The 288,358-nt window shown below is 42.1% G+C and overlaps 1 protein-coding gene and 1 long non-coding RNA gene across 7 annotated transcripts; both read left to right on the forward strand.

The window, feature by feature from the left end:
* The first annotated feature begins 6,627 nt into the window (after nt 1-6,627).
* On the forward strand, nt 6,628-160,239 carry LOC137166403 (sodium- and chloride-dependent GABA transporter 3). Its single transcript, XM_067568108.1, has 15 exons — nt 6,628-6,978; nt 7,397-7,629; nt 11,855-11,989; nt 12,129-12,269; nt 13,923-14,013; nt 44,432-44,564; nt 69,391-69,525; nt 118,020-118,123; nt 128,601-128,725; nt 131,901-132,013; nt 133,343-133,480; nt 147,934-148,036; nt 148,837-148,937; nt 151,258-151,428; nt 156,682-160,239. The coding sequence occupies exons 2-15, from the start codon at nt 7,410-7,412 to the stop codon at nt 156,832-156,834; spliced, it is 1,863 nt and encodes a 620-aa protein (XP_067424209.1). The 5' UTR covers nt 6,628-6,978; nt 7,397-7,409; the 3' UTR covers nt 156,835-160,239.
* Nucleotides 160,240-173,792: 13,553 nt separating this feature from the next.
* LOC137166382 (uncharacterized) lies at nt 173,793-259,145 on the forward strand. 6 transcript variants are annotated; one of them, XR_010923678.1, is made up of 7 exons: nt 185,116-185,214; nt 186,476-186,561; nt 201,625-201,756; nt 227,232-227,403; nt 229,221-229,285; nt 247,548-247,682; nt 259,022-259,145. It is a non-coding gene; the product is annotated as an uncharacterized lncRNA (long non-coding RNA). The 6 variants fall into 6 exon arrangements; XR_010923676.1 differs by lacking the exons at nt 185,116-185,214; nt 229,221-229,285 and adding an exon at nt 173,793-173,807; XR_010923675.1 differs by lacking the exon at nt 229,221-229,285.
* The last annotated feature ends 29,213 nt before the right edge of the window (nt 259,146-288,358 follow it).

Consider the following 288,358-nt stretch of genomic DNA (forward strand, 5'->3'; position numbering starts at 1 on the left):
TACTAACCATGTGGCAATTGAAGAAACCTTCCCCTCCTTGCATCAGTCAGGCAGTTTTGGCTGCTGGGACCCAGCTCTATTAGTGACCAGGACACCACTGAAGGGCTGGGGTGGGGAGGGGAGTGGAAAGATGCACTCATGAGTACTGGCTCCCTGCTGGATAGGGCCCACTGCTGACTCCAGCCCTTGAATGCAGCTTTGGCTGCTTTCCCTGTGCAGGCTCTGTGGGGCGGGGCAGGGCAAGTGGACGGGGCTGTGTGCCCTAGAGCTGCTCTGAAATGCCAAGGTGGGGAACGGGCTCTGTCTGATACTAGGGTCAGTACTCTCAGGTAGAGCCCTGCGCAGACACAAAAATGTGGAGCCGCATCCAGCAGAATCAGCATGTATCCAACCTGTGATCCACTAGCCCTGTTATGTGTTTTCACATCCGCACCACAGCAGCACATCTTCACGCAGCACCTCCCAGGAGGAGTGTCTGGGTGTGCGTGCTGGTGTACTGTATAAGAAAGCTATATGGTTTAATAAATGTGCACTTTGTCCACATCCTTTCTATAACGGGGAGCCCAAAACTGGACACACTGATCCAGATGTGGCCTCACCAGTGCCAAATAAAGGGGAATAATCACTTCCCTTTATCTGCTGGCAATGCTCCTACTAATGCAGCCCAATATGCTATTAGCCTTCTTGATAACCAGGGCACATTTCTGACTCATATCCAGCTTCTTGTCCCCTATAAGCCCCTGGTCCTTTTCTGCAGAACTGCTGCCTAGCCAGTTGGTCCGCAGTCTGTAGCAGTGCATGGGATTCTTCAGTCCTAACTGCAGGACCCTGCATTTGTCCTAGATGAACCTCATCAGATCTCTTTTGGCCCAATCTTCTGATTTATCCAGGTTATTCTGTATCCTATCCATACCCTCCAGCATATCTACCACTCCCCCCAGCTTAGTGTCATCCATGAATTTGCTGAGGATACAATCCACCCCATCCTCCAGATCATTAATGAAGATGTTGAACAAAATCGGCCCCAGGACCGACCCCTGGGGCAGTCCACTTAAAACCAGCTACCAACTAAACATCAAACCATTGATCACTACGCATTGAGCCTAACGATCTAGCCGGTTTTTTATCCATCTTATAGTCCATTCATCCAAACCATACTACTGTAACTTGCTGGCAAGAATACTGTGGGAGACCATATCAAAAACTTTGCTAAAGTCAAGCTAGATCACATCCATGATTTTCCTCACATTCATAGACTCCGACATCTCATCATAGAAGGCAATCAAGTTGGTCAGGCATGAATTGTCCTTGGTGAATCCATGCTGACTGTTCCTGATCACCTTCCTTTCCTCCAAGTGCTTCAAAATGGATTCCTTGAGGACCTGCTCCATGGTTTTTTCAAAGTCTGATGTGAGACTGACTGATCTGTAGTTCCCTGGATCCTCTTCCTTCCCTTTTTTAAAGATGGTTACTATATTTGCCTTTTTCCAATTGTCCAGGATCTCCCCTGATCACCATGAGTTTTCAGAGATAATGGCCAATGTTTCTGCAATCTCAGTAGCCAACTCCCTCAGCACCCATGGGTGTATTGCATCCGGCCCCATGAACTTGTGCATGTCCAGATTTTCTAAATAGTCCTGAACCTGTTTTTTCACCACTGAAGGTTGCTCATTCTGTGCTGATAGCACGAGCTCCCAGATCCCCCGAACAGCTGATGGCAGCCAACCCCAGCTACTCAATCAGCTGTTTGGTGGCATGCCCCCCGCACATCAGCTGTTTGGCGGCCAACTGATGGGTAGTGAAGGGGAGGGGCTGGGCACCAGCTCTGGGGCAGGGGGCTGGCCCTATGTCAGCTGGCTGCCGATCAGATGATTGGCCGATCAGCAGCCTGGGGGGGAGGGGTGTTGTCTGTCCATCAGCTGGTCGGCAGCTGGCGGGGGGGGGGGGGAGGTGGGAGGGGAGTAGCTGTCCATCAGGTAGTTGGGGGGCGGGGACTGGCAGCCAATCAGTTGATTGACAGTGTAGTGGGGGTCTGGCTGCTGATGGCCGCTGAACAGCTGATGATGGGCTGGGTCTCACCATGGAACAGCTGCTTGGGGGGGCTAGCCCCCAGCTGCTAATCACTCAGCTGTTCAGAGCCCCTGCTGGCCCCGATCAGATGTTCCTCCACTTAGGGCTGGCGCCGGGAAGCTAGGACTGCAGATCAGCTGTTCAGGGTTGAGCAACCCCAGAGCTGCTATCAATAGAGCCCTGGGCAGATACCAAATTTGTATCCATATCCAATCTACAGTCTGCAAAATGGGTCCACGGATATAAAGTGGATATCTGCAGATTTGCAGGGCTCTGTTCCCGGGGTGTAGCCTTTCATTCTCCACTTGCAGAGTCTCTGCCAACATGTCCAGCAGAGGAGCATAACCACTGGTGCTGCAGCAATGAGAGGGAGCGAGGTGGGCAGGGAGCCTGATCCTGATAGCTGAGAACACCTGCCCACTTCCCCTACTGGATAGAGCCGCCTCCTGACTCCAGCCTTTCAACATGGCCCCATCAGGTCTTCACAATAACCTTATCGCCTCTCCCCAGGGGCTGTGCTCCATAGTTTTGGAACCTCTGTGCTCTAGGTTCATTGGTTCAGTAAATCATGGGACCGATTCTGCATTACTACATAGTCTAATTTTACAAACTTTGTATCCTTAGAAGGTAAAGTAATAATAAAACTGGCTTTGCATAATGATAATATTTTAATATGTTGAAATACAGGATAAAAGGCATCCTGTATTGATTTAGTATGGGACAGGCAATTTTCTATTTAAATAACATGGGACTCTTGGCAACCCTACTTCGCACCCTCTCCCAATCTGCAGAGCAGGAGTCTCATGAAGAACACTGGACAGGGCTCTCGTCTATGTAAAGAAGTAGAGGGAAGTATGAAGGACCCTATGTGTGTGCGGGAATGGAGGGGCTGATAGTTTATTAATATTGCTTAAATGAATTAAAATAGAAACGCTTATTCCAATAAATGTTAGTATTTTTAAAACTGGAAAAACATGCCTGCTTTGTAGCTCAGGATGGTGCTGAGCTGCGAGACACAGGAATCAGGGCTAACTCCTGGAAGAGAGGGGTGCTAGGGAGGCAGCACAGTTAGAAAGATTGCTCAGCTGAGGCCCTGTTTGCCAACTGAGGAGTCACGTTGACATGCTAAAAATGGAGTTGCATCTAGTCTGTTCAGGTGATGTGACTGTGAAAATGAGGCAGAGCCTTGAGGGTGGAGTGTGTGAGGTAGGAGGAAAAGCAGGAACTTTTAGGCTATAGCAGGGACACAGGAACCCACAAGAAAACAGCAAAAGATTTTCCTGGCTTTTCAGAACTCTAGATTGTCTCTGACATTGTGATGAATGGGTTAGAGATGGAAAAGATACCTATCTACAACAATAGCTGTTAAGCCTCTGAAAATAGAACTTTGACAGTCAATTGGTGCTTAATTTAAAATGGCTATTATCCACTGCAATGATTAAATCCTCTTATTTTTCATTGTGCAAATCTGCTTGGACATGAGTCAGGCAGGTTATTGCTGTTTGTCTTAAATACAGTCTGTGATGGTCTTGCCAAAGAAGCTCAATCACGTTGTAATACATGCTCTTAAATTGCCTCAGACTTTTGATCCCACTTAATTTGTCAGATCGCTATCATTAATGAAATTCCTCTTCTGCTTTTCCTTACCATTGAGTAGCCATTATCCACTAAGAGCCTGATCCTGCAAGCTCTTTGCTTACTATTTTGCTTACACAAAATCTAAAATTAATCTTTTAGAATTGGCTAAGTTTTTTTTTCTGCAGTTACGTCATGATAATGGGATTCCATATTCTCTAGTCACTGAAGCCAATAGGGTTGCACTGGTGTAATAGAGGGTAGAATTTGTCCCAGATAGACTAAGTCCCTTCAATTTTAAAATTGTATGACATGACCACTAATCTGTCCCTGGAGACAGCAGCACCAACACATGAAAATCTCTCCGACTCCCCATGTTATGGACTAAATCCTGCTCACCCTGGGACTGTTCATAATGAGAATATGCCTTTGCACAGGGATAGATTGTCTCATCTCGTATATCCTGTCTAGCAGACGTAAAAAGGCTTACTTACAGGTATGAAAGAGTATAGTGCAGGGAGATGTCTCTGCTGTTTCCTAGGAGAGTAGTGCTGTGCTAGTGATGGAGGCATGGCTTAAAAACAAGGGAGTTGAGCTCAGGTTGAAAGAAGCTGCACTGCCTTCCCCCCCACAAGCAATTGCTGCAAATTGCTGTATCCACAGTGCACAAGAGAAGCAAAATGTACAGCTGCCTTGGGCAAGTTTAAAATGTAACTCTCTCACGTGTAGGGGCAGTGCACTGAGATGAGAGCGGTCGACTCAGGGTTTGTATGAAGTGTGTGCATGTCTAAGATGGGGAGCAGGTAACAGTATTGTCTGTCATGCGCAACAGGAGAAAAAGAATGTGAGTTCCAGCTGTCACTGGACAATCTGAGGGTGGTGTGCTCTGCTCCCTTCTGCAGCTGGACAGTGATTTATGCTTTAACTCCATGGCAGGACTCTGTGTTCTCTATGGCTTTTTCCCAGCATGCTTGGGGTGTGTTATATGCTTGTGTATATTGTTTTTAAAATCTACTGCGTTTAGGTCTCCACACTGCTCATCTGGGTAGGGAAGCATCTGTTTCTCACTCCCACTGTCTCTTCATATGGGTGTTGGTGTGGTTTCCTTAATAGTGGTAGGATGGAATTTGAACTCCTATTTGGATGCATCATTTTTAACGAAGGGCCATAGGTGAATCCACATTTTCCCTGGGGAGGGGAGGTTGGAAGTAACAACAGCTGCGAAGGCTCCTGCAGCGTTGATGCTCAACTAGCCCCCATGGAGCAGAGAGGGGGCAGGAGGAATCCTCTTCCTCCAGCCCTCCCCAGGCCAGGCTATTCGGGGAGTGTGTTGGGCTCAGGATCTGCCAAGGCATGAAAAAATGCAGTTTTAACTAACCTGTTGAGTTTTGATGACCATCTTGCTCAGAACAAGCAATATTCTAAGATAAATCAAACCTTGAATGTCAGTCTCTTGTTTTATGGTACGGCTTTGTTACAAGATTTGCTGTCCTCCAGTCAGTGAGTTCAGCTGTGATTGCATGCCACGTGCAAACTCCTGATGGACCTGGCCATGAATTCATGATGAGCAGAGCGAGATGTAATTCTGGATCAACAGAGGAAGTGAACTGCAATTTACATTCCAGAGAGATTTTTTTTCCCCTTCACTCACATGAAGTTTTCAAAAAAGGGCAGAGATGAAAAAATCAGTTTAAAAATGTGGGAAGCTTTCCATTGCAAATACAGTACTGTGCTTGTCGTACAGTGTTCCCTGGGGCTAGCTGTTATATGTCTTTGAACCCTGAGGATGATGGGACACCAAATGGCTCAGGAGCTCAGTCATGGGGTGTAGTGCCTACTCCTGCAAGGTCACCAGCTCACACCCTAACCACTTCAGTAGTGGACAAACACTCTCAGCTCAGTCTTCCTGTTGCCTTCCATGGGCCCTGATGCAGGCCCCTGATGCAGGCTAGCCTGAGTTCAGTTCTTAGTGGAAAGCTGTCCACGTCACAATTGAACCTAATGGCAATCCTTGTTGGCAGTGCCAACAGACAGTCCAAGACCTGACTGGATACCACATTACCTTTATATCCCTCAAGCTGGCCCCTCCCCGTTAGGCATGTTGGCCTGGCAGTGTGGAGGAACTTGCAGTGCTGCTGTCTACGCGGTGTCTGTTCTATGGATAAATTGGAGGCTTCCTTCCCTGAAGCTGCAGATCTGGTGTCTTTCCTGGACATTCAATTCTGCAAGCCATGCAGGGTGGTGGGCAGGAGCGAGAAGAACACAGGCCAAAGGGGAAGGGAATAGCGCTCCTGGGCCATCCATCTTTGTGAGATGTGGGTATTAATAAAAGGTGTGTTTGGAAAGATCAGAGGCGGGGGTGTCACACTGAGCTGGAGCGCAGGGGCGGAAGGATGGGAGCTGTGCCCAGGGGGAAGGAGGTGTGAGGCAGGATTTGGAGGAGGACCAGGGCCAACATCTGCCAGCAGGCAGGAGGCTGTCCTGGGCCTGGGGGTGGCAGGGCTGCCGGTGGCAGGTCAGAAAGAGGTGGAGGCAGCATTGGATGGCAGCTTATCAGCAACATAACGAATCTGAAGAGCCGATGATGCCCGCGACCTGGCAGCGGGGGGCCGGGACCCCATTAGTAGGACGGGGCCTACCTGGCCCTGCTGCTGCCTCCCCCCGAAGAGTAAGTGCGGGCTGAAGACTCCACGGTGGGGCTCCGAGCCCCTGGTGGGCTGCCCGCAGCACCCGGCCTCTCCCCGGGACACCCGCCCTCGGGTGGAGCCTTGCTCTGCCCCCTGGCTGCTGCCTCCGTCTCCGGGGCTGCCCCGCCTGCCCCCAGCTCCCTCCTCTGCCGGGCTGCTGGCGCTAAGGGCTGCGGTTCAGCCCCCCCCCCCCGGCACAGCTGGAGCGGGGCGGGGGGCGATGGTAGCGAGCTGGCTGGAGATGCTCCGGCAGCCGCGGCGGGCGGCGGAGGCGGGCGGGCGGGCGGGCGGGGGGGGCCGGCTGTTAGTTATACCCTCCCTCCGGCAGAGGCTGAGCAGTTGCAAATTCGCCGCCGCCGCGTGGGTAGCAGGGAGGGTCCCGTCCCCTGCCGCCGGGGAGCCGGGCAGCAGCAGCAGCTGCAGCAGCAGCACAGAGCCGGGATCAGGCGTCCCTGCCCGCCCGCCGCCTCCCACCCTCCGCTCCGTCCCCTGCCTGCGCCGCCGCCGCCGGGCGCCTGCAGCTCCTCGGCCCTCGGGCTCCAGCGCACCAGGGCGGACAGTGGCAGCCCAGGATCTGCTCCGAGCCCAGCCGAGATCCTGCGACCCCGCGGAGCGCTCCTCAGTACCGGCAGAGCCAGAGCCCTGGGTGAGTAGCGGGGGCGCCTGCTCCTGCGCGGAGCCCCGGAGCCTCCCCATCCTTCCTGCTTTCCTTGGAGCCGTGTTCGCAGTCCGAGTCAGATGTGCTCGGTCTGTGATGGCTGAGAGGTTTACGAGGCTGGGATCCTCGCTCGGGGAGGGGTTTCTGAAAGGTCTCGGTGTCGGTGTTTCTCCTTCTGCTGACTACACTCAAATAATCCCATCGCCTTTTTCTGGCGCGGGGGGTAACTTGTCTGATCTAGCAAAGTTGGCATCTCCTTCACTTTGAGCACCTTCTAGCAAATCCACGTCTGTTACAGGACGTTCAAAGCCAAAGCTCAGATGTGGGATTTTTAAACGGTAGTTTGTTGCTGTGAGAAAGTGATTTAAAAATCCATCCGTCTTTCTTCCCCCCTCTCCCCCTCCAGGGTGGACAGAGTCATGACTGCTGAAAAGACTATTCCCATCATTAATGGCAAACCAGAAGATGCTTTGGACCCTGAAGCCTCAAGTACCAACCTGGTCCACAGCAACGATAAGAAAGTGCACGAAAGAGGCCACTGGAACAATAAGGTTGAATTTGTGCTTTCTGTGGCAGGGGAGATTATTGGGTTGGGAAATGTGTGGAGATTCCCATATCTTTGCTACAAGAACGGAGGAGGTAAGATGGCATCACATGTAGATTCACAGCTCAACCATAAACACATGGTAAATAAACAGTAAACAAATGCTTTGCAGTGACTTCTTGCACTGGTAGTAAAAAATGTGTGTTTATAAGAGGACTTCAGTGCTCACAAAGCATTAAACATTTTGTCGCTGTGCAAAATTATGGAACATTTTATTTTATAATTTTTGCAAAATGTTTTGCAATTTCCTTTCACGAGTTTTTTGCATCTATGAAATGTCATGTTTTTGTGAAGACAGTAATGCATTTACAAAGCTTGCATAATTAAGTGGAAACCATATTACACAGAAAAGGCCAAGGTGACTCAAAGCTATTTTCACCCAAATTTTAGTACAAACAAGTCATGAAAAAGATACTAGTACACTATTAAATGGGACTATATATTGTATGTTTTTCAGCATGTAAACATATACACATGCATATGCTCTCAAAAACAAAATAAGAACAAAAAACCAACCCTATTAGGAACAGCTACAATATAAAGTAATTGTGTACTTTCCAAAATAATATACTTTGCAAAGTACAAATGATACATATATTTTAATAATGGTTTAAGGAATACATGGCAATCATGGACTGAAATTTTAGGATTGTTTTCTTATCATACCTGCATCATTTATTTGTTCTCTGTCAAATCATAGTTCCTTTAAACCTAACTTTGTTTACTTTCCCTAGATAGGATAGGAAAAGAGGTTGAATTGTTAGTTGAAGAAAGGATACCAGTCACTTTATTAAATATTAGAAATAACATCAGATACATGAAGTTGAGGAACACAATAAAAGAATGTTACTTAAGGGGAAAAAAGTGCAAATTCAGGTTATGCAACAACATAGCATATTTTAGGTATCATTTATAGCTGGTATGAAACGCATAGGGTATATGACAGTTATGAATAAACACTTCATCCATGGTAGAGCTACCAGTGGAAAAAATGATTAATCAAAATAAAAAGTAGTTTAGAAATATGGTCAGCTGGACACAGACATTCTTCCAATTAAGGCCTAAAACTGTAAATAAAAACAGATAGCTTAGGAAGAAAGCAATGTGCCTAGTAGCTGATATGCACACATGCATAAAAAGACCTATTCATCAGTAGGTTTTCTCTGCCAACAATGTCAAATTTATCTCCATTGTCATTCCACTGAGTAACACCAAGGCTAATTCTGACCCATTTTGTTTGCTGCATTTCTAAAGTGTGCAGTAGGTGTGTTTGCTTTTAACTTGGCTTTAGTTCCTTTTATTCCTGAACTTTGGCAAAAATGAGATAAAAAGAAATCTGTTATTCTTAAGATGTTGCTTGTTGATTTCTCATAGTGTATTTATTATATAAAGAAATAATCTGGGCATGAAATGCAGAACATATTTGATGCTAGTTTGTAAGAATTGTCCCAAGGATTTTTCTGGCAAGGTAGAAGAAAACTTTTTGAGAAATAACATTTTTAACACACAGAAAGACACAGCTTTATTCCTATGTTACCCTTCATACAGTCGTTAGTTACTTTTGTAGTATATCTATATATTCTAGCTAGTCAAAATGAAACTTCCATTTTCATCAATGTTAGCTTGAAATAGAAAGTACTTCAGTCACATTTGCTCTGTTAGATGAAAACACGTTTAATTAATAACAAACTCCAGCATCCTGAAGACAGAACATAATGAAAAAAATTGATAAAATCCTGGCACCACTGATGCCAATGGCGACATTTTGGGGCCAGGGTTTCACCCAACGTAATTTGCTCTCAGCTCTTTGTGTTCTTCTGAGCCTAGGTGTGATGCTGGGATCGAGATCAGAATTGGGCTTGTTTTATACTTAGTTTCTGCATCTATATATGAAATGCAGGTCAGGGTTCATGAAGAGCAGTTTTGATTATCTCAGTTTGTGTATGAGCGTGGGAATGTGCTTACTGGTGATAGTTGATTGTCCAGTAAGATAAATTGCCTTTTATAATTTAAGGTCAGTTATTGTTTAGATATCTGATTGATTATTTATTTGGAGAGTAAAAAGTCTGGTTCTCCTCTCAGTTACACTAGTGTAAATCTGTTGAAGTCAATGCAGTGAGATCAGCATAAAACCGATGTAAGTGAGAGGAGAATCAGCCCCAGAGGATCACATCTCACACTCCTGACTTAAACAGGTACTTACACTAAAGTCATGTTCAGGACTATGCATGTGAGTAGGCAAGCAGGATTTGACCCAGACCAGCAATTCTCAAACTGTGGTCTGTGGAGGTTTTGGAGGGGTCTGCAGAATTAAATATTTGGAGAAACCATGCATTAAAGAGATTGGGAGAGGAATCTGGTCACTGAAGAGAGTGACTTTTAATGAGTTTGTAGACTGAAATTGCAGGTTCACATGGTGCCATATTATACTTCTGTAAAGCAGGCATCCTTTGTTTTATCTCCAGTTCTAGATCCAAATGTCTGAAATGTAATCCAACCTTACAGTTTCTTCTGGTTTTTTTTTTTTTAATCATTTAAAAACAAAGCATCCCTGGTTATTAATACAACTATAAAGTTGTCCTGAAACAAAGTTCAGAAACATTTGGTTTGCTGTGAAGATTCAGAAAGTAAACACATATTATTGCAGACACAGTTATAAAAAGGCTGATCAGTAAAGATATATGTGTTTTCAGAGCATTGGTTCAGGGAGATGCCATTAACACTAAATCTCTGCAATGTATAGGAGAGGTGAAGTAGCTTGTGCTGTGGGTGGCAATATTTAAAAATACATGCTGAAGAAAAGAAAGGAATGCTACTGTGCATCTAACTTTGTTACTTTGAAATGGACTGCATATCCATTTAATTATTTAATTTAGTTGGTGATCTTGAATGAAACTTAGATTAAAGTACGCCAAGGTTGTATGTTCAGGAACAACAGGCAATACACTGAGACCTGGATTCTGCCATGCTAACTCACAGTGAGTAGTGCCCTTATTCTGCCAGTAGCCCTCCTGAAGTCAAAGGAACTTTTTGCATGGTAAAGTCTACACAATGTGAGTAAAGGTGACATAATCAGGTCCTTTATGATTACTAGTTCACCTAGTTTGAGTATGAATCATCTGATCCATCACTGTGTTTACTAGATGTCTTTGGTATCCCTTTGTCCTCCAGATTTATTTTCCTCTTCCCTTGCTTGGTCTAAACCTGTAGTCTTTGTGTGCTTAAAACTCACCCCTGGGCTCATTAGCAGTGTGGTGTGCTGGATGGAGCTTGTTTTTTCTGTGTCTTCTCTTTTCACTTATTCTCTTTGCAGTGAAAAGGCTTCATCTTGTTCTTAGCTACATGGATTCTACTGTCAATGAAATCCATGGACATTGGACCAGATGCAATTGAGACCCGAATTTGACCTAACGCATCCTTTCTCACCTCCTTGTTAATGTATAACCCATTCCCATAATATTTATCTCTCTATTTTTGTAGGTGTTGTATGTAAATATTTTACAATATGATTAAATATTAAATGAATGTTTGATTTCAGAGCTTAAATTACGTAGTACTATTAAAGTAATATTTATGCTATGCCTTAGTCAATTAAGAAAAGAATGACATTTACTACTGGGCAACTCTTTGGCACTGGACTGTACTTATATTACATATTTTGTATTTAATCTTTACTGTGGGAAGCTCAGAAAGAACATGGATGCTTTGTTATTTTCCTACTGTGTGAAGTTAAAATTTTCAGTTTCAGGTATATATCTTCTCTTGATCAAAGGCTAAATCCTGCAAATAGTCCCATTGGTTCTCTGTCTGTTTATATGATTCTCACCGCCTTAGTACCCAAGTGCCTCACAATTCTTAATGGATTTTATCTTCACAACACTCCTGTGAGGCAAGGAAGTATTATTCCCATTTTACAGATGGAGACTTGAGGGATGAGGTGGATAAGTAACTTGCCCATGATCATACAAGAAGTGTGGGGCTGAGCTGGTAATTGGATGCAGCTGTCTTGTCCACTAGACAACACTTCCCATATCTACAGGAGTAAAGAGAATAGGACTTGACCCACAGAGATTAATTTTCAGTATTTGGGGCCTGATCCTTTCTCCCATGAGTTGTGCTTCATCCATTGGCTTCAGTGGTACTACTCAAAAGAGTTAGCGTTTGTAGGATCCTTCCTTTGTGAAGGAAAGCTAATTTCTCAGTTTTCTTTCAAGGATCTTTGTTTTCTCTAACCAGCTGCATACTGATGTTTGCTTGTAGGTGCTTTCCTCATTCCATATGTGGTTTTCTTTATTTGCTGTGGAATACCAGTATTTTTCCTGGAGACTGCCCTGGGACAGTTTACTAGTGAAGGTGGTATTACATGTTGGAGAAAAGTTTGCCCGCTGTTTGAAGGTACAAACCAGTTTTTTCTTTTTTTTTTTTTTAATGCATTATATGTTTCAGAAAAAATAATGTTAAGATATGCAGAAAATAGTATGGTCTTGGTTTGAAAAGCAAGAGATTTCTGTAATTCTTTATTTTTTTTCTCCAGGTATTGGATATGCTACCCAAGTTATTGAAGCACATTTAAATGTTTATTACATCATCATTTTAGCATGGGCTATCTTCTATCTATTTAACTGCTTTACCACAGATCTCCCTTGGGCCACTTGTGGACATGAATGGAATACAGGTATGGCCCCAGTAAACGTAATAGTTATAGAAATTCTTAAAAGTAATTGATTACTGAATTAAACTGTGGGAGCCAAATTCACTGCTGGTAGAAATTGGCTTAGTTTCACTGAAGTCAATGGAGATGTGACAATCACATCAGCAGAGAATTTGGCCCACAGTATTTACCAGGGTTTATAAAAGAGCCCTGGTATAGAACCTTGTTCATGCATTTATGGTGTGGCTTTTTATTTTTTTGCTGTTGCTTGTTTTTTCTTGTCGTTGTATAGACATTTGTTTTTGTCAAATGTAATGACACTGAAAAGGAGCAGAAGCCCGAGGCTTTTGAAGCACATCTTAATTTTGAAAGATAATATGGCTAAATCCTGAGATCCCTACTTAGGACTACATCGTACTTGCACTTTTTAACACTTAGGGTGTTCTGCTTGAAAATGGTGGCACAATATGGCTTTCAGTTTTTCATTAGTCCTTATTCAGACAAAATCCCCATGAAACCAGTAGGCATCTTGCCTGCTTAAATATTGAGGGAAAAATTGAGTAAGGATTTTTGGATTTGAACTTTCTATTCAGAGATCTATAACTTTATTGTATTGTATTTTTCTGTCTGTATCTGGGCCCACTCCTGCAAACCCTTAGTTGCACAAATAGTCCTGATTTACCTGAGTAGTAGCTATTTGTGTGACTGACTGCTTGTGAGAGTGAGGGTTGCAGGATAGGGCCCTGTATATGAAAGGTTTGTCCTAATATGGATATTCCTTTATCATTCAGAATGTTTAAAGTACTTTATTTCACTTGAAAGGAAGATTATAATGGTCTGTGGAACTGAATGCCCACAAATACTTTCATCCTTTAGTACAGTGATTGGTTATAGTTTTCATGCCCTTGATCTCCCCTCCCCCGCCACACCTGTCTGCCCTCACCCCATCCTCTCACCATATTGTGAGCTTTATGGCTTTGACTCACACCCATTGGGCCCAATCCTGCATTCCGTGAACCCCCAAAATACTTTCAAGTCCATTTGGATGTGATAAGAATCCCGGGTCAGCCCACTGGTGGTAGTAAGTTTCAGTGTCCTTTTTCGCATCCATGCAACAAAGCCTAGCCACTCTGGATTATCGTTCAAATAGTATGTGTCAGCTCAACCATGCTGAGCTGTTTTGATCTCTTCTCATCTTTTTTCCCCTACACCAGAAATAACAGCACACCAAACGGTAACTTTCTCACTTGCCATATTAAGGCCAGTGGACACATGTTGCTGGCAGAAAGCAATTGCTAAGCCAACTGTTGGCATTGAGAATTGAAACTTAATCAGCTAGTTAGAGCAGTTGGAGTATGTTTTAACTCCCTAGCAATCACACCAATTCAAAGCTTCTTTCTTTTGCCTCAAACACTGCATTGACTCTTGCAATTGTAGCTCTGCGTTCGAAAAGTACTGAAGGTGAATGTAACGTGCTGTGCAGGACTATCTTCCTGGGATATGTCTGTGTGACTTGATGAATGAAGTACACTGTAATAGAACTGACGATTCCATACTATTTTCAAATGTCTGGAAAGTCTTTGTTTGCTAAGGGTCAGTTAAATTAGACTGGTGGTATTATAAGATGAGCATACTGTATTGCAAATATCATAGCAAACATTTTTTGTTCTTTTATAGAAAACTGTGTGGAATTTCAAAAACTTAATATGAGCAACTGCAGTCAACTCTCTTTACAAAATGCCACGTCCCCAGTCATGGAATTCTGGGAGTAAGTGTACATAAACTTTTCTTTCAATTAAAGTATTGATTATGTTCCAGTTTTTTTGATCATCCACTGCTAAGTCTGATTCCTGCAGTCCTTAGTGATATGAAAAGTTTAACTGGACTGGTTTTCAGATAAGGCAAGAAGATCAGAGTACGAGTTTAACCTGGTATAGGATAATGGAAAAGAGATTTTCTGTTCTGTGAATAACATTTTCTGTTTTCTGTGGAGACATTTTTTTGACATAGGGCTCAATCCTGCGCCCACTGTAGAGCATGGGAATTTTACCACTGACTTTAGAGAGAATAGTATCAAACCCATACTTACTAGAAGAAAGGAGGAAGATGGGAGAGAGAGGGTGATTTAAAATATGTATCCAGTTCTTCAGCACATCTTTTTCTTGTAAGAGCTGCCCATTTTGCATTCTTTGAGACAACTAACATAAGCTTTTCATAAAAGCAAAGTTACAATAAAACATTAACACACTGCATTGTATGTTGCTTGTTCAGGATCTGCTTAATATTCTAAGAACCTGGCTAAAGATTCTGGCTTGCCAGCTGGGGAGCCCTACTCCTCTGAGTATGCTAGGAAGGATGGTTGTATTCTAAATATGTATCCTCTTTTTGGCACTTCTCTTGTGTAGGTACTTGGCGTGAAAGCTTTTCCATTACAAGGACACCCCTGTTTTACTACACCACAATTCCATAGAAAGAGTTCTCACATTTTTTCAGTAGTATGCAATGCAGAGTCTATTTGCTGACAATACAAAATTAATTAATTTGTTACTCAATTTAAAATGCGGGTCTTTTACTGGACCATAAGTAAGCAGGTCAGGGGATCCCTACGAAGCTGGCATGACAATTGGTATTTTAGCTACTGTCTTTCATTATTTTACAATGAAGAGTCTTAAGATTATTTATTCATCCCTAATAGGAACGGTTTGACTGTCTTGTGTTTCCATGATTCTGATTTATTGGCTAACATAGTAGTAGTGAATAGCTGTTGACAAACTGAAGGCTTCTTTTAGTGAGTTGTGATTAAACTGATTATTTTTCAGGAATGGTTAATTTAACAAGGTGTACATATATCTGTACATTTGTTCTGTGGAAGATACAATGTACATTAGGACATGCAAAGCTTGGGAGCATTGTTTTTAAAACCATGTCATTATTTAACTTTCAGAGTATTTTAATGGCACATTCTAATCTCAGTATTCTGCAGATGGGGCCTTATTCTGAAGTTGTTTAATGTGTGGAGTCTTAGTCACATCATTTAGACATGGAAAATACCTACTAGGACCATCTCCCAAGGGAAAGCTCTGCATTGAAATAATTTACTTGGATGGCAGCGTGTGCCATTGTCCTTAGCTTGGGCTCAATTAGTCACACCATGGTGAATTATCTGAACTTCCAGTGGCAGGGGCTATTGCCTAAGTATATGGTATTGGTTGTATAGGTTCATTTCAGTTGCTGTACATGACTATGCACTTGAAGTTCCACAGTGACCTCAGTACAGGTACACCATCCTGCCCCCTACTTCATTCTCAAGGCAGGTGGAATGTGGAAATGAGAAGTGTTGCAGGCTGAGAGAGGAGGTATGGAGGGTACATACAGGAGGTAAGTCAGTGGGTGGTTGGGGAAATAATACTATACAGAATGTGAAAGGACAGTTCATCCGATGGACACCCTGACCGGTGATGCAGTGGTCGTCTTTCAAAACTATCATTTGATTATTAGGTCTCCTTGCCACAATGTTTGAGTAATTCTCCATGCTTACAAGGGTATATTTAAGAAAAGATTAGTAGTCTTTTACGCTAGAATCTCAGTAATCCACCCACTTTATATCTTACATCAAAATACAGCCACCTCCGCACTTCTCAGGAAAGATTTCATAGTAGAGCAATGGGGTGAAGTCTCCTATTATTATGGCTTCATTATTTTTACAAACTGTATTATGGTACCATTTACTAGTAGCATAGGGTAATTAAAAGTAAGCTGTTTTACAGTTGTCATAGTAAAGGTGGAAGTATGTTTTGTGATACATTAGCCTTTTTCCCCCCCATTTTGCTTATTTCCTCGCTCATTAATTTGCAAAATTCAGCAATGCACAACTGGTCACTCAATTGTCAATGCAAATTGTCAAGTTTCTGTTCTATAAGTCTAAAAGGCCTTAAAATAGATTTGTAGCTTATATCCCTGTGGTTACACTTTGTTAGCAAGTACCCTGCTTTGGATGTGCCCCAAAACAGTGCTCCCTTGCTAATATGATAGAAATGCAGACACTTTTATTCTGTTCTTTGCTTCCTAAACACGAAGACAAATAAGACAATACAGCTAAACATGGACCTCAGCCACAATGGATTTTGAATACTCTGAAGTTTGGGGAGAGATTTGGGTTTGTGGTTTTGGGTGAGAGTTGGAAACCAATTATGAAATTGGAAGGGATGCACTAAGTTTAAAATGCACATTCAAAAGTTTTTAAAGCAACAAAAACAAATGAGAGCATAATTAAAATATTATTTTAGAAGAAAGTTCCTAATGACTTGGTGTGCCTAAAGGGATGTCAGATAAACAGTTCCAAAGTCCATGCTTTGTGTGAGCATACCACATCTGTTAAGAATCCACAATGCAGTAACCTTTTGTTACTTCTCTAGAGCTGCTTTTCCTCTGTTGTTGTGTGCAGACAAGCTGTTGATAATGCTAACAGTTTACTAGCCAAAAGAGTCTAATAAAATTAAATGTAACTGTTTTCCCTGGCCAAGTAAAACTGATGTTCCACAGCTCTTCCCCTGGAGTCAGAATAGGCTATAATCCTGCTGAAGAAGATGTTTGTCTAGTTAAATTTTAAGTAGGTGAAATGTTGCATGGTTTCAGAATTTATCAGAGACATGATCAGTAACTTGGTAAAAAAAACAACAACAAATCAACAAATTTTGGAATATATTTGGTTAAAACACACAAGAATTTTGGTTATTTTATAATGGCTGGACTGAGTGATTAGAATAGAATGACCAGATGATTACAGTTCAATTATGTGATTTGTATCTCAGACATTTAATTACGAGTATAGAATGATCTATGGTCTATATATTCAAAATTGCAGTGCAGTTTGCAAAGAGAGTAGTAATATGTAGTAAATCCATAACCAGGCTAGTGAACTTGTACAGTTAGATGTCTAGTAACTCATACAGGAAATGTAATTGGATTTAATCAGAAGTCTTATTTACACAGTACTGATTTGCTTTGTAAATAGCAGACAGTTTAGTGCTTGTGAAAGGCGTTGTATAGTTGCTCAAGCGGCCATAGTCCCACTCTGAACAGCTACAAAATGGATAAATTCTCTACACTGGCTTTTTGTTCTGTGTTTGCTCAACACCTAGCACAACAGGGTCCTGGTCCACGTCTGGAGCTCTTCATTGCAGTCACAATACAAATAATAAATAATGATAATACTTTGGGTCATCCACATGATTCATTGTGTTCTGGAGAAATCACCTCTTGGAATGTGGGTTGTTCAGTCTATAATTATCCAGTCCTGATACAGGCTGTCAATAAGGGTGTCAGTTAATATGGATTTCTGCTTTACAGCTCATGAAGAATAGCTATCAGATGGGAACTTGGGTCCATACTAGCTCAGGTTGGATTCAAAGAAGAGCTTTGAAGACAGCAATTCCTTATCCAGATACTGTCTACAAAACAATCCAGTCCTCTTTTTTTAAATAATTAATAAGATGCAGGCCCTTTTCAGTAAAAATGTAATAAGCAGGTTTTGTGTGGGGTTTTTTCCCCCCTCCTCCTTTGGAGTTTGATCCTGTGCCAATTAAATTCAGTGGAAAAACTCCCATTAATTTTAAAGGTGCAGGATCAAGCTTTATGCCAAGCTGTGTTCAGCATATTTGATTTTCCAAGAGAAGGAATTAGGGTGTTAGGTATTCAAGGAGCAGCGTGCAGTGGATAGTAGACAAGTGTGCAGATATGGGAGGGAAAGAAAACAGAGATAAGCACAATTTTCAACTCTCACAGGCAGATGCTCCAATGTTTATCTGTAAAAACCATCCTTTGATAAGCAGATCCCCTTACCACCATTTTTGCGTTAATCTCTATACTTACAAGGGTTTATGTAAGAAAAAATGAGCAGGCTTGAAAAGGCTACAAAAGTTACAGAGATTCCTATTTGCCTAATGCTATATAGTTCTCAAGTTACTGCTCTGGGTCTAAGATACATAAGCTAAAAATATTTACGCTAATATTTATAAAGGCTGCACAATTTGTTAAACAGTATTGTAGCGCAGCATCCCCTCACCATCCCTCTGGACCACAAAGGACTCAGAGACCCTCAAACTTGCAGTCACCAGTGGTTTATTTACAACGTGCACATGAATCTCCCACCATCATACAGGGCTTTGCCTGGGCCAGCCGTCACTGGGGCTGGTCAGGGTCCAGGGAGATAGACAACACCTATACACTCCCCCAACTCCTTTCCCTTTTGGCATCTCAAACCCTCTGGGGCCTGGCTTATAAAGCCTGCTGGGCCAGAAGGGCATCTGCAGCCCATGGCCTAATCAAACCAGGGGGACACTGCTCAGCCTGTGCCTCCACACAGCTGCCTCCACTCAGGCAATGAAGCCCCAGCCCAGGTGCCCGTTCTGCTGCCCCTGAGCTAGCTAAGCTAGCATGGCAGGGGCTGACCAGGGGTTCACCCCCCAGCTCCTGTCACAAGTTTATTGAAGAGAAGAACATGGCTGCATCAAATATCAGTGGGTGTTAGCAACAGGCGCACGTGTTGGATGTGGCTTTGAATAGGTGTTACAAATATATCGTGTGCACAAGAATCCTAGAGAGCATTTGTGCTTTGGGCCCTTGGGAATGCTGGCAAAGGCTTAGCTTCTGGTTTTGCAAAGAAGACACCCTTTGTTTAAAGTCACTTAGGTTTTTCATGCCATCCATATTAGAAGCCTGGACCTTTGTTAGATAGCATAGGGCTTTGAGGCTGGAAATGGATAGGAATCTTCAGTGGGTTTGAGAATGGCAAATATGACCTCTGTCATTCCTAGATCTCCTGCTTCAGAGCCAAGGAGTGACTCCATCTAACTCTGTTGGTGATGGAGGGAACGCCCTGCAGTGATATGGGAATGAAACATTCCAGTAGGAGCTCTGACTCACACAGTTATCCTTTCACGGAGTTGAGCACAAACTCTGTGGCTGTCTACCTTTCTGTCAGATACAGAGGCCCTACCAGTGATGGTGGTGGTAGGGGTAGGGGAGAGCTGCTTTGTGTAGTTCAGTATAGCACTCTGTTCTGCTGAGGTGATGGGTGGGACATACAGAGCTTAATGAGCCTGCTGCAGGCATGAGTGGTAGAGAGATGTCTCTTCGCTGAGGCAGTAGTGGCTTTTGCTTTTAGGATCGCAGGTTCAATCCCTGCTGCTGCTGATCTATGCTTTGGTGTGGCATTAGATTTCAAGGTACTGTGAAGGTTTAAATCTTTTGGCTTCGGAGCCAGTAACTGAATGCTGCTTTTATGCCAAAAGGGCATTATCCTGTTTGAGATGCAACAGGCCATGTGGTTGAGAAATGACTCTTTGAGTCTGGGAAGTTTGACTTTTTGTCCCCTTTTCTACTAGGCCAAGGATGACCATCCCTGGTATTGATAATGAGATTTTACCTGTACTTGTAGCCTTCTCACTGTAAATTTGACCACGGAGGTCAGAGCTGCAACACTGGGGAAATCTAGGAGTTTGAGGAGAGCTTTATCTCCCTGCCATTTTGAAGTACCTTGTAAACCCTGGTCTTGGAAATGTGTCAGAGTGTTTTACACATCATCAGAATGGGTATCCCTCTAAGCTGGGTAGTCGACTCAGGGACTCCATTCTCATAAAACTCCAGCATTGTGTTGTGAAGGATGGCAGGCAGGAGTCTGAAAGGTGGTGGTTGATGCCCAGTGTTCAGAGAGTGCCCAGTTTACTTTGAAGCGTAGGTGTTTCTTTCAAAGGGTTAGATATCCCAGTCAAGGCACTCCAGCGAGAACTTGTTTTCTCACAGCTGTGAGATAGTGAGGTGTGTGGTTTCTGGTGCCTGCTCTTCATCCGGTTGGATGCTAATGTTGGTAAAGGTTCAGGTAGTGACAGAGGTGGGGATCATCTCAGTCATGCCAGGAAAGGGCCACAGGAGACACTGGATCAGCCGGGGATTGTGGAGTGGATGAGAGTCAGAAAATGAGGAGGGATTCAGTTTACTTGCTCAATCTCAGCAGGTAAGGAAATCTTCTGTCCAGTACAGGGCAGAGTCAAGGGAGCCTATAGATACCATTTCCACTACTCCAGTCTGTTACCATGGTCTAGTTGGAAAGGGAGCTGTGCAGACAGAAGTCCATGGTACTGAGCTTGATTCCATCTCAACAGTTTCCTTTATTGGCTGAGTAACACGCCAGACCTGAGCCAAAGAAGGCCTGGTTGTTAGCCTGTCATTCTCTGGAGGGGGTGGCACATCCTCAGCATCTCCAAGTAAAGCCTAGTGAGAAAAAACCTCTTTTTGTGAAGGGGAAAGAAAAGGAGCTGCTCTCAGTAAAAGAGAAAAAGCAAAAAAAAAAAAAAAAAAAAAAATCCTTCACAAAGTCAAAAAAAAGTTTTTCCTGTTTCTTTCAGGGAGCAAATAGTGGCGGGAGTTGCATTGTTACTAATCCCCACAACCCTATGAAAAGTCATTAGCAAGTTTGGGCCTTATCCTGAGATGCTGAGTACCCGTGGGCATTCAGTGCCTCTCAGGACTAGGCATTTGTGCAGGAGAGCATTATGCTGTGCCAGACTCACTGGTTGCTGTCAGGTTCACAGGAGGCCGTGTGAAAACGATCTTTTGTTTTGATTCACACGAGCTCTTCATCTGGTTATGACTTGAAATCACAAGCTCTGCCTGGTTTCGTTTGAGAGCAATAAACAGGGAGTAGGTTTCCTCAAAAGGCTAAGCCAGCTTCTCAGTGATAGTGGGCTGAGTTTTGAATTGTAATGAGGCCTTAAATCAGGCAGGTGAATTTTCCATCACTTTAGGATTTATTGTGAACATTTTGCACAGCTCTATTTATTATTACACACAAAAAACTACATTAAAAGAATAGTGTTAAGGTTACAAAATCAAGCACTAAAAAGTTAGGAAAGGGCAGGATTAAGGGTAACCAGGCAACCTTAACTGAGCACCTTGTGTGTATGCATTATGATACAGAAGCATCATATTGACTCCAACATCATTCATCAGCAGAGGTGGCACTTTTAGATCCACACACAGCTCTCTGCTTCTTGAGCTAATGGAGTAACTGACAATGCATTGGCTTCTCTATGAGGACCAGCACTAGAGGGGGATGGGACACTTTGCCAGTGGGTTTCCCAGGTATGTGCTGACAGCAGAGGAGTGGTGAGATTCAGGACTCTTGGGTTCCATTCCAGGCTCTGGTGTGGAGTGTTCTGTAGTGGGCAGAGTGTCTCCTATCCGTTACTCTCAAGCTTAATCCCTTTTGCCCTGTCCCATCCAACTTGTCACTGTCCTTTCTCTTACCTACTCCAAGTTCTGCGTGCCAGTCCCATTCTCCTTTCTTACCCAGTTCCAGTCTTCACTCCTCAGGCTTCTCATCCTACTCATTCAACTCCCTGCCCACTTAGTCCTAGTCTCCTCCTCGGGGTTCCCTATCTGAGTTCCATTCTCTCTCATCACCAGTCTGTCTCCTTGTCTAGCCAATCCCAGGGCTTTCGTCTTTGCTCCTCATCTGATCTATCTTTCCCTCAGGTCGTTCCTTCTACTCCTCTCTCTTCCCACCCCTGACTGGCTTGAAGTTCCAGGTTCTATTCCCAGGCTCCTATTCAATCTTAGTCTTCCTTCTCCCCTGCTCCTTGTCCCAGGAATGCCCTTCCCTGGTTCCTTGTTGCGGTCTCTTTGCCCAGCCAATCCCAGTTCTTCCCCTTCTCACACCTTAGCTCCTCATCAGATCTCTCTCTCTCCTTGTTTCCTACCCCTACACTGTTTCTTTTTCCCAGTCACTTTGTCCAGCCAGTCCCAGCCTCCCCTTCACTACATTCATCAGCTACCAATCTCCTTGCCCAGCCAGAGTCTCAGTCTCTGCCACCCCGTCTCCTGACTCCCAAACCCCCAACTCACGGTCACAGTCAGTCCTTCTCTCTCCCCTTCAGCCTCAGTCTCACCAGGCTTCCTGTCCCAAGCTACTCCTTGCCCTCCCCCAGTAACATGCAGGAGCTGTGATGGGATGGAGCATGTTCAGTGAAAACAGAATCTTCAGCAATTTTGAGCTGTTAAACTCTAAGAAGTCTCTATTGAGCATGAATGAGAAGCCATTTTTCAACAGCATATACTTTGTCTAAATGTGAGTGGATTTTCAGGAAGATGGCAATAGGCACATCTCTGACACAAAGGTCCCTACCTTGCCAAATTTCAACTCCTTGCTCCAAAGCATGGTGTCTTCTCAAAGAAAAGGTCACTAGAATTTTTTTTTAACATTGCAAAACAACTATATTTTCATAACCTCTCTCTCAGGAAGGTCTAAACTCTTTTGGCTGAAACATTCCAGAAAATCTTAGCCTGAGCCAGACACTGAACATGGAAAATTTCAGTCCAAATGGTTAAAATTTGGCAAAAGTATAAATAAGAGAAAATAAGGTCTTACAATGGGAAGTTTTGTGCAATCTTAATAAGTGGTGCTACCTGACCTGCCTATAATACATAGAAATGCCATTTCCAGGTATTGTTAGCACCTTGAACTCTTAGCTAGAGTTGAGCAATCTATTGATAGTTAATAAATCAGTAAATTTAGCCCCTTTTTCTGATTGTGAATGATTCACAGACTTTGAGTTGTACTCCTTTCTTAGGGCTGGTTCACACTGACCATGCGATTCGGTGGCAGTTGACGGGAGTTACGCAAACTGTCGTCGACTGCTCAGCTTCCCTTCTGTGTGCTGTTCACACTGCGCTGATCCTGTTCCCGTCGACTCAGCGCTACGCTACTTGAGGGGGTGGACTTACTCAGTTGACTTCCTGATCAATTGAGCGGGTCTCACTGACTGCTCTATCGATCCTGAAAGATCGATCTGGCGGTGGTGATTTTGCCACCGTCAATGTAAGCGTAGCCTTAGTTATTCAAAACTATGTCACAAATACTTCATGCAATAATATTTCAGCCCAGATATAGTTCATGAAATAGTCACTTTGACTATTCCTTATTTGTAAAACTAGGATTTTGTCACAGGTATTTTTAGCAAAAGTCACAGACGGGATGCAGGCAATAAACAATGAATTACAGAAGCCTGGGTCCCGCCGCCCAGAGGCTGACATTTGGAGCTCCCCCATCTGGGGCTGAAGTTGCAGAGGTCACGTAAAATCACAGAATCCGTGACCTCCATGACTGACTCGTAACCTTAATTATTTGGAATTCTTATTGGAATTCCAAGTGTTTGGGTGGTTGCCATGGCAAAATATGGGGAAAGTTGTACCTTTGATGTTGGCAAAAAATGCAAGCTTTGGACAAAATAGTAAAAAGTCATATGATTCCCTATTTTAATAGAATTGTTTTATTTTCAGTTGCAAACATGGCAAAGTGCTTGTGATCATATAATTACTCAATAATGATTCAACCCCACGTAGACAGAGCAGAACAACAAAATACTGATAAAACTGAGAATTTTAGAAACAACTGGCTAATACTTTTGTTTGGATAAAGTATGCTACACATACCTAAATTTTGTGGCTTTCCACCTCTCTCTCAATATCATTATTGAGTGCCAATTACTTTTGTGTACTGAACATAGTAAGACTGCATATATCTCCTGTCTTCTCTAAACAGATCTTTGGACATACTGATAAAAGGAACGTTCTTCAGAAGCACTGTTTGTTTGCGCATAGGGAATTTTAAAGCCATCTTTGAAAGATCTGGGAATCCCAACCCTTATCGCTTGCCACAACAAGATTTGGCTGATCAATAGCTCAGTCAGGGCTTCACCCAAATCACAGTTAAGTCAAGGGGAGTGTTTCCATTGAAGTGAGTGGGCATTGGATCAGTTCCATATAAGAGTAGTATTATTTATATTACAATAACGCCTAGAGACCTCAACTAAGATAGGTGCTTGATGTCGCAAAATGCCTATGAAGAGACAGTCCTTACTCTTGTTATGCATTCTGATCATGTTCTCTCTAACGTCTGTATCTAACCAAAGTGCTAAAGCTTCTAAAACTGCTGAGCTTTTCTGTACTTTGTTTCTGAGAACCTAAGAACTGTATGTATTCTGCAAGGTGTGTGGCCTTTGATTAAGTGCTGCCTGAAGCCACTCTTCCACTTTTAGTAGATCACACTGAGGCCTTCTTAGCTCTTTAAGAAAAGAATGGAACATGCCTTTTGCGTAGGACAAGCTGAAAGGCAACATTTAATAGTTTGCTAGGTTGTTCACCTCCTGTAAATGTTTTTCTCCATTAGTCTTCCATGTGAGTGTGTAGTTGTACAGTACAAGTGATATGAATTACCTGTAGAATGGGTTTTAAAGAACTTTAGAATGCCTTAAACATGTGAGTGGCGTTGTAAGTCATAAAATTGATACTTACAATTACACAATGTGTCAGGGGCATCTACTAAGTTTAGCTCAATTTCTTGAAATTAACGGACTCAGGAATGAGGCAGCCAAGTAAGAATGACTCTAGAAGTGTCCCAACTAGCTTTGCAGTAAACATTAGTCATAACAGTTACATTCAAAACACACCTGTGTTTAGCATAATTTACTTCATTGAATAAAATAAAAAGTCCTATGTAATTAAAGCATCTTGATATCTGCTGTATGGCTCTTGAAAAAGTGCAGGCAAAGACAAGAGTCACAATTGATGAGCGGTAGTGATGGGACTGATATTTTTAAAAAGCGTATTTCCCAAGCATAACTTCTGTGTTGGTTGAGCCAGGAAATTAATTGGAATAATTGCCAGGGTATCATCCTTGCTCAGTTTGAGCAGCTCAGCACGGGGTTCTTGCTGTGCAGAAGACATAATAAACAAATGCTGAGCAGCCCTTTCTTTTCTGGCAACTGTTTCATAACATTTGGAAAGCTTGATCCAGCTTGATTTATGTGTTGCTTTTACCAGATGTTTGTCACAACCAGCTTTCCTGCTGTAATGTACAGGACTATTGCAAGCAGAGCAGAAGAGCTTTCCACCACCTCATTTCTGGAGAGCTCTCTGCATTGCGCTGATGTCACCTCTGAAGTTCTGCTGCCTGGGGAGAACATTGCATGTACCCTTCAATGTGGAATGAAATAAAAAAGTTTTAACTTTTAAATTTTAACAAGCTCCCTTCAATATTTCATTGCATGCTGCGCCTTTTAGATTTCAGTAGGGTGAGAGCAAGTGCCATTTGATTTGGAAACAGAGTGGTAATATTAATTTACAGCACTCATGCTTAGGTTTCAGCCCTACAGCTTATCAGTTACAAAGACAGATTAGTATGTGGAGAGACAACCCCCTTTGGAGATACCTAAAGCACCAACATAAATAACAAACCATAACATGAATTCTAATTATCCTCTTGTTTACACCTCTTTTATTTGTGTACCTCCGTTGACATAACTAATTTACACAGAGTAAGTGTCAACAAAATCAGGCCCGTGCTCTCTGCTATGTCTCCTGCCAACACTCTCAGGTCCTTTAGTAGCTATTCCCCTCCTTAAGCAGCTACTCACACCTCCTTCTATCAAGCCCCTTACTGGGCTGCTTCTGGATGCTTACCCCTGGTCATACCTGAACATGTTCAGGTGAGAATGACTTCATCCAAGTTCATGGAAACAAAGGGAAAATACTTTTGGTCGGTGAGGATGTATACTGTTGCTCTCCATCCCAGTTCACAGTGGCTCTTTTGCAGCCGTGCTGCACTGGCTGAGTGGGGCGATCTGAGAGACAGACTGAGTTCTAGTGACAATCCCTCCTTGAGCTGCCAGACTACAAGGGACTGTGTGCATTGACCTTTTCTGAGGGTCAGGCTCCAAGATGGTAAAGTAAGTCTAAGGATGCCAACCCACGTACTTGTGGACATAATATGAGCTGTATATCTTTAGCTTTCACCTACATTCAATATTGTACCCAGTTTACAAATAGGAATACTGAGGCAGAAGGGTTCAGTGATATTTGTGTAATGCACAGTGGTGTAAAAGGTGAGCAAAGTGCTACAGAAGTGCAATGTTTTATTAAAGCCACTCAGCGGCAGAAGTGGGGACAGAACTCAGGATTTCTTGGCTCCCAGCTGTATGATTAATCCACTAAAATAAGGATAAAATTTCCAAGTTTTCTTTTTTCTCTTCTTGCCTGTCAGCTCTTCTTCCTCCCTGCCTCTGGCCATACTTCTCAAGTGTCCTACACGGTGTCGAACATCCAGCATTTGGCCCCAATTTTTACAATTGTCTCTTGTTGCCTTAGCAAAGTCCCACTTTGCACCTGGACACAACCATTGTCAGCAGCAGTGATGGATACCTTCTCCCCCCCTGCTGCATGCAGCAGTGCCTCCACTTGACTTTCTTCCGGGGCAGTGTGCAGCTGAAAGCTCGGGGAGGATGCTGGGCACTAGGCTGGGGTGCAGGGGTGGGTAGCTTGGCTTGGCTCCATGGGGGAGGGGAGGGAGGTCCATGGGGGTAAGGGAGACTACTGCGGTCCCTGACACAAAACACATTGTTTAGTTTCATTGTTTAGTTTCATAGTTTCATTTAGTTTCATTGTTTAGTTTCATTATGAGTAGTTCCAGACCTTTTACATGTTTTTAATAAGATAGTGTGTGCAATAAAAACATTGATGTCCCTCATTGTGCCCCTTATTTCAAGGTGTACTGTCCCTCATTGCCCCTTACTTTGAGGGTCACTTGTTCCTCCTTTCAAAGTCCAGGGGTTGAGAAGTAAGCCAGTGCCCCGGCGCTAAAGTTTGACCCATCACTTTCTGTTTGTAATCTATTTGTTTGGCTCTTTCTTTGTTATTAGAAATCCTTGTAGTGCAGGCAGGACCTGCTGGTCTGATACATGGCGGGGGTGGGGGAGCAGGGGAGCGAGAGTGATTGATTGATTGATTGATTCTTGGCCAGTCACAGAACTTTTTCACATTGATGCGCTATGCTGAAGAAAGATAAAAAGCCGTCATTAAGGTGTCGTTATTGTAGGAGGCTGCAGCACATCACTTGGGGGCTCCCTGGGAGGTATTGTTTTAAAAAGAGAGAGACTCTCATGGGCCTAGTTCAGAGGTTTTTACTCTGGTCTATGTTCCCCTCTATGTGGAATCATTCCTGAGCAGAGGGACACAAGGTGAGATTGTGTACCTCAGAGGCACAGCACAGAACTGGCAGCCTGGCAGAGAGAAGGGGTTAGGCTGCTGTAAGCCACCTTTGTGCTTTCCTAATTCTAGGCTGCTTCAGACTGGTCCCTGGGGTAACTTAGCTCACCCAGAGAAAAGGCGTAGAGGAAGAAGAGAAGGGGATTTAAGCACTGAGAGACTCCAGAGAGGGACAAGGGGAGGAAGAGAAATGGCTAACGAAAATGCTCAGCGAACCATAGGAGATGTTAGGAGAGAAGCAAGAGGCCACAGGATGTAATGAGTGGGGAGGGAGCAGCAAAGTCATATGCTGCAAAGAAATGATGGAGGGTGAGGCTCGGATACTTGGCCTGGAAGAAGTTACTGTGATCTTGGTGAGAACAATTTAAAGAGGGTGGAAGCCAGACTGGATGGATCAGGAGAAAATAGTGGCTGCTAATGCTTCAATCATATGTATATGCACCCATGTACATTTCTGCTTTCATTTCCACTCTCTTTCCCTTGGGCTCTCTGTGTTGCTCCCAGTCTTTTTTCCTGGCTGCTCCCTTTGTCTCCTTCATGCCAGCCCTGCACTTGAAGCAGCTTTCCGGATCCCACGCACAAACATCCTCCTGCTTCTTTTGCAAAGCCTTCTCCAGACAAATTTCTTTGCGTAGCTTTCAGCATTGATCTCCACATCTGTCATGTCTCCTCCCCATTTTGTCTGGACTGCAGATGTGTCTATATATCGTATCTGTCTGTATAAGAGTTCAGGCTTCCCTGGGTAGATTTGGGTTTTGTTTTTCTGATCCTTCCCCCAAGTCAAAGGAGGGTTTGAGAATAGAGACTAGTACTTAGCCTGACTCCAATACACACGGTTAAAGCAAGTCTAATGAACTCAAGTAGAATGGCATGTGCTGATTTTAATGAGAGGTAGACTTGCACAAGAACACTTCAGCAAGTGCCATGAATCTTCGATAAGATGCTCTGAAGTGAAGGTTAATCTTATCCTTCAGGTTTTAAATACTGTAAAATGGAAAATAAACACAGGAACATGTAGAGTTCCATCACAGCAGGGCTGCAGAAGGACAGAAAGATGTGCTGATTGATAGCGAAGGCAGCTTGGTTTGAAGTATTTAATTATGTGTAAATCACAAAAATATGCATTGAGAGACATTTTTTCAGAGCTGGACACAGTGCTGTAGCCATATGACTGCTTCCCATTACGATCAGCACTGGGAATTGTACGGCCCATGCTCTGTCTACCGGTCTGGAAAGAAATGTACAACTCAGTGACTTTCCAAAAGAGAATTCATACATTTTGGAATTTTATTAGCAGCTCCTTATCCATTTTGAATATATACCATACGTTGGCCCATTTAGTGGTCATGGAGTATTGACATTTGGAGAGCACAAGTGGGTGTCCGTTGATAACTGGCATAGAGTAGGTGGGAGTACTCTTGCAAACCTTTGAATGTGAGTTGGTCACTGTTTCCACGTCGGAATGGAACTCCAGAGAAGTAAAAGGGAGTGAGTGTTCTAAAGGAGGAATGTACACTCAGTAGTTTCAGATCCTTTAGCCATCCATTTTCCAAAGAACCAAAGGGCTCAACTCAGCCCTTGGCTGCTCAGCTTCCTTTGACTATCAGTGGGAATTTGGCACGTACTTCCTTAGGTGCTTTTGAAAATCCACTATTCATTCCAAGCATGCATATTAGGGACCTGATTCTGCTGCCTTTCAAGCCAGTGGAAGCTTTGCCGTAGACTTCCATCAGCAGAGGAGTAGGCTGTTGGTGGTATCCACATTTCTTCTGCATATGGGTTATTTCAGGACTTGCTGAGCCCTCATTGCAACATCATGATATTAAATAATGTTTGCATTTAATTGCCCATTTTACTTTATGCCATTTTTACATTATTATTACTACTACTACAAGGTTAGTGTGACAAGATTAGATAAAGAAAATTCTGAAAGGATTCTGTTCCTTTTTGGTCATTCTCATTGTCAAACATATTAAATAAATCCCCATTTCCTGGCTTATAATGTTATCAATATGCTTATTCATCTCTTATTTTATTTTCATGCCACTACTTGTCTTCATGGAGTCTTGCAGATTAATACACGCAGAGAAAGGTCCCTGTAGAGAGTTCACACTCTGCTTCCCCACTCCTGCAAAGGAAAGCGAGTGAATCTGAGACTGAAGCCAGTAAGATTCCACATAGACATAGCCCTGAAAAATTAGAGTATAAATGTATACAATGTACAGACAAAGAAGAGGGAATGTATGAGGCATTTGAATTGTTGAGGTTTGGCAGACCTCTAGTTTCATTAGGATATATATTTGTTTGCATTATTTTAAGTTTAGTATGCTATAAAATAGTAACCCAAAGTTTAGGGATTGGAGTTGTAAGCATTTTTCTATTTAAAAGTGCATATGTAAATTTCATGTAGGGGAGAAGAGTTCCATTCCCCTTTTACCAAAGTCCTGTGCCATGAAGCTGCCTTTTAACATGGATTTCTCTTATTCTGTCACCACACAGTCATTAAATCCAAACAGAAGAGCACTCGGAGAGAGTGACCCATCATTCACTTTATTGAATACATTAACAGCTACTTTTTTGTACATATTCCATGTAGGGCACAGAACCAAATGGAGAATATAATTTGACTTATCTACTTTCTCCTTTTAAAAAAGAAAGCCATCTCTCAGATTCCATATTAGAAAAATATCATTTGTAATAATCGCTACCTCTGGTGCCTAGCCCAATAATGTACTGTACCATCTATTTCCATTTAGCAAGTAGTTATGAGACCTAACATGGAAAAAAAATTTCCTCAAAGTAAAGAAGTTACAGAAAGTGACATGAATGGGAAATATAAACTGGGAAATATAGACAGCTGAGGTAATAATAAATTCATGTTAGTTTCACTAAGAAGGATGCATTTTTATTTACCCTGTGCTGGGCAGTAACCACTTCATTACTGCTGAATGTATAAAACATATAGTTTTAAAAGCACATCCAAAGTTGTTTCTTACACTTAGTCTATCACCTTCAAAGTCTTAGGGCCTGATTCTCAGTTATTGTAAGGCCACATTAGACGACTCTGACACTGTAAAAGGCACTTAGAGTGGGTGGAAATTTACAACTACCTTCTAGCCACTTTAAGGCCCCTTTACACCTCACAAGCAGCATAAAGGACCTTAGTAGTGTAAATCAAGCCCCTAATATTGGCATTTCAAAGGATGTTACTGCCTTTGATCAATGTAGAGACACTAACGCAGAAACCAGCGGAAAAAGTGTTTAGTTTTCATTAGCCAAGATATTCACGTTCCTATTTATTAAAAACAAACAAACAAATTAGTTTAGTGCTCACAAGTAGTAAAAAAATTAATAACATTGGCTTGAACTATGAATAACATGGGCAGACTTGGTGAAAATATCTTTTCACATCTCTGCCAAATCATCTCAGTCCTTACCTGCAGCCTCCTTTGCTTTTTCATCCTTTGAGCACAGATGGTGATAGCCATACTTAATTATTCCATGCTGCAGACCAAATCTCCAGGTCTTGCCAAGATGAACTGGCTGCAAGATCTGACCAGGGAGTGGCAGTGCTGGGAAGATGGCAGTAAGACATTTTTATGCTCCTCTCACTGTGGAGCCGTCTGGGGGCCAACTAATCCCCTGCGTCAATTAGAGCAACCTAAAGGCTGCTCAATTGCACTAGCTACAGCAGTCTTCTAGGGCCTGCTCTGTTAGCCAGGGAGTTTTGGAATGTGTTGTGGTCTGGGGCACCATCCCTTTGGTCCACATCCCGTCCGTTTCCACTGATATGACCTTGTGCCCAAGTGGAGGCTATGCTGGCTTTATACCACAGTTCCCTCTACATCAGGGTCATCCCCAGCCTTTTTAGAGCAGCTGTCCACCCTTTTTGTGGCATTCGGGCACAAAGGGGATGAAGCCTGTGTGTTATATTTGAGTTTTTTATTTGTATTATATTTATTAAGTATTTTTTTAACATTCTGATTAATAGCTAGAGCACATGTGCCATTTCCCATTTAAAGAGCCACAAATCCTGGAATATGACAAGTCAGCAATGGTGAAATTACCCTTCTCCCTGCCTGTGTTCTTTACAGGATCTTCTGAACCAGGGGTGCTGGAACTCAGGGCCCTGAGGGTGTGGCAGTGGCTTGAAGAAGTTTCCAGTGTTTACAGTTTTGTTCAATGGCTCTCAGCCCCTCCCCACGATAAAAATTGTTCCAATGCCACTGGTCTGAACTGTTTTGTTCGGTTCAGTTTCACTGACTCAAACAATGGAACTTCCTCGGCTTCCCTTGAGATCTCACTCACTAAGTTTTCTAACAGACCTCATGGTGAGGAAGGTTATTTTGGGTATACGTCCTCCATTTCCTTTTGCTCATTTTCATCCTATTATTCATAGCAATAAGTTTTTAGGTCATCCTAAACCATTCCTTTCTCTCCCTATTGTTTCCACCCTTCAGATACATAGAGAGTTACATTTTCCCTTTAGTTTCCCCTTAGCTTGGAAGAGAGGCTGCTGTTACTTTCTCCTCCAGTGCAGACAAACTTGAATGCTATATGTTGTTCTGATAGGACCAGCAGAGCAGTACCAGAGCCCGAGAGACACCTTGGTGCTACTTCCAGTCATAAAAAGAGTTGCCCCAAAAAGATAAGGGAAGAACGAGCAGAAATTGTTCACAGCAGTGGTGCCCTGGGGGTGGAGAGGAGAGGCAATGTCATGTGGGCCTCTGCTTTTGATTTTTAAGATTCTTTTTGTGAGAAAGTAGGAAAGTGAAAACGATGGGGGAATATGCTAACAATGTATGTTGTTTATAAATCTTGTCAGTGCTTGTGGAGGAAGCTGAGCCCTCTTCTGTAAACAACATGTCACAAGCACCTGTGTGAGATAAACTTCCTCCTTGGGAACTGTGTAATACAACAAATGTCACTTTACTCATCTGTGCATTACTTGGCAAATGTTTCACTTGGACTTTCAGTGTTTCTGGAGTTACTGGAATCATCCGAGTCTCTTTCTGACTGGTTTAGCATTGGGCTTTCTAGCCAAGGATGAGTTTTGCTCTCTAATTAGAAAGCTGAATGAGAGATTAAAGCCATTTGTGTGACATCTGAATTAGGGATTTGACAGATTAAAATTTTGTAGATGGTAGGGAGAAAGATATATGCACACATGTACCAGAAGTGCATTTTTATATACTGCTGTACTCAAAATAATATTAGATGTGCTGTAAATAAACAATAACAATTACATAGGCTCTGGAGAAAGAGAGAGAAAGAGATGGAATTAGGCAAAGTGTATATCTTTAGGGAGAAATTCCTGCACTGGCACTGAAGGACTGGTATTGTTCTGCTGAACTGGGAGACAGGCTACACAGGGAACTGAGCATTGTCAGTGGAGACTAACACCTAACTCCAGTGGGGCTCCCTGTGTGCTGCTGCTTCTCAGGAAGGTTAGGGACAAGGTGGTCAAAGTCTGGGACCACTCTTGCTCCATGACCTTGTTACAGAGTGACTGGCCCTTTAAGGGGAAAAGGGGCCAGTCCCACCTGTGCTTGAAGGGGTTAAATTTGTTAGTGACTTGGCAACCCACATCACCAACACCAACCCATGTGGAGAAGGTCAAGGGGATGCACCTTACGGGAGGAAACCAAAACAGGGCCACCCTGAGCCAAGAGAAATGTCCTAGAAGCTGCAACAGGCTTAGTGGGTAGATTCACTTTAACCTGGACTCCCACAGCAGTGACTTGGGCTGGGCTCTGGAGAACTTGGCTGTGAATGAATATAAAATTCTTGCTGTGTCCCTGGCTAAAGAGATACAAATAAGAAAGTGACCCCAACAGGCCTCCTGCCCCCATTAGTTGTAAAGGAAAAGCATCTTGTAAACTGCTCCAAGCAGAGTAGACACTAAGGGATTTTCCTAAATAGATTGAATCTGTTCTTCAGTTTCTCCTAACCATGAAACAATGCATTAAGTAGCCTGGGACATTGCTTTCAACAATGTATTGGCTGCAGTTACATCTCTTGCTATTAAAAAGTGTGCTGCAACCCTGACCATTGGAAAGCTTTACTAAAGAAGCCCTTTCCCAGAAAATGGAGTCTCTGGGAAATATAGTGCCCTGGAAAAGTGCACTTGTGGAAAATGAGGTAAACACATTATCCATCTTTCAAAATCACAGTCCTCAGGTTGGGATGAGAGGTTATTTTTCAGCTGTAAATAGTAAGGAGCAGAGGTTAACACATAATCACTGATGTTCTCCTTCCTGCCAGTTCCAGCACTGGAACACAGTTTTTCTCTTTGTGATTTTCTTTGCTGAATTACTAAATGTAAGGTATATTAGCATGCTCACACAAACTAAAGACATTTTCAGTAAGTGTATAACTGCTTTCCCTCCTGCAAGCATTTTATCTCTCCAAGCTTTGCTATTGCATATGTGTGAGCGCATGATAACTGAAAAGGTGGAAGGCGATAACCAGTAGTCACAGGAAGCTCACAGAATTTAGAGAGGGAAAAGATATACTGGGCTGGCTACATTCCCTTTCCAACACAAGAATGGTCCATCTTGGACATGTTCTTGTGCTTGAAACATGCTCCTGTTGCTGACAACCCCATCCTCCCTCTCCCATCGCCCCCCTCTTCCGTCTTTCTCCCACATTACATCTTGACAAGCTAAAAATGTCTTGCTTCTTTGGGGCAGCCACAGTCTTTACTGTACACCTATACAGTACTTAGCACCATGTTGCCTGGATGGACCGTTTTTGTCTTATTGCAATACAAATGGTGATGGTAATTTGCCCAGCCTAGTTTTAAATATCCCAGTGACAGAGCAGCAAACATTTTTCTTGGGATGTGAACCTGCAGCATAAGAGATTTCACCATTTATTCTAATATTCACTCAGAATTTACCTCATCTTCATTTAATCCCATTACTTTTAGTCATGCGCCTAGACAATTCCTCTCCATGCTTGGGGTTTGCACCTTGCATACACTAAAAAGAAAGCAAAGTCTTCCCTCTTTCTTGTAATTTAGCCAAGCTAGGGGTGGGCAAAAGACAAATCCCACACCCCCACATTTCTGGATTTGTGTGTTTGGGTGCAAAGCACAGGATCAGAGTCCACCCTGATTGTTTTTATTCTGGGTCAAATCTCAATCAGGAGAGGCCTACTGAATTACCAATTCCAGTTAAAATCTCCAGAGTCGCACTCTTAAGTCTTCACCAAGCCCACACCTGTCTCTGATTTGGGTTCAATCCTCAACACTAAAATCCAAATAAACCCTCCTTGATACATCTTCAGTCATTTGATATTTCCTTTAACGTGCTCAAATGTCACAAGTCCCCTGGCTTCTCTCTCAGGCCATTGATGGTTTGAGCAATTGAGATGTTCTAAATATGAAAATTATTTCCAAATCCCAATCAATTTCTATTTTAGAGGGGAAGGAACTATTAAACAAAATGTAGTTAATGATTGCACCTGTGTTTCAGTTATTGAAAGCCAAATCTATTTTACACAGTGTATCAAACTTTGGTGGCAGTATATTTCAAGGCATCTCTCCTTAGAAATGGATTGTTACAACCATAGTTCTTAATAACAAATTATTCTGTGGTAACCAGTGTTCTTGGGCTTTCCCCACTTAGATTTTTTTTATTTATGGTGGAAGATTAGTTTCTTGAATAGAACATTAATTAACCTCCCTGAACCCAACTTCCCTCATGCCTCCCACCCACAAAAAGCCTAGGAGAATAGATAGGCATTGCAACATTATCTTAAGATCAACACGTGTGGTCTGTCAGACTAATGAAGGAAGTGGATTCCAGGGGGTTAGGATTCAAGGCACTTCACTAGAAATACCTGTCACCATAGCCTTTTGTCACCCTTTTGAAAGGATAGGTTATGTGGTGCACATAAGGAGAGAAGTGGTCTTTGAAGCAACTAGGACTCAAACCATTTAGTGCTTAGAAGATCAAAGGAAACACCTTGAATTGCACCTGGACTCTCTGGAGAGTACGATGGAGCATAGATTTAAGATGTTCCCTTTGGGAAAGTTTGCATGCACAGAGGAAGGCAAATGCTGATTGTTTCAGGATAAATCGTTGTTTTGGCTAAAATAAATAAGTGAAAAGAACCTTTTCTCAGAAGCTCTCATAATGATCTATTTGGAGAAGTGAGCATGATTAAATTATCATGTAGGGAACATTACGTTTCATTCTATAATGAACAGGAAGACTAAACTTCAGCTGGTGTAAGTCCCTGCTCATCCACAGAGAGTGTGAACAGCACCGAATCCTCCTTTGCAGGCTAACCCGTCACTAATTCCTATAAACTGACTGATAGAAGCAAAGCCCAAAGAAAACACTCATTTGCCATGTCTGCCGTTGCGTGCTACATCTGGCATGGTACCTCTGCCAAGGCACATCACCACCAGTAGCCTGCACCCTCACGCAATAAGCCAGGTTGAAATGGCAAAACACCAGAGCAGAGCAAGCCAAAGTCACAATGGAAAGCTCAGGCACAATGAAGTGCAATAGAATAGTAACCTAACTCAACACTCAGCTCATCTGACTAAGGATTAGTCTAATTTGGAAATGATACCTAATTTCTCTCCTTTACCCATGGTCTAAGAAAGCTCCCAAATACAGTACGGCTTCAGTATTTCAAATGACTCAATATGCAAGCAGTAAAACAGCCAAGAATCTACCATGTCTGTCAAGGACTTGTGGCTGATGGCCGGCTTTTCTCAGTGGGTCTCGCACCTTCCTGCTTGTAGTGGGCCAGGAAGTTGCCCGTCACCCCGTCTTCCCACAAGGGGGTACCCGCTCCTCCGGGTCCCAGCCCAGGGGCCCTATAAGAAGCAGCTAACTGCTTTCCAGACGGCACACTCTTCCCCCTAATTTTCCCCCTCCTTCAGTCTTTCTGGCTTCTGGAGCTGGTACCTTCCTCCTCACTGCTCCACCACAGCGCTCTGCTCACCAGCTCGTTCCTCGGCACAGCTCCGTACTCCTATCACCACCGCTCAGCACTCCTCTCACCTCACCACAGCACAGCACTCCTCTCACCTCACCACAGCACAGCACTCCTACTTCCTCCAGCTCGTGCACTGTGTGTTTGGGGCGGAGCCCTTTTATGGAGCACCTGGCTGATCACTAATCAGCCTCAGCTGCTCCTAATTGCCCCCAGTGGTTCTGAGTGAGTCAGCAGGGAACAAAGCCCGGAGCATTCTGGGGCTCACATATCTCCCATCCAGCACTCTTCTACTGCCTTCTGCCTTCACCATATCACAGACTAATACTCTAACTCATCCCACAGCTCAGCTTTCTCACATGCCACAGAGTCACTAGTTAATTCTGAGATGCAAAAGTGAGCCTGTGTTCCTTTTCCCTCCCTGAGTGCCCCTGTAAGCTATTGCTCCAGATATTCTTTTATAGGTAGATGGCCAGCTGAGTTGCTCAGGAAAAAATTAATATCTTCCATCATGGCTTTTAATATGATCTCATAATAGCAAAAAAAAAAAAAGAAAAAAGAAATGGAGAAGTCTATCATCTATACCTTAATCAGTCACTCCATACAGTACCGTGGGTTTTATGGTACGTGGATCTCTTGGATGATATTGAGGCCCTCTGCTCAGTGGTGAATTTCATGCACTGTGATCAAGTGGTACTCCCAACTGCTCCAACCACGCAAGATCGCTCGCACCGTCTTCCTGTGACTGACTTTCATTACTAAGTAAATAATAACAACACAAACAAAGCACCATCCCAAGCATTCTCCACAAGCTCGGCTGTTCCTTTGGTTCCTACTATAGAACCTCTCTGTCTCAGACCTGAGTTCCTCCAGTCCAGAGAGCTCCACCTGTTCCCAGCATTTCCCTCTGTATTCTGGGTGGTGTTAACAAGCCGCATTGGCTGCACCGAGTCAGGAGGAAAACAGATGAGCCCTGCCATGTTATTACAGGTAGCTCACAATCTGTGATCCTTTCTGCTTGCTGTGACATACAGGATGGGATTTTCAGATGTGCACAGTGTTAGCTTAACTTTGCGCCCATTGGAGTAAATGATAAAATTCCCATTGACTTCACTGAGAGCAGAGTTAGGCCAATGTTGAGTACTCTTGACAAACCTGAGGGTCCTCGAGTACTGTGTTTTGTAAGGTCAGGCTTTTCCCCCAGTGTCTTTGGCTGAACATTTTCTCTCAAACTACTGTTGTGCTAGTGGGCTACTGCCCTCCACTGCATGGATGTCTACTTTTCAGTGGTTCTATGTGCATGTAGTTTGTGAAAAGCTTTGGGATCCTTTAGGATGAATACATGCTAAGGGAATGTTTATTATTATGAGGACTATTATTTCCTTATTGCAATCACTCCAAAGTACCTTGCAGCCAGGCAAAGCTTTCAGTAGGTAACATCATTAAAATCACAATTAAATCTTAATTTAATCCATGACCATGTGATATGAGCTCAAATTATAACTGATCAGCTTGTGGTTTGCAATGTCTTATATTGACAGACAGTTCTTCAGCTAGGGGCAAGTAGAGCAGCTTCACAGAAGTCAGTTGAGCCCTGATTATTTATACCAGCTGAGAATCTGACACTGTGTGTTGTGTACTGGTTGTTTGTACTGTGCTTGTGTAAAATGGAATAAGATTGTATAATTGCTGTCAAAGGGACTGTCACAAAACTGTTATGTGTTTCTCACCTGGCATTGGCCACTATCGGAAGACAGGATACTGGGCTAGATGGACTATTGGTCTGACCCAGCATGGCCTGTCTTATGTTCTTATGTTCACAAGGTGGGTATCTCATGGATCTCACCGATTGTTTAATTTCACATAGGATAGCAACCATCAAAGGAAAGAGAGTATACGGAGGAAAATAGCAAAGAGGGTTAGATAGGAATTTTTCAAAAAGTGCATAGCCATACTTCATCTCCACGTGCAATTTGACAACATTTCTTGTTGCTCCATTAGATTGCAGTGGAAAAGCACAATGCATTGAAACAGGCTGTATTGTTTTACTATGTGTTACTGTACAGACAACTTTCAAATGGATAACACTGTGTCAGTATATCCTCCACTGTTGTAGTTTCTATCCTTGGCTACAAAGGTTTTGCCTGCTGGGATCAAAGCCAGGCTCTCTATAATGGTGTTTGTACATTGTAATTGCAGGCAGAGTTCTAGCCTGGTTGACTTAATAGCAGTAGATGGTGGAGTTTTTTTCCCCTGAGAACTGGTCTGACCATGCCTTGCTATGGACCTGCAAGATTCTAACATGGTCCACAAGCTGAGGAGGCTGTGCTGTTTAGGGAGCCTGTACTGGATCGAACCCAAGTTGAGTTAAGATAGGGCTGTAGATGATTCTGCCCCTATTTGTTCTGGGTTCCTGTGTATAAAATCTCTGTGTCTCGGAGTCAGAGTCTTACACTGAGTAGCATTTTACTCCACGGACAGAATGGGACTATTTGAGGACTTAGATTCTTAAATATGGCTACGAGTGGCAGATTCAGGCCTTGAGTGTGTTGATATCATGAGGCAAAATGAATGTCAGCTTAAAGTACCAGAACCCATCAGAAAGTTCCTGGTGTTATTCTACAGCATTTACTGGCTGGATTCTCTGGTCCATCAACTTCACTTTGTGCATGGTATGTGAGTGGTGCCAATAGCATGTAAGTTAGTATCCAGCTCTTACTTGCATGGAGAAAAGTGAACTTTAAGTGGCTAGAGAATCACCTCTGTTTAGGGGGAATCTTTCCTGGTGCTCTGTCAACCTACTCCCTTATCTCCTGCTCCAGAATCACTCCTCCACTCAAATAAGAAGGCAGGCAGCATGTTGGGGAGGAAAGAGGAGTAGAGGGGGCATGTCAGGGGAGACAAGTGGATGTGGCAGAGTTAGGCCCTATTATGGCTGATTCTCTGTTGGCTGCATAAGGTCCCTGAGGGTTTATACAGGATCTCTGCAGCTTTAACTCACACTGGGGCTGGTAACTTAGGGTAGGGCCCTTCTTTTTGTTCCATCTGACAATATCTAGCACAATGGGGTCCTGGTCCATGACTGGGGCTCCTTGGTGCTGCGGTAATACAGATAATTAATAATAATAATCAAGGAACTGTGATCAGCTCTTCTGTGAGCCCCTCATTCATTGCACAAGCTCTGCTTAGATGCAGTTGAAAATCAAGCCAATGCGTATGTTTAGAATACTTCCTCTTTCCTATCAGTGTAAACTGCAAAATACAAGAATATGAGCAGATAAAGATGAAGGTAGCAGCTAGACTGAATAGAAGTTTTACAAGAGCAGTTTTCAGTCCTGAATGCTTCCTTCATTCGAAAGCTGGCTCTGCTGCCATTATTTAAGCCAGAATCTCAGCAGGAGATCTAAGGATCTGGAACTAGAGGAAGCTGTGTTGTGCCTGGCCAGGGAATCACTGCTAGACCTTGTGCGAGGCTTTCTCTGTCTCTTTCTCCCGTGTATTCTTTGCATACATTGTACTTCATGGCTTAATTATAAGTTCTGTGCTTGTGGCTCGTGGCTTCCTAAGGGGGAAAAAATCTTTATTTTGTTTAAACAAAGAAAAGACAAAACAGATTTTGATGTACTGGAAAAGATTTGAATACTCATTTAAATGCTAGTAACTCCCATTGATTGGCACTATGTGTCTTTTTAAAATGGAGCAGCAAGGCTAATCACACTGGTGCCACAAATCTGCTGCTTGCTCCATACTCTTCTTTACAAATGGCTGAGGCCAAGATTTTAAAAAGTGATTAAGTGATTTTTAGATGCCTCAGTTTTCGGATGCTCAATTGAGATGCCTTAAAGGGACCTGATATTCAGTAAGCGCTGAGCACCAACCCTCTGAAAACAACCCCTTTACAGTGTGTCAAGTGTAGGACCCAAACTAGCTACTTTTGAAAGTCCTTCCCTCAATGCAGCAGTCATTTCACCAGTGGTGATGCTAGCGATAAGCAGAGCAAGCAATTTCTTAGTGTCCCAAGCGGCTGAAGGGGCTCCTGGTTCAGTATTACCCCCCAATACTGTTCATCTGATTTAATGTGGACTTTTTAATGAGTGTATTAGTATGTGTTGGCAGGGCCCAAGCATAATTTTTTCGGGCCCAGTCCAAACCTGTAACACGGGCCCCCTCCCACACACATACCACAATCCCTCATCCCACACATACAATCTCATGAGCCATGAAAAAAATGTTTCTGCATGGTAATGGGGGTTGCAGCCTTGGCTGGGCCCGCCAAGGCCTCCTGGCTCGGGTAAAGTGTACATATTCCCCCCCCCCTCTCGTGGGTGCCCTGTGTGTTGAGTTGATATATCTTTTGGTTTGTGGAAATAATGCAATTAGTATTTTTAGGGGAGGGAGGGAGGGATAAAGGAAGCCCCCAAAATATTCCTGGTTAGAGCCCCCAAAGGACTAGCACAACCTCTGCATTTCATGACCGGGTATTTTGTTTGCAATAAGAAATCACCTTCCAGTGTGTGAACGTTTGGCCATGGAAATACAGAACAGGTATCATTAGTATAATTTATTTAAAAAGAAGATGCTAAAAAAAGCATGAGAGATAAAGAGCAATTTATTTTTTGAAGAATTGCTTTGATTTGTTGCTCAAATTGATGAATTTGAGATTTGGATTTTCTGTGTTTGAGAAAAACAAAAACAAAAAAAAAGCAAAAATTTCAGGATTAAGCTAACACCATGAAGCCAAATTCACACTTAGACATGTCTACACCTACAAGTTTACAGCAGCACAGCTGCACCGATACAGTTGTGCTGCTGTAAGAGAGCTTGTGTAGCCACATTACGCTGACTGGAGAGAGCTCTCCCGTCGACATAATAAAACCAGCTCAATGAGTAATGGTAGCTATGTCAGCAAGAGAGCATCTCCTGCCAACACAGCGCCATGCACATGAGCACTTATGCCAGCAAAACGCATGTCGCTCAGGGAGCCGTTTTTTTCACACGGCAGCGCATCATCCCCTCGCTATCCCTCTCTTTGGTGTCCTTCTGGACCACAAAGGACTTGGAGACCCTCACACTTGCAGTCACCAGTGGTTTATTTACAACATGCACAAGAATCTCCCACCACCATACAGGGCCTTGCCTGGGCCAACCATCTCTGGGGCTGGTCAGGGTCCAGGCAACACCTCTACACTTCCCCCGCCCACTTCTTTCCCATCTGGCCTCTCAACCTCTCTCAGGCCTGGCTTATAACCCCTGCTAGACCAGTAGGGCAGCTGCAGCTCATGGCCTAATCAGACCCCAGGGACGCTGCTCAGCCTGTGCCTATGCACAGCTGCCTCCCCTCAGGCAATGAAGCCCCAGCCCAGGTGCCCGCTCTGCTGCCCCTGAGTTAGCTAAGCTAGTGTGGCAGGGAGCTGACCAGGGGTTCACCCCCCAGCACCTGTCACACACACCCCTTAGCGACAGAAGTTTTGCTCGCATAAGTGCTAGTGTAGACAAGGCCTTACTGTAAGAGATAGCAACTCCAGGAGTTCCAGTGGCATTGTTTTCTCTCTCATCAAGTCTGAAATTGGTCAATAGGTCTCCAGTTGACTACAGGGAGCAAAGACGCATGCAACCACAGCAAGATCAAGCCCATGCTATCGAGTCCTTTCAAATTTATTTTACCTCCCTAAATTGGAGCTGGCATGACAGAGGGCTGACTTAGCAGTTCTTTCCCAGCACCCTGCCACAAACCCCTATTTTGGTAGCCTTGCAACTTCCTTGAGAAGCTCTATAACACCCCCTTTGTTTTCAGCAGGACTTTGAAAGTTAGAAGGGAGAAAGCCCCAGTAAAGTTACTTTTCTTTGCCCCCTAAAATTCCATCCAGGCTTAGCTGAGTTATAAAATGGTTAAAAATTGCCATTTCCCTTCTCTCTCTTGAGTTCCTCAGGAAAATTTTGTTAGCATGCCAAAATAACTAAACAGGAACACTTTAAGAGGTCAGGTCCACACCTCCGTCAAAGCAGCAGCAGCAGCAATGTAACACTGCACTTGGAACACCTGCGAGGTGCAGAAGCAGCTGCTGGAACACTGTGAGGGGTGGTATGGGTGAGAGCTTGGACAGATTTTTTTCTCCCCAACCAAAGCACCTGACCTAATGCATGGCTCCAACATCTTGTCTCCCACCTCTGAGGAAGGAAGCAGAGGAGAGGTGCCATATGGGACAGGAGCCTCCCATTTACTGTGGGGAAAAAGAGAGAGCTGGGTCCGGCTTCCCCCAACCATGACCAATGGTCCATCTTTCTGGGATAACAACCTTCTCCTGCTGTCAGCTAATGTAGTTAGTCCTTCAGCTAAAATTGTAGCAGTCTGTGCAGTGGTGCTGAATGTTCAAATCCTGCTGATGATGTATGATGCAGAAGTTGGTAGTTGTACAAAAAGTCTTTTTTACCCTTTTCCTTTAAAAATAGGAAATTATATTAAAAATAAAACTGTTAAATATTAGTTAGGTATCTGTGCAATCTTAATTCAGCCCCCTTGTTCATATGCAGTGTGATACAGATAATTACATGATCACAGGCTTTTTTTCCCCCCAGGACCCTGCCTCACTCAGTACTTGATTGGATGCACCACGGGGGGGGGGGGGGGGGCAGAATGAAAGTTTTTAATGTAGATTTTTTTAAAAAGTAATATACTTATATAATATAAAATATTGGCCTTATAGAAGCATATCCAAAATTATCTGAGTGTGCACAGACCAATAATAATAAAAAATTAATAATGATACATTGTATCTAGTGTCTTCAGCCACAGGAAATGAGAGTACTTATGAACTGTAATTAATTAATCTTCACAGTGCCTCTGGGAGGTAGCATGCCCTGTGTCTCAGAGATTGCAGATAACATTGAATGCAGATCCCCACAGAAGCTTTGTTCAATAAAAGGCATAAAAGGTTTTAAGGCAGGAGATGAAAGGTATATAGAAGGAAAAATAAAAAAACACAGAGAGCCAACTAGTCCATTCTTCCCCATTTGGCAGATTTAACCTGAGTAAGGATTGATATCGCTGAGGCTTATGCTGTTGTATCACCCCAGTTTGACACCAGATATGCCAAGCTGCAGAACCCCATCTTGTTTCCATGACCAGAATTTGTGGAAACTTCATAGGTGAAGTGTAATTATACTGCATGCAGTTGGGCACATGGCTAATTACTTGCCATAAGCAGCTCAGAGATCACTAAGCACTTTGGTACCTATGGATATATAATTAATTCAAAGTGCCATCTTAAATCAACCTCAACTGCTGATTTCAGACACTGACAGTCAGCCTTTCACTGCTCTGGTAAATTCAGCTTCCTTTAGAAATGTCTTTCAATTCCCCATAGACTCTCTTAATTCCGAAAGGAGATGAAATGCCTTAAAGGGATTCATGAAATGGATTAGTTGGGCAGAACAAAATTCTTGTTCCTACTTGTAACCCCTTTATTCAATGCATCATAGAGTTTTACGTTTTATTTACAGGGAACGTTGGGGCTGACAGACAGAGAATTGACATTATTTGTAACTCCATGATTGTTTACTACTAAAAAATCAAAGCACATAGAAAGGGCAGCTGCATGCCCAAGATAAGAAAATAATTCTAAAGTGAGGAAGCTTGGTCTTGTGGTTAAAGTACTGCACTGAGATTCAGGAGACTTGAATTCAGTTCATGGCTCTGCCACAGACTTCCTGTATGCAATTGGGCAAGCCACATGATTCCTCTGTTGCAGCTTCAGTTCCCTATCTACAAAATGGGGAAAATTATACTGCCTTTCTCCAACCCTTTCTCCCACTTGACTATTTAGATTGTAAGCTGTTCCGGGCAGAAACTCTCTATTATAATATTTGTACAGTGCCTAACACAATTGGGCCTCGGTCTCGATTGGTGTCTTTGGTGCTGCTGTAATACATATAATAATAACAACAATGGAAGGTAGGAATCACATTGCACTTATTGCTTCTAAGGCCTTCTTTCTCAGCACGGTGCATTCTCCATAGGCAGTTGCCAGTTCTCTACCTAATTAAAGCAGACTAATTTTTGACCAAATGGTGTACAGTTACTGTGTTCATAGTTTTGCTAAGATTCTAGCATTTCACTATCATAATTTTTGCAGACGCAGGGTGTTAGCCATATCGGATGGAATTGAACACATTGGGAATCTCCGCTGGGAACTGGCATTGTGTCTCCTCGCTGCTTGGACTATCTGCTACTTTTGCATTTGGAAAGGAACAAAGTCAACTGGGAAGGTAAGAATGAAAATGCTGTGTGTTCCCTGGTGCACTACAGGACTTGCAGCCTCAGAATACATGTGAAAACTAGGGTTACTTAACTTGGAGAGGAGGAAAGGGAGAAGACTTTCCTACTCTGAAAAAAACCTTTAAATGTGTGGGGCTTGATTCTCACTTAGCTTGTGCTGTGTGATGTCATTTACACCTGTGCAAAGTGGATGTAAACTGCTACCAAATCAGAGGCTAGTGTAACAGGGTGGCTGGCCCCTTAAGGAGAGAGTGGTTTCAGTTCATCTATGACAAGCATCACTCACCTTCCCAGGTGAGGAGAATGAAAGTCAGGTGACCCATCAGGTCCTCAGTAGATAAGGAAGAGGCGTGGAGAGAGAAGGTGCTGCAGATGATTGTTGGCAGATGCCTGTAAATATTGCAGAGAGTAAGAAGGCACCTGCAGATCCCTGAGCCACCAGTGGGAAAGGAGGCTTGTGGAGAAGGCAAAGAAGGCCAAACTCCAGGCTCTGAAGTGCTGGAGAATAGGAAGATGGACATCAGGGTGGATGGGCTGTGCCCAACAGGAGACTGGGATGGAAAATACTTTATTTTTGAGTTTATTTGATGTTGTTAAACCAAAATCCAAGAAGGATGGTGTTATTGGACACATGACTTTGGTGGAAGTTATCAAGAAGTGTGAGTGAAGGGGAAACTGAGGCAGGGCACCACAGAGCCACTCCAGGCCAGGAGGGGGAACTCAGCAGGTGGCTATCCCTGTCTCAGGTAGCATTGTACACCCATCTTGTACTGGTGTAAATGGAGAATCAGGCCCCTGGCATTTCTTACCCTGTTTTGGATAAGAAAGTGTAAGCTATGGTCTCTCCTGAACACTGTATTCCAGATCAGACTACATAGACTTTGCTGTATTAAATTCACAGATGATGCCAATGCCAAATTCTGAACCTCAGATGCAAGGCTTGTGTTGATTTTAATAGGCGGATGGGCACACAGCATCCACGATCTGAATTTGGTCTTAAACTGGAAGGTGTTTCAAGCACCAGTGACAACAGGGAAATAACACAAAGACACCTACAAAATTTAGAAACATAGGCAACATAAAACAAAATGGAATTCATCTGAAAACTAACACCTCTGGAAATAATAATCCCCATGACAGATATCAAGTGGGAGGGAGAAACGTTGAAAGCAGTAATACTGGAAAAACCCGAAGGGTGATGATGGATAACCAATTAGATGAGAACTTGTGATACTATATTGTGCCTTAAACGCCAGAACAAGTCTCTGCTAAATATGCAACTGAGGCATTGCTTCACAGACTAGGGTAGCCATCTGGAGCTAGTGAGATTGCACATGGAATAATGCATGGAGTGCTTCAGTAACAGAAAGATACTGAGGAACGGAAGAGGATTCATAGAAAGAAAATAAAACTATTAAGGGTCTGGAAAACCTGGCTTTAGAGGGAAGATTAAAATAACTGTAGCTAAAAGTTTGTTGTTGTGGGGGTGCTGTGGGACAAATGAAGCAATAAATGTTCACATGTATTTGAAGCATGTACGCCAAGAGGTACAGGAATGGTCTTGGGGGTACAACTAGCAGCAATGGCATGAAATTGAGCAAAGGTCCTGATAGTCAGATCTATTGGATTGTGGAGTAATCACCCCATAGGAAGGGGGCGAATGGAGAGTAATTTTATGTGACTATACAAAACACGTCAGATTATACTGTAGGGAACAGGCGTGTAATGGCAGGGAGAAGGTTTAGGTGACCTCAGACAGCAGGTCTTTTACATCTCTGCTTTTCATTGTTTCACCTAAACGTATCGGGACATGTTCCGTTAGCTTCCTCTACTTCTCCAAGAATGGATCTCAGACTTCAATTGTGAATATGATTAGTCTAACTGAGAGACAAGAATGCTGTTTTTATACCATGGCGCATACCAGAGTGCAGTTACAAAGGAAGAAATTACTCTAATATGTAGAAGGAAGGAATTTTTTTTATTTAGGTGACATTTTGATAACCATGTTCAGGGTGAGGGTGGCTGCTGGCAGGACATTTTGATGACAGCCTGATAGAAAGTCATTTCTTTTCTATTCAGTTGAAATGTTTTGGTAACCTGTTTTCTGAGCAAATATTGAAGTGATTACAAAGATACTGGGGGTAATGGGAGTTGAGCATCCAAATCCCTGATATGGCTTTAGAAATCTCAGCCTAAAACCAAAAGAAGTTGAAGCTGGAACTCTATAGGAATTAGGAGGAAAAGGCTCATTGTATACTCACAGCTCTTAGTCAGGTCATGTACTGCATTTTTGTGCTCAAATAGTTAACAAACAACTAGGTAGCTGCATAGGTGTGTGTATATATATATATATATATATATAAAGTTAATGAATAATATCAAAAGTCTAGCTTTTGCCTTATGGCAAAACAGTGTCCTTCCTTGCTCAGTTATGATAACAATGGGCTGTGTTTTAGGGGCTCTTTCCATTTATTCAACAGCAAGTTAGGACTATAATTTCCTCAGGAGTGCCCGATTTGGGGAGCATCTACTGCCTGGCTGATACATCACTGCCACAAGCAGGTATGGTCTGGTGGATTTAGTATGTTCAGATCCTTTGCTCCTGAGTGCATTTGCTGTGGTTTGTGGTGCTCTCTCGGTAGGGGTGCTCACCCCACATGTGAAATGCGCGCTGTATGAGACTAGTCACCTAAGAGCCTGTGCTGGCAGGATGTCTGTGGGATGCAGCTCACAGCCAGCACTGTCCCTTTCCTTCCATTACTGCTGCTCTTACTTGTAATGGAAGTATTTCATCTTATGCATTGTCATTTCTTAGTTCTGATTAATAACTAGGCCCTTTAACGGAGACTCTTTTCCAGTGTCTTCCCTAGGCCAGTGACACATTTTTGTCCTATAAGAGGAACTTCCCTCTCTGCGGTGGCTGAAGGATTTCAACCCTCTGAGAATTATTGTTTTTGCTTCTAACAGAAGGCTGTGGGAATGTGTGTCTTCTCGCTGCCTCCACTGACTGGTTGGCCAAGGTGGTACAAACAATAATGTGTTGCTGTATGTACTGCCTAATGATGCTGTAGATTAGGGATGACAGAGTAATTTCCTGCATATGTTATAGTTTTTATACTTACTATAATGTTGTTTTAACAGTTTCTTTCAAAGATCTTCCACTTTTTGTCATTGAAGTTGGCTTGTGCATCGTGTGTGCTCACTTTTATCCAAACTTGTTGGGAAAATTTAGGACACTTCCAAGTTCTGTCACTAATAACAAGTCATCTCTGAAGTAAAACAAGACTAGTCTTTTTTAAAAAAATACATTTTAGGTATAGCTTCAAAATGTACAATTCTTTCATACTACCATTCTCCTCCCTCCCAAAAAAACCCAGTTGCTTCCTTACCACCATATTTACTGATTAAATATAGATAACTACATTATGGGCCAGAGCCTCAGATGTTGTAGATCAGTGTAGCTTCACTGAAAGCAGAGCTGGTTGGGAACTGAAATTTCCTTTCTGTGGTAAAAAGCCAACATTTTGGGAAAAATAATTCATTCTGAATTAGAGAAAAAAGCTTAAATTTCAAAATTTCCCACAAGATAAATATTCCAAAACATTTCAATTTGGGACCATTGAAACATTTTGATTCATTTGGATGTTTATAGTATATTAAAATATTAAATCTAATATGTATATATTATAGCTGGTTTGGAACATTTTTGATGAAATATGCTGTTTCATCAAAGTTGAAATGTCTTGTGGAGGTGGATCAGTTTCAACAAAGTTTTCAACAGTAGGATTTTGGAGGTTCAAGATGGATTCTCTGGTTATGGAAAGAGAGAGAGAAGGGTTCGGAGGGTGAAAACCTACCTTTTTTAATCCAAAAATTCACGGTTTTACATAATTCTGTGGCATGAAAATGTTCAAAAGTTTTGGTTGTGTTCCAGTGTGGAATGAAAACAAATTCTGAAACCCTGAAAGTTGTTGCAAAAAGGAATTTCCATCCTCTAGAGAGCTGTATTACAAAGTTGATATAATATTAACATTCATATTTTCATATACAAGTCAAATCAAAGCGATGAAGTTGAAGTGAAACATTTGCAACATTGCTGAAACTGAGCGTCTTTACTCTTTCCTATTCAAAATGTCATTGAAATCGCCACAGTCCCACAAAACATTTCTATTTTGATGAAACTACAGTTTTTAGTGGGAAAACTGTTGTTGAAAACTTTTCAGCCAGCTGTGATTGACATCAGTGTAGCTAGGTCTCCTTATCAGCTCTGAGATCCATCTAGTCCATCAGTCTGTATTCAATAGTGTCCAGCACCAGATGCTTCTGATGTAGACAGTAGGCAGCTGTGGGGTAATCTGCCCTCCATATTAGCTCTTACTCTGGTCTTTAGTAGTTAGAGATTAGTTTAGTATTCTTTCCAAAATGCGGGTTGTCATTAATTGTGATAACTCTGCATATTCTTGTTATTCCTATAAATGCCCCACATGTGAAATGTGCACTGTATGAGACTAGCCTATAAATGCCCAATTCCTTTTTGAATCTTGCTAAGTTCTCGGCCTCAATGACTTCCTGTAGCAGCAAGTCCCATGGTCCAATTATGTATTATAATTCTGTGTATTCCCTTTTATCCATTTTGAGATTCCCATCTTTTCAGTTAATTGGTTGTCTCCTTGCTCTTGTATCATGAGGCAAGGAGATCCAAAGTTTCCAATCTATCTTCTCCACAGAATTCAATATTTTATATATTTTTTTCATGTTCTTGTTATTTGTCTCCTTTCTGGTCCTCACTATTCTAAATAACTTTGTCAGCTGCAAAATATGTAGTGAAATGTGGGTCTGATGTGAGACAACCATGTTTCTGATTTGAGTCCTAGCTTATTCTCTTGGGGCTGGTCTATATTAGGCACCCACATTAGTATAGCGACGTCTCACAGAGATGTGAAAAATCCACACCCCTGAGAGAGATGGCTTTACTGACCTAATCCCTGGTATAGACAGCACCCGTTAGTGGCAGAATTCTTCCATCGACCTAGCTTACGCTTCCTGAGGAGGTGGATTACCAGCTGTGCCGCTGGACTGTTTCATATCCTTTGTGAGATGCTTTAGGCAAGGAATTGATGATTAAACCGACTAGTGCTTCCTTAACCCTAACATCTATGATTCTGTGAAAGCTGCTGGAGAAACTTCAAGGAATCTTACCATTAATAAGACACATTAGTAATAACATATTACAGTGCTAAAGACTTCATTCCTCATACAGCAGTGCTGAGATACAAATAGCCAGCTGGTGTGCAGCCTGCCACAGAACCATGTGGGAAGTGAAAAGATTTGGGCGAAGACATTTGGACATACCCATCTTCTTCTAAAATATGCCACTGTTTTTAATGCCCTATGAATAGGGGCCTACCAAATTCACGGCTGTGAAATACGTGTCTCAGACCATGAAATCTGGCCTCCCCTGTAAAATCTGGTCTTTTGTGTACTTTTACCCTCTACTATACAGATTTCACGGGGGAGACCAGCGTTTCTCAACCTGGAGGTCGCTACCCAAAAGGGGGTTGCAAGGCTATCATTGGAGGGTAGGGTAGTGCTGCCCCTTACATCTGCGCTGCTGCTGGCTGCGGCGCTGCTGTCAGAGCCAGGTAGCCGGAGAGCGGTGGCTGTTGATTGGGCACCCACCTCTGAAGGCAGTGCCGCCAGTAGCAGTAGCAGCACAGAAGTCAGGGTGGCAATACCGCAATCCCTCTACAATAAACTTGTGACCCCCTCCCCCCCATAACCCTCTTTTGGTTCGGGACCCCCATGGTTACAACACCATGAAATTTCAGATTTAAATATCTGAAACCATTAAATTTAAGATTTTTTTTAAATCCTGTGGTTGTGCAATTTATCAAAATGGATCATAAATTTGGTAGGGCCCTACCTATAAAGAGCCCCTCTTCTCTGCACTATATGTTAACTTATTATGAGAAGGGGCTGAATCAGTGCTGTAAAAATGAATCTGTGGTTCCAGGGACTCATAGTGTTTCAAGCCTAAACGTTAAAGCACTGAGACACGCCTCCAGCTTTGCATTCTTATGTATAATACCTGTCCTAATATTTGAAAAGCAATAATGGACAGGGAGGAAAAGTACTATTTAAAAGTGAATCTAGTAGAACAAGGAGCAATAGGCTTGGATAAAAGGACTGAATGGAGATAGTGAAGATTACACACAATTTAGCTCTTCAAGTAATTAATGCAATAAGCATCCCTCAGTCACATGCAAGGTCAGTTTATGGAAGATATCATGTAAAGATTTTGTAGAATCTTTCCTGCTTGCTGCAAGGAGTCAATATAGATGAGCCATTTCATCTCTAACAGCTTGTCTTTGGAATACTTCTGATGAAACCTCAGGAAATATATGGCCTGATCCAAAGTACATTGAAGACTCTCATTGACATCACTGGACTTCCGATCAGGCTCACAAGGCAGTACTGTAGTTAGTTATCCCAGAAGACCAGGCTCTGACAATGGAGGATCTTTGTTACAGATATTAATACCATATCAGTTTGCTTGTTGTTGGGCTGGCCAATGGCTCACTCTTTGCTTTCAATTTACTATTGCTCATTTTAATTATTGGACTCACCAATGAAAAGGCAATAAGCCATGTGATCAGATAAATATTAAATTGCTAAAAGAAAACAACGAACACAACCCTGCCCTCTACAAAGCAGTAAATAAATGCATTCAAATTTACTATTCATTCCAATTTGCTCTCTTGATTTGCTTCATAGAGCAAATTGGGATATGACTGACATAGTCCATTATGGTATTTCTTAATGGTATTTGTCTGGTGAAATCATGATGGTGGGTGGAAAACTGCTTTTGGGCAAAGAAACCTATTTTAATGAGTTTTAAAAGAATGAAAACACATGGCATCTCTCTGCAAAACTATAGGCTGTATTTTTGCCACATATGATTGAGCAAAAAATCAAAATTTTCCAATGTTAAGTGTTAAATTAAAAATGTATTATTGTGTAACACTGAGAGTTGAGGGCGAGTTGTACTCTGAATATCACAATAGTTACATGACCAGAGGAGAGATCATGACTTATAAGTTTGAATGGGTGAACTGATTCAAATCAAATAAGATACCACCTTTCCCATTCCTTTGCCCATAATTTGGATCAAACCCAAATGGAAAGTTATCCTCCCCTGCACGTCTAGGTTCTGACCAGGACTGGACCTGGCAAAGTACAGCACTTTGTGAAAACTTCCTATGGAATTTCAGGGACCAGCTGGAAGTTACAGAAATCTCACAAAAGAGCTTGTTCCTATGAGTTCCTTAGCCCTATTTCACATACTGGAGAGGTTTGAACAAGCATCTGAATGTTTAGCTGTTTATGCAGACTGAACTTAACCTGTGAACCTTTTGAGGTTCTCCCACCCCTTGTCTTGAGTTCCTTGAAGTTAAATGCTACCTTAATCCCTGCGGTGATGTAATCATATGCCATAACTAATAGAAGAAAGAGACGGTAGATAATAAATATTGGGGCTGACTGTGATGGACTAAACTAAATAAAAATGGAAATGTGATGCTATCCCAAGAAAGGGCAGGGAAAATTGGCTCTTCAGCAGATTGCAAATGTCTACAGGAAAATTCTTCATAATCAACACTGGTAAAGCATAATGATTCCTCATTTCTGTGAGATTCACTGGTGTTACTTTAACAATTGATGCACTCAGATACTTAGTGATGGGAGCCAGATAACAGCTAGGTAGACAAGATCTTCACATTACTGTGGAATGTGTGAGCGGATTGATTAAGAAAGTCCCACAAGTCAAAACATGGAATAATAAAATAGATAATTATTACACAAATAACTTCTCATGAAACATTTATGACACTTTTTCCTAATTATCATCAGTTACCTTCATATTTTGCATTGCATTTCTAGAAAGGATCCTGCTTGGTTTGCAACTCATTTTAATAAGATCTCTTAGAGGCTTACTCTGCAATACACTTACCACACATAAACTTGAGGACAGGAGAACTGCTGAATTTTTTATTCTTGACCTTTATCAGTCATACTTATATTCTACTTCCTACCATGGCATTACTGGAAAAGGTATAGAAATCTTAACAAGGCAAAAACTTCCTTTTTCCTAAAGGAACCGATATACAATTTCACCTACAATAAAAACATTGGTTATTGGATTACATAGATGTAAATGAGGGCAGAATTGGACATTCTTTGCCCATCCCCCCTCCCCAAAGTGCAGATTGTTACTGCTTTATATACACATAAATGTCTAAACCTGTGACATTCAACTTGGATCTCCAGAAGTAGCTCCTCAGATTAATGCCTGTAACTGAAGCTTGTCGTGTTCTGCTTCACTGGGGTTGGCAAACTTGGTTGGATTCAATAAAATTCCCTAATCTCACTTGGTCTGGGGGGTTTTCACAACATGCAGTTCAACTAAGGATCTCGTAAAGGTTCATGAATCTCTTAAGGGACCTTATCTGAATTAATGGTTTCAGGTCAGACGTGAAATTCACAGTTTCTAGCAGCCACTTTTACACAGATTGAATAATACCTTACTACTCAAGAAGTCCCACTGACTGGCATGATTTGGTCTTTGGTAGATTTTCAGTCCAGGGTAACAGACCCAATAGACCTAGATAGTTAAGTTCCATATTTGAGCATCTGAGCTTTTGAGTGTTTATCCCAATAAGTTAAACTCAAAACCTTTAAAGAATCACTGATCACTAGAAAAATGAAGTTGCAACTTCACTAGATCCCTGGTTAAAGTTTTATTTTCTTGTAAAGGGAAATCCATGAATTTGAACGAGCAATTTATCAGTGCCTGTCAGCTTCCAAAGGCAAAGTTGTCAGACTCAGCACTGGCTGAGTATAAAGCCATCTCTAGCTACAGATTTCAACAAATTCTTTCCAGTCCTCTCCACAGCCTCTCCCCTTCCTCACTCACAAGCACAGCTGGGTAGTGTGAGGTGATTTATGGGTGTTCCTGTTCCTCCGGTCAAATGATTTGATTATCTGGATTGGAAGAATAGAACAGAGGGCACGGTACTATGAAATGATTTTTCTTTCTCTTTTCTGGGTCTCTTTTTGTTTTACTTTTTTCAAAGAAGTGAAATCATTTTTCAGAGGAAAATATGACATTTTAAATTTCTTGTACGAGGCATTCAGAACTGGAGGATCTGAAATCTCAGCTTTCTCATAATTTCCACCTGTGTTCCCTAATGCTTAGATCTTTAAATGGATCTCCACAGGCAGCTCTATGCTATTGTTCTTTTAAGGGACAACCCTCATGGAGCTTCCCAGCACCATGGGAGAACGCCCACTATTACATCTCTTTATATTCTCCAGCATGCTCCCTATTTGTATGCCAATCTCATTCTGTGTGCCAGCTAGGGCCCTTACTCCATCACATCAGCACCTCAGCTAGGGTGCTTGGCCCTTCAGTGGACCATGCAAGGAGGGGGAAGGTGCATTTTGTTTTCTCCCCAACTCTATACCTGCATATGGCCATAATCTGGCCCCTAATTTACTACAGGGGAATGAGTCCTATTAGACTGGGCGCAGGGCTACATTGGTCCCATTAGAAAGGTGGCTAACAAATGATGGTGACTTTACTCTGCATCATATTTTAGTATCTTTGAAATTGTTGACCATGATATCCTGATGTGCAGATAGGTTTTCATTTTGAGAATATAATGACCCAGTTCTGATCGCACATTAGCTTTACGTTGGTCTGACTCCACTGACTTCAGTGGAGTGACTGCTGATTCATAATTGCGTAAGAGAGACTATAATACAGCCAAAGTAAGAAGAAAATTGAAAAGTTGACACCAGTTTGCTAGGGACTGGAGCAAAGTATTTAACTAAATAAACTCTGTGCATTGCCTTGCACTGAGCCTAATATCCACTAGGCTCTCCCTGCAGACTCCTAGCAACATGTCTCGTGTGTGCTAAAACAGAAAATTCAAAAATAGCTCTCCATACCTTTTGCCCATCATTCAGCTGCCCTCCCATCAGAAGGAGTTAAGCTCTGCTTGCCAGCAGTTAAGACTCAGTCAGTAGCCCCACACAGAAAATGTATTTTTCAATAGCAGAGTATATAAAGACTCTAATGGATTCAATGAGGCAGAAAGAAAGAGTAAAAGGACAGAAGAAGAAAATAAAAGAGAAAGATGTGTGGAAAAAAAAAAAAAAGAACTGGGACCCATTGTAAGAGCCCAGGAAAAGGAACTAGGCAGCAATGATTATATCTCCTGAAGTGTCTTTTGTTTCAGCCTGAAGTAGTAGCAAAGAATAGCCCTTCATGGTGAGGCTTTAGCACTCAGTCCAAGATTGATCTCTGTATTCAAAGGAGGAAAGTAGAACGTTCATGAGATGCATGCAGAGTTTCTGTTTCCCAACCTCCTCTGTGTGAAGTTTTAAAACAGCTACTCAGATTTTTTTTTCCCCCTTCCTTGTGCAGCCTTGAGCATTTAAGGACATCTCTAAGCTGTTAGCTAAGGAGATCTTTATGCAGAGCTGGAGAGCATTTTTCACCACTTGTGATGGGGGTGATTTGGGACAGCATTAAATTGTAATATTAAATCAAAAATGTAATATCTACTTCATTTGTTTGCCATTGGCTTTCAGTAGCAGAAGTCTGCCTTTACTAGGAACTCTAGCTTAGAGGAGTCTATACTTCAGACACTATACCAGCCTAGCTACTTCTCTGTAGCTATTCCAGCTTGGTCCTGTAGTGCAGGTGCAGTCTACGCAGGGTTTTTTTCATTGGTGTAGGATCATGGTAGCTAGACGCATTCTTCTGTCAGCATAACTGCATCTACACTGGGGTTAGATCGGCACAGCTGTGTCAGTCGGCAGGGAAGTTTTTTCACAACCTTGACTCAAGGAAGCTATGCCAATCTAACTTTTAAGTGTGGACCAAGCCTAAAGCTTTGGCTACATTAGAGAGTTTACAGCAACATAGCTGCACCACTGTAAGCTCTCTAGTGGAGCCGCTTTTAGCCGATAGGAGAGAGCTCTTCTGTTGGCTTAATTACTCCAGTCCCTATGACTCGAGCGGCGGTAGCTGTATCAGCGGGAGAAGCTCTTTCAACGACATAACACCATCTACATTGGCACTTAAATCGGCTCAAGTTATGTCCTTCACGGGTGGTCAGTTCACACTCCTGAATGACATAATTTATCTCAACTTACGCTGTAGTGTAGCCATAGTCTTAGACTGGATAAGGGCCTCCTCTGAGTCCACTGAAGTCAACGGGAGTGTACCATGCGCTAGATGGGACTGGAGGAGAGCCTGGGTCCCAGGGCCATGTCAGAAGGCTGTGGGGAAGATGTAACTCAATGTACCAAGCCAGTGCATGGAATCAAAACAACCCAACTGTTACAACAAAATGAAAACCATTTGCTGAAAATACTAAGATGTATACAAATGCACTGAACTCAAATCAAACATCTGTCTCAAGGAAAAGCATGTTGTTTTAGTGGAGGTACAGTAAATGGGCTTGTGCCTGGACCAGACTTCCTATAAAGCTTTCAGACACATTTAGCATTTCTTTAAAAAATAAAAATCCAGCCAGTAAACAAGACTTTAGTATCTGAATCGCTTCAGTGCATTTGTGCCCCACATTATTTCTTTGTATGTATCATGTTCCTTTCCAATCAATCACTCCAATCCCCTCCCCCACAAATAAACAAATGCAAGCAAACAGAAAACCAAACAGAAAAATGTCAAATGGAAGATGGCCGCCAAGCTATAAAACAAGAAAATAGGTCTTTGAGAAGATATATGCAGGCTGTTGGTAGCATGGCATTTCAGCTGCTAAAGCTTTGGTGGTGATTGTTTTTTAGAGGGGGTGTGTGTGTGTGTGTGTGTGTGTGTGTGTGTGTGTGTGTGTAAGTACAACTTGTATTTCTACTGGGTAACTCTCTGAAACCAATATTGGTAAAAAGAAGATTGCAGTGTTCAGCCCATAGACAGCCCGCATTCTACACATGCAGCACCCAGTGACTATAGTGCCTCCTATAGCCTTTAGTTTACCTATTAGGAATATGAGACCCATTCTTTAATAGAAGCAGTAAAAGTTCCCCCTAGAAGTTCTGAATGTAAAAGGTTATATACCAAGTTTGGAATGTAAATCTCAGGAATACGCGCATCAGCATGCCATTTGCTGTTTTGGATCTCTTAAAGAGACTTCCGATTTGATTTTCCTTTGGTCAAGTGAAATAAATTACATAGAATGAACCTGTGAGCATATAAGGTGGCCCATTCCTCACCTGGTATAAATTGGCATAGCTCCATTTACTGAAGATGTGGCCTATTATTAGCCTTATTACAGGGATTTCCTTGATATCCATCTTCATAGTATCTAGGCACCCTACACATGGATAGAAATACATCAAAGTTCCCCGGAGGGAACGATGCTCAGTTCCTTTAGTCATACAGTCCAGTCCTTTAGCATTTTCTGCAGAGTACCGGATTTCTTTGTAATGGTAGTTTAGTCTACAGTGTTGCTCTTGTGAGATTTACAAACTTTAATTCTATATACCTCACAGAAGTCAGCTACAATGGGTGCAATACAAAACCAGTCTTAAGAGCTGGAAACACTTAATGACATAAATTACTACATGAGCAACAAAGACAACTTCAGTGCTGGAGCTACTAGTGCTACGACATTTTGCACTCTCAGAGTGCAAAACACCCACTACTTATTTCTACTCTGGGCACTTGGAAAACACATAAGTTGTAAAATAGACAGCAGGATCCTACGCATATGGGACTGCACAAGGGTGCACATGGCACTACTGTTACAATGCATCACACAAAATGAGCCATATCTTAACACTTCTTGAAGTCCGGGTAGAATGTCCACATTTCCTGTGGGTGGCAGGTACGTGTCTTGTTACCTAAAATAGCAGACATTCATTTCCATATAGTGTTGTTATTTCTTATGCTTCTATTTCCTAGAGCCCCAACCAAGATCAGAGACCTGTTGTGCAAGCTGTGGTATGAACACGTAGTGAGACCCAAAGATCTTACATTCTTAATAAGCCAAATAGACAAAAGGTGGGAGGATTGTCATCTCCATTGTGCTGAAGGAGAACTGAGGCACAGAGAGGTTAAGCGAGTTACCCAAGAGTGAACAGAAAATCTTTGGCAGAGCTGGGAACTGAAACCAAATTGAATTCCAGCCAATGCCTTAACCACAAGACCTTCCTTTCTCTCATATTTACTTTGCATCTTATTAGCCCTTTGCTCAGGTTTGGAAGTTCAGCTATGACATGGAGGAGAGTACCAAGACAGAGTTCTACAACTGGGGCTTGGGTGCTTTAGAGGTTGCGAACAGCTGCTGTACTAGGGGAGGTAATTTGCAGGGAGTCCGCTGCTATAATAAAGGTGTGATCCACAATAACGCTATGGTTAATGTAACAGGTGCAGGGTGTTGAACTGGAGAGGGTGGAGGAAGATGGAGGATGTTTATTTATATGTTAAGTGGTGCAGCTGTAGAAGATACACTTGTGATTGCAAACATTTTACAGTAAATACATCTCACAATGGTCAACAGGTGATAAGGGCCTAGGTTCCTAAGGGAAAGAAACAAAACCAATTTTATTTAATCATTTGGGGAGACAAGTGAATAATAAAAGGTAGATTGTATATTATGATGTAAAAACATGAATTATCTCATTTCACAACCCCATTTCATGATCACAGAAAATACAAAGAGGGAGAGGATTTATGAGAGGATACTATAGTGATGTCTACGTTATCTGCAAAGGGTGACATTAAAATATTACCCTTTACCAACACTCACTGCACAGCAGCCTCTGAGATATTGCCTATTCTAAAGTATTAAGAAATGCTGTGGTATCTCAGAGAACAGTGGTAATGGCTGGCAAGGGCTGAAACTTTAGCACTGACCACTGGATGTCAGTCTGATTGCTTAGAAGACTGGTGGCCTACATAGAGAGAGGCTGAATGTGAGATTATGCCTGATGCAAAATTACGAAGAAAATTGATTTTAGTGTTGATGTTTCAGGCTTTTAATATTTGTAGTGAGACTGAAAATATGAAAATGGTATCCTGGGACAAAAACACATTTACGTGTTCTGCTAACCAAGCGCCATTGTCATTCAGAAATAAACAGGCCACATCCTGTACTATGGCCAACGTCTGCTTGGCATAGAGGGTGGGTGAAGGGAAGACTGTCAGGAAGCTGATTGTGGTTCGCTGGCTCCGCCTTAGTGAAAGACCCTGGATAGGTTAGCATAGCTTGGGGCTTGAACTAACCTATGACAGTTGCCAATGGTCCCCAAGAGACCCTCCCCCTATAGGGGAGAGCTGGAGCACAGCAGCTCTGGCCATGATACTTTCCCAGACATCCCTATGTCGGTGATATTTAGCTAAGAAAGCAAAGTCACATGGTGCCTAATTCGTCCCTCATATCCACCTGTGTAACCCTACTGACAAGTGGAGATTTTCCCACATGATATTGAGGGATGAGTTTGGCCCATTGTAAATTCTAGCTGAAAGTCACACTAATGGAGAGAACTGGGGCGGTTCTTTACCAGACCTGTCCAGAATCACAGCTCCCATTAAAAGCTGTCTAGGCTAGATACGGGTCTCACTGCATAGATGTAACTGAGCTCAGCATCTGGCCCGCTGTGTGTAACTGTAACACTGATTGAATTCAGAGGTCTGGAAATCCTGGAAGTTTTTGCCTAGTAACAGTTTTGGTTTAGAGGAGCTTGTACTTTTGAAAGACCCTTAAAGACCATTTCAAAAACAACATTCAGCTGATGTCTTTAGTCCCAATTGATATTTAAAATTCATCCCATAGATTGCAAGTTGACTTTTATTTGAGTAAGTAGCAGCATTTGATTTTGAGGTATTTCGGGTGTGATGATTTTCTGCTTGATGTGGGTTCTCCATATTTAAACACGTTAACTTTGCTTGACGTATAGACCTTTCCCAAGGATGACATTTGCTGTTGTTGCATCTCTGTTCATCCCCATCCTCCTCTTCCTTGCCCATAACTACAATAGTTGGCATTGCCTCCTTTTTGTACAATAGATTTTAGGAAAACAATAAATGGGCATTCTTCTTTCAGAATATTTGCAGCTGTAGGACACCTATGAATAGCATTTCACTTGCCATTCTACATTAAAATTTCCACACAGTCTCATTTATGGGGGACATAATTTTTAATTTAAATGAGCATCCCTTTCAGGATAAAAGCCCTGTGGGTACTAGGCATACTAATGAGCTTACAGCGGTGTGATTTGTTTTTTATTTACACTGATAGATCTGTACCTGCCTACCAAGTTGTGATGCCACCTCTTGCCTGAAGCCACATACAACTTCCCATTTCAAAATTAGAAACTTTACACCACAGACATACTTTTGCACCACAGATTTTGCATTAAGAGCACGTGACATTTGCGAGAACACAATTGTTTAACAAATTAGTAATCCATTCTGGGGCAGATTAATGTTTGCAGTCAGCTGCACTCATGCCTTTTGTAGTCTCTGGCTCTCTTTGACTAACTACATGGGTTCCTGAGGTAGGTGTACACTAAGTGCCACTTTTTTAAAATATCATTTTAAGAATTGGGGGTGGGAGGAGCACTTGATTTATTCCTGCTGGCATGTGTGCGGGGATGGAAATTGCACCCTGTGCAGTAATGAAGGCTTGCATCACGAGGCAGCTCACAGGCAGTGTATGACCTGATGCTCTCCACAGAGATTCTGGCAGATTTATGTCACTGTTGGGGCTTCATAGAAATAGTGGTGTTGCCTGGGGCACACCCCGACTCAGTACACATCCCTTAATTCCTCAGCGATGCACCCTCTTGACAATTTTGGTGCTGTGCTGGCATGATCTGTGGCCAACCATGCGTTCTAGGCACCTTTCACCATTTTGACCTTCCACCACCGGCCCTCGGCTAGGGCCTGCACCAGCAGAAGCCAATGAAGACCTGTACGTTAATAAAGACTGGAGCCCTTGTGCTAATAATATACAAGGTATATGCAGGGACAATGCCAATTGCTGTGTAAGGGATGAAGGGCAACATATTTTGTTCTTGAGTTACCTCCCCAGATATTTATTGTCCAGGGGGTATTCTACCAATTCCCCTGTAGGCGTATGGATGGCCTGATAGGAAGCCAAAGCAGCATGGTACCATTTAACTGGTGAGATAGTACACAGGATCCAGTGTGGGGAAGTCTAAAGTTTTTCAGAGCAGACTCCATCCATACGACTAGATGAGTGTTTTGTGGGTATGGCTAGTAGGTCTTTTAGTATGTGGATCCACTGGCCAACGCCTGTGTAAAATTGGGGAACAAGGTTCCCAGGAGTTACTGCTGGCCAATGACATTGTCCTGTAGGAGAGCAGTCTTGTGTAGTTACCTATCCCTATGGAACTTACTCCGCTTATAGTCAGCAGTCTCGCGTAGGTGGCTGTTCTGATTACAATTGAGGAGCCCACTGCAGAGCCCTGGGTCTGCTTGCCCTAGCTATTCTGAGTTTGACAGAGATCTGTTTCTTTACTGAACCCAAATTGGAAATGACATATGAACACCCTAGAAATAGAGGAAAGTTGGAATCTAGATTCGGATCTGATTTCAAGTCTCCGGTTGAGCTCCATTTTTCAGCCTAGTTTTTTCTTTTTTTCCGAACTGCATGCTCAAAATTGCATATGCAAAATGCATGAATGTAATCTAGGTGTACATTTGTTGTAGTGGTCCATTTGGTTGTGGCACTTCTGCATGCAGATGGCCAGTTAGATATATATAATTGGTTATTTATCTGCACAATTATCATTGTGTGTTTAGTCACAGTTGTGTATGCGATTAATTGTTCATGTACTTTATACATATTCATTTAGTTGTTCATGTAGTTTATACATGTGCAATGACATATATTTGGGCCTTAATAAACAATTGAAAATGATTTTATCAGTATCTTTGGTAGCAACAAGCTAGAAAAGTGTCTCATTACTCCAACATTTCTGTTTTCTTATGTCATGGATTTTTTTTTTCATGGTGCCATGACATAATAGCAAAAATTTGTATAGCTTTCCCTCCTTTTAAACATGGAAAATCCATAGTAGAAAATTTAATATATTGGATATTATTGAGGTATGAATAATGCATAAACTGATCCTCATTGGAATCTTACCATCTCCTTTCAACCTTTTTCTTTATTATGTTATAATTAGTAGGTGAGGCAAACTGCAAAAAATATCAGAAATGTTTGTTCAAGTTTGTCCATGAAATCTCTTTAACCATGTTTGTGTCCTTTTTTAATGTTTGCTTTCAGTGTATATTCAACAAATGAGCAGGAATACTTGTCAAATCAGTGAATTCAATACAACTGTTGAAGCATATACATAGAAAATTAAGTATGTAAATGGAAGTTTTTGCTGTGGACAGTTGATTCTTCCAGTTAGGAATACACTATGTGATCTATACGGCCAATCAAAACTGAACAACGTAGCTTGAATATCAAATATTTACAGTTTCACATCTTTTAGAAAGACATCTGATCTTGATTTTAACAGTCTGTGGACAATCTTCAGACAAACCAGCATGCAGGAGTTATTTGGGAAATAATTTGCAGCAGCACACAGTTGGGAAAATTGTATGCTATTTACAGAAAATTGATGAATACAGAAATGTTACTTAGTCAGATGCATAATTCACCACATGCTGTTGGCTGGGTTCTAGCTCCAGTTCTTAGCTACTTTCCTCTCCAAGTACCTTTTCTTAGAAGTCCAATGTTAGCCAACTATCTGCCATGAGAATTGTGCTGGCAAACTCCCAGTGCCCACAGAATTTTTGGTGCAGGATCAATCTCGGTCAGCAGTAAGAGTGGCAGTAGCCATTTTGCCAGGATAGATCCCCATCCCCAAATAGCCAAGTAAAACAAACCAACAAAAAACCACCCACCTGAGCAGCACAGTGTCAGGACATCTGCTGGAAGTTAGTGCCCAAGGTGATCGCCCTTCTTCCCGTCTCCTAGAACCAGCCCTGGTCAGCAACACTGTACCATGATTTCCCTGTTCACCTCCTGTAACTTCTGAGAGACACTGTGGCCACACAGCCAATAACCCGTGCATAGTGCAGTCTTACAATCTATGTGTCTTTCTCTGATGATGTTATGGCACATGTAGAAAGGTTTTGCTTTATCTGAAAACTGCACAGCTAATAAGGTTCTTATGTAATTTCAGTGAATGTCTTTTGCTGACCTTTATTTTCTAGCTCATCGTATTGAACTTGGAGTCATTTTCTCCATTTTTGATACATAATCTTCCTCTTTCAGAGCCCATTACTGTCACTTTTCATGCCTGCTTGGTATTTGTACTGCTTTCTATCCCAAGAGAAACTGTCTGCAATCATTTTTGACTCATCAGAGCTTAAGAAGGAAAAAATTTACATTTGTAAGCAGCCTCGTTAAGAATGGTCCGCAACACAATTCTGGAGTAGATTGCTCTCTGTGGATAAACATATCATGATAAAAGCAGATGAATGTGAATAAAACTGCAACACACAGAATGAAAATAGTGAAGTTAGATGTTTGGTTGGTTCTCTCCTTTTTTTGTGTCATTTCCCAATAAGAAAAAGACCTTTCAAAATGTTGTCCTGTTCAAAACTGGAAGGAAGTTTTGCTGCACACGTTGATATTGGAATGGGAAAATCTGGCACAATAACATTGTATGGTATGATCTTTTGCAAAAATAAGTAGTTTGGCAGGGAGTTTGAATTTATAAAATAAGTAGGAGTGGGCAGGATGAGATGTAGGCTCCTAAATCAGTTAGATATTGCAACGCTGAGGGCAGCAACATTTAAATAGGCTTAAAAATCTGGGCTTAAATGAACTTGGCCACTTTTATTTCATAAAATAAATTACAGTGTCATTTACAGTGTAAATAAATGCAAGAACCTCAGCTCACCAAACGCAGTTTAGACAGTCTCGTTTCCCATGATCTGGCACATTGTTTTGTGTTCTATGCCATCCAGCCTGCTCTGATGGCCAGTAAGTATTTACACAGGAAGCAATTGGAACAATCTGAAATTTTAATTTCATTGACATCATAGGAAGGTACTTGTATTCTCTTGTGGTGACAGGAGGTAATGCAGCTCACCAACGTATGAAAATTCTTCCTCCCTCCCAACCCCTCAAAGGGCAGTTCAGCCCTGGTCACAGCAAGCGTGAAGCAAAGGATTAAAGTTCATTGCAGCCAGTTCCCTATTTAAGATTCATTCTGATAAAAGTTACTGTGATGTAGCATATGAACATCAAGTTGACATGTTCTGTTGGAGCTGTGGCTCAAGCAGGCTGCTTTTAACTTTTCTGGCTGTGTGGCTAAATTCACTGTGCTAAGTGCTTCTTTCTCTCTCTCAACAGGTTAATGATGTACTGTATGTTTCCTCCTGGGGTTAGTCTTGCCTTTTGCCATCTTTCACAGGTTGAGCCTGCTTCATTACAATCTGTGTGCTGCGGTTGTTGGACTGACTATCCCAAAGACTAGCTTTTCACTGAGGGTAACATTTTCACAGTAGCAAAGGACCAGATTTTGAAAGGTATTTAGGCATCTAAAGGTTCAGGTAGGTGCCTTGCAGGATTTTCAAAAGCTCATAAGTGCCTAAAAGTCATTGAGTTCAATGGGTGTCAGACGCCTGGATGCTTTTGAATATCCCACTAGGCACCTACACACTTTTAAAAATGTGGCACTGTGTGGCTAACTGCCATTGAAATCTTTAGATGCCTAAATACCTTTCAAAATCTAGCCCTAAGCGACTTAGGAACCTACGTCCCATTTCCAAATGAGATGAAGGACTTGTCTACAGGGCCCTGCAGTTTGGACTATGGGGGTGTGAATTGATGCGCATGCCCCTGTGGACGCTGCTAGTGCGAAAAGGTACCCAGTCCAGAGGACTACGTTAACGCGAAAGAGGTACTTTTTAGTACCAGCAGTGTTCACACAGGGGAGTTACAGCACGGCATGCTAGTGCACTCAGTGAGTCGCACTCCTGTAGTCCGCAATGCGAAGCTGTGTAGATGCGGCCTGAGTCCCATTAACTTTCAATGGGAGTTAGGTGCCCAACCTGCATAAGAGCTTTTAAACATCCCACAGGGATTGCATCTTTGGGTGCCTCAGACCTTTGCCAATCTGGCTCTTAGTCATGTGGAACTCAGTGCAGACATGGGTGAGCCAGAAACGTTCATTTTGCTCCCGAGTGCTCGGCAAGCAGCATGACTCTGACATAGCTGAGAGCTGGAAACAGCATTCTGAGCATTGGCATGCAAATTAACACACCAAGCAATTCAAGTTAATTAAAACAGGGGTTCAGTGTAATTAGAAACAGTTGCGTTCACATTTATATCCAGGGAGGTTTGACGTGTTGAAAGGAAAGAAAATAATTCAGGCCAACTTTTAATGCCTACAGATGGGGAGATAATAGTAATAACACTTTGATTTCTAAAGCACCCCCCACCCCACTTCGCCGGGTGCTGTACAGCATGATAAATAGGAACACGATAAGAATTCCAAAACAGGAGCCCCGAGGGGTCCGGTGCTCAGCCAGCTAACAGCAGACTCGAGCTGACAATCTGACAACAGGCTAAAATGAAACTAAGTTTGGAGGGTTCCTATCCCAGCCTAAGTTTGAGGGGTTCCTATCCCAGTCTCCATTACAGCACATCACAAATCCAGCATCTTTCGCTGGCCATTTTGGCTCAAGAAGAGCACGGGACTCCAGCAGCCCCATAGCTTTACGACGCACTGATGTCATACGTGCTTTTATTTGAATAGCCATGCCAGCTGGCACAACGGGCTGTCAGCCGCTGTCTGTAAACACTCCAGAGCCTTCCCACCTGTACACAGGCCTCTGTTTGATCTGCCACGTCGCAGGGTTATCCTGTGACCTGTTGTTTGGATTCATAGGCATGTGGTAGATGTGATGAGATCTGGTACCCCACCCCCTGCAAGGCTGCAGTAGAGGGAGGAGAGACCACTGAGCACCATCCCGCCCCTAATGCTGCTGCACAGGTGTCGGCCATATTTTGTCTCCCAGGGACTGAAAGTGCAAGAGGCTGGGGGTGGGGTTTCTAATGCCTTCAGCGAAGCCAGTAGCCCCAGTGGGCATTTCTGGGCAAAGCAAGGCAATTCTGCGGGGTTTAACTCCACATGCCAGGATGGCTGTATGGGGGGGTGTGTGATAATTGTACAGCTGTTATGCAGAGGTATCCTTAGCTGGTCTTCTCTCCTCTCCTCCCATGCTGTGAAAGTATGAATTTCTAAGACACCTCTTCCTCATCCTCAGTGCAGCTCAGTCTTATAGGAGCAGTAATTGTGCCCTTGGTGCAAAAATATGTGTATAGCAAAGTTTAACTGGTGCACCCTGGGAAGGATCTCTGCGCCTCTGAAAGGGCAATCTGTATGCTGATGTAAAATGACATGGTGCAATGGCAGGCTGAATGAGAGGACAGGTTGTGAAGTTATATGACATAACGAAGCACGATGCAAGAAAATGTTGCGCTCTAAATTCAGGTATGGTGGCCCCAGTGTCAGCCATTCAACCTGATTAAATGACTATCTGTCTTAACAACAGCCATTCATTTTAAAGGGGGTAGGGGGAATGCAGCACATAACGACTGAAAGTGCTGAAACGAATAAAAAAAAAAAGCACAGAAGCAATGTTGAGCGAGCTTGTGTAGCCTCTCCATGCACTGAGCTGTCACTAAAGCCAGGAGAGAACTGCAGGAGCAGGCTCATCCACTGCATTTCATCCTTTTTTTTTTAATTCAAGTTTTTATTTGGCAGCTGTATTATGAAAAGGCAGCTGTATGGAATTTTGTCCTTTTCAAATACTGGGTTAGTGACGGTTTAATCACTTGGTCCTAGGAGATAGCTTCTCCATCAGTAGTGAATATTAACAGTACTTAGCATGTGAACTAGGTTGTCCATTTTTATTGAAACCTTAATTGATCCACGCAGCCCTCTGAAGGGCAGGGGAGTATTTTTATTATCCCTGTTTTACAGAGCGGAAACTGAGGCAGAAAACATGGCCTACATTTTCAAAAGGGTTTAGTAATTTTGAGTAACTCCATTTTTGGGTGCCCAATCAGAGACACATGGAAGTGGACTGATTTTTAGGGGCTGGATGCTCAGCACTTTCTGAAAAATAGGCCCTTTCTGTCTCGGTTTGAAAACCCCGAAACTGAGGCAATAAAATCACTAATTGCATCTCAAAATTGATCCCTAAGTGCCTTACTGTCACAGAGGGAGTAAGTGTCAATACTGCGATTAGAACTCGGGATTCCCTGTCTCCCGGTCCTTTGATCAGACTCTGGGCCATGCCTATATGAGAGGAATGTATTGTATGAGAGGAATTTTATAGTGGGGGTGTTGAAAACTGGAAATCCTCTTTATAATGGAAACCACTTCAAGCCAGGGGGTGTGACCACCCCCCCCACCACCCCTAGTTCTAGCATCTGTGCCTGACATCCTGATTAAACAGTTAAACAGCCATTGTTGACCCAAATTGTCCCCTTCTGCAGAGGGAATCATTCCCTCTTGGAGATCCTGCCCACAAAGTCCCATTGAAAAGGCTACAAACCTGAGAGATCCTAGGCGATCTTCACGAGGCCCAGACCATTCAACCAGAGGCCCTGTGCCTCCACACAGGCTCGGGCCCTCGTTGCCTTCTCCCATCTAGCAGTGTGGCTCTGTTGGACTCTCTCTAGCCATAACCCCCAAGACCTCCAAGGGTGACTCCATGGAGAAGATAATAGAGGCCGGCAACATGTGTGCCCCATGCTCCCAGTCCTGCTCTTCCCATTCTTTCTCTTTGGCCTGCCCAGCCTCCATCCTGTCCCTCAGTGCAGACCCTGGAACCATGGAGAGGAGTCTAAAAGCTGCTGGGTGAGGGGGCAGGAAGATCACTTCAGCTGGAGTACTGTGTCCTGTTCTGGGTGCCAGACGTTTGGAAGGATATGGGTAAATTGGAGAGAGTCCAGAGGAGAGCAACAAAAATGATAAAAGGCTTAGATTCCCTGACTTATGAGGAAAGGTTTAAAAAAACAAACAACTGGGTATGTTTAGTCTTGTTTTGAGAAAAGAAGACTGATGTGGGGACCTGATAATGGTCTTCAAATATGTTAAGGGCTGTTATAAAGAGGCCAGTGATCACGTGTTCTCCACGTCCACTGAAGTTAGGATAAGAAGTAATGGGCTTAATCTGCAGTAAGGGAGATTTAGGTTAGATATTAGGAAAAACTTTCTAGCTAAGAGTGGTTAAGCTCTGGAGCAGGCTTCCAAGGGAGGTTGTGGAATCCCCAATCATTGGAGGTTTTTAAGAACAGGTTGGACAAACACCTCTCAGGGATGGACTAGATTTACTTGGTTCTGCCCCAGTGTAGGAGCTGGACTTGATGATTCTCAAAGTCCCTTCCAGCCCTACATTTCTATGATTCTGTGATGGTGCTGTGGCTGCTCCTGCTGACATGTTAGGGGGTGATGCTGAGCTCATCTCATAAGTTTTGTTTGTAACCTGGCCAGAGGGCAAACCACATCTCCCACACTGACTGGAGAGCTGAGGAGAAGGAAACTAAGGCAGGGAATGCCTGCAGAGTCACAGGTCGCCAGGAGGGGTGAGGATGGGAAATGCTGTGGTGCAGGCACATTCCCACCACAGAGGAGGAGTTTGAAGAAGTGGGTTTTGGTTGTTCACAGGAAAATTATATACCCGTTTTACCTATTAATCAGCTGCTTGTATGATGTGTAGTTTTTAATGATCTGTGTTCAAAAATGGATTGCAAAAAGCCAGACTGCATAAGACTCTTCAAGAGAGAGGTGGAGAAACAATCCATATTTTTGTCCCTTGGCTATACCTTCTATTGTTCTGACTTTTCCAAAGCACATTTAGTGCCAGTAATAAGAGTACCATTGTCTCCAATATAGGTTGCTGCATAGTTAACACATAATACAGCACATTGTTTTGTGGCATGTCATTTAATTTCTCCACTGTACCATATCTGGTTTAATTGTCATTCATTAAGCCATAGCAACTTATTTGGAGAGAACTTCCTAACCTGGTTGTGATTAGAGCTGAGTGCAATTTTTTTGACCAATATTTTTTTTGTTGTTAAAAAAAAAAAGACAGATTCAGCAAGAATGTGTAAATTCTAAAGTTGCTTTCACCAAAATATTTGAGTAAAACAAACAAAAGAGACTAAAAAAAAAAAAATCCAAAATTATTGAAATGTTTCATTTCAATAGTGTCAATGCAAAAATGACTTTTTGTTTCAAAATGTCCTTTAAGTGTATTTATAAAAGATCAATGTTTAAAAACGGTCAAAATTGAAACAAAACATATTGTGTGACCTGAAACTTTTTTTTCAACTCGTTGATTTTCCCCAAATTAAAATCTATATATATTTTCAGTTTGACCTAAAATGAATTTTTTTTTCTATTTTTTCCTCCAGAATTGGCAGTGAACCGAAAAAAATCCATTATTCACCCAGCTCTATTTGTGATGAAGTGTTTTGCCTTTTTTCCTATCAGTCCTAAATTTTTAAGAAGGAATATGCATGGGGATGAAATTCATCCCGTTGCAAAAGACCAGCACATGTATTAGGTCTCAAAGTAGGACTCAGGCGGTACATAGAGTTATGTGTATTTATATCTGGATTACTACCAGAGAAACAACTGAAACAATCACCTTTTCGTTGATGTTGTTTTTGTTGGAAAAAAAACATTTTCTGATGTTTTACTTCTTCTCAATAGGTGGTATATGTAACAGCTACGTTCCCATACATCATGCTACTGATTCTTCTGGTTCGAGGCGTAACATTACCTGGGGCTTCTGAAGGAATAAAATTCTACTTGTATCCTGACCTATCTCGACTGTCTGACCCACAGGTAGGACCAAATAACTAATGTTCAAAAGTTATTCTGCGTTCATTTTATCTCTGAGATGGAAAATCTTTGGTGCTTTCAATTTTTTTCATTGTATTCACAGTTGAAATACACAAAAATGTGGCAGATTGTGTTCAGCACTGGCCTAAATCTGCCCCATTGAAATCACTGGGAGTTTACCATTGATTTCAATTGGGGCAGAGTTTGACAAAGACTGAGCATTTTTGACATTGTGCACTGTTAGAGTGTATTTCAAGTATAAATCTCAGTTGAATGGTTCAGATAATTTGCTTCTCCTTTTTTAAAAAAAAAGAAAGAAAAATGGGTTGACATATTTGCTATCTTTGCAAACAAAACAGCATAGAAGAATGAAAAAACTCTAAACATTTTACAGCAGCAATAAAGTATTAAAAGAAGAGAATGTGTCTTTTTAGTCACTGCCATAGCAGCAATCATCATATAAATGCTGGGTTAAACTGAGATGTCGATGACAGATTAGTAGAATATAACAATTATGAATGTCATTTGCCTGGTATCTAAGAGAGAAAATGACACTAGCTCTACATAGCTGACAAGTTGCAGACAGCGCTTCACTTACCAGGGTTGACAGCATAATAAACATTAAACTGTTACTCCTGGAGATGGTTATGACATTAGATGGACCCAAAGATGTAATGGAGTTGAAAAAGAAGATTGGGAGTATTTGTCAAAATTCATTTTTTGAAGTACTCACCTCTGTCCAGTCAACTGTAAAACATTTTCAGCAAAAGTATGTTTTGACATGAGACAGTACAGAGAGCCTTCAAGTTACTTCCCTATATCTTCTGAAGCTATAGAATCATGTAAAGATCATCCTAATGAAATAGTATAGCAAGGTAAGAACGTACAGCTAGAGGGGGACAGTCACGTTTAAAGACATTTGGAAAAATAAATCAAGTTGCCGATTTTGAGGTTCTTGTCATTTCCAAGGTCCCATATTGAAATGTTAATGCTTGTTGCTGTTATAAGCACTAGTGATGGGAAGTGAAGGGATAGCAATGGAAATGAAGTCTGACAACCCTATTTGTTTGATGAAGTAGGGCAGACTATCTGAGAAAACTATTAGAATTCCATGATGTTCTGGTCATCCTGTTCTTTGGGTTGTTCTCCACCTCGTATAATAGGCCCATATACTGCAATGACTTCAGTAAACTTGCTCAATTGAAAGTCACTTCACAAGTCTGGCTGTCCAATATTTATCTGAGAACTTGGAAATTTTGCTTTGTCCGACTTTGATTAGGATTGTTCTGCCTTCCTGCATATTTTTGACAACTGATCTTATTCAAAGAGTCTTAATAATGAGCGCCCATTTTGCATTCTTCTCCTGTAACACATCACAATGACTTTTCTCCAGTGTAGAATTCCTCAGTGAGCCAAAGTTACCAACCTCCAGGGCTGCACAAATCTAATGAGGAGAGGGGGCAGGCATGCTGATTAAACATTGCGGCTTCTGTTTTCAAAGTGGTGCATGGGAGGCCTGTTAACAGGATTTGTGTCTGTACGTGGATTTCTCACATGCCATTGTGAACACATGTCCCCCACCCCTTGTTTATTCATGGAAAAAATTAATAGAAAGAGGCTGTGCAAACTCTTTTAACCCGGGACAGCAATAGCTTGTTTGTCAGTTTACAAGGAGTTTTTACATGCCTATTTGCTATACCATTTCCATTTGTAAAGAAACCCATTGTTGCCATGGCAATTGCCGGGAGCACATGGTGTTATGGTTCTTAGGCAGCCTTTGAAACACAGAGCACCTTCTTAAAAGACACATGTGCCCCTGTAGTTTGCCTCTCGCTCTGCTGTGTGTATGTCCAGACTAAGTGTAGAATGTCTTGGGAGGAGTATTCAGTGTTAGGCTTTCATAGGGGAACTTCCCCCCACTGAAAAGTGATGGCAATCAATCCATTTCTATGCTTCACCCCTCATTATTTTAAAAATTCAGCCCTCCCCACTTTATAGATTAGGAGAAAAGGGAGAAGTTGAGGCTGAGATCTAATGAGAAATATGACAGGATGGAATAGAGCTGGTCAGAAATTTTTAACAATGTATTTTTGCGATGAAACATGCTGTTTTGTCAAAGCCAGAACATTTAACGGAGAAAAATATACTGCAGCAAATTTTGGGGTCTTTGTTCAACTCTCTGGCCACTTCCCAAGAGAGAGAGAGGGACCCAAACTCAAAGTCCGACCCAAAACCAGAGGTTTTGAAATAATTCCATTTCACAAAAGCCTTTGAAAGGTTTTGTTTCCTTTCTAATGTGGAACAAAAACAAGCAAACAAACAAAAACAAATGAAAGTTATCGGGAAATGTATTTCTTTTCCTCCGGTCAGTTCTAGGATGGGAGTTTGAAGTGCTGCTTTGTTGCAGCCTTTTTAGTAGTCAAAGAATAGGAGAGAGGCTGACACTATATATATTAATGGAAATGTATAATTAATGAATGTTTGCAACATATGAAATTCTTGCATTGTGAAGCAAAATGCCATAAACTAGGTAATTATGGAGTCTTTTCCAACAGAGCAAGAGGAAATCAAACTTCACATTTGTGCATCCAATTTTTGTCTTTACTTTTGTTTATTTGGATTTACTCCACAATATCCAAGTATAATGCATGTGTGCTAGTAAAGGTTGTTTTCCCCTTCAGCTGGAGGTCTATTTAAGTAACGTTCCAGGGAGACTACTCTGTGTCTGTGTTAGGAGAGCAATACTTGGAGTTAGGAGAGCACCACAGTGCCAAGTATGTTTACTGTGGATTAAATAAATTAAGTTTCTCTTCAAGGCGCAGTTTAGTTTGAAGTTCTTGCATCTTTTGTCTTTGTGTGATTTGCATTCCATGGTTTGTTACAGCTTTCTAAGCAGCTATTCATCTGTCTTTTCAGTTCCTCTGAGTTTTCAAGTGCTGAGTTCTCTACCTCATTTTTATATTCTATCTTTTCAGTATGGCTGGGTCCTCATGATCCAAAAATGCCAGCTTTTGTTCCTTGTATCTGCAAAGCTTATACCAGTCACTTTTACATTGTCATAGCAGTGTGCCAACTCTCCTTTAGTTAAGGTTGAGAAGCACTTTCTGTTTAAAGGTTGACTCTAACTGCTCTAAAATCCACATACTTACTTGGATTGTCCTGAAATTTTCTCTGCTGGGTATTGTTTGTGGGCCCAATTTGAGGCCATTTGAGCAAGGTGTTCCTGGGATACTGTTCCCTGGAAAAAAAATCCATCATTTTATCAAATCAGTTTTTCTGTGTGTGTACCTGGGGCTCTAACTCTGGCTCTGATTGTCCCCAACTGATCTCATTCACTCCACACTGACCTCACTAATGACTTGGATCAGATTGTGGAGAGTGTGCCTGTAAAATTTGCAGAGGACATGAAGCTGGCAGGAGTTGCAAGCACTTTGGAGGGTGAGATTAGAATTCAGAATGGTTTTGACAAATTGGAGAACTGGTTTTACAGATGAAATTCAATAAAGACAAGGGGAAAACATGGATTTAATCAACTAGCATTGATTAACTAGAGGGAAGATGAAAGACAATTAGAGTAATGTAATTGTGTTTCCTGAACAATGGACCTGAGTCTGCTCAGAGTCAAAGCCTTCCTGACAGGAAGCCTCCTAACGTGAGGTGCTTATAACATTTTTAGAGTCTTCTAATTTGTTTGGGGCAGAGCTGAGGGTTTGTCGGGTTGGGGGCGGTGAAGGGCCTGGTGGGTGGATAGGTGGGAGCAGTGTTGGGAGTGTGTGGGTTAGGAGAGTGACGGGAGGGGAGGGAGAATTAGGGGCCGGAGAAGTGGGAGAAACAGAGGAAGAGGTTTGCTGCTGTGGCAAGGAGAGATTATGGGGATGGAGAAGGGGTAAAATACTGGGCGGGAGGATATGGGGTGAGTGGCTAGCTGAGTTGGGGGGATTAGGGGCAGGAGGGCCTGTCAGCCCATATTACCCTGCCCCATCTTTGTGGTGGGATATTGGAGGGTCTGATGAGCTCTTCTCCTTGGCCCCTGAGTGCATGCCAATATCTTGCAGTCCCTGCTCCTCATGGAGGGGTGGGTGTGAGCCCCTCTCTCTATCCCCCATCTGAGCTGGGATCTTGTGGGAAGAGCTGACCTTTGTAGGAGGGTGGTCTGAGCCGTCTTCCTGGCTCTTGTGTGCCATGATCTGGAAGGGTCTGCCCCTCTGGATGAGGATCTGAGATCAGGCACGCTCGTAGCATACACCAAGCACACAGTGCTGAGTCTGGGGGGAGGAGCTCAGAATGGGCATGTCTAAGGCATATCAGAGAGCATTGGGAAGGGGGAATGAGAATACCCGCTGTGGTGTTTGGAGCAGAGGCATTGTTTCAGGCAGCATTCATTTCCATGGGGCGTTCTTACTTAACTGAGAACCTCTCATTGAAACCAGTGAATGGGCCACTTCACATCTCTCTGAGGCCTGGTCTCTACGAGGAAATTAGGATGGTTCATTCCCATTGTCTAGATGGGAAGCTGAGTCCCAGGCCCCCACCAATGAACCATCCTTCCTCTCCTGCCTCCTCCCACATCTGTCCCCCTCTTCAAAAACACCGCCCTCCCTGACTCTGTGCTAGTCCCTGCACTGCTGCTGTATCCCCTTCCCCATCTCATGCTGGTGCCTGCCTCTCTGTGCAGAGGGTGGGTGGAGAGGGAGAAGCAGGCTGTGCTGGACAGGCAGTTGGGGAGATGAAGAGATGATGAAGGGACAGCAAATGATAACATGCAGCCTGTGCTTTCTGTGGCTAGGTGAATTGTTGTCAAGGAGCGAGAGGCAGAGGAGGGGGAGAACAGGACTGCTGCTTCCTCCCTCCCCGAGCTGCAGGGACATGGAGAGTGCTGCTGCCAGGGGGAGCCACTGCCTCCTTGCTGCTGGGTGTCCCAAGAAATCTGACATGAACCTTTCATTTGTGCGTGTTTAATGTGCCTCTCCAAAAGCAGCCAAATTCAAATACCTGTGCGTGCCCCTGGTGTAGGGTGCAGGCCAACGTGATACTGAACACTCTGGCCCTGATTCGCTTAGCCATGCTACGTGTATGAGTAGTCCCTTCAAAGTCTGTAGCTCAGCCTCCACCCTCTGAGAATCAGGCCCCTTTAAATACTCTCAGTTTGGTCACTAAAATCACTGGCCTCTTTTGAAAAATTAGACCTGAGTGACTCACTGCCAGCCACGGAGGGAATTATTGTCAGTGCTGGGATTAGAACTCGCGATTTCCTGGCTCTCATTTGGTCATTCACTGACGACTCACATCGTATGCCAGCAATTTACATTAACACCAAAGCTGATGATTCCTAAAATAAGGAGGCAGAGAAAAACAAATGCCACTTGTTTACAGTACGCTTGTACGTTAATTACTGGCTGTCCACCTGCTGTTTTATTCATTCTAATTGCTATTATTATTTTTAATGAAAATATTCATTATAGAAATTAGCTGAGAACACTATCTTTAGGGATGAGTATGTCAGCATATTTAGAGTCACATAACCTTCTCTGAACAATAAATGCTTCCTAGAACGCTGCACAGATTTAGTTACCCCTTGATTTGGGAGTGTATAATGCATTAAAACACCTGTCTGTGAGGAGGAAATGCAATTTATAATTTACCTCACATTTGAATACATGTAAATGTCAAGCATGTGGAAATAAATCAATGGCAGGGCAAAGTGCCTAGGTCAAGGACAGGCATCAGCTTTGATACATCTGCAGCACCTGAACTGTCACAGTGCGGCTAGAATGAGTTTTACAATTCATATGGTGTTTCTGGAGTGATGGGAAGTTCTAGATCTTGCAGTAAGATTTCTGATGACTGTGGTGTTTCTAGAATGAATGGTCCTCAGCTCAGTCTCACGTTTGATAGGTGGGGGCCATGTGGTGAAGGGAAGGGGGCCAATAGCTCCTAGCATCCCCAGTTGACTTCCACTGGTACTTCTCTCTGCCCCACTGCTGCTCTGCTCTGTGGGTCTTCTGAGGAGCCAAGTGTCAAAGCCTCAGCACCTTCACATACTTTGTAAAGACCAGCAGAATGAACAAGGAAGACATAGGAATGGAAAACAGACAGGTCAAACCCACTGATGGCACAACGCTGGCGAATAGCAATGGATTATTTGTTGCTAAGAGGGCCTTGGAGCATGGTGGTGGTGTTGACCCAGAAGGGCTGCATTTGGTGATATCAGAAGGCCAGACTGACAAAAAAAGTCCATAGTATGGAGGGAGGAGGTGATAGGAAGGAAAAAGAAGGGAAAATTAACTTAGTCCAGAAACAATAAAAATAAGCACAATAAATATTGGGGTGGGGTGGAGGGAATGTGTACAAATAAAATCACAAGTTAAAAATATTATTCACAACATGTGTATATGTTTATGTAAGTGAATATATATCTACATGTGTATATCTATAGCCATATGGTCACACACAAACATGTATATAAAATGTAATCATCAAGATACTTGTTCACAGCAATTAACATAACAGCAAAGTAACATAATGTGCGCATGCACACACAACCTTAACAAAACTTGCAACCAGATGTGTGCAGTAGTACAAAAATAACTCGTGATCTCATATTTCTCCCATTTGTCACTCGTGTCCCTACTGTTCAGAGCTGGGAACATGTCCTTATTTAACTATATGTTTTGATGCTCAGTGAACAGTCATAAATAAGAATAATACCATAAGCTTCAGAAAAAGCAAATGTTCAAGCAGAAGCAAATTTGGCATACATATATGTGAAAGATAAGCATGACGTTTTTGCTTGAAAAATCCAGTACTTCATTAGGAAATTGGTCAAATAGTTTTTGAGTTTCAGGTTACTATATTATTATCTTGATAAGAAACTTTGTCTCCCCTTCCCCTCACAAAAATAGCTTAACACTACTTCTTTAGCGTCCATAGAGTTAAAAACTTCTGTGCAAGCAATGTTTAAAGAAAAGATGACGCAGTAAGATTGTTAATGATTATTATCTAATTGTATAGTTATAGTGAAGGTGTATGACAGGTTTGAGTACCCAGTGTAGATGTACAGCGCTATTATGCCATTGGAATAAATCATGTATTGTACAAACTGGGAGAATAGTTTAGTATTTATCTACTACCTTCCTTTAGCTTTTCACTTCCAGTTTTTTAAATACTTACAAGTTTTTAACTACAATAGTTACAGCAATAATACCATTCTTGACATTTTTCTATAGCAGTGGAAAAAACACAACTCTTAACACTGGAAGCAAGCAACTGTTATAATTGCATTGCCATCTTGAGGCTGAATGCGAGATATGCTTTAAATGATAGAAGCAAATAACGGAATTTCTCTACTAGCTTTAAGGGTGGGAGTAAATGAATAATGTTACATTTGAATATGTATTTCCAAATGACTATAAAAATGGTTCTGTTTGGTTTTAGCAAGAAACAGTGTAAGAAAGGTAATGTGCCTTTTATATAATGTTCTGCCAGAAAGAAAAAGAGTCTCTCTTTGTATGGCAACTGCTTGGATTCATGGGCAGTAGACAGTAAAATTACATTGTACATATTTACCCATGCTGATGCTTTTGCCTACAAAGTTCCTGTCTCTGAGTCCTCACCATGTGCTGCTGGGGTTTAGCAATGTATATGGATGGATCCGAACTTGACAAGCGAAGGACAATTGATCTGAATGTATTCTCAACCACCTCTTTTCCTACAAAGGGAGAGTACTCATGGGAAGGACTCAAAATCCTCTGTGCTATAAACTAAAGTTTTGAAAGGGGAGATGTCCTCCAAAATATCTAGTTGCTGCAGTGCTTAAATCATCCAGGATTTAAAAAGAGAGAAACTTGCACAATAAAAAAAACATTGGTCAACCTTTTACTGAACACATCCTTTGTGGTAAAATAGGTGGTAAGAAAAGATCCTTAGTTCTGAAGAAAAGGTTGGGCATAATGCTTTGGAAATATGGATTGAAAACTGGTCATCCACCTAAAAATGTATGAGCCTTCTAACACTGCTGGGTTAGCAACACCTTTGCTGATTTATTGCATTGATACTGATTGCATAGGTTTATGTGGCCAAGTTTTCAAAGACTTAAATGGAAAAAAATAAGTAGCAAAGAGGAGGGGACAATATTCTGCTCTCAATTATACTCCTGTAGCTGTATTGGATCAGATTTTCCACTGAATGCATATGTTTTGCTTATTTGGACTGATGTCCTCCATTTTCCTGTATTCTTTTGCTCACTGGGTGGTCACAGAGTGACACTGGCTCTTTAAGAGGGAAAAGGCCAGTGTACCTGTGGCTGGTCAGTTGACTCCCAGTTAGGCTTAAGAGGGGGCACCTGGGCCACAGAGATGCTGTATTTGTCCAAACAACACTTGTTCATGAGAGACAAGGTGGGTGAGGTAATATCTTTTATTGAACCAACTTCTCTTGGTGAGAGGGAGAAGCTTTCAAGCTTCCAATAAAAGATATTACCTCACCCACCCTGTTTCTAATATCCTGGGATATCATAGCTACAACACCCCTGCAAACAATATTTCTTCTTCTAAATCTGGAAGCTAAATATCGGTTCTCTCCCCCTCCCCCAGCTCCTGCCATGTGTGTGAAAAAAATGCTGATGCAAATTTATCGGCTGCTCAATACTCCTTGACATGGAACTTCTTTTTTAAATCCAAATTACAAAAGAATTGATACTATTGAACCAAATTCTGCTGTCAGTTATACGTAAGGCACCCCACTGACTTCAGACTTTTTTCTATGAGATAAGAACTGAACAGTCTGTTATGAAGTTTATAGTGCAGTTTGTCCTATGCTACATTTGTGGATAATCTGGGTAATGCAAAACCATTCATTCTCCTGTATTTTATCCCTAGTATTAGAAATTAGTTGTGTGTTAAACTCAACAACAGAACAAACTGTGATGTGGAACTTTTGTGCCCAAAGCACAGGCCATGGCGCAGATTGTTCCCAGCTGCCCCAAAGAAGAAGCTCCGATAGCAAGCCTGTAAACAGATTGGTGGTCCCTGTGATACCCAGTTAGTGCTGAAGGTTAACTCTTTTGCAAATTAAACACCCTTGTGTTTTAACATACAGGTTTATTACATGATACAGCTTCGTATTTGTATATGGTATTAATTATTATATCTAGTTGTAAAGAATATTTAAGTATATTTGAGAGTTTACGGATAAAGGCACTACAAATCTAACTCATTATTACTGTTGTATATATTTACATGAATGACTGACATTGATTTTTCTTCCAATGTACAAATCTGATTTGTGCAAAACATAATGTAGCAAAGCATGGGAAAGTGTAGCCCCCACAGTTGAAAGCAGGGACTGAACGCTGAAGCTGTAGCAACAAAACCACAGGCATCTACTATTTGAGCTAATGAGAAGCTCCGATAGTTGGAGGTAGTAATAGGCTGTGTAGTCAATAGGATCAGCCGCTAGAGGGAGACATGATACCTGCATTAGGTCAATCTATTGCAGTAACAGCGAGAGATTTTCAAAATGGTTGTCCCTGAAGGGCGGGAGGGGGGAAAGAGAGAGATAAGCAAAAAATGTCATTTTGTGCATAGAGAAACAAATACTGTCTGGGAGATACAAGGAATTGCTGCAACTATCAGAGCTCAGCTTTTTGGTTTCTTTGAAAGTAGAAACTCTCTTGGACCTGGATTTATCAAGGTAAAACTGTAGATAAAATTAAACTTACTGCGAAAAACAGTCAGAGTGGATACAAACTAATGTCAAGTGAGACATGGAAGTGAAAAAAGTTGGAAACTCTTCAGCACATTGAGAATAAGGGTAGTAAAAACAGAGCAAAGTCTGTCAGCCATGGCTGGAGCAGGTTATACATATTAAAGAACCAAAGAGAAACACAGGAGATAAATAGGTACTCCAGAATTTGATAACAGATTTTTTGTTAATGCTTCAGGAAATGCTGCCGAAAGGAATGAAAAGATTGTTGTGCTAGGGGAATGATTCATGGAAAGCAGAAAATCTGAGCTTCATTTATAAAGGACAAAGGGACAAAGAGTTATATCATTCACCGCTACTAGAGTTGGGTGGGAAATAGTTTTGAACATTTTTTCCTGTCCCAAATTAGGATGAAAAATTAAAATATCAAAACAATTCTTTGAACCAGTACTACTAATAAAATATTTCATTTGAAGAATTTAGGAATATTTTGTTTTGATTTCAACCTTTTAAAATGTTAACCTTCTTATAGTATAAATTAACTGAAATTTCAAAACAAAAAGTCTGGAAAGCAAAAGTTTTCATTTTTGAAAATGTCGAAATGGGACAGACAGACAATTTCAAAACTATTTTTCGAATCAGAATTTTTAAAAAATCTGACCCTTTCCCACAAACCATTTTGGTTTTGACAGATCTTAATATTCTGACAAAAACACTTTTCATCAGAAAATTCCTGACCAGATCTAACCTTCATGTAGTGTGCTCAACTGCCAAATAGCAAAACGAGTATTTAAATATACATACTATTGTTACTGGGTCCCACTGTGGAACAACCGTTCTGCAGTTGCAGACTTTGCTGCTGCTCTCTTTGCTAATGGAAACATAAAAGCAGGAGTGCATGCAGAATGCTGATACTTCCCCATCCCATCCTTTTCTTACCTAGTAGTATATATAGAGAAAGAGAGGAGGAAAAGGAAATGGGGAGCAAGATGTAGGGAGCATTAGCTTGCTAGCAGTCAGCCCTTGTGTCAGTGTGAAAACAGGATGCCCCTTTCATCACAAAGAAGGGCAGTAATTGTCAGCCATCATCCAGATCTGAGCATCCCAATCTGAGCAAGCTAATAGGAAGGGGCAAGAGACATTTGTATACTTGCAGTTGTGCATTTTTTGGTGCTGGTGACCTTGAACACTTACTTTCAACTGCTGGCCATTTGTCTGGATAATGTAATTTCATTATTCTGGATTTTCTTGATTAAATAATTGAAGTTGACTGGCTTGCCAGCTGTATTCTGGCCTATAAACTATGAATCCATGTTGTTTTAACCAATGATTGCAAAAATGCACTGATGATTACCACTAAAGCTGAGTGAAATGATCATTATGGGCCAAATTCAGACACCTTTATTCTGGCTGAATAGTTCTCTATTAAGCACTGAGTCCCACTGAAGTAAATGGAACTACCTGTGGAGGAAGATTCTACTCAGTGTGAATTAGGGTATCTGAAATTAGCCATGTGAAATTTGCCAGCTTTTAAGTCTTGTTACAAATTGGAAACTTGGCAGGGGAATTATATAACAATTCAGGAACCATTCCAAGGAACCTGAGTTCGGAGGGAAACTGACCTGATTGATGATTTATTTTATTTTGAAACCACATGAAACTTGTATTACCACGCTAGTATGAAGCAAAACTAGGAACCAAGGAGTAGCAGCTTAATGTGTGAGTAAGACTTGGCAGAATCCAATCCCTGATGCTTTTGACTGGGCTTTGCCTTTATATTCCTCTGCCAGTTTAAACCTCGAATTTCAAATAAAAAATTGGAGAATGTATATGTGACAGCCATCCTCTTGGCTGACGTGCTGGGGATTGAGCTGGGGCCACCCAGAGCTAAAACCATGAGCTGCAGCTGTGGGCTGCAACAACTCATATCCTCCATGGACTGGCCTGGAGGGGGGCCTGTGACACTCTCCCATTGTGTTACACATACCTCATAAAAATCACACACAAGAAAATATTGGCCCCAATCCCTGTGAATTCACACAAGGTTCACAACACTCTGCTTGGCACCAAGAAATACAGGTGCTGCAATACAAATACCAGTCCCTTAATTTTCAGTCTAGTGCTTATTTATCAGCTCCTCAGCATGGAGCAGTTTGACTTTCCTGTCAGCTGTGTTGCATCAGTGGAGGGCTTTTTGTTTCACAGTTCACTATGAAAAGTGAGATTACGCTGGGCACAGAGCAGAATGTGAATGAGCACTGAGTGGCCTGTTTCCTAAAGTTTGCCTCTCTGGCTAACATTTACTGTCTCTCTAAAACCAGCTCATGTGTTTGACAGCAGACCTTATCCAGGTATTTTGATACATCCAGTTACGTTCAGAACCAGTTGTGAAGAGGCTTGTGAACTTTAAAAATTGTATACTTTGTACTCCACCATAATGGTTTAGTTTGTGTTTTGAGTGAAGATTTGGATCAGGTCTTACCTCATTTCAACCTATTTACCCATCACAAGTAGCGATACCCTAATGCCTTTTTTCTTTTGGCACTATGAATATCCCTTGAGTAAACTAATACAAATACTGTAAATCAACATTCTTAGACCCAGGGGATGGTTAGACAAAGTGCAATGGCCTAAAGGGGAGAAAGGAACAAATTAGGCTAGATAGAAAGAAGAAATTCTTAGTAGTCATAGCAATTGAGTAGCAGAATAGATTTACAAAATAGCAAGATAGGCGAGACACCGTTGCTGCAGCTGTTTAAGACATTCACGGAAATGATGCCATGGGTAGGGTGAAAGACTCAAGTGACCTCTATTTTTGACCATTCTGTTAGTGGTTTAGATTGTAACTTGCATTGTACTCCCATGCAGAGATACAAAGAAGAACAAGACACGTGTGTAAATACTGAGACCTTGGGTCCAGGCATGTAGGAGTAAGTAGGTAGGGCAGGAGGTGGATAGGGAGTGAGAGGGGAGGGGCATAGACTGAGCAGAGGCTTGGCTACACCAGTTTGCTATCACCCTCTCCTTCCAGGACAGCGAAGACAGCACAGGGGATGTCATAATCTGTTGATGGTATAGGACCACAACAAATTACTAGACCCTCTTCAGCGAAAGGGGAGCAAGTGAGCAGTGTCTCTGAGGCACTCTGCCTCCCTCAGCTTTTTCTGGGATGGTGCAGGTTATGCCCCATCCCATACTGCAGGCCGTGCATCGAAAAGGATGCAATCTTGCCCTTTGGTTCTTTGTATATTATAGACGAGAATTGAAAACAAACCCTAGATATCAGTGGTACAATATTAGTTTTTCAAATTAACATCTCAAAAGTTAATATAATACAGTGAAGAGACTAGCTTCCCCTGCAGCTATAAAACTCATTTGCTTTATGACTTTTTAAAATGCATTTATTTATGAGAATCATCCTGGGAACAGGTGCTGCTATCTGCTGTGTCAGATGATCCCTTCCTAAAACTAGATTTCAGTGTTAGGATTTATAGTTTCTCACCAAGTAATCTGGGAACTGTCAGGCAGATTCTCAATCACTTGCTGTGACTGACCATAATTCCAGATAACCCAGAATATGTGATTTTAAAAAAAATACATTGAAGAGCTGGGACAGATTCAACAAGCTGTTGCTCTAGACTTGCTGTGATAACGTCCCAGATTCCTGGCACATAACTTTGCTTTAGTGTACTATCATTTTCACTGTTTCCAGACAGAGTTCATTAGTGATAAGGTGTGGAACAGTGGGTCAGATCCATACTAGTATCTTTGCATCACTCCGGTAGCAAAAAAGCAACTGTAAAAATGGTGCATCCTCAGGCTGCTCTAATTTACCCCACAGATTGAACTCATCCCAGATCACAGAGCAACTCAATTCACCGAGCTGCTAATAGAATTTAGGTCCCAGATCACACTGCCTCATGGGAAGAGTTCTCTAAAAATGGGCCTTTCAGTGGAAGTTTTTCACTACAAAGCCCCACCTTGCTTCTCCAGGATCCCACGTGCCCTCCTGCCCACAACTAGAAACTGAATAACAATCCAAACACACATTTATGATTTGAGTCTTAGCAGAATGGATGAGAGGGGAGGGAGGGATAAAAGCTGCACAGATACATGGAAAGCATAATTCAATGAATACAGCAGTTATTCATTAGCTAATCCATTATGAAGAGCAAGGAGGATCAGGGAGCTGGTGGGAAGGTGAAGGATGGAAAGAAGCTGAAGAAGCCCTGATGCTTGCAGCCTTGGTGATGGGGGATAGATTCACAAAGAATCTAGGGCACGGTGATGCTCAGCATCACCACGCCTAACTTTTAGGCACCTAGAAAATCACCGGAATTCACAAAGCCCGATTTCAACACCTTGGCTTCCTATACAATGAGTGGGGAGAGTTAGGAGCCTTATAATGGGATTCACAAAAGCCAGCAAGCTAGGAGGTTCCCCGCCTAAGCTAGGCATTGGGAGATGCCAAGGAGAGGGGTGTGTCCTAAGTAGGGTGATCAGATAGCACGTGTGAAAAATTGGGACATCTGGTCACCCTAGTCCTAAACCCACCCCTATCTTGGTGAGAGGTGCCTAAATCCAGGCTGCAGGAAGGCTCCTCTCTTTGCTTGGGATTCTCAGCTGCAAACCCTCCCTTGTTGGTAAGCATCCACCATTTATGCAAGAGGCAGGGAGAGAAGGGGAAGAGCTCCATAACCTTTCGCCAAGTGGTTAGGGTACTCACTGGGATGTGGGAGATACCCAGTGGAAGCCCCCACTCCACCAGATGTAGGGAAAGCAGTGGATGTGATATACCTTGACTTTAGCAAAACTTTTGATACAGTCTCCCACAGTATTCTTGTCAGCAAGTTCAGGTATGGGTTGGATGACTGGACTATAAATTGGATAGAAAGCTGGCTTGATCACCGGGCTCAACAGGTAGCGATCAACAGCTCAATGTCTAGTTGGCAGCCGGTAGCAAGCGGAGTGCCCCAGGGGTTGGTGCTGTGACCAATGTCTTCATTAATGATCTGGAGGATGGGGTGGATTGCACCCTCAGCAAGCTTGTGGATGTCACTAAGATGGGGGGTATGGTAGATACACTGGAGGACAGGGATAGGGTACAGAGTGACCTAGACAAATTGGAGGATTGAGCCAAAAGAAATCTGATGAGGTTCAACAAGGACAAGTGCAGAGTCCTGCACTTAGGATGGAAGAATCCCATGCACAGCTACAGACTGAAGACCAACTGGCTAGGCAGCAGTTCTGCAGAAAAGAACCTGCAGGTTACAATGGACAAGAAGCTGGATATGAGTCAACAGTGTGCCCTCGTTGCCAGGAAGGCTAATGGCATAATGGGCTGCATTAGTAGGAGCATTGCCAGCAGATCAAGGGAAGTGATTATTCCCCTCTATTCGGCACTGGTGAGGCCTCATTTGGAATACTGTGTCTAGTGTTGGGCCCCCGACTACAGGAAGGACGTGGACAAATTGGAGTCCAGCGGAGGGCAACAAAAATGATTAGGGGGCTGGAGCACATGACTTTTGAGGAGAGGCTGAGGGAACTAGGCTTGTTTAACCTGCAGAAGAGAAGAATGAGGGGTGATTTGATAACAGCCTTGATAACTACCTGAAAGGGGGTTCCAAGGAGGATCGAACTAGGCTGTTTTCAGTGGTAGTAGATGGCAGAACTAAGAGCAATGATCTCAAGTTGCAGTGGGGGAGGTCTAGGTTGGATATTAGGAAAATCTTTTTCACTAGGAGGGTGGTAAAGCACTGGAATGAGTTACCTAGGGAGGTGGTGGAATCTCCATCTTTAGAGGTTTTTAAGGTGCAGCTTGACAAAGCCCTGGCTGGGATGATTTAGTTGGGGTTTGTCCTGCTTTGAGCAGCGGGTTGGACTAGATGACCTTCTGAGGTCTCTTCCAACCCTAACATTCTATGATTCTGTCACCTCTCAGGTGTATGTGCTAGATACTGACCTAAAGTATGTTCTGATGTCAGGGCTCTCTCGGTTTTTTCTGTTGAAGTTGTTCCACTCTGGATAAATAATTAAATTACTTGGAGCAGGAGGACTGGATCCTGGGTCTCCCCACCTCCCTGGTTAGTGCTCTAACCACCTGGCAACTGAGTCATGCTTGCTTGCTTGCTGACCTTTAGAGGAGACATCTCAAAATTGATGAAAAATGATATTGATACAATTATTATGACTTTTTTTTAGATCGTTACAAACTTGTTGGCACCTTTATTGAATATTAAGATATAGCTACAAGTATGTGATATCCAGGATGCTCGGAAATATAACAATACATATGTTTAGCTAGTTAGGTTACAAAATATTAACGCTAATCAAATATGTACCAGAAGGTTTCTGCTCCTTGCCAAGGACAAGCAAACATCAAGAAGACAAACTATGTAAAACATTCATGTTTTTGGTAGAGGTCTAAATTGTAAAAGGGAATGTAGGGTGTGTTATCAGAGCCATAAATGTAGGTTATCAAGTGGTCATAGCAAACCCTTTTTTTTAAAAGGAAAATCTCTGCTTGTGTTTTTGAAACTCCAGGGAAAATATGTCATAAATGTTTTAAAATTTTGTTTATTTCTTCAGTGTAAAAACTACAAGCATCTTTGTGAAATGCATACTTGCAGATACGTTAGCTAAATGCAAAGCTCCTAATATAACTCCTAATATCAATGCTGTGTAAATGGTAAAATGTTTTATGTACCAACATGGAATCTAATGACCTTGCCAATCTAATTATTAATGTCTGAAGCCATTTCAGTGTAGAATATTTATATCAATGGAGAATTTATTACTGGCAGTGCACAAGCAAATCCTGGCCCAATTCAGGAAGATAAGAAAAATCATTGTTCCAAAAATTGTCATGTAGAGTCAACAACTTAAACTAAAAAAATTTCTAAAAGTTATTTAATTTTAAAGAACTGTGTGGAGAACTGAAATATCTTTATATAAAGAACAGGAGTGTTTGGTCTTTTTGAAAACAGAATTTCATTTCCTGTCACACTCCAATAAAATTGAAAGAATATATCAGAGAATTGAATGAAGAAAAGAAAGATAGAACTTTCAAAGCTAGTTTTAACTCTATCAAATTCCGTTTTCCTGCCACAAGAAAAAGAAAGTTGACAAAAGAAATGTTGCATATTCATTAATAAACTGCATATTCAGAAGATGAAGAGGCTCCTAAGGACTACCCATGAAAGCATGGAGTCAGTGAGAGTGACTGCAACCAACTTGAATCTAAACAAGCTTGAGAGAGGTGTGTTTTCCTATAATTTCATGAAAATCAGAATGAGAAGGGTATAAAAGATTTTGAAGCGAGTACCCCTATCCACACACACACGTGCTACCTGCTATTCTGCTTCAACAGCAAGCACTCCGCAATGCATTCTGTCCACATCTACAGGCAACCTGCCATAGACAGATAAGAAAACAGGGATGACTGAAAAAGAAACTAACCCAAGCAAAACTTTTCCAAAACTTCAACATGGACTGATGAGAGAAAGTTAACTACAACACTACCAAGGGATTAGATTTACACATTGATAATGGTTTTATTGGGATATGAAAATGCTGTTGTAACCCACATTCCTAACCATTTCTCCTGTTAATCATCAAATGATTAGACCATGCCTTCCTGGAGAGGAGACTGGGACTAAACATTGGTTAAATAGAAAAATAGCATGATGTAATTAGATTTAAGATTTTAAATACTCATAATTGGCCTGTTTTAAGACAGCTCCTCAAATAGCTTCTTCTCAGTAACTAATTTAAATATTTTATTCAGTTTCATAGGGTTTAGTTAAGATTGTTTATTTTGTCCAATTATAAACAGTTTAGGTTATAAAGTAACTAGACAGGCTTCATTTGATGGAGGATAGACTTAACTTTGTTGTCACAGTTTTCAAAGATCCCAATGTCATACATTTCCATGACTTAAAAGCTCCAGGTTATTAAAATCTCAGATGTGGAATTTTATTTAATGTTAGCTGAAAATCCACTGTATCTTCTAACTCTTTTTGCAATAGCCCTGTCAGTTGCTAAGGTGTTCTGTGCAGTGGCGTACTGTGGGTCTCCCACGCCTGGGGGCCAACACTTACGTTTGTGGTCCACCCCGTCAGCAGCAGGGAGAAGAAAATTTTTAGGAATTATGGCCCCCAGTTCAGCAAAGGGCTTAAATCCATTCCTATTCAGCAAAGCACATGTGCTTAAATTGCATTCAATTTGATGGAATTTAAGGGACGAAATTGCTTATATGCTTAACTTTAAGGACATGCTTAAGTGCTTTGCTGGTCTAAGGCCTAGATGATAAGAGAAAAGTCTTCTAACAACAGCAACCCCTGATTCTATGATGGGGGCCAGATATACAATTAAATATCCTGTAACAATATGTTGTTTGCAGTGTTATTGTATCCATGTTGGTCCCAGGATATGTGAGAAACAGGTGGATAAGGTAGTATCTTTTACTGGATCAACTTCTGTTGGTGGGAAAGACAAGCTTTTGAGCTTCACAGATCTCTTCTTCAGGTCTGGAAAAGGTAACCAGAGCTTCACAGCTAAATTCAAGGTGATACAGATTGCTAAATGTAAGGGATTAACACATGCTGCAAGTAAACACTTAAAATGAAGTGGGCAATTTCACCCATCCTGTCAATGACAATATCATTATTTTGTCTGCTGAATTTGAGTCACCCATCTTCAGTCCCTGGTGACATCTCATAAACTTAACTCCGATTGTTTCCTGCTACTCTATGCACTGTGGATAGTACAAAATGTCAATAAAAGCTGCAATGGGGAAAGGCACCTGGAAGGCATGTTCCCTTTCTTCTGCACAGTCATCTCACTCCACTGTGCAAATGTCCACACAGCTGATAGGCTCCAGATGGTGAGAAGTCAGGGAACAGCTGCTCGAAGTGCATATTCCCTGAAGGAACTTTCTGGGCTATGTAGAAAAACTGGTTCAAAATTGACGGGGGGGAGGAGGCAAGATGGTAATCAGGAGGTGGTGATTGGAAAGACTGGTGTTTTGCAATGTGTGAGGATTGGAAATGAATCTGATATGCCATGGAATAGCCAGGAATCCTAGTTTATTATTTAACTTATTTCATTAGTTAATGATATATTTCATCTATCCAAAATAAAGTTGTAATGTATATTGCAATTTTGGTTAAGAATTTAAAACTTTTGTATATATGTAGGTAGAGTGCTAAATTAATTCCATTACAATGTCCTGATGTAAATTTGCCTCCATGATTTTTGTTGTGTTAACTCAGTTATGTTAAATAGAAAATCTCAGTGAATATATTTATCAACTGAAAATAATATTTTTAGTAAAATAATTAAATGCGGTTTCTTGAGAATAATGTTATGTGGATTGTTAGTTCTCTAGGAGAAGGACTGTATCTTTATGTGTTTGTACAGCACCTAGCCCATTCCTAATGGAGCCTCTGGAGAGTAGTGTAAATATTAAATGATGAGAATAATAATATGCAGTGTAATAGGAAAAGTATATCTCCACAATTCTGCAAGGACTTCACACACATTTAACTTTAGGCACGCAAGTTGTCCAGTTGACTAAAGGACTTATTGGTACTCCTCAGGTGCTTAAAGTTAAACGTGTTTAAGTGCTTTCTGGTTTGGAGTGAGAGTGCTCAGTACTTTGCAGGATCCATCTTTCAAAATTAAGCAAATAGGGGTAGTCCCTGTTGAAATCAGTAGGGTTACTTTGCTGAATAAGGATGTGAATATATATGTGGTTAAAAACTTTGCTGAATGAGGAGTCTTAAACATTATTACATTATAGAAAATTACATATTTATGTGGACTTCCATTTTGGTCTGTTAACATATGATAGCAGTGCCTATATAGCAATGTAACTTTTAGGATTTATTTTTCACAAGGGTTCTTTGTTGTGTTTCTATTTTGGGATTACTCTTGAAAGAAGAGTATTTATTTTGGGTCCGATTTAAGATTGTAGTGTGGTGTTATAACTGATAAGATTTATGTTTGGGTTTATTATGTGGTCAGTGTAAAGATTTATAATTTCCTTAACTATCCTCTTCCTTGCTTTTGTAATTGTGATATGTAAATATGTCGTTACTTTGCAGGCTTAACTGGTTTATGAAATAAGTTTTTGTTTTTGGAATTTTCCAGGGAATTTCTTGTTTTGTTTCCTTGCTTCCTTGTTTTACGTCTTTCATATTTTCTTTAGATACAGGGCCTGATCCTCAGCTGGTGTAAATCCAATAACGTTAGTGGAACTATGTCAGTTTACACCAGCTAAGGATATGACTCACAGTTTGTAACTTTAAATAAAAACATTTTATTAAACAGAAGGAGGGAGAGGCATTGGCCAAGCTCATAATGGCTCCTCAGGATCATGCCCCATTCTGTGCACACCTGGTAAGATGAATACGTTCATTACATAGCTAAATTAGCTGTGTATATGCACAGCCTGCCTTCACTCTGATTGTTGTTAAAAGGCACCAAAAAGTCATAGCAAAATAAGTATCAGACTCAAAACTGGAACACAGCTTTCTGGGTTCTACAGCAAAGAACAAACAAGTAAACCCAGGCCAGACATTCAACTTAAGTAACTGAGGCATATTTTATCTTAAAATCATGGCTAATAATAATGTTTTGCAGTTAGAGTGCTTTTTACATCTGTGGATCTCAAAGCACTTTACAAAGGTAGGTGTAAGCAGTGTTAGCCTGATTTTACAGCTGTCCTAACTAAGTGCCAAGACTTGAGGCAGTTTCATTGGAGGCACTGTGGATAAAACATGGATTTAGCATCTCAGGGTTCGGCTAACAGCTTTGATCTAAGTCAAAGGGGCATTTTGGGGTGAATTCAGGAGGAGTCAGACTCCGGAATTTCCTTTGAGCCTGCTAATTCAGAGTTCCCAGCTAACAGTAAGTTCCTTAGCCATATTTTTGTCTCCAGTGGCTTAATTGATAGCAAGTTATAGCTAGTTTTCAAATAATGGCAACTTCTTAAACATTTAAAAGCTACCTCTTTCTTCCATGAGCCAGTATCAAAATTTCCTGATTTTTTAAATGCAGTGTTTTCATTGTGCAAGCAGAGCAACACGAAGCAGCACTGGATGCTTTGCAATACTTATTTTAGGAAAGGCACTTTAACATCTTTTAATTTCAAATACTATTCACTGAATTTAATCAAAATATACAGAAAATCTAGTTGCCAATGAGACTTAGCCCTAGACATGTGGAAGTCTGAGAACTGGGAAGTACAGAAGGGATAAGAACCTTGTTCCCACAGTCACAGAAGCAGAGGCCTCTTGCACTACATATAAAAGAAGAAATATAGACAGACCCTGTTGTTCTCTTTAAACTGAAATAGTCACTCATAATGGGAAATACACCCTGGGGTCAGCTAAGGGCCTGTGCACCGCTTACACCCTCCTGATAGAGCTTATGTAGAACTGAAGTGGTACTATGGTGTGAATTTCACTTGTAGTGCCCTCTTCAGCTCCCACTGAAATGAAGATTGGATCCAAAACTATCCACATAATTACTACATATTTTCTTCAAATATAGCTGGTGCAGGAGTTTCCAAGGAGATTTAACTATGCAGAAAGCCTGCAGAAGTTGTAACAAACTGTTTTTGAGCTAAAGAGAGACAAAAATAAAAAATTCACATCAGTGTAATTTTTTTAGTGACCTGTAACTCAAGGTGCAATGGACTATCTTCACACATTGCAGAAGCATTTGATGTTTCCTTAGGAGTGAATCTGGGAATTTTCAGGCCAAACACATTTTCCAAGCCAAATATATAGAGGAGGGCTTAAACATACCCTTAAAACCTAAGCTGGTTGAAACTTTAACTCTGTAAAGTATTCTGCATCTTTGTATAAACCAAGGTTACAAGGTTACCAAAAATATACAAGTTTGCTAGAACTAGGTGGTTTGAGTAAAAAAATATTTAAATGCTTTTTTGGATGTCCAATGTGGATGCTATTTTTTCATTGATTTCAACAACTCTGTGGTTAGTATTTGGATTACCAGAACACTTACGAGCTACAGTCGTGAACTGTTATGCTAGGCACGGTACAAACACAGAACAAAAGGAATGGTCCCTGCCTTGTGCATAATTTGTAATGAAAGAGATGCCAGGGCTCAAGCAAGTTTTTTACATCCATAGCTGATGCAGCAAGCCCAGAGGTGCCGGGGCTCAGCTCTGGCAAGCCCTGGCACAAATTAAGCACTGTTCCTGCCCCAAAGACCTTACAATCTAAATACAAAACAAAGGATAACAGACAGATACAGACTGGCAGATGGGGATACAAGGAAACAATGACACAATGTTAGTCAGCGGCTAGGCAGTGCTCTCAATACAGTAGTGGCCTAACTGTTGTCAAATTCTTTGAAGGCATCATGGCAAAGGAGGGTTTTAAGAAGGGATTGAAAGGAGGACAATGAGGTAGCTTTGCAGCTGTTTATGGGGAACTCCTCCAAAACATGAGGGGCAGCAGGGGAAAAATACGAAGGTGGTTATTTGAAAATGTAACAAGTGGAGAGTAATTTAGGGAAAATGACCTTTCTTGGTTTTGGTGTGTCTGCTCTACAGTTTGCAAACTTTAACAGCACTTTCTATCTATTTTTAATGCAAAACATAGAAGAAAAGCAGGGCTCTGAAATAAGAGCTGAACTGCACCCTGTTAATTCAACAGTAAACTCAAATGGTTTCTGAATTTTTGAAATGCAGCTGCTGATGGCCTAAATCCAGTAGCTGGGCCCTATGCCAGTTGCTAGGTGCCCACCCTTGGCAGTAAGCCTGTGTGGTCTAAAAGGGGAAATCTGTTCATTATTTCTGGTGGAGTCAGCACCCTAGGCTTGTGCTTAATTTGCCTTTGGGCTTTTATGCCTTTGGCAATTACTGGAGAATGGCAGAGCTGTGAGTTAGAAAACTGTGCTCCAGATGACTGCTATTCTTTCCACTTTCCATGCATAGCCAATAGAGACTGACACTCGCTTACTTGTAATCATTTGCGAAGAAGACTGTAGCCATTGAAAAGGGAGTCTGTGTGACTAGAAACTGCAGAAACTGCAGGGGGAGTGGTTTTGTCTTCCGCTATACTGTACTCTCCAAAAGAGCTGCAGGCGAGTAATCTCCTTTGCTCTAATCTGAGAAAATGTGACTGAGGCGTTTCATACTCAAGTCATTACCCCAAAACAATCATCTGAGGCTGGTCTCATTATTCCCTCATCAGTATTCCAAACAGTTTTCTTACCGTAGCAAAAACAACAACAAACAAAAAGAACAAATGAAATGATTGAGGAGACCCTAGTTAACAGAGCTGTTTCATCCCCTGTACATCGTTTCTCTCTTTGTCAGTGTCTTCTTTTACTCCTCCCCCAAATAAGACATGGTTTGAAGCCGGATGAATTTAGACACAGAAATGGCGCATACATCAGCTAAGCAGTAGTGAACACTCTTTCTTAGGAACATCAAACTGTTTCCACATATATATATAGAGAGAGAGCTTCCATGTGTCCACTGACACAGATATTCCACCAATGGGCAATATTCTTCCCTCAGAAATCCAAAGGCAGATTTCTGATCCTAGGTATGCTTGCATTAGATTCATCATACCTATTCTCGCAGACCCGAAGATCTGAATTATAAACAGGCTGTCCAAGCCAGATTCTGTTGTTAGTTACAGTGATGTAAATACAGAGTTAACACTGACTTCAGTAGAATTTCTCCAGATTTACACCAATGTAGATGAGATCAGAATCTGGCCTTCAATCTCTTTCCATTACAGGATGCTAATTTTACATTTGTTAGGATTAGCCCAGTACATGTGTTACTGTTAGATGTGTGAACACCTCCTGCCAGTTCATTACATTTTGGTAGATTTTAGATTACGAAAAAGATTTTGTACTGGATTCTGAAATGAACTAGGTTCTGGTGAAGGTGTGTGAGCATGTGCATGATGTGCTCTGATTTTCACTCACTGCATGGAACTGGAATACTTCTAACAAAGACAGAATGATATTGCTTCTTAGATGAGATATCATGATTCATCAGACCCACTCTGATTCCAAATTATCGATTCTCTGGGAAATTACTGATGTGTTTTACTTTGTATATTGATGTAGTCCAGCACATAATTTACCAAGTGCCACATTAATTTGTATATTTCCCCTTTCAAATATTTTGCACCCCAATCTAAGCCCTGGATCGCCTAAAATCCAGCCATCTTCAGTGGTGAGTCATGTTGCAACTAAAATACTAACCCAGAAAGAATTCCAGCGCTGCCTTTGCTACAACTCGCCAGAAGCATGTAAAGAGCTGAGTTCTTCATTAAATACCTCTCAGTTTCAGAAAGCAGACATTCTTTGGTGGGAAAAGGGGGAAATGTGAGCAAGCTTCTTCATGTATTCTCCTTTCAAAAACTCTAAGCCTATAAAAACCATTCAGGTGAGACCCTAGTCCCATTAAAGACAATGGCAAAACTTCCATTGACTCCAATGGGCCAGAATTTCATCCTGACTGTAGTTCATCAGATGATGGCTCCCAACTTGGCAGTAAAACTATATAGTGTTTTTGACCATTCCTGTAAAATACTGCATTACTTAAAATACAATTTAAAATGGTATTTAAATAGTTCACTGATCGGGATAACACACCCACCTTTAAAAAGGCCTGATCCAAAGCCTGTTGAAATCAATGGGAGCCTTTCCATTGACTTAAATGGGCTTGGATCCAGCTCTGATTTACATTGTCCTCATTAATCTTTTGGATAGGATTTCTTTAAAATAGGTATTAGATCTTTGAGTCTTACCCTGCAACACTTACTTTCAGTAATCCTTCCTCACACAAGGAGTCCCATTGACTAATGCAATGTTGACGTCACTGGAACTAGTCACATAATTTAGGTTTATTTATGTAAGGGCTTCAGGACCATGCCCTTGCTGGGAGCGGGAGGCACAACATTGCAATAGGTATATTACATTAAGGATTTTGGAGGTGATGGACAGAATTTTCAAAGGGGTCTAAGTGACTTAGGAACCATAGTCCCCCTTTCAAGCAATTTAGGCACTTAGGCTCAGATTTTTTAAAGATATGTAGGTATTCCTGCATTCAGTATTGCAACACCTAATTGATTTATGAGGCAACACCTAACTCTCATTTTCAAAATTGACTTAGACACATGGGAATCTTAGTCCATTGACTTTCAGTGAGTCTTAAGCTTCTAAGAGACTAAATCACTTGAAAATGAGAGTCACATACTGCCTCCTAAATCAGTTAGGTGCAATAAGTGGAGCAATACCTAAAGACCTCTGCAAATCTTGGCTTTAGGACATAGGTCCTAATGAAAGTCAAAGGGACTTAAGAGCCTACATGCCTAACTCTCTTTTGAAAATGGTACTTGGCTCCTAAGGCACTTAGGACAGTTTGAAAATTTTACCCTAAATTGTAGGTGATTATGTGGCTACAAACAACTAACCAGAAAATGTAATATAGTGTGCAGCATTTCTAATGAACCTGTGGTAGCCGAGCTTATCATCCAAACATTACAAATGGAACAGGTCTTCTTTGGATCTACCATGTTTCTGCACTGATAATTCACATCTGACTAAATACAAATAGTTGAGTTTGGATATTGTCTTTGGGCACATCTACACTGTGATAAAAGACCCACAGCACAGCTACAGTTGGCCTGAGTTTGCTGGCTTGAGCTCAGCAGGCTTGGGCTACAGGGTTATAAAATTGTAGTGTGTGTAGATTTGGATTCAGGATGGAGTGCAGGCTCTCAGATCCTCCCTTTCATGCGTGTTTTATTCCAGTGTAGACATGTTCTTCCGGGTCAAGTGTACACAGGTTCGGTTTTGAATTGTTGTCTGAAACAAGGAGCAAAGTCTTATTTTCTATTAATACAATTTTCAAAAAGTAACACACCACTGTGCTTGTTTTCACTGGAAGCATACTGCTTATAGTATTGTTTGTTACCTGATTCAGAAAGTATAATTCTTAGAAATAGGATTCTTAAGTAATACTCTTGTAACATCAGTAAGTATCATATATTTTCCTACATCTGTCTACTCCTATTTCACATTTTGTTTTAGTCAAAGTTCCTATGTTATGTTGTCATTCATCATTGTTACTTGGGTAATGCCTAAGTGAAGAAATTTATAAAAATCCTTTTGTGGAAAACTGTATTCAGTCTGTGGTTGTTTATAGGACTGTATAAAAATTAGTGAAATATAAATCAGACCTTTGTGCTACTGTATCTCTGCTTTATTTCTGTTTTGAATTCTGGAGATTTTAGACATCTGAAAGATGTAAATTTCCTAAACTAAGCAGGGGTGTTTAAATTTTTGGGTTAATTAGTAGGTTTTTTATGTAAAATGTCCACTTAATTTCTGGGATGAATGATTTTTTTTTTATTTGAATTATAATGCATGAGTTAAATATTTGCAATTTTTAAATTATTTTCAGCCATGGCTGGATGTGCTACTGTATATATTTCCACTGTCTCCTCTAATAGCAATGATGTTGATGAAGAATCTTCTAGAAAAGACACCAGTCATGATGGTCCAGGAGGCTATGCTTCTTTAACATAATCAGAATGCCACTGCAACATCCTCTAAAACTATCAACAAAGAAGGATCTGCTTCATCAGTATTATATCACAACTGGCATCTTTGTATTTGATCACATGGCCCTTGAAAGGGACAAAGTGAGGAAGGCAAGATACTCTGACTATGAGATCTCCACCACATGGGCCTGAATGAAACCTTCTAGCATATAAAATAAAACAGGCTGGGTTTGCATGTTGTTGTGTAGAAAAGACTGTACAACTGACTTTGGTTAGGAGTCACAGTACCCTAAAGTTCAGTCAGGGTGGTACATCAGAGACATTGAGCATAAGTGTACTGAAACTCCAGTAGTTGGTCACAAGCATGATAGCATGCATAGGACCTGAGGAATATCTCATCTCTAAAAAGTGCATTTCTAGAGCTATAAATGCAAACCTTGAAGTTGTCCAGCATATCCAAGATAAGAAATTACTTATCTTGGAAACTAAATCTTATTTCACAGCTGTTTGAAGTTCTCAACTCTGTACCATTTTAATTTAAATGGTCTTTGTAGGACTGCTGGCATATTTCCGCAGCTCTAAAAGCACTAATGCCACTCTCAGCGTCTTTTCAAGCCCTTCCTTCAGAGCATCATGGGATGGTCTGCCGGGGCCCAGGGGCCTTTCCCCCTGCATTTCTCCCCCTACTCCAGGGCCTGCCAGTGGAGCCAACCTCCTTCCTGCAATTCTCCTTTCCACTTGCTTTTTTTTGTAATAATTTAATCAGTCTCAGCTTGGAGGTGGCTAATCAGTGAGGCTGGACCTGACCCCTACTAAAGGGCCAGCCATCCTCTGATATACTCCACAAGAAGAACATGGGAGCTAGGGGACTTGTCTATAGAGGAGGAATCTTACACAATAAATCTGCTTTAAAAATGGCTCCTGCATTTCTTTCTAAAATGAATGCCTCCGTCTCTTGTTCACGGGAAATTGCATTACCCTCGCTCTGCCTAAACATCAAGAATCCAAAAGTTAAAGATGGCATAAAGGCAACACCTGAAGGGCACTGAAGACATATCTCAAATGGAGAGGAGGAAGAGGAATGTCAGCTGCAATCTTTGGTGTTTTTTCACATCATGTACAGAGCCAAGAGGATTCAATATCTGCCAACACCATATGGCTGATGTGTTACATCATACGATCATACAAGGCAAAAATTCCAGTGCTTGATGCCACGGGGGCACACTTCAACAGAGGTGCATCAACATCACAGGCAGGCGGGGTAGGTGCTCTAGAAGAGAAATCCAGCAGCTTGGCTCGTCTCAAAATGCTGTTGGATGGACAGTTGTTAATCAGCTCGTGCTGTCAGCAGCAGGGCCCATACAGTGCACCTTCTCAAAGTGCTCAGGCCGAGGAAGTGAAAGAAGGGCTGACCTCAGGCACCATTGCTATCTGTTGGAAAGCTCTGCTTTAGAGATGATTGGTGGAAAAGCCTCCAATGCAGCTGATTTTCAGTTGCATGAGTCCTTCAGTCCCCTTAATCTTTGCCAGCCCAAATCAACAAAATAAGCAAAAAATGAAAAGCCATTGGAAAGCCATTACTGAATGAATAAAGACTTTGTCTTGCCTACAGTATTTCTTTTAAGGTTTCTTCAGGCAGCTAGAAAAAGTCTCACTGAGGTCAGTTGCCTGTCAAAGTAGATCAGTTGAATACTTGCCATAAATGAATGTAGAGCGAAAGTAGTCTCATCCTTATCCCAGAGGAATGAATCAGATTGTTTCTAGTGATCTGAACTGAACTCTGTATAGCTTAGGATGGTGCAGTGAAAGGAACGGATTCTCAGTAAAGGTCAGATGCTGCAGAAGGGTTTGGGATCAATGACATATCCCCTTTTCATCAAGATGCTCATTTCTAACAGCGTTCCTAATTTACTAGAAGTCTAGAATGTTTCTTTCAAATGACAAGAAACTGATTTTTTTTCACTTCACTATGATACCTTTCTGAGTTCTGTTACAGCCGCTCAGTGAATCTCTCATTTTCAGTTCATTCAGCCATAAGGGCATAAATGTTTTTGTAAGAGTAAATCATGTGTCTTATAGATTCCCCCAGAGACCATAGGAACAGCCATGGCTCCCATCTATTGAGCTCATGCTCCAGAAAAAAAGCAAAATCAAACAATGCAGGGTCAGAGCCCACCCTGATTTTAAAAATATATATTTCCTGGGAAAATCTGCATCCACACTGCATATGAGTCAGCTTACCTCCACAGGCATTCCAGCCATTTATATGACCATAGGCTATAAATACTATGTATGACGAAGAAGCCTTGTATTGAGATTAGTTTACCATTGCTGAGAAGGGTGTTTTCCCTGGGAGCTGTTTGGAAATGTAAAATGGCAAGGAAGTTGAAATGCTAGTGTGCTGACTTGTGGTAAGTCCACACTTGAAGCTGGGAGTTTGATTCCTATTTTGTGTGGACATACTTGTGCTAATTCTGCAAGAGAGCAGGCTAAAACAGTAATGGAGCTGGGGTAGCATGGGCCAGCCTTTCATAGAGTGTACCCATGGGATTCAGATGGGTTTGTACTTGGCTTGGCTAGCCCGTGCTGCCACTGACTGCTGGCTCATACTATCCTGGATACACTACTGTTTTAGGAAACTAGCTGGTTGAGAGCTAGCGTAAGTGTTCCTCCACAAGCTGGAATCATATCCCTAGCTCCAAGTGTTGACATAGTCATGGAGTCAGTTCGTAGATATTTTAAGTTTTGGTGGATGGGTCAGCTAAAGGTCTAGAATTTGGTTCTGTTAGGATAAGCATCTGGTAGTTTGTGACACCCTTCCACTATAGCGTGGCTCCCTCCCTGGGGATTCCACAAGAATACACTAGAACACCAGGTCATTTTAGGAATAAAGGGGCTGCCATTCTGCATCAGGCCAATGACCCATCTACTTCAGTGTTCTGTGTCCAACACTGGTCAGAACCAGCTGTTTTGGGGAGGGTGCAAGAAATGCCTGAGAGGACAACTATGGAATAACCCAGATAGTGTTTGGCACCTGAGAGTAGAGATTGGTGGTGGAGGGAGAAAGCTCAGTGTGCGTTTCCCCTGTCAGAAACAGAAGGGTCCAGCACATATGGTTGTTCTGTATTAATCCTGCTGGTACTGAATTGGTATTGACTACGCAGATGGTGCTCTAATTATACAGTGCTCCATGTGCTGTGATGTTTGCATTGGCCCAGCAAAGAGGCTTCAGAAGTGCTGGGTTCCACGTGAGAAGTTGGTGAATAGAACTTGGGATGGATGCCTAGCCTGTGGCCTTTTCAACTTCTCTGTAGTGGAAGGGAGACTTGGGGCAGATAAATGAACTTCCCTGCATCACTAAAAATGTTTGTTTGAATTTTGTATGCTTAGAAGTATGGGTGAAAGTTCATCCAGGATAACGTTACTTAACTAGCCAGTCCACCCATCACTAATTTTAAGACATTACGCAAATGAAGGGAGATTTTTTAGTCATGATGAATTCTGCAGGAGAAGTTGTGTTGTTGTATAACTGGAGAGTTGTGTAGGGGGTGTCGTGTGTGGGACTAGCAGCACAAGATGATTACATAGGTTAGGGAGAGAATAAGAAACTAGCAGCAGCATGACCTGTTGCAAAACACTTGCACCTGGTTTAACAGATGAGTTATCTGCAGGCCTGGGGGACATAGATGCTGAACTAGGGATGCGGGGGTTGCTGCACCCATGACTTGAAGAGGTTTCCATTATACACAGGAATTACAGTATGGTTCAATGGCTCTCAGCACCCCCACCATATAAATTGTTCTAGCACCCCTGCTGGGGGATGTCCTAAACCTTCAGATTATTGGAGGATCATTTAAGTGGAGATACCAGTTCTGCAGATTTTGAATCTTGTGCTCAGGGTCTGCTTGATCTGACCACAGAATTCAAAGTCTAGAGCCTTTCTGCCGGCTCCTGTTGTGTCCTGCTGGGGTAACTAGAACTGGGGAATTGCCATAATCAAGTCTATAATCAAATCAAATGAACTTCAAGCACTGAAGCCTGCAATCAGGGCTTGGAGACCACAGCCCTGCCTTTCAAAGTCTGCAGAGTCTGCACTCTTGGTTTACAACCCCTTCTACAGCCACACTAACTGTCCAAAAATGAAATCTCAGCAGCCCTATTGATCCCAAAGAGTATCACAACAAGAAGGGTGATTTATATTATATATATTTTTAATGAAGCTGCCCCATAAACCCTTGTGAACCCTATTTTTACAGGCTGATGAGTATGACAACATTTTGATGGGAGCAGCTTTGGAATTATGCCAAGGTCCACTGAGACTTGACCTGGATAGGGTGACCAGGTAGCAAGTATAAAAGAATTGGAACGGGGTGGGAGCGGCAGTAGGGGCCTGAATAAGCTGAAGCCCCAAATATCAAGACTGTTCCTATAAAATCGGGACATCTGGTCACCCTAGACCTGGGTAATTCAATTAGAAATCTTGATACATTTCATGATGGGTGGTAATTTCTCAGGTGCCCCAGGGCCTTGGTCGTGAGAGGCAGTCGTAGTAAATGAAAGCGTCCTTCCTGTTAGTTCCAGAAGGAACTTTGGTGTTCTGAGCTCCAACAGCTGACTTTCAACATTGGTTGGCACCACAAAAACATACAACCACTATGACTTCTGTACCAAAAAAAATTCTGCTCCATTTAAGGGGAGGTACTTTGCCACCAATCATGCCTGGGCAAATTAGCATTTAAATATGTGTAAAGTAATCTGAACTATAGTGTTGGCCTCTGAAGGCAGCAATGAATAAACAAAACCTTGAGTATTTAGGTCTTTCTACCCCTCAGTTCCCCTTTCTCATAATGAATATATTGTATTCATCAGCGTCTGCAAGTAACATTAGCAGAAGGTAGGAGAGTGACTGCCTAGCAACCCACAGAAATCCCAAAGAGAGGTGGAAAGGAAGTGATTTTCATGTAATTATTCACTTCTACAAAAGCTGTTGTCAGGTAGACACTGGAAACATAGCTGTTTTATTATTCTCCTAACCTACTTTTAATCTTTTGAGAATCACTCCCATTAAAGTGGGGAAAAAGAAAGCTTAATTCAGCCATTTTATGCCTGGCCATTTAAGTTCTGTTTTGCTTTCTAATGAAGGCTCTGCTTACAGAAGCTGTGTTGTTAAAAATCTCTGGGTAGTAAACTTAGGAAGTAAACTAAGTCCTGTATCCAAAACTCAGCACTTTTCCTGCCGTGAATCCACAATACACAGTTCATATTTTGTCTTGTTCTGTTTCCAATGTCATGATTTCTCCTGGCAAGTTAAGAGTCACATGACAATATATTTTTTAAAAAGCCTTGGATTGTTTTGGTGGGGGGATAAAATGAGTTTATTTATGTTTGGAAACCTGGTTGGTGCAAGAGCATTTGGATCTGATCATTTCATTAGTCTGTTTTAATCTGATGAGCCAAACTTTGCCCTGAGCTACACCTTCACAATGCCATTGATTCAACACGGTCGTTCCTGAGGGCCCAATTTTAATTCCATCACCAGCTTCTGGGTGAAGGAAGCCTAAAGAGTTACTTTTCACCTTTGACGTCATTTGGGTCCTGGCTAATCTCTCTTGCATGGTGCTGAAGTGTTTGAGCTGATAGCCCTCCAAAGGAGAGGGGGAAGTGGCTGGTGGCAGGGCAGTTTCAGTGAATGGCCCTTGATTTACATTCTTCCTACTTCCATGCACCCAAAAGAACCTTGATTTGATTACCTCAGAGCACATTGCAAGGCTGGTTCCCAGGCTTTCTTTAAACTGGTCTGTTCAATAGGGATTGAAGCAGAAGAATTTTTTTGGTTTAGTTTAGTTTTTTGGGCTGGGCAGTTATTTGTGCATGTCGATGCACTGGTGTTTTATTATAAAGTATGTGTAAGTTCCTAAAGTTTTGACAGGAGCCTTTAATTAAAGTGTCATCGTGTTCTGAAAAGTGATATGAAAAATTGCATCATTGGGTCATTTTTGTCTTCCAATGACTTCCAAATAAAACCTAGTTAGTTTACTAGTAGAAAGATTTTTTTCCCTAGCTGCCACCTTGAAATCTCATCCTGGAATCTGAAAGTCAGTCTTTGCTCTTTCTAGCTCATATCTGATCAACATACTGCAATTGCAACAACTGTGTTAATGAGGCACGAACCTGAAAAGGATAAAGCTTGCTCTCCTGTAGCTGTGTTTGCTCAGTAGGAATACTCAACAAACATACGTTCTCAGGAAAGGAAGCAGAAATTACTCAGAATATGCATAGGAAGTGCTTCTGTTGAGAAATAAGGCCTTACTTTTAAACAGTAATTTTTGAGAGAACAGTGCTTTCAGTAAATGAATTTTAATTCGGTGCTGTTGCATAGGTGCAGCTGAGGACAGAATTTCAAATTATTTCAGTGGGTTGCTTGGGCGTAACTGAAGGTAGAATTTCAATTGATTTCAGTGGAGATGTCCAGTACAAATAAGAAGAATGAAGAAGAAAGAAAAACTGGTTTAGTTTTCATTTTCAGACCTGCAAATAGGATTTTGATGTCAGTGGGGGGTGTGCAAGGTTCCTGCCTCCTAGGGCTGCATTTTTATGAGACCTGTGCAAATTGAATCGCAAAATACCTGAAACTCAGCTTGAAAATGTGGCCAGTTTTACTTTCTTCTTACCTCCACTTTTTCTCTGATCATGAGCACCAGGACTCTGCTCTTGAAAGAGTGAGACTGTTGGTTGAAATGTGAGCTAGTGCAGGAAGTGTTTTTACAAACATCCAACACACACTGTGGTGGTATTGGTGGAGTCCAGAGATTCCAATACGCTTCAGTCTGGCCCTGGAACACCCCTCCACTTCTGATCCTGGATGTCCCTTTAGAAGATGCTTGTTAGTTCCTTGAGATTAGTTCCTTGTTAATTATGCATTTTTCACCAACCTGTGTGGGTAGCTTTGCGATTTGGACAAATATTCTCCATGAAATACCCACCAAAATTGCTTGAATTGGAATCAGATCTGCTTGACTACGGACTAATGATTATTTTATATTTTATCCATCTCCCTTCCATTGTGATGATGAAAATGTAGACAAAACCTCAGGCTATAAAGGTGATGATAAAAGATATAAAGGTAATAAGAGGAAATTTTTAAAAAGACAGAAAAATCCACATTTCTGCTTGTTACCTTAAATTGAGCATTACAGGCTTTTGTTGCTGGTGCACTTGTTAATTTTCTTGGGCCTGTTGGGCTGAGTGAGAGTATGAACGTTTTTCTTCAGTGCCCCAGGATTTCTTGTGTTCTAACTGTGAGACTTGGAAAAGCCAAACAAACTCACCAGGATGGGCTTTTGTCTAGTGGAGGTCAACCCTTGGAAAGACAAGGCTGTCGGAAACTAATTACATAATTTGGCAAAGAAAAGCATGAAAGAAGAGCAGTGAGTAACAATGGTGTGTCTGAGTTACTTTAGCGATCCAGCAACCACTGGGTTGGCGTGCAGCTCATGTAGACATACCTGAGCTAGCTTTAACCTATCTTTGGCACCAGAGCCATGAAGCTGCGGCAGAACGGGCTTCAACACAGGCTCGCTGCCTGAGTGAATAGTCAGGGTTCTGGGTGGGCTTGTACAGTACCCGGGACTGCAGCTAGACTAAAGTTAGCTCAGGTAGGTGCACATGAGCTGGAATCCCTACCCACAGTATGTGTGTACTTGGGCATGTCTGAATGTGTGTGAAAATAAACCTTGAAACATAGCCCAAAAATATCACAGTAACTTCGCCTCCTCTGTCAGACTTTCCTCTGAACTGCAGGTGTTCAGACAGTCTGAGCACCAGGTGTTTTTCTGCAGGGTTACAGCAGCAAGGTCACTTGGGTTTTCAGCTTCAGTTCCCAGTTTGTCAAACATGTTACCTGTTAAGTGGCAGTGATAGCAGCAGCAGGTGTTGGCTGCATCCCCAATGGATAGAGTAGAATATACCAAAACTGGCTCTAATTAAAGGAGAGGAGGAGACTTCAGGGGTTTCCCAAAGACACTGAAAAGTGCAGAAAGTTCGTCATGTTTTCCCCAAACACGCATGCCAGGACTTATAAAGAAGAGACTTGTATCTGTGGAAAACCATTCAGGGCTCTCTTCCGACTGAGGGCACAGGGGCACTGGGGTAGTGTGCAGGCTCCCACACCCAGTGCCAGTCTCTGACTGACACAGAATGCTGGATGAAGGTGGTGAGGAATGGAGGGATGCATGTGCCAGGGCAGAATCTGCCACATCCTTTTGAATGGGTGAAGCATACACTTCCTGCTACTTTGGGTCCAGTGCTTAACTTGTGCCAGCACTTGTCAGGGCTCAGCCCCGGCACCTCTGGGCTTGGCAAATCACAGCCCCAGCACCTCTAGGCTTAGTAGTTCATAGCCCCAGTACCTCTGGGCTTTGCAGTTGATAGCCCCAACACCTCTGGGCTTGCTGCATTAGTTATTAATGTAAAAAATTTACATTAGCCCCGGCACCTCTTTCATTACAAATTAAGCTCCACTCCTCTGGTTGGAGAAGGAGGTCCCACCTCCATCCTGGCCCTTTGAGGGAACTGTGACACCCAAAGGCTTGTGGGCTCTTTGCTTCCACCTGATCAGGATTAGCCATGTCCAAAATCTAAATTGCCATAAAGACGTGCGCATTAACTATTTTGTTAATCAGAAGTTCCAGCATCTTGTGACAGCATTTTGGGCCTTGGATCTGACTCTCCAGGTATGTCTCTCCACTTCCATAATGCTCTCTCTGTGCTCTCTGGGCCCTTGTTTTTGTTTTATTGGTTTTTTCCCATAAAAGCACAGAGGTAAGACTGTGTGATTCTCTTTCTCCTCCTCTTGCCCCCTTCATCTTCCATGACTCTAGTGACTTAATAATTCTAGAGCTTGAGATTTTACACAATTCTACAATGGAAAAGAATTTCTCAGGTCTTTCCAATCTCTCCCCATGTTGCATGAGTTAGTGGAATATGAAAAGTAAATCTTTCAAGGTGCAGGGACCTGAAACTGGCTGTGCTCCAGCAGAATTGTCAAGCCCCTTTTGCAATATATAGTTTCATTCAGGCAGTAATCTTTGGCTGCTTTGTTCCTTTACCTTGAACTTTTTTTCCTCACACCCACGACAGTAGACTTTTTTTTATTATTATTATTCATACTTTTCAGTTAAAGGAAAATCGCTCTTAAAATGTAAATAATACAAAGACTCATCAGAATAATGTATAATTTATGTTAAAAGAAAACTATAAAAAGATTACTCGTTCTCTGATAAGAAGATGGATAATAAATGACTTTCAGCATTTGGAACATTATGTTGTATAGCGCCAGTTCTGTGTTTAACTAAAAATGGTTGTGAGATCTTCCATATTCGAAGACTAAGTACATTATTATGGAGTCATTGTTAATGGCTTTGAAGTATTGCATTTGAAGTGGGTTTTCATTCCCTTTGTTAAAGATCAAAAAATTGTGCCTCTTTCTCATATGTATTTTGGGTACATATTTAGGCTCCAATCCTGCAAACATTCATGCTGTGCTTAATGTTCAGAGAGGGAGCAATTCCATTGACTTCAATAGGACACACGCAGGATCAGGGCCTTACATTTTTATAGTTATATACAGCTCAGTCATCTCTATAGTATGGAAAAGATCAAGTAAGACAAAAAAAGGGACCTTAAAAATATAGACAATTTTGTTTTGCAGTAAAATAGGTATCGTATTTGGCCTCTGTTCTAGTAATGTATAAAATAAAGACAATTGATGGATGTTAAATTACTGCTCCTGTGTCAGCTCTTACTCTGAAAATCATCATGCTGCTCTAATGTAATTTGAAATATACTGATGATTTTACTTTGTATCAAATGGAAATCTCTAAACTTTCTAATTGTACTTTGCAAAGAGAGAAAACCTGAAAGAAAAAGGACCACTTTTGGCAATTTAATTCCCCTGTTCTAATATTTTTATAGATCCTTCTCCCTGCACAGCGCAGAAACTCAAGACGTTCAAATCTCCACATTATGGCCCTGATTCTGAAAGTTACTTACGCATGTGTGTAACTTTAAGCACATGAAATCAATGAGATTACTCGGATATCTAAAGTTAGAAACATGCTTAAATACCTTGCTGAATCAGGGCCTTAGAAATGCTCCTTACATCTGCTGTATATGGTAGACTAGTTTGAACATCGAAGAAGTAAAAAATAAATTAGTTAGGCCCATTATTTGTCTGAACTGTTTCCACTGATATGGAAAAATGATACTTTGATGTCTAAAACTTTGCAGAAGGGAGAACCCACAAAGTCCCCTTTCCTGTGCAAGTCAGAGGAGAGGAAAGTGTTTTCTGCTCTTTCTCCATTGCAGTTTTTCTAAACCTTGGAGGAGAGGAGAGTCTGGAGATTTTGATCTAATGTAGGGGAAAGGGCTCACAAATCTTCAAAATTTTAAAATAGTAGGAAGGAGGGGATTAAAACATTTCAAGACTCTCCCCCATCTCTCCCCCCACACACACTCCAACAGAGGTCAGCTATAATGCCCTTTAATTTTAAATCCTCTACAGGTTTCCAGGGGTGTGTTGGGGTATGCTTAAACATAAGAAATTTCCACACAAAAAGTTGTTAACTTTTCATTAAGGTCAATCTAGCAATTAATAGAACACTTAGGTAAACTAAAACAAACATTACAATGAAAAAAAAATCAAACATGCCCTCAGTATTAATAAGAAGGAAAGGCCAAAGTAAGGTAATTAAATCAATAGTTCATTACCCTTGCAGTCTGTACATTTGGTAAAAAATATGTAAACATTCTTCTTACACATTTGAGAAACAACTTTCAAATATGTGTTGAGTTTTGTAAGTACATCAGTAATTATATTTCATAGGGTGGAAGATACTTTCAACTGTAGAACTTCTATTACATATAATTGAGGTGCTGGTCTTGGCTCCTTACTGAAGGATGTGTTGAGTTTTGTACATACATATCATGCAAATACTGGAGCGTTTACAAGTTCAGAAGGTGGAACAGCCGCAACAGCATATGTACAAAATTGCACTTGCTGAAGCTGTTGCTTTCTCTTAACCATCATTTACAGCACAGACAGAGCATGCTAAGTGCTATTGTGACATCACATGGAAGCCACATGAGGAGGGAACTATGCTCCTCTCCAGTCCTATGATGAATATCTGGGTGCAGTGCCTCACAATGATTACATTAATAGCAGTGCAGTCCTGCTTGGGTTAAAGCTGGGAAGCAAACCCTGGCGCTGCACTAGTCACTCCTGCTGCTGTTCTCTATGTGCAACAGAGCATATACTTTCTTGTCTAAACACTGGCTGCTCTTTTGAACCTAATGCCGATGATGTTTCTGCCCATTTGTTTGGTATAAATTCAACCATATCTTTCCCTTTTGCCCCACACCTTCTTATTTAATGACAGGCTGACTAAAATACTGGCATCGTATTTGGTGGTGTTCTCATCTGGTGATTTGGGGAGGGGAGAGGCAGTTCCCCACACAATCACAATGGACATATGAACCAGTTACTGTTACCATATATATGAAAAACAATTTTGCACAGGGAAAGAAGGGTGGGACAGGGATGGGAGGAGTTCATCAGCAACATTCACGGTATTGCCATGTAATTTCCAAAGACCATATTCTAGTCTGTCCAGGCTCTTATGCCTCTCCCATCGTTGTATTTGAGCACCAGATTTACCAGAATTAGGAAATTAAACCAGGAAACCAATGTCTATGAAAGAAGACTGATGACTGTTTTTGCATGTAGTCTAGTGCACAAGCGGAGAGAGGTGATACATGAGTGGTCAACCAGTTCTTTTTTTCCTGGGTTTGTTGTGTCAAACATTCAACCAGTGGAGTGTGTGAGGTGTGTTAAATCTACTTTGTGGATACCATAGACAGGAGCCAGATTTTTTAGAAGCCAGGCAATGGGCCACTCACAGTGCTGCTCAAAATGTTCTGAAAAATGAATTCGGAATGGAAATGTCATTTGCATTTTCACATGCTCTGATGTGAAAAATTAGAAACCATCTGAAATTTCAACTGAAATGGAATTAGTTTGAAACTAATTTCTCTGATTTTTCTTTCTTGTCAAAGGTGTGAAATAATATTACACCTTTTTGAGTTCCGGATGGCTATAGGTAAGAAATGTAAAAGCTTGTGGAAGTGCCAATTAGACTCTACTAACTCAACTGACGTGTTTTGTATGGTCAAGGTAGGATTTCATTTTAATTGAATAATAGTTCTTACTGTATGCAGTGCTGTGAAAGCCCAAGGATATACTCTGTGCCCTTTTGTTTTACTTTTGGCTTCAAAAGACAGCCAACATTCACAGAATAGGCTGAAAATGTAGAAATCATGTGCAATGGGTGTGGCTGCAGCTCCCCAACAGAGAGCAGAAAGGATTTTCAGCAGCTGCAGGGACCATCAGGAATCTGCCCTGCAGAGAGACTGTGAGGGAAGCATGGTCCAAGATACCCTGCCTTCATTTAGTAGATGGGGTTGGAGCCCTATTTCCAGGGAAGGTGGACTATAAAAATCTGTCCCCACAAGTGCTGAAAAGAGGAGTAGAGAAAAAGAAACTTGCCTTTTTATAGCACAGCTGAGGAAGATAAAAAGGGACCTTGGAAAAAGAGGAGAAAGGCAGCATTTTCCCCAGATCTAGTATGATTATTCTGTAATTTGAATAGGTAATGATAACTCTGATCTAAAGAAAGAATCCACAGTTAGAAACACTGGCATATTTTCAGTGGAAATTCTGATTTCTGTAACTTCCTGTATATTAAACTATTTGCAGCTTTCTGTTTATCATTTGTGCAGCTTTCTCAATGTGCACTGCACGGTGCTATCTCTTGTAAAGCAGTGGTAAGTGCTGAGAAGTAACACCAGTGCTTCTATGAACAGACGTACTGCATCAAAAGATGTTAAAATGAATAAACTTGGGACAGCGATGGTTATAGAAATATATAGACTAAGTAAAATGACAGACTTTCATTCTCAACATTGTTACACACAAAAATGACATTAAAAGTACATTAAGGTTCCAGAGTCAAGCACTCAAAAGTTAGGAAATGCCAGAATTAAAGTTACCTGTGCAATGTTAATTTGACGACCGTGCATTATCATACAATCTTTAATTATGCGCTCACATACTGATTTTTCCATAGGACCCCTGCCATATTTGGTGCATAGGCTGAATCATGCTCACTGAATGAGCAGCTGGCCAGTATTTTGTTTTACCCACATAGTTCAATGTGTGGTCCCTGGTCTTACTCACTGCAGACCATTCAAACCCTGCTCTGAAGACAGAATTATTTATTTTTCATGGGCTTTTCTCTGGCACTTATTGTTGTAGTATCAAAGTGCATCATAAATATTCCTTTATATTCACAGCATCTTTGTGAGGTACATAGTTGGTATTATCACCAGAGATGAGCAACTGAGGCAGAGAGAGAGGTTAAGGTCAAAAGTGTCCACTAATTTTGGCTCCCCTTTTTGGGATGCCTGTGGCCTGATTTTTCATAGAACTTAGCTTTTTATAGCACTTCTTTATTCAAAGCCCAGCTCCCATTGATTTCACTTGCAGTTATTAGTGCTCAGTGCTTCTACAGATCAGACCCCGTGTGTTTCAGGTTGACCATCCAAAAAATGGGGTGCATTATAATAACCAGGGTTTGTTTCTAAAACATGAGCAAGCCACGTTTTTGACACCAAATTGTGTCAAAATAGGACCATGATTCTCGTTTGTGATATTGTACAAAAAAGAATTCACTGCATTAAGTTGCCAAGGGGTGTGTCAACCCACTTTGGGAATAAAGCATTGTTCTACGCTCTCTCGCCACTCTCTCTCCTCTGCTTTGGGCAATATTGCTGCTGGATGGCTATCTGACAAATACAAGATCAAACACCAGTTAATGCATGGGTTGTTCTTGTCCCATCTGTAGAATGCGTTAAGTGCCCGTGGCTCTACTTAGGGCTAGTTTAGTGTAGAATTTCTTTCTTACTGTTCTAATAAGAACAAGAAAACATAAGAATGGCCATGCTGGGTGAGACCAATAGTCCATCTAGCCCCGTATCCTGTCTTACAATCGTGGCCAGTGCCAGATGCTTCAGAGGGAATGAACAGAACAGGGCAATTTTTTCAACGAGTCATCCCTGGCATCAACTCCCAGCTTCTGGCTGCCAGAAGTTTAGGGACACTCTGAGTATGGGGTTATGTCCCTGACCATCTTGGCTAATAACCATTGATAGACCTATTTTACATGAAATTATCTATTTCCTTTTTGAACCCAATTATACTTTTGGCCTTCACAACATTTCCTTGCAATGAGTTCCACAGGTTGACTGTGTGTCATGTGAAGAAGTACTTCTTTATGTTTCTTTTAAACCTCCTGTCTATTAAATTTCATTGGATGACCTCTGGTTCTTAAGTTATACGAAGGGATAAATAATACTTCCCTATTCACGTTCTCTACACCATTCATGATTTTATGGAGACCTCTATTATATTCCCCCTTAGACTTCTCTTTTCTAAGAAGAACAGTCCCAGTCTTTTTAATCTGTCCTCGTATGGAAGTTATTCCATAACCCTAATAATTTTTGTTGCCATTCTCTTTGTCTTTTCCCGTTGTAATATATCTTTTTTGAAATGGAGCAACCAGAACTACATGCAGTATTCAGGGTATGGATGAACCATTGATTTGTATAGTGGCAACATGATATTTTTTGCCTAATCAATCCTTTTTCTAATGGTTCTTAACATTCTGTTAGCTTTTTTGACTTCTGCTGCACATTGAGTGGATGTTTTCAGAGAACTATCCACGATGACTGCAGGATCTCTTTCTTGAGTGGTAACAGCTAATTTAGACCCCATCATTTTGTATGTATAGTTGGGATTATTTTTTTCCAATGTGCATTATTTTCCATTTATCATTGTTGAATTTTGTCTGCTGTTTTGTTGCCCAATTACCCAGTTTTGAGAGATTCCCTTGTAACTCTTCTCAGTCAGCATTGACGTCTTTCCTTCTCCACAGCTGTGTCATGTAAAACTTGTTCTGTATGTTAGAAAGTGATATTTGGATTGACTCCAGGCAGCCAATTAAAGCTGCATAAATCAAGAACTGAAGATCACACTTTCAGATTTATCGTAGAGGGCTCAGCTGGTTAATTGTAGGTGCATGATACTTGTAGTTTTGAAGATTGTCTCACCAAAACCAATAAGGCTTTAACTTTTCCAGCTATAGATCTGGCTAGAGGTGGGCCTTATCTGATCATTTCAGATCCAAATCAGGAACCAAATTCAAATCTTCCCAACTATTAGGGTTAAGGATGTCATTTCTGAGTTTTGGGTTTGTCCCCTTGTAAAGATATGGGGCAGCTGTGAAATTCAGATGTAGGTACCTATATATGTTTTCAAAATTTGGGGGTGTTTCAGATCTTAGGTTGTGATCTGAACCTGTCTCTAGCTCTAACCATTCTGCTAGTTCATCAGTTCTGCTAGTTCATCAGTCATTATGATCTTGATGACTTTTAACTATGGTACCTGTGTGTAGTTCATTAATATTGGGAAATTTAACATGTATATCCAGACCCCATTCTTCAGCAAAAAACCCCTGAAAGCACTGCAGACTCTCACTGTGGTTGCTGCACACAAGCCTGTAAACTCTGGGATTGAGTGAGATGAAGAAAGGGTTTGTGATTAAATTAGTATGCTAGGACTCTGGAGATATAGGTACAGTTCTTAGCTCTGCCACAGAAACCTGAATTTTAGTACAGAGCAGTGCATTCTGTGGACCGTGAGCTCTAGCATGCTTTAGAGACTGAAAGGGCCTGTGTGCAGTAAGATATAGGATTGTGTCGTTAGAGAATTGTAAGGTGTTCAGGCTATCTGAGGCTCAGAAGTTGTTAGAATAACACTGAAAGGAGCAGGCCTAACGTACAAAGGAGTTGAAGAGGAGACGAGCTCATCAGCTTGCTTTCCAAGGTCCTGGGAGGACAGTGGGTCTGCTGGCTGTCTTTTATCTGTTATATTGTTTTCTACTATCAAGTAGACTCGAGAACTACAAATCTTTTGAAATTAATGTAATTAAGGGTATACACACAATTTTATTGATGTTTTGGTTTTAGGCACTTTGGAAGATGAAATCATAAATTCTTAAAACGCTCTTCTGACTAGCTTCATGGCTCTACGAATGCATCTACCCTGCAATAAAATACCTGCAGCACCAAGTCTAAGAGCCCGTGTCAATTGACTCAACTGGCTAAAAATTGTAGTGTAGACATTCAAGCTCCGGTGGAGCTGAGGCTCTGAGAGCCTCCATCCTTATGGGATCTCAGGGCCCAGATCCAGCTCAAGCCTGAATGTCTACACTGCGATTTGTAACCCAGCAGCCCCAGCCTAAGTCAGCTGTCCCAGACCAGCTGTGACTGTTCTGTGGGTCTTTTACTGCAGTGTTAGACATACCCTAAATTGTGTTGTGGGGGAGTCTGGAGAAAGGGTCATGAGGCCGAAGCTGAAATTGTATCCAAGGGCAACAATTAGCCCAAGCTAGTACAACTGAGTTATTGCACTTGAGTTAGCCAAGCTCTAGTGAAAGGGACCGTACTTCACAATAACACCAAAGTTACACAGAGTGATGGGATTAGCTGCTGCTGAGTTGTCGTAACTTGATCTGTTGCTTCCCTACTACATTGCTATCTTGAGCATCAGCATCTCTGGAGCTTCAACAGCCCCTCATTCCGTACACTCTAGTGGGCTAGCTATCTCACTCTTAAAGAACCACTTAACTTGAGTTAAAGATGTGTGTGTGGTGGGCAGTCGAATTAGGGGTAACACCTCGAGTTATAACTAGAGTTAATTGTGCCGAAATTTAAGAAGAGTAAACAGGATGACCTGGGTAATTATGGGCCTGTCAGTCTGACATCGATCCTGGGTGAGATAAGCTGATATGGGACTTTATTAATCAAGAATTAAAGGAGGGTAATATAATTCATGTCATTCAGAGTGGGTTTGTGGAAAATGGATCCTGTCAAACTAACTTGATATGTTTTTTTGATGAGATTACAAGTTTGGTTGATAAAGGTAATAGTGTTGGTATAATAGACTTCTGTGAGACATTTGACTGGGTACTGCATGTTTTGATGAAAAGACTAGAATGATATAAAATTAACATGGCACAAATTAAATGGATTAAAAACTGGCTAACTAATCAGTCTCAAAATGTAACTGTAAACGGGGAATCATCAAAAGGGTGTGTTCTTAGTGGGGTCCCCCCAGGGATTGGTTTTTGGCCCTATGCTATTTAACATTTGTATTAATGACCTGGAAGAAAACATAAAATCATCCCTGATAAAGCTTGCAGATGAGACACCAGGTTTCCAAAAACTTGGGGGAGTGATGAGTTGGCACAAGCAAACAATATGCATTTTGATATGGCTGGCTATACATGTAAACATCTAGAAACAAAGAATGTAGGCCATACGAACACGATGGAGGACTCTATTCTGAAAAGAGCCGTGAGAATGATTAAAGGATTAGAAAACATGCCTCATAGTAATAGACCTAAGGAGCTCAATCTATTTAGCTTGACAAAGAGAAGGTTAAGGTTAAGGGGTGGCTATTTTTACTTTAGCGAATTGAGAAATATTTAGAAAATATGAAAAGCTTCCGAGAGATTTGGGGAAGTTTCTGTGAGGTTCAGAAAAGTAACATGGGAATGAAGGGACAATCCAGGTGTGCTTGGGAAATATTGAAGAGATGAACAGGAATACTGGAATGGATTAGGGGACAGCTAATGAAAGCCATAGGCCTTTGTTAGGCATGTCCAGTTCTTGCCATCAAATTAGTATTTACTTCCAGTTCTCAGACCATGATCTCTGAGACACTGCAGCATTTCCTACTCAGTGACAGGGAAAGTACTGGGTTACAATTACATGGCAACTGTAGGTAAATGTTGACTTTGTAATTACAGCTACTGTTTGTGGCATGTGATGCAGTTGTTGAATGGTTAATGATAGAAAGTGCAGGCTGTTGGAATTTGTTCCCGCATTTAACAGCATTTTAGGGTCCTCATTTATTTATTTATACTATTATAAATCAGTATCACATTACTGTAGATGCTACAGTACATTCTTCCAAGTACTGATATTACCAATATTTAGAATAAAGCATGTTTCCTTAGGTTTAAGAATGAAGTAAGGGTATCTGTTATCCAGTTGTTAAAACCGATTGAATAGATTTTTTAATAACAGACCTGTATCCAGTTACACGTTAACTGTTGTAAAATCTTCATCAGTGCCTTCTCAACATGACCTTGTGTTTTCTGTGATTTTTATGATTGCAGAATCTGAAGCAGAATCCATCCCTTGTATCACTTTCATTTAAAATAACTAAGATTTTTAACCTTACAGTTGCAAAGATAACCTTAAAATGTGAACCAAGTGTAAACTGATGTAGTGTTGCCTTCCTGACACCCAGCTCTGAGAGTCCCCGATCATTTCAAAGGCTGTTAGCTCTGAAAGCTAATTATGGCAATTTTTAATGGTGACATTGCTAACTCTTATACTGCTGGTTTGAGTCTTAGCCCACATCTCCAGCCTACCTCTCATGCATTCCTAGGTGCCAAAAGCCTTGGCTATATTACTAATCCTCCCATTTCCCCACTGGTAACTTCTACAATGCAGTTATGCATTTTCAATGCCCTATTCTGCAGCACATTGAACTTAGTAGATTTATGGACAGCATAATTCACATTGAATTCAGTATCAAATTGTATAAATTAAGGGAAACTGTATTGATTATGTTATTCAATTTAATATTTCAGTCAATATAAGAGCTCATTTTAAGAAAATTATATGGAGCTGCTACAGAATTTGCAGTCTCTTACACTGGAGGATTGCAAAAGCCAATGGGCCTTGCTGTAGAATTTTGGTCAAGTTTTCCACAGAGTACACAGAGTCTTGCTGATGCAGGATGCTCCATTTAAAGTGCTCCCCAATATTTTTATGTTGACTCAGTGTTAGCTGTCACTGTCTATATTGTGCCATTTTAGAAAACAGAGTTGAAGCTGTTACAAAGGAAACCCACCACAACTTAAGGGCCAGACCTTGACCTGTGGCATGATGTCTCTCAAAGCTGTGTATTCTAACCAAGCATAGAGCCCTCACTTATCTCAAGAGGGATGTTCTGCCTACCCCACCTCCCAAGCAGCTTTGTGTCCTGACTTCATATTATGTGCATAACTGTCCCTGTTTCACATTGGGGCTGGTCATCCTCAGGAGCAGTCAGGCCACTGTGGTATTGACATTTGCCCTTAGGAAGAGTTAATTAATATGCCTTGAGTGTTGTGTAATACTGAGCCTGCATTTGGCCATTTATTAAGCAATACTGGGCAATAACTAAAGCAGGAGGAAATGGTAATGATCAGATTCTACATCTACTGATCCAGCTTCCTGGGTTTTGTTTAGACTTAAGAAAGTCATTCTTTTTCAGTTGACCTATGTTACTTTCAGCTTTCTGGGAGCTTCCAATCTCATTAAATAGCCTGTCTGTCAAAAGGCTTTCCCTGTGCAGTTTTTTCTGTACCAAGTGGTAAAACCTGAGATGTAATCAGCTGTATCTTATTCAGCATGACAGCAATGAAACCATTTAAACCATTGATGCAAATCAAATGTGACCCTAATGCCGTTCCTAAACAGAAACACTTCCAATTTCCAACAACTCCGGAAACCAAAGCCTCCCTCAATCACGTGTAAAATAAATCTGACTCCTGTATGTTTATATATTTCCATGCCTTAGATTACTATGCTGAATATTTTGCCCCCCAACACATACTAATAATTAATAGGGGGCCCCCTTGAGCTGCTCAAGGCCATAAGCAATTGCTTAATTTGCTTTTGCCTAACGCTGGTTATGTTACTATGATTGGCTTGGTCAGTACTTGAAATATTTCAGTGTAATTTGATTCTGTTCTTGCCTCAGACTTACAGCCAGCATTATATTCTCGTTTTTAGTCAGATTCGTGCTCTGCAGAACACTTCAATTGTTGTGATTAGAAGACCTCAGAGAAGTCATGTGAAGCACTTACCCCCAAGTGTGCTGTATACTTCACTGGTTTGGAAACGGGGGCCCAGATCTGCTGGCGCAGTTCCGTTGCTTAGCTCCGCTGGCAAATTGTAGACTTACAGCTGGACCCAGGAGGATCCCCTGCTGAGGTGGAGTCAGAATAACAGGCCTCAGTGCTCCACCACAGCTGACAAGTGACCAGGACTCCCCTACATGCCATTGATCTGTGGCTGCCGTTTCGGCCCCTGGAGGCCACTGGAAGTCTGCATAATTTATGACAGCCTGCTCAGCATGTATGCACAACCAGAATAGGGAAAGTGTAAAGGCCTCCAGAATTGTGCTGTGCTAAGAAACTGGCCCAGTATAGATAGACTTTCATTTGTAGGTCACCAGAGCAAATCCAGCTCATATTGATAGTGATTAAACAACGCTGCACACGCGTGGAGCTTGTGGCAGTGCTGCAGTTTTAACCCTCTGCATGTACCTTCTTCTGGATGGAACACCATCCAGTGATGTTAAGTGTGTTTGCTGATTTCCATGTCCTAACAATTTTTCTTTTGTCATCCTTCCTGGCCTTGACTATGAACAGTTCCTGCATCTAATTATTATTTGGAATACTCAGAGTGTCCCCAAGGTGAAAAGATTGTGCTCAGCAAGAGATGTACATAAATTTAAGTTGAATTGTCTGTGTACTGTGTCCTTACAGAAAAACATGAAGGGAAAATCCCCAAAGCAAGTATATTGCATCCAACATCCACATTTCTGATGAGTCTGATTATTGCATGTGTTGAGCCTGAGCCTTCTGTCCCATGGAGTGGATAGCTGTTGCTGGGGAGTTTGGGGGTTAGTGACATAAAGAAAAAGATGAATGAACGAATGAAAGTTCCATAAACAAAAAGTAAAAATCATTAAAAAAATCAGTTAAGGCTAAATATTCTCCCCTGTTTATATCATTCATGAAAACCAAGCACTCAGAAGCAAGGAAATGGATACTTCAGAACATGATAAATTAGCTCTGCCCACATAATAAAGGAATTACTCTTATCAGGTATTAAACAATGTGTATATATGCAACGAAACAAGTTCATATACAGCCAAAGACTGCATGTATGAATACATAATTTGGAGGGGTTCAATAAAGATTTTGTGTTGTGTTTATATTTTGAGATTATTGGTGAAAGAATAGTCATCACTTTGGGTCAGAGTTAAGGTTGTCGTCTTGTGATTAAATGGCAATGACTTGCATGAATTTGGGACGTAACATCATTCATGATGGACTAAGTGGCAAATGACTTTTCTCTAATCTGTGCCATTGACATCTTGATATCACATCTCTCAAATATTTTGTATATGCCACACTTCTTACAGAAATGATTTTTAAAATGTATTAATAATAATACTTATCTCTTATATAGAACTTTTCATTCATCCATCAATCCCAAGCAAATATCATTATCCCCAAATGGTGAAATTGAGGCATAGAGTTGCCTAAATCATATGATTTGTCAAGATTACGTAGCAAGTCAGTGACAGAATCAGAAGTAAACCCAGATCTCTGAGCCCTATCCACTGGATCGCATAGCTTCCTGTGTTCAAGAGTGCTCCAATTTTTTCTGAGTTGCCAAACTAGCCATTTAAAGCTACTTAGACAGTGAGCCCTTTGGGGCAGCGACTGTCTGTTTGTTCTGCGATTGTGTAGCGCTTAGCACAGTGGGGTCCTGATCCATGACTGAAGTTTCTAGCTGCAGGTTCAATACAACTTATACATCATGAAACTTTACCTGCTTTTTTCGTGGACTCATGGTTCAATTGAATCTGTGTATGGCATTTTGCATTGTGAGTATGCATTTAATTAATCTCAAATGTTCTTTTAAAAAGTACCGAGCTATCCAATAGGGAGGAGGCCAGGGGACAGATCCTCAACTGACGTAAATTGTCACACCTCCCTTGACTTCAATGAAACATTGATGATTTACAACAGGTGAGGATCTGCTCCACAAAGCCAGAGTATCCTCTTACTTATATTGGACACTGTTTGCCAGATATTTACTGTTATCTCATGTAGTTGCCTGTGAGAAAATGAACTGAGAGCACAAACAAAGATTGTTCCTTTCTTCTTTCCCTTTGATAACACCTGTGGTTTCTGCCTGCAGGTCTGGGTGGATGCTGGCACGCAGATATTTTTCTCTTATGCCATCTGCTTGGGATGCTTGACAGCCCTGGGTAGTTACAACAACTACAATAACAACTGCTACAGGTAACACATTCTTCTCCTCACATTTGCTTTTAACGTAGGCCTCAATCCTGCAAACACCTGTGCACTTAGCTTCATTTGTCTGTGTAGCTTTGTTGGCAGCAATGTAAATAATCTCATGAATATAATTAAGCACGTGCATGAAAGTTTGTAGAATCAAGGCCTTATTTGGTTAAGAGTAGTCTATAGGGGTCTATTTTCCAAGTCCTGTGCATGGAGGTCTGAATTGTGTGACTCTTAGGGATACCAGTGGGCATTGCACAGCCACAGTCACCACAAAAGGTACTTGAAACATGTACCCATATTGGTCTAATTATATTTTAAAGCACTGGTAAAAGTCAGACTGAAATATTTTTATGCATATATCAGCCTTTTTTAAAAAAAATCCTGTTAAAACAAGTGAGCTTGGCTTGTATTCTCTATTGAAATCTATGGGAGTTTTGCTGTTGACTTCAATGGGGCTTAAGTATATGCTTAAGTGCTTTCCTGAATCATGCCAAAGGGAGATATGTGCCCACATGGCGCTTGATCCTATGCAAAATTCCCATTGATTTCACGGGGATATAGGACCAGTCCTATAGAGAGGAGCCCAGATGCCTGCCCTTTTTCTCTTAGTAATAATAAGAAGTAACAAAGTATTATGTACTAGTGATATATTCATTGCTTGTAATGTACTATGCCTAGTATATGGTGTAACCTAAAAGAATAGACTTAAATGGAACTTAAGTACATGCTTAAAGTTAATCATGTGCTGACATGTAGTCTCATTGACTCCTAATATAAAGTTACTTTCCCCCTTTGGTTTATATACCTGGACCAATGAAATTAAAAATCCCCTAATTCACTAATTTGTATTTATATAATAAACAGGGGATCCACTGCTTTGTGTTGGGTGTCTAATTTATATCTTTAAATATCTGTACCCAGTCTGGTTTCTGGATCAAGTCCCAGAATTGATCTTCGACTAGTCTGTGTATGATTCAACAGCTTTTACTATAAGGCATTAAATTAAAATATAAATATGTTATTGCTGAAGAGATATGCAGAGTGAGAACTTAAGGGCTTTTTAGTACTAATAAAGACAACTGATGATGATATGATACAAAAGCAACATCATTATCAACAACAAAAAAAACCCTGAAGTATTTGAATCCTAAATGACAGTGCAAGAACAGACCTTGCAAGGAGAGCACTGGAGCAGTTCTAGAAACTGCATTCTGGGCCCGCTCAGTCCTGCCTTGCCTTTGGAGAGAAAAGCTACCCAGCACAGCCACCAATAGAAGAGAGGGAGAGAAGAGAGCATTAGAGAAATGTGGATGATTGGGGAATAAAAGGCACACTTGCTTTTGTACAAATTGAATGTCTGGTAAATTACCCAAAGGAGACTGAGGGTGCACTGCCTTGCAAATATGCAAGATAGCTCCGAGCTCATAGGCAGCAAAGCTCATTATCCACTCTGTTCTCTGAGCCAGACCCTTAGCTGGTATAAATCGGTGTAGTTCCATCGAAGGCTTGGAATGACATTGATTTTCATCAGCTGAGAGTCTCGCCAAGGACCTTCAAAATGAACATAACAGTGTCCCAACAGGAAAATTATGGGGAATGAAATTGTTTTCTCAGCAGTGCACAGTAATGCTTTAGCCAAACACACTGCAACTTTTTCTTCTGCTTTCTCTCCTGCGACATCTATTTCACTCACGGCCTTGACGACTGCAGAGGCACTCGCTGTAGTTTTGTAATCTATTAGTGCAGAGTGCTCGACAAGGGCTGAAAGGATGGGTAAAGTGGGCAGCACTCTGAGGGCAGCAAGGCCTACAGCATGCTAGCTGCTCCCCAACCTGTCTCTGAAATAGTGGAATTTGATGATGGGTGGGTAAGGAGTTCGACACTAGACTGGAGGCTCCTTGGCCTTCTGGAATCTTCTTTTACGTAGGCTAATTATGAATCTTCAGGAGAAATCGCAAATGTTAATAACTCATTAACAGCCACAACACTCATTCCTTATGGCACCTGGACCAGTGCACAGTCCTCCATGGAGGTAGGTCCTTCCTGTGGTAGTCAATGGATGTCTTAAAAAGAGGTAATGATTTGAAGATTAAATTCTTCCCTGGCTGAAGGACAGATCCAGTCCAAAGGACAGGGAGGGAAGGACCATATAGAAAGCCATTTGCTTAGGAAGTAGAGGCCATGGCTGCTTATGCACCTTACACTGTTTGACTTCAAATTGAGTTGGCTCTGATTCAGGAAAAAGCATGAACGTGGCCAGTTAGACATGAATTTTTTTTGTGTGTGTTGGTGGTAAAACAGATTTCTGAAAGCCTACGGTGTAATGAAACCCTGCATATCACGTAGTTGTCAGGTGGATGTGACTTAGCTTTCAATCAGTGCTGTTCAGAAGCACAGACCCCTAGCATCTGAACTAAAGGAGAACTTTAATAGTAAAGAACATATACCATACCGTTAAACAACTCTTATTCTATCCAGTAGAGGACAGTGGTACAAGTATGCTCTTGCCAGAACATTACAATATCAAACCACTGATTTCCTCCATGACAGTATCTGAGGTGTCAAGCCTAGGGACTTGATGTGCTGACAGATTTTTTTTTTTTTTGCAACACATTTTATTGTAGGATTTTCTCTTTTTTGAGGGAGAGTTGCAGTGTAAAATAATGAAATGCAGTGCTTTAATGAGAGAGAACAGACACCCTGTTGAAAAGCTATATCATTTTATATGGCATCTTCTTTAATGGAAATGAGACAGAAACATCTGTAGGTATACCAGCAAAAGAAACCAACTCACTGACATTGCAAAGGGCAGTTGCCAGTGAGGAGAAACAACAGATTCTTCAAATCCATCCTTAAAACTCTTCTGAGTTGTGATGCCTACAGAAAACTGATCAGTGGCTAGGCTGCTGTTGTGCTGGGACCACTGACAAGCCTGCTGACCAATATGGTCTCACTGTTTCCTTGTCTTCCCTGTCTGTGTATCTGTTTCCATCTGTTGTCTCTTGCCTCATACTTAGATGGTAAGCTCTTTGGGGCAGAGACCATATTTTTGTTCTGTATTTGTACAGCGCCTAGCATTGTGGGGTCCCTATCCACAATGGTGGCTTCTGCGCGCTATGGTAATACCAATAATTAATAATAATTCTCTTCTCTCCAGTATGGCCGGGGTCCTACCACGCACCAGACAACCCCAATATCTCACAGAGACACTGCTCCCGACCAAGAGCAGTCTGTGTACCAGAAGAGGGCTGCCATTGGCCAATGGATTCTGCAGTGCCATCTTGGGTGGAGGGGGATACACCCGTCATCCTCCTGGTTCCATCAACATTTTGGTGCCCACTGGAAGTGCTCGCACCCTTTAATCAAAGATTCAAATCACAATGCTGGCAATAGCCAAGCCATACCTAAAAAGAGAGAGAATAAGGTTTTTGACAAATTAAAAAAATCCACCTTTTTAAATGGGGCTGGGGGACACATCAGCTCCCTGCAAAGGGGAGGGGGTGGAGGGATAGGAGGAGGAATAAGGGGAAGTACTGAGACTTGGTGCGGGGAGGAAGCAGCCGGCTCCAGGCTGGGAAGGAGGGTCTCGGAGGTTCCTACCTGCTTGCTAGCCCGTTCCAGCCCCTCCAGATCCTGCTCCCTGGCCCAATCCCAGGCCCTGCATCACCTGCTCAAGCCCCTCTGAGATCAGCTTATGTTCCCCCTCCATCCCCTTGGTATGTGCAAGTTTTCGTGGGGGCAGAGCTCCCACAGTATTTCTATTGTGGAGGTGCTAGCCTCCCCGCTATCCCAATTCTGCTGCCCCTGGTTTTAAAATTATAGTGCAGTTATAGTAAAATATATTCTATCTATTGGACATTATGCCCCCGCATGCTTTAATAACTGAGCACTTCACAATCTTTGGCTGTTGTAAGGATGAATCCATTAATCAGATAGGAAAGTCCTGCCATCCCTAATTTACAGATGGGCAACTGAGGAATCACGATACTATATGGCATGTCCACGATCACACTGGAGTCTGTGTCAGAGCAGGGAATTGATCCCAAGTCCCCTGAGTGCTTGTCAAAGGCTTTTTGAAAGTTCAGATACACTTTATCCACTGGATCACCTTGTCCACATGTTTGTTGATCCCCTCAAAGAATTCTAATAGATTGGTGAGGGATGATTTCCATTTACAAAAGCCGTGTTGGCTCTTCCCCAACAAATTGTGTTCATCTATGGTGGACTGCTCACTTGAGTGCCGCTCACTTGAGGGCTGCTTTTTCCTTGCACAGATTCATTTTGATATCAGCAGGAGGTAGGATGAACCCTAGGATCAAAGGCACATATTTCTAGCTTAGCATAGAGGGCATGTTGATGTAGCCCCTCCAGGATGAAACAGACCTGCATGGTGTGATGTTTGGCATTATGCAAAAAAAAAATGTATGTCATCCAGTATGCTACCATATACTGGTCCAGAATGTCCTGGAGTAAGTACATCATTAATAAAATGCTGGAATGTCACAGGTGCATTTCACAAACTAAAGGGTTTCACAAGATATTCAGAGTGACTGTAATGTGTTTAAAAGGCAATTTTCCATTCATCCCCAACTTTAACATGTACAAGGTTGTATGTCCCCAGAGGTCTAGCTTAGCGTGTACCCAGGCAGCACTTAGGCAATCCATTAACTTGGGGATAAGGGTAACGTATATCCGTTTCCAACGGTGACTTGATTTAGGATCTGATAGTTCCACATAGTCAGAGGTGTCCATCCTTTTTTTAAACAAAGAGGGCTGGGGCCCTGGCAGATGAAATGATTTATGAATAAAGCCCTTGGTTCTGGTGGTTTTAGAGATAGGTGCATAGCACAGCTAGTTCGATCTCTGACATGGAGTATATATGCCCCAATGAAATGTTTGCCCCAGTTGTAGCTTGACTGGGTAACTATAGTCCTTGTGTGGAGGCAAGGTGTCCGCTTCTTTTTTTCAAAGACATCTTTGTAGTCACTCTATTTGGAAGGAAGTTGAGGAATGAACTCAGCAGACGGCTCTGTTGGACCAGCTATCCTGGTGTGCAACCACTGGGGAACAGTACTCTGCCCATTTCCTGGTGTCAAGCAGTGCTGCTGGCAGAATTCTGAGGGACATTCAACTTTCAGTTCATGCCAGCAGATAAGGGGGTTGTGGAGGGCGAGCCACAAGGTGCCCAAGATCAAAGGGAATGAATGTCACTTAATGCTACGGTCTCTCAATGCCCTTGGATTATAATTTCAAGAGGAACAGTTTCCATGGGCACTGGCTCGAAGAATAAGAGGGACCAGTTAATTGTCTCTACCAGATCTGGAGCAGGCTTGGGCAGTAGGGGAATCTGTGCTGCCTGGGCTGTCTCTGCATTGATAAAATTGCTGTGACTGAGTCAATAAGGGCCTGCTGTGAAAGGAGTGCCTGGGGATGCCCCGGGATTCATATCTCAACTGATACTTGTAAGTGTGGTGTTGGTAGACAGGAGCCCATCAGAACCTCAGTTTGGGTTTCAGAGGGACCTTCTGTCAGAACACCCAAGCTAGCGCCCTTCACCAACCCTGGGCTGGCTCATTTTCCAGATTCCTTCAGACTGGGTTCCTTGTGGGGCAATTGGAGATAGTGTGGCGTGGCCTACCACAGTAGTAACACTTAAGGCTTCATCCAGTACTGTCTCTCTTCAGGGGCAAGTTGCCAGCCGGTCAAGTCTATCTGCCTAGCTCAACTGCTGGTGTGAAATCCAATGGGAGGGGGTGCAGTTGTGACACCCCTCTTCTTTCTTCTTCTTGCTCATATAGATGATTGTCAATAGGGATAATAAGATCTATGAAGGTGTCCCAGGCCCATTGGGGTCTTAACTCAAGCCAGTTCATCCTTAACCCCATCCAACAAGTCCCATCAAGGTAAACATAACTGGGCCACCTCATTCCTCTCTGTGTCTGATACATGATGGCGGAAATGAGCTACATAGGAAGCGGCTGTGCCCGACCCTGTTAGTTTCCACAGGGCAGCCTCAGCAAAGTGAGCACAGTTGGGTGATATCACCCACTGGAAGGCGTACCAGCTGGGCCAAACTGGACTGTTGTCTTCCAACAGAGGAGAGGCCCAGTCCAATGCTGCCTCTGTCAGCAGGCTGACTACCAGGCCTACCTTGGTATGGTTGGAAGCATAAATCTGTGGTTGAAGCAAGAATAGGAGGTGGCACTGATGCATGAAGCCTTGGAATTTGGGTCCGCTCCCATCAAAGCACTTGAGCAGGGGGATAGCAGGTATTAGCTAGGTATTAGTGACAATATACCCATGTGGACCCGGAGCACAGCATTTTCTGCCTGGAGTTGATGGACTCGCTGCTACAATGCCTCCTTCTCAGTGGCCAGCTGTGCGTTCTGTGCCTGCAATGCTTGGTTGTCTGCCGGGAGGTGGATTGCTTGCTTGTGTAACGTCGATACCCTTTATGGTATGGGGCAGTCCGCTGGGTTCATTCTCAGATGGGCCCGCTTGGAGAAGTTGATAGTTGTCAGAGCAGGCTGTAGGGATAGGGGCATGGCTGGTCATGCCTAGTGGTAAGAGTCAGGAGCCTGGAATCAGATAAGGTCAGAGCTGGAGACAGAATCCAGTGCTAAACCAGGGATTGTAACTGGAGACAGGATCGGGGTAGGGCATGGGAGCAAGGACAGGCAGGAATGGGCAGGAAGGCAGGGCTGAGGAGTCAGGCAAGTAGGCAGGGTCTGTAATAGCAGCCAGCCAGAGATTCCTCTAGTTGCTCAGATTCCTTCCTGTGCTTTTTTTCTGGTTTGAGTAGAGCTTCCTAGCTGGGTTCAAGGCCTGTGATCCCTCACACTGGGCATGTTTAAGCCATCCTGTCCTGGTCTGGTGTCAGGCTCTGCACTGATACAGGAGTTAATTCCCTCCAGAAAGGGAAACTGCTACAGGAGGGCAAAATTCACACCAAGGTCGTGAAACTAGATTGAACCCAACACTGTGGAGTTTTCTGTTATTTCTTCCTTCCCTCCCCCGCACATTAATTTGTTTTGATTTCTCATTGCAAACTTCACACTATTCAGATTTACTTGATTACCAACGTGTTTTGTTTGTGTTGGCTTAGTCCATCAGCTTATACAAACCACAAACATTAGCCAGTCTGCAAATACAGTTATGTTAACCTAAACAACCTTAACTCTGCCCTGGTCCCTTGCTGACCTTCCACTCTGGCACCCATTGCCTCTTGTATACATGACAGAAACATGTTGCTGAATGGGTCTTTGACCGGGACTGTAAGAAAATACCTTACATACAATGGACCTGATTCACCACTGCATTGTGCCAGTGGTACTTCAGTATAAAGCCACTGATTTCAATGCAGTTACAGTGGCATGAAACTTCAGTAGCGTAACAGTGAATCAGACCCAATACATGTGCTTTGTTTGGATAGTTGAGGAAATGGAATGTATGTAGCTTTGGCTTTTTTTCATGTCTCTGTGATCATCCCATCACCTCTGCCCATGTCATATAATCTACCTAGTATCTCAACTCAGTCTTTGTATACCCGGATATGGCAGCGTGTGTTTCTGTTTAGTGCCACAATATGACAAGACTTTACATTTGCAAATCTGTGTATTTAGGTAATTCTTTCCCAAATGTGGTCTTTGCCTGTGACACTCAATACCATGACGATAGGCTTGGTAGGAAGCCATAGATAGATTAGATAGAAAAACTTGATGTTTCCAATGACAATGTAGAGACAGTCAGGTTACGAGCTGTCCAATTACTTCCTTTCTCATTTTTTAGACTCAGTGAAGATGTGCTTTGTTTGAAGCTGGGTGTGTATTTTGTTCTATGGTAGTTCCGTGGGCTTTATTGTGCACAGTACAAGTTCTGATCCAGATAAAGAAGAACTGGCATGACCTCCAGCAGGGACCTTGGGCCAGATCCATAGCTGATGGGAGTTTACATTTGCAATCTGGTGAAAACTGATTTGCATGGCTGAGGATCTAGCCCATCATGTTTCTTGTTTGTATGTAACACACCACAAATACTTCTGACTTTTTAGGATATATAATAAGCAATAATAATTCCAGTGCAAAAGATGGACTATATTTTATTCCAAATATCTCTTTTTAATAAATAAATACATTTTTTTCCTTTTCGGGGGAATTCCCCCAAATCTCATCTTTATTTCTTCCGTCCCCTACCAAAGGCTCTGCACTGCATAGCCCTATCCCTCCAGGCGAGAGAGTGTGTGTGGAGCTCTCTCCAGAATGATCAACTCGGTGTCTGAGTAAACTGAAGAGAATGGCTTGTGAGGTGCCCCTTCAGTTTGCACACTTCCGAGCAAGTGCAGTACATAATGCTCCCAACCTGGGGACAGAAACAGAGAGAGAACTCCTTTTTGGTGGATTACTTCTTTGCTTTTTTGAAAAGTATCAAACAGTTCCAGTGATAATTACTGATTTTCTAAGCCAGCACCTGGGTGGATAATAGCACCATTCATAATGTGTGACTGGTTGGCTTTCTATAAACGTAGGCATTTATACCATATTAAAAATAAATAAATAACAAGTTAGAGTTCAAGTGATTTTCAGAAACAATTTGAAAAAAATCCACTTAGCCTGCTGTTGAGATGGTGTTAGAGAGGCCAAATGTGAAAGGCAGTGTTGCCTAGTGGAGATAGACGGGGAGCCAGGGTACTTGGGTTCTGTACCTAGCTCTGCCCTAGACTTGCTGTGTGAGCTTGGACAAGTAACCCTCTCCGTGCTTCTGTTTTCCCATCTGTAAAATGGGGATGCTGATATTTATTCCCCTTTGCACCGTGCTTTGAAATTTATGGCTAATACGTAATACATAAGCATTTAGCATTATCCATTGCTGCAGTTAAATGCAGGATAGCCTATCAAACAGACATCAGGAAATATGGAGCCATTACCAAGATAACCATAAATTTGAAGACTGATCAGTGAGATACGACTGTAGGATAAAAATCACTGAGAAACAGGAAAGAACAATTTTAGAGAGATTGGCAAAAAATTTTGAAACGTTTACATATTTGTTGTATGTGGCTGAATAAACTCCAGGGCTTGGAGAACATGTACTAATTATCTCACTGGTTCTCAGGAAGACACCCATGAAAATGTGAGAAAGATATTTGGCATGTTACTTAACTATGGAGAATTGAAACCTTTTAGACATTTATCAGGGTCATCTCTGCTTGTGGAAGGCCTGCTTCTCAGAGCCCTAGGGCTGGAGTACATCAGGCTAAGGCAGAGGTCTGACAGAGCTTCTGGCTTGCTGTGTTTGTTGATCTTTGAGGATCCTAATTTATTTTCAGTCATATATTTTAAGTTAGTGGCTTCTCAACTACATTGCCATTTCTCATAACAAATGGCTCTTAAGAGAGTGAATCTCATGATAAGTCATATCAGCCTTAGCACTCATCAAGGCTAACGTGCTATCTGAAAACAGGGTGAACAATTGTTCTGAGCGAAGCTTTGAGCAACTATAACACATTTCTCAAAAGGATTTTCTCTCTTTTAAATGTAATTTACTATTGTGACACTTCACACATTAGTGAAATATTTCCCTATACCACTCCATTAACGTGCCTCAATCCTGACTTGGAGGGATCACATGTAGGGTCTGAGAGAATAGATAAGTCTCCATGCTTATTCCATCTTTGGACTTTTCTGAGGCTGCCAACAATGGTCTCAGTGTTGATTTTTGTGATTAGGACATCTAAGAAATTGATTTGATTCTGAAATAGAGTGGAGGCCAGACCATCAGCTGGTGTAAATTGGCTGATCAACTGAGGACCTGGCCCTGCATGTCATTTAGGGAAGTCATCAAACAGTCATTCGACAGGAGCAGATAATTATTTGCCTTATATACTGAAATATTGACTTATGTCATGTCTACAGCACTGAAGTTCTCATGGCACATTTTGTAAGACTAGGTTTTTGCTCCAGAGTCCTTTTGTTAAATTTCACACTCGGCATTTGTGCCTCTCTCATTTTCACCCCAGTATGGCTTCTTTGTGGTAGCAAGTGACTGCTGTGCATATATAATTGATAAAGTGCTTTGGGATCCTCTGGAATAAAAAGCAGTATAAATATCACAGATAATGAAGTAAATTGTCACCCAAACCTTTTGAGGTGTCCATTTCTTCCACATCTTTTTAAGGTTTTATGGAAAAACAAACAAACAGAAAATAAATGGTAGCAACAACAGGCTTCATATTTAACCAGCTACAATTACAGTAAGAATGGGAAGCCAACATCATGCTGACAGTTATGCACATGGGTAAATTTATCAGTGTGACTATTCTTGGGCATAAGATTATCTGTGTGCATAAGAGTTTGCAGGATTAGAGGTTAATGATGCATCTCTGGAGTTTTGGGTTATGTTTATTTTACTATGAAGTATGTCGAAGAAACCAAGCCATTGAAGATAAAATGAAGTGTTTTTTGGCTTATTTTTTCAGAGACTGCATTATGCTCTGCTGCTTGAACAGTGGCACAAGCTTTGTTGCTGGTTTTGCCATCTTTTCAGTTCTTGGTTTTATGGCTTATGAACAAGGGGTGCCCATAGCAGAAGTTGCAGAATCAGGTAAGTTTCAGAAGCAGATTTGATGCGGTTAGTAAATATGCATGATTGTTGGTGTTCATAAAGTTTTTCTGGGTATTTTTCTCTCTCTCTCTGTCTCTCTCTAGGTTAGATAGGTTGACATTGATGCAGGCTGCCTTGTGTACCATTTAGGAAGATGCTGTAATTTAACAGTTATGCCATTACTTAGAATGACTGCTGTAAAATGAGCACTGTGTATCAATGTAATACTTCTGTGGTCACATATCTATGTCTGAATAACATTCACATTATCATAGAAAGCAGCAAAATCCAGGAATTAAGAGGCCAGGTCCTGGTCACATTGTGCCATAAAGTGGCTATAATTGGGCAGCCAAGGATTCCTTTGTCGTGGGAATCTCTGGTGCACCATCTCCACAATCCACTCTGGCCACTCATTCTGTCTACTTTGTCCCACCCCGGTAGAGCTATACAGATCATTCCCCACAAACTTTCCATGGAAGGGTCATTCAGATTTCTTCTAAATGAGATAGACCAAAATACATGGAACTGTTTGCTGCTTTTGATGAAGGAATGTTTTTTCATTATCAAAAGAGTACCACGCTAGATCCTCAACTGGTACAAACCTTTGTGGGTCCACTGAAATCCCGCTGAACCAGTTGCTTGATATCATGAAGTTCTCATAAGCAAACTCAAGAATGTGGTCTAGAAGAAATTACTATAATGTGGGTTCACAACTGCTTGAAAAACCATATTCAAAGAGTAATTTTCAGTGTGGGGAACGTATCTAATGGGCTCCCACAGGGGTCTGTCCTAGGTCCAGTATTAGTTAATATTTACATGAATAATTTGGATAATGGAATGGAGAGTACACTTACAAATTTTGAGCTTGACACCAAGGTAGGAGGGTTGCAGGCACTTTGAAGGACAGGATTAGAATTCAAAATGACCTTGACAAATTGGAGAATTGGTCTGAAATCAACAAGATAAAATTCAGTAAAAATAAGTGGAAAGTACTACTCTTAGGAAGCAAAAATAAAATGTACCACTACAAAATGGGGATGAACTGGCTTGGCAGTAGTAAAGGATCTGTGGGTTATAGTGGATCACAAATCAAATAGGAATCAACAGTGTGACACAGTTGCTAATAGGCTAATATTGTTCTGGTGTGTATTAACAAGAGTGTTGTATATAAAACACGGGAGATAATTCTGCTCTACTTAGCACTGGTGAGGCCCCAAATGTAGTACGGTGTTCAGTTCTGAGCACCGGACTTTAAGAAAGATGTGGACAAATTGGAGAGAGTCCAGAAGAGAGCAAAAATATTTTAAAAGGTGTAGGAAATCTGATCTATGAATAAAGGCTAAAAAAAAACTGGGCATGTTTAGTCTTGAGTAAAGATTACTGAGTTGGGACCCAATACCGGTCTTCAAATATGTTAAGAGCTGTTATAAAGAGAATGGTTCTCCAAGTCCACTAAAGGTCAGACAAGAAGTAAAGGGCTTACTCTACAGCAAGGGATATTTAGGTTAGATATTAAGAAAAGCACTGACGTAGGCTTTCAAAGGAGGCTGTGTAATCTGTGTCATTGGAGGCTTTTAAGAACAGATTAGACAAATATCTGTCAGGGATGGTCTAGGTATACTTGATTCTGCCTCAGCGCTGGGGGTGGATAAGACGACCTCTTGAGGTTCTTTCCAGCCCTATGTTTCTGTGGTTCTATGATTTATATCTGCTGAGGATCTGGCTCTATATTTCTAACAGCTGATTGTATCTCTTAATGCTATCAATGATTCAGCCATCAGGAAATATGCAGTTAGGGGATCTAGTTGATGCTAGACCTTCCAGAGAAGAGAATCTTTGTTTACCATGCTCCGCCCTTGAGCTTGCCAAGATTACTGGACGATTGTCTCTGTATACGTCACAACGCATTTTTGCTTGAGCTTAACTTGTAGGAGGAATCCCAACTCAGACTGGCAGTGTAGTTGTTCTTTTTCTAGGTCTGGAAAGATACAGCTTCTCTAAGGATCACTTTGCACCTAACCAGAACAATGACAATGCTGGGTCTCCCCAGAACAAGAAATGGTCTAATGCTGGATTGTTCAGAAGGAGAAATGGACTGAAAATGAATTTAAGTAACTGGGTCACGGATAACAAGAAACCTATAAAGCTAGTAAAACTCAACGATAAATTGCTATGGCGAATATATGTTGGGTTTTTTTCCTAGGATGACTGGTTTAGAATAACTAGATAGTGCAAGGCTAACAGAATAGATATGCCACTGGAAATTACAGGGGCTTGTAAAATATCATGTTAAATGAAATAGCTATAGTATGCTCATGGTCTGATATAGCATCACTATTTCTGCTATCATTGCAGAAATACAATAATTGCTTAGCTAATTTTGTGTCTGTGATTTAATGGGACAAGAGTGAATGGTTAAATGAGGCAAGAGACTGCAATAGTGGAAGGATGAGGAGATAGGCCAAGCAGTAGATAAATGTAGAGGTTTTGGTGAAGAAAAAACATGAGGAGGAGGGCAGATGGACATTTTACTAGGCTGGAGAAGGGATCATTACTGTTACAAGCTGTCCTACAGAAAAAGGTGTGTGTGTGTAGTTACTTATACATAATGTGCCAGCAGATGGCGCTCAAGACTACACAGCAGTGTTCATAGGTTTTGTGGGACCAATAAAAGTTGTGCTTCATGTGTACTGCAAATGGCTTCCGACATGCAGTTCTTAACAATTGCCACATCATTCTGTACAGTTTTAGATAAATTGTTCTTTTAATGCTAGGCAGGGTTATCACAGAGCCCTTATGGTTGGATCGTGACACTGGCTGTTTGCCTGCAAATCGGAGCCAGAGAGTGCAAGGAACAGGGCTGTCTCCACAGAACCACTTCTCCTTCAATTCATCCCTGCACATGTGGGCAGGGAGTGGGCGAGCTTTGGTTCTGCCCCTGAAATGAGCCATCTGACACAGCTGAGCTGACATCCCAAGGGAAATAATCTGTGCCCAGTATAAGGCTGGTGCAGATTACTTCCTCCCTACATACAGCAATTGTTAAAGCATTTATAGCAGTGCATTTTTCACTGAGGTCTAGCATGTTCTCTCTTTTATTTAGCTCTTCTCATCTGATTTGTCACACAAGAAATGTTAAAGTATAAGCAATTGCATTTCTTTGCTTCCTTTTCAGGACCGGGACTTGCATTCATTGCCTACCCAAAAGCTGTCACCATGATGCCTCTTTCTCCGCTCTGGGCAGCTTTGTTTTTCATGATGCTCATATTCCTTGGATTAGATAGTCAGGTATGAAACAAACATCATTTAAAAGAAATATTGGGTCAGATTCTCAGCATTTTTTTACCATGCTTGTCAATGGAGCTATGCCACTTTGTACTTGATCAGGCTCTGGTCCTGTTTAAAGCCTTTATTTCAAGTTTCTTATTTGATTAAAAAAATAGCAAATCTGTATCACGTTTCAGATTCCTTCATTATTAATTGTAAGCAATGATTCACCTGAGTTCTGCTTTTAATATCCATGTCAGAATGGTATGCAATTTCATCAACATTCAATTAGAATTTAGAAAACTGTCCAAGTCCACTCATTGTAAAACAGTGACAGCACTAAGGAATGTGTTTCTTTTCCCTGCTTTTTAAAACTAACATACAAGCAATTTTGGTAACGAAGCAGAAGATTCTGAAAATGAAAGTGTTTATGGTATATCTTCATATTTCAAGATATGATGGCAAGAAAGGTGTAATTAGATAATGCAGCAAAATGATAGCACTAAAGCTATTGCCCAAGTCTGCGTAACTATAGAAAAATTGCACAAGAGTTGCTTAACCAGAGATATTGTATAGTAATGAGTGTTTCATAGTATCTAAGTAATCTGTATGTGTCATTTATTTCAGGAAATAAGTAGGTGTATGATTGTACGCTATACAGTAAAGCTGTGTGGTGTTTTGTTTTGTACTGCACTTCAGATCATTAAAATTAATGTTTTATAAGGTCTACACTTTTCCAGAAGGCAACCTGATGTAGCAGAATGCAAAAGGGACTAGAAATTCGCAACTCCTGAGTTCTGCTGTCAGCTCTTTCAGTGACACATTTGTGTGCCCTATGCTGGGACACTTAACTACTCTGCTTTGTTTTATTTCATCTGTAAAATGGAGAGAGAAACACTTACCTACTTCAGCCGAGTATAGAAGATAAATAACATAACACTTTATTATTCTTTTAAGTGACAATGCCACAGTACAGTGAGTGTACAATTCCCTTTGTACACCCATCACAAGTCCGGGGCACCATTTAAGTTCCACTTAAGCTCCATTTTAAAGACTTAAATATTGTGCTGGTCCTCTGCTCCACAATCAATTTCACTTTGAGATGATGATAATGCTTTTTACTTTTTGGAATTTGGGTTTGGACTGGAAATCCATAGGTTTGGACTTTTTTACTCTGAAATTTCATTCTTCTCGTTCCTGGGCTTTTCTTTAAACAATATCCTCAGGGATTTTTCAATCTCTCTCTTTGATGAGAATATAGGAGGGAACTTTAAGAGATTTTTAACAAATTCAATTTCCCAGAGTAGAAGAGACATGTATCTTATTTAGATTTTTTGTTATTTGTTCCAGTTTGTGTGTGTTGAAAGCCTTGTGACAGCTGTGGTGGATATGTACCCAAAGATTTTCCGAAGGGGATACAGAAGGGAGCTGTTGATTCTTGCTCTTTCAATTGTGTCATACTTCATTGGCCTAATAATGTTAACGGAGGTAAGATGCCCTTTGATTCATTTCTAAGGTACAGCCAAGGAAACAAGTTGGCTATTTTTAATCATGACAGACTCCAGGCATGAGTGCTTTACATGAACAAAATCGCTGTACACTAATGTTGATAAAATGAGCACAAACTGTCGAAGAGACTGTTCTTTAACAGCATCCTAGATTTTCAGCTGAGCTGTGGACATGCCCCTGTGAAGGGGGGGCAGCGTCTGGGGTTCTCCCTCTGGGTCCTTCTCCAAGGGGGACCACTCCTTGCGGCTATCCCCTGCCGGGAAGCAGTCTCAAGCCCTTTAACCAGGCGAGCAAGCAGTCTTTCGCCCCGGCCTTTAGGCAGGGCAGGCAGGTACGCAAGTACGCTCCATGGAGTGGTAAGGAGGGGGTCTCTCTCTCTCTCTCTTTCTCTCTCAGGGTGGCTAGGGAAGGGGGGGAGGGGGACGCAGACCCACCTGTCTCCACTGCGTCCCAGCCCAGGGCCCTATCAGTGGCAAGGCATTGGCCACTGAGTCAGCAGGGCTCCTGCCGCATCACGCTGACAGGGTTGCTCCAGACTCAGCCACTGTCTATGGCTGTCCCTGGGCTGCTTCCTCCCCGTATCCCCAGGTACCTGCCTCCTCCGGGTCGCTGGGGTGTGGTAGTCCCATGAGACCCTCTTCGTCCACCGGCAGCAGCTCCAGCAACTCCATGGGTTCCTCCACAGAGGGCAGGTCCTCCAGCCCCCAGGCCGCGGGTAGGGCCGGTAGGTTCTCTGGGTCCCAGGCTCAATACTGCTCAGCTCTGTCCTCTTCCGGCTCCCAGGCAGCGGGTGACTCAGGTGGGCCCTCCTCCGGCTTCCAGGAAGTGGACGCCTCGGGTAGGCTCTCTGCCAGTCCCCACACTGGGGGTAAGACTGGCCGCTCCCCCTCGGCATGGGCCTTTGGCCTGGTTCTAGCTGGAAGCCTTAGGGGAGAGGCATCTTTCTCCCTCAGCTGTCCCCACCTGACTGAGCCCGCAGGCCGGGTTTTAAAGGCCTGGCTCCACCCCCCTGCTTCTGGTCAGGTGGTGCCCATGGGGTTTCTGACGGCCTGCGCCCGCCCACCTGCTTCCGGTCAGGTGGTTTTCCTTCTGGACTCTATCAGCCAGGGTGGGTTTGGCTCCCCCTCTGTGTCCTTCTCCGAGGGAGACCACCCCTCACGGCTACATGAGCTCAGCAAATATTTTAATGCCATCTATTCTACATCTCCCATCCACCCACACTGATTGTCATTTCTCCCCGATCACTCTGGGCTAACCCAATCTGATTTGAGGGTATTTGATACTGACAGCCAGGAAGAGCCAGCTACCTACTTGGTAATAAGGGCAATGGTGAATATAACAATAACAAATTGAGAACAACTGAGAAGGAAATTGGTGGTAGCTTTATTTTCACATCAGTGGGTTAATTGAACTGAATGCTTCAAATAAATGAAGGGTCTGAGCCAACAAAGCACGTAAGTGGGTGCTTTATTTAAACACATGCATAGCCCCTTTGAAGTCAATGGGACTACTCACATCCTTAAAGTTCAGTGTGTGCCTAAGCGCTTTGTTGGACTGTGGCCAGGGTATGCAGCCCCAAGCCTCTGTTCAATTGGTTCCCCAGTGATCAGAATTCCCCATGTGTTGTGAATTGGTTTTGCAACTTTGAAATTCTGCTAAAGGAACCTGTTGACATTCAAGAATATCTTCATGGAGTCACTCACATCAGTTACTGAGCAGATAGTAAATGTGTTCTTACTTGTCACAGCTTTTACTGTAGTGAACATAGATCACAGATCTACTCTCTGGCTGGTCCAGATAACAGCAATAAATAAATATTGGGAAAAGTGGAAGGATTTGGGTTTTTTTTAAACCTACTTTGATTGACAGTCTCTGACAGCCAGTTCTTTTACACAAAAAGACCCACCGTCTTTTAACCCGTACACCATCAGGCCAAGCATTTCTCACCTTCCTAATCTTCTTCCTTCCCCCAAGCAGGAGTCCCACCTGGTTACATACTTGCACTGCTGACCTGTGCCAAGGTCTGTGCCACGAGGTCTTCACTGCTATTACATGCCTCTCACAGAAATAATACCAAGTAATGACCCTGACCCAGAGATGCAGTTACATGGCTATGAGTAGGTGCTGAGCCCATTTGTTGCTCTTGACTCTCCGACAAGGAGGAAGGGTAGAATGGTGTGGTGGTCAGGAGGATGAGCTGCAGCCTTAGTACATTTAAGAGGCTCTGATTCTGCATGTAGCTCTGTATTGTGCAATGATATATTTGTCCATTCTGTGTCTTATTTCAGTGTTCTCATGGCCGAACCAAAGCACAGGAACAATAACCACGTGTTCTTCAGACGCTGCCCACTCCAAAGCCTATTGAAATCAGTGGGAGCTTTTCCATTAACTTCAGTGGCTTTGGATCAGGTCCATGGTTACTATCACCTCCACCCCTAAGAGGATGCTGGTTGGCACCACTCTTTGTGTGTGCATTTCTTTCTATTTATCTAGTGCAGAGATTCTCAAACTGGGGGGTGGGCCTCCCTGGGGGTCGTGGAATGTATTCAGGGGGAAGAGGGAGCATCAGACACGTTAGTAAAAAAAAAAAAAAAAAAAAAAAATTACTGTGCACGTTTTACCCACAGCTATGAGTAACTAGCAAAGTCGATTCCTCCAGACATAACAGGTCCTCAGATGGCAAAGTGCATTTGACTCTAGGTGGCGCTGTGCATTTCTGTTAAACTTTCATAGCGTTATACAGAGTCGTTGCTATCTGTACGTTAATCCGATTGCTACGACACAGTGTGCACAGTTAATTGTAAGCATCGACCACAATCATAGCTTTGCTTTTGCTGTTATTACAATGGCTCATTGGTTCTGTTTGAATCAATGCCTTCCTCTTTTTAATATTTAGTGAGAGCTGCATGTTGATTTTTTTTTTTTATCAGGATATGTACTTGTGTAGTGGGTGGGGTGGGGTGTAACCTACTACAGACACAAAGAAGGTGGGGTGTAACCTACTACAGACACAAATAAGTGTGCGAACTGATCTAGTCTGTTTAATCTGGTTGTCTAGGTATTTCTGATGCATCCATTAATGTTGCTAATGTAGAATGAAAGCATTCCAGGAGATAGTTACATTTGAACTGGGAGAAGGTGGATGGTGAGCTTCGTTTGCAGTCAAAGGTGTGATTGTAGCTCAGGTAGGCATATGCATGCTATCTTTAATCTAGCCAGCAGGGCAAAAACCAGCAGTAATGACATGGCGGCAAAGGCTTCAGTGTGGCTGTCTGGAGCCCTAGGTACATACTTGCATTGCAGACCTGTGCCAGGGTCTGTGCTGCCAGTGCTTTGCTGCTATTTTTGGCTATGCTAGCTAGATTAAAGCTAGCGCGGATATGCCTATAGGAGCTGCAATCACACCTCTGATTACAGTATAGGTGTACCCCTCAGTTCTTCAGCATGCCACTAGTTATTAAATTGGTTGCTGTGGTTGCTGTCAAATGTACTCAAAGCAGGTATATTAACAAGAACGCATGCTACCTACTGGGAAAGTTCATGATGCTCAGTAAACCAAGGAAAAAAATATATTTGCCCCTGTATCTGACTAGAAATGGTTATCTTAATCCGATTTCTCTGGCAAGCTTTCAGCTGATCAACTGGAATGTGAGTATTAACCAACATGCTGTACTGTAAAACCATTATTTGATCACTTCTGTTACAATGTGGCCTGTCTTATCTGTATGGTAACTGATTATAAATACAGTAAAAATACTGAGTACACTAGAACTGTATCAGACTGCCAATAAAATACAAATCAATAGCTACTCAAGAGTAGTTATGCATATGTGGCAGAGGTTGGTTAATGTATTACGTTATTTAGAATGTTGCATGCACCAGGAGAGAGGCCGTCAATCACCATTTAGCCTTTCCATTTCTTTGGAAGTATAACAGAGTGACAGTGCTCTAGAAGTTGGCCATTATCTACAAATAATGACTAGTTTGTTAGGGAACAGATATCCAGAGTTTGTGCCTTGGGATGTTAACACTTGAAGAACATACTGAATCAAGTACCGCTATTAGGCTAATTAATGGTTCCATGTGTCAGGGAATTTTTAGCTTAATATAGATAGGAAAAAAGTGATTTTTTAATTTGTTGATTATTTTCTAATAATACAGAATCCCTGTAGTGACTATTTAAGGATTATTTTTGTTGTTATTTAAATGCCTCTGTTCAAGTGTACACCGCTTGGGGAAATAGCCCCACATTCTGATATAAACTGACATGTTAGTTCAGGAGATTTGTACTTCTGAGCGCTAATACACTGTGACTTTTTTTGTCCTTGACTTGAGTGACTCCAGGAAGTTGCTCTCTAATGTCAACAAGGTATCTTCAGCAAAAGCTGAAGCTAACAAAGTAAATGCACAGCAGCGAGTAACTCCTTGGTGCTTGGAGAGAAGCCAGGCAGTCAAGGCCGTCATCTCATTCCGAACTCTGGGCACTAAAGCTGATTTTTGCTGCTGATTTTCACTCCTATTTCTCTTGGTACTAAATAAGTTCCAGATAATTCACTAATTTTCAGAGGAATGTTTGTTCATTATTTCCACTTCCTACATAGAAACATGCATACGGTGTGTTGGGCCAGTTTGTGGCTCACAGAGAACATAAGCATCCAGAACATCTCTAGGGACCCTCAGGGAGCACACGTACGAGTGGTTCACAAGCTTCCTTCTTCAGATGGTTTGGCCACGGTCACAGGAAGCCTGTAGCAGAGCCAGGCATTGAACCCATATCAGCTGAGTGTCAGGGCAGTGGCTTACACACACCCCATCCTTCCCTTACAGCACCAGCTCTCCAATTACACCTATCCCCACTTCCTCCATGGCCAATTCTAACACCAATATCATCTCCTCCTCAAATGTACTAGCCCCAGATTCCCCTTCCTAGGGCCTGGGAGTCAGGAAGCAATTGAGAGGGTTGGCGTTGTCTGATTTGTTAGAGTTGCTGGCCAGGTCAGCTGCTTGGGCTGACTTTTAGGGGCTCACTAGTGTGCCAAATTAAGCGATCCACTTCTCACTGGCTCCCCCTCTCCTGGCTGGAGAGAGACTGCCAAAATCCAAAGCTCTCTCTGTCCCTGCAGCATTTTCACACGTCTCTTGGATGTGTGCTGGGCTGTAGGCATCTCTCCTGCACTGGGGAAGGACAGAATGAGCAGACAGGCAGCTGCAGGCCTGCTGTCACTGTCTGGGAGTTTGGCTGCACTGCACAGCAGGGATCGCCGTGTGGAGCTGTTGTGCTGCAGTCTCAGTCATAGCCAGATACTGAAGCAGCCTCTGCAAGCATCCCATCCAGCTAACCCTGCACCCCTGTGCAGAGAGCCGGCACAAAGCCTCAGCACCTTTCAAATGGGTGATTTGGGAATTAATGTTAAATTCACTGCCCAGGAGTGAATTTCACTCTGTTTGCATATGCTGGGACTCGGAGTGGAGCAGCCCTCCAGACAGCTTCAGGAGCTAACCCGCTAGGCAAATGCCCAATTTGCAGTGGCCATTACCGGCCTGAATTCATTGATGGAGACGATCTTTGTTCAGTATTTAATTTGTAATGAAAGAGGTGCAGGGGCTCAAGCAATTTTTTTACATTCATAACTGATGTAGCAAGCCCAGAGGCTCCAGGGCTATGAACTACCAAACCCAGAGGTGCCAGGGCTCAGCCCTGGCAAGCCCTGGCATAAATACATCACTGTCTTTGGTGCTTATGACCAGGGAATTTTGCAATATTCCTAGCCACCCCACCCCACATACACACACAAATCCCAGATACAGCAGTAATAGAACAGGGATCTTTTACCCAGACATAAAGACAGACAGAAATCTGAGCAAATCTACACAGGGGGGAATAGAAATAAAGTTCTCCAACACCAGTGGGATTTGGAAGGAATGTTTTTCCTTTTCTTTTTGATTGTCTATTTTCTTTGGCCCAACAGATCGTTTACAGACAGATTTTTTTAAAGATTAAAAATAGATTTCTTTAAAAATATGTATTAGCTGATTAATGAATGTCTGTACAATGCCTTCCTTGTGTGAATCACCACGTAATGCTAAGTGACTTTATTAATCTTGCTAAATGGAATGACCTATTCTGGCACAGATATTTTTAAGCCACAAAATCCTGCCATACCCTGTAGCAGTCCCACAAACCATTCTACAGGAGTTCATACTTTTTATCTGATGACATTGCAGACACCATTGCTACCTGAATTTTAAGAACAAGAGTATGTATCTTGATTATCTGAACTAACAATGGATTAGTGTAATAAAATATCCAATATAGAAATACTACCTTGCAGTGTGTGTATATCCTGTGGGCTGTCCATCTACATGAATAGAATATCAGAACATGACAATTAGGTCCGTGTGATTGAACAAGCACATTACTAAATGTTTCTGTACATAATTGTACAGTAAAACTTTTAATATTGTAGGAATTTAAGAAGTCATTATTAGGCTTCCAAGCCAAAGATGAATAGGGACATCAACCTCCCTTAGTGCTATTATTTCAGTCTTGCCAGCTACAGCCACAAGACAGAGTTGCATCAGGCTATCCTATCATGATCTCATTATATCCAGAAAAGATAAATTTATTTCATTAGATGCAATGTGAGATTCTGAAGACATGTCCATCCTCCAAATCCATGGATTTTCTGCATCTGCTTATCTATCTGTATAATCTACCTTCAGTATTTCTAATGACCCCATTGCCTAACTTTTGAGGCTGCCATGGCATTCTGTATCTCAGGATGCTTTTTCCAGTAGCAAAGATGCTAAAACGTGAAGTGCAGCAAGACATTTTCAAAGGCAAAAAGGACAGTTAGGCGTTCAATGCCCCTTGAAAGCAAATGGGGATTGGGTGCCTAGCGCCCTCAAACACGTTTAAAATATCCTACCCGTGAATGTTAGAGTGAAAATGACATGCTCTCATTATTCTCTCCCTTACGGGCAGCAGGTGCTTTTCAATCAATTACAGTTGAATTATTCTGAATCATCTTCCAACCACAGTGGTTCCTCATTTTTTCTTGGAAGCTGTCTCTTGAGTTTCACAGTGAAGTGCCAGCAGGTGTGGTTCTTCAGAGAAGTGACTCTCTTTCTAATTCCGCCATGTCTCACCTCTGCTTGAAGAAGCAAGCAGTTTCTCTAAGCCTTTCCACTATCTCCAGGCAGAAGCCTTTTCTACTGAGTTTCTTACTTTTCTCCCTTTCTTTGGTGCCCCCGTGGTAAGGAGAGGATATTTGACAACAGCGGTCTACAGGAAACCTGTGTGTGAGGAGAAATGCTGGCAGTGTAACAAGTCCAGCTAAAATCTAAATGGCTCCTGCATATGGTCCTGCTGTGCCATGGTGCTTTGCTTCCACTCTACAGCTATGTGGCAGGCAAGCCTTAAACTGTGAGGGGCTGGAAATTCAGCAGCAGAAGCTGGCCATGCAGAATCTCTTTGCCCAGCTACTTGGTGAGCCAGAACAAAATGAAGCACAGCAGCTAGAGACCACGGACCATTTTGTCCAGCTTCAGCATTGTGGCAGGCAAGCCTTAAGCTACTTTGGAGCAGAAATTCAACAGCAGTACCTGGCATTTTGGAAACACAAGCTAGAGGCCTTTGGCTGTTTTTTCCTGCTTTGACTGGGGTGAAATGTGGCATCCAGGAGTGTCTCCAAGAAGCTGGCAAGTCAGAGGGTCAGGAAAAACTCACAGTGGGACATTCCCCCCACCACATCCTACTTCAGACTGCCACAGTAACCAGATGTTTTTTGCCCCAGTTATTCCAGGAAGAGTCTTAGCCCATCGTTGTTGTGGTCAGTATCTTGAGCCCCTGCCCCCTCAGTGGTTCTGTCAGCTGTTCACTCTCTGAGGGCTCTCTGGCTCCCACAGGCTCTGACATCAAACCAACAGTTGAAAAACAAGCAAACAAAACTGCTCAGATGCTAAGCTTCCCCATCTTTAGTACCAGTTGCCATGAAATAGGGCAGGCTGAGGGTTCCAGGCAGTGAACCTGTTCTCTTAGCTCCCTCTGACGTGAGTTTGTGCCGCATGGCAAACTTGCCATTTTTCCACTCTCCTACCACTGGTTTTCTTCAGCAAGTCACTAGTGTGGACTAGTCAGTCAACTCCTTTCCCCCAGGCCTGTTCCAGTCTTCCATTGTGCCACTTTCCCTGCCTGTTCTTTGTCTGGTTTGTTTTCCCCTTTTTTGCAGGAGCAGTAGAGCACCTAATGCACGCTGCTAGAGCGTCAGGGCCAGCAGATCCTCTGTTCTCTGTCTGGCCCCCCTGAGGTCAGTGTGGTCTAACCCATCCTGCCTTTCAATCACACCTGCTGGTTGCTTTTCGTACCAATACAGCAGAATGGTCTAGCCCATGCTGCCAGCTTGCCTGTGCCAGCAGACCATCAAAATAGCTGGAATCTCCAGTAAGGAGTGTGATTGAGCTATTCTCCTTCCAGTTTCCCTTCATGAATGCCAGATTGGCCTAATCTGCCATTTTCATTGAACCTGGCAGCAGCTTTCACCCAAACAACATTGCTAGAAGTATCTAGTTGCTCACACCATGGACCTGCCAGCTCCAATGGACAATCAAAATGGCTGCAATTCTGCACCAAAATGTCAGCATTAAGGGAAATGATGGCACCATTTTGTGACATAGCTGTAAAACCGTTTCAGCAAGTCTATAAAACTCACAAAGCATTATTGTCTGAACAAGGTGCTTCAAGCATTGTTCTTCCCTCCTCCTTATCATCTCTGGCACCTATAAACTTGGGGGGAGAAGAGGGTTTCAACGAAAAGGCACTCCCCTGTCTCTTCAAGGGGATGGTCATAGACTAGGGCAGCAGCAACGCTTTAGTTGAAGAAGTAGCAGAATCTTTACAACTGTGAGGCTGGCTAGCCCAGTAGATCAAAGGTTGCGCTAACGTTTCTGAGGTGGTTAGTTTAAGCCTTCAATAAGATGCTGTTGTGTGCCATGACCAAAAAGGTAAGCGAGATAGCAGGGGGAATTACTCACATACCCCTTGGGTTTTTACCATTTCCCTCTTAAAACAGATTTTTCTGCCAAAGTTTTCAAGCCTTCCAAATGAAAATAAAAAATCCTCATCAGATAGTTGGGTGCTCAAAACTATCTGAGAGAGTCTTCTCATGAATTTCCAAATTCCCCATCTTCATCCATCCTGTCACCCCTCCTTGCTCTGGACCAGCATACAGGCAGTCAAGGATACTATTTTGAACCTTGTTTCACCAGAAACAATCACTCCTTTTCCTGATTTTGTGTGTGTGTGTGTATGTGTGTGTGTGTGTGTGTTCATTCAATAATTTTTCTGATAGGAAAGAGCAAAAACAAGTTTTGCCCAAAGCTGGTTCTGTCCAGGCTGATTGACAATGTGCAAACCCATTTCTGCATAGGGTCCGGGCCTTGCTGATAGAGAGATTTCATTGTCCTACAGAGAAGCCTGTCATCAGACGCCAACTTGCTTCTGTCACCAGTGCTACCTGCACTTCGCAATATTGTGGACCAGTTACCAATTCCAGCAATGCCCTTTGTATTTTCTCCTGTTCCTTGCTTTCTTATGAGTCTGATGGTATTTCTGATGGCCAGTCTGTGATAGGAAAATAATAGATGACTTGTTGATAGCCCACTCATATTACATATTATCTGTATATACTGACCAGACTTTTCAACTGCTTGACTCCTTTGGCTTCTTCAGAGGCCTGGTCTACACTGACCAGCAAATTCAGTGACAGTCGACAGAAGTTACACAAGCTACATAGAGCAGCTTGCGTAACTCCCATCAACTTCATAATGTCCATTTTGTGCTCCGTCTCCACTACACTGCAGTGATGGGAAATGCATACCCATCAATGCAGCACTATGCTTTTTTTGGAGGTGGTTTTGTTAGATCAACTTCCAGATCGATTGAGCGTGTCTTCACTACTACTCAGTCAAACCGGAAATATCGATCTGATGGTGGCGATGGTGGCAATGTAGACATAGTGAGAGAGGAAATATTCGTGGTTCTAGTCCAGTTGCCCAAAGAAAGATTTCACAATTTGCATTTCTTCTGGAACCTCCAGGGACTCTAATACTAATGTATGATAGAGATTGGTTGTGGAAACTATTTCATAATGGTGATGCACCTCTGTGCTCTACATATTATCTTTGTTTATTAGTGGAATTTCCAGACTCAGTGCACCCCTGTGGGAGCTCAGATAGACCCCATTCAATTGTAGTCAAATGGTTGTCTGAGGAAGCTCATCACTACAACTTGCTAGAGTTGTAAGCCACTAAGAAGGTGATTCGTTCTCTATTCTTTAACATTCCCTCTGGATTTGATGGCCATTCATGTGAAAATCAGTGACTGGACCTCCAGGGCATCCTGGCACCTCCATGCTACAACCAGAAAGTACAAGTTAAAACTCCTGAATTAAGCAAGGGAAGTTCTCTTGCTTCTGGAACAGAAAATTTTGTTGATTATTCATTATTAATGTTGGATGTTTATGGTAGTGTCCACTGCATACAGGGTGCTTTCCAAGCCCTCAATCAAGCACAGTCTCTGCTGCAAGGAACTCACAACATAAGACATTAGAGACATTGCATACTCAAGAAGAAATGTCATGGTCCAGATCCCATAGCCTCTCTGACACCTACTGATGTCCGTTCAGTGTTGTTAAACATCCTAATCCTTAGGAAATATCTATGCCAGGATCCTCTCAAACTGCTAACCAACAGTACCTGAGACTCTTGGCAAGGAACCAGAGGGGTTTTGCCTTCTACAGGATGAATAATCAGGAGAACTTATGCACTTCCTGCTCAAAACTAGACACTGTCCACAAATCTGGGCAACTCTGAGAACTTGGTCTTAATGGTGCTCTTGAAAGGACAAGAAAGCCATTTTGTCTGACAACCAGGATATATTGGAGTTTCTTTTAATTTTGAGTGAGTGTTGAGTTCAAACTTCCTGAAGATCCAACTCCATGCGAGACACCTTATAGAGTACTCTTTCGACATCTCACCCTTCTTTCCAGACTCTCACATTTTCCAATTCCTTAAAGCTGTGTCTCTGCAGAGATGTGGTCAGAAGACTAATAGAATGGTTTGATTCTTCAGGTAATCTCTGATAGTGCTTTTTGAATATGGAGATGAGTCTTCTCCATATTTTCTATAAATATGTTTTTCCTTTAGTAATTATTGTGACACCAGAAGACCTGGTGCCAGCTTATGCAACAGCCCCAAGGCCTCAAGTGAACACTGATCCATACATAGCTGGAAATTATTCTGGCTCCCCTGTGTGTTAAAATAGATGTTAAGTTTATAACAATGTGTTTAGTGTTTAGATTTTAGGAAACGCTTGTAGGATGCTGCATGTATTGATCTCATTCATAACATCTGTACGCCATGTTATAAGGTTATATTAAAGGCAGGTTTATACTTAAAATGCTGTGCTGCTGTAGTGATTCATGAAGATGCTACTATGCCAATAGGAGAGATTTGCCCATCGATGTAGTAAATCCACCTCCACAAGAGGCGGTAGCTATGTCAACGAGAAAAGCCCTCCCATTAATGTAGCACTGTCTACACTGGAAGTTAGGTTTGTATAACTGCGTCACTTGGAGATGTGGACTTTTCACACTCCTGAGAGATGTGGTTATACTGATGTAAGTTTATAGACCTGGCCTTAGTGTTTGCACTGTAAACCTCTGTAATTGTGTAACTCACCAAACAGGAAAGCAGTATTAACTAATGTAAAATGCTGAAGGTGGAGATGTGCATGTGGACTCATCCCATGAGCTCGAGTACTAGGGGAAGGGAATAAAAATTCCCAACAAGAGGAAACTGAATCTCTATGTTGCTTGGACTTTGGGAGGGCAAGATTTCTAAGCATAAGCAAGGGATCCCCAGATGGGTAGCCTGGGTTAGCCCTCAAGGACATATGGAGCTTGCATATTACAGCAGATTCTATCGCCTTTTGAAACCTAAGATTGTAACTCATTTGTAGGTGTATGTTTACCTGCTTTAACCTTGTAATTAACTGTAATTTCCTTGTCCAGTGAATAAATCTTTAGTTAATTTATTATAGGATTGGCTACAAGCATTGTCTTTGGTTTAAGATCTAGGGTGCAGTTGACCTGGGTAAATGTCCGGTCCTTTGGGATTGGGAGTGACCTGAATGTTGTGATATTTTTTGTAAGGGATCATCTATCAGAAAGGCAAGCTTGCCTAAGTGGTAAGATAAATCAGAGTGCCTCAGGGAATTGTCTGTGATTCCATGTTAAGGCTGTTATAATGCTTGAGGAGTTCACACTTGTTACTTGATTGGTGAAATGTAAGTATAGAACTCACAACCAATTTGGGTTTGTGCCCTGCTTCTAAACAGACTGCCCTGAGTTTGGTATTCACACTCGTGAGCCACTCCAAAAAGCTTGACAACTACATTGGCCAAGAGTATTAGTAAATTTCAGGAGCCTTATACATCCATATGTGCAATTTATTTCCTAGATGAGTTGATTCTTGGGCTTGCACTAGAATTTTCTGTTGTCTCATAATTAGGGTTTTCACTTGAACTTGTTTATTTGCCTTCCATGTATTCTAAGCCATACCACAACAAGGAGAATAAGTTGCACAAGTTTTTTTTTATTTTTTATTTTGAGGCATTGTAATTCTATTTATGCAAAACTAAAACAGAGATGGAGAAATCCTGGGATTCCCTGATACTGGCATCTTGCTTTACTGTGACTCTTCCTTTCTGTTTGTTGTATAATAAATGAATAAGATGATAGATGAAGTATTCTGCATGGAGATGGCTAACCTTTTGTAATGCTTATTTATTAAAATGTATAGTTTGTCTTCTCCTCTTATACAGTTGGCTGGGGAATCAGAGAGAATCAGTTCTCTGAACAATTTCACTGGCTGGCAATGCATTGTAATCTAGTGAGTAGAGCTGAGTGAATAATTGATTTTTCAATTCAGGAGCCAAACTGAAAAAAAAAATGTTTCTAACTGAAACTGGTTTTTTATTTTATTTTATTTTTTTTGGTGAATGTGAAAACAAAAAAATTTTAGTTTGAATTGACTGAAACTTTATGATCAACTCAAAACAATTATCTTTTTTGAGTTTTTTGTTTCAGTTTGGTCATTTTGGAGAGTCTTTTGTGTGTGTGTGTATTTAATTGGCAAAATTTCAAAATGGAATGCTGTTTCAAAACAAAAAGTAAAAACAAACCATTTGAAATGGTTGCAATGAAATGTTTCACTTAGCTGAATTTCACCTGAATTCACACACAGTTTTGGAGCCCCCAAAAATGTATTTTTCAACAAAAATACTATTTGCCAAAAAATGTTCTCCCCGTGATACAAAAAACAAAAGAGCCTTCATGCTGGGAAGATGAGAAGGAATAGCTCAGTTGCAAGGGATTATGGACCACAAGATGACCACTTCAGAGAAGGAAAAATTACTGGCAAGCTAGTGAATTTTACTTTTTTGTGCCATGTTGGCTTGGCACAGTTGCACTGTATACTTCAGCTAATCAGTGATGACCACTTATTAATCCTGGTTTACATGCCACCAAAGCCCTGAAAAAAACTACTTCTATTGGCTTGTGCTTTGTAGATGTCAAATGACATTTTTGCTGAACTAGGACCCTGTTTGCCCTTGGTCATGCTCTACTTCTGAAATGTCCAGATTATTTAGGGAACTCTATTTTAAAACTATTAGGAAAGCATCTTTTCATTTGACAGAGAAAGAAATTAAACAAAAGCCTACCGGGAAGTCACAGTTAGTTAATTCATCTTTGTTACATGATAAAGACTTAGATGAGCAAAACATCTAAAAGACCTTGAGGTAAATTCAAACCTTGTGTAAGTGGGTGCAGCTGACTTTACAAGACCATGGTCCGTAGGACTGATTCTACTAGTTACTGTTCTGCTGGTTTTCTCAGAATTTAGCTAATGCCTTTTGCATACTAGTGTAACAGACATTTGAAGAAATTTTTATGCATATTTATGTGCAGGGTTTAGGAGATTATAAGCTTTTCAGTCATTTAAATCTTGGTGCTGTAAACAGTGAAGTTGAAAATAGGATGGAATTGGAAGAACATTTCAGAAAAGGATGAAATGTAGTGCTCCATTATCCTAAATTCATCTAGAACACCACATATAATTCTGATGGGCCTTGTTCCCTCCTCCTCTCCCCCTCCCCAGACATTGGTCCTCTTAATGCAAATGTGCAGTATTTAACAGGCTGAAAGAGTAGAAGAAAAAAGGCTTCACAATAACAAATCACTGACAAATTATCATCCCTCATTACTAAACGAGAATGACTATGCAATTATAATCATATTTCTGCTGTGAAATATTCCCATCAGACACTGACAATCAATTTTGGTTTCCCTTTTCTGTCTTTTGTGTTTAAGGGCGGAATGTACGTTTTCCAGCTGTTTGACTCCTATGCAGCCAGTGGAATGTGCCTTCTTTTTGTTGCTATATTTGAATGCATTTGCATAGGCTGGGTTTATGGTGAGTTACTGAAGACTGCTGCATTATTGTGTGTTTATGGAAGTTATACACTTATTCATGGCCTAGTTTCAGGACCAAAGTTTAGGTGATACAGCATCCTTGTCACACCATGACAGGGGCCTCCATGGCTCTGCCCTTGTATCATGGCTCCACCTCCCACTAGAAGGTGGCAGTGGCAGGAGACCTTTCCCATCTAAAAAAGCAAGAGAAGGGGCAGGGCTTTCTTTCCTTCTGGGGTTCCAGGAGTGGTAGCGGGGATTTCCCTTATTCTCTGCCCAGAGAGGTAGAAATGTCAGTCGGAGGGCCCCAACTATTGTTTCTGGCTATCTGGATGTCAGGTAAACATCACTGCCTTAGTTACTCTCAAACCGCATTTTTAAGCTTCTCTTGGCAGCAGCAAGGGCTAGAAACTTACCTTTTTAAAATGAAAGCTGAGATTCTGATGTCTTATGACCCCGGGACCTGTGATCTTGAGCATGAGACTACAGTGTCTATGCCTTATTTGGGCCCTGCTCAGATTGATACTGACCAGAAGCCATTACCATTTGGCAGCTGGTTGGTCCTCTTTATCTAATTGCCAGTGGGCAGAGATGCACATCCCTAGTACTGCCCTCCATTTCCAGCCTTGGTGTCCCAGTATTCAGGGAGCACATTGAACATATTGCATTTCTATCCCAGGAATGGCCTCTTCATATACATGTCCCTTCTAAATCTTCTCCTTTCCAGATGAAATAATCCTAGTCTTTACAATCGTTTACATATACATTCTACATTCACTTTTGTTTTGTTTTCTTGGGCAGGCAGCAATCGCTTTTATGATAACATTGAAGATATGATCGGGTACAGACCATTATCATTAATTAAATGGTGTTGGATGGTCCTAACTCCTGGTATTTGTGCTGTAAGTATTAATCTCAATAATATGGTCTGGAATACATAGGCTTTCTGTAGATATTTTTCCCAGGTGTTTGAGGCTAATGAATTACAGAAACAGAGAAGTAATCATGATGGTATTTGGCATATATTTTAAACTGAAGAATCTTATAGTAGATTTGGTAAGAATCAGTGTTAGTTTCATTTGGCCTGTGCACATAGTTCTAATATTCCGCATAACAGGAAAAAAACAGTATTAGAGACCTGAGTATCCATCTTAGGTGAAACATTAGCCATCTCAGTGAAACCTTCCATACACTGCTCCATTGCTGTCCCTCAGGTCTGCCCAGCACATGTCAACATCTTTTAATTCCCACTGGATAACACTCAAAATTTCAGAGCATCAGATAAACACTCAAAACTTTTGCTGTTTACCTGAAAGATCCATACTCTTTGATGCTTCTCCTACCAGATTCCATGACAGGGACTTTCTTTCTCTCCAGCAATCATAACTTCTTCCCTCTCTGTAACACTAATCTTTGAGAAGTCTCATGATTTTCAGAAGAGGTCTGATCACACCTTCCCAGCTGAAGTATCCAGATCCGGGAGGTCAGAGGCCTCTTCACTTACTTGGAGGAGGAAGAAGAAGCTGGCTTGCAGAGGTCCAGCAGTGCTGATACTCACTCTATTGCATTCTATTGAAACTGAATTGATATTGCACATGTTCTAAGGACTATAGTCCTAAAACACTTAAGCACTTTGTTGAATTGGAGCTTAAATGCCAATGAGTCTATAGCATGCACCAGAATATACTGTCACCTTAAATGACATAGCCAAATTCCCTATTGTTGTAATCCGTTGACCCTATTAGATGGATAGCCTTTTTATCATTAATATAAATATAAATATATATATACACACACATTTCCTTACCTATGTTACCAAGAACATCTTAGGTTATTAAAATGGGAAGATTTATTAATAAACCTATTTACTTTTCACTATTTATGATTATTTGCTTCTTGCATTTCTTTCAGCCCAGGCAATACAAATCAATAAAGTTAGTTTCCCTTTCATTCATAGTGCACTTCAATTTTGGGTTCTCATTTCTGCACCTTTGGGTTGCAAACAATACAGGGGAGTATTTTATTTGTTTTAAAATCAACTGTTTCCATTGTAGTTTTTAAAAAAGAACTCATGACATATTTCTGCTTTTACGGCTTGTAAATGTTTAGCATCATTTGAAATTTGTTTAGTAAAGAAACACTTCTAGTTAGTGTCACTATTCATTAAACCACAATCTGGATCCAGTGACCATTTCCACTAGCCACTATTTTCAGAACAGCTACAAAAAGTGTCCAGAAAGGCTGAAACTTGAGTAAGACGTGTAGGTGTCTCTTATTACATTTGGAAAGGGAGTATTAATTGAATGATTATTGCAGCCTTGTCACGTGGGAAATGCTATGGCTACATTATGTAGCAAATAGGTCCAAATTAGAAAAGGGGGATTTGTAAATTTGAGCCCATAACTTTGCATTCTTAAGGTTTAGATATGCAAAACCTTGTATTTGCATAATGCATAAGTGGTATTGATGTCCAGTGGATAGGGCATGAGATTGGGGGTCAGCAGAAGACCTGTGTACTATGCTCAGCTCTGCTATTGACTCAGCATACAGGCCTGGAAAAGTCATTTTACTGCTCTTTGACTGAGTTTCCCCATCTGTAAAATGAGGATAATACCACTGTCTTTGTGAAGTACTTTGAGATCTATAGCTGAAAAGTGCTATAAAGTGCTAATTGTTGTTGGGTTTATATACTGTTATATACTATTTCTTGGTGCAAATTCCTTAGTTGCACATCTCAGATTTGTGCGCACAAATATGAGCTTTTGCACATTGAAAAGATTTCACATGCAAAACTGTGGGTGCAAATGTAGTGATTGGCTCAAGACCAATAATGTTGCCATTATTTTCTAATAGTGGTAGATTTGAAACCATCTTGCTCATTTATCCTATCACACCTAGTTTACCAGACCTAAAACTTAATCTCTGCTGTGCAGGTATGCTTTGCCATCAAAGTATAGGTTTTATTGTCATCAAGTGGAAGTTAAATAGGATTTTAACTTGAAAGGCGGCTCACTTCTCTGGAAGGAACTGAGATGTAAGTTATTTGAGATGGACTTAAAAAAGGATATTGGTGTCTCTCTCTCTCTGTCTGACTTCAAAGCATATGCTACTTCACATTCCCTGGGGAGAATGGACTGCCTGTAAAGTTATTTTATTTTTTTCCCTTGTTTCATAGACAGTGTGGTTTCAAACACAGTTAATGTATTTCTCACCTTATTTCAGGGAATCTTCATATTTTTCCTGGTGAAATATAAGCCTTTGAAATACAACAACGTGTATACATACCCAGATTGGGGCTATGGGATAGGGTGGATGATGGCCCTCTCATCCATGGTTTGTATTCCTTTGTGGATCGGCATTAAGTTGTGGCAGACAGAAGGAACCATTCGAGAGGTGAGAGAGATTTTTGGAATGACATTCATTTATACAGGAGCACGAACCCTTCTCTTCTGATGATTATGCACAGTTCAGATGAAAAGGAGTATTCTTCATGCTGTAGTCCACAGACCTGTCACAAGGGTATATCCCCCTGTTCACAGGCTGGGGACAGAAACGGGGCTGGCGGTCACTGGCTGCAGGGGAATGCCCTATCTCCTGAAGTTCCCTCCAATTTTCTCTCCCTCCACAGTGGCTGGTGGCTCACTGAACCCTCCCTGCTGCAGAGCTTGTCTAAGGGAAATCCCAAACTTCATTTCATATTTTTAAACTAACAATTCAGCTCAATCATGTGTCTGTCTAATTCCCATCTGTGTCCTAGATCTGCCTTTGGTTTTAGGGAGACAGTCCTGTCAGCTCCGCTTCCACCTCTGAGGCGTTTGCAGTGTCTGGTGCCCTTGCAGGCTTCAGGGACAGAGCTAGGCTGAGAAAAGCCTGTGACAAAAGAAACAGTCCGTGTTTCCTGCTCCCCACCTTACTGCAGGCCTAGTAGTATTGCTTGACTGGCTTTGTGGACAGAGCCATTCCCTGACAGCTCAGTCTGGGTGGGGGCCCCTTGGCCTCAGTCTGGGGATAATTCTTGGCAACTGGTTCCCTGCTCACCCGCACGAGGTGCAGCACAGTAGATTAATGCAGACTAGAGCAGGCCATATACTTGTACTGATTCCTTGTGGCGTTCCTATGTTCTCCAAAGGGAAGTCTTCCTTAGGGGAAGAAGGCCAACAGTCCACATCGGAGTCAGAGACTCAGACAGGGGTGTACATTCAAACAAACAATGAGAGGATTAGACTCTTTCAGACAAGAGTGTACTGAGTACTGTAAAACTGCACCTAGAAAGTGTGCAGCTGCCTGAGGCAAGCCACAGCTGTATATCCCTTCTCATGCATCCTGCATGGGTAGAATAATGGAATAGGGATTTCTGCCACACCTAAAAGACTGGGAAAGTATCAGGATGTCATCCCCTGCCGCTGCTGCAGATCAGCATGCCCTAATTACTGGGCTGTAATTCCCAGATGCTGCTCTAGGTCATCAGGCCCTAATGTCTCGATTATTGTTCCCAGCCTCTGTTGAAGGTTGGGTCCACTTCTACCTCTTCTTCCCCAGCAGATAGCTATGGACTGATGACAGGGACAGCAGCCCCAGTGTGGAAGAACCAGTAGGTAGTAAGGGGATTCTTTTTACCCTGGCCAACATTTTGTAATCCCAGAAGATTCCTTAGTGTGCACCAGTCCAAATTTAACTACCACAGTTTAATGTGATGAATTTTCCTGGCAATCAGGGACTTGATGGTTCTTCCTGGGGGGAGATTTTTATCTGAAAGAGCAGCCTCCTCACAAGATGGTCATTCACAGGCAGTTGAGTCTTGGCAGGCATAATCTCAGTCCCCTCCTTTTGGCATGACAATTCTCTGGGGGCATTAGACCAACAGTGATGAATAAATCAACAAATATGAACAGTCTTCTGACACTGTAAGTGCCCTCACATGCTTTCCCAAGTAGTGCTCACATGGGCAGGCAGTACTGCAAGCATGATCGCTTTCAACCTAAAAATTGTATGCCTAAGGATTTCTCCCTTCAACGGGATGGGGGTTGGAATCAGGTCTGTTTCATGAACATATATGGGGCGTGTTCCTTAGGATCAGACTCCAAGTATTTTAGTGATACAATGAGAAACTTTATAGAAAGCTCAGTCTATTCAGCATCATTACAAAAGTCAACTTACATTCCTGCCTCCTGCCTGAAAGTATAGAAAGAAATATACAGGTCATATGGAAAGTTGAAGCAGTCCATGAACTACAACAGGACAAAATACCTCTTTGCAAGTGGTGACTAGAACAAGCACAGGGTCAGCAGCTGCCTTCTACTGCCTCAAGTCAACATGTCTCCTAATCACTTGTATCTGGAGTTAGACTCCCAGTTGATGCCTAGCTATGTCAGTCTGCGAGCAAAAGGGTTATCTATAGCTTTGATCAAATAAGGATCTTGTCCACAGGGGTTACCCTGTGGAGCTGTGCAAGAATTTCAGGAGCCATTTTGCCCCCTTTCCAGTCTCAGCAACCCATGGAAAAGACACAGCATGAATGAAATCATCCATCATTTACTTCAGATTGGAGCATTGTAACCCATTCCCAATCCTATTTCTAGCCTCAGAGAATCAGGGACAAACAGAGCAACGCTCTGTCTAATACATCTAAATAACTTCCTATGGAGGCTTGTCTTCAAAGCATTCCCATTTACCATCCTTAGATAATTCTTATGTTTCGCAGGCAGATGGCAGACTTTTTCTTTTCCCATCTTTGATCATTACTATTTGATCTTACATGTACTCCGAGGGTCTAAATCCAGGATCTTGGTAGCAATTGACTTTAAGGAAGAAGGAAATTCACATATCACTTCTCAGACAATTTTTCTGATCAGGGTTATGTACAGATAGAAAGCTGAAGCAAACCCACAGACTGGTACCATTCCTGGAGTATCTTGGATTCAGGACAAACACAGTCACGTGGTGCCATGGAAGTCAATCATAGGCCTAGAAGGGATGACTACCATCATGTACAAGGTCTCATCTCAGAAGAATGCTAACAGAAGATGAAGATGGGCATAATGGAAAACAAGTGGTGCTACAGAAACAGGAATCCAATTCTTGGAGCTATTGGGAATTCTGTTCTCAGCCATAAGCACACCTCAACAATTCATGGTTTATATGATACCTATACAGTAAATCCGAGTATCGCTTCTACATCTCGCTCCATCTCATCTGTTGGCAAAGATCCAGCTCCAGCTGTATATTCTTGGATTCCACAAATGGTGAATGTGGAGAATCACGTTTTTACTTTTTTAAAGGGATCTTCCCAATTCAGATCTGGGAATGGGTACCAGAAAGAGAGAGCACACTATTCATCAGCTTGAACACAATGATTAATGGAGGTTTCAGAGCACTGTTTTATTCAAGGGTAATAGGCCTGTTCTGGTCATGACAGTCAAGATGTCTGATAGGGTTTTCATAATAACTGGGAAGAAAATAATCAGCTCTACCCCAGACAGAAATTCTCCTGTATCGGGGGAGCAAAGTTTTTTATCTCTATGTGCACTGTCCATCAACGGGGAAATGAACCCCAAGACTTGTATGGCAGAAGTCAGATTAACAGAGTGACTGCTACTCCCAGAAATATCTCATTCTTTGGTGTTTGACCTCTTTGCCTCTGGAACAGCAGATAAAGTGCTCTGTGGCTTCTCTGTGTCAGGACCCACAATGTAAGGTGAGGAATAACACCTTGCAAAGCTGGGCAAGGTCCCTGCTATATGTCTTCTCACCTTTTCCACTACCTCCCAGGAGAATACAAAAGGTAGGAGCGAGAGAGAGGCAGTGATACTGGTTATACACCTTTCTGGCTGTGGAGGCTATGGCTTTCAAGCCTGATTAACCTAGCATTGGGTCTTTGGATGTTTCTACCTCGCAGAGGAGGTCTGCTTTTGCAAAACCCAATGCTCTTTCCTAGACCAGACAGGTTTAAAATGAATACTTGGATAATGTGATTATTGCTGTCCTGGACCCCAAAGAGAAGGCAACAAATAGAACTGATTCTATTGGCTGGTGCAAAGTCCATAGTTTAATACCATGTTAAACCAGTGAAATGTAGCCTTCAGTTCCCCAGCCAGGGCTTGATGGTGGGTATATAAGAACATCCAAGCAAAAAGGTCAAGTTTTTGTAGAATAATGTTCTCAGTATGTTTAAGAAGGTTTTTTACCAATCCCAAAATTAAATGCTTCCTTTAGGCATCAGCCATATTCTATCCCTGCAAGATCATAGAGCACGACCTTGGAACCCCATTCTGCTTCTTACAGCACGAACCAGCTTGAACCCCAGCAGCAAGTAGTGTCATATTTCCTAGCCAATATTTGAAGTTGGGTGCTTTTGCTAACAAGACTGACCTAGCATTGTTCTTTAATTCAGACAGCTAGTCTTCATAACTGTCATAGCATTCATTTCCTAAGAAAGTTCAAGAAATATTTCTAAATATTCCTTCTTTGGTTAAGCATCAAAGTTCAGTTCTTAGGAGCACTGACAATATCAGGGCAAAAAAATCATGTCTCCTGTACTGCGATCTACTAAATGGTCGTGAATTTACTGAATTCAGTGTATTGGTCATCCAATCTTAGCCAATGTCATTTCCTTTTTTTTGGGCAGAAGTCTTCACAGCTTAGTGCCCAAGGGAAGGTGGAGGAGAATTATATATAATCCACCTCATCTCAGATGTACATATTTAAAGAATAATCCTCCTTCCCTCCCTGGAGTCACACTGAATGAAATCACATTGCAACAGATCTGTGGACCTTAGCATGAAAATAGCAAAATGTATCCATGCCTACCTGAAAAATGTCCTTTCTTTGAATAATAAAATCCATTGGCCCTTCCTGGAAACAAATGGATCATCCAGAATAGAAATGGAAATTGACATATCTTTAGGTGCAATTTATCATGTTCTGCATTAGGATAAATTCTTGTGCTTTTACGCAAAGTACATTTAGCACTATCAGTAATTTAGTAAAGTGGATTGCAATTCTCCTGGCTGTGGAAGCTATCTCACCTGGAGGGAACTTCAAGAGGTGGGGCATTCCTCTGCTGCCAATGAGTGACAGGTCTATTTCTGCCCCAAAGCTGCCAGCAGTGTGCAGTACCCATTGTAACGGAACTTATTTCCCAATGATATGGTATTTTCAGGTAAACACAGATACATTTTGCTAGTGTAACTTCAATTAAATATTCGGACCCCTGTGAAAGGCTCTTGCGTATCTGATCTAAGATATTTCTCTCCATGTCTTGCTGGAGTGCCTCAAATTTACCTGCATAAATGGGACTTAAGTTCAGCCTTAGTCTTCATGCTCGCCCTCTGCAGAGGAATGAATATTTCCCATTGGTCTATTGTGAAATTAAGCTCTTGGCCAAGTGGGTGAGGGTTTGCTTTCATCTTCGAGCCCTTGGACTGGAAAGCTGTGGAAGTGAGCACTGTGATGTGTAGCTTGTTACAGCGATGAAGTGATTCGCATGGGATTCCATAGACATTCCTGCTATGAGGATGAGGAGATGAGCCTGACCACATGAGTCTGTGGGTGTGTGTGTGTGTGTGTGTGTGTGTGTGTGAGAGAGAGAGAGAGAGAGAGAGAGTGTGTGTGTATGTATAATGTCTTCCATTTTCTCCAATATTTCAGAAATTCAGGAAGCTGGTCATACCTTGCCCAGATCTCAAAATGAGAGGGAAGCTTGGAGCAGGGGCATACACTGCTACAATAAACGATTGTGATGCCAAACTGAAAGGCGATGGCAACATTTCAGCCATCACAGAAAAGGAGACACATTTCTGAAAGAACTATCTTTTTTGTTTTATTTTTTGTATAAATAAATAAATACATAAATACGTAAATAAATAAATAAATAAAATACTTCACTTAATTATAGAGGCTGGCTTGTTTTGCACAACGTTTATTAACCAGTTAATTTTCAAGTGAACCTTGTATACTTGTTTCAAATGATTTTTTTAATTATTATTATAAGTAACGATTATATAAAAGAAAAAAGAAATCATATAGTATTGTATGTTAGTGATGACTTGTAATATGGTGATTTCAGTAAATGTTTTATAGATGTTAGAAGGACCTGTATAATGTGCTGTAAAACTTTTCTACTTGGATTTTTTGGAAGGCATGGTGTTGTATAAATATATCTGTTCTAATCTGTAAGCATTTCAGACCATTTCAGCTACTAATGTATGTATATAAAGGGGATCACAATGCCCTTTTGTTTATATTGGAGGGAATTTTGGGGAACTAGTAACTATATCATCTTTCTTGCTCTATGTGAGATTGCCCAAAGCCCATTGAAGTCAATTGAGGTCTTTCCTATTTTCTTCAAGGGGCTTTAGATCACGCTGTTTGTGAATCAAGCTGTGGGCCTGAATCTTGCTTGCAGTCCTTTTGTCTGAGTCAGGACTGCAGGCTCGGCCCTTGTACTTGGCAGAGCTCTAATTGCAGGGTGAGGATTCTTTCTGGAGCTTAAAGGAAACATCACCTCATTGGTCTCTTCCCCCATGTCTGAGCTTCTCACAACAGCCAGATATAAAAATGTGGTGGAATGAGACCACTTTTGAATGACTATTTTCATGGAGACATATAGAAGCTATTTTTTTAAGAGCTGTTCATATGTTTGTTGTATAGTGAGTGGTGTCTGAACTCACATATGCTGCTTCCTGGAATGTTTGAAGCTAATCCATGTTGTCTCTGACTAGTTCAAATTCTCTGCACTTTCTTGTACTTTTCCCATTCCCTGCGTTGAAGTGTGTTTGTCTTTGCTTGTAAAACAGAAAGGGAGTTTCTAGGATAGTTTCCTTAGCTGGAGAAGATCTGAGGAGAAATGGAACTCGTTTTATAGATATCCCCCCTCAAATGAAATCCAGAATGAAATAATGACAATATATAGCACTTCTATGGCTCTTTTAATCTTCAAAGCACTTTTGAAACACTACTGAACTAGGCCTGCATTCTGCCACCCTTAATGTGTCAAATTCCCACTGAAGTACAATGGGAGTTTGCTTGGGGAAGGACTGGAGCAGTTGGCTCCTTACCTGTACAACAGCTCTGTGAGGTAAGTTATATAGGACATGTTTTGTAGATGGCGAAATTGAGACCGGGGATGTGACTTGCCCCAAGCTACAGAGGCAGTAGGAACTGCATTTTGAAATCAGAAACCTGGTTATTCAACCAGTTGCTTGAGCCTACCCTGACTTCGGTGGATGACTGGGCCACAGGAGTATCCAATTAACTGTCCCAAGATCAAACCACTAGACTATCTTGCTCTCTCTCCTTCTGTCAATATTGCAAACACACTACCAGCCAATTTCTTTTCCCTCTTCTCTCAGGCTGCCAGGATATATCTGACTTGGCAGCTGGGTTGGAAACCAGCGAGTTTACTGTCTCCATAGTCTTGCCTCACTAGCTAACATGCAAGCCACAGCACAACAGAACACTGGAGCAATGTCACAGCACCCCCTGCTCAGACAGGTCAAAATTCATCCATGCTTGGAAGCTTAACCCAGGGAACTGTTAGAGAAAGCTTAACCAGGACTGGTGTGGTACAGAGGCTTCATTGTGATCCACTGCTAAAGGCTGGATTTCACCCATAGTTTCTAGTATATCTTAACATTACATAGAGACGTATAATATAGATTTGACAATTTAATGTGATCTTTGCATAGCTCATATAAGCTATTCAGTACAATCATATAGCCTCAGATCAAATTATGTAATTATATAATTTAATTTAATGGGATATTTTTGGGTAGGAGTTGGGAACTGAAGAGAGGAATATTCTTGTACCAGTCTCAAACTGTAGGCCAAAATGTTTCATGTGACTGGAGACTTTGGATGCCTTAATTTTTGGGTGCTCAACTAGTGACATCTTAAAGGGGCTGGACTCTCAGAGAGTGCTGAGCATGTATCTTGTGAAAATCATGTTCCTTTAAGGAGCTCCAGCTGGGCGTACAAAAATTGAGTTGCCCCAAATCAGTTGAGTTGCCCAAAATTGAGTTACCTAGTTACTTTTGAAAACCTTGGCTGCAATACTTACTTGAAGAGAAATGTCATCAAAATTAAAATTGCAACTAGAGATAATTGTAGAAACTATTGAGATGTAGCTCCATGCTACACTTTGATGTTGGAAATCTATCCACCCCCGAGATTAGAAATCAGTATCTCTTTGCAGTACTAGCAGGTCATTCTTCTCTGGCCCTCATTCTGTTCCCCCCATTGAAGGGGCCAGACAACTAGCTCATCAAAAATAACTTGCAATCTAGGGGTCACCTTGCCTAGGAAGGTATTCTGTATCTACTCTACCCAAATGATCCTGTCTGTTCTCTACCTGTTTTCTAATGGGTCTAGAAATCCAAGTTCACTGCTCTGCTATGGCCTGGCCCTGCAAACCCTTAATTGTGTCAAGAGTCCTCACCCATGTAATTAGACCCATTAACTTCAATGGAGCTACTCCTGGGAGTCAAGACTGCTCATGTGAGTTTGCAAGAATGGACCGTTGAAATGTGCCAATTTATAGGATAGCCACCACACTAACTGTCCATTCCCTAGAGATGAGATGGTAATTCCAGGCAATTCAGGATTGCCATTTAAATCAAAGCACCTTTCACCACTGTTGAAACACGAGTCATGCATTTTAGTTTGTCAGTCCACTTAGGACTGTCAAACTCATCCAAATATCCCTACAGGTACAATGGAACATGCTTCCTACTCTGCTGCTACGAACCATTTCACCAATAGCTTTATACACATACATATGGTTTGGCATGGTCTAAAGCCTTATACGGTGTTACTAATATGCTGTGCTTGTAAATGTGTACCTGTAATACCTGACTCATTTAACACTTTACTGATTGGTTTTTTTTAAAGATTTGTGGGTTTGGGGTTTTTGGTTTTTGGGTGGGGGGCAAATTTCCTACTAGTATTTGTGAACTTTTTTTTAAAAAACAAAATACGAAGAAAAAAAAGCAATGATGTCATTGTGATGACTTTTTTTTTGATATGCCGTAGAAACAATATTACCCTTTTCTGAGGTATTTGCAGTATTATGGAGAAAAAAAACAAAACCGAATAACCACCAAGGTTTATGTACTGTTTTACACAAGAAAGTTTTTATTTGGTATTTGAAGGGCACAAAGTTTTCTCCTTATTCATTTTTTAAAATTAAAGGAAACGGGCAGAACTGTATCTGGTGTACTTGGTTTATATCAATGTCTCTCACTAGGTGTTTGTATGGCCCTCAGAGTCACTGATGCATTTTATTCTCACAATACCCCTGTTTTACAGATGGGGAATTGAGATACAGGATTGGTTCAGTGACTTGCTCAAGCTCAGCCAGAAAATCTGTGGCTGAGTTCAGGTCTCCTGAGTCCCAGTCTTGTGCCCCATCCACTCGATTGTCCTTTCTACTCCAAATATAAATGCCTCTATCCTGAGAATTTTTCCTGTGCCACTGTCCCACATTCCTATGGAAATGGTTATTTAGCACAAGCTAATAATTTTGCATGTCATGATGATGAAAAGTTCTGATAGATAAGATGCTCCCCATCCTCAGAGGTTGATTATACTTTGTGCACCTGTACTCCACCACAGGCCAGTGTCAAAAGAGTGAGAAGGTTGCGTTGGGTTGGCTAATGATCCACATGTGCAGAGGATTACTTGAAACTTATGGCTGTGTGTCTGGACTAGAAATTCTGTGGGAACATCCTTTTTGGTGGTTTATGGACACTTCCACTTCTAGACCTAGCTGGAAAACAGAAGAGTAAAGCTGCATGAAAACACAGAGAAAATAATGTTGGCTATAGTTCTTTGAATCCTTAAAAAGGGTTGGTTAGGATTCATTTTGAGGGATGGATGCCAAGCCAGCTGTGTAGCCTTCCCAAGCCTGCGATCTGCACTGCTGTGTGGGAACTAGCAATAGAAAGGCTTTCATTTGCAAAGAAAAGTCAGTCTCTAGCCCATTTCCTCATGAAATTGAAAACAGAGACCATTATAAACTCTTTACTGCAGCTAAAAGGACCAAACAGATGGACTCCACATTTGAGGCAAGAGGATGAGGGATGGGTGGGATGCCTAAAGATCTCCTTCCTCAACACACTTTTTATGTCAATTTCCCTAGTTGTTTTAGCTTATTACCCTATGGACTATGACCATCCCTGGACTTCTCTTAAAACTCCTATAACAAACACACTGCTCTGTCGTGTTTTACCTTCTTACAGGCTGTCATTGCCACTTCCTTGCTAGGTGGTTAGAATGAGTAGGCAGTAAATACAGTCATTCCTTCTTGGTCTTCCATTCTTTTTTCTGCATCTCTGCCCTCCTCTCCTAGTTGACACAACTATTGTCATGATGTTTGTCCATCCCATGGAAGGGAGGGACTTCAGCTTGTTTGCCATCACCTACTAACAGAAACCAAAATCTCATACGTTTTCTCATAGGAGGAATAAAACCTTTGAATTGCAGGTTTAGAAGCCAGGAACGTGCTGTAGCCAATAATCATTGCTAATGATATTATAATATATAATGTGCAGGCTAAGTATGCCTTCTACTTTCGAGATCCTAAACTGAATGGCTGCATGTCAGAGGACCTATACTTTTAACAGCTAATGGTGAGTTTCCTTCTGCCCAAATGATAGGGGCCTGTGATTTGTGACAAACAGGTCCCTGTTGCTCTTGTGGAGTGTGTAGCATGGTGACAACCGAGAGGTTATCGGTGTTAGTTGCAATATAACAGGACCTGCCTTCTTCTAAGAGTTGCAAATGGTTATTAAGTTAGTCAATGTAGTTAACCGTATAATGACTCTATCCATCTGCTCGTAGGCTCTTACTCGCGATGGAGTTGTGCAGTATGTTTGGCAGCATTTTATAAATGTTATTGTAAATCACAGTCTTTTAGTGAAAAGTGAAAAGCCCTGGTTAATCCATCTTTATTTTAATAAAAACACCCACTGTTCTGTTACACTGTGCATGGATGAATCACTCTTCCCTTCCCTCCCAAAGGGTGAACAGTTTGCAAAGAAGGCAGAGTTAGCGGCATGCCATGCTCAAAAGAGCAAGCTACACATATTCACACAGACAACCCCAGAGGCAGTTCCAGCTTGGATTCAGGCCATTTCTATGGAATGTAGCTCTGCTCTGATTGCTAACCACCATCACTAAGCATGGCCGCCATTGAATCATATGCAGGCACATATAGAAAGCCAGAACTGGAAGTAGGCAAGACAACAATGCTAACATTCTATTTTGTTGTCTTGCCTGCTTCTAGTTCTGGCTTTGTACATGTGCCTCCGTATGATTCAGTGGATGCTGTGCTTAATGATGGTGGTTTGTGATTAGAGGAGAGCTATATTCCATATTAATGGACTTTTATTAGTTGCATTATCTAAAGCCTTATCCATTTGGGGAAAACATTCTATCCTGCTGCTTATTCTAATGTGGCAGGAGTCAACATGTTTGCCCTGGGGTTTACTTCCACCTGTGAATCAGCATGATCAGAGCTGTCAGTAGGAACAAATTCAGTTCTGGGATTAATGGGTCAGTCTGTTGCTGCAGAGCATCACAAAGAGGTCATGCATTTTTTTTAAGTGTGCCTTAGAGGAACATAATGGCTCTTTTTAATAGGGGCTCAATCTGCATAAATATAGCCCCAAAATTAAGTTTGAAAAAAGAAAATCTGAACATAACAGAAAACTGCCCATTAATTCTGTTTTCATTTCATTTTGTTTTCCAGTGGAATTGGTTTTGTTGCTTGAATGTGAACATCCCCTTGCAGAATTTGCAAACATTGAAGCATTGGGCTAATGCATGAAAACCTGGAAGGGGAAACAGAGATGATAATGGAAGTTGACTGGTCTATTTTCATTGTCTGACTGAGAGAAATACAGCAAGGAATTAATGGCATTGAACTTAGCTTTAAAAAAATTTGTTCCATTTTAATAACCCAAGGCATATTTGCCAACAATTCTTGCTTGAGTGCTACGTTTCTGGTCAGGGTCCCCATGGAGATGCTAACATGTCTTTTGAGGAAGTGTTCTTCCTGCATCACCTCCCACCTTCCAGGGGCTGCTGCTCTTTTGGCAGCCTCTCTTCTTTCTCCCCTGCTGCAGCTTGTTGCTCTTCCTGTGGAAGTTGCTTTGCTCACATCATCATCCCAGTTCTGCAGTGGGAGGAGGCCGCCACTAGCTGCCTGAATGGATTCATCAGACCTAATCATCATAATCAGCTGTCCTATTTGGAGTAGGGGAAGAAAAGAGAGAAGGCACTGATTGAGAGGAGGTAAGGCCAGGTTAGGTAAGGAGGTAAGGCCGAGGAAGGTAAGGCCAGGTTAGGGGAAGATCCCACGGATGAATGGAAAGAAGTTGGGACCCTTGGAAAGAGAGAAAAAAGAAAAAAAAAAAAAAGAAAGAAAAGGGAGATGCTTCATGAAAATGTTGGAGGAGGAACAGGCCTGCCCACCCCTTCCTTGTCCTGCCACAAGTTGCTGGAGAGGTAAACAGACCCACTGATCACTGGACTTCTCCCTCCCCACCAAGGAAACAGTATATGGGGGAGCGAGGACCCTTTGGGAAGAGAGGGCCTCCGTCCAAATCTGTTCCCAAATGCTGAATTCTCTGGTTTCTCCCATTCTCAGGTTTAATCTGTGCCTCCCTCAGTATTTTTGAGAGATGGTGGGTGAGGTAACATCTTTTATTGGACCAGTTTCTCTTGGTGACAGACACAAGCAGTCATTTTCAGCACATGCAATAGAGAGAGAGCTGGACCTTCTTCGGTGCTTTCAATAGTCAGACAGCAGGTTTGCTTGTCAAGTTGTCTGGAATTTAGTGTTTAAATATTGGCAGGTCCAGCAGATGATCTAGGGTGGCGCTATTAAGCCAGGAAGTATTTTGTAAACATGGATGTTTTTTGTAAAATTACATGTATCTTTAATTGCTTAACAAGGGAGTGGTGAATGTTAAGAAATGGAAAAGACACCCTGAATCCTGCACTAAGTAATAACAATATGCCGTGTAAAATCTCAAACACTCGTCTCTTGAGTGGAATGGTTCTGAAGCACCTGAGGGTTAGAGAGCCTGGGGGATGTGCTGATTGTTCCAGAAGGAGGAAGTGCCGTTGGGGGGGGGAGGTGAGTGGGAGAGAGTGACAGGGCGTGTGTGTTTGGCACTCCAGACAGAAAGGCTGTGGTGAGCTGAGCAGTCCTCACAGCGTGAAGCAGCCGAGAACCTGCCCGAAGCCTGGCAGGGCCGGAGCGGCTGAGCGGGGACGCCCAGGACAGAAGCCAGGAGGGGCACCGTGCCAGGGGGGACTTGCCCGGGAAGGACAAACCGGAGCTGGACCCAGTATCATGCTGCCCGGAGCCAGGTGGGGCCGTGAGTACTGGGGCCTGTGACTGCACTGGGGATACGGAGGGAGGCGGTAGCCAGCTAAGTGGGGAGGGTCTCACTCGGTGGGGGTGTGCAGACAGCGGCAGAAGAGGGCACCAGAGGGGTTTGCTGGGGAAAGTTCCTGGTGCTGAAGATGACCAGGAGCACCCAAGACTCACCGCCAGACTGGAGCTTCGGCCAGGATTCAGGGTCTGCCCTTTCAGTCTGTGGTGCCACTGGGCCTGTGGGGCCTTGTGTTGAATGTACCCCTGTTTTACTGCTCCCCCGTCTTTCCCCTGTTGTTTTTCTCCATTCATCCATCTGTGAATAAATATTTCCCTTTCCTATGTTCATTGTGTGTGTTTGGTCACTCCGGGGGGGGTTGGAACCAGGTGCCCCTGAGGTGCAAGGGACTTTCCCTCCTGCGTTCTTGTGCGCGGCTTTTTCTGGCCACAGCTGCCTGCAGAGCAGACTCCACCTTGGCCACAAGGGTGCAAAAGTTACTGTAGAGTCTGCAGATTGCCTGGGGATATGAGCGCCAAAGGCTAGAATAAATTGGATTGGATTGGAAATTATTGATCCTAGTCAGCAATGAATGCAAGAGTTTCAGGAAGGAGTGTTTGAAAGGTAGACATGGGAGCAAGAACATAACATAGCGGGTAACAAATGTATTGAGCAACACCTCATAACTGGCAGCCAGATTAAAACAACTGTGATTTTATGTGTATGGATCAACTGTGATATCTGGCAAACAATTAGACTATGCCCTGCAATGCATGTTTCATGCAACACCATTTGAAAGCAATTATTGAGATTGAGGAGTAAATTAGGTCGGTGGGTTTTTTGTCATGTCGACTGTTGAGTCTGTTAAGGGTCCTGTAGCTAAAAAATTGGGCTTTCCCCACCTTTCCATTTTTAGAGGAGAGATGGAGAATGAATTCAGTTGCTATGCTCTCCATGAACATGACCTCCCTGCCCACCCCAGTCTCCCCACCACGACCACCACCAGTAAAGAGGAGGGGCTCACCCTGAAGGGTTTGGTTTTGTTTGTGTGTGTGGTGGGGGAAGGGGGAGGGAGTAGTGATGGCAGATGGTAGTAATTGTAGTAGCAGCTGCTACCATTTCACCTGCAGCTGTTTCTTGTGTCCAAGTCCCTGTCTTGGGGGGACCCAACACAAGAAACAGCTGTCTATGTAAAATGGCCACTGTTGTCACCATGACAACTGCACCACCTAGCGCCACAACTCCCTTCCCACCCCCACAGAAAGAATTCTAGGAGCGCTCTCAGTCCTTCAAAATGGCTCCTCCCACTCTGCTGTAGGTGGCACCTCCAGGGCTAACGATGACACCAGCCTGTCCTCATGGAGCCAGTGTCTCTTGGGAACAAGCAGTCTGTTCAGGAGATGCACAGGTGCAGACTGGGAAGCTTTCTCAGGCTCAGCAGAGAGGTCAATGAGGCAGCTATAGTGCATGATTAAGAGCCCAGACCCCTCTTTTGTTCTTTGCTAGTTCTTATGGCCACCATGGAGTCAGGTTGACAAACACAGAGACCAGCTTTGCTGCCAGTTCAATCAGGAGTGAGCCGGCAGTGTTGTCACCTCTGTAGAGGCCCCTGCCTCTCCCCTGTTGAGAAGAGAGGACTGCTGCTCCCTTGGTCCTTCTTCCTGCCATCTCCAGGCAAACCCTGTACTTGTCAGAGATGCCTCCACTTCATTTTCACCCCTTCTAACTTTTGCAATGTGTTTTTGCTTTAATATTATTGTATCTGTTGTAAGAAAATAAATATAGCTACAGCCAGAAGAGAAATGTGATGCACCACTGCAGGCAGCACCAGTGGTTACCAGTTCTCATGTGAAGCAGACACTGAAATGTCCTCCAGACCAATATCCTTTCAGCATCATTTCTGGGGAAAAACAGGGACATCTGATGGTTGGTTAAATTCACCTAAGCCTGATGTCCCTGTGCAACCATGTACAGTCACTCTCCACATCTGCTGCTTGAATGGGTCAAGCTGAAGTCAAATCCATCACCATTTGTTCCTGCTGCTTAACACATGGCTGGCGTGGTGTTTTATCCCAGAGCAAAACACACCCTTTCTGCTAATCAGATTTGCAAGTCCTCCCCTTCTTTTGCCTTGATTTGTTGCAGAGTCCTGAGCCATATTGTCAAAAGGCATGTTTTCCATATCATTAGGTGGCAGCACATGCCAGCAGAAAACGAGGGGAGAACAAGCAAGCTTTCTTATATTCCAAATTGCATGCATGAATTACATTCAGATTTTCTTCTTGACAGCATGTGGTGTAAAGAAATCCATCATTGTTCACCAGCAACTCATTGAGGTATCAGGATCAGACTGGCATTGCCTTGCTAAAGCGGCATTTTCAGCATGAACAGTGGGACATACTCATATAAAAATATTCTTGCAAATTTCTGAAAAAACACTAAGGAAAGGGAAGATGAACATGCACAAAAAATGTGTTCTTGTAGACAGTTCAGAGCGGCTGAGCTCCAGCGATAATCACGTCTGATTTTTTTTATTTTAAGCTGATGTTGTAATGTCCCCCAGATAGAGAATTTTAGCAGCGTTTCTGTGGAACAGAACAATGGTACTTTCTGCATAAGATAAAAGAGGCAAATAAAGAATATAACTTTTTTGCATAGAAACTGCTACATGCTGCAGCTAAACGGAACATCAAGCACAGGAACTTAATTAAGAGGAAAAAATAAATGAAATGCAATATTTTTCCAATGCAGAAATACTACTGTTATCTTCACATTCCCCCCTTCTGTTTATGGCAGTGGGGCAGGCCTGTATGTTCCAGAATGCAGCTAATACCCATCTTAGTTATGGATCACTAGGTCCCAAAATTAATTTTTGAAGCCACAATCATATTATCACCTTTGAGAGCATTTAACATATCACTAAAAAGGCATTGTAAATATTAGTGAGGTGATCAGTATTGCCCGGCAAACACACATGCTTACTACTGTGGTGGCAGAGGGAGATCTGGTATTTCTCACCTGTTCTAAAACTCAGGCTTCATAGCATGCAACTTCATAAAAAATATTGCCAAAAAGGACAGTTCTTGTGTGTGCTCAAACCAAGAACGGTGACAAATGTCCAACAGTTCAAGCCAGCATTAGGACTGTACAAAATGCTGCCCCATCCCAAAGTCAAACTAGAACGTGATAAATGTTGTAACATAATTAACTGCAGCACCCAGAAACTCTGAACTTCATAGTGAATATAAAATAAAATATGTGCATCATATTTACGTGGTTTTATCCCAAAATGATTGCTAAGCACTTTATAAATGATGTAATTGGATCCACACCAGTTCCAAGTTCGAGTGCCATGAACACTGGTGGAACTCCATGCAAGTGGACTCTTACTGCAGGATCATATACATACAGCTAGTAGTTAAAGTAGATTGAACTAGGAAGGGGAGCTCTCACTACACCAGCCAAGGAGGAGGAGGAGCTGTAGGGATCACTCACCCAAGCAAGGGAGAGGGCAAGTTCTGCTTAGCAGAGGAGGGAGAGCTATGCTGTGCCACCTTATTCCCCCTTACTTTAACCGTTGCATAAAACACCACTAAAATGAAGCTAAATAATTCTTTAGCGTCACATACACTACACCAATATTGACTTTAGCGCAACTATATGGCTCTCATGACGTGAAAGCTAAAATGTTCCTATGGGCTTTACCCAGTGGAATATAATGATTTACAGAGAGTCATTATAGACAAAGATGTTAGAGAGCTCAGAGAAAGCTGTTATGGTCCTTTAGGTCAAACTTGAAACCTTTCAAAGACTGACCCATGGATCGGTTTAAGTGTGAAAGCACCACTATAGGTGAAGTGGATGTTATGTTTTATCAGGGATGGGAGAGTGGGGTGTGAATTGTGTAGTGAAGCACAGGGCTATGGCTGGTGTAATGGGATGAAATTAAGCAAAGATTGTTTTTTAAATAAATCTCTATGTCAGAAACTTTCTAACAAAATTGGACTATAAAGTAGCCTTCTAAGGGAAATGATGGAGGGTCCATCAGGTGGACCATTGAAAATTGGGCTGGACAATACACTAGGAAATATACTGTAAGCAACAGTCCTCTACTGGGCTTAATCCAAATGCTATTGAAGTCAATGGAACAACTCCTGCTGGAACAGGCATTGGATCAGGTCTTTGACAACCTAGCCTGTTCTCTTTCATCTCTAATTTGTATAAGCCACATTTTGAGGTCATTCCACTGAGTAAATAATGATTAAAAATGGAGGAAGGCCCTTGGAGTTTGCCCTGGGAATTCTGTGGTTGATTAGATAAAGCACATTTCCCAAGCCATGCACCATATTGTAGGATAAATATCAACACTGGATTGCAGCACTTAAATTTATCCATTTGTGATGGAAATCACACACAAAACCTCATAATGTTCCAAGTTTAATTTTGGAACAGTGCCCTGAAAATCTTTAAATAATCTCAATTGTTTTGTCACCTCTGACTAAGATATTTTCTCTTTCTCAGACATAAATAAATATGTATTCCTTACAAATTTCACGACATGGTAATTACAGTGCAGATCTGAATAAAGAGTCTGATTTGCAATCATAAAGAGGCCCTCCCTTCATTACTGCTCATAAACAACTGTAAAAGACGGAGACTATTTACAGCTCCAAATCTACCCTCTATTTCTCTTGACAAGGTTACACATTGACTCCGACATGTAGATTGACAACTTTATGGCATTTTGGAATGTCCCAACTGCACTAAATGTATGGTCCTATTTATTTTAGAACCCCATTCCCACAGCAGCCACTGACTCACCCAAGAAAGAGCTGATAGCAATGTTTGGCATTTGTTTCCTGTGCAGTGCATTCTGCCTGGTTCATTAATCTTCTTTATGTAGCTGTAAGTTCTGAGTCTGACATGGGTTATTTTGGGGCCTTGTCAAACTAGACTTGTCTAAATCCAGACAGTATTTGTTTCTGAAAATGTACAATGTTGCTAAAACATTCTTTGCTTTAAAGCAAAGCTTGTGTTGTTTTTCAGTAATTATGTTTGTATTGGAAATTGACTTCCCAGAGGTCATTTGCTGGACTTGGGGAAGAATAAAAGGTGACAAAGCAAATGTTTGTGAAGCATCAAATGTAAGACATTACATCCTGTCTATTTTCCCAGCTGCAGAATAGTACAAATGGAAGCAAACTGCATCATCATAGATGGATGGAAATTGAACACAAGATCAACTAGCACTTGTAAATCGATTGTGTGTTGCTTATTTTTATACATACTGACATTGGAAGTGCATAGTGCTATACAATACGCAGAATGTGCTACAGAAGACTAAAATCACAGCCCTGAAGTAAGTATATGTTTATATATATCTGACATGAACATATGATACAAGCCAGTACTATAACATAAGCAGAGTTGTACATAAGCATATCTAATATAAGCTGAACTATAAGAGAGCAAAAAAACAAATAATCAAACAAAACCTTGTGATTAAGACACTGGCCTGGGACTCAGGAGATGTGGGTTCAATTCCCAGTCCTACCAGAGACTCTCTGTGTGACCTTGTATAATAGGGTGCTCAGTGGGCCAGGCCAGGCAGCCTGACATCCAGCCTCTTGCTTCTCTGGCAGAGGTGCCTCAGTCATTAAGTGGGTATGGTAGGGGGACCCAGGCCTCCATTTCCACTGGGTCCCAGCCCAGGGCCCTGTGTGAAGCAACGACTGCAGTGATCTCCTGGCACAGAGTCTAAGTCAGCTGCCCTGGCCTGCTTCTACCTCTGCTTCTTCAGTTTGCAGCGTGGTCCCTATAGTTCAAACAGCCTGTAGAGGCTCAACTCAAGGAGCGCCCCCTTGTGGAGCTTTTGCAATGTCCTGCTGCAGCCTCTGGTCCCTCTGGGTGGGGCAAACATAAGATTGGAGGGGGTCGAACCCCACAATGTCTCTATAGTTCAAAGACACTTCACCCACGGGTGGGTCTCCTCAGTCAGGAACGCAGTGTTTCTTTCCCAGTCACTGTCCTGCCTGTCACGGTCCTAGTAATCTCCCCTCATGTTGGGAGGCAGTTAGTTCCTGCCTCTTCAGCTGTCAGCCCTGCACTGAGCCAGGTTCTCTCCTTTTCTTCCCCCTCCAGGGCTGGCATTGGCTGCAGATATAGCAGGGCAGAACTAGCTGGGCCTATAGGCTCTCTTTAACCCTTTCCATGCTGGCATGAGGTTTCTCAGCCCAAGCACATCTTGGTCAGCTGACCCAGTCTCTTTGTGCCTCAGTTCCCCATCTATAAAATGGGGATGATAATCTTTCCTGATTGTTTAGATTCCATGATGATTAGTGCAATAGAAGAACCCAAATAGTGCTGGTTGAATACTGCAAAACAGCTGTTCATTATTCACGAATGTTCAACAAGCTGGTTTTTGGCTGCACCCCTGCAATCTGATCTGCATAGTTGGATTCCTGCATACAGTCAAGCCACAATGACTACATTAGAGCTCCACCTGGACAAAACGGTCAGCCCACACAGATCAGATTGTAGGATCTGGGCCCTGCTTTGTACAAATATTTGGGGAATGGCCTCTCTTCATAAGAATACCCTTATTTGTGTTACTCAAGGATATTTGTGTATGGACAAGAGTATTCATTGTCTTTTAGTCACCATTCATTATTCTCCTGTAAAAAGTTACAGTCATCCAATCAGGGAGCAGAAGCGATCCCATGTGATTGAATCAGTCACACACCACAGAGAATGAACGGTTTCTGAGCAATCAATGGACTGAACTATACTCACATAAACTGTTCCATCAAGTTAAAATATTTAATATATCCATACAAATCAGTTTGCTTACCGGAGAGAGAAAAAGACCACATTCTCAGTGAATAACCTCAGAGAATCCTAGATTTTAAAACCAGAAAGGACCATGATGGTAGCCTGACCTCCTGCATAACATAGGATTTCACTCAGAGACTTCTGCATGAAACTTGTTAATCTGTGGTTGAACTAGCACGTGTGTTTTAGATTTGATCAGCTGCAAGCACAGCAGCTAATGGGCTTTAAAGCTGCAATTCTGATATTTTCAAGAATGTATCATAATGTATCATAATCCTCAGAACAATAACTAGTTGAGCAGGCAGAGAGAAAAAGCTCAACAGCAAAACAAAAAAAGACAACTTTGTGCCTCTGCTTGAGAAAAGAAATCAGGAATCCTAGACTGACTTTCCTCCATGGTTTTGATGTGTAGCTAGGCTTAACGAAAGTGGGTGGAGAATGAGGGTATGTCTACACGTCAGACTGTAGTGGATTTACTTTAAATTGACTTTCTTCTGCTGAATTTTAAAAGTCACAGGAGTGTGATCACAACACGCTCCTTGAGCTGGGCTCTTGTGTCCCTACTCGCATGCTTGGGTTGACATTCAAAGCAGTGCACCGTGGGTAGCTATCCCAAAGTGCAACTAGCTGCAGAGGCTTTTAGGAAACTTGTCGTCCTCCCATGATGCAACATGTTCCCTCTCCCTTCCTTCTTGTCCCAAACAAACTGCAAATGCTTTTTCGCGCCATTTCTCTATGCTGCGTGCACACCATTGCCGGAGAGACCATGCTTAAAAACTGCAGGCTGCTAACAGGTCCTGTCCTGGGGCTCATGTAATATGAATTAACTGTTGAGAACAAATGGCAATCTCTAATCCAATCTTTTTTCTCTTGCGTTGCTTTGTCAGAATCTAATTGTTTTTCTCTCACATGTGCTCTCTTTCAAATGTTCTGGCTCAAGCTTAGCCTTTCTGTTCCCCTAGTTGATGTTGAAAAGTTGACGTGCACTTTTTGCTGTTCTGTGCTTAGTGTAGGCAGCCTCGCTGACGCACAATAGATCTGCCTAAGGCTCACCTCATACGCACACACTCCCCCCTCGAAAAGAAATCGCATTAAGACTTAGATCTTCAGTGACCTTCTGCTCAATATGCCCTACAGTTCAGCAGATCTATTAGTTTTTCGGTATGGTAGACTGAATCTCCAGTTCACACCATGGTCACTGATTTGTTTAATCTGAGATTATATCATGACCCTAAAACATTCTCCTAGACTCTCTGGAGATATTTTTAAATCTCCATAACTAAGGAGTCATTCCATCCCCTGAGGATCTCTAGTCATACGGATATGTCCCCTCCTCTGCTCCCCCCCCCAACCTATGAGCAGAGGAGCTGCTCTAGCTTGCTCTAGCTTCTTCTTAGCCATGGGGAGTCCTTGGCCAAATGGCTAATCCAGCCCTCTGGCTGCTTTGCACCACAGATGTTCAAGGCAATTACAGCTTAGGCCAGGAACTGGCTTTGAAGTTTCAAGAAGGCTGTAGCTTCTTGTGTATTTTAACACACTCTTAATGTGAAATATTAGCTTTGAAAGTTGTGCAGTTGATAATACATGAAGTGAGGGGAATATATCATCTCTATAAATTTAAAACATAAAATATTGAGCCAGGGTGTTGCTCCACAATACAACTATTCTAATTTATACCTGCTAAGGAGTTGGACAAGTAGGAACAGCTGTTTTTGTTTCTGAAGGAAAATACCTTTCCAAATAAATTACATGTGCCGGATGGATCACAGCCCTTCCCCTGGCCCCGGGGCCTAATTAATCATTATGAACACCACTATCCAATTAATTGCAATTTGGTGGTGTCCTCTATTGTATCTGCCAACTCCAGAAATAGAGCAACAAATTGATGTACAAAAGAAATTCAGGTCTTATGATAGGGTGTGTTCCCCACACTTGCCCTGAAGGGGTTAATATAGGCCAGTGGGGCCAATTAACCTATTAGGCTGCAAGCTTGGCGAAGTAAGACTGAAAGGAAAGCCCTAATTAGGGGAAGCTCACCTATGCAGGAACAGGTGGGGCTTCTATAAAGCCAGGGAGCTGATAGCAGAAAGGGGCTGCAGGGAAGTAGTCTGTAATCACTCTGTAGATGAAGGGGTGTGTGCTTGGGGGCTAAGGAGCTAAATATTCTGCAGTTACTCCCATGGAGGAGGGATTTTTGGGGATGACAAACCCAGAAAAGGGGGGGAGCCAGAAAGTAAGGAAAGACTTGGAACAGGTTCAGGATGGGATAGACCTTGGCTGCTACTTAGAGGGTCACTGAGCTGGAATCCAGAGTAGAGGGCTGGCTTAGGTTCTCGTACCTGTCACTGGGGAAGTGGCACCATAGTGCTGGGTAAGGAAAGACTTTGATTACCAGGAAGGGGGAAACATATGCAGTGACCTGGTTGGAGGAACAAGTCATGAAGAGGGAGCACCCTGTGTTGGAGAGACCAAGACAGCCATGCATGCAGCAAGCAGTGGAAGGGGAACTCAGACCTGGAAAAAGTTAATCCCCAGAATGGCCAGAAGGAGGCACCATCTATGGTGAGTAGGCTCTGTGACACACCTTTGTGCAGTAATGTGAACTATAACCCTTAATCCTGGTAGAGCGGCCAAGTATGTGCTATTATAAAATGGGCAGTGAGCTGTCAAATTTTCATCAACTTCACAAATAGGATTTTGAAAATAAAATGTAAGTAACTGAATGTCCAAGGAGGATATAAATTGCATCTCTGTAGTTGAGATGGATAAACAATAGGTGGTTGGACACTTAGGGCTTGTCTACTTGTGAAATTAAACTGGAATAAGGTAGGGTATGAATGTAAAGCAGATTAACTAATCCTGGTTAAATCCTTGTGCGGATGCTCTTATTCTGGGATAAGAGTACCTTAATTTGAATTAGTTTATTCCATGGAATAAGACACTCTTCTTCTAGCATGAGTGTCCACACATGGAATCAATCAGGAATAGCTATTCTGGAATAATTTCCCTCTGTAGACAAGCACTTGGAACAGAGTAATGAACTCTAGACACATAATTTCTATGCAAAGCTTTGAGGTTATTTTCCAGAAGTTCAAGAGGAGCAGCCCTCAGTTATATTTATGTATCACTGTACATTGGATGAGTCATAATTGAATCCCTACCTCTTTACATGTAAAGTATTTCTCTAATCTCTCAGTGGGTATAACAGTATCATGCATTGGAAAGACAGCTCCTAATCTTTAATAAGAGCAACAGTGTGCCTTGATACCTGCATTTTCATTTGGACATGTCTTGTCTTTGTCCTTAAATTATTCATTGTAGGTTCATACTACTTTTCATGTCTCTAAACTCTAGGAAAAGGATATTCCAATAATCCAAAGCATGCACAAGCACGTGTAGAATTTCTGGAATGAATATTTTATGGGCAGTTTACTACTACCCTGTTAATATCTTTATTGTTATCATCTGCAGTCAATATCTACCAGTTTCATTTGGTGTCATTGTAGTTGGTTACAATGTGTCAGATTCCCAGTTTCAAGGGACACGAGTCTTTTATGTCAATTTTCTAAGTGAACGTCTAACATTTTTCTCTCAAATCATTGAATGGCCTCTTTTCCCCTCATCTATGAAGCATTTTCTAGGTCATCTTTGAATTCTTTAAGGTAAAATCTTGTGTTGTGCATTTGAGACCACAGAGAGGGAGGTAAAGGTGGCTTTAAGCCAACTTTGTGCCATTGTGATTTTTGGGTGCCTCCAGGGGCCAGGCAATCCCTGGAATAATTTAGGCAGCCTACTCCAGATGCCTATGAGCAATATCTCTGTCTGAAATTCTTGCAGTCGACGTGCTGTGTTGTCTCACCCCTTCCTACCTCTAACATGCCCTTCCAACCTCAGCCCTGCCCCAACACATCCCCTTTGCTAGAGTTCTCTGTATTTTCTGGGTATTGTTGGTGGGGAAGAGACTGGTTGACCTACACTTACTGGGTCTGATTTACTGCTATGTTGTGCTAAATTACATTGGTGTGAACTGAAATAATGTGGTAGAGACTCAGGCCCAAGATTATTATGGTTTTACATTTTGCCTCATTAATGCTATTGAAGTATTCACTGACCTTATTGTAGGTAATACAGTGGTAACATTAATTCTTGCAAACTTCTTTGGGGCAAATTCAATTCTCCCCCCAAATCATTTTCCATTTAGTGGAACATTTTCCATTTCACATTGGGGTGAATTTTGTCCTAAAGTTTATTAAGATAATTTGTTTAATTATTGCATATATGTAAGCAAGTTTCTAAGCCTGGTCTACACTAGAAAATTAAATCAGGTTAACTATATTGCTCAGGGATGTGAAAAATCCACAACCCTTAGCAGTGTAGTTAAACCGACCTAATCCCCAGTGTAGACAGCACTAGGTCAGTGGAAGAATTCTTCTGTCAACCTAGCTACTGCCTCTCAGGCTATGTCTATACTGCAGCACTAATTCGAATTAGCTTAATTTGACTTTCAGCAGCTGATTTTATATAAATCGCAGCAGACTGTACACACTACGCTGTTTGCACTGGTTTCATGCGTTCACACTAGCCAGCCTTAAGTCGCATTAGAAAGCAGTGCAATGTGGGTAGCTATACCACAGTGCAACTAGCCATGGTGGCTGTTGTGACGAGTGTCATTGTCCAGGATGCAATGCTGCTTCCTCCCCTCCCCCCCATACAAAGAGGAAAAGGATTTTCACGCCATTTTTTTACTCCCTGCGATTGCCATTGCTGCAGAGAAATGGAGCCAGCTCAACTCTGCGCTCTAATTGTGAGCGTGACAAATACATTGCGGCTTATCATGGAGTAATTTAGAAATAGAGCAAGAAGGCGAAGCAGATACGACATCTATGCCACTGAGGCTGCCCTGCTACAAGACATCCAGCAGAAAAATTCCCGATTGCTGCAGGCTGTAATGTGTCACCTGCAGTCCGTGGAGCACCGGTTCTGGTTCAGGGAAACAAGCACAGACTGGTGGTAGCGCATCATTATGCAGTTGTGGGATGATGATCATTGGCTGCAAAACTTTCGGATGCGAAAGGCAACTTTCCTTGAACGGTGCTCAGAGCTGGCCCCATCCCTGAAGCGCGTGAACACTCACTTGAGACAAGCTATGAAGGTGGAGAAGAGTGCCAATCGCTCTCTGGAAGCTGGCAACCCCAGACTGTTACCACTCGGTTGGGAATCAATTTGGAGTCGGTAAATCCACAGTGGGCATAGCCGTGCACCAAGTGTGCAGTGCCATAAGTAGACTTCTGCTACAAAGGATAGTGACTTTGGGAAATGTGCAGAACATAGTGGATGGATTTACGAGGGGCTTCCCAAACTGTGGGGGGGCCATTGATGGGACGCACATCCCCGTCTTAGCGCCAGCACACCTGGCGACCAAGTACATAAACTGCAAGGGGTACTTTTCAATGGTCCTGCAGGGGCTTGTGGATCACAGGGATTGTTTCACAGACATCGGTGTGGGGTGGTCTGGGAAGGTGCATGACGCTCGTGTATTTTGTAACTCGGGGCTGTTCTGTAAGATGCAGGTGGGAACTTTCTTCCCTGACCAAAAAATTCAGATTGGGGGTGTGGAAATGCCCATAGTGATCCTGGGGGATCCTGCTTACTCCTTGCTCCCTTGGCTAATGAAGCCCTACACCGGTCACCTTGACAGTGACAAGGAGTGTTTTAATAAGAGGTTAAGCAGTTGCAGAATGGTTGTAGAATGTGCCTTTGGGCATTTAAAGGGTAGATGGAAGAGTCTCCTCACTAGGCTGGACATGAGTGAGAAGTACCTCCCTTCTGTGATATCTGTTTGCTGTGTTCTTCATAATGTGTGTGAAGCAAAGGGGGAAAGGTTCCCCCAGGGTTGGGCTGTGGAGGGAGAAAGACTGGCCGCCAGTTATGAGCAGCCAGATGCCAGCACTACGATGAGAGCTAACCACGGAGCACTTTGCATTAGGGAAGCTTTGAAAACCAGGTTCTGCAATGAGATGCAGGAGTGATTTCTGTTCCTGTATTTTGTTTGCCTTTGATGGTCCCCCAACCCCCTGCCAACCACCCACCCCCCTGTATGTTGTTTGCCTTTGATGCAGGACTGATTTCTGTTCGTGTATGTTGTTTGCCTTTGATACTCACCCCCCCCCACCGCCCTTCGATATCTGTGCCTGAAAAATCCCTCATGGACAGATATTTAATAAAGAAACGTTTTGGAAAGATGCAAAAATTTATTTTTTAACATTCAAGTCTTGGGTGAAGCGGGGGGGAGGGTTCATTCACTGTCTCCAGGGGTAGGCTCATAGGTTGGTGGCTAGCAGTCAGAGTGGCTGCCGCAGCTTTATGTTCCCCTCCACCAGGGTGGAGGAGAACAAGTACTGCATACTGGCCAATCTCTTCCGAGACCTGTTTGGGGCGGGGGAGGGCGGCATAGCACTCCGTCGAGGAGGGCCTGCAGCAGGACTCTGTCCACAATAAGCCGGAGCAAGTCTGCCTGGTCCTGCAGTAGTCGTAGCATCTCCTGTGTGGTGCTGCAATCATGTTCCTGCATTTGTCCCATGTTCTAGGACAAGGTCAGCCTCCATGCTCTTTGCTCTGTCTCTGCGGCTGCCGAGGCGTTCGTGAGGTCCGAAAAGATGTAATCTCTGCTTTTTTTCTCCCTTTTTCCAATCGGACAGTCTGTCCGCAGCAGTGCTTAATGGTCGGCCCACTGACGAGGTGTCTACAGAACGAAAGAAAAATAACAATATAGCCATAGTTAGCATAGTGAAGAACAAGATACATATGTGTCAACTTCAATAATGATGCCATGATAAAATGTAGCTAATGATTTTCTCTCTGCGCTTGTATTTAAAACCCTTACAGAGAGGAACTGCGGAAGGCATCGTGGGGCTGGGGGTGGGAGGGGGCGTCTGCTTGTATTGCAAACCCTTACAGAGAGGAACTGCGGACGGCGTGGGGGGAGGATATTCTTAAAACACATGAAGCCATGATGTGCACTACCTTGAGTGCAGAGAAGAATCCTACCGTGCAGGGAGGAACAAGGCAGCCGTTCCCTGAAAATTTTTTCGAGGGATAACAGATTACATAAATTAAATATTTCGTGTGATATCAACTGATGATAAAAGTAGCATTTCTCATCACATAAAAAACAGGATTCCTGGGTAACCACCCAGTAGAGTCAACAAAACGCCTGAGATCCCCTTCGTGCCCCCCACACCCAATGTTTAAGGACAGAAATGTTAAGAAGAAAGAACTCACCAGATGTCTTCCCTGGGATCATTTATGCTGTTCTGTGTGCTGGTGGACTGCTCGTGGGTCAGGAATAAGTCCTGATTTTGTGGGAGAATGGACACCCCGCTCTCCTGCATCCTGCTCTCCACAGCTTTCTCCTCCTCCTCATCCACGGACTCCTCCTCATTGTTCATGGACTGTGAACTAGTGGAGGTATCGATGCTGCGGGGAGGCACCATAGTGGGATTGCCCCCCAGAATTGCATGCACCTCATCATAGAACCTGCATGTTTTCAGAGAGGAGCCTGAGTGGCTGTTAGCTTCCCTGGCTTTCCAATACGACTGGCGCAGCTCCTTGATCTTCACTCGGCACTGCTTAGCATCCCTCTGGTGTCCCTTCTTCAGCATACCCTGTGATATTTTCCCATATATGTCCAGATTCCTTTTGCTGGCTCTGAGCTGAATCCTCTCCCCACAGTCCGATGAGGTCTAAGACCTCTGGTCGACTCCATGCTGGAGCACGTTTTGGCTTTGCAGTAGACATGCTGAGAACAGTGGCAAAGCTCTCCCAATGCTGGCAGCAAGCATAGGAAATGGAAATTCAAATGTTCCCGGGGCTTGAGGGGAGGGGACTTTTCCTGCTTCCGTGACCATGGAGAAGCACAGCGCGACTGTGCAGAGCAGTCAAAGTGGGGCATTTTGGGATACAGTCCGGAGGTCCATTAATTTGATTTAAGACCCTTTGCGTCTACACTGATGCTAATTCAATTTAACTAATTCGAATTAAGCGCTACACCACTTGCAGAGGTGGTCTTTTTAGGTCGATTTTACAGGCACCTTAATTCGAATTAACAGTAGCGTCAGTGTAGACGCGCGTGTAATTAATTTGTATTAAGGGACCTTAAGTTGACCTAAGTCGCCAGTGTAGAGCAGGCCTCAGGGAGGCGGATTACCTGCGCTGATGGGAGAATCCCATAGGTAGTGTCTACATTGAAGTAATACAGCATCTGTAGTGGTTTAAGTGGAGAAATACTTACTCATGACCATGAAAGCTGTAAAAAGGAGATTCCCAAAATAACAAACTATAGTTTGGGAAGCTGATGTAAAAGTGCTGGGGCGATGTTACCGAAGTCTGGAGAAGTTCTGAGCTGATTGCCATCCACAAATCAGAAATACAACTTTAAGGTTTCACCAAATTCTTGAGTTTATGCATTTGGGAAGACAAATACTTAAACATGGCTAGTGAACCCAACAGGCCAACATTTTCATACTTAGGGGCCTAAAGTTGTGCACCAAAACCCATATTTCTTCAGAGGTTTTAAGCATCTGCAAATCCAGATGACTAAATAGTAACTCTAGTGTTCAGCAACTCTGAAAATCAGGCCCTTTTTATTTAAGGCCCTAAATATGGATTTAAGGATATAACTTTAGGCTCCCAAGTCTGAATATTTTAGTTGTTGCTTTTCCTTCTGAACTCAAGCTATGTTGCTAAGGGATCTTGCAAAGCATTTAAAAAAAAATAAAAAAAAATTCAAGCATTATTTTTATACTTTGAGCTTTATCTGCCATATCTTTAGGGATCCCACAAGCAGGATCCATTTAACAGCCACTGGATGTCACTATAATGAAGCTCAAAGTATATTGGAAGTACAATATGTTACACTAGTTTGTCATGAAAGCATGACTAAATCATACTGGAGTTGCAATATGCTCTCAAAGCACCAGATATTCCTTTAGAAACCTTATGGATACTGCTTCCTATGTCTTTGGTATCTCCATTGTTATTGGATCTGTTCTATATTAACTACAAAGAAAGGATAAAGAGATCGTCATTTATTGAAAGGAATCCTTCAGGATGAAAAATTAATATTTTAGTCACTCACTGGCCTTTCTCAAGATTTCAGTCTTAGTCCCATAGTCTGGGATGAGAGGCAATACAAATTCCAAATGTGGTGACTGCCCCACTGTGTGTGGTGTGTGAATCCAATAAGGCTGGACTCTCAAAGGAGTCTAAAGGGAATTAGGTGCCCAAAGTGCATTGAAATTAAACGATCTTCACAATGTGTTCTTTAGTATCTTTGCAGGGTATCTGAACTATTGGTAATGAGCAGGTGTAGCTTCTTGTAGCCTAAGTGTAGAAGAGTATGGGAAACTGAGGTTACTAGTGTGAGGAAAATTAGAGATAAGTGAGAGACAGCAGATGGGAAAACTGAAGTTAACAAGGACATGGACTAAGGGTACATTCTGGCTATGTTTTGGTTATAAGTGATGGTCACAGGGTTTTGAATGAGTGTTTAAGACTTGTGAATGTTTTATGAAAATGCTATCTAGATTGGTGCAGATGTTAATTTAAATTATGTGTAATACGAAGCCAATAGGTAGGTGGCAGAAATATAATTCTGGTAAAGGGCAGTTTAATGTTAACTAGTACTAATAAAGGAGTAGTTCTGCTAAATTGCAGGAGACTTCCAATTAACATCAAAAAGGTACTGCTAGGTTCCAGGATTATAAAGTGTATTTCATTCTGTCAGTGGACTGATCACCTGTTACACAGTACTACAACTGAACTAAAATATAAAATAGGTAACAGGTGATTGCATGCCTGTTTGCTTAACTGATCACTTTCCTTTTGAATAAAGTTGGGCTTATCATTCAAAGTGTTCACTAGTGGTCCTCTACCAAATAACTTTTTTTTCTCGAATTGACCTAGAGGCGTGAACCTAAAAACTAAGTTTGGGTTTTATTGCACACTTATCTTTAATAACTCATTATTGGGAATAGTTCACCACAATGGTGACACTCTAGGTAGCAACCACATCACAGAAATTGTCTTGATGCATTCCTAATGCATATTCAGACACCTCCGAAGCATTGCCCTCTAGAGAGGTACAAGTCTCGTTACTCTAGATGTTAACACTGAGCATAGAACTGATGTCTAACACGGAGCTAACATCAGAGGTAGCCACCTTTGTCATAGGGGCTCTATTATCAGAAGTGACAGGTTGCAGTCAATGGTGGAATTCTCTCTAAACACTGTCTGGGATGGTAGCGGTACTCTGAGTCACAATTCCAGCATAATCGGGCCCTAAACTCTCCATTAGAGGGGGATCCTCCAGTGGTGTGGAGCCTACATAGGATTTTTTTCATCCTAGTCCTCTTTGCTGGAAGAAAGGGATGTAAACAGAGTAAAAGACCAGGGATGTTCCTATCAGCCACTTCCCTAGAGCAGTCCCCAGATTGCTCTAACTGTGCAGGCAATGGCATCAAGTTCAGGGGAATGCAAATATGAGCTTTAAGCAGTCTTTGCAAATCATTCCCTGGTATAGTTCAGCTGCACTCTAGGAACTGATCCTCTGCATCAAACCTTTCTGAGACCATCTCTGTGTCCTTCCACGGACACCAATACCTAGCTGATTGTTAATGGAAATAAGGGGAATACGATCGACTGGCCAGTGTATTTGCCATTATGTCAAAACAACTTCAGGGCTTGTAAAACAATTCCTAAACACGTGAAACAAATCTTGAGCAGCCCATATATGACACACAATCATCTGTATTCATGTAAGCACTGTAATGTACTAAGTTATTAGCCTTTCTCCATGCTGGGGTAACTTTATATTTTTTAAGTTTTGTTCTCCATAGTGAATTTTTGTGCTGGTGGAAAAATCCCAGGCTGATCACTCACAAGGCTGCAGTTTTCTGCTTATTCTCTGAGCAATCACAGTGTGATGCAACAGAGTCCAATGGGCACTTATTTCACACAGGCAGCTGACCAGCCATCAGAAGAAGATTTTTGGTAATTACTGACCTGCAATTGAACCAGTGATCTAGAGAGGAAAGGCTCTGGATCCCATTATCAAGCTCATCTCAGTAAAATCAATGAGTGTTCTCTCAATGGCATATAAATAGATTGACTTTCTTGATAAATGTCAAGAAGGCTGCTCAATTTCCACCAAATCACTCCAGTCATTTAAATGGATGCTTTCAGGTATCTCTCTTCCTATTTATCTTCCACTGTACAAAGGATGTGTTAGGAGGTAGAAACCTGTAAAAAGTACAAGGGAGAGCTGAGCTCTCCCCTCTCTCTCTCCCACTGCAGAATCCCAATACCTTCTCCCACATACTGAGCATGGGAAGGATGCTGTTACTGGGGGGAAGGCTTTTGGCAAAAGGTGAGTCTGACGATTTGTTCTGAATCTGTCTAGGCTGGGGCTCAGTCTGAACTTCCGTAGCTGGGATCCCACCAACCCACTCCTGGTCCTTGAAAGCCTTATTCTGAGTGTCTCCAGCTGCATTGATCCTATGAGGAGCAGCCATCTTGGTAGGTCACAGAGATGTAGTGTCAGAGATGGCAACGTCTGTGCCCATTCAGGGCTGTGGAGATTAGGGTTAGAGTTTTGAATTCAGTCTGGAGACGAATGAGGAGAGTGGAGTGCACAGAGCAATGTGTGACAAGCTCATAATGGCCTTTGCAATCTAAGAGGGAGGCTGTTGGGTGCTGAGAGTCACAGCGTCTGTGTCATGTTTTCCTTCAGCCCCAGGCAGGGTGAGATGCAGCAATTGAATCTGGAGGGATTGAAAGCATGGATTGCAATGGGAAGCTCCTCACTTGTGAGGAACAGCTGCAATCTCCTGTCCAGCTACAGCCAGGTAAATGCAGACCTTGCTACTTCTGCAATGTGTTTGTTCAGGATCAGTATAGAGCCCTGGTGCCCTGACACAAGGCTTCTCATTACCTAGATTGATGGCGTCTTTGGAAGCTCCTGAAAGTGCTTTCCTTTCCTTATCGTCATCCTCCCACTGTTCTAGATAAAGGTTATGCTCTTCATCCATCTGCTTCCTTCTCACAGGCATAGGCACTCAACACATTCATATAGTCATCAATATGGAGACTTGCTCTCTCCATCCATCCACAACAGCTTCCAATCATAAATAAAGTACCTACCCACCCTGGTTTTGGGAGGGCAGTCCCAGTTTTTCACACAGTGGTCCTGGGAGTGTCCTTCCAAGCACTTGAACTGTGCCATTGTTTTTAATCTCATTCGTTTTTTGTTATAATTACAAAACATAGCTACAAAACTTTTTAGATGCATTGCTGGACTGAGTAGAATTTGCTAGGAACACACAATCCAGTGGAATGAGTGATCAGTGTGTGGAATGAGGTTGCTGTCATTCAGCTTCTCTTATTGGAGCCGTTCTTCTGTTTAGTCTGAGTGCCAATGTCACTTTTTTTGTGTTTTAGACATTCCTTCAAATACTAAGTTACAAGAAAAAGTTTTCACCTCTGAAAAATAAGCACATGTTGCTGTTGAGGCAGCACTGACACCACAAGCACTTTTTAAAAGTGTATTTCTGTCACTTGTTTCAGTATGTTGCAATTGCAATGTGTCCTGAGCATTGGCTTGTTTTACTGTTATAGTCACGAAGGGTGACAACTCCTTTTTTTATATGTTTACTAGGAAATGAATGTGGCTTCGTCTGTTTGCTAAGCTCATTTACAAAGACTTCTGCTTTAATCAAACTATGACAATATTTAGATTTAATGAAACTATAAAGTTTTCCTGTTAGCTTCTTACATGAAGCTGATCTGTTTCAAGAGCATTCTGATTACTCTCTTGATTAGAAGCTTGATTGTATTGGTTGATCAGTATATTTAACTGCATTATTGTAAACTACAGGTGAGCTAAAAGCTGATGGTCAATAATGACCAATTAAGAAGCAGTCTCCATTTATATTCAGTCAGATATCTACCTGCTTAATACCTTTTTATTTATTGCTTTATACCACCATATGCCCCTCCCACTGGGAAGTGCTGCCTACCTTGTCCATCTGATTCCAGCCTGAGCAACCTCCAGGCATCTGTGGAGAAGGATGCAGTGACTTAGTGGTTGGGGAGGGGCAGTAAGACTGGTGACTGGTACTCAAGTACCAAGCACAATGAATGGAGAAGATTATATAGTATTAATACTAGTTAATGTGTACATTTTGATTCTTGTTTTCCATAAAATAACTCCATCTTATCTAGACTTGCTTCCTAAAAGACAACACAACTCCACTAATCTGACCACTGGCTTGTAGACTTGCCAGAGGGCTATCTGGTGCCAGTTTATCCCTGTTTATCCTATCTGACTCAGGGTTGGTCAAGCCCTTTCTTCTCATCCATGGACATCAGATCTAAGTAAAATAAGGTCATCTTCATGGTTATGGTCTTTCCTTATGACTGTAGTTCTTTCTGCTCTTCCATTTCCCCCCAGTCATGATCAGAGCTGATGCCTGGGAAACTCCAGCTCATGATTCTGGGGAACTCTAGTATATTTGAAACTGAGAAGTAGTATGTACCAAGCAGATGAGCTAACTTACTGATTTATAGCAATGGATTTGCTCATTATACTCTCACAAACCCATCCTGGTTACATAATCCAGTACCTGCCCATCTCTGTGTTGCATAATTATTCATATGCATAACTCTGATGGGATGCCTGGCCCTCACTGGCCAGCAAAGGGTTAAGAGGGCCCTTGGAAAGGCATCCAATAGGAAGGAGCTGCATGGGAGCCAATCAGGGCCCAGGAGGCCAATATATAAGGAGCAACAGGGCAAAGTAAGGATAGTGTCTCCTAGGAGCTTGAAGAGGAAGGATTGTCAGCACCCTGGACAGAGCAGTGGCTGGCTGCTAGGATTCAGCAGAGCCAAATGCCCTGTAGAAAGGGCTGAGAAGGTACTGGGGCAGTGGTGAAGCAGCCCAGATAAATCTATGGAAGAGTTGGGGGAGATGCAGTGAGAGGCTGCCACACATAGGGTCCCTGGTCTGGGACCTGGAGTAGTGGGCAGGCCCCTCCCCCACCCCCAATGGCCATAGGACTGGTGGTAGGACTGCAGTGGCCACTATGGGAAGTGACCTAGAATGGACTGAAGAATCCCCTGGAAGGGGGAGGAGCATGGACTGTGACTCAAGCGGAGGGCCGATTCATCAGAGCGAGGGTCGAGCAGAGACAGGACTGAGCATGAGACGCTGCAGAGAGAGGCGTCTGCTTGGCTGAGGGCTGATTCCCCAGAGAACCACCAGGAGGTGCTACTGCTGGGATGTTGCACCGTGCTACAATAACACACACAATTCTCTTTGAAGGAGTATTTTAAAGTAAATTTGTGTGACAAGCCGTTAAGGAAAGCTTTTTATTACATGCTTCTATTACGAATTTTATTCCTGTGATTTTTATGAAAATCTGCCGGCTTAATCGATCAACACTCTAAAGCAGAATGGGAAAATAGTGTTTCATGTGCATCCCTTCGTATTTGCAACATGTTGTGAAATGTTTGCAACAAAAACCCTCTCCCAATTCAGGTGACACTTGCCCGCTTTTGTTAGACTCAAATCTCAAGCTAGGTTTGTCAAAAGGTTAATGAAAACCTCAGCCCAGTTTCATGTGAACTTGAGCTTGTGGGTGTGATTTTTTTTTGGGGGGGGTAAACTCTGGTAGCACCCAGGAGGCCCAGTCAGGGACCAGGACCCCATTATGCTAGGTGCTGTACAAAAACAGACCAAAAAGATGGTCCCTGCCCCAAAAGCTATATCTATATTGAATGATGTGAAACTTACAATCCTTAGGGTTTGGGTGAGAAGCTGGCTGGCTTTCCAACTGAGTTTCATGTGGCATGCATTTAGAGGTGTTGTGTGTGAATCCATGGGGTTGGGGGGAAAAAAAGGAGGAACCTGCAGGGTCGGTTGAGTTTGAGTTAAGGTAAAAGTTTGAGTTAGTTTAGTGGAATGGGTTTCCTTATCTTTAATTGTTCAGTCACTTTACTATGGCATGATTGGAAACGCTATGGGACACAGCCTGCTCAGCTTGAGGTAATACAGCACGAAGTCTAAACTGCAGACCATGTGGATCTGGGGCCTGAATGCCTGCTATGGGATCAGAGAGCAGGTTTTTAAGCCTGACTTGTCTCATATTTTCAGTCATTTCTGTTCTTGTTTCCAGGGTTCACCGCAGCTGTTGAGCAGCAAGAGGTCTGCAAGCACAGATACCTCACGGAGTGCACTTCCTAGTGCATTACTGGTTGTTTTGTAAGTTCGTTTGTATTGGTTACATTTCAAATGGGGCCTGCTCCTGAGCTAAGACAACAAATTGAATAAGCCTTTTTTCACACTGAGCTCTTTTTGTGACACCGAATAACCTGTAGCTCATGCAAGTGAAATCTCTCTTTAGCTTATTTCTGCCTTAGCTTGCCTAATAAACCTCTTTCCTTAGGCACTTGCCCCTGATAGGTGACCTCTAGAAGCAGAGGTACCGCATTCAGACCTCCCTTTATTCTTTGAAGCATTAAAAGCTAGGCCTGCAGCTGCAGGGCTCCATTAAAGGCAATGAAGTGACTCCCACTAGCTGAGGATTTGGCCCTTAATTTCCTCCTTTTTGTCATTTTTTCAACTCTTCCCCTAGTGCAGTTGATGAGGACAGTTGTGGTACCATGATGTGTCGGGCCATGTGCATCCTTGGTGTGACATCACTTTTCCCACACTTTCCCATTTGATGAGGGGAAGGGGGCAGCACGATGCCTTACATGGGAAGACAAGTGAAAGACCCTTGGCCAAGTTACAGAGCAGGTCTGATTGGGGATTAGTTTCCCAGAGGGGAATGGCTGCAGGGAGCACCGGCTAGACTCGAGCTGACATTCACTCCCAGTGCAGAGGGTCTGAATGTGTCCCATTCTCCACTCTAGCCCTGTGTTGGCTCCTTTCACTAGTGCCAAATTTCCTTGGTGGTGGAGGGGAACAAGACACTTTTGAGGGTAGTATTAGAGAATATAGTTCTCTCTCAGGTATTCTGGAGAGTGTATCCACCCAACTCCATCTTCATATACATGACAGGAGACAGGACAATCACCAGAGTTTACTTGTGTCCATAATATGTAGAAATTACATTTGGATTTCTCTCACACATGCAGTATATGTATACAGGTATCTTTAATTCCTATGTCACCATCTTTCATATGAGAACTAAAGACACATCTTCAGTCCATTGGCATGCTTTGCAACATAGAGGTGTAAGCCTCACTGTTCTGGCCAAGTTCCAGCTCTAAAGCTCACTTTCTGTCTCCTGTACTTATGACTATATAAGATTATTCTTCCCTTGTCTTTGAGAACATTATCAAGCAATGTTGCTGTCACTGTTTTTTCTTGTTTTGGTTCCCACCCTCCATACTAGAGAGAGCTGTAATTCAGTGTTGGGTGAAATGGTCTCTGTACATGGAAGGTAGTGTACGTTAGTGTTTCTTGACACTGGCACTTGAGAGACATGGGTTCTATTCCTTGCTGGTTAACATTGGGCTAGTAAATTTCCTTCTGCTTCAGTTTTCCCCATCTGTAAAATGGGGATAATGATACTGACCTCCTTTGTGAAGTGATTAGAGATTTATTGATAAGAACGTGGTGGTAGTGGTACATAGAAAGCTTAGTTGGTTCTTTAATGACCACAAGTAACTAGGAGCTTGTCTTTGTGTCATCCAGAAGATGGCATGTCAGTTAGCACAGTGCCCTGTGACATCTGTTTTAACTCAAATGGGAGAGTGCCATCTTCTGAAATACCACAGCATTTGATATGGCAGTATTTTAGACATCTAATGTCTGTTGTGGTAACTGGACCTGCAAACTATCTTAATTGTGATTAGGTCGACTGTTGGATAATAAATGTTGATTGGGGGGGGGAGGAAAGACTGAATTAGGTGAAATAAAAAGGCCTACTGATCTAATTCCAGGACTGTGTTAAGATCATGTCTGATACACAGTGTGTAACCAGAAATCGGAGAACCAATACTAGTTTGCTGGAAATTAGGCCTTGCTGGACAAAATAAGTAGGGATGGTCTATTTGCCTGTTGCTCCCTTTTGGGATCTTCAAAAAGATTTTTTTTTGGGGGGGGGGGGCATGAATATAAATGCTGAGTAAAAGATGAGAGAATGGGAAGAAGTGAACATCACCATCATGGCTGCCTCCTCCTTCCTCCCCTCCCCCCCCCCATCTCATGGAACCATTGTGTCTACACTGGGCCAGAGAGGGACCAAGATGACACCACCACCCCCACTGACTTCAGCTAAATCCCAAATACCACCTGGGATGTGAGACTTTGGGGGAGAGCTAGGGAAAGAGACAGTGTCCTTTTCCTTCCTTATCTTCTCTTGTATCTCTCCTTTTTCCTTCTCTTTAATAAGGGTCTGGCTTGGCCAGCCAAAACCGCATATTGTGCGACACTGATTTTTAGCTACATTTCTGGTCACTGGTTTACAGCAATGCCCATCCAAGCCTGATGCTGGTACAAGTTTGCCAGGTCTCTGGAGTTGCTGATCAGACCATCTGCTGTGCTTGCATTTCTCCTGCAATGAGGCTACAAAGAAAGGCAACAAAGACAAAAGGGGGGGGGGGTAGGTGCGGGTGCGTGTGTTTCTAGAAAATGGAATCAGACTTTAACAGCAAGAGCAATAACAATAGTTCCAGCCCATCTCAACTAACCTCTTCTCTTGTTCCCCAAAATGACAGTTTTTACCATCTAAGACTGTCAAATAGGGGTTTTCCTTCTAAAAACTCTCCAGCTACAGAGAAAGGGAACGAGGGATGTAAAGTATTAAGACAGACTTACTTTAAAAACATTTCAAATGCTTTAATTGTTTTTCCTTTTTTATGTTTTTAATAAAAAGTTAAAAGGCTTGTAATAATGTTTTTCCATGGCACTAAGCAGGCTGAAGGGTCTGTATACCTAGCGCTGAACCTTGTTTAACACTATTTAATGCTGACACCTTTCGCTCTTTGGTCCCATATATTCCACTGAAATTAATACAATAGGTCCCCAATCTGTTTACTGTCCTGACCTGACCCAACCCTACTCACGGGGATGGCATCAGGTGTGTTGTGCTGTATAACAGCAGTGAGCTATCTGTTCCTCACCAGCACCATTTTAAGGGTCCCGTCCACCCCCATTGTAGTTTTTTCTTAGATTCATAGGAAAATCCAGCTGGGACTTTTATATTCAGCTGGTCTGACCTCCTGCATAACAAACACTGAAGATTTCACCCAGTATTTCCTACATCAACCTCAATAACATGTGGTTGAACTTTAGAGCCTATATTTGAAAAGACATCCAGGCTTGATTTAAAGGCTCCAAATGACAATGAATTTATCACATCCTTTGCCAAACTGTTAAAATTTTGCATTTTCTAATCCTGTTACATTAGTTAGTCCAACTACATTATACTAAGGGCTATTCACAGCATTTCCAAGTCCTTTTCAAATAGATGCATGATTTCTTTGCCATTTGAAGTATGGATTCTCAAATCAATAAAACTTCAAATTGCAATTAGTTTCAGAAGATTAAATGACCTAATGGGTGATAGCTTTCTCCAAGACCTACCATTGCTCTTTTTCAACAATAATTATTTTGATTTAATCAATACATCCCTGCTGTAATTTAAAACTCTACGATGAACTATTTTGTACATTGATAATGCTCACTACCCCCACAATAGTCAAGCCATGAACCAACATGCCCAAATTTATGTTGATTGTATGGAGAAGAGAAGCGAAAAATCCTGATGTGATATTTGAAAGACCCAATCATTAAGGTTTCTATAGCAATTAATTAGAAATCATTAACTGTTAATAACATGTTTAAAGGACTCAAAGCATTACTCTTTGTGAACTCTCATCCATCCAGTTCATTAACATGGTAGACAAGCTTTCAGGATTTGTGAGAGAGGTTTCAAGGTGACAGCTTAAAAGCAAAGAGAAATCCATTTTCTAATCCTATATTTCCTCTTTTTTCCCCTCACCTCTGTTACCACTGGCTCTGCAGTCAAGAAGATTCCGTTTTCCAGAGAGCAAGTGTGATAGCTAAATGCATGGTTGCCAAGAAGCCCTTTCAAAAGGATGTTTGTGCTTTTATGCTGTATGTTTTATTACATGTGCTGCAAAGTTTAACTATATGCTTTGTAAGGTGTCTTACAGACATCTCTCCTCTGACCCCATCCTATCTATAACCAATGGTCCAAATCCTAAACTCACCATGAAATAAAAATATTATAAGAATGCCTAGAAGCCCATTCTGCTAGGTTTTCTACATGCACTGAATAAGAGATAATCCTCATCCCAGACCACACAGCCTCTTGAAGTGAACAAGGCTTTTCCTGGGGGAAGAATAATAGATGGAAGGGGAACTGAATCCTGACCTCCAGCTTGAAAATAGGGCCTGGGACAGCTGAGTCATGGAATACATGGTAATAGATCCTGCCTGGCGTTCTGCCTGAGAAAATGGGGGTGTTGTCATGTAAGCTCTCACGGTGAGCAGACTCGCTGGCCACATCCCTGGTATTCGTGCCCATATTAAAGGGATCAAGAAAAACAAATTCTCATCTTGAAAGGGGATTGTAAAATCTTCTTCCCTTTGGACAGAGTGACAACAATTTGGATGAGGTCCAACTTCTACAGGGAAGGTGCCAAAAATGAATATAAATTAGGTCCACACTTGTAAATCAATTGTTTTAAGACTTTTTAAATTCTAGTTTGAATTCTGTAGTGTGCAACATGCAAATCAAGGCTGCTGTAAATGCCAGTCACAGTGGGTGGGTTGGCTAGAACAATGTGATTGACCATGAAGGAACGTTGCAAAATCCAGTAGATGCCAATAGCTAGTGGGTCACTGGCATGACACTGGTGACAGGCAGGCAGCTAAAACAAGAATAAAACCTTACAGACTTTTTCCTAAGAATGAGCATGTTCAGTCCTAATGATCATTGCAAAGATTTCCCCTTGCCAGCACCGCTCACCTTGTGCTGGTTGCATAGGAGCAGGAGTGTAGTGCCAAAAATAAATAAAACACACATGCTATTGGAATTAGGGATGTGTTGCTCAAATCCTTTTCCTTGTGAGGTAAATCCAAGAAATACTTAGGTTGGCAGCTGTCCCCTCTCCTCCAACATCCGTCCACATTCCCCTTCTCTGGAACCTCTTACTGGCTGCTGGTGCAGCACCAAAATATAGGTAAATAAAGACAGAAATGGTGTGGCAATTGTGGGATGGCAGGAATGACTAAATCACAACCCTGGCAGCCCTTCTTGTTAATCACACTGTTTTTATGGCTATCTCTACAGAAGCTCACTTTCTTGCTGCTGCAGCTTTCAGCAAACATGCCCTGATTAAACCTTCCCCCTCTTCTTTGCAGTAGCCATAACCTTAAACTCGAAGGCAACATACTGAAATCAGAGGTTGAGCTTTTCCATCAATAGGGCATGTTTCTTCTATGTTTTCTTTCAAGGGCAATGCCTTGAATCTTTCTCTTGTCATGTTTCTAAGTTCTTTAGGTCTCTTGAATATTTGCATGTAATTTTTTCTTGTATAGCCTTTCTTTTGCTACTGATGCATAATCAGTGTTTGTATTAGAAAAAAGATTATTTTGCTTCCTATGTTCCTGATCTGACTAGATCCGTAGATGGTAAGGGAGGAGTGGCATGCACCAGAACAGTAGGGCATGGAGGTCCATGTTAATCAAGCACCTAGTTTTAGCATGGCTGTGTGTGCATGCACAGATATGAGTATATACTCCAGATCTTCTCTTCGGGACAGTCTTCAAAAAGGATACCAGTTCAGGCTGAGATCCCCTAGGAAAACCGCCCATTGTTTATAATGAGGATATATGTAGTGCCTCCATTTGAACTGTTGTACTAAGTTTATTGCAGGCGCTTTCTCTTGAGATAATATTCTTTACAACATTTTTATAATGTAGCATTTCCCTCCCTTTTACTAAGGTGTAAACACTGAGTGCTTCTAGGATCACTAATAATCCCTGACATGTGGATGAGTCAGAGGTGAATTTCAAAAGGCTTGGAAGTTTTGTCCAGAAGCCTGTGAAAATGAGCATGTCTATAAACCGTGCAAACTTTGGGAGTATTCTCCCACTCTTCGCATCCTTTCTTGCCATCCCAGGCAGATCCATTCTCAGTCTCCTGACCTGCTGTCCTCCTTCAGTTACAGGGGTAGCTCCTCAACTAGTATAAATTGCCTTTGTTCTATTGATGTTAAATACTGAACTAAAGGAAGAAGCTTTGCTGCCTGCTTGCTTCCTTCGGCCTTCATGACTTGTAATGGCTGCTGCAGAGATTGCTGGCCTTCTGGTTATGCAATGCCACCATGCCTGATAGAGGCCTGTGCTTTCTCCATCCTTCTGGATGGACACGAAGAGGTAGAAGTCTAGCAACATCTAAGATTCAATGTCTACAAGCAAATAACCTCAAGCAAGTCTGATGTTAAACATCAAAACCAATATAACCACTGCCAGTCTTCTCAACCAGCTACTTGAATGAAGCTACAAGAGCCACAACAATCATCCTGTGTAGGCATCAAGCTGTTTTGGTTTGGTTTTCTAATGTTTATTAGTAGAGGGAGTCCTCCACCTCAGCATTCTTGCACTCCAATAGATGGGTGGGTGGGTGTCTTGTGTATTTATATTGCAACTTTTTTTCCTGGCGTCGCTTACTATGTTGCACGGGGTCTAATAGAGTCAGGTGCCAATCTTGATTGGAGCCTTGATGTTCTATTGTGATAAAAATCATAAATAACAACACTGCATATACTAAAGAAAGCTGCTCCATTCATATTAGGCAAAACTGGCAAGTGCCCAGTATATGTTTTGGTTTTTAAAATGTTAAAAGCTTATTTTAGAAACTAAGAATGTTGCTTTTCCCAACACACATTTTCAATGCCTGTTTCAGTTTAATTGCCTGAGAAAAGAACTGTAACGAAAGCTTAAAATGTGTTTTTATACTTTTCTGGTTCTCTCCAGATGGATGATATGGGGAAAAAGATAAACAATTTGAACCAAACTGTCATGCTTGGAAAAGAAATGTTGTGAATTTTCCTGGATATGAAGTCAACAAATGTCTGTGTGTACTCTCCTGATGATACTGTCAATACAGTAGGAGCATTGCTAGTAGGTTATTGTCATAAATGATATTGAATTCCTAGAAAATGGCTTGTTTGATGGAAACCCTTTTGTCAAAATGATTTGCTTGTTTACTAAAGAACTTGAATCAGTAACAAGGTCAACAACCTAAATTTGAGCTTTGCGTTTATCAACATTTTTGTGGAGAGCTTCTCTGTTAATGGCATCTAAAAATGCCAAACAAAACACGCATTTTAGTTATAGGCAAAATATTTTCATGACACTTGGAATGAGAAAAAAAGTAAAGTTACTTATTACTAACTATAACAAGAACAGAAAATAACATACAAATGATGCCACTAACGTTGACAGTGGCTCTCACTCTCAGAAGGAGAAGTGGTGGGGCAGCTGCCCTAGAGAAGCTGCAGTAGGAGAAGCCAGTCAGGGCTGAGGAGGCCCTATACAGGCAGAGAGCAGAAGGGGCAGTCATTCTCAGGAGCATCAGGGGGGAAGGCTGGCTGCCCTGCCGGCCGAGGGAGGACAGCACCTTGGACTGAGCAGTGGCTGGCTCTGGAAAAGGAGCAGCTGAGAGCCCTGACTTAAGGGCCAGACAGTGGACTGCAGCTGCCACGGGAGGAAGTGGCTAGACTAGGGCTTGGTGTACACTGCTGGTTAAATTCAGTGGCAGTCAGTGGGAGATATGCAAGCTATGTAGTGCAGCTTGCATATCTCCCATCATCTTCCTAACTTCTACTTACCACGGCATCCCCACTACACTGTGCTGACAGGAAATGACCTCCTGTCGACGCAGCGTTAATCTTTTTGCGGGGGTGGATTAACACCATTGACTTCCAGATCAATTGAGCAGGTCTCCACTGCCGCTCAATTGATCCAGCAGAATCGATCTGGCAGTGCCAACAGTGCCACTGTCAATATAGACATACCCTGGGACTGCAATCCCCTGGGGAGGTGTGGAGAAACATATTGTGGCACAGCTGGAGGGCTGCCTCATGAAGTGGATGCTGCGGGCTTTGAAGAGATGTATGTCCTAATGTGGAGGTAACGGCGGGCAAGACACAACCACATGGGGCGCTGGGACCTGCAGATCTATTCCCCAGACTAACCAGCAGGAGGTGCAAGAGCAGTGAGTGCAACCCTGTAACAAGTGGAGAACACAGGCAGACGGTCACCCCTGTCATAAGGGGAGGATAGGAGACTATGGGGAATATTGTCCAGCAGAGGGGTTGGAGAGATGGTGAATCGTGGTTGGCCCTGATACGAGGGGACAAGGAGAAGTCTGGTGAAAAGATAAACCCTGATCTAAGGCAATTCAGGGAGGTGGAGAAACTATGGATCCACAGCTAGTTGAAGCTTGTTTTGCAGAAAGCTCAAGTGCCCTGCCGTATTGGGCTCCCAGGACACAACCCCTGCTAATAGGGGCTGACAAGCAGGAAGGGCAACATCAGGCTCTACAGCAGCAGGTGCTCAGGATCCAACAAAAACAGTGAGAGGCACAGGAGAACCTGCAGGCCTATGTGGCCCAGCTGGAGGAGGAGCAGTTATACTTGTTCAAGCTGCTGAGTGAGGAAATCCATAGAGGCTGTGGGGAGTGAGGGCAGAAGCAAGAGACCAGGGTCAGGCAACCAGTGGCTGAAATGGCACCCTGTTATGTCTGTGACTGACAGGGACCCTGGAGAACGGAGTGACCCTACCAGGATTGGGGACAGAAGCCCCATCCGGGGAAAGAAAAGGAAGTCCCACCTGTGAGAAGAAAAGAGAGGGGGCGGGCATGTTTGGTCCTGGGGACAAGAGGGGCATCTGAAAAGGGAGTGCCCATACCTGACATGGAAGGGTGAGGCTAGCCCTAGGAAAGAGCCTGAGCAGGAGAAAGAGGCCCATGGCCAAGGAGAAGCCAAAGAGGTGCTTCAGATGCCACACAGAGGGCTATAAAAAAAGGTAGTGCCCCCTTAGGAAGATGCAGCCCAGAAACCAGGTTAGGTCAGAGGTGGTCCAGAAGGAGGTGGCTGTGATGACTGTGGGTCTGGCCAGGAGTCATCTCCCACACCCAGAAGGGGACGTTAAGGAGGTAATGGAAAAGAGGACTGGGACAGAGAGCACAGGTAGGTAAGAGGACGCACACCAAAGCATCGCAAGCTGCGGTAGGGACTCGGGCACTATAGGGACTATAGGCAGCCTCGGGACTATAGGCAGCCAGCAGAGAGCGGAAGGGGCAGTCATTCCCAGGAGTTCAGTTAGGAAGGCTGGCTGCCGTGCAGGTCGAGGGAGGTCAGCACCTTGGACAGAGCAGTGGCTGGCTCTGGAGAAGGAGCCGCTGAGACTGACTTAAGGGCTGTACAGTAGACTGCAGTTGCCATTGAAGGAAATGGCTAGACTGGGACTGCAGAATCCCCTGGAACGGGGGAGAGCACAGATTGTGGCATGGCTGGAGGGCTGTGTCATGAAGCAGACACCATAGGCTTTGAAGAGACGTGGGTCCCAAGGTGGCAGTAATGAGCAAGACACAACCACATGGGGGCGCTGGGACCTGCAGAGCTATTTCCCACATTCACCAGCAAGAGATGCAAGAGTGGTGAGTGCAACCCCGTTACAGAAGGCCATAATTACAGAGATCAAAACAAAAATTATATATGCTCCTTGCAATAACAGAAACTAAGAACCAAGCCACAAAGTCAGTCAAAATTGTAATTAAATAAATGAACCTTGCATCATGCCCTGAGGGCCACTGCTGGACATGGGCTGTGATGGATTTCATGAGGGACAATTCCAAAGGCAGGTGCCATGGCCGAAGGAACCTGCCATTGGTCAAGAGTTCAGATTAACAAGAGACTCTCAACCAAGCTTAAGTGGTATCAGGGATATAGAGTGAGAGACAGTCCCACAAAACCAGGTTCATAAGTATCAAGCACACCGCTGATGTATAAATAATACATAGGCATAATTCAGGGCTTTCAAGACCATAATCTTGAACTGAACAAGAATCCAGTGTTAATGTGGTGTCTATAGGGAATGTAGAAAAGAAAAGGCCAACCTGTACAGCCTGCTCCAATCACCTGTACATTTTAAAACTATAATCTTAAATATTTTTCTCAGATTTTCTGAAGACTTCAAGATGGTGCACTCCACTCAGATGGCCATGTATATTTGTAACAAGGAGGGGAATTGTTTAACAAAAAATGATACTGAAGTAGAATATACTGCATCATATTGTTAATGTGTCAGCATCCCAAACCAATAACCATTTTGGGCAGAGGCAGGCAGGATGAGGGGGAGGGGGTTTCCTGTACCTACCTGACTAGTGCTACACATAGACACTGTCTTCCAGTTACATGTTTTTTGCTGTTTTCTCTGGTCAGAACTGAAGATTAGTCAGGTTTCTATGCAGCTATAAACTGCAACAGTTTTGCATTATTGTGCAACAGCTGATGTAAATTAGTATTGTGCTTCTTAAACTCTTGCCAATACCCCAAGACAACCAAACCATTATGAATCTCACTAGCTGTAATAGTCTGTAGAAGGTAGAATAAAGTACAAAGCAATAGGGTTGTGTGTTAGAGGCAGCATGATCTAGTAGCTAGGGAACAGTATTGAGATTCTCAGGGCCTGGGTTCTGTTCCCAGTTCTGCTAATAACTTGCTTGTGTGACCTTTGGTAAATCACTTCACATCTCTGTGCCTCTGTCTACGAGCAGTTGCAGGGTAGCTGTTACAGAGCCAAGCAAACTTAGTCTGAGCCAGGAATCTGGTCCAGTGGTGCTTTGATGTTTTCCCCTCATCTGGGTATCTGGCCTAGAGAGATGGTCAAATGACCTTTCCTAAGGAGGGTGTGGTATTAGTTACCACTCCAATAGCTGATGAGGATTGTATGTGATAAACATGTCCTAGCTCCAATTCCAAGCAAAAGAAGAGCATTGAAATGTTTCATTCCTGGAAATGTGCACTCTTCTCACCCTAGTCTTCTCCCCTCACAGAGCATGAGAGTCCATGAGAGGTCTGCATGAAGATAGCACAGTATATGTTTCTGGATTGACTCCCCCGTTGCTAGGGAATGGCTGTTTAGAGCCCATCTGGCTGGAAGCAGTTTGATTGTCTCGCTGAAAGAAATTACTGACCAGTGTATAGAAATCTAGGCGTGCCTTCAATCTATAGGACTTACTGAAGGGGAGACCATTGTCTGCTGCTCTACCGTAATAACTTGTCTAAAATACCTTCACATATTATTTAAGCAGGTTGAAATAAAGTAACCAAACCTGCCTTTTTGGCAGCTGGCAAACCTGGCTCTGGTGCTTACTAGGGAGACTGTGTTCAGCAAGGGTGCTGGGCATTATATTCACCATTAACCAAAGTGGCAGCTGTGCACACAACTCTTTAGGGCAAACTTTAGGCCAAAGAGATGCATGAGGTTCCTTAAGATGTTATGTTCAGGCAGGCACAGGTTTCTGGTAAATCTCCCTGGTCATGGAGATTCAGGAACCATCATTCTTCAAATATGTCCCCTTTCCAGAGTCCTCTCCTTTGTTGTATTCTTGTTAAGCTGAACCTAACTCAACTACCTCTAAATATCTTTGGCCAGAGGAAATGGGAAAGGCCTTCTTTTCCCCACCTTACATTGATGATGCATATGGGGTGGAGAATTTCCCTGTATGGCCTCTTTGCAGTCTTCAGCCTCCTCCTTTGAAAACATTTCTGCTATGCATAGAGTCTGATCCAATACCCACTGAAGTCCTTGGGAGTCCTTCCATTGAAATCAAAAGGCATTGGATCAGCTCCCTAGGATCTTCCACATGCCCAAAGAATGATGGTAGGACTTGATCCACAGTTTGCACTAGTAATCTTTGTAATCAAGAAAGTTTCAACTTAAAATTATTTGCAGTGTTGTAGCTGTGCCAGCCCCTGGGTATTGGAGATATTTGAAGATCAGCTTCTCTCTTTCACCCACAGACGTTGGTGCAATAAAAGAGATAACCTCACCCACCCTGTTTCTCTCAACTCCTCAGTGGTATTTCTGAGGTTACTTCAGATAGCAGCCACCTTGCTGAAAAGCAACATCATTTGCAACCCAAACAGAAAGCATTAGAAATGATGGTCAGAGGATAACTGGCCCCCTCTACCTCTGACATGCTCCACAAGGGGAATGAGGCAGCTCAGGTTGGCCTGGAAGTTGTTAACCTAGAGTAACTGGGAAATAGTTAATTAGTTAAGGAACAGTTGGGCTTTATAAAAGATTATAGGGGCTCAGGCAGGAGAAAACACACCGAAAAGAAGCCCTGGGGAAAGAACTCCTCAGGGGAGCTGGTAAGGGAGCTACTCCCAATGGGGTCTGCCTAAAGCATAGAGGCTCCCCCTCTGGAGAGAGGCACAGGACACAGAAAGAGAGAGCTCTTAGGGGGGAGCTTCTCAAAGGGAGCTGCAGAGGGGGCTCACCAGGAAAGGAAGCCAAGGAAGAATGTTCCTAGGTGGAATAGGCTCCAAAAGGGAAGAGTTTTTGCCAAAACTACCTTCCAACGGATGGACTTTGCTAGGCAGCATCAGGAGCTGCAGAGCAAAGGAATTAGATGCTATTTTGAGGGAAAGTTGTCATAATTTGATCATGATTTGACCTGAAGGGAAAGACCCTTCCCTGGATGATAAGAGGGTCTGACTGCAGAAGAAGGCTCTGTATCAAGAGGGTTTCACTAGCAAGATACATGGGAATAAGTGGGGATTGATGGGCTAAGGTTAACATGGCCCTTAGCCCCTCTCTCCTGGCTGGAGAGGGTGGAGCCTATATGTATAATGTTCTGCCTTTGGATTAAATAAACTAGATGCTTGAAGGAGCTCATATATGCTCATTGGACTTACTGAAACCCCGCCGGGGGAAACTGAGGCAGCGCTGCAATTGCAGTGCTGCACAGGACCACTGGGGTAGCTCCTGGGGTGAGGGCCTCCATTACAATGACAGAAAAACCTTTTCTTTCCTGTTTTAATGTTTCTTTCGCAGGAAACAAAAGCACATGGAATACAGTACTGGATTTTCTTGAGAAATAAAGATTTTGATCTTTGTCCTCACACTGGCAATTTGATATTTTTTCTGTAGTGCAATTTTTGCAGTGGAATGTGCAAATAGCTGCTAAAAAACAAAGGGGCTATTACTCAGTGCTGTGAAATATAGCTTTCTTGAGCTACATAGTCATTTTGTGTTTTCTGTGTGGGAGTGTTTCCTGACCAAATGCATTTGCTGACTTTTTATTTATATACATGTTGGTGTACGTTCTCTACTTTTACTTTTCACTGTAAGCCACGTTTAAGAGTTGAGCTATTTATTTTCATATGCCCTTCATTAGCGTACCACTTCTGCAGAGTACTCAAGCATATGCTTAGTTGTGCATCCCTTTTCAGCAAAGCACACATTGAAGTCCTGTTGAAGTTAGAGATGTGCTCTGCTGAATTAGAACCAGAGCTAGGGAAGGTAAAAAGCAAATACAGAAACTGGCAGAGTGGATATGTAAGGCCAAATTCAGAGCTGAATTAAAGGGAGTGTAAGCTGGTATACTTTACACCTTCTTCTAGCCCAGCATGTAAATTACACCAGTGTATGCTTACTTTAGATTCCTAGTTCCCAATCTAAAGCCCACTGAAATCAGTGAAATGAATGGGAGTCCTTCCAGAGTGCTAAGATTTATCTCAAGCCCATAGGCATTCAGTCATCCTGACCCATGTAAAAGTTGCATCATCTTCCACATCACCTTTGAATATTGTCTGAATCTAACTGACTGTATGGGAGCCCACTGCTGCTTTCCACACCCCTGTGAACGGGTGGAAAAAAATATTTTCAAAATAAAATCATAAGGGGAAAAACCTCTTGAAAATCAACACGTTTGATTTTTATCGTATTGCATCTGCAAGATAACCCTCTCCCCCATTTAGCATGCTACAAAAGGGATTTCGGGGGTTGCTCAGTGCTTGGACAGGTTTCCACAGAACAGGAGCTACATAGAAAAAGGCCTTCCATTGAATCTGCCTCCATTCATTCTGCCTTGCAGTGGTTACAAATAATCTATATTTGTCTTTGGCACAGAGGATCTTTTTTCCCTTCCTTTTCAGAAACAGGAAAAATTGATGTTTAGTTGTTTCCTTTGTTTGACAGCTAAACAGGAGCAGCTCTTGCTATTGTTCCACACAAGCCTGATGTGCTCACTCAGACACCAGGCATGGACGCATACAAAAACCTGCAAGCTATAATTTAATGAATCTATCGCTCCAAGGACACTTCATTCTATTTGTTCCCCTGAAATTTCTCAGGGTCTTGTGTGTTAAAAGAAAAAAAGAAAAAAGTCACCCTGTATGGTTTGAATAGGTCTTTTGGAGAATGTCAGCAATACAATTATTGGCTAGTAATACAAATTCAGTTTGCTCTTGTGCATTGTACGTGACTGGAGTACTTTTTGTATGGGGCAATAAGGATTAGAATCTTCCTGGAGCTGAACACTCTTGCCCCAATCCAGCAAAGCACTTAAGCATGTGCTTAATTTTAATCCTGTGACATTTGTTATTTATTACAATGCCAAAAGCAGCAATCCTTTCTCAGTGCATATTTTTAACTCCGACTAACTTCCCCGGGACTTCTATAATAAATTGTATTTATTGCATTTATTGTTAATTACATTAATTTAAAGAAACGCAATTGAAATTGTGAAAATTCCAGCCACCTCCTACCTGCACATTTGACTTTCCTAACCTCAACCAATGAATTGCACCAGAAGGTTTGCACTTCTGTGTAATTTGTGTGCAGCCGACACCAAGCAGTTAGAGACACACATTGCCAGATTTGCACCCTCAGTTCAATAGCAGATGCAAAATGCATGGTTTGGATTAGTGAGGAGTGGCCATAACCTTCAGGCCAGCCATAGATCATGTAAGGCACTGCAGGCCACTTCTACTGGAGGACAGTGATTAGATACAATAGAATCCTACTGTTAATCATTTTGCAGCAAGACTGGCACTGAGGTCAAATTTGCAAGTGCTCAGGATTCACAGGTGGGGGCAGCCTTTCAAAAGTGCTCATGACCCAGCACTTCACCTTGTGATACTACTTTCTGTATACTGATTTTAGTGCCTGCAATCTGAAAATCTGGCCCATGTTATCTTTCCTAAGAAGAAGATCATACATGAAGTTGGATAGCGTGGCCTAATATATAAATTAATTTCCTAGTCTTTCATGTGGACAAAGAAACGGTGAGACAGACTGGATGGGGGCATGCAGAACATTGTTGAGATCTCTTCCTCCTCACCCCCACTCTCCCGCCTCCACCTAGCCTGAGAAAGCCACATCTCAGCCAGCAAGGTGAGCATTTTCTAAATTGCCTTTGTTCAATGTAACCCAGAAACCCTTAATTTCCAAAAATGTGCCAGGGTGTCTTATTTTTAATTTGCATAGTTTATTCCTAGGGTAGGTAAAGTATAGTTTTAGGAGCTTCTCCTCCTCCATCTTAGATAGCAAGCAGGCATGCCATGGATGACATACTCTGTATTTCAGGGTGTAGAAATTTGAGGATCTCTTCCACAAATACCTTTTGGTGTCATGTCCTATTATACTGGGGTCATAATGCCTGGCTTTTCGTACTATCTGCCCAAACTTACTGAGAAGAAATTCAGTGTATGAAGCAGTGTTTTCAGAATCCATTTTCAAATTACATTCATAGGAAATACATTGAAAATATTTTTTAAAAGAATCTTCCTGAAATATTTACATGTCTCAGTTAGTAATAAAATTACTCTTTTCTTTTAAACTCCTTTAACAAGAGTTTCCTCATAAGAGCCTATATTTCTCAAGCTAAGTATCACCCCCAGGCTTGGTAGTGACCCTTTATCCCAGCGGGAGGCCCTTTATATCAATGTGCAGTCAGCAGTCTACAAACCAAAACACAAGCATGACATTAGCAGTACAAGAATGGGATACATAACCCATGGAATAATGTTTCCCCTCTGTTTACTATAGAAAACTTTGCCTCAGTTGGCTTTTTCTCTTTTAATACAAGAGGGACATGTATGGAGCTGTGCAAATGTTCAAAATGACTATAATTACTTCTTTTTTTCTTCATGACTGAAGCGTTTTCTATGTGTTACCAGGCACTACAAATTTAAATTTGGATTTGCATGAACTTGGTTTTTCCATGGTTGAAGTTCATTGGAAATATCTAACTAAGGGCTGGGTTTCATGTGTGTATGTGTGTGTTCCCACAGGGTTCACTAGAACCAGGAGTATTAGAAAATACCCTGTAACTTCCCTCAGGTGACCTATTCCAGTCAAATTGCAAGCAGTCTGAACCTATTGTTCACACTGAATTTGGAGACATCCAAACACCTGGTACTGTTGATTGTAAAATGCTCCAGGAAATTAGAGAAGCTATAAAAATATAAAAAACAATAATAATGGGGGATTTCAACTATCCCCATATTGACTGGGTACATGTCACCTCTGGAAGGGATGCAGAGATAAAGTTTCTTGACACCTTAAATGACTGCTTCTTAGAGCACAGCTACCTGGAACCCACAAAATGAGAGGCAATTATTGATGTAGTCCTAAGTGGAGCACAGGATTTGGTCCAAGAGGTGAACATAGCTGAACTGCTTGGTAATGGTGACCATAACATAATAAAATCTAACATCCGGGGGGGCGGGGTGAAGCAAATGATAGCAAACATTTAATTGAAGAAAGGGGAACTACACAAAAATGAGCAAGTTAATAAAACAGAAATTAAAAGGTACAGTGCCAAAAGTGAAATCCCTGCAAGCTGCATGGAAACTTTTTAAGGACACCATAATAAGACTCAATGTATATGTTTACCCTAAATTAAAAAACATAGTAAGAGGACCAAAAAAAAGGCATTTAGAAGCAAAAAAGGCATCTTTTAAAAAGTGGAAATTAAATCCAATTGAAGAAAATAGAAAGGAGCATAACCCTGGCAGGTCAAGTGTAAAAAATATAACAAGGAAGACCAAGAAAGAATTTGAAGAACAACTAGCTAAAGACTCAAAAAAAATAACAGCAAAAGAAAATTTAAGTACATCAGAAGCAGGAAGCCAGCTAAACAACCAGTGGGGCCACTGGATGATCGAGATACTAAAGGAACACTCCAGGTCATTGCGGAGAAACTAAATGAATTGTTTGCATTGATCTTCACAGCTGATGTGAGGAAGATTCCTAAACCTGAACCATTCTTTTTAGGTGATCAATCTGAGGAATTGTTCCAGACTGAGGTCTCATTAGAGGAGGTTTTGGAACAAATTGGTGTAAATTAAACAGTAATAATTCTGCAGGAGCAGATGGTATTCACCCAAGAGTTCTGAAGGAACTCAAATGTGAAATTGCAGAACTACTAACTATGGTATATAACCTATCATTTAAATCAGCTTCTGTACCAGATAGCAAATGTGACACCAATTTTTAAAAAAGGCTCCAGAGGTGATTCCAGCAATTACAGGCCAATAAGCCTATCTTCAGTACCAGGCAAATTGGTTGAAACTATAATAAAGAACAGAATTATCAGAAACATAGATGAACACAATTTGTTGGGGAAGTGTCAACATGGTTTTTGTAAAGGGAAATAATTCCTCACCAATCTACTAGAATTCTTTGAGGGGGTCAACAAGCATGTGGACAAGGGTGATTCAGTGGATATGGTATACTTAAATTTTCAGAAAGCTTTTGACAAGGTCCCTCCCAAAGACTCTCAGGCAAAGAAAGCTGCTATGGGATCAGAGGGAAGATCCTCTTATGTATCAGTAACTGGTTAGATAGGAAACCAAGGGTAGGAATAAATGGTCAGTTTTCAGAAGGGCAAGAGGTAAATAGTGACATTCCCAGGGCTCTGAACTAGGACCAGTACTGTTTAACATATTCATATATGATATGGAAAAAGGGGTAAACAGTGAGGTGGCAAAATGTGAAGATGATACAAAACTACTCAAGATAGTTAGGTCTAAAGCAGATTAAAGCAAAGAGTTACAAAGGTATCTCACAAAACTGGGTGACCAGACAACAAAATAACAGATGAAAGTCAATGTCTGATCAATGCAAAGTAATGCACATTGCAAAATATCACCCCAGCTATATATATAAAATGATGGAGTCTAAAGTAGCTGTTACCACTCAAGAAAGAGATATTGGAGTCATTGTGGATAGCTTTCTGAAAACATCCACTCAATGTGCAGTGGCAGTCAAAAAAGCTAACAGAATGTTGGGAACCATTAGGAAAGGGATAATAAGATATATAATGCCACTATATATACCCCTGGCAAGCCCACACCTTGAATACTCTGTGCAGATCTGGTGTCCCCATCCCAAAAAAGGTATATTGGAATAGGAACAGGTACTGAAAAGGGCACAAAAACTTATTAGGGGTATGGAGCAGTTTCCATAGGAGGAGATATTAATTAGACTGCGATTTTTCAGCTTGGAAAAGAGAGGACTAAGGGGGGGATATGATAGAGGTCTATAAAATCGTGACTGGTGGAAAGAAAGTAAATAAGGAAGTGTTATTTATTCCTTTTAACGTAAGAACTAGGGATCATCACATGAAATTAATAGGCAGCAATTTAAAATAAACAAACGCACGACGCATAGTCGACCCGTGGAACTCTTTTCCACATGATGTTGTGAGGGCCAAGGCTATAATAGGGTTCAAAAAAGAATTAGAGAAGTTAATGGAGGATAGGTCCATCAATGGCTATTAGCCAGGATAGGCAAGGATGCAAAACCATGCCCTGAAGTGTCCTTAGCCTCTGTTTGCCAGAAGGTGGGAATGGGCAATGGGATGGATCACTTAAGGATTATCTGTTCTGTTTATTCCCTCTGATGCACCTGGCATTGGCCACTGCTGGAAGACAGGGTATTGAACTAGATGGACCATAGGTCTGACCCGCTATGGCTGTTCTGTTCTTATTATTACTGAGTAATTGTAATAGAATGCATTAATTATAAAACAAATGGAATAATAAATCGTTCATCTACTTAATTGTCTGGTTATATGAACTAGTAGTAATTATAGGTATCAAAAAAGTATAATCACAGACACTGCAATTAGTTATAGATGCTGTATTATAAACCAAATATCATAACCAAAAGTAGTAGTAGGATCTGTGAATAGAATTTTGTGAATTGAAAATGGGGTGTTTCACACAGTTAGAATCCCAAGAGAATTTTGTGGGTATCCTCATACTAAGCCTCCTCTTCTGTATATATAACCTAAAACTACATTTAGCACTCTGTATTCTAAGGATAAGTCCTCATTTGGAACAGTAAGTGTCATAACTGAGGTTTGCTCCCAGAAATGCATGTCTTGCACAGAACCTTCCTACGTTTTTTTCTGGTTGACTACACTGCACAGACATACTAATGAAAAGGGGAGATTTCCTCATGGGATGTATGAGTGGAATATTGTCCTTGTTTCAGAATAGACTCTGAAGATATGTCTACACTGCAGCTGGGAGCATGCTGCAGTCTCCTCCGGCTGGGAGGCATGGGTGAGTCTATGTCCACGCTGCTGTTTTTAGCACGTGAGGTGGAGCAGAGGTAGTGCATGTCTGCTTACCCAGGCTGGGAGGCAAACCCTGAGATGTGAAGTGATGCTCCCAAGGTCATACAACATATTGGTGGTAGAGATGGGAATATAACCCAGATCTCCTGGGCCCAATCCAGTGTCCTATTCACTACACTCAACATCAAAACAATGGAGTAGACGACTGTGGAAGGCAATGGAGAATCAGGCCTTGTATGTCTAGAGATAGGGAGTAGATAGTTAAAGGGCTGGATTTTCCCTAGCTAATCCTTTTGTCCACCTTCCACGCAAATAAATGGCTGACTATGCTACCACTATTAGTGCCTGACATTCATGAGCAACATACCTAAATCAAATGTTTTAGAGAAAAAAAATTAAGATCTAGATTGGAAAGTATGAGAGTATCCGGCCAGAAATTAATTGCTCTCTTACCAAGTCAAATGTTGGAGGTGCAGCAAATGCATTAATAGCTGGGCTCACATACAACAACTTCAGGGTAATAAAGAGCCTGAGCATTAGTTGTAGCACTTGGAAACCAGCAGATCACCCTCCAGTCACATTGGCAAATTTATGACAATGAAAAGCAAAAAATTACACACTGCAGTCCCCATGCAGGCCGAGATCACTGGGAGCTTTGCAGGCACAGAGACTGCAGGATTGGGCCCTTAATGTGATTATTTTAGTCTTCATCTTAAGAGCATGAAAGAGGCGATGGAATCTCAAAGGAGCCTTTTTCTCATATCCATGGTGTGTGTGTATATGTCTTTCTCTCTAAATTATGTGCATTTAAATTCCAAATATACTCAGTACATTAAAAGCCCCTTTTCATGCTATAAAACAATTCACCTCTCTCTCTCTCACAGTCACTCACACACACACGAGCCCCATTTCACTTCCCATATATATATATATAAAATCAAGCTTACATTTCAGTCTCCACTGTAATTATAATCAACGCTTTCTTCTAAGGAGATAAAAGGGCAAGTGGGAAGCAGGAAAAGGAAAATGTTGGAAGTCTTTTCATTAGGCTTTTATGTATTTAAAGAATTTACATTTTTAACCAGTGGCAAATTTATTTAATACCACATAAGCTCTAAGGATCCTTTTGGCATAAACATCATGAAAGCTGTCATTTTGGAACAATTTCTATTTTCCGTTTAGTGGAAGTTTGCTTTTTTCACAGTGTTTTGCGCATGGATGGAAATATTTGTTCAAAGTGATAATTGTCAGCCAGCTTAATCTGTTTGGAATTGATTTGGAAAAGAGAGCCCTTTTTTGTGGTGCATCCACAGGGTGCAGCACTGAGAACTAAGTTCACTTGTGATAAAGGTTGAGTGCCCCATGGGAGCCTATTTCAGATAAGGAAGAGTATACAGGTTTTTCTAGGAGCAGTATGTAGTCAAGGACAATACATACCCCACCTGATGGAAAGGGAAATCAGTTTGGGTAATTACAGCTTGCCCTCATTTGTTATGGTAGACTAGACGGTTGACGAGATTGCAAATAGGATGTAAACCCCAGGTTGTAGTGCCTGAAAGTTATTCACATCTGATGGCAATTTTGTAAATAGTTGGTCTCATTCCAGTTTCCAGTGTTTATATCATCACCACAAAGGACAGTTGGGTCAGGTCCTTAGGACTGGCTATTTGGCTACCAATACAGTTCAGGTTGGGATTTAAATCAGGCTTTAAATCCCACATTGATCATGTCTTTAGGGCTGCTCTGAATTCTATTCTCTGACAATAGCACAAGGTAACTTTAACAAGGCTCAGAATCCGGCCCTCTCTGTACACATTCCAGCCAGAATGTGCCTCTCTGGCTTGGTCTACACTTACCTCGGTGATTCAGCGGCAGTTGACGGGAGTCACGCAAAATATGCAAAGAATTTGCGTAACTCCCATCGACTTCTGTGCTTCTCTTCTGTGTGCCGTCTTCACTGCACTGTGCCAACGGGAATCGCATTCCCATCGACACAGTGCTATGCCACCTGAGGAGGTGGTTTTAGTATGTCAACTTCTGGATCGACTGAGCGGGTCTTCACTGACCGATCAGTCGATCCAGATAAGTCGATCTGACGGCGGTGACTTTGCTGCCATCAGTGTAGACATAGCCTCTGTCACTTCTGTGCCTCTTGGGCCTTGTCTACACTGAGGGAAACATTGCGTTACCATGAGTGGAGCTACACTGGTGTGAACTACGAGGTCTGAAAAAACCTGATGTAAGAGAAGGCTGTGTGTTGGCAGAGACAAACATAAAAGGAAACTGCGAGAGGTCAATAATGCTGGGCTGTCGAAATGGGTTTTCCCATGATATGAACCCTCCCTATGGGCAGCTGAAGCAGTACTCCCTAAGAGCGTGTATTCCAACACATTCAGGTGTGAGTACGCCACAAAATCTATCTCACATCTGTCAGACACTCATCTGGCTTTGCACACCTATGCCTGTTTGCAACAATTCACCTTTCAGGACATCATTTACAGATGTGTAGTACAAGCAGTTTGTTTCTCTAGCACCTTCTTGGCGAACAGAAAAATAAAAACCCAAACCAACCCCCACTCCTCCCATCAGCACCACCCCCAAATCTCCGCCCCTGAACTGTCTTTTGATTGATTGCTGCTATTTAGAGAAGCCACTTTTGGGGGCCCTTCAGAAACCAATTTTCATTTGATTCCATTCAAAATTCAAGACCATGACTGAGTCATGAGACAGCAAGGGACCAGACTATTGCTGCTCAACCAGCCGGTGTTGCTGTTAAGCTGATGCCCACAATTAACCTGAATGAAAAACATTAAATAAAACTCCAGGTGAAGAACAGTTTATAAATGAACCTTTCTAAATGAAGTCTCCCGTGCAGTGGAATCTACTTGGATGTATCTCTCCATATTGCCAACTGCACCTTCAAAGCTGGAAAGGCATCTTGCCTCAATGTTTAAAACAGCATTTGTACAAGGATGAGACAATAAAGAAGGAGAGAGCTAGGAATAGGCGTAGGAATGGATAACCCTAGCTATATCCCATTGAATAGTTCTTTTCACTGTGTTGGCACCAGAGGCTGAGACGCACACTGGGAAAGTGTAAGAATGCCTGGGGTCAGAGGGGCAGAAAGCAGGTCAATAAAAAGTAGACCTGGATGAAATTTTTCAGCCAAATAATTTAGTTGCAGAAAAAATGCAATTTCTGGTTGACCAAAGCTATTCATATTGAATTCAGCAAATAGTTTTGGCCAAAAAAGATGAGTAAACTTTTTTTTTTTGGAAGTTGAAACATTTTGGTTCAACATTTTCTAAATGAAATTATATGACTTTTGTTTCCAAACAATGTTTCATTTTGGGATTTAGCTAGATTTATTTAAAAACAGTACAACAACAAAAGAGTAAAACATCTGAAAACAAAATGAAATGGGGAAAAATCCAGACAAACAGTTTTGTTTCAGATCAAATAAAATGTTTCATTTGATCTGAAATGAAATTTTTGAAGCTTTTGTTTTGGTAAGGAAAAAACAAACAAAAACAAATTCTTTTAGATTAACTTGAAACAATGTTTTTTCCTCAGATTGTTTTCCTTTTAACCAACAAACCAATTAACCATACTCAGCTCTAATGAAAAGGCATCTTTGGTTGCACTTGTCTGCCTTTTCCCCTGCTCTGACCTTGCCGTGTGAACAGCTATCAGTGTAAATCTGGGGAGGTTTTTTATCTTTGTCTTGGTGTGTAGTGGCTATTTGCCATTCCTCAGGTTTAGATCCACCCTGATCATGAAAGCAATTCTCATATGTCCTACAGAGGAAAGATCTCAAGTAAGGCCCCATTGACTCATGGGGTCTAGGTGCTGAGGGAACCCTCCATGTGCAGATCCCTCCCTTTGCTTGTGGAGGGCAGTGGGAAATCAACCACCTCTGCAAGCACCATCTGCCTCTGCTCTGACCCCTGTGGAGAGCCCTCCTGGGGCTGGCCAGGGGGCAGGAAGAAGAGACAGTCATAGGGAGGAGGTAATAGGGGAAGTGCGATGCACATTTACTGGCCCCGTGCCCCACAGAAAGTGTGCAAGGGAGTTAATGCAGTGAGAGATACACCTCCCTCCCCCATTGTGGAATACTTCCCTTCCCCCATTATTTCATTGGGGCTTGAGGGGCAGCTGCCAGTGGTAGCCATGTTGCGTTGGAGCTGGAGTAGGAGCAGTGGACTCCAGAGCCAAATGTCTCTCTGTGCCTGGTTCCTGGGAAATCTTAGAGGACCTGTGGGCTCAGAGCCCCTATTAGGGGATGGTTTAACACCCATCCCTCTAATGCTTTTGACAAAACACGGTGAGAAGCTCTTGCCAATCTTTTCCTCCCCCCCATAAGACACAGAGAGAGAGAAAGCATGCACCAGGCCTTCACCCCTGACACAAAGGTGGTTGAAGGAGCCCTGGTACAAAGGGAATTAGGAGACCCTGCTGAAGAAAGAAGCAGCCTGGACAGGATAGTGCAGATGGGTGTGGAAGAGAGTTAACACTGGCATTTGCTTAGAGGTCTGGGCTGGAACTTCCAGCAAGGTGGGGAGGAAGTCTCGCTGCTGTGGTCTTGGGTCGACAGGGCAAATGGACTGCTGAGCACAGGAGAGGGCTAGCAGATGAACTGTTGCCACATAGTGAGGTTTGCATCCCGTTCAGACAAACAAAGTCCTAGTGGGAAGTACCTGAACGACTGATTTGTTTTGTTGGATATTTTCATTAACCGCTGGAAATGGGATGGAAGTTATGGTTTAGCTGGAAGGCTAAGTTGCTAAAAGGCATGAGAATCCACACAACCAAGAGCAGGAGGCTGAAAGATGAGAAGCTGGAGGAGAGATCAGAAACTGGGACATGGGTGGTCATGCCTACTGATTGGAGCCTACAGTCAGGGCCAGAGGCAAGGGTCAGAGCTGAACTCAGGAATCAGAGTTGAGGGTCAGGACAAGAGGCAATGGGCTCAAACTACAAAGTAGCAGATTTATATTAAATCTCAGGAAAACCTTTCGAACTGTGAGAACAGTAGGACACGGGAACAGGCTGCGTAGGGAGGTTGTGGAAGCTCCTTCACTGGAGGTTTTCAAAAGGAGGCTGAATGGCCATCTGTCTTAGATGGCTTTGACACAACAAATCCTGCATCTTGGCAGGAGGTCGGACTAGATGACCCTTGCGGTCCCTTTAACCCACGAGTCTGATTCTGGGCACAAGCAGGCACAGGAGTTATTTCAGCCATGGGCAAATACTTTGAGCTGTCAGTAAGCTGCTGCCATGCTTAAGAGCCAGGCTGTTCGCTTGCTCAGCCAATCAGGCGGGCTGTTCCATCAGGCTGTCTAGCTGTGCTCATTAGGCTGACAGGAAACTGAGCCAGTGCAGCTGCAGGGCCTTACTCCTGACAGAGGGTCATCAGGAGGAAGCACAAGAGTCAACCAGAGTAGGGAAACTGAGGCAGCAGCTTGGTCTGACACTGGGTGAGGTAAGACCCTATCACACTATGTGCAAGGAGGTTGGTTTGTTGGTTCCAAGCTGATTTCTGGCACCCTGGTTCCCTATTTCCCTGAAGGGTTTCTATTTCCTGATTCCTTGTTTCCTTTGTAGAGGCTATAGTTCAGAAAAACTGTCAGGCTGCATGTGACAAACCTGTGTCCACTTGAAGCACTCAGCAAGGTTCAGTGTGATCCAGAAAGGATGCAGCTGCCTCACATTTCATCATTGCCTAAGTGGAAGCAGAGCACCCGCCAAGTTGGATCTTTGCCAGTTACATATTGGAAAGTTATGTTGGAGGATAAATAACACCTTATGGGCCTGATCCAAAAGCCCACTGAATGACTAAACCCCAAATGACTACTGAGTTTAATGTATGCAGTGTTGTTGTAGCCACGTTGGTCCCAGGATATTAGAGAGACAAGGTGGGTGAGGTAATCTTTTATTGGACCAACTTGTGTTGATGAGAGGCAAGTTTCATGCTTGCACAGAGCTCTTCATCAAGTTTAGGAAGCTTGAAAGTGTCTCTGTTGCCAACAAAAGTTGGTCCAATAAAAGATAGAGGAAGTAATATCCTCTCTCTCTACTGAGTCTAGTGTCAAACAGGTTGTCTTGGAACTCAATCCCGCAAAGGTGTTGAGCTCCTCAAAGAAGCTGCTGACCAGCCTCAGCTCCCATTGACTTCAGTGGGAGTCGAAGGACTTGGCTTGTTGTAAGAGTGGGTACTTAGAGCCATGTCAGGATGCTAGCTATGACATCAGTGCAGATTTTCAGTTAAATCCGGCTGCCAATCAAATTCCAGCGCATTTTCTTTGGGGGCATCAACAAACATTTTAGTAGAAGCTACTGACAGCAACGTTGTCATGCTGACAGAGGATGGGCCTGTAAAGCTCTCAAGTGATCCCAAAATAAGAATCAGTTTTGAGAATAAGCAGTAAGTGCTGGCAACTTTACTATCTCCCTCTCTGCCTTAAGGGCACCACTGAAGGCATCTTTCTCCCTGTGGCAAGTACAAACATTTAAAAGATGCCCAGTTATGAAAACCTTGCCACATGCAGCCATCAGCCACTGAGGGGCAAATGCAGGAGGAGTTTTAAAATCTGCTGTAAAGTGCTGATGGCATTTCTGTGACTGCTTCACAAAGCCTCATCCTCAACACAGCTGCTTCCTGAGAGGGCATCTTCTCTTTATAGGCGGAAAGGCACACAGTCCTGTCTTATCTTCAGCAAAATGGTCGGGTTTCCTGTAGGGACAGTGCTGATTTATCTACTTGTCTGGTGACTACTCATCCAGCACAATGATGGAGGAATAATCTACTAATCACACTGTAGAAGGTCTTTAAAAAGACTCTGGAATCCTAGATGCAGGGAGGAGAATTCAGTCTGATCTTTTCGAGTTGATCATTATGTACTATATCATATCACTAAGAGCTTATCTACATGGAGAGCTATTCCAGAATAGCTATTCCTGGTTAACTCTCCCTGACTAACTTTGTATGTGGATGTTCTTATTCCAGAATAAGAGTATTTTATTTTGAATTTGCTTAATCCACAAATAAAGCACTTTTATTCTAAAATAAGAGTGTCCGCACAGGAAGTTAATCCGGAATAGCTATTCTGCTTTAAATTCACATCCTATCTGAATCTAAATTAACTTCCCTGTGTAGACAAGCCCATGATAAGGCCCCCATTCAAAATGTCAATCTCATTGTCTTCACTGGAAAAAAAAATGTTTTTCCCCCCATAGTTTGCAAACTTCTCCAAGATAGTTATCTTGATATAAAATTCTAGTGGAGACAAGGTACAGGTAGATTTTACCTTCATGTAGGGAGTCAAGGTCAACTCTATATATCCCACCTCAGGTTTCCCTGGATGTGGCTAGTCAAGGGAAAAACTACTTGTGCCTTGTTACTGTTAGGATTTTACATTGTTAGCTCTCTTGATGTAAAAACATGCCTCTTTTCATAGTGAAGACATAGGCTATGACTGCTAAGCTTGTAGTGGTGAACTGGAATCTCAGCCCACATCCCCATACTGACACTAATTCATCATCCTCACAAATGCCTCATTTTGTTGTTTTTATCATTTTTATTTCACAGAGACTGGAATTGGTTTGTACAAAGTTCCCTTTAATATGCAAGGTAGCTCAAAGCAATTAATTGCAGCTATTCCAGGGAACGTTGGACATGATTACTGGGTTTTTATCTAGCAGAGTTGGTTAAAACATGCAACAAAAAAGACGCAAAGATGTTGTCAAAATTTTGTTTGCACTTTTTGCAAACATTTTTAATTGACATTTCAATAATAGAAAAATTGTGACTAGCCGTGTTCTCTTTTTCCCCAAAATTCCACTGGGTCATTAGCTCCCACCAGAAACTAGCAGAAGTGAAGTCAGTTTCTCATCCCAGTGATCACTCCAGCTGAGCAGCAATTTCCTCAGGAAGGCACCATGTTTGTGCCATTGTATCTGGGCTAAGATCCTGACTGGGATACAGTGGAACTTGAATACACAGCTTTTTAGGCCAGAAACAATACTGTGCTTTCTTAAAAGATAAAGACTATTTCTGTCCCCATCTCTTCTCTAGATTTGAAGTAAATTCTTTTGTTTGATTTTCTGTATCTGAGTACGGGTTCCCTGTTTCGCATGTCCAATGAAATGCTGCTGCCACTATGCAGTATTAGTGATGATGCAATTGCAATTGACTTCAGTGGCAATAGGAGCAAACTCCAGACTGTGAAATCCTTACTAATGTGAGTAGTTCTTCCTTCACTGACTGGTTTTATTCTTCACTGCCTGATCATTTTAGTTCTTTGCAGTCTGAGAGTCAGGAATTAAAAATAAATAAATAATAATTAACCACATTCTGCTGAAATAGTAGATATAAAACATAGGTCTGATACTACTTTGTGGGACTGGCTTTCTAAAAGCAGAAGGAGAGATTATATTTAATTGTTCCTTTATCTGTAATCATTGGAAGCTACATTCAGCAATGGCTTCATTGTTAGCAGCAGCTCTTATCTGGATTTAGGAGGAACAATGATGTTGCTGAGAGTGGTTATTTTGAAGCGGATGGTTATTTTCATGGGCCCATCACTAGGTGTCTCTCCTGAGAGCACTGACAAAATAGTTAAACATTTTGGAAAGGAGTGACTTTTAAATCAGCAAAGCCAAAGTTAAAGCATACAGTAAGAAAACATGCTTAGGATGGTGTTCTTTATTATTAAGAACAAGCATTCTCAGGCTCCAAAATATAATAGCTAGAATCAGGAGCAAGATCATCCCAGTAGGCTTAATGCTGTTGCTAGGCAACCCTTCACATTAGCTTTAAGATGTTTGTGCTGTGACATGACTGGCAAAGACATTGTAGCTACTGCCTCTTTATTTTAAAAAAATGGCTCAAGCATAGTTTTTTTTGTTTTTTTTGGGGGGGAGGGGAGAAAGGCCGGGAAGGGGGATACAGCAGCTAAATAAAAGGGCTCATGGTACAGGTAAAATAATTCTGTAAGACTGTGGGCCTAGTTCTCCTCTCTCCCCACTCCCTTACTTCACTGAGCTCAGTGGAGTTACTTCTGATTTACACTGACAGAAAAGAGATTGGAATAAGCGCTCCCTGCTTGCTTTTTAAGTATTTCCAGTGAGGAAAACAGGAAAATTGTTGATCGCAAAGGTCAGTAATACATGGTAGATACTCAGGAGTAAATATTATAAATGACACACTGCTGCTTTTGGTCCAGCAGCTTAACATAGAGTTTGGGACATAATGTAGGTAATTGATGCAACCTTGCATTAACTCAGTGAAAAGCATGTTTCCAGTGTAGCCTCTTCAGGTATTTGCTGTGACACTGTTAGCTCCGTGAGGTATACAAACAGAGGCTGTAGGAATTGTGTGTTGTAGCTAGTTGTGTGATTGGTTCAGGAGATTATTCTAAACAAATATTGGCACATAGGTGATGGAAATATGTCCTGGTCGGTTACAGTGGGTTGTAGTTTTAGCTCTAGGCTGTAACTATTTGTCCTCCGTTCATATATATTTTAAACAGTATATTGGTTGAAACCCAGCAATCTTCAAACAGATCATGAAATGGGTCGGATTCAAACTAGGATTTTTTTTTCCTTTTTGCTGCTTGGAATTCCTTTGGTCTTTCTTTGATGGGGCATTGTGGGACATTCTTTGGTGAGTGATAGCTTTGGTGATGCATTTTCTTGCAGCTGTGATTATAGTGAACAAGCATCGCTCTTGGTTAGTAAAAAGGTCTTATGGAGTGTTCTTTTGGAACATAATAGATTGGATTTTCGTGAGCTGTACATGACCGAACATCTTTCAGCTTTTGTATATGGGAGACCTGAATGTCTGGTAGTAGGGACATCCCCATGATGTGTATTGTGGTTGTCATGTTCACATTCGCAACACCAGACCTTGGGGATGTTTGAGGCTTCATTTTTTGTTTGTTTTTGTTTTCCCAAATTTATACATTCTAACTCTCTCTGATCCACAGAGATTTCACTGTTGCAGGTGTGATTACACAACTTTGGTTAGGATGACAGATATGCGATAGTCAGATATATCTATTTGGGAACGGTTCAAAAGCCTGCTAAAATCAATGGATCAGGCCCTAGAATGCTGCAGGCACATCAAGCCTGTATTGTACTTTTATCTGAGGAATATGTTTCAATTAAAATTGGGCGGGGAGGGGGAATCACATTGATCTGAATGTCTGATGTGGCTAAATAGCTGTGAATCACCTGGTCTTAAAACTGTATACACCGACACTGATCAGTCAGGACCCCTGAAGAGTTACGGTCTCATTTTTTAAATATGAAATATTGGTCCCAATCCTGGGGTTCTCACTTAGATTTTTAACTCAATACTTCCTTAGACCAGACAGAGACCTCCAATTAATAGGCCAAAACTACCTGTGAGATCACCTCTCCCTCCACAGCCATTATTTCCCCAGACAGCTACTTTCTACTGGAGCAATGGAACTGTCAACCAATGGGGGGAAACTCATGAGCACTGCAGACAGAACTTGCATAGAAGTCAGATCTAGACTGAAGAACTTGCTTTCAGATTGTGGTGTATTGAGGATTGTGTTGGAATTGCAAGCTATCACTTTAATGGGGGGAAAGGGGAGAGGAAGGGTTCTTAGTTCTGCTTGCTAGTGGAGTGAGCTCTGTCTCAGTGCCTTAAGGAAAAGCTCTCTCTCTCTGTTTTTTGGGTTCTTGTGTGATATCTTTCTGAATTCTAAGACATAAAGTAGTGTTACAGTTCAGCCTTCGAGCAAGAAAGATAAAACCATAAAATAATCTAAGTTCTCTGTATGTCGTGAAGCATAACACAGAGGAAACAAGAATGACCCCTGACCTTCCCATGTTTAGAACTCAATGAATGCCATCTCTCTGTCCAAACTTTGTCTCCCTTGCACTCTCTCCTTTAACAAGGGAGAGTATTATTTCTTTTTTAATTTTGAAGGTGCTTGGATATTACAGGGATGGGTGCCATGTAAGTGCATAGATAGATGACAGGCAAAACCTCAATGAATAAAAAGTAAGTGCTGCAGGATTTGGACTGCTGGGGAAAACATTTCAGTCACTTAGGTGCTTTTGAAGAGCCTGAGTCTCATTTTCAAAAATGCTTAAGTCACCATTGAAAATGGGATTTAGGATCTTTAATAACTTAGGTGTTGAGTTGAGCTGAACAAATCTTTCCTGGAAGTCAGAAGTGCTAGTTTGACAAGCTAGAAGATTGAAGCCATTTATTTATCTACAGAACTATCTTTCCATGGGCTGCTGTGATCTAAACGTCCCCATTCCTCCACCCTGAGTTGAGCGCCCACCTCCAGGAAGAGGGAGAATCCTGTTTCCATGCCTATTCGAACCTTGGTGTTTTTAGTGAAACTGCCAACATGATGCCAGTTTTAATGGTAGTCTTTAATTGTAAACACCTGTCTACTAGTAACTAAACTGTACCAATCCATTTCACTTGGAAGATCCATCAGTTGTTGAGAACTTTCAGTCATTGTCAAGCTATCCTTGACTTGAACCATACTCTAACATGAAGATTCTTGTAGCCTGTTATGAAGACCTGGAGCTATCCATCCCTAATAACTTTAAGAAAATCTTGAAAATCTTTTCCTTTTAAAAATATAACAGAGTAGCTTTAGCTTATATGACCAGGAAACTCCTTTAGTTGAATAGGTTCTTCCAGGGCCACTGAATGGGGAGGAGAGGGTTCAAACCAACTGCATCCATTAGCAGCAGGTAGCAGATACACACATGGTAAAATGAACTCCCTTATCTAGTTGCAGGTAGGTGAATTCCCTGGGCCTGATTCTCCTCCCATACCAGTGCAATCACATTGTGTTCAATAGAGCTATTTTTGACTTACCCCTATGTAAGTAGGAGGAGAATTATGCCTGCAGCGTCTTGAGATACAGTAGCTCATTTATGCTGATCCACCGGTAGTTCTGTATATCTCCACTTCAAAACAGAGGACTACATGAGAACAGCAAGGAAAGGGTGTCTATACAAGATGGGAATGTTGCTAGGTAGCTAGATATATTGTTCTTCTGTGACCTTCATCTTTTTTCTCACTAAATTGTATTGCACAAGATAAAATCCTCCAGCAGCACACAGAGGCCCAGATATGCTTCTGGGCATTCCCCTTGCATGGCTATATTAGTGGCAGCATAGTGATGCTGCTTTTGACAGTTTCGCCCTCTAGGTTTTTGATCTGCAGACTATATTTATACACCCTGGCCTGTGAGCCAGGAGAAGCATTTGCAAAATAGAATTCTTCTTGGCTTCCTTATAGGACACAATCCTTAGCAAAGAACTGAACTGAATAATCTGGAGTAAAGTCTGCATCTCAGGTGGACCACAGTAGAAAGAGTAATGCAGGCAATGGCTTGAATCTCTCAATATTTATCTCATTTAGGACTGTGAATTGCACTACGTTTCTACTGTGCAACATTGCATTATGCCATTAGGACTGCATTGTATGGGACACTGCATGCTCTGCCATATGACATACTGTAAATTGACATGACAAATGCTAAAGACAGTATTGCCAGACCTAAAGGTTCAATGGCAAATGCCCTTTTTAAAATAAGATATTCTATCTGTTGTGTTTGTCAGCATTTTGAATGAAGTGTGGGGGAAGGATAGTCTGTGAATAAAATAAAAATACTGACCTAGGCAATTACTATAGTGATTTAGCAACATATCATGAAGGAGCACAGTGTAGATGCAGCCTTAGGTGAAATACAGTGGGACAGTTCCTGATATCCTTGCTAAGTTCTTAGGCCAGGTCTACACTACAGGCCTATGTCGGTATAACTACTCATTGAAAAATCCATACCTCTAAGCAACATAGTTATAGTGACCTAACCCCCTGTGTGGACAGCACTATGTTGACAGGAGACCTTCTCCTGCCGACATAGCTACCGCCTCTTGGGGAGGTGGATTAACTATACCAATGGAAGAAGTGCTCCCGTCGTTGTAGGAGAGTCTTCCCTGACGTGCTCCTACATTTGTTCCAATGTACTTAGAGATGGGTTGCAGCCAGGAGCAGGGACAGACTGGCCAGCTGGATCAGAGGTTAAGGTACTGTACTATAACCATACAGCTCTCACCCACTGCCTTCTCACCCTCAGTGCAAACCCTGCCCTGCCCTCTTCACCATCCTCTCGCAATGCAGCAGACATCCCTCCCTACTTTACACTCCCATGCATCTGCTCCACTGCAGGCAGTTTCCGCTGTGCACCTCCATTCAGTCTTTGAAACCTCAGTCTGGAAAGAGTATCCTCTAGGCATGAGCCACCATCTTCTACCCCGATGCAATCATTCAGCATCAATAAACTACTCACCAATACTTCCAAAATCCCAGCGTGCCCACATCTCCTAGGTTTCCAAAATAGCCGCATTCAGATGTTATCCCATACAAAGAATCATGGACTCAGGGGAAATCCTTACTGAATGCAGAAAACCTCTTTGGAAGATAGGGAAGTGGCGTGGAGAGGGGAATACGCTGTGGTGACGGAAATAAACTCAGGGCATGGACAGGCGAGGGAAGAAATGAGAAGGGGACAGCTGGGGTGGGGGGGGGAACTTAATTTAAAAATAAATGGATCTGAATCTTAGGGTTGATGTTTAATCCATTTTACTCGTCAGTAGCAAAATGACTGTAAACAATGTAGTATGAACTGTAATAAGTTTGCAATTGCATGGTAAGTTCCCAGGCCAAATTCGGAGATCTTTACTCACTATTTAATCAGTCCCTACTCAGGAAAATCCCACAGAAAGTCAATCGTGAATTGAGATGGAGTTTTCCTGAGTAAGGACTTCTGAATTTAGCCTCCAGCAACAAGGTATATCTCTACAGTAATAGATGTATGACCAATGGGCAACTTGGTATCAAGTTCCAAAACAATTCTTCTGACTGGAGAATTTGAATTTGTAACTTGTAATTTGAAGGGTTTCTTAATCTCCTGATGTTTCCTTTAGACTGAAAAGTAGCTGTGTGAGAAATGCAGTTACGTGGTACACACTTACATTTCAGATACATGGCCCACAATCACTGTACCCTAGGTTACTTATGCCCTCTAAACTAAAGGCATGCCCACTCTCTCCAATACCTTGCTAATTTCTGCTTTTCACTACTGACCAGAAGTGGTTCATCATTGCAAATCTGCTCTGATTTTTCTTTCATACTTGAGGGTAAGTGGGTGATAATATTGCCATAAACATTTACAGCTCTCTATGCCTGGCTGACCAACTGTTTTAAAAAATCAAGCCAAAGCTTCTTAACAGTAACAAAATCCACTCTGCATTATCATTCTGGCTGCAAAACTTAAGAGAAAGGGTTAATACAAAACCCACAATATAGATAGTAAAGAAGATTAGAGGTGACATGTTGGCCATGAGCTCTGCTTTGGGCTTTGGTAAAATATAGAACAAGGTTAGTTCTAACCTTGAAATTAACCTTTTTCTGTTTTTTTTCTGCAGCCTGAAGAAGGCCTAACGGCTGAGATGTCACCTCTTATTTTTTGTGTTGTATTTCAAACACATACTTTGGTCCCATTTTTATTTCTTAGTCCTCAGAATTTTCAAATGCAGAGTGGCTACTGTGCTTATTAGAGTCTTTCACTGGGCCAGATGAAAGATTAGATCATTATTTTTAAAATGTATTAGCTCTGTCTCTCGTATCAGTCGAACCCAGTGGAATGGGCTAGTATTTACGAAGATTTTTTTCTTCAGGACCCTACTATTTTATTTATTTATTTATTTATTTTTTGTGCATCTCCCTATTTATTCTTTGTTATTTAAAGAACTCTGATTCCAATTGTTCAGCATTTGGCATGGTATCCTAATAGAGTCAGCTGCTGCAATGAATACTTGGAACTCTTGCAATCTGTCTAAATATTAATAGTCTATTGAACTTTGATGCTGTGGCATACTTATAATCAAGTAGACCACTTGAGAATTTGCACATCCATGCATTTAGCTGTTGATCTAATTTTCTGGATTAATTTTGTGCTGTGATTTCAAAGATGTTTCTTTCCTTTTCTTCCGGTAATTCTTTCTTACTAAATAAATGCCCTTGGGATCTTTAAGGGCATTAGGACCATCAGTTTAGCTGAACATATTTTGAATTTGTCTTAGGGAACACATAATATATGCTAAATAAATTTAATATGGAAACTATAGGCCCGATTCTGAATTCACTTACACCAGTGGGTTTAACCTCTGGCCTGAAATGTCTGGATTAGACAGATGCCATTAGAGGGTTCGAGCCTCTACTAGATAAATCATTGCAGCTGCGTGGAAGTCGGTGGGACAATATTGATTTACACCAGCGGGAGATCTGGCCTTATGCAAATGGCAGTCACAATGATAGAGAATGAAATGAGGAGAACCAGAGCCTCAGCTTGTGTAAACAGGCATCACACCTCTGAAGTTACAGGAGCACATGTTTCCTGGTGCTTTCCTTATCACCATTGCCCTGCGCTGTGTGAAGTCATTTATGCCAGTGCAAAATATGCGTGAAAAGCTACAACGGACCAATAGCAATTCATGAATGTGCTCGCGTAAATTATTGCACATGGGGAAGGACAATGGTGAACCGGGCTCTTTGGAGCATATGATGGGAGGATGTGGTCTATACACCCCTACCCATGATTCACATGAACACTTCTGATAGGTGAATAAATGAGACAAACATGCTAACTCTATGTTTAATTGGAAAGTTAGGGCAATTCTGGTCAATATTTCTGAATGAAGACATGCTAATATCAAGGCTAGGCTATACTGCCTCTCGTTACCACAAATCACACTGGGACAATTAGAGAGACAAGGTGGGGTGAGATAATATATTTTATGGGACCAACTTCTGTTGGTATGAGAGACAAGCTTTCAGGCTACACAGAGCTCTTCTTTAGGTCTGGGAAAGGTGCTCTGAGCATCACAGCTAACTACAAGGTGGAACAGGTTGTTTAGCATAAGAGGTAAGGGACCATTCAAAGTAAAATGACCTGTTACCATCTCTGCAGTCATAGGAAAAAAAGGCAGGGCTGGGGGAGGAGAAGTGGGTTACAGATTGTTGTGATCAGTCATAAATCCAGTATCTCTGTTCAGTCCATGAATTTTAGTGTCTAGCAGAGTTATGAATTTAAGGTCCAAGGCTCATATTTTGAAAGTGTTGTACAGAGTTCCTTTGAGGATGAGGACTGAGAGGTCAGATATAGAGTGATCTCTTTGTGAAAAATGTTCACCCACAGGTGGACTGGTGTTTTTGTCTTTTTTCATTTTCCTGTGTGAGTTCATTTGAGAGCATAGTGATTGTTTGCTTTCACCCACAGAGTTGTTATTGGGGCATCGAGCACCAGGTATTGTGATGGGTATGTGTAGGATCTATGGATCTTGAAATGTGTGTTGTGGAGGGCGGGGGTGTTGGTCACCATAGCAGTGGAGATGTGTGTGCAGGTTTTGCATTTTTCTGGCAGGGTCTGGTGTTGCGTTGAGTCTGTAGAGAGTTTGCTTCTGATGATGAGGTTCAGAAGTCGTTTGAAGGCCAGAAGAAGAGTTTCAGGAAAGATTTCTTTCAGGATTGTGGGTCCCCATCAAGAATAGGTTGTAGTCTTTCCTGAACCACCACTTCACTGAAACAAAAAACATTTGTTTGGGTCCAAGGCAATGCCTTGAATGTCATTTGCCTGAGCTGCCTTACCTCTGGCTTTTCCTTTCTTTTTAGTGCTTGACTTTCTAACTTTAATAATGATGTAATTACATAGGGGGGAGGGGGGCGGGGAGCGGAGAGATGTAGCAGGGCCTAGCAGATGGGACAGTGGATTGTGAGTCAGGAGATTTGAGTTCTTTTCCCACTTATCAGCTCTGACACCCTGGTCAAGAGACTTTACCTTTCTGTACCTCCACTTCCTCTGCTGCACTTTGTCTGACTTGTCTGTTGGATTGTAAGCTCTCTGAGGAAAGGACTGTCAGATGCTCTCTTTGTACAGTGCCTACTGCAACGGGGCCCATACAAAACACTGATGTAATTTAAACTGAGATACAGAAACGCTAAAATGTTATGTGTGAAATACAGAAAAAATCAACTGTGTGATTTGAGTAGAGGAGGAATATAAGAGGAAGCTGCCAAAAATAAAATAAGAAAACTCATGTAAATCTAAATGAAACAGTCAGACATAATAAGTTTGAGAGCATGTGTTTTTAACCACGCCAAAAAGGAGGAAGTTCTGATTTTTTGAATAGTATCTTTTAAACACTAAATAGCACTTAAAGGAACATTAATAGAAGTGTGGGACTGAATTCAACTGATCTCGACAATTTATACTTAATGACTGTGAAGTGAAAGCAGGGAGCTGGTGAAACATAGATTGGCTAGGGGAGGTGGAAGATGAAATGAAATTGATTGAGGACTACAGATGTACATGTGAGCTCAGTGGGAAAACTAGCTCCACAATGGTGTATGGGAAAGGCTGAAACCCAATTGCTAGAATTAATAGATGTCTTGATGGGAAGGTTATTGAGGTTGCTATTCGGGAATATGTTTGATTTAAAGAGGATTGAGATTGCTGCTAGGGAAGGATAATGAAGCTGAAGACTGGGAGCTGAAATGAAGTCCGTTTAAAATGAAAAGTAAAGTGAGCCACATAGGATTGAAAAGGAGTTGGCTCCTGAAAGTACATCATTTGCGGCTAACAATGGTCTGCATTTATGGAGCTTCTAGCAACATTTTCCCCACAGGTTTCCACTTTTCGTTGCATTCTGCTGGGTTCAGCAACTTAGAATGTTAGGGACATATATGTAAGGATGTGTGGATCCTATTCTTGAGTCTGCTCTGGTGGTACAAAGCAACTGGAAACCTATATCTGGCCTTTCAGGATTTTACCTGTGTAGGAGGAGTATCTGGTTGGTATAGAGCTGCTGTCGCTCCATGCCACCTAATCTTCTACACCAATTAGAATGCATTTTGCTGGAGTGGCTATCACTGCATGCTGGAACAGCTCTTTGGGGCTGTGATGGGATGCCTACCCATCCACAGTGAAAGGGTTAAGGTGGACCTGAGAGGTGAATTAACCCACCTGGTTGCACCTGGGAGGTTGGGCCAAGCCTAATTCAAAATGAAACCCAGCTGAGGGGGACCAGGTGGTACTATAAACAAAGGGAGTAGGGAGCTGTAGGGAGTTACTGCAGTTACTTTCCTGAGAGCAAGGAAAGGCTCTTGCAGGGTCAGAACACCCAAGGAAGGATTTAATAGGAAGAAGCCCATGGAAGTACAGCCAGGAAACTAGCAGAGTGAATCTTGACTGCCTGTCCTAGGACCCCAGGACTAGAATCCAGTGTAGATGGCATCCCTGGGGTCCCCTACCAGCCCGCTGGTAGGGTGTCATGAAACCCCTGAGAAGAGAATGTAGGCTACTGGAAGCCCTGAGAAAAAGGTGCATGGACCATTGTGCCCAGAATCGAGGGTAGCAGATTGGATGTTTGGTTTTGTTGAACTTTCTTTCCCCCTGGAAAGGATGGGACTAAAACATGATCTCCAGAGGGTCAAGTCAGGAGAAAAGGCAGACCACTGTGGGACTAGAGCAGAAGGCTGCAGGGGCCGCTTGAGAGAGGGAGCTTGCTATGCCATAATCAGCTGAGAAGGGATACACAGCGGTGAGTTGACTCTTCCACAGGAGTTGTGGGTAAGTAGATGTAAGTTAGAGCAGCCCTTATACAGTGGGCTGAATGAGCTCCCAGCCAGCCCCAATATTAGAGGGCTGCAGGGTGCAGAATCTGGATATGTTCTCAGAGAACTACAGTAAGAGTCAAGTAATTAGTTCTTAGTCTTCTTCCTCCATATGAAGAGAGGTAAGAAGAACAGGATGTGGAGAGGAGCTATCGACTGGAGAACAGAGGCTGGATGCTATATTGCTCTTTGATTGGCTGCTCTGAGAAGTGAAGCCGTAGTCCATGTAGGATGATCGTTTATAGAATTTAACTTTGTGCTTAATTAGTTTCCTGTGTTTATGGTTATCTTTTCTATGTATTTCAATTTCAATGACAGCAGTGTTGTGGTCGAGTTCAAAAGTCGATGGTTCTTATTTCACACACAGCTGGTGGGTAGCCAATCACTGTAATTCACCATGACATGAATAGCTATGAAATGTGCTTACAGCCACAACTTCTTTTCTATCTTCTAATACCCTTAAAGTGTTGACATAACTTCCCCATCCCCACTGCATTGTCAGGATGGCACAAGTATCTAGCACAGGGATGAATAAATGGATATGTTGGGCTAAATAATGGTCTCCTAAATTTTCTCCACTATTTTTTCCCCTCTCACACTTGGTAACTCTGCCACCTCCCCAGACTCACCATTTGGGGGTCATCATTGGGTATGTTTATACAGCCAAAGCTGGGTAGCAGCTAGCTTGCCCTAGTCTACTGCCAGCTACTGAGGCTAACAATAGTGGTGAAGACATCACAGCACAGGCTTCCGTGTGGGCAATGCCCGCTTGGCACAGATTCTGAGTACATACATGGATCACTAGCCTGCTCTGATTGCCCATGCTCTGCAGTCTTCACTGATGGCATTAGACGTGCCAGCTGGATTCAAGCTAGCTCAGGTAGGCTAGCCTAGGCACAGCCGCTGCAGTTTGGATATATACCCTTCATCTCCTCTACTTCCTTCTCCCCAGGCATTCAGACCATGTCTAAATCTTGCAGCTTCTTCCTCCACAGTTCATGCAGAGTCTGACCCTTCCTTTCTTTCCCAACAAGGCAAACACTGGTCCATGCTACATTCACCTGCCATGTCAAACTGCAACCTCTCCACTGTATCCTCACTATCCCTGTCACCACTAGGGGTCTGTATGAAAACATGGCCAGTAGGATTATACTCCATGCTCACTGCTCACAGCACATGACTGCCCTCTTTGTGCTCCTCTACTGCTCACTGTTTCTCCTGAATCCATTTTAAAACTATTGGGTCAGATTTGCCATCCAGACCACGCTACACTTAGTGCAGAAATGATCCTGCCCAGTCCCTGGCATAAACTGGATCAGCAATAATTTATACTTAGTTGGCTACAGCCCTTAGGGACCATTGCAGCAGCCCGCAATTGCAAAAGCACAATGGAACTGTGTCCCCATGGAGTGCAAAGGGAGAGGAGAGTGGCAGTGAGCTGGTCATGCCTGCTCATCACCACCAGAGAAGCTTCTACACTGGGTATGCACTAGGGGGCAGAAGGCTTTGTACCACTGGCATAGCATAAAGGAGTTTTAGACCAGTGAGAGGCGGGTCTCTTCAAACCCTCTGGAGCTCTGCTCTGGCCTGCACCTTGTATCTTGTCACTTACTTGAATAATCCCCTGCTCTCTCCAGTCTGCCAAAGGCCCTGCATTTCCTTCTTCTGTGCCTGTCCTCAAGCCAAATCCCGCTCTCAGGAGTGAGAGGAGATGAATGGAGGGGAGCGGCAGCAGGCTGGGGCCAGCAGCTTTGGTGAAGTGGAAATGTCGACCTTCTAGCGTGCTCAGACAGCCAAGAGAGTTGTCTGTGTGAGTACGCTGCTGCCTCTGTATTTCAGCAACCCAGAGCGAGACCAGGGATGTAGTGTTTAAACCACAACTCTATTTATTAGAGACATAGCAAGCCGGATCCTACACACCCTGACCCAGATCTACCAAGATATTTAGGCTTCTAACTTCCCAGCCCTCTGAGAGTGCCTGCATCATATGAGACCTCTTACATGAGGAAGCCCTCTGCTGTTTTGTGCATGACTAATTTTACAGAGACAGTCCCACAGTATACTACAGGAAAAGGCCAGAGCAGGGTCACTTGGGCCTTTTAATTCAAGGACCAAGCAATTAAATTTGAGGTGGTGGAGACTGACAACACAACACAGCTGTGCTTCCCGTGGGGGCATCCCCATACCCCCTACATTGCTCCGTCATGGATCTCCTGATTCTTCACTACAGAGGCACAGGTGAAAAAGCATCAGCTCATAAACATTAACAAATGCCAGAGCTTACAGGCATCTTCCTCCTTAGTGGGCAGAATGCACATGAATTCCAAACATCACCAGCTTGTGCTACTGCAGCCCTAAAGCCACCTGCCAGTGGGAGGGCTTTGAAAGCAGGAGGGGGTAATTTACCATAAATAAACCCTTCTCTGCAGCTACAGGATCATTTGACTTGCTAAGTATTACCATCTATTAGTGGTTACTTGCTCCAGCTGCTCCACCATTTCCTGCCTTTCAATGTAATAGCCTCTATTTAAAATGTTTCAGCCCAGGAAGGTGCGATCATCTCCTCTCCAGCATCCGATGCCATTGCTCAGCCTCCCCCCTCCCATTTCATGCTCCAGTTTGTTTTCTAAATCTGACTCTGCCTCGAGGAGCCACTTCCTTCTTGGGATGGAGGAGCCCTGATGATAATTGTCTTCTTCCAAAGCAATTCAAGGTAACTAATCAGAATAATGACGCCAGCAGCTGTGACTTCTAATGAAGTTAGAAACTGTCAAACTCAAGGTAATCATGGTCTTAAATAATGAAACAAAACCCTTTCACCCTAGCTCATTATCATAATCAGAGCATAATGGGCCCAATAGTCTTCCCCACTTTGAGATCTATGAATATGAGTTAATTTTTCTACACTGTCAAGGTAGAAATTTGTACAATTACTGCCCTTGCATAGCTGAAGCCCTTGCACTGATATGCCGCTTTGAAGAGCAACAAAGTACAGTGTGTTCTGGTAATGCAGAAGGGACCCTTGTATATTCCAAAGGCACCAAGCAGTATCGTGAAAGGGCCATGGAAAAGCTCCATCTACCTTCAACATGCTTACTTCACATGCTGTGTTCTGTAATGGTCTAACTGCGGTGGTGAGAACTGAAAAGGCTAGCAAGTGAAGAGTTAATTACTTAGCAGGATTATTTCTTCCCCTGGTGTGTGTGAGAGGGTGGGTAAGGGGTCAGAATATGCTAAGTGAACAAACTGCTAATTCCAGAGACTTGCAGGAAGGGGCAGGTGGAAATGTAACAAGTGCAAATTGAAGGCTAATTATCTTCAGGCAGCATGTGGTCAGGAGCAGGTGTGAGGGGCTAGCTGGGAGCACAGAGAGGCAGAGCCCTCAACTCTGTCAAACGGGCCGGTGACTGCACCCCAGGTAAGATGTAGCAGGCAGGTGTGTGAGATACAGTAAACTTAAATGATCTTTGAGTTGCTTATTAATCTCTCAAGCCAAAATGTTGAAATGTGACTTTTGGGGGCCCAGCTTACCCGGGGCCTGATATTCAAAGTGCGCTCTGAAAATCAGCCTCCTTTAAGGGGTCCCTGCTAAGGAATACAAAACTGCAGGTTGCTTTGGAAAATCTTGGCTGCAGTATCGAGGTGTAAAGAGATTGATCCTGCTAAGACAGAGTGCATTCAGCACTCTACATTGCTATAGGTGGGGTACCCATCAAGAGAGCTGCCCCGTGTAACTGAAATCAGCATGCCTGGGCTGCCTTCTGGGCACAAGCTTGTAGAAAAGTGACTTAATGTGTGGTGTGCATCAGTTGGCTGGCCTCAAAGCAGCGAGTTCTGAGTGTTACTGCAGCAGCCCAGCAAGGGGTTAGACTCCCAGAGCGCAATACTCCATCAGTCATGCAAACTTCAATGACTTTCCTTTTTCTTTTCTTACATACATGTCGTCGTCTTCTTCCAGCAAAGAGCACTGAGCGGGGAGAGGAACATCAGGGGGGTGGGCAATACTTCTCTCTGTGTCCATTTAAAGTCATGAGTGAATGGACTCAAATTTGGGCAACTCTGTTAACTTGAAAATCTCCTGTGGGTTATCAGCTTTATCTTAACCACCAAGTGATTTCTCAGCACAGAAAGGTGGGGCACTAGCAGTGCAAGCTTGGTCAGATATCACAATAGGTGTTTCCAGCCAACAAAAAAAAATGTTGCCTTCAATTTTCAGTGACATTCCAGTTGTGAATTTGACCCCATGTCTCTTTAGGAGATTCAACTCTCATTGGAGCCTAAGGGAAACCTCCCATTGACTTCAATGGGCGTGTGGGGAGGCTGGTTGGGTTCTAAGTGTTCTCTTCTCTCCCTCGAGGTCCTTCTAGCTTCTCAACCTCTCTGCCTGCTGTGCCTATATTCCTCTTTCCCAAGCACTGCTCTAGGCAGTTAGAGGCCCTTTGTGAGACAATCTGGGAGATGGATCAGATAATCTCCCAAGACTTTTCCATCACTAATATGTCATTATCTTCCTCTTTGATGCTCTTATAGGAACCCCCTAATTATAGCACTGCTGTTATGATGAAGGTTGTTTAAGAATACTGACATCTTCCAAGGTTGGTGAAAAACTTTAATAATTAGACAATGGGTTTTCTTTCATTTCCTCCTGCTGACTATTGCTTGTGAGTCTATTATCTGGTTTACTCCAAGCAATGGTCCCCACCTTACAGGCCTTTGAATAAACAAACAACTATCAGAGAAACACTTACAATTGTGTAAAAGTAGCAGTAAATGGAACAAATAATCGCATGTTCATTTCTCCCTCCCACCAATCCCGAAGCACTTTACCTAATCCTCGCATTCACAGCTGCAGCCACCTCTCTGGTGAAAGGCAGCAGAGCCCAAATCCACAAAGGTACTGAATCTCCTAACTCCCCTTGAAATCGATGAAAGTTAGAGCCTAAATAACTTTGTTTTCTGGGTTCAAGCTTTTAATTGCACGGACATTACCAAAGGAAGGTTAGCTTTGTTGAGTGAGCAGCTATATGCTGTCTATTGTGCTTTACAAATTCCTAAACAATATTATTCTGTCAAATAAAATATGCACCATGGTATGTTATGTATATTGTATATACGCCTTATGTGTTCCCTTCCAACTTGATACCCTTTTATTAGCCCTGGTGTCTTGTCCAAATTACAACTATGAGCTATGGTCCTGCATCAGAATTCACTTGCATGGACACCCTAAACCTATGGAGTCTCAAGGAAGTTGGGGAACAACATGTGGGATCAGGGGTCTGATGCAAAATTTGATCCTTCCTGCTATTATACAGAATGAGGAATTCAAGGACATCCGATTATAGCAGGGTCATTATATAGGAGTGTGTGGATCTTTAAACTGCTCTAAATAGTGACTACAAGATTATCACCTAGGTTACAGGTATCCTACCAGGTTGTTACTTCCATAGTGCATGAACCAGAGCAATGGAAAGATACATAAAGTGATGGTGACTCTCTTTAAGAGCATATGGGTTTTCATGACATAAGAATGGTCAGACTGGGTCAAACCAATGGTCCATCTAGCCTGGTTCCCTGTCTTCTGATATTGGCCAGAGGCGTCAGAGGGAATAAGCAGAACAGGGCAGTTTCAAGTGACCCATCTCCCATCATCCTGTCCCAGCTTCTGGCAGCTGGAGGTGTAGGGACACCTGGAGTATGGGGTTGAATCCCTGACCATCTTGGCTAATAGCCATGGATGGAGCTACTCTCCATAAACTTATCAAATTCAATTACAATGTTGGCCTTCAGTTTCACAAATTTAACCACAAACATCCTGTGTGTATTCTTTTGTTCAAGTTTTTCAAGTTTGTTTCCTATCCATTTACCAGTGTTCTCATAATTTTTGCAATTTCTCTCTCCAGTTATTTTCTGGAAATACCAAGAAACACATGGAGCAGGTGTGTGGCAAGTCAGGGCTGAAGTGCATTGACAGGGCTGCTTGGAGAGTGTCTGCTCCAGGCATTGCTGTCATTCTCTCACTGAGAAACAAGCTCCCTCCCTTTCTCAAACAAAAATAAATTTTTGCGTATTTAAACTTGAAATGTGGGTGCTGTGCAGAAAAGGTATCAAGTGTATGGAACAAGTGATCTCTGCTCCTGGGTGTCCAGGGCAAACTACAGAACTTGGCCTAAAGAGAGGGAGGGTGGCTGTAACATCCTCCCCATCACTCAGCTATCTGTGTTCCCTTTACATCAGTTATGGTTAGTGGCCTTTGCATTGCACAGTGGGGGAGAGAGACAGCTCCTGGGAGCAGAATTATGATTAATTTGTAGTAATTATTATTAGAGTAGCTAGAGACTTCAGCTGAGGCCATGCCTATATCAGGAGTGCCAGTATAGGAAAACTAGGATTGAACACCAGCAAAACACTTACAGTGTGGATGTAGCTTATACTGGCGAAACTGTCTTTTATTGTTATTGCTTATTCCACAACCCCTGAATAAAGCAAACTATCTGTGTAAAAGTGATGTTTTGCAGATATAACTGTGTTTAACCTTGCTGTGCAAGCTGAAGTCCCTAGTGTATAGTCTGGGGTCGTCACGCCCCTTCACACCCCTGACTGTCAGAAGAATAGGTTCACATGGCCAACGGTGGTGGTCAGAATCCTGCTGCTGCTGGTCAAGAATGTGGAAAGAGACAAATCTGTGTATATGGCCCTGATCCTACTATCAGTAAAATCAGTGGTTAAACTCCATGGGCTTCATTGGTGCAGGATTAATTCCTGGGTGCAGTGCTGAGGGGAGACTGGCACAAAGAAAACCCCGCATACTATATTTATAGCTCACTAGCCATCAAGATATATTAGTAGATAAACGCAAAGTGTGCTGATATCAGTTCATTGTCCTAAGAGTTTGTAATTCATGGCAAATGCCGAAAAGCATCTGTACTCTAAATGGAATGCATTGTTAAACAGAAGACGAACAATCTGCTGAATTCACCAAATTGGTGGTGGTCTGCTTTGCATTTTTTATATGTTAGTGTCAATGTATGCTGTGCTAGATTATGCTCAAATTGGCCTAGATGAAAATGAAGTAGGTCCTTTCCCATTCTAAAGGCTAATTATCTGTGTGATGTTAGTAGAACTAGTACTGTACCACTGGCCATTCAACATCTAAAACTAGCATTAATGGATGTGCAGAGAGCAATCTGTGTGCTCATATGAAAGATTTTTATTATCAACTGAATATAATTTAGCATTTTGGAGTACAGAAGCTGTATAGAGCAACTGCCATCACCAGTTTTTATTCTCTCAGTTGTACATATTAAGGATTGTACCATTTATCCCAATAGGAGCTGCTCTTCCTCTTCCTCTCTCCTTTTTGTAGAGTAGGCACTTGGTAATAGAATGATGAATAGTTCTCAATTCAATTCCCTGAGACCCAGGAAACTGCAGAAGTGGACTCGCCAGGTATCTCATCAGTTGTTCTGCTTTCTCTTCAAGTCCTGTAATTTTCTGAAACACTTATAAGGCAAATAAATTATAAATCTGTAAAATAGAATTACTATGCCTATATATTTGGATTGATCTTAGTGCTCCTGGAAGATGCCAGCATAGCCCCTCTAGAATCTAAATTTCTCTCTCTGAGCCAGATCCTCCTCTGGTATACACAGGCATACTTCCAGTGGAGTTATACTAACTTACACCAGTTGAGGCTCTTCCCTATATATACAGAAGACAAGTATAGGACTGATAAGAGGTAGCACAGATTTCTCTGCACAGCCCAGCCAAATATATTGTGAGTCTTGTATCAGGGACACATTTGTTCTTCTCCATAGTCCATTCCATCTGTGACCTTTCTGCTGAAACTGCCAATGGAGTTAGCAGTTGCCAGGATGCTTGAGATAGGTATCTATAAATCTATATCTTCCGGGAAGTAAATAAAAAACAATGACTCATTTCATCTATGACATCAAAGGGTCAAGAGATTAAGTCTAGACCTTCAAAGATATTTAGGCATCTAACTTCAAGTGAAATCAATGAGAGTTAGGTGCCTTAGTCCCAACATGCTCATTCCTGACCTAGCCCAAATTCAAATGTCTGATAGACTGGTTCAGAGAGACAGTTATTTTCACTCTTCTGATCGGCCACTCACTTCCTTTTTATCCCTGTTTCTAGTTATCCAATTGTAGGCACCCTGTACTTCAGGGGCCTTGGAATTTGTTTGGGAGTTTACAGTTGGGAAGATCCTGGGAGACTACAACTCCCATGATGCTTTGGGGAAAAGGGGAGAGACTCTTCCCCTTCCAGAGAGACTGAGAATAGCATGTGGGGGACTCCATTTTGGTGCTAGGGTGGAGTGCAGCCCAGGCTGGAAGTGGCTGGCTACTGCCTGCTGCTGGAGTCCCAAAGCTGCTGCTGACTGCTGCTGGGGTCCCAAAGCTTCTGCTAAGAGCTTGCTGGAGCCTGACTGAGCAGGGAGCTTCGGAGGTTGGTGGCATTGCCCAAGCCAGGGCAGGGACTGAGCCTGGAGCTGCCTGAGGTGGGCCTGCGGTGAAGGTGGTGTGAGTGCCCTCCCCCCGGTGTGTGGGGCAGGGCGTGTAAGGGAAGGGGCGCTGCAGAGAGACTTTCACTGGGCTTGAGAAGCGGCAGAGAGAGAATCCTTTCAAGCAGGGCCAGGACTGCAGACATTTGGTTGGGCCAGCTCCAAACCTCCAGCGTGACAACTGGGCTGAACTGGAACACTGAACCCACAGAGTGCGGTCTGCTTCAGATCTTTGAGCGCGCCCACGCAAGCAAGGGGTTAGGGCTCTGAACTCTTGGGGAGTGTACACTCTGCAGGTGGGGTAAACGGTGGCAGTGTAAATGGAAGTTTAGACAAGTTTAATTTGTTTTCATACTAATTTTATTAATTGATTTATTCAGCTGCCCTGTGGATTTAACATAATAGTGATGTTTAGTTTCAGTCTGTTATGCCATATTTCTTTAATTTGTTAAGTAAAGTTGTGTTAACTCTAATTTAAGTATATTGGATGTTTAGTTTGCATAAGTGCAATTGTTAAGTTAGACCTGTCTCAGATTATTATCATCATCAGACTAGGTTTAGTCCTGGAAGCTCCCAAGGCCCGTAATAGCGTGTGCAGGGGCCAGACAGGTGGAGGCACCGCCAAGTTCAAATTCCTTTAAAAGTAAAGGGACTGCAGCAGGGGGGTGGATAGAGGATTCCCACCTGTCCTACATCACTGCTGGGATACTCAGGATCTCCTTTGTTGTTAACAACCTTAGGCGCCCTTGCACACAGGTGAGTGTTGCCGGCTCCCAAGTGACCCAGAAATAGAAGGGGGTTACACAATATTTTAGCAGACAAATAAGACTGACAAGAGGCTCACTGGCTGATTTTAAAGGACAAAACTATAACTAGATGAATTACCCTCCAATTGTTTAACTAGCTGTTCTAATACAATGCATCAAATTGTTAGTGTATAGAGCACTCAATTCTTAAAGGCCTCTTCACATCTTGCAAAACAGATGCTCTGCACAGAACCAAGGGTAGACTGTCTTCATCAGGTGTTTCTGCCTCCTATCCACATTCTGTTTCCAAATATCCAGTATGTTTGCATCTTGTTGCAAGAGAATCAGTTTAATAAATAGCAGTAGGCTGTGATTTCCAGAGGCCTAAGGATGTTAGGAGCCCCTACTCCTACTGAAAAGCAATGAAAGTTGGGTCTCCCCAGCCATGATTCCCAGCACATCCAAGGGAGGAGTTACCACTCTAATCCCACTGAGATGACTGTTGTATTTTGTATGGGTTTACATACATAGCTATTGCTGGGAGGACCATACAAATGTTGCCCAGGATCCTGCAAAGTGATGGTGTGTGCAGACCATTGAATATCCAGCCGTCAGAAGGAGGGCAGGCACAATGGAACAGCTGGAAGGGGTGGATATTGGGCCCCTTGCCACACCTCACAATGTTGGTATTCCTGGGTGGCTGCAGAGCCATTGCCTTTTTTTTTTTTTTTTTTTTTTTTTTTCTTCAGCAGGGTGGATGCTGGAGCACCTGTGACAGCAACATGGCTGCAGGTAGCTGTTCAAAGATATTTAGTTGCCTAACTCCCACTGCTTCCATGTGGTTTCACCCTTGTATGTGGTGACAGACCTGGCCTTAGTTCTAGAGGTTCATTTCAGGTCCTCATTTATGCCCCCTATCTTATCTGAGGAATGTGACAGCTTAGTGAGTTGATTGTCAATCATCATTAGCTCACTTGTTACCTAACTGCTTTGTTCCTGCTTATTGCCTGAGGGATTACTGCCCATTAGACCTCCTCTTAATCAATTGCTGCTTAGATGCATAGACTTTAAGGTCAGAAGGGATCACTGTGATCCTCTAGTCTGCCTCCTGAACATTGCAGGCCACAGAACCTCACCCATCCACTCCTGTGAGAGACCCCTAACCTTTGGCTGAGTTACTGAAGTCCTCAAATCATAGTTTAAAGATTCCTAGTGACTTGACGGTCACTTTAACTATTACCCTATCTAATCATTGCGCCCAGTTGTTTTTGCTCCTAATTCATTGTTATTACCTTCTTGATCTGCTTTCCATTCATTAATTTACTGGTTGGCTGTTCTACTTATTTACCCTCTATCCAACGTACACCCTGCCACTGTAATCGCTAACTTGGATCCTATTTAGGGTCTCCTTTTAGCTACCCTTCTATCTTCTCATCTCTTACTCACTCTTACCTTCTTTTCACTTCACATACACACACCTCCCATGTCCACTTGCTTTTTCTTGTCATGTCATCACCCTGACCCGGATCCTCTAAAGTAGTTGAGGTCTCTAACTATCATTGATTCCAATGGAAAGTAGAAGCTTAAATACCTTTGTGGCTCTAGGTGCCTAATTACCTTTGGTGAACTGAGGCTGTCGTCAGTTCTGGCTCACCATGAGTTCCAATGCACAGGTGTCTTCCTGCCAACCTCTCATCCTCTTACCGCAGACCCCACCTGCTTCTCTAGCTACTGACCCATCTGCCTTCTCCTCTTCCGCTCTAAACCAATCAAGGCTTCCTTGTTTTATGCTGTCCCAATAATCTGAGAACAAAGGCTCAGTGTTAATGGCAGGGAGACCTCAAACTAATAAATGGCAGTGCTCCTGCACATAATGTGCAGTCAGCCTAAAGGCCCTGCCTTGGGAGGTGGTAGGAGTCAAACTGGAGTTGGTGTTTAAAAAGCATCTGGTAACTTTCCTAAGCAATGCTAACATTTGATTTTACCTGGTACACACTGAAATAGGGTAGGCAAGCCGCCTGCGTTAGGGCATTTGCTGATTGGTGCAGAATTGAGGAAGGAATGTATAGAGGGGCATGCACAAAGGGAGGGCAAGCGGGGGCACAGGCCCCCCCCAAACTCTGTGTCTGTGCAGCCTGGGCAAGGAGTAAGCAGCTGGCTGCCAGCTGAGCTCCTCCACCCTTACAGCTGCAGCCTGCTGCTTCTCCTTCCATGCTACTGGAATCCCACGCCTTGCCTCCACCCCTGACTCATCGCAGGGGGCATCTGCAAAGCAGGCAGCAGTGCTGGGACTCTGGCAGCAGGGAAGAAGCAGCAGCAGGCTGCAGCTGTAGGGGTGGGGGGAGGAGGAGCTCAGCCAACAGGCAGCCAGCTGCCCTGGTACTTCCTTCTTCCTCAGGCTGCAGGGACATAGAGTGGCACTGCCAGGGGGAGCTGCTGCCTCCATGCTGTTGGGCATCCCAACCAGAGGCAACCCAAGACATTGGAGGGGGAGGGAGTCATGTGAACCTTAACGTTCCCTTCCAAAGACATCCTGCACACGCCCTCTGAATGTTGTAGCCTGACTTTGGGGTGTATTAATATTTGATAGGGTTGCCGGCGTGCCAAATGATCTGATTGGGTTCTTGTCCCTGAACCAGGCTCCAGTTTATTTTATAGGGACCCCGGGTGCACAACAGGAAGGCTCTTAGTGATAGCCAAATTGTATAATTTATAAACTTTTATTAAGATAACATAAAATAATAGACAAATGATAGACCAATAATATAGAGAAAATTAACAATCTAATGGATAAACCAATCTTAATTTAGAGACTTATATGATATATATATTTCCTATGATATGCTTTTGATTAATATACTCACACCCTTCCCTGGTGATCTGGTTGAGAGAGATGTCTGGTTCCCCAACTCAGGAGTAGAGGGATGGAGTAGGCAGTACTTGAGAGCTGAGTGCTATAGCTAAGAGCTATACTACAAATAATTCTAAGTATAGATGAAGAAGGAATCTTAACACTTCAAGAAGCTTCAAGAAGGAGTAGCTGACGAAGGCTAACGTGCCAAATAGCCCAAGAATATGGGTCCTCCTAAGTCCAAACTTGGATTTTCACCTCCAAACTTTTAGGGTACACATATTCTATAGGCTGACAGGTTCATGCGTATTAATGACGTATCCACGTCCTTCCAAATGGGCTAGGTCTCTCATCTTTGTTATTTTTAGCCTTTTGTGGGTTTTATGGTGTACTTGTGAAGTTTCCTTAGGGTGTAACTTATGACAACCCCCTCCCATGTTTTATGCCCCCTGACTCATTTAGAGTAAAGGTTATGACCATGTATGTCTTATCCTGTCATGCATTAACACTTATCTAGACCAAAGGTGAAATATATATATGCTAACGGTAGCTGTCATCCACGATGAGGTCTGTGATAGCTGTCATCCAGGATGTGGCCTGTAAGGTACTTTTGCAGTATAGGTGAATAAAATTTATAACATTATATAATCACACAACTATACTTAACAGAAAAGAAAAGATATATATATATCTATATAATGCAAGCAAGCAGGCTAGTCTTATGGGCTACAACATATAGCATCGAACAGGATGTATAATGGGGAATGATTTCCTCTGAAGTGTCAGGAATAGGCCAATGTTGGAAGCAGAATACTGGACTTGACAGTCTAATGGTCTGATCCAGCATGACAAATCCCGCATTCCTTTGTTTCTAAGGGCCTTTTACATTTGCCTGCATATTACAGTCACAGTGAACTGCTGGCTTTTAATTATTAGAGACCCACTTTAAAAGGCATCTAATTGCTAGGCTAGTCCATGGAATAGTCATTTTTAAACCCTCTTTCCCATGTTGATGCTGTGGCCCATGTTCTTGGTTTTAAAGAATTTGCTTTGTATCCTCAGCTGCAAAATAGAGACGTCTCTTTGTTTAGACACAATTAACAAGGCTGTATAGTTCACTCTCCTTTTCTCTCCAAAAACTGCACCCTTTTCATGTTTTGCCTTAATAATTAACTTTTTGCTGCTGGTCAGAGAACAGTAGCAAAATATTGCTCTACAAAGACTGTGCTATTTTATACCTGTTCAATTCAGAAACAACCTTATCAAAAGAAATTACTAATGCATTTGAAATTGTCTGATTATGAAATTAAACCCTTTCAACCAGGAAGGCCTTCAGGTCCCTAATTTTTAAGTTTTATTATTAGGACAGCTAAGCTAGACATATGAGACATTGTCTCTACTAAGATAACAACCTGGCATGACTACGAATGAAACCAAACTCTCTATGAGAGCTGTCTCTGTAAAATCCCTCAATAGGAAGCATTCTATAAATATCCCTCAAATACCATTAAGCTATCATCTCTGACCACCTTTATAGAATATTTTATATAACTCACTTTTCTGAGTCTTTGGATTTGAGTTGAGGAAGTCAAGGTCCTTTGTAAGCATTATCCAGTGTGTGCACATAACCCAGTTGTAATGTGTGAAGATTTAAAGGGAAAAAGTGCATATACTCTACTGTATATTAATTCTCATAGACTCTAAGGTCAGAAGGGACCAATATGATCATCTAGTCTGACCTCCTGAACAATGCAGACCACAGAACTTCACCCACCCACTCCTGTAATAAACCTCTAACTTATGACTGAGTTATTAAAGTCCTCAAATCATGGTTTAAAGACTTTAAGGTACAGAGAATCCACCAGCAAGTGACCCGTGCCCCATGCTACAGAGAGAGATGAAAACCCCCCAGAACCTTTGCCAATCTGCCATGGGGGAAAATTCCTTCCCGGCCCCAAATATGGTGATCAGTTAAACCCTGAGCATGTGGGCAAGACTCACCAGCCAGACACCCAAAAAAGAATTTCTCTGTAATAACTCAGAACCCACCCCATCTAACATCCCTTCACAGGCCATTGGCATATCTACCACCAGTAGTCAAAGATCAGTCAGTTGCCAAAGTAGGCTATCCCATCATACCATCCCCTCCATAAATTTATCAAGCTCAGTTTTGAAGCCAGCTAGGATTTTTGCCCCCACTGCTCCTCTTGCAAAACTATTCCAGAACTTCACTCCTCTGATGGTTAGAAACCTGCATCTAATTTCAAGCCTAAACATCCTGATGACCAGTTTATATCCATTAGTTTTTGTGTCCATGTTGGTGATTAACTTCTGTGAATGAATATTTCTACATGAGGCACTTTATCCACTGATCTCAAGGGGGCTAAATATATGATCTTACTGTGTTTAAAGTGTCTGTCTGCACTAATATTTGGGTGCTGAGTGCATTATGCTTGTTGCATTTTATGGTTTGTTTCCTTGATCACCTGTATTTTGTTTGAACTGAAATTAGGATCACCTTCTGTCAAGAAAGTGTAAAGATTCAAGTACACACACAGCCCTCTCAAGCCCCAGTGTTGCAATTATCTGTAGGCAGCATCAGAGTTCTGCAAAGGTGGATTTCACCCCAGGATCAGGACTATAACCATCTGACCACACCCTTTATGTAAATATCATATCTTTAGGTCTTTCTGCTGGTGTCTCTCTAGAAACACACTTTGCCATTTTTCTGAGGCTATTCACGCAGCTTTTTGCCTCATTGATGGGTGCAGGGCACTGCGTGGATGACGAGGAAAGCTTCACTTTGGACTGAAAGTTTGCTGATATTTGACTGATAGATAATGGACAGAACTTAATCTATTTCATAAACAATATAATTTGAGTCACCAAATTATAATCTACCAGTTTACTACGAAAAGCTCTATCAGTCATTCTAAACTCCAGTGTAGTTACTGTTTCATCGTTTTCAATGTAATTATAACTGCAAAATATTATGTGGTATAGAAGTAACCACATTAAATACTAAGTGCCAGATTTTAATGTTGCTAATACATGGGTTAAATGCAGACAAGTCCATTGAAGTCACCCCATATTTGTACATAAATGAGATCAAAATCTGATCCACATAAACCATTTTGGATGAATTGTAAATCAGCCAGAATCTTCCCTCAAAAAAGAGCAAAACCAAACTCCAGAAACCAGTTCTTGAGGGAGATGCAGGCCAAAGAACTCCAGGAAAGTTTGGAAATGCTTTTGACAAGCACTCAAACTTCTTGTGGTTCATTACAATTGCACTTTTTTGAGGGTCACACATTGACAGGGCTTTTAGGAATTAGTAATCCGTGCAATATATTTTTAAATATACATGGAAGTTTTACTGCAGTTCAGAGATGGATGAAGAGAAAGTAACTAATCACAAATAATTTTCTTTACTAAAGAAACTATGATGCGTAAGCATTTTGACTAATACTCTCTTAGTAGCTTTTCCAAAACAGATGTCTCAAACTCCCAAAAGTAGCAGTGTTCATTTTTTTTTTTTTTTTCTGCCTGGCAGAGAATTTAGCCTGTTTGGTTTGTTGACAAGACATCAAGTAACTAGCTCTTCGCAGTATTTCACCAGTTGATTAACATGCATGGCTATGAAATAATGGCATACGGAATAGAGTTGGAGCTCTCTTTAAGTTGGTTTTTATGCCTCGATAGTAATCCTGGAAATTTACATTTTTCTATTTCTCCAGTTCATTTTTATCTAGCTCTGTAGGGGCTTTGTGTGCCCAAGTGAAGGCAGTAATTTCTTCCTCTGAATGATGGCTTGAACTGTCAGACACATGTCCGCCTCAATGTGACTTTCATCACAAATGTGGCATGTCCACTTGGCTCATGAGTCATGGCTCTGCACTTTTGCTGTTCTAATGTTTTGTGCATTAACATAGGTTATGATGATTGACTTACCATTTTAACTGCTTCATAAATAATTTCTATCCACAAAGATCATCAGTGATCCTGTATAACTTAGAGAGGACATTTGCATTTCTTCTTCTTAAAATGTTGTATTGCAAGGCTAAAAACAGGACAAAGAGAGAGAGAGCTAAACTAAATCAACACAAAATGCAGCAAATCAACATATACAACATAGGACATTCCTGAACTACAATTTTTATGTAAAGAGCTTTCATCAAAGTGACCTTTCTGGTCAGCAAGACTAAGAAAACAATCCATACCAAGTTCATTTCCTCTTACACTTTAATTTAAATGAATGTAAAGGAAATTTCGATTGTAATTTATCAACTGGAAAAATCTTCAATTCCGTTTGGCTTTTAAGACTCCGGCACAATCCTTTCACAAAAAGTAAAATTACCATATGACTGAAGCCTGCTGAGAATAGCAAGTGTATGGTCTTGTATTAATTTTCAGTGCCCTATCTGTGCTTTTGATTATAAAAAGTGAACAATGCCATTGCAGGTCTGATGGAATTAATAAAATGCATAATAAGACAGGACAGTTTGCAAGTGACATCCTACAGGTTTGCAAAGAAAAATTACAGATGATGCACATAGGGCTCTGAAGATGAAAAATACCCTCCCTCCCCCCACCCACCTTCTGTGGCATACTTGTGACAATTTTGTCTAACATTTGTCGCAATATATTACACACAGGCGTCACCTTATGTGGCCTGCCTCTACAAGCCTTGGGACTACCGCCCTGACCCAGCAAAGCACTTGACTCCGATAGGACTACGTGTATGCATAAAGTTATACACCTGCTTTCCTAGACTGGGACATAAGGTCTGACTTTCTAAGAGGGTGGTTTACTTATTGCTAGAGCCCTGCAAATCTGTGGATATCTGTTTGCTGATTGGATGCAGATACAAATTTTGTATCCGCACAAGGCTCTACTTATTGCAATGTAGCAAGGGCCAGAATAAAATTCCCACTGTAGGAGGTGCTGAGAAACTGGTACTACTTTTCCCTTAGGGATTTTCTGATACAAATCCCTCCAGCCCTGACGTTACATTGCTCTGATTTTAGATTTAATCATCGGGATTCTTTTCCCCACTGAACACACATGGGCTTAAGCTGAGATGTTCTTGAAGCAGGAAGAGCTTATTTCATTAAGAAAATTCCATGCTATGATATTCGTTCAATTCATTGTTCCAGATGTTTTGACTTTAAAGTTCTCTCTAAAATGTCAGTATAAACAACTTGTATATTACTAGAGGGAAACAGTGACATTACACTTTGTATCTTTAGCTTAGCACTTTTAACTTTGTCACTTGACCCCTAGTATATCACACAAACCTCAATAAACAGAGTTTATAGTTAAAACAAACAGGATGGGAGAGTCATCTTCAGTCCAACACCAAACCAGGTTCAAATGCAGTCAGGAAGAAGAAAATACTGTTAACACTGTCAAAAATTAGTGAGAAGAAAAGCTTGAAATAGTGAGAAGAAAAGAACTGCTCCTGACTTTCTTGATGCTGCTGTTGCCTGCACTGTGAGGCCTAGCCATCCCTAGGAGGACTGTTACACTAACATGGCACATTACCACAGTTTGAATGAAGAGTTCCGGTGTGAAAATTTCATTGATAAACTAGATTTCCACTTTCCATTAGCCATATGACAACTTGTTGACCATTCAAGACAGGCCAAAGAACATTAACAATTGCCCTCTCCAATTAGCAGATTTATAATGTTCCATGAGAGCTTCCAAATGCTAAATCAACTGTGACTTATGTAGTAGGTCGATGTAACAGTCTAGCCTGAGCTTTATGTACAATATGGGCCTGATTCTTTGTTGCTCTGCACCTCATACAGTGACTTACACTGGTGTATGGTGAGTGTAATACATTAGCACATCAGAAGGGGGTGGTGGACTGCATATAGTGCAGAACAATGGAGAATTGAGCCGAGGCTCCAGCTTCCCAAACAGGCTCAGCACCTGAATGAAGGCTAAATTTCCACACGAATTCTGCTCCCAGAAAGGCATGTAAATAATGAGCAAGTTTTCAGTAAAGTTAGTAAATTGGTTATACAGGTTTCATGGGAGGTGCTGAGCATTTGAAAATCTAGCGCCTCGTGATTTCTAGCAAACATTTTTTCTGTATCAAATGCATGCCTTGTTTTTCAATTTTAAAGTCATTCAAAATAATGTTTTGTGACTTTACCATGCATGCTGGAGTTCAATTTTCATGCTGTGTTAACTCAGTGGCTACTAATACCACTGTTCTCAAGTGGTGGGTACCAATACATCAGACAAAGTGCTCTGCTGAACCACTTGGGGCTTTGTCTTACACAGTCGAGGCGTGGGATATTGCACACACAGAAGCATAAAATAAAAGGTGCTGGGATCACAGGGGCCCTTATCCTGCATCAGTGGGAGCCCTGCTGTGTGGTAACCACGTCCCTTCTGTCTCCAAGATGGAATGTAGCATATAGCTACATTCGAGCTCAGCATCTGCTTCATACAATGAGTTTTGCCCTGAAGCTCATGTCTCCTCTGGCATGTCTCTTCTCCACCCTGTTTCCAGCCCTCCTGCACTTTGTTCCCTTGAGAGCAAAGGGGCAAGTGCACGAGAGGTGTAGAAGGGTCCCTTCCCCCAGTTGACCTTCACATACCAACCTTTCATTCTCTGCTATCAACTGCACAGGATTCGAGAAACTTAGGGCTGGATTTACTAAGGTACTTAGGTGCCTAAAGATGCAGCCAGGAGCCTAGTAGGAATGTCAAAGGCACCAAGGTACCAGTCTCCCTCATTGAACTCCCATGGGAGTTAGGCACCTAGGCACTCAGGACAATCCCACTAGATCCTTATTTACAGGCACCTATTGACAACAAATGGGGAGTTCACAGCCACCCAAGCCCTGCTGTGGATCAGCACATGAACACCTGAATAGGTAGCCTAGGGTCCTGGCTAGAGAGAAGGTAGGAGAGCCCATCACAAAAGCTGAAAGTATAAGTGAAAAGGAAGCAGCTGTGCTAGATCACCAGTCGGTTACCAACCCTTTTACAGTTAAAGGAGGGCTAGTCAGCATTCCCTTGTGCTAGAGGACACATGCCCATCAGGTTACAGTCTTGTATGGATTGGAAACCTGTGCATAAGAAACTGTCTTTATGCCTTCAGGAGCTGCTGTTATACATGAGATGTGGCAGCAGTGGTGCATCTTGCTTAATTAATTAGTCTGATCACAGAACCACCATTCTTTGCTAGCTCTTTCTCCAGTTACTTTTAATCTAGGAAAGCCACCCAACAATTTATAGCAAAAAAGAAAATCTTGCATGCAGAGGCCTAACCTGTCATGCTAACATTGTGCTTTGTGGTGCCTTATCTTTCTATGACCTATTGCAAACTCAGAGCACAAGACTGACAAATGCCTCAAGGCATTTACAGCAGTGTAAATAGTCTGTTTTGCTTCAATCAGCTGAGCACTCTCCAATAGCATGTTCTTTGAAATAAAAACAACGATACTAATACCTGTTTGCTCTCTAGATGCTGGAAAGTTTTGCTGCGGACAGTTGTCTCAGGCCAGCGTTTAGGTCAGTGATGCTCCAGTATCATGTCCTCCTGATTTCACATCATTCACTTTGTGTGATAAATTCCTAGTATGCAAAGGTTAAAATAGTTATGAAAAGCATGATATGCTTAATTACCTATTCACCTGGAGATATGGTAAGCAGGTTATTAACTATACAATCATCTACTTTCCACTAATGGTTTAGGTAGTTTAGACTAATTTTCTCAGGCCTTGTCTACATGGGGAAATTTACCAGTTTTACTGTGCCAGAATAATTATACTGGAATAGTTAAACCAGATTAAGCCCTTGTGTGAATTTGGTTTATCTTAATTCATTTAGGATTACACTAAACAGAATTAAGAACACTTTTTTATTATGAATGAGTGTCTACATAGGGGCCAAGTCCTGGTTTAAATTCATACCTTTTAATTAATCTGGATTAGTTTTCCATGGTAGGCAAGGCCTCAATTTGATTTGCAGCAGATTAAGAAATCCATCCCTTTGCTTTATTGGTCACTGACTTTGTGATGGGCATTATCTGAAGTTCCTTCCAATTCCAGCAACTATTTCTATTTGCAGTTCAATATCTTTGTTAATGATCTACAAGAGCGAGTGAACAAGGAGTTAAAGAAATCTGCAGATGACACCAAACTGGAAGGAGATGCAAACTCGCATGTGGTCAGAAAAAATCCACAAGTGAATAGGTTAGGAACTTGGCTCAAAATAAAATGAGATTCAGCATGGAAAATATAAGGAGACTTACTATATCAGGGGTTCCCAAACTTTTTTTTGGGGGGACCCCCTTTGAAAATATTTCAGGCTGTGACACCGTCCTCCCCCCATGGTACACTACCCCACCCCACCCTTACTTCTGCGCTGCTGCTGGAGGTGGCGCTGCCTTCAGAGCACCTGGCCAGCAGCTGCTGCTCTCCAGACACCCAGCTCTGAAGGGCTCTGGCTGTCAGCCACAGCCACAGCGTGTGCAGGGGCTGACAGCTCGCGACCACCCAACCTCGTGCCCCTTTGAGGGGTCCCAACCCCCAGTTTGAGAACCCCTGACACATTGGGTATCCGTTTATAATGAACGATGGTAGACAGAAAGGCCAGTGCAACATTAGGCTGCATTTGCAGAGACAACATAACATGGGAGAGGGAGGTAATAGTCCATCTTTCTATGGTCTTGCCTTTTGCACCTAGTTCTGAGCCATGCATTATCCCCCCAGATACGCCCCCCCCCCCACCCCCCCAAAAAAAAATCCAACAAAAAATGCAGTACCATGGTTCTTTGTGAGCTCTAAAGGTAAGTTGCTGGCTATATATCTGAGTGCCTAGTGGCCTGGAAGGGAAATTTAGTGAGGAATAAGTGTATCTAGCACCATGCAATAGGACATATATTCAGCTTCAAGAAATTGCATACTCCCTTTTATAGCTCCCTCTGAACCTGTACCTGCTGTATTCATCACCAGGATGACTAATTGCACAAGCCAATGGTGGTGACAGGTGACTGATGTAATAGCTTCTCTTTCTCCATTGGATAATTGTGCAGCTTTATCCCTGTCCTGTGCTTTGCAAACTACCTGAATGTAATTTGTGGGGAAAAGAATGAAACAGCAGACAGGGTGTGGATTACAAACATGTATAATCTGCAGCCACGGGAGCTGCTCATTTTAAACACACAACATCCTGAAGCAGCTGTGGGAGCCGAATTGTCTTCCCTGCCACCAGATAAAGCAGGGCTTGGCAGGATGGTGGAATTTCACTCTGCATAAAGTGGAACAGCTTTGTAGAGCCCTGTGATTCAGGCTATGACTGAACCTACCCAAATGGGGTCACCATGAGCATTGGATGCCTGACAAAGTGCTAGGTGTATTGCAGGATCAAAGGCAGTCACTTCAAACTCTAGGCCCAACAGGCTCCTGTTAGTCAGTACCTGTGAGAAGTGAAATTGGCAAAGTTCACTCAGCTCCTTTGCTTTATTTTGCAAAGTATTTGTCCATGTCTGTTTATTGAACATTATGGATATTTTGGTTGAACTATGTAGTGAAGCATGTTATATGGCTATTAAAATTCAGGTTTTCCTCTTTAGCACTAGAAAAGAATTAAATTAAATTTTCATCATCCTTGATGGAGTTTAATTTCTTTAGTCTATCAGTGTTTTCCAGGCAAGCCAACTGTCACATTGAGGCAAGATTTACATATTCATGAAATAATTTGTATTCAGGAGCATTGTTAAATGTTTTCAGAGGACATTTTCCCCTTGTTAATGTGTTTTAACTCATGAGAATATCCAGGCACCCAGTAAAACTGAATCTTGCTGTATTCTTGCAAAATGCTATTTGTTAGCCAAAACCAAAAATACATGAGTACCTGAAATGCCGATATCACGGGCACACTTCTAAGTGAAATATCATCATGTCAGAAGTTCATTTTAGCTGCATGGGAATGAAGCATGCATATTTATGAGAAACTTGTCAGGAATTCCCTTATTTTTCAGAGATGGATGACTGTTTTTCTTCTACTTTTTGACTATATGTCTGGTGAATGGTTACTTTCCGCTAGTAGCGGGATTGGATGGTGTCTCAGATTTAAACCAATCTCCAATTCATAGATTAATTTATACCAATCACTCCCATCCATTACAAAGAGTTATTTGTGCTGGACTTGTGTTGTTTCTGGTTAATTTATTTGTCAGTCACTAACTTTTTTATAAAAATGTGTTTTTACGTATCAGTTGAAAAGGGTTTAGGAAATAGCCCCTCTTCCTCCTTAACGCTGAACCGAGCATTTAGGGAAAGTCCTGGAATGACAGCCCAGGAGGCTGAAGTCCTGTCTTTTATCCTCAGAACATGCAAGGCATGGTAGAAATAACTAATATTGGGTCAAAGCTCCACGCCTGCCATTAACTCTGCATGGACTCATCTCTGCATCTAGGCAGAGCTCCGGTGAACTCACTGGGGCTCCAGGAGGGTACAGGAGTCTGCCCATGCAGAGCTAACTGCAAGACCTGGGCCTCAATCCTTCCTCAAGGGAAAACTCCCATTGACGGCAGTGAGAGTTTTGTCTGAGACAGGACTTCAGGATTCGGTCCAATATTAATCCAATAAGTGCAACAAGGACTTGGGAAGTGCCCCACACAGAATGCTTCAACCTGAACCACGTTTTAAGGGTGTAGAGTTGCTCATTTCCATGCCCATTCAGGCCTCTCTGTCTCTGGCTTCTTTACACAGACTGCCCGCCAGGTTGCCAGTACATGAAACCAACAGTGCCGTGGACATCGGTCCCTCAGTACTGGACAGCCATCATCCGTTCACTTCACGGAGGTTGCTGACCTGTCATCATTACTTATGGAGTCTGTCTAGAGAGTAAGTGATTCTGCTACTACTAAAAGTTTTTTTTAGGGGGCAAGCGATTAAACCCAGATAGTGCAGCTCCAGAGCTAGCTGGGAGTTTGAATTGTTAAGTTGCATGTAGGTTGTTGCGGAGGAGAGGGGGAAGGGATTTGTCTTTTACGTTTGCTTGTGTTTTCTTTTTCAAATCAACTGTCATCTGCATAATTTCATGGGGGAAGGAAGCCCGCACAGTCCTGTTATTCTTTACATCTGGGCCTACAAGCAAGTCGTGTTTCAAGTCTACACTAGCTAGTCTCCTCTGTGCAATAAAATCTGCAGCATGGGCACCTGGTTCACTCACCTACACTGTTTGCTGCTTCTTTCCTCCTCCTCCCCTGTACTTTTTCACTCACCCATGACTCAGCCTCTGTAAGGCACTAGTTCCACTAAGCAGATCAAAATCTCTCTGTCTTGGACTTGGGTGGACAAAATTTTACAAACAGCTTGCAAAGCAGCAGCAGTTCAGACTGTGGCTCTTGAACCAGTGTGGCTGAATGCCTCCGTAATGTGCACCTTGTGTGTGATTAACCTCACAATCAGTGTCTAAAGAGCTGCAAACACACTGCCTTGCAGAGCACCATTAGACAGGTGTAAATAAAAGTGATGATAATTTCCAACACCAGTCCTATTGGTTACTCTGTTTGACTTTGTGGATGTTTCCACAGCTACATCCTATGTCCACTGAGTAACTTAAAAGCAAAAATCCATAAAGCCATTGTGTGATTTCTCATGGATCTTTTCTAACTGCAGTGGGCTCAAGGATGAGCCCTCTGACAGGGGAGCCAGGGGCTGTAAGAATCTCCTCCCTGGCCTGAACATCTTAACCCTCCTCATCACAGCCTGCGTAGGAGGGGGAGAACAGCTGTTGCTCTCAGAGGGACAGGGGAGGGGCAGGTTAGTAAGCACAGTTTCTGTTCTTCCTCCCTCCGAATTTTCCTCCCTTCCTCCCCCAAAATATGCCATCTCGCCCCCTAGAGTTAGCACAGTGATCAGGGAAGTAAACACCAGTGAAAAGACTGACCGAGTTCAGTACCCCTCTGAAGCAAGGGACAGCACCTCTCCTGGGGCAACCCAAATATGCACTTCATCAGGCTGGACTGTTAGATGAGAATCTGGGATGTTTGCGATAAAACAGGCAATGTGGTCTAGTGGGTTAGGCACAGTGTTAGGAGCCAGCAACTAATCCCGCCTCAGATGATGAATTCCTGATTAATTGATTGATCTAGGTAAATGACTGAAGTTCTTCAAGACTCAATCCCCACATCTATTAGATGGGAGATACTGTTACTCAGGGTGGAGTTATGAAGATGGTTTATATAACACTTAAACAACATGGGCCTGATTCTCATTTACACTAAAGGCCACTTTACACCATTCTGGCAGCATAAAGGAGCCTTTTGGTGGGAAATATGTTTACACTCAGTGGCCAGACCAGATGGTTTAAGTAGTGAGTGTATGTATTTAATTGATTCTTAAATAAGCAACTGTTTGAGAAAGAACCAGTTCAAAAACACATTAAATAACTGACTGTGTAGATGTTTGTTCCTAAATAAATTACACTTACTTACTTAGGAGGTATTGCACATCAGTGGGTTCTACCCAACACCTTGCAAGTGCATTTTATAATTTCCATACAATAATTTTTTCAAACCTCAAACATATAAAAGTCTAGAAATGAATGGCTAAACACTTACTTCACTCGTGCTGTGTAGTCCTGCTTCACTTACTACCAGCCATCAGAGGCAGGAATATTTTGGGACCCTCCTCCCCCCTCCCCAACCCATACTAAAAAAGCAAATAGGGGGCCTCCTTGAGCGGCTCAGGGCCCTACAACTGCTTAGTCTGCTTATGCCTAGTGCCAACTCTGCCACCCATGCAAGGTGAAAAAAAATAGGTTTATAATGGGGCACTCTGGTAGCTTCAACCTTATCTAAGGAAATCACTACCAAAATACAGGGTCAGGGTTTTAGCCAAACTTATCTGTCTCACTGATCTGGGCATTTATCAGCACCCTTTACGATATCATCTGAGTGCTCAGAATATTGTCGATAAGAACAGGAAAAGTTCTCATCTCGCTGTGTAGTGTTGCAGGTGCAATTAGTGTGCTCATGTGATCTGTAGAAGCCTATAGCATACCCATGCTTGATTCCGAAAGATACTTAACTCGTGCATTATGGAGTTAGATATCTCCCTACTACTTGAACCCACAATTTACATTGGATGCAAAAACGTGGGTAGAGTTATTGGTGGATATGAAATGGTGCCCACAAGATATGAGGCTTCCTCTCCCTCCTGCAGAGGTAATTTCTTGAATTTAATGTAAACAAATTTATTTTACCTACAAAACAGCAAACGTATATATTTTTTTGTTTTATCAGGCGTGGGGGTGTTAAGCTGTTACCAGCGAAATGGATTTTGCTGAAGTATTGAAGTCTGATTCTCTGTGCCAGGTTAACTAGAGAATTTGCTGACGCAAAGCAGCCTCACAGTAATTCAGTATTCATGGGAGCTATTAATCTGCCCTCCACTAATTAGCAGTTTAGCGGGCCTGAAAGGTATTAAATAATGTAGTGTGTTACATTTCCTCCCATCAATGCTCCTAATAAAGAGTAAGAGGAATGTTAGTGTTGATATCATTTAACTATGTTGCAGAATGGATTTCTCTGGCAGTACTGCTAGGGGAAACTCCTAAATTTCCAGATAAATCAGTTTTAGGAGCAGCACTGTATCCTTCTATAACACATACCATCAAACAACAAATATAATTGCTATGATATTAGTAGAGGGCACAATCTCTGCAGGAAACAGGAGTGTGTATGTGACCATGTCATAAAGAATCTGAAAGACTAGCATGCTGCTGTTTCATGCCTGACTATGGTCCAGAGACTGCACTGTTTTAAAGGGTCACTCTAGAAATAGAATGAACATCACCTTTTGTAAGAGCTGGCTGGCTAAACTAGCCAGGGTATCTATTTGCTCTTTTTAATGTTGGTAAAGAAAACTACTATATGGATCTTAGATAATTCAAGAAAAAAGGCTTTATTTTCCTGGTGAATTTTGCTACCCTCCATTTTTTTTTCAAACTACTCCTATATTGGGGGCCTGTTTTGGTGGTGTGGATGTTTTTGTTTGGTGTTCTTTAATTTCAGAGACCTGATTCTCCTCTCACGTTGGTGTAAATCAGGAGTATTTTCAGTGAAATTAATGGAGTAAAACTAGTGGAAGCAAGAAGGGATTCAGGGCATTGGATTTGGAGGTGCACAGGTTTTGCTCAGAATACTAATACAGTTGTGATTGCACAAATTAGGCAGTTGTGCATGCATATGACTAAAATCAGCTATCTGTAGCAGCAATGACTCAATTTGTGTGTTCAGTCACAGTTATCATACATGCAAATTGGGTGGGTACCCATCTTGTACATAGACTTACATGCATAGTTTTTTAAATAGGCCCATTCTTCTTAGTCAATTCAAGATGTAGTTTGCATTTTTTCATCTCAAACCATGTTCACGACTATTTTTATGTGATTGACAGAAAATGTCCTCTGCTTTCAAAAGCAGGTTAACGTTATAGAAGGAAAATGACAACAATAAGGCCTCTTAAGAGAGCTCTTTACTTGGTTTTCTTCCAAGCCACAACAGCTGCAGTGGATGATTAGCTTCATGTGGTGTCAGTTGCATTTTTATCTAGAGTGATCATGTTGTATTTGTTTTCTTTTTTCAGACATTTGTCCTTGTTAGTACAGCTGTGTGCAACATTTAGATCAATATATTACAGAACAGTTACCATGGCTGAGAGAGGTTAGCTGGTCAGGAAGAAGGTAATATCTGTGTTCCGCACTGTCTTCATGTTTTCTTGGACAAGTAGCTGCATTCCTACTTTAAAACATAGTTTAACATGGAAGTCTCCAGGTTATTCTCTTCAAGTGATACTTGCTTGGAAATCATTCTGTCAGCAAGTGCAAATAGCTAGCTAGGCGTGCACTATGATATAAGTGGGGGAAGGGAAGAAAACAGGAAATTCTGTTCAATGTTACGCACTTGCAACCCCATTGCAGTCAGTGCATAAGAGTGTAATTTGGTCCAGTGGCTGGTTTAGATTTCCAGATGACTATACTAGATGCCAGTGGCACCATTATAGCTTCAGGAAAAATAAGAATCCAAGCTATTTCCCTTTTTACTAACAGGACTGTCTTGATAGGACCTTTATATCTAGCTTGTGTTTGACCAGATATCTGAGTCATGGTGATTTGAGTCAATCTTAGCAAGGATTCATTTTTTTGTCACTAGGTATAAAAGAGCCCATGGAGGCAGTGTAATCTAGTGCATAGAGCAATGGGTCTAGGCATCAGGAGACCTGGTTCTGTTCCTGCCTCAGCCATTGGCTTGGTGTGGGACCTTGGGGAGGTCACTTAACTTGCTTATGCCTCAATTTTCCCATCTCTAAAATAGCTATAGTATTTGCCCTCTTTGGTAATGTGTTTTGAGATCTCTGAAGGAAACGAGCTATATCAGTACTAAGCATTCACGTTATTGGACCCAAATCAGTTGTCAGTTCTGGAGCCTGATCCTCCTTATCCACAGAACACACACAGCACCATGGTCAGCCTCCACCAGGAGGCCTAGAAAATATCTGTGGGTGAGATGGTGGCTCATCTTTTATACCCATTCACCTTTCTGCTGAAACTACCAATAGGAAGCAGTTTTGATGGGGAAGGTAGATGACCTAGGTGAGCTGTAAATATCTGACTGGGGGATTACACATGCAGATATGCAATGTACACACACTGTCATGGAGACTGTCAAATTGTACAGCAATTGTACACAAACTGTCTTGACGATCAAACCTCTTGTCTTTAGTAGGGTGACCATTTGACGATTTAATAAGGTGACTTGGCAGCTATCAGTGCCTTAATAGAGTTCCAGACCACTGCTTTAAAAAGCATTACCCAAGTTTTATAACACCCTGATTTATCTTCCTAGCCCAGTCCTTCCTTTGTACCTTCCGCACTGCAATCCATGGCTGTATTCACAATGCTGACTTTCTCCTGTGCGAGCTCCCAAATTCAGTCACAGCTGACGAGAGAGCATTTAGGACTATCCCATTCTGCATGGTGAGCACATGTTGAAAGCCTGGCTGTTCAAGAAGACATTCAGCAGAGAGCAATAACATTTATTGGTGGTTCAAGCAAGCATTTGTCTTTGGTTTGGATTATACGGCTCCACAACCACCCTGTTCTTTTATCCACAGAGCTCTGCGACATGCCCCAATCTCTGCTTCAATTTATGTGCACCCACTTGCCTATTAACAACCTATTAACCTGCGGAGGCTTTACCCTCAGAACAAACTCTTTGATAATCATAGTAGCAGTAATTGATATGGACATATCCCCGTTCATGCAAAGATCTCAGATGAGAACTGTTCAGACCAAAAAGTGACATTTACACTATTCAGTTGAAATAGCAGGAGGAAACTTAGATGGGTAGAATGTAATTATTCAGGCTGGAAGTTGGCTAGGACACTGGGGCGAACACCCGCTCTTTTATGAGCAAAAAAAAAAAAAAAAAGTGTCACCATAGGATTTTTGAATGACTCCTCTTCTGCACCTACGTTACTAGCTCTCCTTCTGAGTATGTAAATTCCAGCTGCATTTGGCATTTCCTGTAGCTGGTTTCCAATAACAGGGGATTGGATTTGCTAGATGCCCTGCTGTTTAAATTAAACACACACACATACGCCCCCCAAACCTCCCACCTTTCCCCAGCATTCATAGCTGCCATCTATCTATCTATCGTATCTGCCATTGATCTAAGGATGAGGAAGCACAGCATTACAAGTACATGGTAAAGAAAAGCAAGAATTATGAAATATTTGGGGTAAACACACCTTATAGGTTCTAAAACCAGAGCTTGCCCATGGGTGGGCAAGAAAATATCCACCTACCCTTCACAAAGCATACGTAGTGCTGACGCTAGTTATTTTCAGAAGTTACCATATGTGCTGCTTTATGTGGTATTTTACTGAGGGGTCAGAGTGTACATGGCCGTATATGAGTGGTCAGAAGGAAGCAGCAAAAGGAGCTTTCCCCGCGATCCTTGTACAGCCTGCATAAGGGGCAGGCACAATTGCAGTCCCTGTGCACAAGGCAGCAGAGAGGCTGCTCCTTTCCTACTCTCCTCGCAGCTGGCAGTGTCCCAAAGGGAGTGGTGGGTAGGTGTAGCCTGTGGAGCAGCACGGGCACAGCAGGAATTAAGTTGCACCCCGTTAAGGGAGTACCAATGGGTAAGCTCCCCCTGTGTTCCAAGTGGTGCTGCAGTTCCCCACAGGGCCCTGGGCAGGGCTGTGCCCGAGTGACACCACGGAGCCCCTACTGAATGGGGGTATGCACCTAGAGAGATGGTTTAACATGTGTGAAGCTGATGCATGTGGTTAACATTTCATGCCATTACATCTGCGCATCTGTTTAATGCTCAGCTCTTTTGCTTTGCCATTTGCCTTATGCTCTTCATACAGGATAGACTCAGCTGTGCTAGGCAGGGGCCCTACTTCTATTGCTGGGTGGTGGCCCTCCAAGTGGGACTTTGTTTCTTGTCAGCGGTCTTTTCACCACTGTTTTTCCTGCTGAAAGGAGATTATATCAATCCATCCCAAATGTTAGCCTGGCTAATGTTTCCCTCCTCATTGTTCCATGTGTGTACAGCACTTAGCACAATGGGGTGTGGTCCATGACTGGGGACCACTACCAAAGTAGAAATAAAGAAAGAAATCATATCTGTACTTAGACATCTCCTCCATCCATGTCTTCTACAAGCATGTGTTCAGTACTTCCTATGGCTCTACAAAGAACATGAGCCCCATTATCAGAGTGGATGCAGTCCCAGAAGTACTATGGGAAAAGAATTGGCATTTGGATCTACTCTTTAGAAGTGAGCCTATTGCTGTATGTCAAGCTTATAGGGACCAATTCTATCCCACTGAAGTCAGTGGGAATCCTTGATTAGGACCTGGATTGGGCCCATACTGTGTAAAATGTTCCTCTCTCCTGAGGGCCTACAGACTATGCTTAATTTATAATGAAAGCAGTGCTGGAGCTCAAAGCAAATTTTTAACTTCATAACTGATGCAGCAAGCCCAGAGGTCTCAGGACTATGGACTACCATGCCTAGAGGTGCCGGGGCTCAGATCTGGCAAGCCCTGGCACAAATTAAGCACCGCCTACAGAACTGACTTGGTTAAAAGTCTTTGATCCACAGATAATGCCAGGCAGTTAGAAAGTGATATTGTGAATTAAGGATCTGCCCTGGTATGTGGCAAATTCAATATGTGGTCCAGATCTAAAATACATTTGCGATTCTCAGATGTGGCCTTTTTTATAGCAGGCCTACCCAAGCTCTCCTAGGACTGGGGACCTCTGTAGGACAGTACATCTCATGAAGACAAGAAGCTCTATATATGTTGGTGATTGTCTTACCACAATAAGCAATGGCTACTCACAGTACATTTATTCTGTATTAAATCAATACGGGACCTTCTGGCTTTTTCTCTAGCCTAGCTGGCTCCTTGGGAGTCTCTAACTTTTTGTCTGGAAGATGCAGGTGGTGGAGTCAGCCGTTCATTGACATGTTTGAAATAGACCGTACAAAGCATTTGAGAAGATTTCTGTAGAGATCTACCTTTGGGGTGACCTAATAGGCATTTCCCATATCTCACTTCTATAAAATGGGCCATTGCTCACGCTGTGAGAGCTAACATAACTTACTTCGGAAGCTGGTCCTCAGGCTCTGCCCTGCTCTAAACAGTGCTGGCTTGCTCCCAGCACTTCCCATCTTGTATCCATAATGGTCTGGCTCCTACTGCTCCCTTATTCTGATCTCCTCCGCAGAGCTCTGCTTCAGGAGACCAAAGCAGTCAGAAAATGTCAGGACCTCTTAAAGGAACAAACATTTTTATTGAAACAATCAGACTGGCTCATTGGGACTGTAACTTTCGGAAATTGAGGGAGAAGTCATCCTCAGACATAATTTCCAAAATACAGACAATAACAGTGGATATTTTGAGTAAAGATGTTAGTAAGACCCCGGGATACATGGGGAAACCAAAGTATGATATCTCAAGCATGATGGATAACTTTCTATTCTACAGGGAAGTCAATATTTGTCTCCTGCCCCAGCTTGCTACTGCTTGCTACTTTGGTTGGTGTATAGAGTTACTGTCTCTTATATGAACCCTAAGACTTTGTCTCACACTCTTTCCTTGGTTGGATCTAACTGGGCAGATGCTGGAGAAGCAAAAAGTTTTTTTAAAAAATCTTCCTTTTGAAGTCACATGACTGCTAAATGCTTTCACTCTGATTCTCACATTAATAATTTATACTGATGTAGTGATTTTTTTTTTTTAAGCCAGAGATGTCAAAGCACCTTACACACATTAAAATCCTTTAAAGTCACTCGGGTGGAGCAGTAGACTAAACATTTTACAAATGTGTAAATTGAGACAGCAAGGTTCATGTAGAAAGCCAGCTGTAGGGATGGGATTTTAACTGAGGAGTCCTAGGTCCCAGTTCTGTGCTTGGACTACAAGAATAACCCTTTCAGTCCTTTGCAGAGCACACAAAAAATGGTTGTGGAGATGGAGGGAGGGAGGAAGCCTACCATTTGAAATGGTTTTGGTTTGGTTTTAAGACAGGGCTGGTACCCACAATATTATTGTATTGAAAAGCACAAATAATGGGCAGGTGCTATGAAACATACTGATGAGGAGCAGAAGTACCAGACATCAAACAGAGCATCCGCAACACCCAGAAGCAGAGTCATATTTCCCTCATTTTTATTCTGTCTTATTTTTTTTTCATGATTTAGCAACCTACTGTCACTGGAACTCCCAGTCGCACTTGTCAGTGGCACTGTACTCAGTACAAAGAGTCCTGAAAAAATGCATGCTTTGGTTTTAGACTAGAACTTACATTTCAGGCTTAGTTGTATTCATCAAATGAGGCTGCCTAGAGCACCAGAATTGCCCTTTGCTTCTCCTCCCAATTAAAACCAAAGTCTAGTGCTTTAATATTCCTGTGTGCTTTTTCTCTTCCACTTGGTTGCCCATTAGTGGACACCATCACTCTGCCAGTCGTGTTTCATCTCATCCCAGTACCACTGGCCCTTTTGGTCTAGGATTTAGTCTCTCACCACTTTGAAGCAGAAAATGTGAGAGTTCTAGTTCTGTCGGGTAGTGACAGTGGGCTGCATTCTGCATGGTGCTACTGAGCATTTTTCATCACCTCCTGAATTCAGGACCAGTTAGGGACATTCAACAACTTAAAGCAAGTGCAGAATCAAGAGCATTTTTGGTGCCACTCTACATATGTATATGTATATTTGCACACACGTTCTGACTGGCAGAATTTCTTTCATAAACAAGGGTTTGTAGCTCAGACATGAAAATTAGAATAAAAGTCCTCAGTTCATGTTCAACTGTTTTAATTACAAAATTACATTCCAATCTGTTTTGTAACTACCTTAATTACTGAAACTACCTCTGATCTAGTTTTAAAAGCCAGTTTGAATATAATAACTAATACTTCACATTTCTACACCACCTTTTATCTGAGGCACATCATTACAAATGTTAGCTTGTGGTGGTAAGGCACCCAGCGATGTGGTAGATGGAGGTACATGTGGCACTTCACCTTCTGCTGAAATGCATCCAAGTCTGCCAAAGAATTCAGCAGATGGTTTTCTGTGCACAGAAACACTACTTGATAGTGCAGAAGAATAGCATATTGCACTGAAACTTCAGGGGGTCCATGCAATGGGATAACAATGAGATCAGGATTTCAGGTACTGTAGTTATAAAGGTCCTGACTCTGCAATGGACTCCATATGGATGGACCCCTGCTCGGGCACAGAGTCTTTTAGAAGTTAAGTGTCTGGGTGGGTGCCAGGTGTTCATTGACCTGGAGCCCATTGCAGCGCTGGGATCCGGCTAGGACACTTTGTTTAGGACCTGCACTTGCTAAAAGTTCCCAGCCGTCTTTGCAGACAACAAGCGGTCAGAATGTTGTTTCTATGTGTCATTCAAAAACTAGATTCATTATTCAAACATTTAAAACAAAGAAGAGAAGTTATTCTTCACTGAGCCTTCCCACTCCAGACACATACAGGCTGAAGAAGAGAACATCTAGGACAGCATTTCTAGGACAAAATGAAAGTAACAGCTTACGGTAGCACAAGGCTTCAGAGAGACATTGTGACTTGGGCTAATGTATACACCATGTTCCCTTTGTGCAGCCATTTCAATATGGCATCCCACATGGAGTAGGGAAGCAGATTGTCAGACCATATAGCCTTGTGCAGGAGGACCGCAAAACCTTCATTTTACTTGGGCACCCTATTTCTGTCTTGCCTCTAAATAAATGGGACAGGTGGAGAAGTAAGCAAGAAATGACTACACATTCTTACCCCATACAAACCTCTGGGTAGAGCACAGGTAATGCTAAGAAAATAATAGGCCATAAGAAAGTAGGAATCTTTTTATCTCTCCAGTAATTTATAGTGATTTTTTTTTTATACTGACAATACATTGTCTCCAGAGAAGATTGGTAGCCATGCCTAAAGCTTTCAAGGACTGTCTTATTCCTGCTGCCAGAAGCACTGATAGTCATTCCAGCTCAGTGCTAATTTAGACCCTCTAACTGCAGTCATAGTGGTGGGAAGGGTAGCTTCTGGCTAGATCATCATGGTGTGTGTGTGTGTGTGTGCGTGTGTGCATAAAAAATCAACAAAAATGCCTCACAGAACTTGCCAACATCAGCATTCTAAACAGTGTGCACACACAATCTTTTACTGGTATGATGTTGGAAAGAACGAAGAAAGTAACTCAGTGAATTCACAGATAAGTCAGAAACTCCTCAGACATTGTTTAAAGGATTTGTGTGATTACCCTCCAATAAAAAATGTCTGCTGGTAACAGCTGGCTTACCTGTGTCCCAGAGCTTGATGGCACTCATCTGATGTTAGAACATTTTTCTCTACACTTGCACTAGACTTAACATTTTGACACCTTCAAAGTGGCATGTAGGTTCTTGATTTGAAAATGGATGAAGAAGTCTGTGGGTAGCAGCAGGGACTGCAGAGAGGGATGTACATGGCAGAGGATCATTTTTGTCTTAAAGATGAAGTATTTGCTTTGCATCATGTTGGAGCTCTGCAATGCCACAGAATAAACATAGCCTTGCTCCAGAAAATTTATTTAAAAGATAGACACATAAAAGACAGAATTTAGGGCTGGTTTTTCATCAACTTTTATTTTTTTGACAGAAAACTGGGCTTTCAGCAAAATGAAAATGATCATAGAAAATGCCTGCGATGCTTGGAAAGAAGTCACTTTTTTGTCAGAAAACTGAGAATTTTGACAGAAAATTAAAAATGTTTTGTTTTTTCAGATCAACTTTTTTCATTGTATGTTTCAACTGAAATGAAAAATGTTTCATATTTTTCTCTCAATTTTCAGTGGAAGAAATTAATATTTTCCAACTAGCTGTAGATGGGATATACAGGAAAATCCTGAATGGTCAATAACTGGGGGTTCCCTCCCCCACCTTTGTTGGTTTTATTTCTCCCCCTTAATTATACCTAGTTTTTCATCTTTGGGATATCACATAAGGAACAGCCCTTTAGCAGAGGTGTGACATGGCCAAATGGGACAGGTAGGACACTTCACCATGACATTTTTCATGCATAGGTGACCTGTAGAAAGGCTCTGAAGAGGCCTATGAAATATATGGACCAGAAAACATGGGGATGGGTATAGGATTTGTCCAGAGGTTAAAGCAGGAGGAGGAGTGGGTTTCTTACTACACCAGCCAAGGCTTGTATCAGAGAAGGGGGACCTGTTTTCTCTTCTCTCTTACCCCTCCATTCCTATCTACTTTAACTACTGTGTCTATAGATGGCATGGGGTGGAACAGTGAGTCTGTAGGGTATGTAGAACAGAGTTCAGGTGTGTGGAAGGTCTGGAACTAGAAGTATATGTGGAGGGGACATAGAAGTCCCTATGTCTGCAGTGCAGTGATATGCAGGATGGATAGGTGAACGCAGTCCATGAAACTCTAGAATCTGGGTAGATGTCATTGTTTTGTTTTGCTTAATCTACATTTCATTGTTTCTTGGGTACATGCAGTAGGTTTCTGACAAGTTGTAGTCAGTTACAAACACAGAATGGGAAGGTTTTTGTGAAAGATTAAAACCAAATCTAGGGAAGGTTTAGGACACTGTGTCCATCCTTTTGATTTCTTATCTCATTTCTCATTCTCCAGAATTAAGCAAAAAGAAGAATGAGCCAGTTTTCAACGGCAGTTGGGCACCTTTGAAAATCCCACTAGACACCTAAATACCTTTACAAATCTGGCCCTGCACATTTTAATATGCTTATTTTGTCCACATTTAATGCCAAATTTGTAAATTATTTTAAATGTCTTTCAGGATAGTAGGTCAAACAGAATCTTATTCGTATCTCAGATGATAAAGCCACTCCTGGTGGGGTTTTTGTTTGTTTGTTTGGGGGGGGGGGAAGGGCATGGAGTTGGTGTTAGTCTTGCTTACTTAAGTTAGCTTGAAATTGTTTCACTTCTGTGGTAATTCTACTTATATTAAAATTAGTGGGAAGATGAATATGCAGCTGGCTGGTCCTGTAGTGACACCGCGGTGAGAGGACAAAAGAGAATCAAAAAGCAAAGCTAATCTGTCTTAAAAGATATAAGGTGGAGTTAAAGATGTTTGGGTGCCTTAATATGGCATTGTCATACCCTAACATGTTTGGATTTCTTTTAATCTTTACCTTAGCTATGAATAGCATAGGTTTAAAATACTTGATTTGGGGATAATTCACAGCTGTGTAATGTATTGTACTCTCAAGTACAGATATGTACTCTCTGCATTACTGATATTATAACAGTGTTTATCTGGGAAGTACAGAGGAATACAGGACAATTATCTTAGGTTTGTGGAATTTAAACCAATTAAAATAAAAGTCAGGTTTTTGGCAATGAAAACAAATTATTTTACTCACTAATAAAAAGTCCCACTAATCATATACCCTGTGGCTTGGTAAAGGTCTGGGGTCACTATAGCTCCTACCCATAGGTCAAAATATTTTATAAGTGTTTGTCCTTATCTTAGAGAGAGAAAGAGAGAGGGGAGGATGACTCAAAATTTTGAAATCTGATTCCAGTTAGGAGTCCAACAATGCCCCTTCAGAATTGTCAAATATCAGCTTCTGCCTAGCTTGGAAAGATTTACACATGTGGCAATTTAGCTGTTTGATATTTCCCAAGAGTTTAATTTAATAAAATAGACTTTCTTCCTTTCCCCCTGATAGCAACCTGGTATTAAACTTCAGTGTGGAGAATTCTTTTGATAATTTATTAGTAAGAACCCTTTAAAAAAATCCATGTGTAATCTCTCAAAACCATTTTTTTGAAGATTTCCTTTAAAACTGGTATCAAGGAATGTCGTGTCTCTCCCCCCCCCCCCCCCCCCCCCCCCGTCCCCGTCCCCCCCACACACTCCAGATCCACTTAAAATAATCAAGTTGTATTTCAACTGGAAAGGAGAAGAAGCCAAAGAAAGGGGTAGAGAGTGTTCCAGGGAAAGGGAAAGCAAAAAGAGGAAAAATGGAGGAGAGCTGAATCAAGGAGGAGTATATTGAATATTAATTATAAAATTATGCTGCTAGGCTTTGCATGGCAATTTGAGAAGTTTTCTAGAAGCAAAACTAGCTTGGATCAGCAAGCAAAATATCCCAGGGTACTGAATTGTATTTGACAGTTATAAGAGTGCTTGCCTGGACATCTTACATATATTTCTTACGGGAATATGCTTTTTAAGTCATGTGACAGTGGCTACCGGAGGGTGGTAGAAGGACGCTATGTGAGCCTAAGAATGACCAAGGCCCTGTTCCCCTAGCAGCTGCCCAAGGGTTCCTTCAGGCTGATTAGGGTCAGCTAAGGCCAGAGTCAGCTGAGACCCATTAAGCACTGCCTGGGAGTAGATATAAGCTCCCTGCCGACCAGGCAGAGTGTTCTTGGAGTTTGGAGGTCTGGAGCTTTGGAGAGCGGGAGACGGAGAAGGAGAAGGAACTGTGAGTGGCAGGAGCCAGAGGAAAGCAGGAGCTTGCCCGTTGGCGTGGCAGCTTAGCCCCAACAAAGACCAGGGTAGGGAAGCAGCCCAGAGAAAAGACTTACACAGTGCCTTATAGCAGCAGCCAGCCACTGCTGTGAGCCAGGGCCTCTGGGCTGGTGTCCGAAGAAGAGGGTGGGCTCGGACACCCCCTACTCCAAGCTTAGAACCTAAGGTCCCAAGGGCACTGCTCGGCCTGCTCGGCCTGAAGGAAGATGGGGCAGAAGCGAGACGGCCGCCATTTTAAGTGTGGTGGGAGCCCCGGGTGGCTATTTTGTGCCCACCACACTGAAAAAGCGCTCAACCCACGGGAGCACGAAGGCCACCCTACCACAGCCATGACAACACATATGCCGAAGAAACAATCAGGACCTGGACCATGAACAGGCATGTTTCTAATGCAAACAAGGAACTTTAAATGGCGGCGATTAATTCATCAACTCCAGCAAACTGGAGAACTGGATTTCACTAAAATGGCTCATTGACCTGAACCATATTAGGTTGCTAACATGAATTAAAGTCGCATGTAATTGTGAGTGACACTAAAGGGAACACCAACTAGCACATTAATCTATTATTCACTTTTTATAAATACATGTGTGTTTGAAGCACTATGGGATAAGGGACAGAGAAAAGAGATATAGTAGCTTGGGGAATCTCCAACAGGAATGTGCAAAGAGACAAGCAGATAGAGACAAAGACATAGATTCTCATCTAATGAAAGGAACAAAGACCAAGTCAGAATTCACAAAGGAATTAAGTGATCTGTGTGTAACTTTATTGGAGAAATAAAAGCCATATTCTAACCCAGACTGGCTCCATCTACATTGGGCTACTACATCGTGCTGGAATTAGGCCATGATTCAGGATGTGCTTAAGCGCTGTGCTGAATAGGGATGCTTTCCTGAATCAGGGCTTTAAACAGAAGATTTTAAGTGCCATTTTTGAACTTTGTTTTAGCAGTATAGACGGGATGCTAGCTATTCCCAGCATAGATTTAAACCATTGCACAATGATAAATGCAACTTTTTTTGCATCTCTAAAGAATCATTTGCAAACCAACTGATGTGATAGCTGACCAGTGGGGCATGTTGTTGGCGTACTATCCAGTTGAAACACGATTAAAGTAAGTTCTCTTTGATAAGAGTAAAGTTTTTAGTTTTTGTTTTGTTTGATACATCAGTTTTCCAGCAAACGGATGATTTGGGAATCATTAGGCTAGCAAGTTTTTCTTACTTCAATTTAGAGTGAAATATTTTTCTTGCGTCTTTTGAGACTTTTTTTCTTCTTTTGGAAAAATATGCCACATAGGAAGTTAAGTAGATTCTCTTTTGACTTTTCTTTTTTAACTGTTTGTTTTTTTACCTCAATATATTTTCCTCTTCTGGGAAAACCCAATTATAAATAACATTTCTTTCTCTTGGCTCAGTGTGTGCAGATTTAGACAAGCAAGTCCCATTATTGCTAATGGAAAGTATATCCCATAATGTCCTTCCTCATCAAGCTGCAATTTGTTCTGTCCTTTTGAATTTTCCTTTCCATAAACCCTTTGCTTTTCTATTTAGCATTCCAAGTAGTTGCCTGCTGCAGCCAAAGCTTCGTAGCCATAGTTAAATTGAATCTGTTACTACATATGCTTGTAGTTAGGTATTCAGGAGGTTTGCATACAGATTTCTGCTATCTTTTTCTTACACGATATGCTGTTTATGTTAACACAAAAAAATGCTGCCTTTTCAACCAGTTATCATTCTTTCTAATACACAGCCTCCTGCTTTTTTCCCCCACTCTTCCTTTCAAGTATCACAATGTTTGCCTGCCAGCCGATTTCCTTTGAGTGTTAGAACCTTTGTGTTCTTCCCATTTCCATCCACGATTCTTAAAAGAAATCAAACACTCACATGATGATATTAAATGTTTGCAGCTACTTTATTTATGATGTTCCAGTGTCAGCACATCCCATCACTCTTTTTCAGTACTGCCTTTAACCAATGACTGCAATGATTGTCTCACAGCCTCTATTTGTTGGATAACCACTTGCTTTGTGGTGTGTGGAACAAACCCTAGTCCACAATAGAGATCAACAACATATATACATAGATTACATTACATCTCCTCTGTTCAGTTCCCAGTGTCTAAAGCAGTTTGATGGTGCCCTTCTTCTAATCTAGTTGCTAATTTGCATAGGCTTCCAGAAGCTTTGCATCAACCCTTAACGCTTGTTAAACTTGTCCTGTGAGAGGCAGGATTCCTAAGGCATGGCATCTAGATCCACCCCAAAGCCTCAAGGTTGCTCTAAGCTACCCCTGCCTATACCTGCCATGAAGTGACTGGTATGTCAGCTATGGATTGCCAGGGTGCAGTTTGCTCTGTTGTATACAATACCTTCCTTCCCCCCTCCCCATGATTGGGTGGAGTAAGGAGGGTGTTGTGTAGAGTCAACTACACTGGCTGTGCAGCAGCTAAGAGTTTCCTAATGTGGACAAATCCTCAGCTGCCAGGTTAGGGAGGGTTTGGGGCTTCTTTGCACCTCATGACCCTTGCATCGGGACTGTAGTGTTGGCTAGACACTAGTCCAACAAGATCAGAGCATTATTCATTATTGATTTTTGTTGTATATTTCTACCAACCTAACTTTCCTATCCATTGTGGTGCACAGTGACTGAAAATGCCTGAGGAAATGCCTGCTGTCTTCTGTTCAATAGCATGATGTCCCCCTGTAACCTGGGGTTCTTGGATCTCACCAGTAACTCGTGCCAGCAGCATAAATACCAAATAATCATAATGTGCAATCATTTGCACTCCTGGAAAGGTGTGCCAGGAACCTCTTCGCGTGCGCGCGTGTGTGTGTGTGTGTGTGTGTGTGTGTAAATAAATTACAGGCTAACTTGGAAACTGATGGTTAATGACAGAGAGAACGTGACTAACAAAAGGAAGTTCATCAGAACGTACTGAGCAAAAATAAAAGGCAAATGAATAAACAGAAACAACATCTGTACCTAATTACCCCATGCAAGCAAGAAGTAAGAAAAGAGGGGAGGGGGGAAAACAATGCACATGAACAAAAGCTTCACTGGCTCTGCATGGCTTCTCTGCCCCTTCTTGTCCTAGAAACTGTGATTTGATCTCAACATTCCAGAATCTGCTGCTAGTTTAAGTAAAGGAGGGAAGAAAATAGCTTAGTTCTCCTGGAACACGTCTTCAACTGCTGACAGAAAATGCAAAATTTATTTCCATTCAAACTGTATTTTTATTGGACTAATCTATGGATTTAAGACTATTTCAATGGAAATGTATCAATTGCCATTTAAAAGAACAACAACAAAACACACAACCTTGAATCTGTAGAACACCTTTTTGTCCTGAAGGATCTCAAAGTGTATTTTTCATGTAAGCCTTCAATATATGCTCTTCTTCACTAAGTTATTACCAGGGAAACTGGTCAGGAAATGTAGAAGAGGGGGAAGAGAGACGGGCTTTGTGACATTTGTTTCCAATTACATCTTAAGGCCTATTGATTAACCAGTTTTTAATCCACGTAATCTGTGCTGTGTTGATTTTGTATCATTCTAATTTCTTAATCAAAATGTCAAGTGGTACCAAGTCAAATGTCTTAGAGAAGTGTAAGTATATTAAATCAACAATATTACCTCTATCAACCAAACTTGTAATCTCATAAAAAATTATTTGACAAGATCTATGTTCCATAAAGCCATATGGTTGGGCTTTAATTATATCACTTTTTTTAATTCCTTATTAATAGAGTCCAGTATCAGCCATTTCATTATATTCCCCAGGATCAGTGTCAGAGTGACAGGTCCATGATGACCCAGGTAATCTTGTTTACCCTTTTGAAATATTGGAGCAACATTGGCTTTTTTTCAGTCCTCTGGAACTTTCCAGTGTTCCAAGACTTATTGAAAATCAGCATTAATGGTCCAGAGAATTCCTCAGCTGGCTCTTTTAAAATTTTTAGATGCTGATTTAAAAATTTCTAACTTGCAGTAGCTATTGTCTAACTGCATCCTTATGTACTATTGGAATGAAAACTTCATCATCGTCTAGCTTTTTCCCCCAGAAGAGGACAGAAATATTTATTGAACATTTCTGCCTTATCTGCATTTTTCTGACAATTCTACCCTTTCCATTTAGTAATCGACCAGCACCACTTATAGGAATCTCTGTGTTCCTAACAGGACAAACTGAGCATGGGGAGACCCAGTGGTTGGAATTTCCCCCTAGTTCAGCACCACCACTGATGTTGGTTCCCTGGAGCAGCCTTCAACCAAATGCAATGGAGTCCCACATGCACCACACAGTGTAGGGGGAGCAGCCAGTGGCTGCAGTGTTCCCTAAGGACTGATGCCCTCCAGAGCTGAGGCCCAGTCTTGGGCCAGGGAGCCCTTTGGAGGAGAATGCTGGGAAAGGAGGGGAAATGGGTCCTTGGCTGGGGCACGGAAAGGTCAATTTCTGAATTTGCGTTCCTTTTCCTGACCAGCTGGGGGTACAGTGTTGGCCCTGCTGCCCCCAGGCCTGTCCCTTCACCATTTGCTTTAGGAGTTCACACTTGTTACTGGGTTGGTGAAATCTAATTAGAGAGCACACAACCAGTTTGGGGTCTCTGCCCTGCTTCTTGACAGTCTGCCCTCAGGTTGGCACTCACAGTCATGAACCAGTTCGGACAGCGTGATACCAAGGTGAATATATTTTCTGACTGAGAGAACCCCACATGAGCAGCATCATGAATTCTAGGAGAATGATGCATGGGTGCCTGCCCCAGGAAGTAACTTGACACTGTAGGCTTTGTGTGATGGATGGAATCCAAAGCTGCAAGCCCGCTTACTGCTGGGCTTGGGAGAGGGGGCGAAATGGTGCTCCCACTGCAAGGATTTGGGAAGGAAATGTCATCAAGCAACATTCAGAGGCAAAATACAAAGTAAATACAAGGACTATTGAGAAGTGCTGGCAGTGGATGTTGGCTGAGAAGGATGCAAATTGTAATCATCCTCTCCCTGAAAACAACAGGGGATGTGAGCCACACAGACTTCAGCTTCTGTGTGGAGAACTATCCTTCTATGTTTGCCATCTCCTCTTCTTTTCCTCCTGGGAAGTGGTGTGTTTTATCCCTCTCATTCGTGTTTGTATTTCAAAGCAATCCATAACCTACAGGTAATGGGCTGATCCATCAGCTAGCCTTTCATCTGTCTTAGGTTTTCTTGCTCCTGTTGTCTATAAGTCTCAGAGGGATGATGTTAGTGGGGAAGTTAATGGGCCCAATGTAGATCTCTCTCACTGGTTTTATACCAGTGCAACTCCATGGACTTCAATGGAGTGATTCCCCATTTATATCACTGTACAGGAACTCACAATCTAGCCATTCTCTCAAGTCATGTATGAAGACATTAGGTTGAAAATAAATCGGAGTTTGAAACCAAAGAAGCCCCAAACCCTTGTACATAATTAAAGTCCCATTCCTATAATTAGTTCATGCAAAGGGATACGAAATGTGGTTTTCATAGAATCATAGGGTTGGAAGGGACCTCAGGAGGTCATCTAGTCCAACCCCCTGCTCAAAGCAGGACTAACCTCAGCTAAATAATCCCAGCGAGGGTTTTGTCAAGCTGCAGCTTAAAAACCTCTAAAGATGGAGATTCCACCACCTCCCTAGGTAACCCATTCCAGTGCTTCACCACCCTCCTAGTGAAAATTTTTTTCCTAATGTCAAACCTAGACCTCCACCACTGCAACTTGAGACCGTTGCTCCTTGTTCTGTTGCTCCCCATGCTGCGGGCAGCCAGGAGAGGAGGAGACAGCAGCAGAGCAGAGGAGGCAGAGGCAGCTGATGGAAACAGAGCGGAGGAGGGCACAGTACTGACTTCAGGCTCCTCTACCTGTGCCCTTCCCCAGCTGTTTGCCATCTTCTCTTTCATCCTCCTAGCTGCCCTTGCAATACCCCAGACATCCTGTCACCCAACTACCTACTCAGCCACGCCAACCACCTTCTAGCAGCCCTAGATGATCAAGCACCCACCCATGTAACCCAGTATCCCCAGCATCCATCTACCTCAGCGATAGCTGCCCAGTTTGGTGAAGGCCGATGGCCTTCACCCAGCGCTGCTTGGAGTAGGGTGTGTGGAGTGCTATTGGTGCCATTCTTTCATCCATGAAAAACATTGCCCACACAAAAGCAGCTTAGATCGCTTTCAGAGCAACAATTGCTCATTGGCAATTACCTTCAGGAAAAAGCTCATTTATTTTCTGTTCATCTAAAAACACTGTTTAATTACATGGGAACTATGAGAAACCTGCCTCTTGCTGGGACAGGAACTGAGTGTTCATCATCTCTTTAGCTCTTGAGATAAAGTAGCATTTGTTGTGGGTCAGTAAAAGGAATAGTAGCATCCTGTTGTAGGGTTCTAGTCACTAGGGCCCTGATTCAGCAAAGCATTTAGACACATGCTTAAATCCATCCCTATCCAGGAACATACTTAAGCACATCAGTGGGGCTGAAGCATGTAGTTCAAACTAAGCACAGGTTTACATGTTTTTATAGGTAGGGATGGCTTGCTGAACTGGGAGCTAGGAGACAAGGCCATTACCTATTGTCGTAAATGGCCTCCCGGGCCTAGGAGAATAGGCATCTTCGTGATGCCAAATAGTAACATGGGACTGTAAAAGATTCTTCAATAAACTTCCTGCTTTGGAATGATCAATGTCTATATTAAGTATAGGGTTTCTGATAATAAAACCATTCTGTAAATCAAGAAACTTATTGGAGAAGAACAATGCCTAATCTGAAATTTAAAATTAAAAAGCATCATTGGGAGCTTTAAAAATGCCCTGGTGAAATGAAATGGTGTCTATTCTGTAGAAATGCTAGTTTGCTCATTCCTTATTCACACCCTACGCTTTTCCATTTGGTTAGCCCCACCTGTTTGATAACTTGTATAATAAAGCAAAAAGACAGTCAATTTTTCAAAAATCCTAAGACCTATTTTCAAAAGTCACTTAGGCACTTTTTACAATTTGACTTCTACTTAAAAAGGGAGACACACATTACAAAGCTGGCCTGATTAGCTAATGGCTAATTCTGCACAACTTAACAATGTGTGTGTGAATGTTCTCCAGGATAGTGGAGCAAAAGCACATTGAATAATCAGGTGATTTGTTCCTCAAACATCAGTTCTGTTCACAGGAATACATTAATTTAAACTGGTCTGTGCTGACAATTACTGGACAATATATAGAAAAATGTAATTGGCAATTATTCAATCTAAGTGAAAAGGGAAAAATAATTAAAAGTAACCTTACATTTTCTTATACAATCACTGTTGTACAACAGTAGTTCTCAGTGTAACATACAATGTACACAATATTTTTTTTATCAAACAAGCTCTTTGAATGCACAACCTATCAGGCACAGTCGTTACTACTAATAGGGTAATAAAAGAATCTTCTTGCATTTTATATTGCATTTATATGGCACCTGTTCTGTTGGAAGATAATGCATTTTACCAGATTCATCTATATGTAAATTAGTATTGACAAATAGCCAATAGGTTAGTCTTCACATTGAGGGGAAGTGGGCAATTTGCATGAAAAACAACCAAAGCAGAACAGAAGATAAAGCAGCCCTCTTCCGCCTTCCTCATTTCATCTTGCAATGTCTTGCAACTTCTTATACGCTCCTGCTGGTTTCTTATTCTAGTAATAAATCTGAGGCTTGCCCTCTTGATATGCAATTTAGACCAGCTTACATTGATTTACCCTGATTTGTGCTGCCTTTTTGATGTTTACTGCCATTTACGGGGAGACTTTCAAAAGTGTGTAAAGAGTTAAGAGCACAAGTCCCGTTTACACTTTCAAAGTGTGCTTCTAAATCCCTTAGGCACCTGCTACTTTACCTCTGAACTTGGCCCTATAACTTACAAATGAATTGTGCCAGCTGCTAATGAGATGTACAGTTACCTCGGACATGACAGCTGCTTAATGCACTGCAACACCATGACACTACTCATAGATGATAATACACTGGCCTCTATATAAAACTTTCCATCTGATCTCACTGTGTTTCACACTGGCTCAGTGTCTTAACTAGAACTGATTGAATTTTTTGGCTGAAATTATTTTGACCAAATTATGGCAAAAAATGTAAATTCAGTGATGTTTGATTTTTTTTCCAGTTTGAAACAACTTTTTGTTTCAAAATTTCTTTTCATTTTGTTTTTTAAATGGTTAAAATTGATTTATCCAAAATTAAATGTTTTAATTTACCCAAAATGAGATGTATATATTTTTTACTTTTCTAAACTGTCAAACCAAAAAAGCCATTATTTGCCCAGCTCTACCCTTAACCTCTCTGTTAGTTAGCTATGTAAAATATTCTCCCCAGGTGATTATATGGGAGAAACTGAGGCACAGAGAAGTTCAGACTTAACCTTAGACTCACCCAAGAAGTCTTTATCACAGGATGCAGACCTCCAGACTCCCAGGTCTTGCAGCCTTCATTTATGTGAGTAACCCTTGCTGGTTTCAGGACCCTAATCTCCTGTGCCTTAAACCTAAAACCAGTCTTTCTCTGTACAACACCACTAACAAACCATAGGCCAGGAAGAGAAAGAAAATGTGAGTAGTAGCTAACAAGTGTTCTTTACTCTCAGTACTCCAAGTGGCAGGATCTGCAGTTTTACATCTTGTCTGGAAGACAGCACCTGCAGCAGCGTAATGCCCCTTGACACCATTCTGGGACATTGGTTCAGGATTTACTCAGAGGAAGGAGTGCGTGTACCTTTTATGTCAGTGGTCTGGATAGAGCTGTCTGGCATTCTGTTTTTGCTGTATTCGGGCAGATTTCATTCACAAATGGAGTAAGGTTCACAGCATGAAATTAAAAGGCAGACTATCCGGCACGTGGGACACAATGGTAATTTATGACAAGAAGAGGTCTGAAAACCCTGAAAGGGATATCAGAGCGGAGAAATGGTTTCCATGACAACAAAGCCACAAAAACCATTGCCTTCATATTGATTCTGGAGATGGATGAACTAGACGGGGGTGGCAGGGAGATGTTTTCATATTGAAGGATTGGGGATTGGGGGTTTTCATTTAAATAATAATTCCAGACCTAGGTTTTTGTTCTTGAAATCCCTAATTCAAATCCAAACAGCTAGACCCAAGGCAAGCAATTGCTATGGCGTTCTCTTTTCCTGTTTGATTCAGACCGCCATGCATTCTGTTAATTCTGCACATTGGGGGTGAATCGTGCACTGCAATCTGGGGAGGGGGGTCTTGATGGTGAATACAATGCAGTTCCCCAACACAAGCTGGGGATGTGATTTGCCCAAATGGTGGAGATGCACACCCCTCTGCAGCACAGAGTAGTTCAGCTGAGCAGTAAACTCCTCATAAGACATATTTGGAGAGGGGCAAGAACGAATTAGATCTGCGCTTGTCAGTGAGATGAAATAGGCTTAGCAGAGTAACTCCTCTGCCAGGCTGAGCTGTCAGGAGGAGAATAGCTCCTTTCTCTCTTTCTGTCTATCTCAGGTATTTCTCTATCTGTCCTCCTGGTAGCAATTGACCCCCTCCCCCATGGATCTCCCTAGCACTCAGCCAAGATGCTAGTGCTGGGGTGTGAACTTACCTGGAATGCTGATAAAAAAGCTAATATAACAGAATAGCTATTATTAGAAGTGCCTAAGTGACTGAGGAGCACAAGCCACTTTTAATGAATGTTGTGCTCCTCAGTCACTTAGGCACTTTTGAAACCCCCTGACTAACCCCAACATTCAGTACAGCACTGTATCGTATACTTCACAGAATCTGAAAATTGTGTGTGATAGCTAATGATGCAAGTATGAAGCATCATGTCTGTATCTCTGTTCTGAGTACTATAAAAAATATTTTTTAAAAAGTTAGGCTTGCAGATCTCAGTCAAAATATCCTCTGAAGAGAGAAGGAAACCCCACTGAGAAAGACATTGCTTTTTCCCTTGCCCAATTTCATGAAAGACCAATCATACGAGTTGTTGGTATGTGCTGCTCTCATGCTCCAGAGTTCACAGACAAACAGCAGCAGACAAAAGAGAGAGAAAGTATGCTGTACAGTACTGAAGTACTCAGGGTGACTTGAAAGGTAATGCAAGGATTAAGTCTTTCAGGTGGCCATCTGACCAATGCTCACTTGTGTCAATAACATTCCTGAAACAAGATCATTCAAATAATTTATGGCCCCAATTCAGCAAGACACTTAAGTACCTGCCTACTTTTGGGAACATGCGTAGTCTGTTGAAGTCCTTAAAGATAGGCATGTGCTTAAATCCCTTGTTGAACTGAGGCCTTAAAAAATTGTCCTGGAATTTTCAGCTAATCAGCATATCTGGCTGAAAGTCATTGGGCAAAAGAGTTGTAATTCTATGTAAGTGTTAGTGTTGCATTTTCACTTATATTTAGTAGGTCAGGTTGACTTTCAGTCCTGTCATCTAAATAGCAAATGGAAGGCCATGTGTATCTATTAAGAAACCAGTGCTGGCAACCTTTTAAATCTCCACTTATTGTCACTTAATATAGTTATTTTCCTTGGTGGACTTGTCTGGTAAAATAGTGATTTAAATGGAAATGTAGCTTGTTTCATTTTGACAGAACATCTCAAAGCCACTGAAGGAGGGATCAGACGGCAACAGCCCATAAAGAGTTACAAAGTGGCAGTTTGCTTTTCCCTCCCTTAGTGAGGCACCAGCCAATCACCTCTGTGTTTCCACATGGAGCACATGCTGCCAATTATAATGCAAACAACCCCACTTTCATTTGGAGATCTCAAGATTCTCGATTAAGTGTTACTGATGAATCCTCCCGTCACCTCTGTGCAATAGTCACAATATTACTCCCATTTAAAAAAAGGAGGGGGGGGAGAGGGAACAGACAGGCAAAGTGACTTGCTCAAGAACACACAAGCACAGGCAGTGCCCTGCTACAGACTCATTTCTTTTGTGCAGTCAGAAATTAGATCGAGGATGATGAGATTTTAATGTATAATGCATTATGGGTGGGACTAAGTGCCTAAGTAGAGCTCAGTTGTGGATAGACTAGATCTTTTGCTGGCTTTCTGCACGGGGAGGAATTTCCACCAAAAGAAACAAATTTGAATCAAGTTTTGTTTTTTAGGCTGTGAGATACAGGGCCAGCTCCTCAGCTGCTGTAAACTGGTCCAAGCCTACTGAAGTCACTGGAGCTCTGCTGATTGACACCAGTTGAGAATCTGGTCCAAAGTATTTAATAATGATTAGACCGTTACATACAGCATCAAATGGCGCTAGTGGGAATAAAGAAGAACAAGGGGGTTTATTCAGTGCAGTAACAAAGCTGGCCCTGACACGAGTGGGATCCCACATTCACCACAGCAAGGAACTGTGTGAGAGCCTTTCCTGGGGTCGACAGCAGAAGCTGCTGCAGCAGCAGGTGTATACTGGAGTTAATTAGGATCGGCCACTTGGTAGGTTGTTTTGCAGGAGCATATTAATCGTATGTTACACTAGTTAGTGGAGCTGGCTGAAGAAATCAAACAGCCCATTAATCACTTTATTCATTCCCATTTATAATAATAAGACTTAATATTTAAAAAGCACTATTTGCAGCTTCAAAGCACCTTACAAACATTTAATGAATGAAGGCCTATACTCCTCCGTCACCCTGCCCTGGCATGAGAAAGGAAAACCAGCATTATAATCCTTGCTTTATAGTTATAGAAACTGAGTCTCAAAGACTTGCTTGGGTGGCTTGATACAATTAGTTGAGCCTGGATGAGAAATGAATATCTCCTGACTTCCAGTCCTGTTTTCAATACACAGGACTACATTGCCCCTCTATGGTTATGTCTACACAGCAGAAGCTGTGCATGGAGTACCTTAGCTAGCTTGAATCCAGCTGGCCCAGGAAACAATAGCAGTGAAGACAACACATTATGGGCAACAGAGCAGGCTAGCAAGCTGAGTACGTACCATGGGTCTGTGCTGGGCTTGTACTTCCCACATTGAAACTCACACTGCGATCTCTTCATTGCTATTGTTACCCAATCCAGGTGGATTCAAGGTGGCTAGGTAGGCTAGCCTATGCCCAGCTTTTGCTGTGCAGACATTAACTAACTGTGTAGAACTATAGGTGTTAATCATTTGAACTTCATGATGTGAAGGAGTCTGCTGTAGTCACTCAACAGAGTTGCTTTATTATCCTAAAATTATTTGTAAACTAGATTTTATATTTGATTTCCATTTACTACCACTGTCAAAGTAGGTATCTCTAAGCAAATAGAGGACCAGTTTCTGGCTCTAGTAGTCAGCACATAATGCCACTGGCAGAAGCCAACAAAGATGGCAGAGCTGTCTCCTGCACCAACAGCCTCTACACCCTTGCCAAGTGTATTGAGCAGTGGGGCAATATTCAGGGAAGAAGAGAATGAGGAGAGGGCATGGTGTAAGTTAGCTCAGCCTCAAGGCTATTCAAACTTATGCTGAGGCTGGTGCAAACTAGCCCCCTGAATCAGGGACCTGGCAGTCTGCTGTCCCTTCCCTGCACCTGCACTGAGCAGAGGAGAACCTGGAACCTGTAGTCGCTTTTCAGGAGACCATCCAGTAATAGGCCTGACCCCACAAATCACTTGTTCTCACTTTAAACAGGCTGGTAGATCCAATGACTTCAGTGGCAGTATTCACATGTGTAAGAATTAGTCACAAGTAACAATTTGCAGGACCAGGCCTTTGGATGCTCTTTCTGCTGGTAGTGACACTTCTGGGCAGAGTCAGGAAAGGAATCCAGTGTGAAGCTGGCTGACCAGGTCATGCTAAAGTGTATTCAGGTCAATTAGATGTATAAGTGTGTATGCAGATGTTTGAACTTCATGAAAATTAGTGAAATGTTACTGGTATTGTTTTCGCTTCCCTATTCCTATCATAACGTAATAGAAAACATTCACACGGTAAATATCCTGGTAATTAAATTGCCCACCAGAGAAATCTTGTGAAATGCTAATGAAGGACTTTAACAGAAAATGGTAATTTAAAAGCAAGTGGCCATTTTGTATATGATCAGAGGTCAAAAGTCTAAGTGCATTCCTCATGCATCATCATCAAAGGAAAAGGCCATGTGGGTAAAGACACTGTCAGCTAGCTTTCTGTGTAAAGGAGCTATAAATATGGATTCAAGAAATGTTCTGCCATCTCTGGACTGTTTGGATTCTAACAGGGCAGAATAACTGAATGAGAAGCTGGAGACCCCCAGAGTTATTCTGGGTAGCTCTGAAGGATTTTTGGAAACTGTCAGTTTATTACATCACTGGCACCATTTGGAGTTACAAACAGTGATTTACCTGTTGTTATATTTGACCTGCTTTAACCTCTCAATTAACTCTCATTCTTTTTTCTTAACTAACATACCTATAGTTAGTTTTCTATAGAATTGGCTGCCAGCATTCTCTTTGGTGTAAGATCTGGAGTACCAGTTGTTCTGGGGTGAGTGCGACTGGTCTCTTGGGACTGGGAGAAACCTGATATGGTGTGATTTTAAGTTTGTCACCCAAGTCAAAATTCAATTGGTCTTGGTGGCAAGATAGACTGGAGAATCTAAGGGGACTATCTGTGACTTCATGGTAAGATTGGTATAGTAACTCAGGAGTTCACATTTGCTACTGACTTGGGGAAATCTAATAATAGAACACACCACCAGTTTTGGGTGTCTGCCCTGCTTTCTGACAGTCTGCCCTGAGATGGTCACTCAGAGGTGAGTCACTCCACAGCGTGCCATCCAGCTAGGCTGATATCCAGTTATCTGCCCCAATCGCTAGAGAATGCTGCTTCTCCTTGAAATAAACAGCATTCGATGTTGACCACCATCCTTTTTACGAGCTATAAAACACCCCAAATACAGTACGTGTCAGTGCACATCTATTAGGTTTATTAGTGTTCGCATTCTGTATAACAGATTGATGAGAGAACTAACTGGAACCTGTGCAGTTTTAAGATGGCCATAAAATAGATTCAAATCACCTACAGTAAATGAAAATTTAATCAAGACTGAAACTCCATGAAATGCTGGAATCAGGATAGAAGAATATTATTCTTTTTGATATTCTTCAGGAGATATCTGCTAGGCAGTTTGGCTGTTCAGCTTCCCACAGTAATAATGCCTAAAACCCAAAAGCAATGAGCACCCTGTGAGGATATGTAATTGCTACCTTATGTGGTCCCTGAGGTTCTGATATCAGGCGAGCAGTCATGTGTGCCCCAATCCATTGCCAAGTGCTTGAAATTGCATTGCAGACTCAGAAATGTGCAGCACGTTGTGTAAAGTCAGATCCAAACCCCAGAAGACTATCTGAGTGTCAAGGTATTCCAGAAGGGAATTTAAATGCTACATTTCATGTCATATTATTTAGCAGGTTAGTTTATCCCTCATTTACTTGCCATCTGTCATTATTTCAGTATCCTGGCAAAAATGCTTGTCATTCATGAGTCTATGAAACCAGAAAGAACTTGCTACCCCCAAACCCAAGGTATTAATTATATGGTGCAGTTTAAAAAATAATTACAAATGATAAAGACCCAGTTTGGGAAAATGCTTTATTAAGACTTACTTGATAAAATTATGATCACAGTTCCAGCCTTGGTTTGTGTTTCTGTGCACAAAACTGCATGTGAGTGCACATCTATTTTGCACAGCTGGATGACCGTCTGTTGTGAACAGGTTGGTACCAAAATGAATGCACAAAAATGGGCACACAAACAAACCAGGGTTGAAAATTTGCCCCATTGGCCTTAGTGCATTTTCCATTTGTGTTTATTTGTTTGGGTAGGAGGGTTAATTTCTGTGTCTGCCATTTTTGGCATTATGTATGAGAATCATTGAATAGACCTGATACAATTGGAGCTATTTATCTGTCATAATGCAATGGTAGCTTTTCACTCAACTGAATCTCATTTTGAAGGGGGAGGAAGAATCTGACTTAGCTAGAGCTTTGCAAAACAGATAGTTTTTGCTGTAAAAACACTTGTTAGCATTTGTTAATTTCATCCAGGATGATAGTTAAACTATGGAAATGATAGTGAACTCATCTGAATTTGGATTGTCATCATCAAAACACAGCGGATTTTTCATGGCAACAGGGCAGTTTTTCACCTTAAAAAACCCCACAACCTTTCCTTTTTGAGGAATCCAGCAAATAGTTTGAGATGAATATGCAAAGTGTTTAATCTTTTCATTAAGTTATAGATATGTGGTGGTGGTGGAGTTTCACACTAAGTTTATATCCAATGAAAACCCAACACAGCAATACTATAAAAATTGTCCTAAACAGAACATACAGTTGCTGTTATGTGTAGGTTTCTCTCCCACTCTCCAAATTAGGCAATGACAAATCTCAGGAACTGTTGTCTGCTTTTGAAAAACTCGTTGAACAAAGTGAACCATGTACAGTAACCAGTTTGACTATTTTAGCCTCTTTTTCTTCCCATGGAGTAGCCATGAGCAGATCCCAATTTCTAGTTCTTGGAAACTGACATATCTTTTCAGTTCTTTTATGCTATGGATTGATTGCGAAAATTCTAATGAGCTGTGTTACATTATTGTAGTAGTAGATTTTATGACCAGTAGGGACCATTATGATGATGATCTATTTGTATTATGTAGCACTTAGTCACGGACCAGGACTCCATTGTGCTTCCAGCCCTGCATAACCCAGGTCAGAGAACGTCACACCATAATTCTTACATCGAGTCCATTAACTTCAGTCTAAGCTAGAGCACACCTTTTAGAAAGGCATGCAGTCTTGATTTAAAAACTTCAATTTACAGAAAATGTACCACATAGCTGGGTAAGTTGTTCCAATAGCTAATTACCCTCACTGTTTAAAAAAAGGTATTTTATTTCTAGCCTGAATACATTTAGCTCAGGGGTTCTCAAGCTGGGGGTTTGGACCCCTCAAGGGGTCATGAGATTATTATGGGGGGGATCACGAGCTGTCAGTCCCCATGCATGCTGTGTCTGTCAGCCAGAACCCTTCAGAGCTGGGTGTCTGAAGAGCAGCGGCTGCTGGCCAGGTGTTCTGACGGCAGCACCACCCCCAGCAGCAGTGCAGAAGTAAGGGTGGCATGGCATGGGGGATCATTATTTTTATGGGTGGTCATTACTGCCTGAAATATTTTCAAAGACGGTCCCAGGGAAAAAAAGTTTGAGAACTCCTGGCTAGCTTCAGATACCAGCCTTTGGATCTTACTTTGCTTTTGCCTGCTAGATTACAGAGCCCCCACTATCAGAAAGCTCTTCCCATGTAGATACTTGTAGATAATGGTCTAGCTACTTTTTAACCAGTATCTTAAATTACATGGTATTGACCTGTCTCCTGGCACAGGAAGCATGCAAATGCTTTGGTATGAAATTCACTTTGCAAACATTTCTACCAATAAATTGTGCTGGGCAAAATTTTATGATCAAACCATTCTATATTTAGTGAAAAATGCAGATTTGGGTCCCTCAAAACATTTTGCAAATTTGTGTCAATTTTGGCAAATTGTTCCAGTCATGGGGGGAAAAAATCAGAAAAGTAAAAATATTTCATTTAAAAAAAAATGTTTTTTAACTTTTTTATTCAAAGTAGTCTTTGTTTTGAAATGACCTCTAAATTTTACTTTTTAAAAACATAAAAAAGAAAAAACATTTTGTTGAACAATTTTTTTTGTCTTTTTGATTCACTAAAAATTTTTAAAATTTAGGTTTTGAGTTGACCTGAAATGAATTCTATTTAGTTATTATTTGGAATTGTTAGTGAACTGAAAAATCCATTATTCAGATAACTCTAATTAGTGTCACTCATGGGTTCATGGAAAGTGAACACAAAAAGGGCTTTAACCAACAAAAGCAAATTCATTTAGAAATTGGAACAAATAGTTACAACTGGCTTTTGCCATATTCATTCAGCTCTTGAGCAGAAATCAGGGTACCAGTGGAGTTAAGAGCAACAGATATGGATACACAGGAGGTCACAGAAAGTTTGTCTGGTTGAGCAGACAGGGACTGAATGATATTACATGAAATAAGATTGTAAGTAACCGGAAATAAAGAACTCAGTGAGTGGAAGATTGGGGAGGAAGCAGTGCATTGTTGAAGACCACACTGAGAGTGACTGAGGTAGTGAGTGGACAAGCTGATCCAGAATTACAGGTGAAATGTAGAGGCTAGGGAAAAGGAGGAAGAAGTAGCAGAGCCTAATCTTTTTGATGAACAGTTTTGGGTTTGAAAATATCTGTAGTGGACTGTGCCTTTAGGGGAACACTCCTGGAAATGTGACTGGCTGGATCAAGGCGTGCGGCATACTTCCTGATCTCCCAGTAAACTGCAAAACAGTCCATTGGTTGGAGCCTCCTGGATTACCTGTCTCTGCAACCAGTGCCAAACTGGGGAAGTTAATAGCTAAGCTGTTCGTCTCATATTTAGAACATAATTTGATTTACAGTGCACTGTAAATACTGCATGTTTTTCCAGTCCCCTAGACTAAAGTAAATACCTGCTATTAAAATGAAGAAAAATCGAAGTGCTATCTGTGAAAGGCATAAAGTTGTCATGCATCTGTTTGTCCGTGTGAAAGGTCCAGTGAGTTATCCTTTCCAAAGTAATTAGTGGGCAGAACTAATATCTTCCCTTCATACTATGGGCCAAATCCTTCTCTCCATTGTACCAAGTCAGCTGAGAGGAGAATTTAGCCTGTATTTTACATGTTTTCAGTGAGATTAAAAATAATTACTTTGCTTAGTTAGCTTTTGATTTGAATCAGCCACAGGGACTAGGTACAATAGATGTCAGGCGACGTATAAATTCACTTCCTGGTGATTATTGGCCTGGCTCTCAGGTCTGTTAAGTCTGCTATGTACAGGTCTGCTGGCACGAGGAACACTTAAGCCCAGCCAATCTGGTCAGTGGAGGAGTCCACCTGCGAAGGGGAATCTCCAGTTGCACATGATTGCCAAAGCAGCTCCTACACTGCCTCCTTCCTACCCCCAATGTGGCTGGGAGAAAGGGTTTATAGCCAGGGCATCCCTACACCTCGGCAGTCCCTTGCTGCCAGAACAGCCCCTAGGAGCCTTGTCAGCCAGCACAATTTATAGTGGCACTTAGGCCATTCTATACTATGCCAGGGACCAGTCCTGCATAAAAAGGGTTCCAGGAGTGGGGAGAAATAGATGTTTACTTTTTCTCCCATCCCAGCTGTGCCCAGCGCTTAGTGTTTGCAACTGAGATTCTGGCTCTGAACAATGTAAATTTAATCAATAGTTTTCTGTCTTTTTAAACCTAATTTCATGATACTAAAAATGTTAATTACATTATGAAAATATACATGTGTATCTTATCTGACTTGAGGAGCTCATCATTTTAAAATGAATTATGTGGTAATTTCCGTTGTGTGAAGGTTTTGAGCTAAATAGATGAGAAAATAAAGAGGATGATTACATATCTGGGTGTTGGTGCGCTCATGCTACTAGGTGATGATTCTGCCTTTAATGTCATGGTGGATCAAGCAAAAGAGTTCAGCGTGAACTGATGCCAGTGGGGAAAGATGAAGGGTCTTGTGATTAAGACACTGAATTTGGACTCAGGAAACCTAGATTCAGTTCCTAGCTCTGCCACAGATGTTCTGACTCACTTTGGGCATATCTATTAAATCTCTCAGTGCCTTAGTTTCCCCAATCTGTTTAATATGGATAATATTTTCTTAGCTCACAGAGGTTACTGTAGTGAAGATCATATGTCTTGATATAATGAATGGTGCAGAATGTCAGGTAGTACTCTCCAGGCTGGAGCCAACTTAATGAATCTAGATGGGCAAAATGGATGTCCTCCTTCTGTGCTTTTGAACTCTCCAGTCACATACTTTTGAAAACAATACTGAAACAAAGCTCTTGAAGTGATAGATCCCTAGTAGAACAACTGGTCAATATATCATGCTTATGGCAAAATAAATTAAAGAAGCAGGGGCATGGCTAGGACATGAAGTAACCACAGTTTATGACTGTAAGATACAGCATTTAGGGATGCAGAATTTGGATCTTGTATTATTATGCAAAGAGAAAGCTAAGCACTGATGAAAACATCACTCCAGGGCCAAGGACTGCTGTGACTCCAGATGCCAGCAATTTGTTAAACATAAAACAAAACAACATGAAATGCAAGATATGTAACCAGAACAAAAGGTTAGGCCTTCTCCCTCCATGTGTCACTGCAAAGAATGAGAACAACAACAAAACCTCTTGGCAGCTGGCATGTATCAGTTGGTGCCAACTCTCAGCAATCGCCCACTACCAAGAGCGTCACGCCGCTACAAAGGCAGCAGCCCATAAAAACATAAAACCACCATAAAAACAGCATCCCCACCATCCTGTGACTATATAAACAGCATCCTTCTATAGTGTAAACATCCTCTCACTACTAAACAGCATCTTACCATTTCAAACACAGCATCCACTACTGCAGGACAGCCCAGCATTACAAAAAACATTACAACAACAACAACAGCGCTTTCTCCTTGAGTGGTAAGTTCAAATAAGTGTTACTGAACTAAACAAGACACAAACAGGCCTGCTAGGCATCCTTTCCTCTCATCTACTTACACCTTCTTTCATCTTTCTACTGTCTATCGATGTCTTCAAAGCACAAAGAGGCCAGGTAGATACCTGGCATATCTCCAATGACTTTGCTAGAGTTACACGAGAGATGAATCTGGTCCATTGTGCCAAAAATTATTAACAGAGACACTGGTAAATATCAGAATTCAAGGCTTAATGTTCCTATTTTATGTGTAGGGTGAAAGTGCCACTCTGGTCACCAACCCTTTCTTCCGTTAGTAGAGCCAGTGCTATTCACCTTTAGCTTCGCCCTGGGCTTCTGTACTCCATCACAGTGCTCAGCATAGGCTGTTTAAAGGAGTTGAGTCTGAGAGAGAGACTCTCCCATTGAGAAATAAGGTAATGATTAGAGCTGTGCGGAGGATGGAAGTTCTGTTTCATGAAGGCTCGTATGACTACAGACATTTGGCTTTATTCTCAATCTGAGCAAAAACTTAAAATTTCAAAATTCTCCTCAAAGGAAAATTCTGGGGGAAAAAATCTATTTGGGGTTGATTGCAATGTTTTCTTTTGATTTTGACTTTTTTTTTATGTTGGATTAGAAAACATAACAAAATTTAAAAATTCAAAATGAAAAGTAATTTCAAAATGAAAAATGGAAATGTTTTGTTCTGAAAATGTCAAAATGTGACACTTTAACATTGTCTGGATGTTTTTCCCAGTTTTTCTCCAAAACAAAATTCCAGTGAAACTGACCCATTTCTCAAAGGGTTTTGATTTCAACTGAACCACATATTCCAACAGAAAATGGTTCGCTTGATGGGTCTCCAACCAGCTGTAGTAATGATCATGATTTTGAATCTGTGGAAAGGCTTTTAATCAAGTTCTTAACGCACACACCACAAGAACCTCATTTAAGGAGATGAGTGAGGAAAATTAAGTGTTCAGCAAACACTTTCCTTTTGTCAGTCATTTTTCTGTGCCACCTCACCTGTGTAGCAAATGGTCGTTCTTAGACAGGAGGAGTATGATGAATGCGCACGAAGCTACGGGCACTCTGAATTTGGTATAAACTCTGAAAAAAGTTGTTGTTGTAGATAGCTCAGTGAAGATGTTTACACAATATGCGGTAGGGGTCAAATAAACAAATTAGATGTTAATTTCATTATATAAATCAACAGCACATCTTTGGAGCACTGCATTGTATTTAGGCCACTTCGTTAGTAAAAACGGGAGAGGTCTAAGATTAAAAATATCAAAATGATTACAGTGGCATCTTAGCTCCCATATAGGGAGAGACTAAACCGACTAGGAATGAAGAGAAAAAGTAGATATGGCAGAGGCATTACTGTGGGAAATCCCCACAGCCACAAGATGTTATGGACCCAAATGCTTTCATAAGATTCAAATAAGGATTTATAATTCTGTGAACAAGGAAAACATCCAGGCAGGATAAAAATTAAAAGGGCTATTGATGAATTTTAAAGGTTAGGCTAATCATCAGCTTGGGTTCAGGTACATCGCTGCACTATTTGTTTCATTTATGGGGCTTTTACACTTTCCTCCAAAATATCCAGCATTAGTTATTGTACATGATAGACACTCGACCATGTGGGGCTATCGTTGCATGTCACTAGGCATGAAAGAAATGCAACCCAAATTTTTTTAAACAGACAAAATTTAGAGTGGGAATGAGGCTTTTCTATCTCATCTGTCAGCTGCAGGCTCCCACTAGCAAAGTGGATGCTGGTACAAGGGTTTTTCAGCTCAATCTCTTTCTATGTTTGATTATGATTTTTTGACTAGATATTACAGAAAAGTCATGGGATTTTTTTTTTCGTGGGGTTTGATACCTCAAGCCTTCAAAGGGACCAAATAACCTATTTATTTGGCTTCTAATTGTGCACTGGAAGGGACCCAAACTGATTCCCTTGGTTTTTTACTTAGTTTTTGGTTCTATATACTGTAACAGCAGTCTGGCTGGTATGGCTCCTGCAACGGTGTTGTCATTTTGGGCACTGCTGCTGATGGCTGCCGTAGCTTCATTATCTGCCACACTAAACGCTTGGTTCAGAAAGGTGCTGAGCACCCTCAAATTCCATTGAGTCCAATGGGATTTGTGAGTACTCAGCATCTCTCAGAATCAGGTGCTGAAGACATAATAAAGGTGTTGTTTTGCCTGTTGTATGACTTCTCTGAATTGTGTGATAATGGTAGGGCCAAGCTGTGATTCTAGTTTGGCTGGAGGCGATGGTCTACCCTCCTATGTTGGTACTGACTTGAGTGTTACCTCTCTTGTTGGCATTCCTGGCCTTCTTTCCTTGCTCCTCCCAACTCTACTGCATGGTGCTCAGTTGTACGTGTTCTCTGTGCTCACATGTTCTCCTACCCCTAAAGGGGGGTGTTTCTTTTGGATTAAGTATGTCATGTTTTGGGAAACATCATCCAGTTGAACTGAGGTGAAATTTTTCATTAGATTCAGTGAAAATTAAATTTTGTCCCAGCCTAAGGAAAGCTCCGAGTGCTAGTTAGTTGCTAATTCTGTTAGGTACCGTCTGTTGGAAGGCATGCTATAGAGGTAGACCACTCCAGAGGCAGCATCAGGAGCCAACAACTTTACTGGCGGTCCCCATTGCCTTGAAGGGGAGAATAACTTACTAGACCCATTTAAGGGTTAGAATGTACTCTCCTCTCTCACTCCTGTGTGACCTGCCCATCCTGAGAGCCTGCTCCTAGGGAATGGGGTGGAGATATGGTCTGACTTGCTCCCTGCTCTTTCTCAACCAGTTGCTTCTAAGGATGTATGTGGGTGGGGAGGGCAGTCCAACTTGCTAGCAGCGGCTGAGATTCTGGGCAACCTTTATATGGGCCATGCAAAGGGGCCTCAGATGGCCATGCAAGGGCTAGCACACTCTACCCCAGCACTGTAATATGTAACAGTTTACCTGCCCAATTATTCCTTTACACAGGCAATGAATTAGGGCGTTATAGACATTCAAGAGAAGAGATGATAGCAGAACTGAGGCAGAAGAGCTTATTAGTTACAGTATATAGATCGAAGATTTTATTTCAGCCACTTCCTCCTACGTGTGCCACCTTTCCTTAAATAGTTCAATTGTTAACCTAATATAGGCAGCAAGGCTTTCATTATCTCTGAATGTTGATTGCATAAGGAAATTAAAAGGTGATCTGATCTCTCATAAAAAAAATACAATGTATTCACATTTTTCTGAAGAACTGCAGGGCAACACTAACAACATGAGACTAGGTTTAGAAAAGGAAATGAACCAATGAAACTCTCTAGAGCACTATTGAAAGGACATCCTGCTAACCAATTGCAGTAGCACAGTAGTAGAAAGAATACCAGCCCAAAATTAAGGTTATGTATTTTCATCAGATACTAGACATTAGATATGGTTTATATTACAAGACAGAAATTTCACAAGAAAATCATGTCTTCTAGGAATGTCCCAAGTTGGTTTGATGTAAGAAAACTGAAATAATTATTTCTGGTGTAGATGCTCTAAAGCCTCCTCCTTGTGATATTAAGGCAAAACCCTGCTATACAAATATGAAACAAAGATGCATACTGATTTAAACTCCTTCTGTCTGCAGATACATTAACTCCATCTCTAAGAGCCAAATTCTGCTGTCCTCTCAAGCAGAGCTCCCATTGCCAGACAAACCTGGCCCAATGGCTGCAGACATAAATATGGATTATATGAAGTGGTTCACAAGAAAACATGAAAAGATCATTTTTAGTTTTATCTATAACTAGTGTGTGTATGGTGCCCATCACCCCAGTCTCTGGGTGCATCTTGGAAAACTCTACATTCTCTGCCTTGTCAGAACATTTTGGAGTGCTTGTTAAAACTAAAAATGAATTTTGTAGATCCCACAAGTCCAGTCTCCCTCCCTGAGGTGCAAATTTGTCCCTAGTGGTTTCAATGGAGTGCTCGCCCTCTGAGATTTGTCAGCTGCTTCCTGGCAGCTCTGCTTTTCTAATGACAGGTCAGCCCTGGCATGCTGAGGAACCGGTTCCCCTCCATTTCTATTCCCAGCACTGCACAGGCAATCAGGTCTGGTAATGTAAATCTAATGCTAAGGGCTTACCCACTCGTAACTTTGAAGAAGTTACATTTTTTATAACAACATAAGAAACGTCTTAAGAAGAACGTTTCCTAAGTTATCATAAAAGACAGCTCAATACAAGCACTGGAAAAGTGGTGACCAACAGGTTCCAGCGACTCTAGCATATTGTAGTTAGTGATGAACTGGGCAGCTTATAACTGTGCCTGATCCTGCCGTGGAGTTGCACTCAACACTCTCCTCAACTTTAATGGAGTCCTGCATTTGGAAGACTGTCAACACTGAGTCAGGTACGAGTTTTAAACCCCTTCAAGAGTTTTGGCCCCTTGCTGGTATGTGCTACTTCACTTTCTTATATCAAAAGTCCTAGGACTCAGTCAGAACTGAGAGTTTCATTCAGATCTGCACCTCCATAGCACTAAGTCTGGGGAAAGCTGTCCTTGAGACATTAGAAGGTCCCAAGACCAGTCCTGTTTGAAACAGACTTTAAAAGCCTCCTATTCCAGAAATACTTCACCTCTGCTCATGGACTTGAATACCAATGGCATATAGGTACCTAAACAACTATTGAAAGAGACAAATCAAAGAGTAGACAAGCGAACAGAGAAAATTAAGAAATATTGCTAACTTCATTACTTTATTATATGATCAACTTTGGCTGAGATTTTCAAGACTGTCTAGGGGATTTGGATAATAGTATCCATTAATTTTAATAGGAACTGGGCATCTGGACAACTTAAGGGTCTTTGTAAAATCCCACCTTTTGTTTTCAGCATATGTTCTCTGTTTTAAATGGAAAGCTCAAAAAATGTAATTTGCAGCAAGCTAACTTATTTGCGCTTGCTCCAGTAGGGATTTTCACACTTGTAAACTGTATTCATCAAGCATTTATGTATGTATTCTTCAACTGTATTCTTGTAAGTTTTCTGGGAGATGCTAATTAAGAGGAGGTCCCTCAAAGGAAGTAATGCAGTGCTGTTGTATGAAGCATTTGGAACAGGAAGCTTCCATTTATAATATTTGTTGTAATCAGAAGCAGCCCAAACTCCTGATCAGCTAAGTGCAGGCATCAGAAAAGCTTGTGCGTTCATCCTTACTTCATTAGTACTGTAAAACACCATTGTCAGGAAGTTTTCCAAGACCAGTTTGCCAATGTAGTATAGCATGTACCTCTAATATAACCATGACCTTTGCATTATTAAATCATCTCTGCGGCAATGCTTCTGATTGCTATGGTTTTCCATGACAGTGCCTGTCAGAACTGTCTAATCACTCTTTATTATTATGTCTTGTGATTCTGCCTCCACTCCTTCAAATGATATTTCCTTACTATGATGATTTTAAGTATATGACTATTCCCCACTTTTTGTTTGCTGCTTTCCCTCACGACATTTTGACACCACATCCCATAACCCTTTTCTTTCTGCTATTCTCCTTGTGGTTTTCTGTTCTGACATTTTGCTTCGCTTAAAACGTTCCTTATCTGCCAACTAACTTACATCCTTGTTTCTAAGATCTAAGTCACCAGGACATGTAATCACAGGCATCTGACAAGCAGTACAGACACTATCAACCATGACTGCATTTTTTCAAAATTATTTGTTGTTTTTTTTTCCTCTCACACATTTCTGTCCAAGTGGGGGAAAAACAATAATAAACAGCTCCAGCCAAACCCTTCCAGCACCAGTATCTTTTCCCAAAGATAGCTAATCCATATGGAGACAAGTTAAAGGTAGCTAAGGTGGATAATGATAAAATTGCAGGGGCATTGCAGTTGTGGAATTAATATCTAGGCCATTCTTATCAGACTTCACTCGCTGAGCCTGGGGGGAGAACCTATCCCTCATGGACTAATCCACAGGGAATTTTGGGTGACGCTAGCTCTTTCAGTTTTCCCTAGGGATGATATACAGTGGTACATGATCTTCAGCCCTAGTCATACAGTGAAGGAGTATTTCACAATTTTTAGTGACACCAGATGCCTCTTAGTCCCAGCTCCATAATTTATCTCCAGCAGTAACAGCCACCTGATGAGGGTCCATGCCCAATACAGATATAAGAATGACTGCATGTTTCATTATGATGAAAAATAGCTTTTTACGCTTCTTACTATGAAACCTAAAAATCTCATTTTGACACTTTGAATTGTCGGGGCCACAATCTAAACACTACATGCTAAGGCACAAAGGAAAATATTTATTTCAGCATCATGCACTGACTGGGGGTTGTCTACACTTACTTCCGAGATTCGGCGGAAGTCAACTGGAGTTACGCAAGCTATGCAAAAAACTTGCATCACTCCCATCAACTTCTCTGCTTCTCTTCTGCGCGCTGTCTTCACTGCACTGCACCACTTGAGAAGGTGGTCTTAATACGTTGATTTCTGGATCAACTGAGTGGGTCCTCACTGATCACTCAGTCGATCCAGAGAAATCGATCTGACGGCGGCGAATTTGCCGCCGTCAGTGAAGACATAGCCTCAAATATGGAAACATTTGCAGCTTGCCTACATCTCCCAAACATCTTCCTTATTTAGTGCCTTTAGGATTTCCAGGGATCATCCTCTCCTTTTGGTAGTCTGGAAAATTAGTGTGGTCCTCCTCGAATAAAATGTGGGCAGGTGCTGGCTATAGCTCAGAATGGAGACATACATAGGTAAAAAATAGGGCTGGGTCTGAAATGAACTTCCCATCCTGCAAAATTTTTTGAGATATCAAAATATTTTCCCATCCTGAATTGGGACAAAATGTTGAAATTTCAAAAACTTTTGCTAATAGAAAACCGAAAAACAT

This window comes from Emydura macquarii, unplaced genomic scaffold, assembly GCF_026122565.2.
Source record: "Emydura macquarii macquarii isolate MOO-44397 ecotype Brisbane River unplaced genomic scaffold, CSIRO-AGI_Emac_v2 contig_2846, whole genome shotgun sequence".
Classification (NCBI taxonomy): domain Eukaryota; kingdom Metazoa; phylum Chordata; order Testudines; family Chelidae; genus Emydura; species Emydura macquarii.

What these genes read in the sequence shown, in the direction of transcription:
- LOC137166403 (XM_067568108.1), top strand. Translation starts at nt 7,410, where the DNA reads ATGACTGCTGAAAAGACTATTCCCATCATTAATGGCAAACCAGAAGAT. An exon ending in AGTTTGCCCGCTGTTTGAAG is followed by an intron (nt 11,990 to 12,128) that starts GTACAAACCAGT and finishes TTTTTTCTCCAG; the next exon opens with GTATTGGATATGCTACCCAA. An exon ending in TAACTCCTGGTATTTGTGCT is followed by an intron (nt 148,938 to 151,257) that starts GTAAGTATTAAT and finishes ACCTTATTTCAG; the next exon opens with GGAATCTTCATATTTTTCCT.